The 204,318-nt window shown below is 38.2% G+C and overlaps 7 protein-coding genes and 1 long non-coding RNA gene across 38 annotated transcripts; 3 read left to right on the top strand and 5 right to left on the bottom strand.

The window, feature by feature from the left end:
- Nucleotides 1-54,381: 54,381 nt before the first annotated feature.
- On the top strand, nt 54,382-126,302 carry LOC105185300 (elongation factor-like GTPase 1). 2 transcript variants are annotated; one of them, XM_011144684.3, is made up of 6 exons: nt 54,382-54,946; nt 55,099-57,608; nt 59,051-59,173; nt 61,000-61,148; nt 125,057-125,244; nt 125,830-126,018. In XM_011144684.3, the coding sequence occupies exons 2-6, from the start codon at nt 55,108-55,110 to the stop codon at nt 126,016-126,018; spliced, it is 3,150 nt and encodes a 1,049-aa protein (XP_011142986.1). In that variant the 5' UTR covers nt 54,382-54,946; nt 55,099-55,107. The 2 variants fall into 2 exon arrangements, with proteins under 2 accessions (XP_011142986.1, XP_019697939.1); XM_019842380.1 differs by lacking the exon at nt 54,382-54,946 and having other exon boundaries at nt 55,108-57,608; nt 125,830-126,302.
- dsx-c73A (doublesex cognate 73A) lies at nt 61,296-101,434 on the bottom strand. Of its 5 annotated transcripts, none has more exons than XM_025298411.1 (7): nt 97,145-97,300; nt 96,835-96,922; nt 95,691-96,594; nt 70,227-70,481; nt 67,075-67,225; nt 63,888-64,010; nt 61,296-62,190 (listed from the first exon to the last, which is right to left on the bottom strand). In XM_025298411.1, the coding sequence occupies exons 2-7, from the start codon at nt 96,864-96,866 to the stop codon at nt 62,111-62,113; spliced, it is 1,545 nt and encodes a 514-aa protein (XP_025154196.1). In that variant the 5' UTR covers nt 96,867-96,922; nt 97,145-97,300; the 3' UTR covers nt 61,296-62,110. The 5 variants fall into 5 exon arrangements, with proteins under 5 accessions (XP_025154196.1, XP_025154195.1, XP_011142983.2 ...); XM_025298410.1 differs by having other exon boundaries at nt 61,296-62,193; nt 97,145-97,299; XM_011144681.3 differs by lacking the exons at nt 96,835-96,922; nt 97,145-97,300 and adding an exon at nt 100,863-101,434 and having other exon boundaries at nt 61,296-62,193.
- On the bottom strand, nt 108,618-123,000 carry aos (protein argos). Its single transcript, XM_011144682.3, has 4 exons — nt 122,692-123,000; nt 115,075-115,295; nt 111,975-112,146; nt 108,618-110,360 (listed from the first exon to the last, which is right to left on the bottom strand). The coding sequence occupies exons 1-4, from the start codon at nt 122,986-122,988 to the stop codon at nt 110,115-110,117; spliced, it is 936 nt and encodes a 311-aa protein (XP_011142984.3). The 5' UTR covers nt 122,989-123,000; the 3' UTR covers nt 108,618-110,114.
- Nucleotides 126,303-128,308: 2,006 nt separating the features above from the next.
- LOC109504023 (uncharacterized) lies at nt 128,309-129,354 on the bottom strand. Of its 2 annotated transcripts, none has more exons than XR_003112845.1 (3): nt 129,333-129,354; nt 128,960-129,084; nt 128,309-128,861 (listed from the first exon to the last, which is right to left on the bottom strand). It is a non-coding gene; the product is annotated as an uncharacterized LOC109504023 (long non-coding RNA). The 2 variants fall into 2 exon arrangements; XR_003112846.1 differs by lacking the exon at nt 129,333-129,354 and adding an exon at nt 129,169-129,210.
- A 3,248-nt stretch (nt 129,355-132,602) lies between these two features.
- On the bottom strand, nt 132,603-135,408 carry LOC105184937 (receptor-type guanylate cyclase gcy-19). Its single transcript, XM_025298400.1, has 9 exons — nt 135,334-135,408; nt 135,157-135,259; nt 134,882-135,009; nt 134,656-134,800; nt 134,316-134,570; nt 133,748-134,187; nt 133,506-133,672; nt 133,205-133,404; nt 132,603-133,129 (listed from the first exon to the last, which is right to left on the bottom strand). Exons 1-6 carry the CDS (start codon nt 135,406-135,408, stop codon nt 133,823-133,825), a joined length of 1,071 nt encoding a protein of 356 aa, XP_025154185.1. The 3' UTR covers nt 132,603-133,129; nt 133,205-133,404; nt 133,506-133,672; nt 133,748-133,822.
- Nucleotides 135,409-137,539: 2,131 nt separating this feature from the next.
- LOC105185297 (transcriptional regulator ATRX) lies at nt 137,540-158,683 on the top strand. Of its 9 annotated transcripts, none has more exons than XM_011144676.3 (23): nt 137,540-137,578; nt 137,644-137,698; nt 138,383-138,495; nt 138,615-138,740; nt 138,834-138,967; nt 139,844-142,810; nt 143,877-144,208; nt 144,543-144,673; nt 145,676-145,818; nt 145,898-146,131; nt 146,299-146,506; nt 146,581-146,990; nt 147,111-147,409; nt 147,518-147,812; nt 151,394-151,686; nt 152,062-152,224; nt 152,295-152,642; nt 152,846-153,143; nt 153,273-153,485; nt 153,755-153,874; nt 157,862-157,915; nt 157,984-158,142; nt 158,362-158,683. In XM_011144676.3, the coding sequence occupies exons 1-23, from the start codon at nt 137,567-137,569 to the stop codon at nt 158,452-158,454; spliced, it is 7,200 nt and encodes a 2,399-aa protein (XP_011142978.1). In that variant the 5' UTR covers nt 137,540-137,566; the 3' UTR covers nt 158,455-158,683. The 9 variants fall into 9 exon arrangements, with proteins under 9 accessions (XP_011142978.1, XP_011142977.1, XP_011142976.1 ...); XM_011144675.3 differs by having other exon boundaries at nt 145,898-146,167; nt 152,065-152,224; XM_011144674.3 differs by having other exon boundaries at nt 145,898-146,167; nt 157,987-158,142.
- Nucleotides 158,684-161,343: 2,660 nt separating this feature from the next.
- On the bottom strand, nt 161,344-180,161 carry Ids (iduronate 2-sulfatase). Of its 14 annotated transcripts, none has more exons than XM_025298389.1 (12): nt 178,413-178,873; nt 177,921-178,170; nt 176,885-177,143; nt 175,343-175,666; nt 170,314-170,491; nt 169,871-170,001; nt 169,470-169,641; nt 163,152-163,301; nt 162,915-163,052; nt 162,778-162,847; nt 162,297-162,663; nt 161,356-162,210 (listed from the first exon to the last, which is right to left on the bottom strand). In XM_025298389.1, the coding sequence occupies exons 4-12, from the start codon at nt 175,544-175,546 to the stop codon at nt 161,875-161,877; spliced, it is 1,746 nt and encodes a 581-aa protein (XP_025154174.1). In that variant the 5' UTR covers nt 175,547-175,666; nt 176,885-177,143; nt 177,921-178,170; nt 178,413-178,873; the 3' UTR covers nt 161,356-161,874. The 14 variants fall into 14 exon arrangements, with proteins under 14 accessions (XP_025154176.1, XP_025154178.1, XP_025154177.1 ...); XM_025298390.1 differs by having other exon boundaries at nt 162,297-162,633; XM_025298382.1 differs by having other exon boundaries at nt 162,297-162,847; nt 178,413-178,874.
- LOC105187788 (serine-rich adhesin for platelets) lies at nt 178,375-199,236 on the top strand. Of its 4 annotated transcripts, none has more exons than XM_025298379.1 (11): nt 178,375-178,437; nt 181,352-181,497; nt 181,736-181,894; nt 181,999-182,411; nt 182,559-183,036; nt 183,781-184,121; nt 184,213-184,421; nt 184,643-184,928; nt 185,007-185,149; nt 193,297-193,446; nt 195,442-199,236. In XM_025298379.1, exons 2-11 carry the CDS (start codon nt 181,375-181,377, stop codon nt 199,041-199,043), a joined length of 5,904 nt encoding a protein of 1,967 aa, XP_025154164.1. In that variant the 5' UTR covers nt 178,375-178,437; nt 181,352-181,374; the 3' UTR covers nt 199,044-199,236. The 4 variants fall into 4 exon arrangements, with proteins under 4 accessions (XP_025154164.1, XP_011147101.2, XP_011147092.2 ...); XM_011148799.2 differs by lacking the exon at nt 178,375-178,437 and adding an exon at nt 179,014-179,478 and having other exon boundaries at nt 184,216-184,421; XM_011148790.2 differs by lacking the exon at nt 178,375-178,437 and adding an exon at nt 179,020-179,478.
- The last annotated feature ends 5,082 nt before the right edge of the window (nt 199,237-204,318 follow it).

Genomic DNA, 204,318 nt, shown 5'->3' with positions numbered 1-204,318 from the left:
GAAAGCGGAGTTTAAAGCAAGTTGTGGAACTGGGCCTTAACTGTTGCCAAAAAGTATGTACGACTTGCGCAGAATACGGACTAAGGGATGCGCAGTAAACAGTTTTATATACTTCTATTGGCGCGCTACCGTTTCGGCATGTTTTTCTGTGAGTCCTCTGTGAGTATTTATTTACAATTTATATAAAAATTTAATAATAAAATTTTATAATTTGATATACCATATATATTTTTTTCATGATCAGGCACACACACGAATATTTTATTACTTACGGTAATTTTATCAATATTATTTTTCGCGATACTTATTTTTTTCTTAATTACAACTGATATTAAAAACGTGTATCACATTTGAGCATGTCTTATTGCAACGGCGATTACATATACGTGTGTCACTTCGAAAGGTTAGAATCGCGTCCGTATTTTGCGCATCTGCTTCGCGCAATACATGTACACTCGTGAACTAAAAGGTATGTGCACCGATTTTTTGTTGACTTCGGAACGCGCTCCAACTTGAGGAGAAAGGCAACCACTGCTTCATACGTCAGCGCTGTCACTTATTACGAGAGCAAAAGGATGGCATATACGAGTGTCAAATAAGTAGTGATTGTGGCGTAGACACAAATGTCTTGGAGACTTTGAGTTATAATTGAAGAAATGAAGAAAACAAATAGTGATTGTGAAGAAAAGTGGCAAAAGGCTTCATAAAATTTGTAAAACAGTATATTAAAGGAGAGTATTAATTGTCTAATAATATTTTAAGTGTAAAATATTTTTTAATTTGAGTGTAAGTTAAAAAAGTTATAAACCATAATTTCTTTAATGTTAATAAATTTGTCATTGACGTTGAAGGAATATATACGAGGGTGGTCCGATAAGTACTTAGCCTACAAAAGAAAAACGAAAATTTTGGAAAAGTGGCGATTTATTTCTCAACATAGTCTCCTTTTAGCTCGATACACTTGACCCAGCGATGCTCCAACTTCTTTAACCCGTCTGAAAAATATGTTTTCTCGAGGTCTGCAAAGTAGGCCTCCGTGGCGGCGATGACCTCCTCATTCGACTCAAATTTCTGCCCAGCGAGTGACTTTTTCAAGTTTGGAAACAAAAAGAAGTCGCACGGGGCCAAATCTGGAGAATACGGTGGATGGAGCAGCAGTTCGTAGCCCAATTTGACCGTGGCGAGGGCGGAGGTGTGAGCCGGTGCGTTGTCATGGTGGAAGAGCACTTTTTTCTTCGCCAAATGGGGCCGTTTTTTCTGCAATTCGGCGTCGAATCGGCCCAATAATTCGGCATAGTACAGCCCTGTGACCGTTTTGCCCTTCTCCAAGTAGTCGATGTAGATCACACCTTGTGAATCCCAGAAAACGGTGGCCATCACCTTTCCGGCCGATAGGACAGTCTTCGCCTTCTTCGGAGCACGTTCGCCGGGTGAAGTCCACTGTTTCGACTGTTCCTTGGTCTCTGGTGTGTACCAATGGATCCATGTTTCGTCGACGGTCACGAAACGACGCAGAAACTCCTTCGGATTGCGCTTAAACAGCGTCAAACACTGCTCTGAAGTGGTCTCACGGTTGCGCTTGTTGTCCGGAGTGAGCAAACGCGGCACCCATCGCGCCGACAGCTTTCTCATGCCCAAAATTTCATGCAGGATATGACCCACGCGGTCTTTTGAGATGCCTACTGTCTCAGCTATCTCGCGCACCTTCAATCGGCGGTCTGCCAATACGAGATCGTGGATTTTTGTCATGTTATCCTCCGTGGTAGCCGTTTTCGGGGCACCTGGGCGTGGCTCATCAAAAACCGACGTGCGACCACGTTGAAACTCGTTAAACCAATTTTTGACGGTCGCCATCGAAGGAGAAGAGTCACCGTACACAGCATCCAAGCGCTCTTTGATTTCGCTGCGCGATTTCCCTTCCAAAAACAAGAATCGAATCACCGACCGATATTTTCCCCCCTCTTTTTCCATTTTTCTAAAATCCGCGGACACGCCCGCTTCCACACGCGGTCAAAACAAAACTACGAGTCCGATTCGGTTGAAATTTCGACAGTAGCCGTCTACGAGAATGTACTACACGATAGTAAATTTCTCTTGCGATAGTGGCGCCATCGAGCGGTGAGGCTAAGTATTTATCGGACCGCCCTCGTATATATATAATGCTATTATTTCCATAGGTGAGGAATTATATTATTGTGTTCAGCAGAAGTAAGCAGCAGACCAAGTTGAGTGATATGAGTATCTTGTTAAAAAAATATCACTCGACTTGGTCTGCTACTTATTTTTTATGAGCGCAGTAACATAATTTTCCACCTATGTAAATGATAGCATTATATACATATTCATTTAACGTCGATGGCAAATTTATAGCTATAAAATTATTAACATTAAAGAAATTATGGTTTATAATTTTTTTTTAATTTACACTCAAATTTAAAAATATTTTTCACTTAAAATATTATTAGACAATTAATACTCTCCTTTAATATGCTGTTTTACAAATTTTATGAAGCCTTTTGCCACTTTTCTTCACAATCACTATTTGTTTTCTTCATTTCTTCAATTATAACTCAAAGTCTCCAAGACATTTGTGTCTACGCCACAATCACTACTTATTTGATACTCGCCATCCTTCTGCTCTCGTAATAAGTGACAGCGCTGACGTATGAAGCAGTGGTTGTTTTTCTCTTCAAGTTGGAGCCCGTTCCGAAGTCAACAAAAAATCGGTGCACCTTTTACCTTTTAATTCACGAGTGTACGTTCGCGGACATAAAGGTTGTCACTTTTTTTTAATGACTTTCGGGACGCATCCCGACTCGAGAAAGATGAGAGCTGCTGCTCCGCCTCCGGAGCACGCCTACGCAGTAACTCACAACGAAAGGCGAGAAATGATATATATGTGGTATGACATAAGTATGTCAACAATTAGTGCATTCAGCGAAAAAAACCGCTCAGTGAGCAATTAGTGACTAAATAAATACGATTTCACTTAAAACTTAATATACATACCTGTTCAATATCTTGCAAAAGACGCATTCCCATTTGAATAACTTGCACTATGTATCTGTGGCGGTCGACCCTCGCCCGCCATCGTCTGCGACGCCAGCGGAGTTGCCATCTCTGAGCCGCCGCAAACAAGTGCTTCTGCCGAGAGCGCTCTTCTGAGCCCCGGCCACGTGCTTGTGCGTGACCAGTTCCTCGCGCAATCGTTTTCGGACCGCCGCTTGAGACAGTCGTTCTCAATGAGAATCGCTTTCGGACCGCCGCACAGTGGGAAATTTCGTTCACTTTTTGGACAAAAATCTTGTTAGAGCTCAATTCTTCATGAAATTGAATGATTTTTTTTTTTAATATTCGTAAAGACTTATACTTTAAGCTGGTACTGCGGAAATTTAGTTATCGTTAAACCTACATTAAAGAAAGATGATCAAATGCGAGTAAACCTAAAACTCATATATCAACCATATACTCTTAAATATTTAAAACGTAGAACCTTTAGCCTTTAGGGTTGAAGAATTTAAGTTTAAGGGCTTAGGGTTAAAGCGTTTTGAGGGTTTAAGAGACCTTATACAATAAGCAATTAGTCAAAAGCCGTAAGCAAATTGACGAATCATATTCGATTATTTTTTAAATTATTGACTGTGGTTGGTCAATTTGCTTACGGTTTTTGACTAATTGCTTATTGTAGAAGACTCCTAAGAGTTTAAGGCTAAAGGTTCTACGTTTTAAATATTTAAGAGTATATGGTTGATATATGAGTTTTAGGTTTACTCGCATTTGATCATCTTTCTTTAATGTAGGTTTAACAATAATTAAATTTCCGCAGTACCAGCTTAAAGTATAAGTCTTTACGAATATTAAAAAAAAAATCATTCAATTTCATGAAGAATTGAGCTCTAACAAGATTTTTGTCCAAAAAGTGAGCGAAATTTCCCACTGTGCGCCGTTTGAGACAGTCGTTCTCAACGAGAGTCATTTTCGGACCGCCGCTTGAGACAGTCGTTCTCAACGAGAGTCCCTTTCGGACTGCCGCAGTCGAGACAGTCGTTCTCAACGCGAGTGTCTCGTGTTCGGTTCGCGGTCGCCACAGTCGTTCTCAACGCATGTGTGTTTCTCGCTTTCTCGCCGCGCATTTTGTGCGTCACGTCGTCGACACCACGCGCAGGCGCGCAATTCGGGCCGAGCCAAGTTCAGGACTCAGAGGCCAGCCGAGCCGCCCCTTTCTCGCCTGCACCGCCGACCTGCCGTCGCCTGCAGGTCGCTGTCTTTCGGTGAGTCCGTCTCGCGCTATATTTCTGCCAGCGGGCTCGCTGTCTTCGCATACATACTTTTCCGCGAGTGCACCTCCGCGTACTGTCGTTTCCGCGAGTGCGAATCAGCGTACATTTCCGCGTGTGCGGTTTCCCGTCACGCATGCGTGCCCTTCTTGCCGCGTTGTTCATTGCCGCGCCGTGCGTTTCTTTGTGCGCGCCGCATGCGTGCCCTTCGCGCTGCGTCTGTTTCGTGCGCGCCCTTCGCGCTGTGTTCGTTTCGCGCGCGCCCTTCGCGCCGCGCTCGTTCTGCGCGCGCTCCTCGGCGCGCCCAGCGGATCACGTGCGTCGCCACGTGATCGGCTTGCGCCGTCAGCGTGCTCGTGCGTGTATCGTCCTTGCGAGCGGTTTTTGTTTTTGCGAGCGTGCTGTCGCACGCGTTTCTTGCGTGCGTTCTGTTCGTGCTGCGAGCGTGCCGTTATTGTTAAACACGCAATAATAAAAAATTTTTCTTTGCACGTCTATTCTTGTCAGATTATTGTCCGCGCTTCGAGGATCTCTCGTGGTGCGGCCTGACGCAGTGGTTCACGTGATCAGGGGCACGGGTACGCGTGTTCCCCTTGCAATTATCTACCTCTTGTGGGCGAGAGCCGTCGGCGTGCGTGGTTCTCGCCGTTGCCGACGCCCACATATCAATGGTTGCGTTCAGCAGAGAAAGCTGCTTTGCAACTGTTGTAAAATTCATGAATCTGATTAGAGTATGTTCTTAATTTTGGTTAAATCCAAGAGTATGTACCAATCAGATTCACGAATTTTACAACAGTTACAAAGCAGCTTTCTCTGCTGAACGCAGCCTATCCCTCCGCTGCTGATTTTTAAAAATGTAAGAATTGGTTGCGTTCACGACACTCAATGGTGGAGCAACTATTGAATAATTTGTCAACGTTATTGGTCTGAATGTAAGGATCTAACAGTAAGGACCAATAGTCACTAATCACTCATTGAGCGGTTTTCTCTGCTAAACGCAATAATTGTTGACATATTTATGTCATATCACGTATATTTCATTTCTCGGCTTTCGTTGTGAGTTACTGCGCAGGCGTGCTCCGCAGGCGGAGCAGCAGCTCTCATCTTTCTCGAGTCGGGATGCGTCCCGAAAGTCATTAAAAACAAAGTGACAATCTTTATGTCCGCAACTGTATATAGGCAACACTAAAGCCAACGGCACACGGTGCTTGTTTTCGTGCTGGATTGCTTGTTGGATAAAAATACTGCGTTGTGATTGATATATTTTCGAAGATGGATGGAAATGCATCAATCAGAACGTAGTATTTTCATCCAGCAAGCAATCCAGCACGAAACAAGCATCGTGTGCCGCTGGCTTTATACCAGAGAGCAGTACCGGCGTTAAGGTAGGGCGCGATAGGGCGATCGCCCTAGGCGCCAAATCTGAAAGGGCGCCGCTGCACGCTGTCTTTTTTTATTTTTCTTTTCCATATATATGTATGTATTTCTATATATATGTATATATGTATGTATCTTTTGATTCACTTTGGACGCTTACGCACTGTAAGCGTTATTCTGACTTCCTTTGACATATAATAAGTGACAAAAATGGAATGATGTTTACAGCTCGTGAACGTCCGAAGCGAACGCAGCATATATCTGTATTTATCATAGCTATCGAGCTCTCCGCTTTGTGCGGATATTCGTCGCCACGTTCGATTCCCTCACCACGCAGACGTTTTTAACTGTTCTGCACTTACGTGTACAATTGGTGGAATGTTTTTATCACCTTCTCAGCGCGCACAATGAAGACCGCTGGAGTCTCGAGTAGCGCTTGATTTTCTAAAAAAGGATCATTTAAAGCTCTCTGAAGATCGCATTTTAGTGTTTGGTGACAGGCTTCTGACATGACCCGAATTTCTCCTTTTTTTCCGTTTTATTGATCGTAATTTGTAAGGAAGTAAAGATTTTTTTCAAAATGTATTGGGTGAGTGCAAAAGTTCGTGCGGAGTTTGTGAGTAAAAGTCACACAGTGATTAGGCAAACAAAAATCTTTATTCAATCAATGATATATTCTCCATCGTTTTCTATAATCCTTTCCCAACGTTCTGGCAGCATACGGATGCCTCGATCATAAAAACTACGCGGTTTAGATTCGAAGAACGAAGAGACGCCGTTTTTTAAGGCCTCCAAAGAGTCAAAGTTTTTTCCATTTAAATAATTTTGCAATGACCGGAACAAGTGATAGTCAGATGGTGCGATATCAGGAGAATACGGTGGATGCGTTAAGACATCCCATTTCAGGCTCTTCAGTTTGCGCAGCGTCTTTTTCGAAACGTGTGGTCTGGCGTTGTCGTGATGAAAGACGACTCCCTTGCGATTTGACAAAATCGGACGTTTCTCTTTTATTTCTCGATTCAGATTGGTTAATTGGCGACAGTACTTGTCCGAATCAATCGTTTCGCCAGCGGGGAGAAGCTCGAAATAGATTATGCCCTTGCAATCCCACCAAACAGAGAGCATCACCTTCATCGGGTGCAAACTGGCCTTTGGCATTGCGTCACCATGCTCACCTGATTGTTTCCATGTCCGTTTGCGCTGAACATTGTTGTAGAGGACCCATTTCTCATCGCCCGTCACTAGTCGATCCAAAAACGACTCGTTATTGAGCCGCCCGAGTAAAGAAACGGCTGCAGAAATTCGCTTGATTTTGTTCTTCTCGGTCAGCAAATGGGGCACCCATATATCGAGCTTCAAATCGAATCCCATCTTTTTTAAACGCCGAAAAGCGGTTGATCGGTCAACGTTTAGTGAGTAGTAGCAACTTCTTCTGTTGAAATTCGCGGATTATTGAGCACTAAAGTACGCAAAACATCGTCATCAATGTCAGAAGGTCGACCAGAGCGTGGCTCGTCTTCAAGGTTAAATTCTCCGCGCCGAAATTTAGCAAACCATTTTTCCACAGTTCGTTTAGCTGGTGCTTCATCCTGATAAACATCCTGAATGTTTTTTACGGCTGCGGCAACGTTTATTCCCTTCCGAAACTCGTAAAGCATAACATGCCGTAAATGCACCTAATCGATACTCATTTTTAAAGTGATATTTCTCGAAGCAGTTTGTATGAAAACAAATGATTTTTTTTTTAATAACAGCTGAAGACGTCACCTTTCCAACGTTATATAATATGTAGATGGAAGTATTAATGACAACACTTTACGACGCTTATAACTCCATCTATTGAAACTCCGCACGAACTTTTGCACTCACCCAATATGATCATATATTGAAAAAAAAACCATCTGGTTCGGAAAACGCAAAGCGGAAAAGGAAAAATAGTTTCGACAAACTAAAAAATGTATGAATCTTGATAAATATATTGGAACACCCTAGACGACTCCCCCCCCTGTGGATCTCCTCGCCCATGAGAGATATATTCTCTATTGGAGAGTGAAGGAGCTCCGCGAGGGAGGGGAAAGTCCAACGGCCAGGGGCTTGGCAGCCCTGAAGTCACAGGCCAGAACTCGGGTACTGGAACGGTGGTCGGACATATTGTCCGACCTCCGGGGATCTGGGCTCCGAATGGCCGAGGCCGTCCGCCCCTGTCTGCCCGAAGTGGCGGACAGGAGGGGTCGAGGAATCAACTTCCATCTGGCGCGCGGATGCTTCGAAGGACATATGCGGAAGTAGTGGGGGGATCAACCTCTTCTGATGACAGGAAAGGACCTCCACTGCTAATGGGGCCAACACCAGCCAAGGTCCGGAAGGAAAGGGCGGTAGTGAGGACCAAAAGGAGGAGGAGGGTGATCAAGGATACATTCTCATCATCGAAGGACGAAAGAAGAGAAAGGAGAGAGGCAGCCCAAAGGGGGGAGCGGGTTTACAACGACAATCTGCCGGAGGAGACCCCCCCTCCAGTATACAGGCCGCCGTTCAAGGAAGTGCAAAAGGCCCTGGACGTCTCCCTGGCCGCCATGGGGGTTTCCGAGTACGACAGGGCGACAGGGTATAGTCACATGACGGGTGAAATAAACCGCCTTGTTGATGCGAGGGCAAGGCTCCAGGCGGCTGGGAGCTCCAGGGCCCGGGAGCAAACTTCATCCCAGGAGGCGACCACTGGATTAGGACTGGGGACTCCCCCTCTCCTTGCGCGGGCTCCCTGCCAGTGAGGCAGGAGAAGGTTGCGGAGGGAAGAAAGGGGAAGACATAGGACAGGAAGGAGCAGAGGAAGAGGAAGAAGGAGAGGGACAGGAAGGCCTTGCGGGTATGGAGACAGCAATAACAACATCAGATGGAGACGGTCACCGGGAGACAGGCCCGAACAACTGGCCAGGTGGAACCCGGGGAAGGTCCCACAAAGGTGATTAAACAGATTGTTGCAGGGGACTGTGGGAAAAGAGCGGGGAAAGCAGCGACATCGAGTAAGGAGAAGTCGAAGCTGGACCCAATCCAGGAGGCCCTGCACAAGGCACTCCAAGGAGACCCTCAGAAGGAGACAACCACCCAGGAACAGTGGTTGAAGGTCCTGAGGAGGAAGGCGAAGAAGAGGGCAAAGGAGGCGGAGAAAGGGGGAAATGACCCAATACTCCCCCCTCCAAAAGGAACTGGGCCCAAGAAGGGGGGTCCGACGGCACGACCACTAAGGCCGAAGGCGCCAAGATCCACGGCCATCACGGTCATATGCCCCTCCGAGAAGTATCAGGAGTTCATGGTAAAGGCCAGGCGCCTTATTAAGCCGGCGGACCTGGGAATCGAAGGTTCCCTTAGGGTCCGCCAGGCTCTGAATAGAGCCCTGCTTATAGAGGTGCTTGGCCTCAACTCGAAGGCAGCCGCCGACAGGCTTGCCGAGGCACTCGACAAGCTGGCGGCGAAGGAAAGCCCCGGTTACAGGATCTAAAGGCCGGTCAAGGTCGCATCGTTGCGACTGACCAGCCTGGATCTAACAACCGGGGCCGACGAAGTGACGGCTGCGGTGTCCCTCGCTGGGGGGGTGCTCGCCCGCGGAGATTTCCGTGGGAGAGCTCAACCTATCCCAACGGGGGACGGCAGCAGTCGTGGTGCGATGTCCATTGGCGGCGGCCGCGAAGGTTGCCGCCGCGGAGCGGGTCCAGGTGGGCTGGACCCGCGCCGGGGTGACGGTGCTGCCCGCTCGCGCATAGGTTTGCTTCAAATGTTTGGAGCGGGGCCATGTGCGCGAGCGGTGCACAAGTGCCGCTGACCGTAGCGATCTGTGTTATCGTTGTGGTAACCCCGGCCACCGCGCCAAAGATTGCAAAGCGGCAACTGTGCCGTGTACGCCGAGGAGAGCCGGCCGGCTGGGCACAAGCTTGGCGGGCTGGCCTGCAGACCCCCCGGGAGAAAGAAGGGGAGGAGGAAGAAGAAGGAAGGAGCTCAGGCAGGGAGCCGGGGGGATCTCCCTGGTCTTCCCCTCAGCGAGGGGGGTTGCAGGGCTAGGAGGGGGAGCCCCCCCAGACCTGCGATACCCAGGGGACGCGATACCCAGACGGACGTGCAGGCCAAAGGGGAAGTCAAGCCGGCCTCCCCTTCCACGAGGGTGGAGGACACGGAGATGGAGATCCCCTTGACCCCATCGGACGAACTCGTGGAGAGAATGATGGAGGAGTCGATATCCTGGAGGGTGAAGAGGAAAAGGGGGACGACGGACGAAGTTGCCCCCCCGGCGTGGGAACAGGAGGAGGGGAACTCGTCACCGGTGGACACCACGAAGAAGGTGAGGAGGGTGGAGCAACACGCAACACCTCCAACTACCCTTTTTTTTTTTTTATAACCCAGGAGAAACCCCTTATGGGTACCCCGGCCCCTGGTGGGGGGCCAGGGTTATGTGGGACTCGCACCCACTAAAACTCCTGGGAGAGACCACCAGTAAGGATTGATGCGAAGGATGGGGAACAAGTCCCCCATTCCCTCCCATCCTCCAACTACCCTAGCCGTCGAAGAGGAGTCGGAGGGCGCGCCACCCCCGGCTCCCCAAAACGATGTCACCCACTCGTATTCCCGAGAAGAGGGGACAATCAGGTAGGGATCCTCCGTGCCTCCGAATCCGCGAAGGCATCCGATGAAGAGGGCACCATCATAGCCGAAACCACCTCTGAGGGTGACACCGCTTCAGAGTTTACTCCAGACTTACCTTCGGGGGGGATGGTGAGAAGCGAGGGGCTCACCTAAAACAAGCACCCCGATGGTGAGAGGCGAGGGGACTCACCTAAAACAAGCACCCCGAAGGGAACAGAAAGCTACTACGTCCTCGCCGTTGTTGCTGGGTAACGCTAAAAGTAGTTTCTCGGAAAAATTCAACGCTATCTATCATGAATGAAAAAAATTGTTTACATAAAAACTTCACGTAAAATCTAATTCTGCAATGAAAAATGTGGGTTCTCATTTGAGATTTGAACGTTACCACCCACCCTACCCTGAGGGGATGGGGGGGGGGAATAACTGTTGTTATGTTTTTTAAAAATATTTTAAAAAATATTGAACAGGTATTTTTTTATTTTTCAATCCAATGAACATTTCTGGAGAATTGCAGAAAATCTAATTTTTTGCGATTACAGCGCCATCTATCACGAATCAAAAAAAAGTTTCGGACGAAATTTATGTATTTTGTGGCGTAGAATCCGAATCTGCAATAAAAAATGGGGATTCCCTTTTGTCAGGTTAAATGGGACACCCTGTATACAAAAAGTTTATACGATTAAAATTCTTTACACATGATATTAAAACTGTTGTAGTTGTGGATAATTCGACAACCGTTTCACCAAATAAGATATTTAATTCTCCGGAGAAGAAACGTCTGCGAAAACAGCTAGAAAGCACAAAAACCTGTACCAGAGAAAAATTAAATATTTGCAACAGAAGGTTCGGCGAAAGGAATTACAGATCGTTTCTCTGAACGTAATTCTGAAGTTGCTGAAAGAAAAAAACTTATTAGGAGCTGAAGAAATAGACTTATTACAAGACATAGGTGGGGGTCATTCTAAAATATTAAACAGACAACTGCGTAAATGTAGAGGAAACTCTACTGTCTATCTGTACCTAAACAATATGATAAACAACTAAAGGCATTTGCTTTAACATTTCATTATTATTCACCAAGAGCATATGAATATGTACACCAAGAATTTAATAACTGCTTACCACACTATAAAACAATATCTAAATGGTATCAAAATATTGAAGGAAAGCCTGGCATTATGTTAGAAGCTGTAAATGCTATTAAACAACGAGCAGCTAATGTTAAATATCAATTGTTTGGGTCACTAGTTTTTGATAAAATGGCTATCTGTCAATATTTAAAATACGACGGTCAAAAATATAACGGATACGTTGATATGGGTGACAATATAATTAGTGCTGACACGACTCTCACAAAAGAGGCATTAGTGTTTATGGTTGTGTGCATTAATAGTACATGGAAAATTCCAGTGGCTTATTTCTTAGTTGATAAAATTACTGCTGAACAAAAACAGAATCTTGCTTTACAATGCATTTCTTCTTTGCATTATGCTGGTATGCAGATTGTGTGTGTTACTTGTGATGGTACAGCTACTAACTTTGCTATGATGCAACAATTAGGATGTAAGTTTAATAATATTTTTGGTTTGCAGACAACTTTTTAGCATCCAGTAACGAAGGAACCAATAGTAATATTTCCTGATCCATGCCACATGTTGAAGTTGGTGAGAAATACATTTGGGGGTCTAAAAACTTTTATTGATAAAGATAATAAACACATGCAATGGGTATATCTTGAGAAACTGCATAATTTACAGGCAGCAGAAGGAATGCATTTGGGAAACAAATTGCGAATAGCTCATATTAATTATAATAAGCAAAAAATGAAAATACGATTAGCTGCACAGACACTAAGCCGATCTGTCGCAGATTCATTACAACATTGTAGAGATAAATTAAATTTAGATGATTTCCAACATGTAGAAGACACAATTCAATTTCTAAATGCGTTCAATGATTTATTCGATATGCTAAACTCGAAAAGTATGAAACAAACCGATTTTAAAAAAGCATTATGCTTCAATAATATTACAGAATTTTCAGATAAATTCGAAATTTGCAAAACATATATTACATCTTTGAAAACTATTAACGGAGATTTCTATATCAAAATCGCACGTCTATTAAGCTGGTACAGCCCTTTCAGCACAATCGCATGGGACTAGCATAGAAATTTAGTACCCTTTTGTTGCTAATTTGTTGCTCTATTCCCGATTTTGTTGCTCCAGCCATTTCCAAGAAAACAGGGGCTATGCTAGCTTAACATTAAAGTTAGCACAGCCCCTCGAAAAAAAAATAAAAAATGAAAAAGGAACACATATTTTTAAACTATGACTTTGTTGCTAATTTGTTGCTCTATTCCCGATTTTGTTGCTCCAGCCATTTCGAAAAAAAACAGTGCCGGGGACCTAGAGACGTGTGCCGGCTACAAGAGTAAACTACTAAAAAAAAATTTGTTGCTCGCCCAATTTCGGTCGCAGTATGTTGCCTCACTTTATTGCTCTTAAGATATCCCAATTTCAAATTTGTTGCTCGCGGTATATGTTTAAACAATAGCCGAGGACTTATAAGGCTGTGCTGGCTGCAAAAGTAAATTACTTGAAAAAAATTTATTGCTCGCCCAATTCCGCTCTTAATATGTTGTCTGATGTTGTTGCTCTTAAGATATCCCAGTTTCAAATTTGTTGCTCACGGTGTATGTTCAAACAATAGCTGAGAACCTATAGATGTATGCTGGCTACAAGAGTAAACTACTCGAAAAAAATTTGTTGTTCGCCTAATTTCGGTCTCAGTATCTTGCCTGACTTTGTTGCTTATAAGATATCTCAGTTTCAAATTTGTTGCTCGCGGTATATGTTTAAACAACAGGCGAGGACTTATAGGGCTGTACTGGCTACAAGAGTAAACTACTTGAAAAAAATTTGTTGCTCGCCCAATTTCGGTCTCAGTATGTTGCCTGATTTTGTTGCTCTTAAGATATCCTAGTTTCAAATTTGTTGCTCGCGGTATATGTTTAAACAATAGTCAAGAACCTATAGGTGCATGCTGGCTACAAGAGCAAACTACTCGAAAAAAATTTGTTGCTCGCCCAATTCCGCTCTTAATATGTTGTCTGATGTTGTTGCTCTTAAGATATCCCAGTTTCAAATTTGTTGCTCACGGTATATGTTCAAACAATAGCCGAGAACCTATAGATGTGTGCTGGCTACAAGAGTAAACTACTCGAAAAAAATTTGTTACTTGCCCAATTCCTAATTCCCAGCACACACCTATAGATTCTCGGCTATTGTTTAAACATATACCGAGAATAAGAAATTTAAATCTAGAATATCTGTATGTATGTATGTATATTTATTCTCCCCTAAGGGTTCGAAGGCGCTTTTGCAGGGAGCGTTCCCTAACCCTTTACAACTCCTCCTTACAATTATTCGCTTCCCTTACTCTTTATTTTCTGGTCCTGGGGGAGAACTCGCGTCCCGCTTGCCGCTCGTCCCCCCCTTGACACACACACACACCTCTCCCCTCTCCTGGACTTCCGTTTCCTTGGCCTTTCAATTAACATTCTTTTCCAATTCTTTGTCTACTTCCTCTCCGCCCTTACCCCCCTCATCCCCACCCCTCTCCCTCTCCAATTCTCTCATCCACCTCTCTCCCTCTCCCTCCTCTCCCAATATCCTCCTTACTTCCTCTTTCCAACTCTTTTCACTTCCATTTTCCCATCTCCTACATTCCTCCCACACATGCTCCCATGTTTCCTCTTCCCTCTCACTCAACCTACACCTCCTTTCCTCCTCCTTCCTCCAATACTGCTCAACTCTCATCTCATTTCCCAATCTGAACCTCGCCATCCTTTTCCACCTACTTTCTCCCCACCCCTTCTTCAAGTACTGCGGTATCCCTTCCCCTTTCATATATTCATACCACCTATTATACCTTGACTCTCTTATCTTCTCCCCCCTCTCTTCTTCCTAGCTCCTCTCCCTTTTCTCTTATTTCTGTCACCAATGTCTCTCCCTCTTCTCTCCTTTTTCTTACCTCCCTCATGTCTCCTCCCCTTTCCTTGAAGAATTTTATCCTCCCCACCTCCCAACTCGTCAATCTCTCCCCCTTCTCCTCTCTCTTCTTTATCTCCTCTAGACATTTCCTCGCAATTTCGCTCCCCCTTCCCTCCTCCAGCCTTCTCTCCCATTTCCATGCCCTTAACCCCGCTCTCTCTCTTAACTTCTCTCTCTTCAATTCCTCCCTTACCATGTATCCTGGCGTTTCTCTCTTTACTCCTAGTATCCATCTCATGTATCTTTCCTGGCTTCTCTCTATCTCTTCCCTCTCCTCCCACCCCCATATTTCCACCCCATACCCTATCACCGTCCATACTAAACTATCATATAACCATATTCTTTTCCCCCATTCTCTCTCAAGCCTTCTTTTCCCTATTCCCCATACCTGTCCCATCACTGTCATTCCTATCTTTATTCTTTCCTTTATATGCTTCTCCTGTCCCCCATCTTTCTGCATCACGTATCCTAAATATTTATATTCCTTCACTTCTTCCAATTCCTTTCATTTCCATCTCCATTTCATCTTTCTCTCTCTACCCCCTCCCTTCCTAAATCTCATCACTTTCGTTTTCCCTATATTCACCTCCATCCCTTTCCTTTCCATATATCTTTCCAATCTCGCTATCATTGCCTTCATCCCCTCCTCCTCCTCCGCCATTATCACCACGTCATCTGCATATGCCAATGAATATATTTCTCTTCTCCTATCTTTACTCCTCCCCACCTCCCTTTTTTAATTCCTCTTCCATATCCGCCATTAACAAATTAAACATCCCTGGACTTAATGGGCACCCCTGCCTCACTCCCCTTCCCGTCCAGAACCCCTCCCCTAGCTCCTCTCCCACCCTTACCCTGCTTATCGTCTCTTCCATCACCTCCTCACATCTCTCCACCAATCCTTTCCTCACCCCTCTTTCCCTCATCGCCCTTATCAACTCTCTTCTGTCCACCGTATCGAATGCTGCTTTCAGATCCACAAATAACGCCACCAGCTTACCCCCCTTCCTTCCTAATTGTCTATTTATCACATAATTCATCACGTATATGTTGTCTATAACTCCCAACCCTTTCCTGAACCCCGTCTGATTTTGCGGTATCAACCCTTTCTCCTCCACCTCTTTCCTTAATCTTCCCGCTAATACCGATGCATAAATCTTGTACAACGTATTCATTAACGTTACTCCTCTGTACTCTCCCACTACTCTTCCCTCCCCCTTCTTCACTATCGGTGCTACTATTCCTTCCTTCCATTCCTCTGGCCACTCCTCTCCTCTCCATACTCTATTACACATTTCCCTTATCCATTCCTCCATCCTCTCTCCTCCATATTTCCACTCTTCATTTGGTATCTCATCTCCTCCTACCGCCTTGTTGTCCTTTAATTTCTTCATTACCTCCTTAATCTCTTCCTTGCTTATTTCCTGTTCCTTCTCTCTTTCCTCTTTTCTCTTCCTTCCTCCTATCACTCTTCTACCCACTCCTCCTAGTAACCCTCTAAAATATTCCTCCCATTCTTTCATTTCAATCTCTTCGTTTCTTCCCTTTCTTCTTTTCCTCTCCCTCCTCATTACTTCCCATATCTTCCCCTCTTTTACTTTTTTATTCACCCATCTCTCCCACCTCTCATTTTCTTCTTTCCTCTTTCCCTCGCATAACTTTTTATATTTTGATTTTTCTTCTCTATATCTCTCTCTATCCACCTCCCGTCTTCTCCATCTCCTCAATTCCCTCCTTACCTTCCTCTTCTCTTCACTACATTCCTCATCCCACCAACCTTTCCTCCTCTCCTTCTCGCCCTCTTCTTCTTCCCTTACTATTGCTCCCTTTATCCTTTTATTCATTTCCTTGATCTTCTCTTCTACCTTTCCTTCCCCTATTCTCACTTCCCCCAACTCTTCCCTAAATCTTTCTCTAGCCCTTTCAGTCCATACCCCTTTTTCTTTCTTTTTCTTCCCTCCCCCACTCTTTCCCTTCTCTCTTCCTCCCTCCATCCTTACCGTTATTGGATGATGATCTGACTCTATATTATCCCCCACCTCAAAACTTTTTATCTTGCTCCATCCTTCCTCATTTACTATAACATAATCTATTACCGATTCTCCTCTTCGCCCTGTGTACGTCCATTCCCCTTTCTCATCTCCTTCCTTCCCTCCGTTCACTATCATCCATCCTCTTTCATTTATACACTCTATCAATTCCTTTCCTTCCTTATTTTCCTGCTCGTCTTTCGATTTCCTATTCTCCTCCACCCCCTCTTCATCCTCCCATATTCTCCCCCCTCTCCTTCCTGTCCTTGCGTTAAAATCTCCTCCAATTATCGTTCTTCCTCCTCCCCCTTCCTCTTCCATCCATTCCTTTAATCTTTCCAACCTTTTCCCTAAATCCCCCCTCACATATACTCCTATTATCCTCCATCTTCTTCCTTCTATTATTACATTCCCCACCATCACTCCCTCCATCTCCTCCCTCTCCTCCTCTTCCCCCCTCTCACTTCTAATTCCTTCCTTATTCCCATTACCATCCCCCCTTTGCTCTTCCTTTTCTATAAACTCTCTTTGCCGTTTGTATTTTCCATGTATATCCCTTCGGTAGCTTCCCCCTTAACCACGCTTGTTCTTTTTCCTCTATCCATGTTTCCATTAACGTTATTACATCCCATTTTTCTATCTCCCTCCAAAACTCCCTATCTTTCTTTTTCAATCCTGCTACATTCCAGAATGTCACCTTTAAACCCTTCTTTCCTTCTTCCCCTCTTTCCTTCTTATTTCCTCCTCTCCCCTCTCCTCTTCTATCTCCGCTTAGTTTCCCTCCTTCCCATTTTCCCTCCCCTTCCCCCTCCCTCTCCTCTCCTCTCCCTCTACTGTCAATACTTTCTTGTCCCCTTTTCTATTAACCACCCCCCTCACTTCTTCGTCCCACCTCCACCATTCCTCATTTATTCTTATTTTTCCATACCCTCTCCAAACCCTACTTCCTTTTCCTTCTTCTTCATCCGCTATTCTTCTCATTATCCACCTTGCTCTCCTTTCCTCATATGTCAAATCGTCTTCTATCCATACCTTGCTTTCTTTCAGTTTCTTTTTCCTTTCCATTATCCTGCTTTTTTCCTCCTCACTATTTAATTCCACCACTACTATTTCTCTCTCATCCCCCTTTCCCGTCTTTATCCTCCTTATTCTTTTTCCAATCCCTTCTTTCATTCCTATTTCTTACAGTATCTTTTCCACCTCCTCTCTTACCTCCCCTTTTCCTATTTCTACCCCCCTCATCACTATATTCCTTCTTCTTTTCTCCCTCTCTCTTTCCTCCTCCCTTTTTTCCAATACTTTCACTCTCTCCTCCATTTCTCCCTTCCTCTCTTCTGCTTCTCTTCTACTCCCCCTTTCCCTCTCTTCCTCCACCTTCTTTACTCTTTCTTCTATCTTTTTTATCATCTCCCCTTCCCCTCCCTTCCCTTCTATCTCTTCCCATTTCCTCTCTAAACTCTCTATCCTATCCCTCATCTCCTGCTTCTCTTTCTCCCATGTTTCCTCTCTCCTCCTCATTTCCTTCCTTAACCCTTCTATTTCCTCTTTTACCTCTTTAAACCTTCCTCTTATTTCCTTCCTCATTTCCTCTAATGAATTCTCCCTTTCCCTCCCCTCCTCTTCCCCTTTTACTGGTGACCTCACTATCTTCCTACTTTTCATAAATCCCATCTCCTCCTCCTTCTCTGTTTTCCTTTTCCACATCTCCCCTATCATTCCCGTACTCCCTCTTCTCCCTCCCTCCTCCCCCCTTTTCCCCTCCATTCCCTTTTCTTCCCTCCTCCTTACTCCTCTCTTCCTTCCCTATTTCCTCCATTCTTATCTTCCCCTTTCTCTCCTTTAAACTTCGCTTCTTACTCTTCCTCCTTCCTCCTTTCTCCTACAGATGTCGTTCCTTCTCCTTCTTGCCTCTCTTCTATCTGCTCCTATACTCCTTGCCCGTATCCTTTCTCTTATTTTCTCCCCTCTATAAACTCTCTTTCCCTGCTCTTCTCTAGCCGTCCCTAACCTCACTCTCTCACCCGTATCTTTCACCCCCTTTCCACTCTCTCTCTCTCTCTCTCTCTCTCTCCCTTCTCGCCTCCACTCACCTCCACTCCCGCTCACTCTCTTCACACTCTCTCCTCCCCCCTCCTCCAATTCTGTCCCCTACACTCTCCTTTTCTCTCCTTCTTTCACTCTACTAGAAACCCTCTCCTATACTTTACGCCGCCGGAAACGGAAGTCCATCTAGAATATCTTAAGAGCAACAAAACCGAACAACATATTAAGGCCGAAATTGGGCGAGCAACAAATTTTTCGAGTAGTTTACTCTTGTAGCCGGCACAGCCCTATAAGTCCTCGGCTGTTGTTTAAACATATACCGCGAGCAACAAATTTTAAAGTGGGATATCTTAAGAGCAACAAAATCAGGCAACATACTGAGACCGAAATTGGGCGAGCAACAAATTTTTTTCGAGTAGTTTGCTCTTGTAGCCAGCATGCACCTATAGGTTCTTGACTATTGTTTAAACATATACCGCGAGCAACAAATTTGAAACTGGGATATCTTAAGAGCAACAAAATCAGGCAAAATACTGAGACCGGAATTGGGCGAGCAACAAATTTTTTTCAAGTAGTTTACTCTTGTAGCCAGCACAGCCCTATAAGACCTCGGCTGTTGTTTAAACAAATACCGTGAGCAACAAATTTGAAACTAGGATATCTTAAGAGCAACAAAATCAGGCAACATACTGAGACCGAAATTGGGCGAGCAACAAATTTTTTTCAAGTAGTTTACTCTTGTAGCCAGCACAGCCCTATAAGTCCTCGCCTGTTGTTTAAACATATACCGCGAGCAACAAATTTGAAACTGAGATATCTTATGAGCAACAAAGTCAGGCAAGATACTGAGACCGAAATTAGGCGAACAACAAATTTTTTTCGAGTAGTTTACTCTTGTAGCCAGCACACATCTATAGGTTCTCAGCTATTGTTTGAACATATACCGTGAGCAACAAATTTGAAACTGGGATATCTTAAGAGCAACAACATCAGACAACATATTAAGAGCGGAATTGGGCGAGCAATAAATTTTTTTCAAGTAATTTACTTTTGCAGCCAGCACAGCCTTATAAGTCCTCGGCTATTGTTTAAACATATACCGCGAGCAACAAATTTGAAATTGGGATATCTTAAGAGCAATAAAGTTAGGCAACATACTGCGACCGAAATTGGGCGAGCAACAAATTTTTTTTTAGTAGTTTACTCTTGTAGCCAGCACACGTCTCTAGGTCCCCGGCACTGTTTTTTTTCGAAATGGCTGGAGCAACAAAATCGGGAATAGAGCAACAAATTAGCAACAAAGTCAGAGTTAAAAATATGTGTTCCTTTTTCATTTTTTATTTTTTTTTCGAGGGGCTGTGCTAACTTTAATGTTAAGCTAGCATAGCCCCTGTTTTCTTGGAAATGGCTGGAGCAACAAAATCGGGAATAGAGCAACAAATTAGCAACAAAAGGGTACTAAATTTCTATGCTAGTCCCATGCGATTGTGCTGAAACGGCTGTGCCAGCTTAATAGACGTCAAAATCGCAGATAAACTGGATTTCTTGGATTTTTGATATGTATTAACAGTGCACAACTTTTATTTCAAACTTTATTTCAAGATAGAAATGTACTAAAATATATTCCATTTTATAAATTAAACCAAGATCATAAAGAGCTTTTATTTAGTTGTATTAGATCAAGGGGAGGTGGAAACAATAATCCTACAACTCGTCTATTTAAAGCTGCAATGAAAAAGTTATTAGTACATTGTCAACTTAGAAATGCTTCCACTGGAAATTGCATTGCCTTAGAAAATATTTCTATCTTACACATTTCATCTTTTCATTCGAATGTTAATTCAGAAAATATTATTCGGTGGTTTTCGGATTACATCATCTTGAAGATGATATAGTTGTTGAGGATGACGTTTACGATCATGATTATATACCAGATGTTAAATATTTATCTGAATTTTCAAGAGACGTGACTGTATATATCGCTGGATATGTTGTCATGCAATTACAAAGAACTATTTTATGTAACTATTGTATAGACGCATTAAAATCAAATCAAAGGATATATAGTGATAGTTTGATTGCTTATAAAGATAAAGGCAAATTAACATATCCATCTAATGATGTATTAAAAGTTTGCCATACTTGCGAAAAAATAATTAGAAATGCATTATGTGAAAGAGGCGGGATCTATATGAAGAAGCACTTTACTGCTGAATATTTGACAATTAAAGCTTTAACACGTTTCATTGGATATAAATTATTTGTGACTTTAGAAAACCATACCTCCGAACAAAATGCAGTTGACAATTATATTGTTTATTTGATGCGCGCAATATGTAATAAATATATTAAAATTAGATTGCACTTTATTGCACAACAAACTAATGCTTCAATAAATATGCGGCATGTTTATAATAAATTAATTCTATTTAAAGGACAATAATATGTATACATATTGTATGAAAACATTTCAATTATTTCATTTTAAAATTATGCATAATATTTATTTATTTATGACATTTCAATGACATGCATTCATATGTCAATTTTAATATTTTCATGTATGATTTGATATATAAATAAAAATTAATATATAAATGAAACAATCTATATCTCTGTTTTGTTTAAAATATTTTACCACAGATAAATAATTGTAAACAAACTACACTTATTACCTCTATATTTCATGTATTTATGCTTTATAACCAATCACTACTTTATAATTACTTTGAATGCGATCCATTAGATACTGCAAACATTTTGAAACGCCCAAAGGAAAACCATGATTGGTCTACAAAGCGCTTCAAAGCATTTGCAACATTTAATGGATCGCACTCTTTATAACCAATCATCTATGCGGCACCAATGTACCACGTGATCACCTTACCTCGTCCCTCACGACGGCTTCACCCCCCTCGTCCATATTGAGGGTTTATGCTCCGTCCCCTTATTCCTATGTCCATGCGTCTCACTCAGCGCTCGCCCGAGCCTAGCCGAACACCCGGCAGCGACGCTCGGGAACGATCGGCCGCCGAGCCGAGCTCGCGGCACCGCCGAAAAAATCCTCGGCGAGCGCTGCATAATCACAATTAATTTCGATCAGAACCGGATTAATCACCGACAAATCAACGGAAGGAACCGAAGGCCAGAAAATACGGGTATATAATCCCGGCAAAAATTGACGAGGGGAGAGTCTTCAGAGTTCCGTCTCAACAGATCGTCCTTCCTCAAAAGGGTCAGAGAATCTACAGAGAAGCTCCTGCAGATCACGTAAGTAATCTACCAGGCCGCCATCATCGGCGATTACCGTTATTTTTCGTCTTTGCGATATAGAGATTGAATGGCGAGTTTGTCGTTGCTCCGGTGGGTTTTCCGGAACGATCTCCCGTTCTTGTACCGTCTTTGCGAGATAGAGATCGAGCGGCGAGTTTGTCGTTGCTCCGATGGGTTTTCCGGAACGATTTCCCGTTCTTGTGCCGTCTTTTGCGATATAGAGATCGAACGGCGAGTTGTTGTTGCTCCGGTATGTTTTTCGGAACGATCTCCCGTTCTTGTGCCGTCTTTGCAAATCGAGATCGAACGGCGAGTTTGTCGTTACTCCGGTGTGTTTTCCGGAACGCTTTTCTAATTATCTTTATTTTCTCCTTATCTACCTCCTATAGGATTCAGCTCAGGCGAGGGCCCGGTCACCTCGAGCCTTTTCGCCCACCAGCGAGCTCCGGCCATCTGGCGCGGCGGCCGGCGCGGAAGCGCCCGCTACCAACAAACGCACCGTGCTTTAAAGATCGAGTGGACAGCAACATTACCAACATGATTAAGAAAAGGAACAGTAACTGCGACGTCGACTGGCGTTCAGAACAATCGTCCAGTTCCCTAAAGAAACGCGCCAAATCGTATTGTAATCGGGAAACAATCGCGAGTCTTACGCCTCGGCTCGCGGTTAGGTTCTTACATACGTGCCGCGATAGCGAGAGCGCGACGTGACGCGTTTTTGTACGCGTACTTATAAACAGCTGCCGTAAACCGAGACGAACGTACGGCCTTTAAATCTCGCAAACTCCGTCAACCACACTCGTCCCAAGCTGCTGTTTCCAGGGACCATCCGCAATCACGAATGCGATCATTTGTCTACCGAATTATATCTGAATTGTGTCCCGACTCATTGCGCTATAGACGTTTGACACACGGGCGCGCCTATAAAACTCGTTAATCTTCCAGCTGGCGAATTACTCATTCGCGTATGCGAACGCGCTTATACACCGTGACAAAAGTGAGACAAAGATTTGGTGCGACAGTGCCATCCCCGACCTGTCGTGGTTGCCGGGGATTTCAACGCCCACTCGACGCGATGGGGTTGTGATCTCCGGCAGGGGGATTCTCGGGGCAGGGCCGTAGTCGACTGGGTGGCTGGACTCGGCCTCCTGTTGATGAACAGGGGGTCGGCCAGTACCTGCGTTCGGCTGATGGGAGAGTCAGTCATAGACTTGACATGGGCTACCTCCTCGGCCGCCCGAATTTTCGGGGAGTGGGTGGTGGAGACGGAGAGTGAAGCACTATCCGACCATAGGTATATAGTGTGGTCTCTCTGTCTCCCCATCCCTCAACAGCGGGTGCTGGACCGCCGCCCAGGGAAGGGGAACATTCCTCCACAAGAGATGGGCCCTCGGTCGGCTTGACGCGGACAGGTTCCAGGCGGCCGTCCTTGTGGCCACCTGGCATCACGCAGAAAAGCCAGGTGAGTTGGACCTTAGCCCCCAGGAGGGGGCTAAGGAGATAGTAGGCATCGTGGCGTCGGCGTGCGATGCTGCAATACCCAAGTCCCAGCTCCGCCGGCACCGGGTCGCATACTGGTGGACGGAGGCCATAGCCGACTTACGGCAGGCCTGCGTCCAGGTCAGACGGGTTTACACCCCAGCGACGAGGCGGGGATGTCGCAAGAGCGAAAGAGGGCTACCTCCACGCAAGGAAAGCCCTCAAAGCCGCCATTGCCGAGGGGAAAAAGAGAGACTGGGAGCAATTGGTGGACTCCCTGGACGAAGATCCGTGGAGGCGCCCGTATAAACGGACAGTCGAGAAGATTCGTCCGTGGTCGCCCCCACCAACGAAGACTATGGACCACCAGCCCCTCGAGGGGCTCCTTGATACTCTCTTTCCGAGGGTGGATGGGGGCCCCCCGGATCCCCGTCCCTGAACGAGAGGACGGGGACTAGAGCGAGGACCTGGTGGTCACTCCGGAGAAATTCATCAAGGCCAGGAGGAAGCTCGAGGCCAAGGGCAAAACCCCTGGCCCCGACGGCATTCCTGGCCGCGCCTGGGCTCTCGCCCTCGGCGAGAGGAACTTGTCCGCGGTCACGCGGGAAGTCCTCAACGGTTGCCTCGGAGAGGGGATTTTCCTCCAGAGTGGAGGAAGGCCAAACTGGTTCTCCTCTCAAAGGAGAGCAAAGCATCTGGAGGTGCGCCGGCCTATAAGCCGATTTGCCTGCTGGACGAGGCGGGCAAGATGCTGGAGCGCATTGTTGCAGACCACCTCGTCCAGCATCTGTCCTCGGAGGGGCCGAATCTCCACGACCGGCAACATGGGTTCAGGCACGGACGTTTAACTCTGGATGCGATCCAGTACGTCCGGGACCTGACTCGCATGCTCGTGGAGGAAGGGAGCGGGGTGTTGCTCGCGGTGTCTCTAGACATAACAAACGCGTTCAACGCCCTGCCTTGGCCGGAGATTGGACGGGCCCTCGAATACCACGGATGCCCGTCTATCTCCGGCGTATCCTCGCGGCCTACTTCGAGGACAGGGACCTCGCCTACTCGGGGAGAGGCGGGGTCCAGAGCCGGCGCCAAATGGAGCGCGGTGTGCCGCAAGGGTCGGTTCTCAGCCCCTTGCTGTGGGACATCGCGTTCGACAGGGTGCTTCGCTCTCACCTTCCCCCTGGCTGCCACGTCATCTGTTATGCAGATGACACTTTAGTGGTGGCTAGGGGGGAGAACTGGGGGAAAGCCCGCCTCTTCGCGGAGGCGGCACTCCTGTCAGTGGTGGGCACCATCACGGCCCTGGGATTGAAGGTGGCGCCCCAGAAGACGGAAGCGGTCTTCTTTCACGACGGTAGTCGTGGGGCACCGCCGGAGTCCCAGTTCCTGGTGGATGGAGTCCTCGTCCGCGTCGGGCCGACGATAAAATATCTCGGCCTGACATTGGATGGCCATTAGGACTTTGAGCCGCATTTCAGTCATCTGGCTCCCCGGGTCCGCAAAACGGATTTGACATTAGCCAACCTGATGAGGACTCAAGGGGGTCCAGGATGGAGGGCTCGCTGCCTATACGTTGGTGTGCTCTCGATCGCCCTCTATGGGATGCCCATATGGGTATTCCAGCTCCTCGCCAGCCGCAGCAGCAAATGTCTGCTGCGGCAGGCGATGCGGGCTGTTGTAGTGAGGGCGATGCGGGGGTACGACACCGTGTCATACATGGCGGCGACCACCCTGACCGGCTCCCCCTGTGGAGCTCCTCGCCAATGAGAGATATATTCTCTATTGGAGGATGAAGAAGTTCCGCGAGGGAGAGGAGGGTCCAACGTCCAGGGGCCTGGCGGCTCTGAAGTCACAGGCCAGAGCCCAGGTATTGGAACGGTGGTCGGACATATTGTTCGACCCTCGGGGACCTGGGCTCCGAACGGCCGAGGCCGTCCGCCCCTGTCTGCTCGAGATGGCGGACAGGAGGGGCCGGAGACTCAACTTCCATCTGGCGCAGGTGCTGACCGGGCACGGATGCTTCGGAAAGTACCTGCGCCAGATAGGGAAGGAGCCCACTGCCGCCTGTCATCACTGCCCGGAGCCTGTGGACACGGCGCATCATAGGCTGGCGACATGCCCTGCGTGGAGCCAGCAGCGCCGTGTCCTGGCCCGGCCGGTGGAGTGCCGCGTGGAGGACCTCTCTCTCCCGCGCATGGTTCGCGCGATGTGCGGAAGCGAGGAGGCATGGGGGGCGGCGGCCTCCTTCTGCGGCGACGTGATATCGCAGGAGGAGGCCGTCGAATGGGAGCGCCGCCCCGGCGTCCGCGGCCGCAGGGTGCGGCAGCGGCGGAGGCGGCGCTCCCCAGGTTTGGGCAGTGGGCCCAAGGTGGCGCCGGCCGAGGAGAAGCGGCCACCGGCTCGGCTTCGGACGCTCGAGGGGAGGGGGTGACGGGTGAGTGAAGCCCATACGTCCGCCTCCCCCCGGCGTCGGTAGGGGTCAGGCAAAGGAGGTGTGGAAGCCTGGTTGGGGCCGGGTTCCACTCTCCCGCCTTCCTTGACGAACAAGGGGAGCGCGGAGGGAGGGTGGGTGCCCCTCCCTCCAGTAAGTGTAAGCAGAAGGCCAACCCGGCCAGGCAATCGGTCGGGGACCGCGCCCCCAACTCCCTTTGTGGGAGGAGGCGCGGTACATAGACGGAGGGTTCTTGGTTTGAGCCCTGGGGCCGCGGTGTCGGGGAGGGAATACGGGAATAGTTCCCCTGACTCCCCTCACCATGGTCCGAAAGATAGACACTCCACAGGGGTTTTAGCTGGTAGACGTCCGGCACAACCCCCGACCCTCCAAGGGTTAGGGGTATCCATGATGAATTTCCTCTGCGTGATCAAAAGAAAAAAATATTGGAACGAAACAACAAAATAAAGGTAATTTAGAAAATGTTGCTTCATCGTCTATTGCCTCTACGTCAATAATAAAACCCAGCACTGAGCTTCAGAACATAACTGAAACGAGAATTGAGGAACTCTTCAATGAAAATAAAATTTTATCAGACCTGACACATATATATCCGAGCTTCCTCATAATCGTAATAACTTATTGTTATTTTCAGAAATTATTAACACACCATTAGGGCTTAGTCCAGATAATTTATCAGATGTAGGCACTTGGCCGGCTATTCCAAATAACAAAATTATTGACGTCGTTGAAGTTTGGAGCGTTCTTGGAGCGAAAATTGAAAATAGTTTTTATTTAACAAAAAACCACTTAAAAATAAATGTAAATACATATAAAAGATAAATTAGTGTTAAATATGACATGACATTATAAGAAAGTGGTAATTCCCGAAAATTACACACATATAATCATTCATACAGATTATAATTATTTCCGGCACTCACAGCGTTCTGTGCTAAAAACTGACAATGCTTTCTCACTCTCTGGCATGTGGGAAAAAAGAAAAAAGTTAGTTTAATAGCAATATCATCCCGGAATACTTTCGTTCTCCCCGAAAATGTTGTGCATATCACCACACTCAGGCAGATTATAATTATTTCCGGCACTCACAGCGCTCTGTGCCAAAAACTGACAATGCTTTCTCACTCTATGGCATGTGGGAAAAAATAAAAAATTTAGTTTAACAGCAATATCGTTCCAGAACACTTTCGTTCTCCCCGAGAATTGTGTGCATACCACCACACTCAGGCAGATTATAATTATTTCCGGCACTCACAGCGTTCTGTGCCAAAAACTGACAATGCTTTTTCACTCTATGGCATGTGGGAAAAAATAAAAAATTTAGTTTAACAGCAATATCGTCCCGGAACACTTTCGTTCTCCCCGAGAATTTTGTGCATACAACCACACTCAGGCAGATTATAATTATTTCCGGCACTCACAGCGCTCTGTGCTAAAAACTGACAATGCTTTCTCACTCTATGGCATGTGAGAAAAAAGAAAAAAGTTAGTTTAATAGCAATATCGTCCCGGAACACTTTCGTTCTCCCCGAGAATTTTGTGCATACCACCACACTCAGACAGATTGTAATTATTTCCAGCACTCACAGCGCTCTGTGCCAAAAACTGACAATGCATTCTCACTCTCTGGCATGTGGGAAAATAGAAAAAAATTAGTTTAACAGCAATATCGTTCCGGAACACTTTCGTTCTCCCCGAGAATTGTGTGCATACCACTACACTCAGACAGATTGTAATTATTTCCGGCAGTCACAGCGCTCTGTGCCAAAAACTGACAATGCGTTTTCATTCTCTGGCATGTGGGAAAATAGAAAAAAATTAGTTTAACAGCAATATCGTTCCGGAACACTTTCGTTCTCCCCGAATATTGTGTGTATACTACCACACTCAGACAGATTGTCATTATTTCCGGCAGTCACAGTGTTCTGTGCCAAAAACTGACAATGCATTTTTATTCTCTGGCATGTGGGAAAATAGAAAAAAGTCAGTTTAATAGCAATTTCGTCCCGGAACATTTTCATTCTCGTCGTATTCCGGAACAAAAGAGTTCCGGGACGCGATTGCTGTTAAACAATTTTTGTTCTCTTTTCCCACATGCCAGAGAGTGAAGATGAATTTCCAGTTTTTGGCACAGAGCGCTGTGACTGCCGGAAATAATTACAATCTGTCTGAGTGTAGTGGTATGCACACAATTCTCGGGGAGAACGAAAGTGTTCCGGGACGATATTGCTGTTAAACTAATTTTTTTCTTTTTTCCCACATTCCAGTGAATGAAAATGCATTGTCAGTTTTTGGCACAGAGCGATATGAGTGCTGGAAATAATTACAATCTGTCTGAGTGTGGTGGTATGCACAAAATTCTCGGGGAGAACGAAAGTGTTCTGGGACGATATTGCTGTTAAACTAAATTTTTTATTTTTTCTCACATGCCATAGAGTGAGAAAACATTGTCAGTTTTTGGTACAGAGCGCTGTGAGTGCCGGAAATAATTATAATCTGCCTGAATGTGGTGGTATGCACAACATTTTCGGGGAGAACGAAAGTGTTCCGGGACGATATTGCTGTTAAACTAATTTTTATCTATTTTCCCACATGCTAGAGTGTGAAAATGCATTGTCAGTTTTTGGCACAGAGCGCTGTGACTGCCGGAAATAATTATAATCTGTCTGAATGTGGTGGTATCCACACAATTCTCGGGGAGAACTTAAGTGTTCCGGGACGATATTGCTGTTAAACTAATTTTTATCTATTTTCTCACATGCTAGAGTGTGAAAATGCGTTGTCAGTTTTTGGCACAGAGCGCTGTGACTGCCGGAAATAATTATAATCTGCCTGAATGTGGTGGTATGCACAACATTTTCGGGGAGAACGAAAGTGTTCCGGGACGATATTGCTGTTAAACTAATTTTTTTCTATTTTCCCACATGCCAGAGAGTGAAAATGCGTTGCCAGTTTTTGGCACAGAGCGTTGTGAGTACCTGAAATAATTACAATCTGCCTGAGTGTGGTGGTATGCATATCATATTCGTGGAGAACGGAAATGTTCCGGGACGATATTGCTGTTAAACTAATTTTTTTCTATTTTCCCACATGCCAGAGAGTGAAAATGCGTTGTCAGTTTTTGGCACAGAGCGCTGTGACTGCCGGAAATAATTATAATCTGTCTGAATGGTATCCACACAATTCGCGGGGAGAACGAAAGTGTTCCGGGACGATATTGCTGTTAAACTAATTTTTTTCTATTTTCCCACATGCCAGAGAGTGAAAATGCGTTGTCAGTTTTTGGCACAGAGCGTTGTGGCTACCGGAAATAATTACAATCTGCCTGAGTGTGGTAGTATGCATATCATTTTCGTGGAGAACGAAAGTGTTCCGGGACGATATTGCTATTAAACTAACTTTTTTCTTTTTTCCCACATGCCAGAGAGTGAGAAAGCATTGTCAGTTTTTGGTACAGAGCGCTGTGAGTGCCGGAAATAATTATAATCTGTATGAATGATTATATGTGCGTAATTTTCGGGAATTACGACTTTCTTATAATGTCATGTCATATTTAACACAAATTTATCTTTTATATGTATTTACATTTATATTAAGTGGTTTTTTGTTAAATAAAAGCTATTTTCAATTTTCGCTCCAAGAACGCTCCAAACTTCAACGACGTAATTATTGACCATATAATAGCAGGTATGTAAATATGAAACCGGAATTTTTGTATAGAAAATACACGTTTATTGTATAAAAATGATAAAAAATATTTTATTCGAAGTATTGCCCATCGCTAGCTATACATTTTTCCCACCTGTCTGACAATTTGTGGATGCCACGCCAAAAAAACTATTGCTCTTCTGAAGCAAACCAGTCATCGAGCCATTTTCGTACATTTTCGTAAGAAGTGAAGCGCTGCTCAGCAAGTGCGTGTCCCATCGATGCAAATAAGTAGTAATCGGACGGAGCCAAGTCTGGTGAGTAAGCCGCATGCGAAAGTATTTCCCAACTAAACGCCTCAATCGTTTCCTTGACCAGTTTTGCTGTGTGATGGTGCATGTGTGTGTGATGGTGCATTATCATGAAAATCACTTTGTGTTGCCTTTCTTGATATTCTGGTCGTTTTTCACGCAAAGCTTGATTCAAATCGATCATTTGTTGTCGGTAGTGTTCAGTATTAACGATTTCGCCAAGTTTTAGCAGCTCATAATAGATCACACCCTTCTGATCCCACCAAACATAGAGCATTGTCTTCCGTCCATAGCGATTTGGCCTTGCAGTCGATGTCGATGGTCCGCCTGGAGTTACCCATGATCTTTTACTCTTAGGATTCTCAAAATATATCCACTTTTCATCGCCAGTCACAATTCGATGGAGAAATGACATTTTTTTGTACCTGGCGAGCAGCATTTCGCAAGTGGTTTTTCGGTTTTCCTGCTGTCTTTCATTCAGTTCATGTGGAACCCATTTTCCCATCTTCTGAATCTTTCCCATGGCTTTCAAACATATGGAGACGGCTTCTCATGTCACATTTAATTGATCCGCGAGTTGTTGCGTTTGAGCGTCATCCTTATCCAACAATGCTTACAATTCGCTGTCTTCAAACTTTTTCGGTGGTCTTCCACGTTCTTCGTTTCTCACGTCAAAATCGCCATGTTTGAATTTTTTAAACCACTCAAAGCACTGTGATTTACCAAGAGCATGCTCACTGTAAGTTTTGACAAGCATTCGATGCGATTCTGCAGCAGTTTTCTTCAAAAAGTAACAGAAAATCAATGCTGTCCGCAAATCGTAGCTTCCAGGCATAAAATTCGACATGTTCAACGCTATTACAAACTATGCTGTTATATGAAACTTGTATTGTTGTGAGTTGAAAATTTTTGTTAGATGTCAACAAATGGAAATGGCGCCAATGACGCGGTTTGACGGTAACTACATTGACAGCTAGGGCCATCTATGGATAAATTCCGGTTTCATATTTACAGACCTGGTATATGTTAAAGGGTGTCCCAAAATTCACGCAAGAAGTAATTTTGATAGAAAACACAGGTTTATAATTAAAAATTATAAATTTTTATTGATTCATAAAGTATACAGTATAGGGTTATGTATGGAATAGCATATCGTGTAAACGGCCACAGCGAAGAGAATTTGTTGAATGGATTATGGAACAACAACCTGCTACTTTGGATGCTGATTTTTCGAACAAAATCATTTTCAGCGATGAGGCTCATTTTCATCTTGATGGCTTGGTTAATCGACAAAATTGTCGCATTTGGGGTTCAGAAAATCCACAAGTGATTGTTGAGAAACAAATGCATCCACAACGTGTCACTGTTTGGTGCGGATTTTGGCGGCTGGAGGCATCATCGGACCATTCTTCTTCAAAAATGCGACTGGTCAGGCAATAACAGTTAATGGTGCTCGCTATCGCGACATGATAAACCAGTTTCTTGTGCCTAAATTGCAAGATATGGATGTGGACGACATGTGGTTTCAACAAGGCGGTGCTACATGCCATTCAGCCCGAGAAACAATTCAATTACTGCATGAGTCATTTCCTGGTTGTGTAATTTCCCGTTTTGGTGATCAGATTTGGCCGCCCAGATCATGCGATTTAACGCCGTTGGACTTTTTTCTTTGGGGTTTTTTGAAGTCTAAGATTTATGCCAACAAGCCCACGACCACCCACGCTTTGAAGGAGGAAATTTCAACAAAAGAGTGCATATGTGCCAGCAAAGCCGTGGAGACCATTTACCCGATATGCTATTCCATACATAACCCTATATTGTATACTTTATGAATCAATAAAAAATTTACAATTTTTAATTATAGAACTGTGTTTTCTATCAAAATTACTTCTTGCGTGAATTTTGGGACACCCTTTACATTGGCTGCGTTCCGATATTCATTGCCACTGCCGTTATTATTCATATAAAGCCAGCGGCACACGATGCTTGTTTTCGTGCTGGATTGTTTGCTGAATTGCATTTCCGAAAATGGATGGAAATGCACCAATTGATGAATCTTCATAATTTTTTTTTCAATTCCTTGTATGTTGGATTAAATATTTTGTTTTTTTTTCTAATTTAATATAATATAATATTAATTTAATATAATAAAAGTTAATAAGTTAATATGCGTTATTGCAAGAAAACATAAACTACATAACAATTAGAACATAAACAAAACATAAAAAGTACATAACAAATAAGAAATATAGTGACATAATACTAGTTTGTCATATTTATTAGGCGCAAATCTCTTAATATTACTATTTTTGTAGTGAAAAATATAAAAAGAGTAGAATAAAATATTTTCAAATGTTACAAATTATTATTTTTTATAGAACAAATTTCCCAAGGAAATTTTATTTTTATCATTTTTGTTGAAAATAAAATTATAAAACCAAAGATATATGCACAGAGCGTGTACCATGGCGCTTTTTTACATTTTTTTGAAAGATAAGTTTCTGTACAGATATTACTGATTTTGAGCTACCATGAATATCATAAATGTTACAACAGTCTTCTGTACAGTGTTTAATTATTATAAAAAGTATAGAAGAGGCCCCACTTTCACTCCCATCACAAATTAGGTGTACAAATGAATAATCCAAATTATTTTAAGCAGTTATAAAATTAATTTTAAATTGAATAGATTTTCCCGCTCTTTTGTGATTATGCAATGTTGACATATAGCTATTAAAAAGAAATATAGTTCGGCGAAAGGCCCAACATAACTTTCAAAAGTATTCAGTTCAGTACAGTCGAAAATGGCAACAGATAAGGTGCATATCCGACACTGCATTCTTTACGAATTCCAACAAGGAAAAAATGCTGCAAGAGCGTGCGAATCAATTTGTTCCTTTCTTGGCGAACGTGTTGTATCGTACGATGTGTGCGCATTTTGGTTTAAGCGGTTTAAAAGCGGTAATTTCAGTCTAATCGACAAACAACGCCCTGAAGACCCTCCAAAGTGCGATAATGATGATTTGGAACAACTGCTCGTTGAGAATTCGGCACAAACACAAAAAGAGCTTGTAGAACAGTTGGGAGTAACGCAGCAAACGATTTCCAAACGCCTACATAAGATGGGAAAAATCCAGAAAGAAGGAAAATGGGTTCCGCATGAACTCACTGAAACCAACAAAAATCAACGAGTGGCAGCGTGTCTTTCTCTTCTCAATAAGCGTCGTCGAAGAAGCAGCGTCGAAAGTCTTTCTTGTGGAAAATCGTTACGGGCGATGAGAAATGGACACTCTATAACAATCCGAAACGCAGAAAGTCATGGGTAATCCCGACGAATCATCAAAATCGATCGCAAAACCCAATCGCTTCGGAAAAAAGATTCTTCTCTGCATTTAGTGGGATATCAAGGGCGTGCTTTATTATGAGTTGTTGGAACCGGGTGAAACAGTTACTGCGAACTGCTACCAACGTCAATTAATCTGCTTGAGTCAAGAATTGGAACGAAAACGCCCGTATACTGGCAAAGGAGAATGTCCAGTGAAATTGTTGCATGACAACGCCAGGCTTCCAATACAAAAGACACCATAATGAGTCTTGGCTGGGAGTCTTGCAGCACCCGGCGTATTCACCAGACATTGCTCCATCCGATTATCACTTGTTCCGGTCGATGCAACACGCCTTGTCCGATATGCACTTCCAATCAGTGGATGAAATCCGAAAATGGCTTGACGACTTTATCGTGTCCAAAAACGTAACATTTTTCCGAGATAGAATTCATCAACTGCCTGAAAGATGGCTTAAAGTTATAGAAAGCAACGGCGAATATTTTGATTGAACAATTTAATTTACTTTCTTTTAAAATAAACCTTGAATGTAGCTGAAAAAATTGGATTATTCATTTGTACACCTAATATTTTATTAGTTACACATGCCGATCCTCTTTACTAATTTTATCGCGCAGCAATGCATAATTAATATATGTTCTGGTTGTATGTATAATTTTATTTATAAATCTTATGAAAGAATTATGCATTACCTGATATGCATTATTTATTATCAATTTTAAGTAAGAAAATTACATAAATGTCCTTAGCGTCTCTTGACCATTGTCTCTTTTAACTTGCATATTATAAACTTCAATGCAGATTGAATGACATCAATTTGTGCTCACAGCAGCAACCTGAAAATATAAAACATGAAATATGAAATTATTACGTCCTGCGGACTCCGCGAATTCTAGATCCTTTTATAAATAGAGCGAATTAATTTTATGTTGCTCGCTACACTTTAAATATTATATTTAACAAACATGTTCCGCGACATCGTGCTCGAAGTGTCGGTATGTGATGTCATCGTGCTCGATCATTTCCTTTTTTGTTATCTTCCCCTAGACCAAAGTCCTCTAGTTGTTTATCAGGAAAATCCATTGAGTCACTTCCCGGACTGACCAGTCGATATCTGATTTCGTTAATCCTCACGAACTTACAACTTTTCCACGTCCCGTCATATTACCCAATAATTCTCACTAAACCTAACGAGATGACGAAATCTCCTATCGCCATAGATACCTCACCCTTTACATCAATGCAACGCAACTCCAAAATCCCACCTTTGGAGAAGTTCTAATAAACCTTGGACCCCTGACGCAGCTCTAAAACCCCACCTCCGAAAATGTTAACAACAAAGTTCTAATAGATGGACATAGACCTTAGACCCCTGACACAATTTCCACAAACCCATCCTCTCAACCGAGGTGACGTTTTAAGTAAAATGAAAAGGCTAGCACATTATTCGCCTGACCAGCATCCGAGTTAGAACCACAAGTTCGGCATCCAGAGATCTTTCTTTTGTCGTTTAATTTTTACACTCAGACATTTAGACATGGAGTTGGTCTAAACGTTCTTTCGAAGTTTAATTATTATCCGCTGCCTAAAAAAGAGAACGTAGTTGTGTGTAACATCGCCGTTGACGAATTGGAAGACCGAAAGCGACAGAACCAGCGTTGCACACCTACGCAGATCAGCAACATTTTCTTTTGGTTGCTCTCTCTCTCTCTCTCTCTCTCTCTCTCTCTCTCTCTCTCTCTCTCTCTCTCTCTCTCTCTCTCCCTCTCCCCCCCCTCTCTCTCTCTCTCTCTCTCTCTCTCTCCCTCTCCCTCTCCCTCTCCCTCTCCCTCTCGCTCTCCCTCTCGCTCTCGCTCTCGCTCTCGCTCTCGCTCTCCCTCTCGCTCTCCCTCTCGCTCTCCCTCTCGCTCTCCCTCTCGCTCTCCCTCTCGCTCTCCCTCTCGCTCTCCCTCTCGCTCTCGCTCTCCCTCTCCCTCTCCCTCTCCCTCTCGCTCTCGCTCTCCCCCTCCCCTCCCCTCCCCCTCCCCCTCCCCTCCCTCTCCCTCTCCCTCTCCCTCTCCCTCTCCCTCTCCCTCTCCTCTCTCTCTCTCTCTCTCTCTCTCTCTCTCTCTCTCTCTCTCTCTCTCTCTCTCTCTCTGCTTTGGAATCAGCAGTAAGTTTTACTTTCTTTATCTACCCTTCCTATAACCATTTTATTAATTCCCCTTATTATTGAAATCCAGTTTTAGTGGGTCATTATTACAACATTGGAATAACTATCGACAGCATTTTCCATACGCTCGAGTCGATTTTTGACACCAGAGATCCCGACCAACTAGCATCTCGGGTCCACTATCTCCGAGCGATAGTTAACATAGCGCTAGGAACCGACTACCACCCAGATCCTACGCTCCTACCCCCTTACCTTCCCTCTCATTTTCTTCCGGGTACTCTTTCCTCTTCTCCTACACGCGCGTCCACTTCTTCTATCCCTTCGATATCCTATTCCCCAGTTTCTTTCTCGGAACTACTCACTCCTCTAAATTCACCTGACCGCTCTCGTTCCCCTTCACCTGACTACTAATGTGTATTCCTTCCCTTTCCTTGTTCTCTCCATTTTTTCTTTCCTCTCACACAAATAGACACACATACACATACCATCATTTGCATAACCATAAATTGTCATATTTTAAGCCGCGTCGTTATATAATTTTGTTTATCATCTGTATTTTAATAAATTTGTTAAATATCTAATTTTCCATTAATTAATTTCAAAATCAGCCCACCTTCCAACAGTCGACTCATGGTCCTATCTCCGGTAAAGGGATTCGCGTCCCTAACCGAAAAACGGACCGCTCGTCGTATGTCAGCGAGCGAGTAAAGGGGCCCGTCGGATTCCTGACCCGTTCTCTACGCGTGTACGAACGAGGTTCGCTTTTACCGCGAACGGAAAAGTGGCGCTCCTCCTCTAGGACGTAACAAAATAATATATTCTTGTTTTGGGTAAGAATATACAGTGTTCAATTTTAAAGTTTACAGTAATATATTTCACAAACCAATAATTTTATTGAAAAATGTTTCAAACAAAAGTTGTAGAGATCAGAGGGGGATATCTGAAGGTGGCCTTGGCATGACATTGGATTGTTGTTTGAAGATCACGTAAAGGTGAACTTTAAATTCTAAATAGAACATTCCATCTTTTATTGCATATTTTTGTAGTCCTTGTCGAAATGTTTTCAAAACACTACGTACTTTTGTCTTTTGCGTAAGCCATTCTCAAGATATGAAGCTTCAAAGTTGACATAAAGCCGGCATTCGCATTATCCGATGTACACCGAGGAGAAGTTGCTCGATCGGATTTGTACATCATAGTGGCTCTAAAAAAGGCCGATTTTGTGTGTGTGTATATGTGTGTGTGTGGGAGGGGGAAGCTCATTTATCATAGATGTTCGAAAACGCTACCATCGACAGCTCGGCACACTCAAACTCGCTTTTCGAAACTTTCGACGAGTTTCAGAAGAACGTTTGCTGAAATCGCTCGGCATGCATATCTGATGCGATCCATCATATCCCGCGCATATGCCGCGTCGTTGGCAGTTGACGGAACACTTTAAAAAATCCGGAGGAGTAAGGTCGGGTGATCTTGGTGGCCAACAACCTAGACCATCTCGAGCAATCCATCGATGAGGCAAAATAGCATCGAAGTGATTCTCGAAGGAAAGTAAATGATGATGTACAAATTCGACCGAACAACCTCCCTGCGGTGTACATCGGGTAATGCGAATGGTGGCGGTATGTCAACTTTGAAGCTTCATATCTTGGGAATGGCTTATGAAAAAGACAAAAATAGGTAGTGCCTTGAAAACAACTCGACAAGGGCTACAAGAATATGCAATAAAAATGGCGATCATATTTAGGATTTTAAAGTTGACTTTTACGTGCCTTCAATCGACCAAATTCGATTTCACAAGTATATATAGTCTGTAAAGTAAGAGCGTGTACGGCATAAATGGCAGTTGGCTTCAAATATCGTCCTAGTTTTTTTGTGAGCCAATAGATGAAATCTTTGTCGTGAATGCTTTGTCACAAAAGATTCAGTTGGCGTTGAACTCTAACCTGAGAAACACGTTAACCGCCATGAGTGCCGCATACGCGTCGCGCTGTGTTCCTTTGTTCCCACCCCAAAAGACCAAAAATGTCATATGTAGTGGCTGCTATATACATGGGAAAGTCAAAATCGTTCGTCGCTAAGTGGGTTCAGCGATATAAGAAGATCAAAAATGTCGATGACTTGCCAGAATGTGGCTCGATAGGCAAAGTGACGCCGAATATGGAAAAAAAATTGTGAATTTGTTTAAGCGGAACCCGATCTTAATGCTTAAAATTTATGAGAAGTGTTTGTTGCCGACTGCTGAACGATGCTTCATAAAAAAAACGAGGACTGAATCTTACAGGAAGACAACGACCCAAAACACCGGAGCAAGCTTTGCACCGAGTGGAAAGAGCAGTCTGGCATCGTCACACTTGATTGGCCATCGCAGTCGCCAGATGCAAATCCCATTGAAAATGTGTGGGCATATCTCAAGCACAAGCTTCGAGGAAAAAGAGTGTGCACTTTGAAGCAGCTGACACGACAAATTCGTCTCATTTGGAGGTCTTTACCGAACGAATACGCAGTCAACTTAGTGGAAAGTATGCCTCGGAGATGCCAGGCAATGATCAATGCCGGTGGTGACTGGACTCATTATTAATGGTGTAGCATTTTTCTTTTCATGGAATATAACAAATCCATGTACTTAAAAATCATTAAAAATAAATTTTCCTATACATTAACCCGTGCACGCTTTTACTTTACAGACTGTAAATATAAAATGAATGTATTATAATATAACAAACTAAGGTTAATAAGACCTTTTATCCCAATTTTTATATTTATTTTACATATTTTTTATATTTTTTTCATATACTTTATATTTTGCTCCTACATATATGTCTACAAACATATATTTATTAGATAAATCGGAAAGTTCCGTCTATCTAGCAACAAATAGCTATAGCTAGAACTGTCGTTAACTTTTAATGTCTAAACGAAACTAATGGTTTATTTTGACATCTGTCAATAACATTCAGTATACAGGGTGTCCCATTTAATCTGACAAATCGTAATATCTGGAAAACTACATGTCGGATCAAAAAAAGTGGGTAATGAAATTTGTTCGTCTCGAAGGGGAACATCCAATGATATCAAACTCGACCTCCCACCCCACTCCCGAGGGGTGGGGGTGGGGGGCAACTTTAAAATCTTAAATGGGAACCCCCATTTTTTATTGCAGATTCGGATTCTACGCCACAAAATACGTAAGTTTCGTTCGAAACTTTTTTTCTTATTCGTGATAGATGGCGCTGTAATCGCAAAAAATTAGATTTTTTACAATTCTCCAGAAATGATCATTGGATTGGAAAATAAAAAAATACCTGTTCAATATTTTTTAAAATATTTTTAAAAAACATAATAACAGTTATTCCCCCCATCCCCTCGTGGTAGGGTGGGTGGTAACGTTCAAATCTCAAATGAGAACCCACATTTTTCATTGCAGAATTAGATTTTACGTGAAGTTTTTATGGAAACCATTTTTTTATTCGTGATAGATAGCGTTGAATTTTTCCGAGAAACTACTTTTAGCGTTACCCAGGAACAACGACGAGGACGTAGTAGCTTTCTGTCCCTTCGGGGGGATGGTGAGAGGCGAGGGGACTCACCTAAAACAAGCACCCCGATGGTGAGAGGCGAGGAGACTCACCTAAAACGAGTACCTAAAACGAGCAAATTCTGCTTGCTAGGCAACAAAGAAAGGGGTTTTTACATTGTATCATCACTGCGAATGAATAATGGATTTATTTTGACAACATCAAACGTCGAAAAACTATTTGCGATCCCGGCCAACCCTCAATATCGACGCCAAAGCGGAATATCCACGGAAAGAAGGTAATGCTCTATATTTGGTGGGATCAGAAGAGTATGCTGTACCATGAGCTGTTGAAAAGTTGTCAAACAGTTATAAGGGATCTCTACAGAGAACAAATGATCCGTTTGAACCGAGCATTGCATGAAAAACAAATAGAATATGAAACGAGACAGCATAAAGTGATTTTGCTTCATGCTCAGCCTAACGTCACAAAATCTGTCAAGGAAACGTTAGAAGCACTTCGCTAGGAAGTGTTTCCCCATGCGGCTTATTTACCAGACTGTACTCCTTCCGACTACCACTTGTTTCGGTCGATGGCATACGCACTTGCAGACGAATACTTCATTTTTATGAAGACGTCGAAAAATGGGTTTCTGACTGGATAGCCTCCAGAGATGAGTCATTCCTTCGTGGCGGAATTCGCTTACTGACTGAAAGATGGAAAAAAGTCAACGCTAACGATGGACAATATTTTGATTGATGTACTTTTTCATTTTGTTTCTTAAATAAAGATATATGTCTTGCAAAAAAATGGACGGAACTTTCCGATTGACCTAATAATTTGATAATTGTAGTACAAATATAGCGATTCTTGACAGTCGACGTAAGCCAGAGTGAGAAAAAAGTAGAAGCAAAGCAACTTTCTCTCTCAGTCATAAACTGCCAACTCCCGGCTTCAGTTTTTAGAATAAATGCTTGGTCTAGGTATATATATCGTTGCGACAGACCCAAAGTCCGTAAATAGAGGAACAGGACAAAGTTAGGTCCTCTCATCCACTTCACCCGGTCACCCGGGCCCGAAAATGGTGGCGACCGTGGCTCAGCCAGCTGATTAATCATATATCATCAGGTCAAAAATTATTTTCGTTTCTTTCCAACTTTTTGTACTACAGTCGGCATTATAATTGTTTTTCTTCTGAAAATTCTCACTGGTATTTTGGAATATGTTCAAACTATATTTTGATTACTTCTGACTACATCTTAAACTATGTTTTGATTACTTCTGACTACATCTTAAACTATGTTTTGATTACTCTGATCACTCACACAACTAAACCATAACACTGCACGTATATTACGTACATCAAAACAGATTCTCTGGCTCTAAAATGGCGGCCGTGAGAGGACCTGACTTTGATTCGTTCCTCTATTTACGGACTTTGCGACAGATCAAGGTCCGTAGATAAAGGGACGTCATAAGGTAAGGTCCTCTCATTCACTACACACGGGCTGCGTCCCGATATTCATTGCCAGCGCTGAAATTCTATAGTATACGTGACACAAACTATATATTTTCAGTACTAGCAGTGAATTTCGGAACGCAGCCACGGTTTGCCTCGAAAATGGCGGCGACCATGACTCAGTACTACGTATACCAACACAGATTTTCTGGCTCGAAAATGGCGGCTGTGAGAAGACCTTTCCTTGTCCCGTTTCTTTCTCTACGGACCTTGGTTAGAACGGCTGCACACAGGATGCGTCACGTTCGTCGCGCGGCGGAAGTTGGTTAGGGAATATCGCAATAACCAATGAACATCTCATATGTCGCATGTTTCGAAAATACTATTTCCGAGTAAACAAGATGCTGAATGACTACCGTAGTGTTCCCCATCCAATTTTCGCCTTGCAGCGAACGTGACGCGTCCTTTGTGAAACCCGCCATATTCAGCAGTGCAGCTGAGACGAATAGACCCATAGCGTCATATTCAACTGTGTGAATATATTGTATAGAATTGAGTCGAGTCTCTGCAAGTCATTTTAATAATATATTTTAGAGTAAGTACATAGAGTTTAGTTACATTTTATTTGTAATATATGATTGATGATATACACAGATATCTATATTATACTAGATCGCTAACTTCTCAAAAGAAGTGTGTCGAGCCGTTTTCTGGTTCGGCCATGACGCCTCTCAGAACATGGCGGCTGTGCGTGTTTGTAGTATGTACATGAGTACTCAGTGCATATACTATTGCATACGCACTATTGCTATAGGATTGCTATAGCGATAGGTATCGATACGCCGGGTCTCACATACTACACACGCACCAGGTACTCACGTATACACTACAAACACGCACTGCCATTATGTTCTAAGAGATGTCATGGCGGATTCGACAGACGGCTCGACACACTTCTTTTGAGATGTGAACGATTTAGTTGTAGGAAATTTTTACTTGTTTAAATATCCTTATTACATACAGGATGTCCCGGGAGGAAAAGTCAATATTTCGTAGGGGTATAGAATAAGGTAATATAAGGCAAAAATGTTATATAAACATGATGTCGTTTATTACTGGTTTCCGAGATACAGCTATGTTAAATTATACATCGGAATTGTCTAATATGAGTTGAAGTTTACTACAATTACATTGTAGTACATCTATCATAACAAATTTTTTAATATTTCGCCCCGTACTTCGATGCATTTGTCACATCTTGTGAGAACGTAGCGGGTTGCGCACCGGTGGGCATCTTTGTGGCCTCTAATTTGGTCAATAGCGGCTATTACACGTGCAATAAGTTTACCCTGTGTATTCACTTTAGTTTTATATATCTCGCACTTTAACCAACCCCACAAGCAGAAATCCAAGGGAATTAGGTCGGGTGATCTTAGCTATCACTATGTTTGATACAGAAGTGAATATGTTATTAGTATTAGGTGAATGCCAAAAGAATTATCAGCGTGCAGCGGTAATGTTTCTTGAACGTTATGGGATTAAAAAATCGCACGTGTCATTTTTTAGTGTCATCTTTTTTTATTGTCAGTTGTTGTTTACGCAATTTACCATGTTCACGAAGCCTATTTTCTACATTAAAAAATGATACGTGCGATTTTTTAATCCCATAACGTTCAAAAAACATTACTGCTGCACGCTGACAATTCTTTTGGCATTCACCTAATACTAATAACTAATACTAATAACATATTCACTTCTGTAAAAACATAATGATAGCTATGATTTTCACGATGCTAACTTTTTGAATAGTAACATATAACTAACAAGATTTTCATGAATAGATGAATTGACCTCAATGAATGTATGAATGTTTGTTTACGTTTGAATCACCCATGAAAGACAAGGACGCGATGCTTTTACGTTTCCTGTAACTTCGAAACTTTACACCGTCATATCTTTTAACAGAAACATCGGACAAAAAATATTTTGAACAAAATGTACTTTTTTTTACCGTAGAACCCAACCATCTAATATTTTATAGGGGGTTCCGTTTGAAATTGCAAAGTTACCCGCTGCCCCCCTGTAAGGGGGGCAAGGAATAATTTAATATTTATGTAGTTAGAAAGGTCTCTCGAATATATAAAACTTTCTAATGGACAACTTTTTGATTTAACAAATAGTTTCCGAAATATTCAGTTGTTAAGAGTTATGTAGTCACCCTGTGTATAAGATACAATATTTTATATATATAATTGTATAATATAATATTATATATATATAAAATACAATATACAAGGTGTTTTATTTTCAGTGATATGGTCGATTATTTCGCAAATCGATGATTTTATTGAAAATTTTTCGAACGAAAGTTGCATGGCTTGTAGCGGGGCCACATGATGGAAATGTGGACTTGACCTTGAGTAACCTTGTCAAAATCAAGTTGAGGTCGTTAATTTTTTCTAAATGGAAACCCTTATTTTTTGTTACATATTCTTGTAGCTTTTCTGGAGAGCTTTCCAAAGCGCTATAATAAAGTTATGTTTCATTGAGTACTTTCCGAGTTATGAAGCTTGAAAATTAAGGCAAGACCGATCACTGATCTAACAAGACTTATCAACGGCTAAAGACATATTCGAATTGATTGCCTTAGTTGGCCGGATCAGTGATCGATCTTGCCTTAACTTTCAAGTCTCATAACTCGGAAAGTACTTAATGAATCGTAACTTTATTATAGTGTTTTAGAAAGCTCTCGAGATAAGCTATAAGAATATGTAATAAAAAGTGTAAAAGTGTAAAAAGTGAATATGTAATAAAAGAGATTTCTATTTAAAAAAACATTATTGACTTTGACCTGATTTTGACACGGTCACTCAAGGTCAAGTTCACATTTCCATCATGTGTCCCCCTTCAAGCCATGTAACTTCCGTTCGAAACATTTTTCAATAAAATCATCGATTCGCGAGATAATCGACCATATCAATAAAACATCCTGTATATTATAAATTTGAATTTATTATTACTACTTTTTCTAACTATATATAAAATTAGATTCTTATCTAGCTATTTATGCAATATATATTGCATAAATAGCAATAATTATATTATATTTAAAAAATTTAATATATTAGGTATGTGAATTAATTCGGTCTGTTTTTTTCTTCCAAAAGAAGACTTTAGTATGAAAAAACATGAAAAAGTATGCTAATCAAAGTATTTGCCATCGCTTGCTATTATTTTTTCCCATCTGTCTGGCAGTTGTTGCATTCCGTGACGGAAAAACGACTCGTCCTTCGAAGCAATCCATTCATTGAGCCATTTCTCTATTTCTTCATAATTGTTGAAATGCAGGTCTGAAACCCCGTGTGCCATCGATCTGAGCAAGTGATAATCGGATGGAGCAATGTCTGGTGAATATGGCGGGTGAAGTAAAACGTCCCAGCCAAGTGCTTCCAAGGTGGCCTTCACAATCTTTCCAATATGTGGCCGAGCTTATCGTGCTGGAAGATCACTTTGTCGTGTGTCTTTGCATATTCCGGCCGCTTATTCTTCAATGCGTTGTTTAACCCTTTAACTGCTACGGTCGAGATAACTCGAGTGTGGAAAAAAATGGCGGCCTTGCTACAATGCCACTAGGCATTGTCATGTATGTTCAAATACTATATTGACACAAAGAAAACGAAAAGAGAGCCGGTATATGTGTACATATTTGCATGATCTTATATCATTATAAAATATTTCATAATTGTAAAAATAACTCAGCAAAGAGAGTCATACTGGTCATTTAATATCTCAGCAGTTAAAGGGTTAAACGGATAAATTGTTGTTGGTAAAGTTCGGCAGTGATGATTTGGCTCTGTTTTAATAGTTCATGATACACTACACCCTTCTAGTCCCACCATATACAGAGCATTACTTTCTTGCCGTGAATATTCGGCTTTGGTATCGATGTAAATGGTTTTCCTGGGTCGCTAATGGATTTCCTTCGTTTGGAATTATCGAAATATATCCACTTTTCGTCTCCAGTCACAATACGATGCAAAAACCTTTTCTTTTTTGCCTGGCAAGCAAGATTTCAGACATGGCTTTTCGCCTCTCGATGTCTCTTTCTTTCAGTTCGTATGGCACCTATCTTCCTTCTTTGTAAACCTTTGCCATGGCTGCCAAACGCACAGAAATTGTTGATCGATCAACATTCAAGAATTGCGCGAGCTCATGTTGCAATTGACACGGATCTTCATCGATTAACGCCTGCAATTCCTTGTCCTCGAACTTCTTCGGCTGACCTGGAGGAGGTTTGTCATCGACACTGAAATCGTCACTTTTGAAACGTCGAATTCACGCATTCTCTGCATGATTTATCGGTGGGAGCACTTTCATCATAAGCTTCTACGAGCATTCGATGAGTTTCAGCGACTGTTTTCTTCAAATGAAGACAGAAAACTTCCCGGAAATGATGCTTTTTTGGCTCGAATGTCGACATTTTCGAATCAGATGAACACGATGTTATTGTTACAAACCCAAACGTTTATCAACTGAATATTATTGCCAGATATCAAAACTAAAAAATAAAGCCTTTTGCAGATATTAGAGGTTAGAAAATTACATAGTACAGCAATTGACCACCAGATGGACAGAATTAATTCACACCTAATATATATATTTATTTGCATTTGTTTCAAATTTTACATTTACACTGTAACACAAGGGCCGGTATTCATAGCCAGATCTTATATTTAAAACCATCTTAAGTTCACTTCCCAGACAGCACCGGACATCCAATGGATATACGTTTCACGTCCAATTTATGTCCGATTTACGTCCATGGACATAAATTGGACGTAACAAGGATGTCCTTATTTGACATCGGACCTATAGGACGTCCGATGTACGTCTATCGGACGTCCATGTCCGAAGTTGTGACAAACATACGTCCTATGGACGTCTTTTGTAAAAAATGGACATATAACAAACGTCCAGTGGACATCCGTGTATAATCTGGGTTTTAGATATCCCATAGCGAACCCAGATAACACACGGACATCCAGTAGACGTTCGAATTTGAACTTCGGGACGTCCATAAGACGTCCAAAAAATCCGATGGACGTTCATAGGACATCCATAGGATGTCCGTTTTTCACAATTCTGGGTGTCCACAGAATATCCAAACTGAGGATTTAAAATGGACATCAATTTCAATTCTCCACTATTCGTAATTATAAGCAAAATAAACATTCAAATATACGTAAAGGAAAGGTTTACCAACAACAATAAAATTCTGAAATGCAAAAGATATTATTTATTTTTATATCAATATATAAAATTTAATTTCAAAATTATTAAATTAACAAAAGTTAGGGCACTATTATAGTAATATATTCTTGATAGTAAATAAAGTAAAAACGTCTAATATTATTTTTTTCTTTCGACAAATAGTTAGATATCGTAAGTCAAATGTTGAAAAAGTTACCAAGTTTTCCTTAAATATTTCAAAAAATATTAGACAAATAAAAAATGTTTCAGACACAAGTTGTTAAAATTAATTGGTAGAAAAAAAAATATAATAAAAAATTGGACTTTCTATTTAACAAAATTAAGTTGACCTTGAACTGACCTTGAAAATGCCCTCCAAATAAAAAAACTGATAATGCCATTCTCTGTCCCCTTTGAAATCATGGAACACATGTTTTAACTATTTTAATATCTTTCATAGTTTTCGAGATTTTTTACCTGTTACGTTTGAAATTTAGCATCCTATATACAGGGTGAGGGATTATAAGTTTATAACCCTAAATGTGAAGGTAGATTGGGTTAAGACAAACATAAAAGTCCCATACCGTTTTGCGAGATTCGCAATAATTATCGAGTTATTAATGACAGAAATCTGAGGAATGGGAGCGCGCCAACATAGATGATTGGAGAAGCGTTGCAGCTACTCAAGCCACAGCGCGGCCCACTCGACCCAGCAACTGTTGCCGGTGCGCGGCGAGGGGAAGGACAATGCGCCGCTATTCGTTGTTTTATCTTGCCGGACCTACGTCTCGCCGTACGCCGCTAACAGTTGCTGGGTCGAGTGGGCCGTGCTGTGGCCTGAGTAGCTGCAACGCTTCTCCAATCATCTATGTTGGCACGCTCCCATTCCTCAGACTTCTGTCATTAATAACTCGATAATTATTGCGAATCTCGCAAAACGATATGGAACTTTTATGTGTGTCTTAACCCAATCTACCCTCACACTTCAGGTTGTAAACTTATGAACCCCCACCCTGTATACAGGGTGCACGATTTATCTGAAGACATTGAAATATCTCGAGAACTATGCATTGAATAAAAAAAGTGGTTAATGAAAGTTGTTAGTCTCGAAGGGGGACATCCAATGATACCAAACTCGACCTCCCACCCCACCCGCTGGGGGTGGGGGTTGGGGGCAACTTTGAAATCTTAAATGGAAACCCCCATTTTTTATTGCGGATAGATACGGATTCTACGCCACAAAATACGTAAATTTTGTTCGAAACTTTTTTTTTATTCGTGATAGATGGCGCTGTAATCACAAAAAATTATATTTTCCGCAATTCTCCAGAAATGATCATTGGATTGAGAAATAAAAAAATACCTGTTCAATATTTTTAAAGAACATAATAAAAGAACATAATAAATAATAATAATAATAATAATAATAATAATTTTTAAAGAACATAATAAAAGAACATAATAAAAGTGAGCTCTGACCGCATTGCACTGCCTTTTATAATAAGCCGTAGTTCGCCATACACCCACAGTAGTGCGTCGAGCAGTTCCTTCTTCGATTCGGGTTCCCATTGGAGATTTGAATGTTACCACCCACCCTACCCCGAGAGGATGGGGGGGGGATAACTTTTATTATGTTCTTTAAAAATATTGAACAGGTATTTTTTATTTCTCAATCCAATGATCATTTCTGGAGAATTGCGGAAAATATAATTTTTTGCGATTACAGCGCCATCTATCACGAATCAAAAAAAAAGTTTCGGACAAAATTTACGTATTTTGTGGCGTAGAATCCGTATCTGCAATAAAAAATGGGGGTTTCCATTTAAGATTTCAAAGTTGCCCCAAACCCCCACCTCCAGGGGGTGGGGTGGGAGGTCGAGTTTGGTATCATTGGATGTCCCCTTTCGAGACTAACAACTTTCATTAACCACTTTTTTTTATCCAATGCATAGTTCTCGAGATATTTCAATGTCTTCAGATAAATCGTGCACCCTGTATATATACAAACGAAATCTAAATAAGCCTTAAAACATACTTAGTGCGCATTAGTGCGAGCAATCAAATTCACTATAAAAATTTTTGGATAATGACCATTGACGTCCAACATTGGGCATCCTATGGATGTCCTAATATGGATGTTTTGATAAGTCCAAAATCGGATATACGATGGACGTCATTTCACGTTCATGGACGTATGGACGTAAAATGGATATAAAATGGATGTCCATAGGGGACATCTTATGCTATCTGGGAATGAAATGATTTGTACAGCTTCTGAAGATAAACTTAAGACAGTTTTAAATATAGGATCCGACTATGAATACCGGCCTATGTGGTTTTAACCTTTTCGTTTTACTAGCTGCGCAACTAAGTTTCCGGGTTTTTTTGATCAATGAAAAATAGAAAATTTTAAGAGAAATACAAAAAATGGTTTATTCAAAGTATCGTCCCTCGCTAGCTACACATTTTTGCCATTTCTCTGGCAATACATGAATACTACGACGATAAAACGACGCGTCTTTGGACCGAAACCATTCATCCAACCAATTGTGCACTTCTTTGAAATTGGCCAAGTGTTGCCCAACCAAGCCATGCGCCATCGACCGGAACAAGTGATAATAGGAAGGGGCCAGGTCTGGCGAATACGGCGGGTGCGGTAGTAGATCCCATTTCAGCGTTTTGATGGTGCCCTGGACGATGGAAGTGCGATGGCACGGAACGTTGTCATGCTGCAATATCACTCGTTCGTGTCTCGTATCCCATTCTGGCCGTTTTTCGAACAATGCATGGTTCAAATTGATCAGTTGTTGTCGGTAGCGATGCCCATTGACAGTTTCGCCCGGTTTCAGCAGCTCATAGTACATGATTCCTTTCTGGTCCCACCAAACGCAGAGCATTGTCTTCTTTCCGAAGCGATTTGGCCGTGCCGTCGATGTTGATGCTTCGCCAGGTGAAAGCCACGATTTTTTGCGTTTGGGATTCTCGAAATATATCCACTTCTCATCGCCAGTAACAATTCGATGCAGGAAACTCTTTCTTTCATGCCGCAAAAGTAAAATTTCGGAAGTGGCTCTTCGATTTTCCATCTGTCTCTCAGTCAACTCATGCGGCATCCATTTTCCTTCCCTTTGAATTTTTCCCATGGCATGTAAACGTTTGGAAATACCTTGGCGAGTCATGTTTAATGCCTCCGCAAGTTGATCTTGTGTTTGCGTATCATCTTCATCCAATAATGCTTGCAGATCGGCGTCCTCAATTGTTTTTAGTCTTCCGGAGCGCTCCTTGTCCTCAGTGTCGAAATCGCCACTTCTGAAGCGTTTAAACCAATCTTCACAGGTAGTTTTCGATGGTGCATGTTCGCTGTAGACCTCCTCAAGCAAACGACGTGCTTCAGCTGCACTTTTTTTCAAGTTAAAGCAAAAAAGCAAAGCTTCCCGCAAATGCTGTTTATTTGGCACAAAACTCGACATCTTCGTTGTTAGAAAAAATATTTTTACGTTGCGATATGTGTTGGTATTACGACTGGTTATTGTTAACAGATGTCCAAGCTATAAAAAAACACAACTTCAAACATGTATGTCGACTACAGGTGTCGTTAGCGCCATCCATGTGTGAAACCCGGAAACTTAGTTGCGCACCTAGTACCATCAATCATTTGGTCTGATTTTTAAGCTGTATTATTGCATTAGTTCAGTAGTGCAGCTATAAATGCGGACCAATTTAGAATTTCAAGATTGCGGCGAGATGTTACAAGTTATTCCATTTGGAGATCTTTGCATCTAAAAAAGCGATAACTGTGACCGTTATTTTAGTAATTTCCAACATATACAATTAAATAGAATAACACAAGTGAAATTCCAGTGAATTTTTAAAGTTACGGTTTCGGAATTTCACTTGCGTTACTCTATTTAATTGTATGTGTTGGAAACTACTAAAATTACGGTTACGGTTAACGCTTTTTTGACGTGCAAAGGCGTTAATAAACATGGCTCTTCACGGAACATTTTTGGTGATCATTTTCAATCTATGCAATTAGGACAGTTGCACAGAGAATTATGTTCGCTGCGACAAAAGTTAATTAGGGAATACTATAATAACTAATTAGCATCTTGCGTGTCCGGAAATAGTATTTATGAAACCTGCGGCATGTGGGACGTTCGCACCATAATCCTTGTAACGCACTCGCGTCCAGATATTACAAGTAGTAGTGAAAAACAACATAATCCTTCTCGCTCGAAAAGTTTATCTCTCTCTCCTGCTAGCACGTTCGACTGCGACTGTCCGAGATCCGGCACTTCAATTCGGCGACAAAGGCGAACTGCCTTTGTATGCATTGCGCATTCAAGAGAACAATTCGTCCGGCGAATAACGCCGCACGACGCATCATGTGGAGCGTGATCACGAGTCTCTCTCGATCTTGTCCAGGTCTTCTGCCAGAACGTTTCAGAAATAGGCAAATCTTCCCGTTCGAATCTCGAACAACTACATTATAATGAAACAAAGCTTCCAAAATATTTAGAGAAAGAAACAACCCAATCGACACAGAACATTATATTTATGTTAAAATTTCGCACTCAACAATATAAATGTAATATAACACACATGGTGTTGAGTGCGAAATTTTAATATAAATGTAATGTAACTAATGCTCTGTGTCGACTGGAAATTACCGCCTGCTCTTGTTACGAATGTAACAGGAGATAATAATTTGGATAGTAATTACAAGATGTAATTTTTTACAGAAATATGTATAGAAATGCATATGTACAGAAAAAGAATCATGTGTTGAACGAGGTATAAGTTTGTGCGCGATGCCGTGTTTCTCAAACCCGCAATTATAGGCGTACCACAGACACGAACCGCCAGTAAATGGGCGTAGAACGGACACGCACCAAATAGAGACTTTACTGGCAACGTCTGCAAATGGGCGTAGTCAACGTAGTTCCCGGCTATAAATGGGCGCAAATGGCGTTAAAACCAGTCATCAAAATGCATGTCGCCAAAAACGCCGGCGTGGCCGTTCTCAGGCTTCTCTCTAATAACAGAGAGGAACCTGAGAGCGGCCAACACGGCGTTTTCGGCAACACCGATTTTTCGCACTGGGAATGGGCGCTATCTGCATCCATTTCGAGAGGGGAACTACGATGCTACATCCACTTTTAGGTTTCGACGGTAAAACCTGCATCTGGTGGCTGTCCGTGCTACATCCACTTTCAGGCGGTTTATGTCTGTGCTACAACCATAATAGCGTACTTGACAAGCACGGTCTCGCGCATTGTTATGCATTTGTAACATGAATTAACATGTTAACATGCACAAAAAAAATAAGAATTGAAATTGTATATGATTAATATCATGAAGATTATATACGATTTATATCTATATATAAATATATGATAATAAGATAATATTTTGTGTGTACCCAAAATTATTTTTCCAAAATATTTCAACGTTACGTTAGTATTTATTTATACTCCGGCAGACGTTTTTTAGCGTAGTTGTGTCCGTGTGCATGTGTTGCGTTGAAAGTGTGCGTGACGTACGTGTGCATATACGCACTCACACACACACACACACACACACATACGTGTCATACGCAACAGATAGAATCTCAGGGTATATGCTTAAACATTTTCAATTGCCATACGTTTCTGTGTAAGAATGTAGTCGGCACACACACACAGAGAAACTGCTCCCGTCTATCCGTCTGAGGTCCCGCCCTCCGCTCGGCTTGTTTTGAAGAGCCAAGCGAAAGAGAAAGAGAGAGAGAGGGAATGTATTCGCTCCATCTCGCTCTGATTCGCAACGTTGCCGAGATTGTGCTTCCCGACACACGGCCGAGATTGACGTTTCACTCTCGACGTGATCCAACGAGATGATCAATAGCAATCGATTTCGACCAAACTCGTTGTGTCGATAGATTTGCATGACAAATTAACATTGCACTTAAAGATACGATGTAGTATTGAAGCCTTTACAAGAAAGTTGTGATTGAAAATCGCGAGTGCTCCATGAACCAAATGAAGGAGCGAGTTTCTCAAAGAGCATGTGGCTTGGTGGAAGTGCGCTAGACTCGCGGGGTTGAGGTCGGTGGTTCGCACCTCCTTGGCGGTCGGCGTTGTCCTTTTCCGCCAATATTTTTTTTTTCATTTTTTAGGAAAATGCACGTGTTGCATACAACATACGTGTATCACAATAAATTTTTTTTCATTTTTTAAGAAAATGCACGTGTTGGATACAACACACGGGCATCGCAAGCATTGCACGTTTCGTTGATGACACTTCCTCTGAGACCCCGCCCTCCGCTCGACTTGTTTCGACGAGCCAAGCAAAAGAGAGACAGAGAATGTATTCGCTCCATCTCGCTCTGTCTCGACACGCAGCCGAGGCTGATGTTTGTCTTTCGGCGTGGATTCGACGAGGGGACGACCAATAGCAATCGATTTCGACTCGGTGCGTCGATAGACTTGCATGAATTAACATTGCATGTAGATCGGCGTTACCTTTTTTTCCATTTATTTTTATTTTTTTTTTTTTTTTACGTGGGGAAATCCTCATGGACACCCCGGCTCCTTGCCGGGGTAATGCCGGACTCTTACCGGCTAAAACCCCACGGTGACTTACCTCTGGCGCGATGTTTGGGAGGCCTTCCCGCGCCTGTCCTTTTCTTTTCGTAGGTCATATTAATTTTTTTCTATAACTATCATACATACAACATAGTTATAAATTGAAAATATATTTACATATATTCCTGAAAACCAGATATTATTTACATTAATAATAATCAGGAATTTTTTGCAACCTATAGTTTACATCATATCATAAAAAATGTTTGTAAGTACAATATATACCTATTTGTATGTACTTGTATGAATATTCTCTATATTTCTATGAGGAGTGTTTTTCTGTGAAAAGAGCCTATGAAAATCATGAAGTTGTGATGTATAACGTAGGATGCAGAATCGTTAAACATACAAAATTTTGAACTCGAAACGAAATATTCCATTTGTTGGCATAAATAAACATGACTTAAAGATCGCAATCACAGTTGAAACAATTGCATAAATCTTAGGCTAGCAGAACCCATTACTATAGGACGCATTTCCTGCAACATAAATATAATAAAAACCATTGGTATATATGTGTGCGTGAATGCATATGTTACAAGCTGTTTCATATCACTATTTTTGCAAAAATTTCTTAGAAACGTATATAACGTTAGGAATCGAGCATGTGCAACCGGCCATGAATAGTTAATTTCTGAGCATAGCTAAAGCCAACGGCACATGGTGCTTGTTTTCGTGCTGGATTGCTTGCTGGATGAAAATACTGCGTTCTGATTGGTGCATTTTCATCCATCTTCGGAAGGGCAGGGCCTAAGTTCCACAAAATAAGTTTAAACCGTGATTATCTGAACTGACATTACATTTAACGGCATGGTTAAACTTATATCGCGTTCCACATCATGTTTTTAACTGTAGTTTACTTAAACCTATAGTCTGTATGAAGAAACTGCCAAAGACTTTTCTTTCTTTTCAAACGTAGAGTATAATTGGTTGTTGCTAATAGTGAAAAGAGGGAAAATTGAAATAAGTTGGATACTATGACATCTAGTAGAGAACAATATATTTGTTTCATATGAAGTAAACACTAACCAACATTAACATTTGCTGTATTTGTATATAAGTATTAATTTATTAAAAGGTGGAAGTCCAGTGTTAATAATAATCAATTAGTTTATATTATTGATTTGATTGCATTTATCATATAATTAACTTTTATATATAGTTTTATACTCTGTTTTAGAATATAATCCATCGAAGCAAAAAACCCAATATTTTAAATTAAATTTATATACTTATTGTTCTGTTTTATGAGAAATTTCATGTTCGATTTTTGCTAGAACTGCAATAACAGATTCTTTTGATAATCTAAATCGTGCATGAAAATCGACATTATCAAATTCTTCTAAATATGATGGTCGTCTTATTCTTATATTTCTTGTCCGTCGATAAATTAGGTTTTCAAAATCTTCATCTTTAAATGAAGATAATATGTATTCTAAAGCCATATCTCTTTGGTGTTCAAACGTTCAAAATATTTGTCAACTGAACTCCAAATCCGGGAGAGTCATAAATTTTTTCCTCAAATTGATGGTACTGCAGTGTTAAACTTCGTTTAAATTCATTAAACGCCCAAAGTTTTGGGTTTAACTTTAACTGTGAGAAATCAACGTTAATCATGGTTTAAGGCAGTTGTGGAATGCAATTTTTCATCTAAACTAGGGTTAACGAGTTAAACTTCGTTTATAGTAAAGCCAGCGGCACACGGTGCTTGTTTTTGTGCTGGATTGCTTGCTGGATGAAAATACTGCGTTCTGATTGGTGCATTTCCATCCATCTTCGGAAATGCACCAATCAGAACGTAGTATTTTCATCCAGCAAGCAATCCAGCATGAAAACAAACACTGTGTGCCGCTGGTTTTAGTTGTGGAACCGGACCTTAGTAAGTAGCTTTTTCTGTTGAACGCGGCCATTATTGTGGCCTGTGTACAAGGGTTATTATGTGGTCCTTTGTAGCTACACTGCTGAACTAGTGCAATAAGCTAGAGTGAGAAAACCTATATTTATCTCACTTTGCAACTTATTGCACCAGTTCAACAGTTCAGCTACAAAGAACAGACCAATGGCTGCGTTCCGATATTCACTGCCAATATTGAAAATATATAGTTTGTGTCACATATACTATAGATTTTTAGTGCTGGCAGTGAATATCGGAACGCAACCTATGGGCAAGAGCACAGGCTTTTGCATAAAGTCTCTTGCACAATGCCAGGCAATAAAAATAAAAATAGACCAATCACAATAGATTATTCTTGTAATAGTTGATTATGATTGGTCTATTTTTATTCTTATTGCTTGTTGCCTAGCATTGTGCAAGGGGCCTAACACATAATACATACACATAAGAGAATAAACCAATTAGTTTTCTTCATTTCCCTCCTCAGGACAGAAATGGAGAACTCTGATTGGTTGATTCTCTTATGCGTTGTGTATTATGCGTTATGTAGAAGTCTGTGCTCTGGCCCTTTATCTTGCCTTTGGTTGTGCTTGTATATTTGCAGTGGTGAATAAGTACTCGTAGCGTGATTGAGTAACAAATCGAATTCGGTCGTAAACGCGAACGAGTACTTGTGTCGCATTTGTGAAGTTTTACGGAAAGTCAGTGACGCAGTAACACGCAATACAGGGAACAGCGAAGTGCACGACAGAGACACTCTGATACGTTTAACCTAACTTAACCTTCGAGGTTTGCAAACATCCACCACGTTTTTCTCAGCTGCTTGCCCAGCGTATCGTGTTTTGAGGCACTTCGAAAAGAAGGAAGACCTTACACGTGCTCGATGTCCGCTGGCATGTTTCGTATCTCGGCGAAAACGACTCCGTGTTACTTGCCGTACATCCTCGCGTTCAACGTACTTTATACACTTTGGAGACAGAATCGAGTGATATAGTGTTTACTGCAACTGTATTTGCGTAACTGTGATTAATTAACTTATTTTTTTATACGTATTCTATTAACGTTTGTACGTAGAGCTTATTACAGCCATTCCATTGTACAATCTTTATCTTATACATTATATAATATAAAGGTTCGTATAATCATATAATTATGTAATTTCATATTACAGTGCAGAAGCATATGTGTTTCCATGTGTGTACATGTATTATATATGTGCAAACACATATACTATATGTGTCTATATATACATACATATATATATATTGATATATTCTGTTACAGATATCAAAAATGCGTCACATTAGTGCAGAGAAACTGACTGCTATGCAATTTGATACATGGCGTATCAGAAATATATGTATACTTGCTCATGTGGACCATGGAAAGACTACTTTAGCAGATTCTCTTGTCGCAAGCAATGGTATCATCTCGAATAAACTTGCTGGTAAACTTCGGTATTTAGACAGCAGACCGGATGAACAACTGCGTGGGATTACGATGAAGTCTAGTTCTATAACACTACATCATGTGTACAAAGAAGAAGAATATGTAGTCAATTTAATTGATTCCCCAGGACATGTGGATTTCTCATCTGAAGTTTCGACGGCTGTTAGATTGTCTGATGGTGCATTCATTGTAGTCGATGTAGTAGAAGGTGTTTGTCCTCAGACACGTAGTGTTCTGTCTGTATCTTACATGGAAGGTTTGAAACCGATTTTGATATTTAACAAGATTGATAGACTGATCACAGAGATGAAACTATCTCCATTGGATGCTTACATCCGTATGACACAGATTCTGGAGCAGGTGAATGCGGTTATGGGTGAAATATTTGCAAGTGATATAATGGAGCGTGAAGAACGACAAGAGACAGTTCCAACCACTAACAAAGTAAATGAGAGAAATTTAACCGACTGGCAATCTGGACTCGAGGAGATTGATGATTCTAATTTGTATTTCTCTCCGGAACAAGGAAATGTTCTGTTTGCTAGTGCGTACGATGGTTGGGGATTTAGCATAAAAGAATTTGCCAAAATTTATGCAAATAAGTTAGGATTTAGCGAGAAGGTTTTGTGCAAGACACTTTGGGGAGATTTTTATATAAATAACAAAACGAAAAGGATTATGAAGGGAGCTCAGGAGAAAGCCAAAAAACCGCTTTTCGTGCAACTTATTTTAGATAATATTTGGGTGTTGTACGATACTTTGGTGATAAGGAAAGACAAAACCAAATTATCACACATGGCAGAGAAGCTGGATGTTAAATTGACAACACGAGACTTAAGACATACAGATCCTAAGATGCAGTTGCAAGCAATCTGTTCGCAATGGCTTCCTCTGGCACGAGCTTGCATCGATATTATATGTGAGGCAGTACCAGCGCCGCATAATTTAAACAGCGAGAAGATTGAACGGCTATTGAGCGGAAACAACAACTTTCGCATCTTACCTCTTCAGACTCAGCAGCTCAAATCAACATTCTTAGCATGTGATTCATCACCGAATGTACCCACTGTTATATTCGTGTCGAAGATGTTTCCCGTGGATAAAGACCTACTGCCCGAGAACCGACCAAAGCCTTTAACAGTAGAAGAGTTGGCGCGCAAGAAGGAGATGGCTCGGCAGAGGCACGCAGAAAAGATGTTGCAGGGCTTCACTGCAGATAAGGTGGAAAGTACGCCTGCCATCAACAACAATGACGTGAAGCATGATGATCTTGATGACAAGAAGCCGGACAGTGCATTGGTGGCTTTCGCTAGGGTATATTCGGGAACTATTAAAATCGGAGACGAAGTTTTTGTTTTAGGGCCGAAACATAACCCTGCGATTGCTCTAGAACGTGAGGAGGCAGGTGAACAGGTGGATCCATCCTTAGTATTAAGGGATTTGAAGCCTGGCAGACATATCACGAGAGTAACCATTGAGAAATTATACCTTCTCATGGGGAGAGAGCTGATAGCGGTGAATCAAGTTCCGGCAGGCAACGTTTTCGGGATCGGCGGTTTGGAAGAGCATATATTGAAGACGGCGACTCTTTCCACGACAATCGCATGCCCCTCGTTCACAGAATTGACCTCTCTGGCTGTTCCTATCCTGCGTGTGGCTCTGGAACCAAAACATCCGAAGGACCTACCGAAACTCATCAACGGCTTGAGACTATTGAATCAGGCAGATGCTTGCGCCGTTGTTCATATCCAGGAAACCGGTGAAATAGTCCTGAGCACCGCTGGTGAGGTTCATCTGGAGAGATGTCTGGAGGATCTCAATCTGCGATATGCGAAAATCGACATTAACGTATCGGAGCCGATCGTGCCGCTTCGTGAGACCATCGTACCACCACCGAAGCTCGATATGGTGAACGAAGCAATCGAGAAAAAAACCGAGGAAGTCGTTCCTGAGATTTGGACGTCGAATCGGCAATGTCGCTTTGAAGTAGACGCGAAACCTCTTCCGGAGAATATTACCAAATTATTGGAGAGAAACGCGGGCTTGATCAAGTTATTGGACGGTCACTGCAACGGATACGCGAAAGAGAACGGCGTGCATGAGAGTCTTTCCGGCGAAAATCAATTCAACGAAACGTCTATGTCCAATAAGCGACAGAAGGAAATGATGGTATTCAAGGACGAGTTGAAGACAGCTTTCAACGAGGCGGGATGGGAGGACGAATTTAATAAAATATGGTCGTTTGGTCCTCGTAAGTGCGGGCCTAATATTTTGCTGAATGCGACGGATTATAAGCACAAGAAGTTTTGGGACCACCAGGTCGAGGACGGTGATTCCCGAGTAGTGTAAGTATTTTTTCTATTAAGTATTTCAGTTAATTTCCGTTGTTTTTTACTTGAAAAACATTTATTTCTATTACAAAATGAATTGATTAATCGATCAAAATATTTTCCATCATTTTGTATTACTTTTTCCCATCTTTCTGGTAAGAGATAAATTTCGTGGCGATAGAACGACTTGAAGTATCTTGTATCTTGAAGGCCATGCTGCATGGAACGGAGCAAGCGGTAATCATATGAGGCCAGTGGTGTGATTCTTTAACTCGTTATTGGAGTTAACGACAGTTTCGTTATCGTTGCGCAACTTTTGTATACTGTAGAAAAGGTGCGCAACGATAACGAAACTGTCGTTAACTCCAATAACGAGTTAAAGAATCGCACTACAGGTCTGGAAAATACACGGCATGCGAAGGAACCTTTCATTCGAACTCTGTCAGCGTTTCTTTGACGACTTTTGCAACATGTGGCCAGGCATTGTCGTGTAACAGAATCACTTTTCTTTTGTTGTGTGCGATTTGTAGTCGTTTTTGATCCAATGCTAGGTTCAAACTGTGTAATTGTCGATACTGGTCAACCGCAACAGTTTCATTCGGTTTTAAGAGCTCATAATACACATAATCTTCTTAATCCTATTAAATACAGAGCAGTGTCTTATGACCATGAATATTGTTTTGGCGCGATGTGGATGGTTGGCCTGGGTTTACCCATGATTTTTTGCGTTTAAAATTGTCATAATGGATGCACTTTTCACCACCAGTGACAATCCTATAAAAAAATCTCTTCTTTCTGCCTGGCAATCAGAGCAGTGGCGATAGATACGTGGTTCAGCATGTTTGCTTCGATCAGTTCATGTGGCATCCATTTTTCTTCTTTTTGAATTTTTCTCATTGCGTGTAAACTTTCAGAAACTGTCGAAATTGCAATATTTAGTGCCTCAGCCAATTCCTTGAATATTTGAAATTGATTTTGGTTCAATAATGCTTGCAATTCGACGTCTTCAAACTTTTTGGCTGACCTGGACGTTCCTTATCTTTTACATCAAAATTACCATTTTTAAATCGTCGAAACCAATATCTACGTGTTGTTTTTGATGGAGCAGAGTCATCATAAGTTTCCACTAATATTCGATGTGCTTCAGCTGTAGTTTTCTTTGTATCAAAGTAGTGGAGGAGAACATATAAAAAAATAATTTATCGCGTTCCATCTTGAATTAATTTAAAAACAATATCACTGTTTGCAAAAATAAACCTTGATGAACTGAATTCTATTGAAAAACATCTAATTTTTAATATAATATGAGTTCCAGCTGTCACAATTCACTACATTTGCAGCTGGAACCATTTAAATGCGAACAGCGAAAATTACCGAAATACCTAATATATTGATTAACGTAAAATCTTTTATCTTATAATAATAATTAATATAACACAATGATATGATTATTTCAGGTATGACAGCAGTGTGATCAACGGATTTCAACTTGCTACATTGGCTGGTCCTTTATGTGAGGAGTCCATGATGGGAGTTTGTTTTATTGTTAGAAAGTGGCAGATTCTTGATATTCCAGAGAGGTACGTAAACACCGATAGTTGTAGCATATTTTTATTAGTAATCGCTAAGTAAAGTAATATGTCCCAAATTAATATCTTTGGTCAAAAAGTACTGTTATAAACAGCATAATGTTATTGTTCATTGAAATTACGACATTAGAAAATGAAAAATTGCATTGAATCTTGCACAATAGCGAAGATATTAACTATTGTAATAATATTAGGAGGTTGAATTAATTCTGATCTTTTGTCAATTTTTTATCTTTATTTTAAAAAAATGGTTAAATTTACATGAATCAAAATATTTTCCATCGTTAGCTGTGACTTTTCCATCTCTTTGGCAATATAACGATTACACGACAATAGATCTGTTTTTCGTAGCAATCAAATCAGACACCTATTTTTGCTTATTCTCGTAATTATTTAAGTGTGTATCTGCCAAAGCATGTTGTATCGATCGGAATAGATAGTAATCAGATAGTATTAAGTCTGGAAAGTATGCTGGGTGCATACTCTCGTAAAGGATTTTCCATTCGAGCTCTAACAATGTTTATTTAACGAAGTAACATGTGAACAAGCACTATCGTGCCAAATAATCACTTTGCATCTATTGCTAGCTATCGCTGGCATTTTTTGCTTCAATTCATCATGTAATTTATTCAATTGTTGCTGGTATCGCTCCTCCGTAATTGTTTCATTCGGTTTTAGAAACTCATAGTACACCACATCTTCCATATCCCACCAAATACAGAGCATTGCTTTGTGACCGTAAATGTTCTGTTTTAGTGTCGATGTTAACGGTTGTTCTGGATCAACTCATGATTTTTTCACTTTGGATTAACAAAATAAATTCATCTCCATCTCCAGTTGCAATTTGCTACAAAAAATTCTTTTCTGCCTGGCAAGCAAAGACATGACGATATTCAAATGATTTGCAATGGCATTTTCACTCAATTCATGTAGAACCCGTTTGCCTTTCTTTTGAATTTTTCTCATGGCGTGTAAGCGTTTAGAAATTGTTGATTTATCGACGTTGAGTTGTTCAGCCAATTGTTTTTGAGCGATTTGAGCGTTTGAGCGGTGTTTTCATTCAATAATGCTTGCAATTCAGAATCTCGGAATTTTTTTAGTTAACCAGTACGTTCTTTATTACTCAAATCGAAATCACCAGTTTTAAATCGTTGAAACCAAAATTTACAATTGGAATACGACAGTTTGATCACCATAAGTTATAACAAGCATTTCATGAGCTTCAATTTTTTCAGCTAATTTTTTCAAATCAAACAGGAAAAGTAATGAATGTTGAAAATGCAATTTTGCATAATTCATTTTAGATGCATATAAATAATGAACTATCAGTGACAATAGCGCGCAAACTGTTATGTCATAGAGAAATGTCAAATTTTTCAATGTTGCTAGATTTCAACATTCGTCGTAACTATTAACTTGTTACTAAAACCATCTATTGCTAGTGACCAGAACTAATTCAACCTTTTAATAACTCGTTTAAAATATCTCATGTGTTTAATTTTCGAAAAAATTTTCGAAAAAAATATTGATCAAAGCATTGCGGTTATAGTCGTTTATTTATTTCCCTTTATTGTTTTATTATTACAATTCAGTTATAAGCTAAATTTCACAACTATCTTACGAAAACCGATGTAGCTATCGTGCGTTTCGTACTAAGCTTTTTAAATAATATAATATAATAACGGTATATATTACGTCAGGACAAAATAAGTAAAGAGGTCAGATTTGATCGCGTTACGCTATCTGATGTTTACTTGAAATTATTCACGTTACACGTAAAATTCACGGCATTAACGGAAACACACGTATATTTGCAGTGTTTACAGTGTTCAGAGCCGAGGACAATTGAGCGGCCAAATAATGTCGACATTTAAGGAAGCGTGCAGACGAGTCTTCAGTCTGCGACGTCCACGGTTAGTGACACCAATGTACAGCTGTAATGTTTTGGTCAACTCCGATGTACTTGGTGAGTGATGCATACACATTTATGATATATGATATATTACTCTTCGATAAAATCGTGACAACAGGAGGGAATAACATATTGCTCTTATCCTGTCAACTGATAGAGAAATAAGAGAGAAAGAGAGAGAGAGAGAGAGAGAGAGAGAGAGAGAGAGAGAGAGAGAGAGAGAGAGAGAGAAATATGATCAATCATGCAATCATGATAATAGCATGCTTGCGAGTTTCGTTCCCGAAGAAATTCAATCATAAAGTCTGTGATCGTTTATTTTTATCATATATCATATATCATCGTAATTTATCGTATAATTTCTAAATTGATCAAATGAATGTACAATAGTTATCGTACTTGATATATTACTGTATTGTATCGATGTTCGTGAAATAATGTTGGTGAAAACAAAATGTTAGTGATGACATTTATTGTAACAGATTTTGGAAACTCACACAACAGTGCACTCGCACAAGTCGTCAAATGTTTTCTTCTATAACCGTTCATTACATCGTTGACGGCAGAGCCGTTCGTCCCTTTGTCATACCACTGATCCGTTTATCGGTACCGTATATAATTAAATTAATCGATAATTTAAATTATTATACATTATTGCATAAAAACTATGAGTAATAAATATGGGCTTACAATGAATAATTAAATAAGAACGATAATACGCGATCCTCTAGTATACGACAGTATACAGGATCAGAACAAGATGAAGGCGGATAGGATGAAGGACAAACGCGGGATAAGCTCATGTTAATGAATCCGAATACGTTGCATCTCAGTACATTTATCTGAAGGAGTTAGGTAAAGCAGATAAGAGTTATATAGGTGGGAAATGGAAGTTTTAAATAGTATTGAAGAACTTGGTCGAAGGGATTTTCTAATGGCTCGATGAGTTATATAAATTAACGAGTAAAATTTGTCGATGATAGATACCATGGGTGACGGAATATCGAGTCGCGTAATTATTCCCAAAGAGACGTCACCATCAGCTGTCGTACTTTGTGCCAAGGGAAACGTGGCTTTTCTTTACCATCTGTGTGTTCTTCTGATAGCATAGCGTGTTACATGCAAAAATAAATTAAAATGTTATATAACTGAGTACGCTAATGTTTGTCGGTATGTATTGATAAAAAAGGCCTGACAAGTGAAATTGTACGCAGTTTCCAGTTATACAAAGTGTCTGGGATCTTTTGGAAACGAAAAATTGTGAAGATTAATTAGATCAAACTGAGAAAAAAATCATGTACCATTTTGTAAAAATCGCAATAGTTATTAAGTTATTAATGATTGAAAATAACCACATCTAGAGGTTCTTTTAATTGATAACTTGAAATCTTGCGTAATTATTTGTAAAATGGTCTAGCGATAAATATGACTATATTAAACTTTGAACCTTGAATCATGAATCTATCACTAGGCACAATAGACGTCATATAATTGTAGATTAGGTCATTCTGAGCAAAAAAGTTCTTTACCATTTTATAAATAAATACGCAATTTTCAAGTTATCAATTAAAAGAGCTTCTAGATGTGGTCATCATTATTATTATCCAGCGGCGCTACAGTTCAGGGTGAACCTTGGCCTGCATTACTACGCTCCTCTACATCTCTCTATCCTCCGCCATCCTTTTCCAACCAGCAATGGGGATCCTTATATCTCTCTCCAGTTCGTCCCTTCAGCACGTTCTCGATCTACCTTGAGTCCTCACTCCAATACAAACAGCCTCACCTATCTTTCTCGGTGCTCTCTCTGTATTCATGTGCACTATGTGTCCGGCCCAACTCATTTTTTATGCCTTTATAAATTTAACCACATCTTCTATCAGATCAGTTAGTTCATGGTTAAATCTGATATTCTTGATATTCTTGATTCTCGTCCTTTACTGGACCAAATATTTTTCTAAAAATTTTCCTCTCAAACACCCTTAGTTTCTCCTCATCTCTGGCAGACATTGTCCAGGTTTCGGCGCCATAGTATAAAATTGTTCTAATGATTGTCTTTTTTATACAATCTTAGCTTACAGGTTTGTGAGATTAGGTTTTTGAAAATATTTTGTTGAGTGAGAAGGTGACTCTATTAGCATATATAATTCTCTAATTAATTTCGTTTTGCATCCTATTTTTATCGTTGAGGTGAGCACCCAAGACGAAGCTGGTGACTATCTTAAATTTGAACCTTCCTATGGCGATGGAACAAATCACTCCTATATCTTTTTTCTTGGTTACTTGTAGGTACTTAGTTTTTTCCTTCACTTACAATCAGTTCCACTCTCCTCGTTTTCTGCGCCATTCTTTCAAAAATTTCCTTCATACTATGAATATTTTTCGCCGCATTATTGTCATCTGCGTAGGCATGTTTGATATGATTTATTTATTATGTGACCTCTTTGGTATAGATCTTTCATTGCATTATGTAAGATTAGATCAAATATCGTTGTGGAGAGCTCGTCTCCCTGTCTCATTTCTGATCTGATTTCGAATTCGTCCGTTAAAGCTCGCTGTAGCATTATTTTTGCTGTTGTATTTGCTAGTGTCATCAAAACTAGGTTAATTAATTTTGTAGATATTGTGGTCATTTTCAATCATTAATAACTATTGTAATTTTTGCAATATGGTACTTGACTTTTCTTCTAAGTCTGGTCTGAGTAATCTTTACAATTTTCTGTTCTCAAAAAATCCCGGATATTTTATATAAGAAGTCTTAGAATTCCTAATATTGTAATAATTCATTTGACGTACCTGAAATACTACGCGAATGTCGCAACGGTCGTCCTCTTCTGTTTCCTTGCACACACATCATCCCATAGACTCGGATGCCAGGAACACTAGCGTAAGTCGGCTGATCGTGACTCATAGGCCCCTCTACGGACCAAATAAGATATAAAAAATGACAGTTATATGCTTTTTAGTATGTCATTTTACTTTCTTGCTGTGAATCCGTAAGGGTTCCTGCTATTCCCGTAAAATAATTATTGGCAAATTCAAGTTTCGAAAACGTATCGTGTTGTACCTTAAACGTTACATATTTTACTTTTAACTTTCATCATTATATGAGGCATTCGAGATTTAAGTAAATCAACATGTTGACAGCAGCGTTGACCTCCGCTAATCGTACTCTCAATATTTTTTCGAGTGAAATCTCACTTGAAACGAATAAAAAGCAGCAGTATTTTTATTATCGTTAACTTAAAATCGCAAAAGTGAATGTCTTATTCAAGTTTCACCCAAGTTTAAAGTATATATATTCTAACTCTGTACACAGAAAATCATTTCGTTGTTAAGGAAAGCGGTCACTTAGTTGACTTTCTTTCTTTTAAGTAACTGTCTCTGACAAAGAATATTTTCTTGATAATATAGTCTCTGAAAATATATTCATCATATATTTTATAAAGGTCATTATCACGTATTTAAAAGAAGAATTTATTCTATAGTCCCATTTTAGCTTAGACACCGAAATATTTTGAAAACAATGCAATGCGAAAAGAATGTTTCAAATAAAAGTTATAGGTTTTGAAAGGGATAGATGAGTTATTTAAATTTTGGGTCCGGAACCCACTTTGGGCTCAATAAAATCTAGGTTGATATTTTCGGTGGAAACGCATATTTTTTATTATATATTTGTATTCTATAGAAAAAAGTAAGAAAATTTCCTTCCTCCCTTGTTTTTTGTTTTTTGTTAAATCTCCGATAGGCGCAAAATAGTACTCGAAGTTCTTATTTTGAAACACATTTCAGCCAATGAAGGCAAGATCAATATTTTAACATGTGTATTGCAATAATATATAAATAGAATAATATGTAAATAGAACAATAATATGTAAATAGAACATTCACAATGAATAGAACATTCACACATTAGCAATGAGTGCTATTGACGGTGAAGAAATAAAATTATCTTTTAGATATCCCCCAAGAATATCTCCGCTGATCGTAGTCTTAACATTTTTTGGAATGAAATCTCACTTGAAACGTCTGCTGGGTTTGCCTTCATTGGCTGAAATGTGTTTAAAAATAATAATTTTGAGCGTTATTTTGCGTTTGTTAGAAGAAGTTTAGCGGAAAATTACAAGAAACAAAATTTTTTTATTTTTTTCCACAAAATATGAATCTGCAATAAAAAATAAGTGTTTCTACTGAAAAAAGTCAATCTAGGCCATATTAGTCGCGCAGTCGACCCCAAACCCAAAATCTAAGTAGCTCATCTGATGGCCCCCTTCAAATCCAACTTTTATTTGAATTTTATTGGAAACATTTTTTTCGAAAATGTATTGCTTTTGAGATATTTCGGTGTCTAAGTTAAAATGGGACACCTTATATACGAGTGTAGAATTCACTCTATATAGGAAGAGTTCGAATTCGAGTGATTCGGTAGTCATTGCTTTTCAAATGACATTATATTTCAAGAAATTTAGAGAGTGCAAGAACTCAATTGTTATTTGAATTATATGAGGAGACGACAAATAAATTTAAATTCGAAACGTATTTTTCTTATACATTTCATCAACTGGCCGTACAATCGAGCAAAATTTCTAATGCAACTTATTACACCTGATGTATAACTTAATGAGACGCAGTAATATCATAGTGCCAGTTACTGATCATTATTTCGAGGATATTTATTAGGAGGGTAAATTAGTTCTGGTCCTCAGCAATAAATAGCTTTAGTAACAAGTTAATGGTTAGTATGAATGTTGAAATCTGGCAACACTGAAAGATTTGACATTTTTCTATGATATGTAACAGTTTGCGCGCTATTGTTACTGATAGTTTCATTGTTCATTGTTGTTTATATGTGTCTAAAATGGATCATACAAAATTACATTTTCGATATTCATTATTTTTTTGTTTGATTTGAAAAAATCGGCAACTGAAGCTCATGAAGTGCTTGTTACAACTTATGGTAATCAAGCACCATTGTATTCCAACTGTAAATTTCAACAATTTAAAAGTGGTAATTTCGATTTAAATGACAAAGAACGTACTGGTCAACTAAAAAATTCAAAGATTTTGAATTGCAAGCATTATTGAATGGAAACATCGCTCGAACGGAAAAAACAATCAGCTGAACAACTCAACATCGATAAATCAGCAATTTCTAAACGCCTACACACCATGGGAAAAATTCAAAAGAAAGGCAAACGGGTTCTACATGAATTAAGTGAAAATATTATTGCAAATCGTTTGAATATCGTCATGTCTTTGCTTGCCAGGCAGAAAAAAAGAATATTTTGTGGCGTATTGCAACTGGAGATGAAAAGTGGATTTATATTGATAATCCAAAGCGAAAGAAATTATGGGTTGATCCAGGACAACTATCAACATCGACATCAAAACGAAGCATTCACGGTCACAAAGCAATGTTCTGTATTTGGTAGGATATGGAAGATATGATGTACTGTAAATTTCTAAAATTGAATGAAACAATTACGGGGGAGCGATACCAACAACAATTGAACAGATTGAATGATAAATTGATAGAAAAAGGTCAGCGATAGCCAGCAATAGACGCAAAGTGATTCTTTTGTACGATAATGTTCGTCCACATGCTGCTTCAATCGTTAAACAAACATTGTTAGAGCTCGAATGGGAAATCTTTCCGCGCCCAGTGTACTTTCCGGACCTAGCACCATCTGATTACCATCTATTCCGATCAGTGCAACATGCTTTGGCAGATACAACTTCAATAATTACAAGTATATGCAAAAATGAGTGTCTGATTGGATTGCTTCGAAAGACATCGTTCTATCGTCGCGGAATTGCTATGTTGCCAGAAAGACGGGAAAAAGTTAAACTAACGATGGAAAATAGTTTGATTAATGTAAATTTAACCGTTTCTTTAAAACAAAGATAAAAAAATTGACAAAATAAGACCAGAATTAATTCATCCTTCTAATAACATGTGGAACAGATCCGAATTTCTGCTTACCAAGTATGTTAGTGTCCGGACATCGGCATATCACTAAATAATGAGACTTTCCTGTGCGCACGTTTTGCAACGCCAATAAAGACCAATCCCTCGATGCTCTGCATTCTCGCATCTCGGCAACCGGCTCGCATGTTTTCACTAAGGTCAAGGCCTAGAACAAAAACGCTCACTATGAACAGCTTTCGTATTTTTATAGTTTACTTCTACTTAGAGTGAATTTAAGATCCATTAGTACGCGAGTTACGTAATGACGTATTTTATTTCGTCATTAATTGTATGTATAAAAAAAAACATCTCGAGGCCCATCAAGCGCCCAGTGAATTGTATTCTTATTCAATACATTTTAATCGTGTCCAATTAGGATGTGCACGCATAACGATGGGACTTAAAAAAAGGACTTAAGAAAGGATAATAAGGAAGTATTGGGTTTATGCATAATTCCGTACCGAAAATCGAATAAATTTCAAACGCAAAATATTTAGCAAAAAAAGCGATTTTAATCAACTAAATATGTTCCATTCTGTTCAATGACTTTCTGCCACCTCTCCACGAACTTCATTATCCCTCTTTCATAGAAGTCCTGAGATCTTTGGACAAAGAAGTCATCCAAGTGATTTTTGAGGACATCCAAGGAACTGAAGGTTTTATTATTCAAATTGTTTTGTAGCGCCTGGAACAAGTGATAGTCTGAAGGTGCAAGGTCCGGACTATACGGTGGGTGCACCAAAACATCCTACCCAAGCCGCAATTTTTGCAAACTTTTGCCAGGTCATCAGAGAAACGTGTGGTCTAGTGTTGTCCTGATGGAACACAACGCTCTTTCTGTTCGCCAATTCGGGCTGCTTCTGATCGATTGCTCGCTTTAATTTGGCCAGTTGTGAGCAGTACTTAGTCGTTTTGTTAGGTGGCAGTAGCTCATAATACACGATTCCTTTCCAATCCCTTCAGATACAGAACATGACCTTCTTCGGGTATAATCCAGCCTTTGCGACCGTCTGAGCAGCCTTCCCGCGTTTCGACCATGGTCTTTTTCGACTGACCTTGTTGTAGATAATTCACTTTTCATCGCCAGTGATTATCCGCTTTAAAAATGGTTCGTTTTGATGGCGTTTGAGCGGCAAATCGCAAGCTGAAATTCAGTCCATTAAATTCTTTTCGCTCAGTTCGTACGGCACTTAAACGTCAAGTTGGTTTACCATCCCAAGCTTCCGTAAATATTGCGAAACAGTTGATTGGTCAATGTTGAGGTTATATCCGATCTCTGTAGTCGTCAAATGCCGGTCGGAGTCAATTAACGCCTTGATTTGATTGACATCAGTAGTGACTGTCCGACCAAAGCGAAAAGCGTCTTGGAGATAAAAATCTCTGCAACGAAATTTCGCAAACCACTTCCGACATACACTTTCGCTTACGGCATTCTCTCCGTACACGGCGCATATCTTTTTGTGAGTTTGCGACGCGTTTTTGCCTTTTCGGAAATAAAAAAGCGAAATGCATCGAAAATCCCCTTTTTGTCCTTCTATGTTCAAAATATAATTAAACTTCGTATACGTTACGAATTTCGATGAATACTTTTTTAAAATGTCGGCACAAATTTCAGCTTTCACTTAATGTACGACATTTCATATGTTTGACACATGTGCGAGCGGAAAAACAACTGCGAACATCTGTCGGAATTTTGCTACGGAATTATGCATAGACCCAATATTATTGTATGTCATTTGAATAGATTACATAGAGAGCAGGTTTATAATAAAAATTACATGTGGTAAAAACAATTATAATTATAATTTGTAATTGAGGAGTATATCGACATTTTCTATTTTAGTTTATTATTTTTCTTTTTTGTATGCGTTTGTGTATTTCAAGAAATATGAAATATCTACCATAAAATATACTATTTATATTTTAAGAAATTTGAAATCTACTCAATCCATTACATTCTATTTGTATTTTTAAAAAATTCATAATCATTATATTGAAAACTTTATAATATTCTTTAGCAAGAATAAGAGCTTCACTGACAGTCTATTTCTGCACTATTAGAAAACATGATAAAATTGAGATAAATTTATGTGAAAAAAGCTGTAATATTCTCTCCATGTACGATGCGTCGAGCGACCATCAACTGGACATTGTTCTTCGATGTTGGGGTTCTGAAATGTATCGAAGTGCACGTAAAAGTTATCGACGAGTCCGAAAGTATGGTGGTCATGAAGATCACGTTATAAGCATCTTGACTCGCTGAAACTTGTGCGAATTGTCTGCGAACTGATTCGTCAGTATGCAAGTCACATTTAGTACACTGAATGAAAGTGAACGAGTTTTTCTCACGGCAGGAAACGCGCCTTAGAATCCGAGCTCCATTCCGTATCCAAGCCGGTCGTACCGGAAATGGCATGTTATGTCTTGCTACTGTTTCCGTAACAGCAAGTCGTGTTAAACGCTAAAGTAAAGTATCGTATAAAAGGAACAGTAACGTTTATTTTTGTAGTCCCAACGGGAAAACTATCGGTCCGTTTGATCATATCTTTCTCACTTGTGACACTTTAAGACTTCTTATTGTGACTTTCTCATTATGGCAGTTTGATTACATTGTAGTTTCAGGGCGTAATTCGGCACTTTCGCTCCATGCGATTTATGCCTTGATTTGCAATTATAATTCAAGTATAATTTCTCGCGTTATTGTTAAATGGCATTTCACGTAAAAGAATTATCTTGCTTTTCTTAATGAGTAGAATAAGTCGATTGAAGAGCAGTGATATAATTATAAAAATTTCAGAGAAATTAAAACATTAGGGATAGGATTAATAAGCAAAAGTAAGAAACAGGCTAATGAGAATTGATCGTAAAATATTAAGCGAGATAATTAAAATAAATTTATCATGTCTAATATTTTGTCGTCGAATCTTATTAATCCATCTTTTACTTTCGTTAAATCTATCTATCGAACCCTTCCTCTCCATAAATAAATAAATATTTACATGTAAATGATTAGAAAATAAAATAAAAATTAGAAAGTAAATTATTGGAAAATAAAATAAAATTGTAGATAGAAATTTCCAGTGGAAAAGGGCAGGAATTATTTAGACTTATTTAGTTCATTTTTGCTCACGATCATTAAGAAAATGTTTCCGACGTTTTTTACTAACCTTGGTTCGTGGATCAGTTACCAGCTCGGTTGTATGTAGATCGTCACTGTCCAGGGATGCGCTGCAGGGGTCTCGATATCTACCGGGACAAGCACACAGAGGTTGCGTAAAATTCAGTCTAACGTAGACAGCATTGCAGACCTGTTGAACGGCGCATTCCGGTAACAAGTAGATGTGCTGATTGTGCGGGTAGTAGTGATACTTAGTCGGTTTTGCAAGAGCTACACTCGCTCCTTCCGGTAGTCGTACCCCCGTCTGCAAATTCGTGAATTTCACGTTTTGTAAATTCGTCAATCTTACGTCTTAATCTGTTAATTATCATAATTATTTTACAGAAATCGAATCTATTTGTCTCCTTCCCAGGTTCCCAAATTACTAATGGTTAGTAGAAATATTTTTATCGGAAACATAAATACATAGCTGGTATAGAATTAGGGGGTGCTGGAAAAACATTAAAATGAGACGATTGCTAAATGATTATTGCTAAATGTATTGCTAAATGATTTTATGGCTCACGATACGTAAGAATTGTAAGAATCGACTGGTATTGAAAGCTTGTACCAGTTTTTTTTTTTTTTTCATGTAAATGTGCTTCATTCAATCGTGTATATGATATTTTATCCTGCGCATCTCCATTAGACCGTCCCTCGCGCTTAGTTTAAATCAATTTCGTTCTCCTGGAATTAGTTGATTTTCCTGGCAGAAAAATTGTTCAAGGACTGCATGAACCTTCGGGACAGCTCGATATACTATGCAATTTACAAGGAAAAGACAATTACGAACACTGATTCGTAATAATTTTCTCGGTAACAAGTATAAATGCGGATTTGATTCGCATTTATCATAGCTATAATCAGGAGAAATTTCTTCAAAAGAACTTGATGTATTCTTCTAATTGTATAATAGTCTCTGCGCTTGTTTTATTCATATTTTTTCGTCTCCCAATTACTAGTAAACGGTATCAGTTTTTTTAGCAATAAATGTCTCTCACAAGTAAACGGTCGGAAGTACTCTGACCCATTTTCTAAGCTTCGCATATATTTTAAAACAGTCAAAGCTTTATACAGAGTATATAAAAAGTACCAGAACGGCGAAATATCTTGAAAACTAAAGCATTTTAGAAAAAAATGTTTCAGACAAAAATTGTATGGTTTCAAGAAGGACATTAAATAACTATACAGGATAACTGTAAAGTCCGATCCCACCCCTAGATCTCGGAAACGGCTTTAAATATGGAAAAATGTTTTATACAAAAGTTATAGGATATTGAGGGGGACACATGATAAAAATATGGACTTGACCTTGAGTGATTTTATAAAGGCCAGGTTAATGTGATCGATGTTTTCTTAAATGGAACCTCCTATTTTTTATTGCATATTCTTGTAGCCCTTGTCGAGACGTTTTCAAAACACTACCTATTTTTGTTTTTTGCGCAAGCCATTCCTAAGATATGAAGCTTCAAGGTTGACATACCATCGGTATTCGCATTACCCAAGGTACCGCGTGGAGGTTGCACGGTCTTGATAAAGTCACTCAAGATCAATTCCATATTTTTATCATGTATTTCCCTCAATATTCTACAACTCTTGTCTGAAACATTTTTCCATATTTAAAGCCGTTTCCGAGATTCAGGGGTGGGTTCGGACTTTACAGATACCCTGTATTATTATTTTTTATTTGCCTAATATTTTTTGAGATATTTAAGGAAAACTTGATAACTTTTTCAATATTGAACTTATGATATCTCGTTAACTAACTTGTTGAAAGAAAAAGTGATACTAGACTTTTTTATTCTATTTGGTCTCGAGAATATACTATCAAGAATATACTATTACAATAGAATGCTCTAACTTTTGTTAACTTGTTGACCTTTGCAAATTTCAAAATTATCAAGTTAATAAAAATTAGGGCACTATTGTAACAGTATATTCGTGAGACCAAATAGAATACAAAAAAATTAGTACCACTTTCTCTCTCGACAAGTAGTTATACCGAGAATATCGTAAGTAAAACAGTTACTACATTTTCCTTAAATAATTCAAAAAATACTAGACAAATAAAAAAATGTTTCAGACAAAAGTTGTCCAAATTATTTAATTGGTAGAAAAAGATGATATTGGGGTTAATAATATAAAAAATTGGGGTTTTCATTAAAGAAAAGTAATGATCAGTGAATATCTCGAAAGTAGAGCCATCTGTATACAAAATGATATAGTTATTTTATGTCTCCCTTGAAACTATACAACTCTTCTCTGAAAGATTACCGTTTTAAATATTTACTAGGTGCGCAACTAAGTTTCCGGGTTTCACACATGGATGGCGCTAATGACACCTGTAGTCGACATACATGTTTGAAGTTGTGTTTTTTTTATAGCTTGGATATCTGTTAACAATAACCAGTCGTAATACCAACACATATCGCAACGTAAAAATATTTTTTCTAACAACGAAGATGTCGAGTTTTGTGCTAAATAAACAGCATTTGCGGGAAGCTTTGCTTTTTTGCTTTAACTTGAAAAAAAGTGCAGCTGAAGCACGTCGTTTGCTCGAGGAGGTCTACGGCGAACATGCACCATCGAAAACTACCTGTGAAGATTGGTTTAAACGCTTCAGAAGTGGCGATTTCGACACTGAGGACAAGGAGCGCTCCGGAAGACCAAAAACAATTGAGGACGCCGATCTGCAAGCATTATTGGATGAAGATGATACGCAAACACAAGATCAACTTGCGGAGGCATTAAACATGACTCGCCAAGGTATTTCCAAACGTTTACATGCCATGGGAAAAATTCAAAAGGAAGGAAAATGGATGTCGCATGAGTTGACTGAGAGACAGATGGAAAATCGAAGAGCCACTTCCGAAATTTTACTTTTGCGGCATGAAAGAAAGAGTTTCCTGCATCGAATTGTTACTGGCGATGAGAAGTGGATATATTTCGAGAATCCCAAACGCAAAAAATCGTGGCTTTCACCTGGCGAAGCATCAACATCGACGGCACGGCCAAATCGCTTCGGAAAGAAGACAATGCTCTGCGTTTGGTGGGACCAGAAAGGAATCATGTACTATGAGCTGCTGAAACCGGGCGAAACTGTCAATGGGCATCGCTACCGACAACAACTGATCAATTTGAACCATGCATTGCTCGAAAAACGGACAGAATGGGATACGAGATACGAACGAGTGATATTGTAGCTCGACAACGCTCCGTGCCATCGCACTTCCATCGTCCAGGACATCATCAAAACGCTGAAATGGGATCTGCTACCGTACCCGCCATATTCGCCAGACCTGGCCCCTTCCGATTATCACTTGTTCCAGTCGATGGCGCATGGCTTGGCTGGGCAACATTTGGCCAATTTCGAAGAAGTGCTAAATTGGTTGGATGAATGGTTTCGGTCCAAAGACGCGTCGTTTTATCGTCGTAGTATTCATGTATTGCCAGAGAAATGGCAAAAATGTGTAGCTAGCGAAGGACGATACTTTGAATAAACCATTTTTTGTATTTCTCTTGAAATTTTCCATTTTTCATTGATCAAAAAAACCCGGAAACTTGGTTGCGCACCTAGTAGTTTTTGAGATATTTCGTCGTCTCAGTACTTTTTGTACACCCTGCATATATTATTATATTATTATACTCATAGTTTTTTTATATGTGCTTATTCCAATATTTTGGGATTGAAACTATTTTTCGAAATTAACGGATTTCGTTATTTTTAGCGAATATTTTCTAATTTATATGTGAAGAAATAATTGTAGAAAATAGTATTTAATAATATTTAATGCTCTTTATAATGGTATGCTGAGATTTTTTAAAAATATCAACATTATTTATTTCCACTTCTCATTATAATTTTTGCCAATTTCAAAATTTTTTCAGAACAAATTTAAAAAGCATCGGAAATCAAATCCATCCATATGTAGTAATATAATGTTTTCTCGGTTACACTCTTATAAAAACGCAATAGAAACTTCACGCTATAAGTGCCGTGTTACATCGCATAATAGATATGCATTACGTTATTTCTTTACCATTACACACAAACAACTTCTCTCACGTAATGTATCACACATAAAATGAATACGAACTATTATAAATTGCGTCATATGTAACGTATTACACGAAGTTATATAGGGATTGATAAATTATTCTGTATAAAAATATAAACGTATTTGACGTTGCAATTTGCCTTAAATTTTGATATGTATATATATATATATATCGAGAATAAAATTTGTGAAATATTTTTATAGTGCATTTTTTTTTCTATTTTTTTAATAGTAATATATATCAGGTTGAGCTAAAATAGAAATGCATATAATATATTAACATTCATAAACAAATTTTTTTTTCATTTATGCAGAGTAAACGTATACACGTTTGTGTGCGTACGTGCATGCATGCGTGTAAGTATGTGACGTGTGATTATAAAACAGATATTTGAAATATAATATATACAATTGTTTAACGAGGTTTAAAACGAGGTTTAACATCATTCGTCGAGAATATATTAGATGTACAAATGAATAATCCAAATTATTTTAAGCAGTTATGAAATCAATTTTAAATTGAATAGATTTTCCCGCTCTTTTGTGATTATGTAATGTTGACATATAGCTATTAAAAAGAACATATAGTTTGGCGAAAGGCCCAACATAATCTTCAAAAGTATTCAGTTCAGTACAGTCAAAAATGGCAACAGATAAGGTGCATATCCGACACTGCATTTTTTACGAATTTCAACAAGGAAAAAATGCTGCAAGAGCATGCGAATCGATTTGTTCCTTTCTCGGCGAAGGTGTTGTATCGTACGATGTGTGCGCATTTTGGTTTAAGTGGTTTAAAGCGGTAATTTCAGTCTAATCGACAAACAACGCCCTGGAGGCCCCCCGAAGTGCGATAATGATGATTTGGAACAACTACTCGCTGAAAATTCGGCACAAACACAAAAAGAGCTTGCAGAACAGTTGGGAGTAACGCAGCAAGCGATTTCCAAACGCCTACATGAGATGGAAAAGATCCAGAAAGAAGGAAAATGGGTTCCGCATGAACTCACTGAAATCAACAAAAATCAACGAGTGGCAGCGTGTCTTTCTCTTCTCAATAAGCGTCGTCGAAGAAGCAGCGTCGAAAGTCTTTCTTGTGGAAAATCGTTACGGGCGATGAGAAATAGATACTCTATGATTCGAAACGTAGAAAGTCATGGGTAAATCCCGGCGAATTATCAAAATCGGTCGCAAAACCCAATCGCTTCGGAAAGAAGGTTCTTCTCTGCATTTGGTGGGATATCAAGGGCGTCCTTTATTATGAGTTGTTGGAACCGGGTGAAACAGTTACTGCGGACTGCTACCAACGTCAATTAATCTGCTTGAGTCAAGAATTGGAATGAAAACGCCCGTATACTGGCAAAGGAGAATGTCCAGTGAAATTGTTGCATAACAATGCCAGGCTTCCAATACAAAAGACACCATAATGAGTCTTGGCTGGGAGTCTTGCAGCACCCGGCGTATTCACCAGACATTGCTCCATCCGATTATCACTTGTTCCGGTCGATGCAACACGCCTTGTCCGATATGCACTTCCAATCAGTGGATGAGATCCAAAAATGGCTTGACGACTTTATCGTGTCCAAAAACGTAACATTTTTCCGAGATGGAATTCATCAGCTGCCTGAGAGATGGCTTAAAGTTATAGAAAGCAACGGCGAATACTTTGATTGAACAATTTAATTTACTTTCTTTTCAAATAAACCTTGAATGTAGCTGAAAAATTGGATTATTCATTTGTACACCTAATATCATCAACCTAATGTAATCTAACAATCCAATATAAATAACAATACAATTATTATTACATATGAGGGTGGATCAATAAGTACCCGTGTTAGGAATGAAGACGCAAGTTTTTTATAGAAAGTTATTTTATTTTTCAACGTAATCTCCTTTTAGGACGATACACTTTTCCCAATGTCCCTGCCATTTCTTTAATCCCTTCAAAAAATATGATTTGTCAAACTCTTCAAAATAGGCTTCTATCTCGATGGTAACCTCCTCGTTTGAGCTGAATTTTTTTCCCGCGAGCCACGTTTGCATGTTGGGGAACAGAAAGAAATCGCAGAGAGCCAGGTCGGGCGAGTACGGTGGGTGTGGCAGCAGTTCGTAGCGCAATTCATGCAATTTGGCCGCGACGATTCTGGATGAGTGAGCTGGTGCATTGTCGTGGTAGAACAGCACTTTTTTCTTTGCCAAATGGGGCTATGTCTCCTTCAATTTCTCGTCGAATCGGTCCAATAATTCATTGTAGTACTGCCCCGTGATCGTGCTTCCTTTCTCCAAAAAGTCCATGAGGATTATTCCCTTCGAATTCCAAAAAATTGTAGCCATGACTTTTCCGGCCGATGGGACCGTCTTTGCCTTCTTCAGAGTAGATTCGCCCGGCAAAGTCTATTGTTTTGACTGTTGCTTGGTCTCTGGCGCTTAGTGATGGATCCAAGTTTCATCAACGGTGACGACTCGACGCAAAAACTCCTGCGGATTTCGCTTAAAGAGGTCCAAACATTGCTTCGAAATTGACAGCCATATCCGCTTGTCCGCTGTGAGCAATCGCGGTACCCATCGGGCCGACAGCTTTCTCATTCTTAACTTATCATGTAAAATATTGATTGCCATTCCGTACGACACGCCTACGGCCTCTGCTACTTTGCGCACTTTCGTTCGGCGATTAGCGAGAATCATGTCGTGGACCTTTTCAACGATTTCCTCAGTAATCACGTCTGCCAGGGCGCTCCTCATCAAAAACAGATGTACGACCACATTTGAATTCGTTGAACCAATATCTCAGGGTTATCATAGATGGTGAAGGGTCCCTATAGACAGCATCTAACTTCGCTTTTATTTCTTCGCACGTTTTTCTATCCAAAAATAAAAAGCGAATTACGGATCGATGCTCTTTTTCCATTCGTTTCATTTTTCGTATTGGAAACGATCAAATACGTTTAATATAAATGGCTGTCAAATCAAAACCAACCTATGAATCAGTCTGAAATTTTTGTATGGCGCGTTCGAAGGATGGTAGTTGGCGATGGTAATGCCAACTTCCCTCAACAACGCTATCTGTCTTCAAACACGGGTACTAATTGATCTACCCTCATAGGTACATGTATGTCACATAGGTTAATATATTATATGTGTTTCTATTTTAGCTTATCCTGATCTTGTCATATTACTATTGAAAAAAAATATATAATGCACTATAAAAATATTTCACAAATGTTAATATATAATATTTGATATAGTAACATCTTTTGTTGATTATATTTTTATTAGTATAGAAATGAAACGTAAAGATAAGAGAATATATATTAATGAGTCGCTTTATTTGAATACGTGACCGTACAAGCTAATAACACTAACGCATAAAGTTAATGTGTAAGAATAGAATTGTGCACAAAAAATAGTGTACAAAATAATAAAGTTGTGAGCAGAAGAAAACCTATACAGGGTGTTCATTTGAAAACTTTCCAGCTAATTATCTCGAAAACTATGAAAGATATTAAGAAAAGCTAAAACACGTGTTCCATGATTTCGAAAAGGAAAGAGAATGGCATTATCAGTTTTTTTATTTGAAGGGTGTTTTCTAGGTCTTTCATTCGAAGGTCAATCTTGTTTTTTTAAATGGGAACCTATATTTTTTTACGGGATATTATTCTACGTAAAAAAACTAGCAACTTCTGTAGAAAACATTTTTTTGTCTGAACACTATGTTGGAAGATATTTAAGAAAATAGTAAGGCATAGTTACTGCGTCAAAGGGCCTAGGGGAATAAGCATGTAAAAATTGCCCCCGCACGTATCAAGGTTAGATTAGCACCATAGATTGACATTTGTGTGACTAACAAATCCTGCAAATATTAACCTTCAAATTGCATTTTTATAGGAGTTATGGAGGGGGGAAGCAAAATAAAAATGTGATTTTTCTCGAAAACGGCTTAACCGATTTTGATGAAAAAAATATATGTTATGAACATTAATGAGATTATTTAAAAAAATTTTTTTTTTAATTCTAATAAGAAATATGGGTAAAAAAATGAATTTTTGAATTTTTCAAAAAGTTTTTTTGAGGTTATGTTTTTATTTAAAAGATACCTCCGAATGTCTGCTTTAACATTTATTTTTCCCAAATTTTTCATGGAGGTACTTCATATCGAAAAATGATGAAAATCATGCGGCGCGGCGCCACGCTTTCATAGCACATTCTCGCTCTAGTTGCGTAAATCAAATGTTCTAGTCTCGCTTTTAAGCTGAATTCTTGAATTATTTTACGACAAAGTTGTTGTTCGGCGCTTACCCCCATCACCTACCTATCCCTCTCACGCCTCTTATCTCTTCTTCTTGTTTCTCCCATTCTCCTATACAGACGCTCGCTTCTGCCGCCGCGTCTCACGCATAGTGGGAGTAAACGCCGAGCAAGCCCGGACTCGAGTTTCATTCCGAAGGTTTCATTCCGAAAGGCAACTTTAGCTGTGACGATTTTGACTATTTTGATGTAGATATTCTCTTATGATTTTTCGTGAGAGCTGAAACTCATTCCTTTCTTTGATTTATGACATTTATTACTTCGATTATTCGTATTGCTTTTTTATTTGAGAATGCCTAGGACGACTGAAATAAACTTGAAGTGCACCGGTTGCGACACATTTTTGAAAAAAGTAAAAGGTAAAAAGAAAATTATTAAAAATGTAAATGAAGCTAATGATTTCTCTTCATTTCTGCAGCGAACAATAGCTGTTAATGATATTTTATGTTCAAAATGTCGACTTTTTTTTTATAGAAAGAAATATACCAAAAAAGATGTTGAGTCTGAAATCGAAAAAGATCCTTCCTCTGAATCCGATATCGATGATACAACGTTCGAAATTAAAAGACCCAAGAAAACAAACACTGAGGTGGCGCCGCGCCGCATGATTTTCATCATTTTTCGATATGAAGTACCTCCATGAAAAATTTGGGAAAAATAAATGTTAAAGCAGACATTCGGAGGTACCTTTTAAATAAAAAATTAGAGGTGTCACTCTGAAACATAACTTCAAAAATATTTTTTGAAAAATTCAAACAATTTTTTTACCCATATTTCTTATTAGAATTAAAAAAAATTTTTTTTAAATAGCCTTATTAATGTTCATAACATATATTTTTTTCATCAATATCGGTTAAGCCGTTTTCGAGAAAAATCACTTTTTTTATTTTGCTTCCCCCCTCCATAACTCATAAAAATGCAATTTGAAGGTTGATATTTGCAGGATTTGTTAGTCACACAAATGTCAATCTATGGTGCCAATCTAACCTTGATACGTGCGGGGGCAATTTTTACATGCTTATTCCCCTAGGCCCTTTGTCATTTATTATAACCGATGTTCAAAATGTTCTCCGTTGTTTGCTAAACAATAATAAAGACAATTTTGAAATTCTGAACGAATATTTTGGAAAGTATCTGTTGGAATAGCTCTACATTCCTGTACAATTCTTTGACCTAAATCGTTGATAATTTCCAGTAGAGTTTTATAAACAATGGATTTTAAGTGCCCCCACAAAAAAAAGTCGAGTGGAGTTAGGTCTGGAGATCTTGGTGACCACTCGATAGCTGCTCTTTTTCCAATCTATCTCTGTGGAAATCGATTGTTTAACCACTGTCGAACTGGTAACACGTAATGCGGGGAGCACCATCTTGTTGGAAGTACAAAAGTTTCTCATTTAACAACAAATTACCATTTTATCTTTTTCGTTTGCAAGACTTTCAGTTATAAGTGGATCAGTGACGTTGTCTAGTAAATTTAAATAAAGATTGCCATTCATATTCTCTTGGAAAAATAGTGATCCTATTACGGTATTTCCTAGAATGCCTGCCCAAACATTAACTTTTTCTGGCCATTGAATATTATTTTCTCTAACAAGATGTGGATTTTCGTCACTCCAATAACAACAATTGTGGCGATTTACAACACCGTTTAAAAAGAAAAGTATATTCGTCAGTAAAACAAATGTTTTTAGTCAGATTGCGAGTGACGTCGATCACAGCCGTGATCATTTCGCAAAATTCAATCCGCCTGTCAAAGTCTTCTTCTATTAATTTTTGATGTAACTGTATTTTATAGAGATGAAATTTGTTTAATTTCACTATTTTGTGTACAGATACCACTGATACACCAGTGTCACTGAAACTTGTCGGATTGAACTAGTAGGATTCATAGTAAACTGTCCTATAATTTCAATTTAATCAGCTTCATTTATAAATTTTTAACTCGTTCTTCTAAAGAATACACCATTTTATAAAGTTTAATTATATGATAGATAATCTCTGATACAAGTTTCATATTTGACTGAATAATACACTGTGAAAGACAGAAAGGAAGTGATTCAATACAACATAAACAAATGGCCAAAGGAGGTCAACTTTATTTTCGAAAGATACATGTTAGTACGATCGGAAAATATCAACGATTTGCGTCAAAGAATTGCACAGGAATGTAGAGCTATTCCAACAGATACCTTCCAAAGTGTTCGTTCAGAATTTCAAAATCATCTTTATTATTATTTAGCAAACAACTGAGAACATTTTGGACATCTGTTATAATAAATGTCAAATTTGACGCAGTAACTATGCCTTACTATTTTCTTAAGTATCTTCCAACATAGTGCTCAGACAAAAAAATGTTTCCTACAAAAATTGCTGGGTTTTTTTACGTAGAATAATATCCTGTAATAAAAAACATAGGTTTCCATTAAAAAAGAACAAGATTGACTTTCGAATGATTTAGAAAACGCCCTCCAAATAAAAAATTGATAATGCTATTCTTTTTCCTCTTCGAAATCATGGAACACATGTTTTAGCTTTTTTTAATATCTTTCACAGTTTTTGAGATAATTAACTGGAAAGTTTTCAAATGAACATCTTATATAAGCACCTATGTTATAGAAAGCTGACTTAAATCGTTTTAATGAAATACTTGAAAGAGAAATAATATAATAATTATCGACGACATTATCCATTGACATTGTTCAGTGCGCTTATCGAGCACAAGAAGAAAACGTATCAAAATGCAAAATGGATGAGAGGATTCAAACTTATGCATTATATTATGTCACAAAATAAGATTCATAACAAAAAAAGTTATATTATCAAAAGCAGATTTGGAAGACGCTTATTTAACTTTCATTGAAAATGTTACACATTACATTGATAGATATGAACCTGAGAATATTTATAACTTAAACCGAAGCAGTTTCTAGGTAAAATTTCATGCCAGTCATTTCCTAACATATAAAGGTTTACAAAAAATAAAATCTTTAGTACAGTTAATATTACAACTCACTATTTCAGCCAATGGCAAATTATTGTCGCTTTTTTTCATAATATTAAAGAATATTACGATGTTTTTCATAATATTTAAGGGTTAACGAAATATTTAGTCCAAGAATGCAATATATCATATTCAAACTTAATATTTTTATTATAATTTTAAAATCGGGTGAGTTAACATTGCACGTAAAACTTTAATTAAAAGAGATGTATTTTCCGAATCACAGACCGCAATCAGTTTTACTATTAGATTCATGGATTATGATCAATGACCTAATATAATTGCAGAAATTAAATCAGAATCAGCAATAAATATTGTTTTGTTAATTATTTAGGTTAACATGACGGAAAAAAAATATAGCCGTTAAATGTACAGTCTGTCCCACAAGAACGTGGCGTCCTGCAATAAAATATCTGCAAGAAAAATTATTACAATTAAGAAAAATGCATATGTTAAAAAAGTATTCTTTGTGCACTGTTACGCAATTATCTAGTAGATAGTCCAGCAGTCCCCATTATTGTCGATTATTGCTTAGTACCATTTAGCTATGCTTCCAATCAGTTTTTCAATATACTCTATAAAGTATGCTGAAATGATAAATGAAGTCAATAGAAAATGAGCGCCATATTTCTCGAAGACGCAGTGACCTTTGTGCTTCAGTGAACATACGTTTTCTTTGAAACTTCTTCATAAGATTACAAACGTATTCAATCAAATTCACATCCGGTGATTTTGTAAGCCAATCTAATTTTCTTCTTTTCATGCTATACATAAACGACTTCGACGTTTGGGATCGTCATTTTCTTGGAATATCCAATTGACTGTATCCTTTCTAAACCATTTCTTGGCAGACTTCAATAAACCTCGCTGATAAATCTTTATCACGATCTGTACATTGAGATTTTTTGTAAAAGGGATTAAAACTCTAAACTCGAATATTAAAGCAACTTTAAACATGAATATTTATTAAGTGCTTAACAGTGCGCATTAACAATCGGCGACCAACTACGTGTAGATTATGTACACACATGTTTCACACATACTTATATCTAAAAGGAAATGTCAGAAAATATAATTTCGCTTCAATCGTGGTCGACGTTTGACCTTGTCCAGTTCAGTCGTTTTTCAATGTGCTTTTCACTAAGCAACGATTTCTCACGTTAATCACATAATTTGCTAAGCAAGCTTCGCTTCTTCCAATTCTAATGATCATTAGACAAAATTTTATTTTCCTTTTAGTTAGCCTCTTTTGAGTCTGTCTCAAAGTTGGCAAAGGACTTTGCTTGAATATTTGATTAATGACTTTATTTTTTTACGATATTAAGGCTCACACTTTACCGGGTTCCGACAAATCACCGACTGTTACAGTGTCCATATACTGTGTCATTCATTTTCTTACGTACTATCTTGATCTTTTCAAATAGCTACTACCAACTATAGTTGATAGCAGTTGTGAAAGACATTTTGGGACCTTTAAGGTGAGAACACAAGAACACTGCTTCGTAAAAAAATTGCCTGTAGAGAGTTTAATCTCAAACATAACTGGGATGCGTGTTACATTGCGTAGCAAAGAATATTTCTGTTTATTAAATCTATTTATCTTGAGGCCTTTTTCTTCTTTAAAGTACAGAACTGTAGATATTGGCGCCATGCGACAGACTAAATTGCAATGGATTCCGGTGTATGTGGAAAATTTTATTAAATATTTTTCAAATATAGTTCTATTATTAAATTTTGCAACGGATCTCTATGCTGAAAATAATATCTTAAAATTGCAATCATTAACACCTAATTAGTTTCTATTACTCAAGTTTTGAAATTTCTTTGAAATATGCACGGTTTTTAAAAGTGGGTATATATAAAATAAACTGACAGAGTTTCAAACATCTGTACAACATTGTTTTCAAAGTGATACAAAATAAATATAATGTATGTGTGGCGAAATTGTGATAATCATTTATTTTTGATATAAAAAATAATTTTACAGGACACATTTCTTTCATAAATATAATCTTTGTGACGAATATGTGCTATGTTATGGGTATTCATGAAATGTTATGGGCATTCATTTTTATACATATGTAATTTCTCCATATTATGTTATTTATATTAAATAATTATTCGACAATATCGACAGTGTTTATGTTAAACTTCGTTTTAAATCTCATTAAACAACTGTGTATATTATTTTGTGTTACGATTATATTATATTGCAATTATTTACAATTATATATTGTGCCTAGCGACAGATTCAGGGTTCAAAGTTCAACTCATATCTATTGTTAGACGCAATAACCGTCATAATTGTAGATTAGGTCATTCTGAACAAAAGGTGAGTAATTATTAGATAGGTCATTCTGAACAAAAAGGTCTTTTACCATTTTGCAAATAAATACATGAATTTTTAAATTATCAATTAAATTAAATTAAATTAAAAGAGCGTCTAGATGTAACTATTTTTAATCATTAATAATTTAATAACTTGCGATTTTTGCAAAATGGTACTTGACTTTTCTTCTCAGATTGATCTGATTAATCTTCACAATTTTTCGTTTTCAAAAAACCCCGGACACCCGATATATATAATACAATGTGTGTCAAAAGGTAAGATGTCAACCAACCAAGGAAGTGAAAGAGGAGCTTGAATAAAATACATAATGTATATAAATTTTTATTATCTTTTTTATGATTTAGTAAATATAAAGCTCTATATGGATGTATAGAAAATGTTGAAACCTGTTAATATTTCGGAAAACACATATTTTCATGAACAATATTCCATACAATAGTTGTAGAATTTTAAGTGATTTATTGCACAATATAAAAATAGTTTGAACATTTTCAAGCATTTTCAAGATTACATAAAGATTTAAAATTAAACATTTTCAAGGTAGTCTTATATATATAAAGCATTGTATTTACTAAATTATAAGAAATACAGAAAAAGTTTACATACATTATGTATCAAGCTCTCAAGCTTCTCAAGCTTTTTCACTTCCTAATTGGTTAACCTTTTGACACATCTGGTATATGAATGGATTTGGTTTCCGATGCTTTTCAAATTAATCTAGAGAAAAATCTTTAAATGTGCAAAAATTATAATGAGAATTGGGAAAAAATTAAGAAATTTGACGTTTTTCAAAAATCTGAAAATATACCATTATAAAATCAAATATTATTAAATTTTCTTATAATCATTTTTTCATGCTTTATAGTGCTTCATACTTTATAGTGTTAAAATATATTCATTAAAAGTTAAAAAGAATTTTCGTTATTTTCGAGGGGTAGTTTCAACTTCCCAAAACGTCAAGAAAAACATAAACACAAAGAGGAAATAGGGAAACAAAAAAATAGAATCTAATATTTTGGTTGCTCTAGAATATATCCAAAGCTAATCGAAATCAGTGAGGGATACTTCCAATGGTTTACTTGTCAGAAGATACAGACAATTCTACCTTTCTCTTCCTCTCTTATCTTCCCCTTTCTCTTAATCGAAAGATATGACTCTATTTGATGAGAATATTCTTATCTCGATTACGAATGAATTGATGGGTTTTGTGTTTGAATCAAACGAGTTTATTACTACTGCGGCGTAACCATAGAACGTAACGAGGTTACCTTGTGCTTACTACCTTATTAACAATGTTTCTGTGTCACGGGGTGACTCGGCTATGGCTTTTCACTTGTGTGATTTACACTTTCCCCTTATGTTACTGTTCGATGTTTTCTCACAGTTGAGATGCTAGATAGGCAAATGTAAGGAAGACCTTAACTAAACTCGCGAAACTCTCTCGACTTGTCCCAGAAGAGAGCACATTCATCGTTGCGAGAGATTAACGTGCTCGATACGCTCTCGCTAAAATGACAATTGGAAAATTCAGATTTTTCATTGCGCGGAGAACTCCGCCGAGTGCGAGATTGCCGAAGTAGCGAGCAGAAAGCGGTGTGCTTGCGCACGAGAAACGTTAGAAATTTATTTTTCGGTCTGCAGCGAGGTCGTTGTGCGCATCAGAACCGCGCGATGAATCGCGCGTTGAAAATCGCGAACGGTGAAGAGGAAGCTAGCGGAGGTAGAGGTACGGGACAGAAGAGAAAAAAGCCGCCGGAATGTTCGGAGCGAGAGAAAAGACGAAAGAAAGACCACAGTCGAAGCAGAGGCGGACGTGCTATATCGAGGGGGTACAAGATGGTCCGTACGGATATCCATCACCCGACTAACTTCCTTGAACGTGAGACTATGCGCTATCGAGACTATAGCCCTCCTTGCGGCTTGATCCCGTCTTCTTCACGGCGTATCCTTTACCTCGTTTACCACGTTTACCGTCGCTCACCCGCTGTTCGCTTCATCTGCTCACCGATTCTTAAAGAGATTTCAGCATCAGGGGCTCTATTCCGGGCGCGTAGCAAACTCGTTAATCATATATCCTTTTAACCTCAGATTCCGTTTTTCTCGTGCGAACGTCGCATGTAACGTCGTTGTAACCAGTTTTTGAAAATCAAAAAAGGCATGTTTGGCGTTTGACATGCGCCCGGAATGGGCCCATCGTCCCTTCGAAGTTCTCTCAAGCGGTTATCTGTCGTTCTCTCATTTTTCTCACAATCGTTAAATATTGATTTGAAATAAAAAATTTGCACGCTCAACGCGCAAAAAATTCGCTCGCGATATAAATAATGTTGTCGGACGTTGAGATTTTACTCAATATTCAACCGTCTAGGTAATATTAAAAATGTCCAGATTATTCAATATTCCTTGTCCATTAATATATTCTTTAAGAACGTTTTTATAAACTACATTCTCAGATTCTTTTTTTATAAGCTTTTTTAAGCTTTCTCAATTTGCAAATCTGATAACCTCAGATGTAAATTCCCACGGTGTACACGGATTTGACATAATCGAAATATAATGCGGATAAAGAGCGATTAACTCGATATGTGAAAGACGCTACGTCGATCGTTGTGTGTCGGGCTCGCTGAAAAGGCAGCGACGTGGGCCCAAGAAAGAAAAGGATTAGCATGATTACATGTTGGGAATTTGTCTTGACCGCGTCCTGCAGCCGGCGAGCATAGACGAGGGGAAAAACGGGCGACGGTCGCTCGCGGAAGAACGCTGACAAGACGCTTCCATAAGTCCACTCTTCCGAAAGGCATGTCCGAAATACCTCATTTCAAGTTTTAAGCGTGATAGCATCGCGCTTGGTCATGCATGAACGCGTTAATTGCCGCTCGTTTCGAGCGCGCAGTCTCGAGGGTCGGAGCCGCGAAATTTATTTGCGTTTGTTCTTTCGGTTTTCGCGGAATCTATTGTCCGATCGAAATGCGGTACGAAACGCTATAATTGTGTCGACCATAATCGTAGACGATCCGTGTCATTCGAGCAATTCCGTCCGCGGTTTTGAAACGATCTCCTCCGGTCTCGTTCGATCTGGTGGTTTCGTTTGGTCTCGGTTTTTCTTCACTCGACTCGGCTTGACCCGACTCGGCCGGAGATGCAAAACTGTAGCCGACTTAAAAAAAAAATGTCATCGCGTGCCGTAATCCACATAGAACTCAAGCTACAAAATGGACGTTTATAAAACGACGTTCGGTCATTGACCGAAACACGATCGCACTTTCTCGGTCCTCCGTTGAGGTCACTCCGAGTTTACGTGATTCTTCGTTTTTCTCTTGTCCCTTTATCTTTCTTTTCTTCTTTTTTTCAGTACTCTATGTTTACGTCTCTTCGTAGAAAAACTCATCCGTTTATCGCTCGAAATTATAGTGATTCGAGGAAGCAATGAGAGAGAAGAAGAGAAAGAGAGAGAGGGGGAAAGGAGGGGGCAGAGGGAGAAAGAGTATAATGTTGGGTTATCAACTTTCAGAGGCAATGAAGGAAAAAAGTAAAATTCCAGGACCCGACAAATATTGTATTTTCGATGCACCGATTCCCGTATTGTCGGCATTCAGTTCTTTCTCGCATTCTATCGCAGGCTTGTACATTTTGTCGATTTAACGTTCTTCTTCCTTACGTCGTAAAAAAAACACAAGAAACGCTTGTCGCCTTTTTTCACAGACCACAGCCCTGTCCGATTAAAGTGAAACCGCTAGTTGATTTACCGCCTTTATTTCATCTCGATATAACTGCAAGAAGCGCTTGTTCGCTCGGCGCGTTACTATTTCGCGGACAAATAGTACACAAATATGCAGGAAGTAGCACAGAGTAAATCGATTAAAGCCAAGCCAGAATAGGTCGCGTTAAATTGTCCGTGGCCATACCACGTTATTGCTCCCCCTCTCCTTTCTTTCTTCTCCTTCTCTATCTCGCTTTCGTCGTTTGCCATTCTTCTACAATTCCTTTTCTCTCTTTCTCCTCTCTCTTCCTCCCTCCCTCTCTCTCTCTCTCTATTCTTTTATTTTCTAACATTTTCTTTTCAACGTCGTCGCGTTCCATTGGTGATATTAGCACCGGTTGATCCGTTTGCGTCACGACCGTGAACGCTCGTCCTCCTTTCGCTATTTGTAGATTTGTCGACCTAATGCATGTATCGGTACCAAAATGCAAGGTGTACCATCACAGTCCTTGACTTTGGACACGCTCGCTTCGACAGAGTACTTTTTTCTCTTCTGTTTTCTGTTAATCTGATTCAACGCGAAACTTGCGTGCGGAAATTTTTATTCGTCACATATGCGCGAGTAGTAGCCAACTTTGGTGAAAAGTTGTCGTTGCGCGTCGACGAGACGTTGAAGAATACAGTTGAGGAATTTGACATTGTAAGCGGCGGATTTTCTCTTCTCTCTTTTTCCTCCTTGTTCTCGCGTCGGTCTTATGATGTCGCAACGAATCGTGATTCGCGAATGTTGCGCGCGCGCGTTTCCGAGATTCCTACAATTATTATCCTTAAGAATCCTTAAGTATCTTTGAGAAAAGAAGCCACGATTTACCGTTGCACTCTATTCACGGTTGTTTTTGTAAAATTAAGTAGCGTAGAAGCTCGCGTTCAGCATGAGCTATTATTAGTCGCGCAGGAAACAGCGCGCCCATTGCTCCACCGGTGGACTGTCTCGCAAACGGTACAATGGAGAAGTTTTCCTTGGAATCCTTTTGTGTTCGATGAAAAATGGAAAGTAATGCGCACGATTTTCATGAGCAATGCGTAAGAGTGTCTCTTCGTCCGCTTGCATCGATAACGGCATATACTTTCTATAGCCAATATCCTCCTGAGACACAACATTACTTAATCGCTCGACAAAACACGCGAAAGTAATAAATATTAAATATCGGATGTAGAGAAAGCGTGTTATATGTGTAGCGAGTGCTTGAAGTAACAATTTTCACGAACGAGCAGTTGCTTCAAGCCAGACTGCTTGCGTGTCTTAATCATTAAATGAGACGGTTCTTCTCCATCAACCGAGAGGTTTCGGAAAATATTTCGAATGCTCGACAACTTTGACTGGTAATATATCTTAACATCGATACATTAAACATCTCTGTTTCTGGATCAAAAACATAAAAGAAGACACGTAACATCTTTTCTCAATGAAGTTCACGTTCTCAATGAAGTTCAACGTATCTATATCCAGTAAAAGCACATTTTCAGATAATAAATCGAAAAATTTGAAACATGCAATTGCCCTAAAGATTTACTATAATATGCATAATCCGCATAAAGACAAATTATAATACTGAAAAATTATATAATACTGGAAAATTATGGTACTGCACTTTATATGAGAAAATGTACCGAAATATACAGGATGTATAAAAAGTACTGGGACAGCGAAATATTTCGAAAACTTTTGTCTGAAAGATTTTTTTATTAGCCTAGTATTTTTTGAAGTATTTAAGGAAAATTTGGTAACTGTTTCAAGATTTTGCTTACGATATCTCGCTAACTATTTGTCGGAAGAAAAAGTGGGACTAGATTTTTTACTCTATTTGATCTTAAAAATATATTGTTACAAAGTGTCCTAACTTTTGTTAATTTAATAATTTTGAAATTTCTAAAGATAAAGTAAAAAAAATAAAAACCAAGACGCTACTGTAACAATATATTCTTGAGACCAAATAGAATAAAAAATCTGGTACCATTTTTTCTTTCGACAAATAGTTGGCGAGATATCGTAAGTTAAATGTCGAAAAAGTTATCAGGTTTTCCTCAAATATCTAAAAACTTTTAGGCAAATAAAAAAATGATTTAGACAAAAATTGTCCAAATTATTTGGTAGAAAAATGATATAATAAAAAATTGGAATTTCCATTTAAAGAAGTAATAATCAGTGAATATCTTGAAAGTGACGCCATCTGTAAATAAAATGATATAGTTGGTTTTATGTCTTCTTTGAAATCATACAACTTTTGTCTGGAATGTTTCTTAATATCTTTCATATTTTTCGAGATTTTTGTCTGGCTCATTTAAAATAGGACATCCTGCATAGCTTCCCTGAAATAATAATAACTGAAATAATAATATTCCTGAAATAATAATTGGTAAAAAAGTATGTTAAAAAGCGGCTGCTTTTTATCCGGCATGTAAAATTTGCACAGTTTCTTATAGTTTCTTATAGTTTTTCGATTGTAGAATCATGTTAATATTCATTTGCTACCAAAGTGTGGGAAAAATAAATAAAAACCCCAAAAAATGAGCTATTTATGACTTCTGCTTTTCCTTCTAAATATAGCATGACTCGTTACAAAAGTGGATACGAGGGATATGTTGCCAATTTTAATAGCAAATGAATTTCATCACGTGATTCTATAGACAAAAAATTGTAAAAAAAAAATAGGAATCATAAATGACTAATCTGTGGGATTTTTACTCTTTTCTCCCACATTTCGATAACAAACAGATATCACCAAGATTCTATGGCTCAATAACTATAAGAAACTATGCGAATTTTGTATATTGACTTGACGGCAAAAACCGGCTACTTTTTAACATATTCTTTTCTTATTGGACATTAGATGTATTCCAAAACATGTCAAGGTAAAAATTACTAGTATAAACAATAAATTACTTTCTTCTTTTACGATATTTTCGGCGTTAATAGATCGCCGCGACTGATCGAATCGTTGAATTATTTATTTCGTTACCGGCGCTATGTTCGGAAAATTGTGTTAGAGTAACGCTCCGTTACGCGTAACTCGGAAGTGCGCGTAGCGAGGGCAAAATTCCTATTCGGAACCGTTAGCAAAGTTCTCTATTTCTATCTCGTTCGCTATCGTAGCAACGCAACACGGACCGCTGAAAGAGCAGTCGTAAATATCGACGTGCATACAATACCGACATCGACATTAAGAAGATAATCAGCACGGTATTCTCGTGCCGTAAATACTCGTAAAATGGAAACATCGGTATTATCGCGAGCCGCGGATCCATTATCGCGAATGTATAATCCGCTATACGAGTAATCAAGCATGCTCGCATAATCTATAGGAAGCGGAATCATTCGGATCTTGATACAATTTAGTGGTCTGCGTGCTTTGATAATTACGCTTTATCGTCCGGAATAGAAACGTGTCTACTTCCTTCGAGCCACTCGCATGTGCAAAATTCAACGAAGCATTTTATTTTGCAATAAATAATGTTGCAATGCGTTTTCCACGGGGAAGCGCACTTTATAGCACAAGACGAGTTTGTGATCCTGGCAATGATCCTTTCATAGCTGTACAAACGATCGAGAAGGATTTCGTTCTGAGAACGTTGTAAGATTGGTAGTCTACGAAGGTCTAGGAAAACAAAACAAAAAACAAAGATATGCATCTCGTTGCACAGTCGACAGTGAAGAACTTGCCAACTTCCGCGCTTTTTTTAGAAATTCTCTACCATCTCGGTTTCTTTATACAGAGTGTCCCATTTTAAATGTCCCAGACAAATATCTCGAAAAACATGGAAAATACGGAAAAATGTTTTAGACAGAAGCTGTATGATTTCAAGGAGGGCATGAAATAACTATATCAGTTTGTTTATAGATGGCGCCATTTTCGAAATATTCATTTCATTACTGATCATTACTTTTCTTAACTGTTTGTCGGAAGAAAAAATGGTACTAGACTTTTTTTTATTCTACTTTGTTTCAAAAATATATCGTTGCAATAGCGCCCTGACTTTTACTAACTTATCGACTTTTGGAAATTTCAAAATCATCAAATTAACAAACTGATATAGTTATTTTTTATGTCCCCTCTGAAATTATACAACTTTTGTCAGAAACATTTTTCCGTATCTTCCATATTTTTCGAGATATTTGCCTGGGGTATTTAAAATGGGACACCCTGTATATAAAGAATTCAACGGTACTAGTCGATTTTGTTTTATGACACCTGTTTTATTTTGTGACTTCTAATGTAGAAGCTTATCCCATCTACGGAACATATTTCTCCCACGACAACCGATTGAGTAGAACTGCGTTGAGAGAAAGATCACGTTATTTAGGGAGGTGGTTATCGATGGTTCAAGGAAACAAAGGAGAAAAAAGGAAGAAAATGCTAAAAACAAATAAAAAGAAAACAAAGAAAATGATACACTATTGTAAAGTCAGTACTGGAAAACTTGCCGATTCACACACGTCACTTTTTCTTCTCTCTCCTCTTCCATATAAAAAATAGCAAACCCGAGCAAACAATTGTTAAGGCCATCCTTATGAAGCATAAGGCCTTGATAAGACTGAAAGTAGGATGCCTTATAAAGAGATGCCTCATTATCATCATATCAGGCCTCGAGGTGAGTATTTTAGGGGTGCTTTAGATTTTATGAAATAAGGCTTTGATAGGAAAAGCTGAGAAGGATCTTAGAAGGATTTTTTAAGGATGCCTTAGATCCAATAAATAAGGCTTTGATGGGGGAAACTGATGTGGACCTTAGAAAGATCTTTTAAGGATGCTTTAGATGTACAAAATCAAGTTTTGTTATAGAAAATTAATAAGATCTGAAGCGTAGAATAAAATTATTATAGTTTAATATTGTTTTAGTAGATACGTTCTATTTGGTTTTTTCAAAGATTTTTTTAATTATACCGCAATTAAAAACAAATTTTATTAATTTTATTAGTTGCCATATTCATTAGTCTCTTCCAAGGATTTTTTTTTAGTATTGCCTTTGTTTTGAAATGCAGCAAACTTTAATAAAAATAGTAGCAGGATTTTTATGTGTAAAGAATGCTATATTTTATTGTAAATTATATTATAATTTTAAAATAAAAAATTCTTGTATACTAATAAGGTTATAAAGAAATAAAGTATTTACAGTCTAAATTTCTTGGAATGAAAAGAACAAATATTTTTACTCAAGCAATAATAAAAATATTGCCGTATAAGGCCCTTATAATATCGCTTTATCAGGACCCGTTAAACCCATTGTTACACATTTTGTAAGGCCTTTGTCTTTCTATTCCTACTAGGGTCCGATTAATGTTAGAGAAAAATAATCGAGCCTTTATTAGAACCCTATTAATTTTTCTACTCGGGAACTTGTTTCACTTTTCCCGTCCTGATGGCGACGGACTATCCATTATTCTCCCCCGCACTACATCTCGAGCGAAATCGGTATCAACTCTCGAAGCAAGTGCACGCGAACAATTCTCAAGCGAATGTCTACTCGATATAGATGAATGGTGTGACTCGTATCACCTACACCTGGTTGCCGCACGGCAAGCGGCAATTACATCCTGAGTCCTTCTTTCTATGCGCATTGTATGCTCATTCGTACCAGTTCACTGCAAAACTCACTCGACCGTGCTGCGTATAAATCAATTAAATCGTTGAGTATGCTTACCAGCCCGGTTTCACCGACACCATTGAATATCGGTCGCGGTCTCAAGTCTGCTTCCCTTCGCGTGTCGTTTATAGACTGCGACAATCTGCGCAGCGCGCAGAGGAGGGGGGAGGGGGTAAATTTAATTGATCTCACACGGCTGTAATGTGCACGCGCGTTTCTAATTAAACTTTTTCCCTCTTATTCTGTCGTAATCGTCGTTGTAATCACGAAAGGTGAACGGGGAATCAAATTGCGGTTAATTGAAAATCCACTTCCTTCGTTCGCGTAAATACACGATAGCGGGGAGATTCGATTTGCAGCGATCGCCACATGACTGGTCGTTTATTCGTCTTGCTGCTGCGCGTCGAACGCGTTTGTTCGATTGTTCGTCTCGCGGTAATTCGACGATATCAATTCTCCGTCGTGACACGGTGAATCGTGACGTACGTGTGAGTGTATACGTATGTGTGTGTGTGTGTATAAGCCGCCATCGCGTATGCCCTCGTATTCTTTTGCATTTTGCACAGGCGAGCCGGTAATGGATAGACAAATAATTCCGTCGCGCGAGATATTACATAGTCGATTTACGCATCGCCGTCATTAACGTCCGCGCGGTTATTATTACGAATACGTTAGAATATTTAATTATTATTAATGCTTCGCTCCCCGTTATTTCGCAACATCGCGTGCCCGCTGAGAGCGCAGTATATTTACCGTATTCCGCGGAACGAAATTGTCTATTTGTAATCAAGATGCGTTATATTCGCTTATTTGATCGTAAATGGCTCAACAGATTCATACACCATCGGTGTATCGCCGTTATCTTGAGAGAGAAGTAACGAGAGGAAAGGAGGGAGAGAGAGAGAGAGAGAGAGAGAGAGAGAGAGAGAGAGAGAGAGAGAGAGAGAGAGAGAGAGAGAGAGAGAGATCATGCACGGTGTTAAAGTTGCAAAAATACAATATCTCTTCAACAGAGGAGAATAATTTTTTCCTCGGGGCTATAAAACATTCGTTCCGATGTGACCCAATTGCCTCGACTAACTCATTTGGCTTATCGCGGAAAGAACAAGCGAGACATGCCGCGTACACTCGATTAACTTGGATAATTACGATATAACCCCGTATGTCCAGTCATACCGAATGTCGTCGATTACTTTCTCGTTTTACGCTATTTTGCGCGCGCATATCCGTCCACTCGACGTACGTGGAGTACGTATTTTCTAAGTACGGAGTACGTATGATGCACACGCTACTTTCTCGGTCGACCTATATGCGATTTTTTCTTAAGCTCCATACGATCCTCAATGTCGGCTGTATAACTCGAATCTGGGTTCCTTTCTACCGTGCATCATCAGGTACACGCTTTTCTGTACTCGCTCTCAAGGTAGGGAGAACCAGCAGGAACGGGATACGCGCGTGCTTGCGCGACAAGATATGGGCTTCTTTCTTCTCTTTTTTTCCGTCGGAGGAGAAGGGGAATAAAAAAGAGAGAGGGAGGAGAGGGTTCTCGGTGACGACGATTTATGGCGCGCCTAACGATTAGGTAAACCTGCAGTGGCAGTGAATTTTCCGCATCCTGTTGCCGCCGCTTTTCTTATTTTCGTTTCGACGCATGCGAAATGAGTCGCATGCGTTTAAGATGCCGACTAGAGCTGTCTCTTTTCCTCTTGCTCTGGAAATTACTTGCTCTAGAAATGATTTCGGAAACATCGGGCTCGTTGTATTGTCAATCACGGATAATCTGCCGATAAACCGTGCTATCGATCGAGTTTCTCGGGGCGTTCAGAAACGCCTTTAATTACCGGGCGGGTACGATAACGAGCTATACAGCGGATGTGAAACGCGACGAACACATGATCGAGAGAAATATCTCTCTCTCTCTCTCTCTCTCTCTCTCTCTCTGTCTCTTTCTTTCCCGCCATCAGTGTTCCCTTTGCCTTGCTACTTTCTCGGATGAGTTTCCGCCCGTCATCTTCCGAATGATTTCTGTTTTTGCTCGGAAATTCACTGTCATGAGCAACACGCCGGCAATTTTCACGTTAGAGCGTGACGCGCGCCGATATTTCAAGCGTAATATTCGCCTTTCGCTCGGCGCGCCGCATCCCGTTTGTCTTGCTCGTTGCGGAATTCGTCAACACCGCGCGATCTCCGATCGCGCTCCGCTGCAAATTAATTAAAACTCAGTGTCCCACTGAGGCTCGCTTTATCCGCCGTTTAAAGTAATTATAAGCGGAAATCTGCGTATACGGGAGATAATCGCAAAGAGGCGGTGATCTCGAGTAAAACCGAACAATACGAACAATATGACTGGAAAGTTGCTGCGGCTAGAGAAGTCACCCAACCGGTCGGTCGGTTGGTCAGTCTGCGGATAATGCGCTTACCTCGCTGATGCTGGTGTAATTTGTCGTCAGTTTGATTTGCGGTCTGATCTTTCCGGGCGATTCTCGTGTTTCTTTAGCCGATGTCAGAGGCGCAGTGGTCGTGACATTGGTGGCGATGGCGGCGATGGCAGCGGAGGAGGAGGCGGCGGCGGCGGCGGCCGCAGCCGTTGATTTCCTTGACAACACTGTGGCCGTGTGTTGGGTAGGTGAGATTATCCTCGGAGATGTTTCGGTGAAGGTAGAACTCGAGCTGGTGATGCCGCTGGTAATGTCCAAGTCGTCGGAGGTCGCGTTCGTCGTGAAAGCCGCCGTGGACACTAACGACGGCGTCGTTCTCGTGACGATCGTCGGTAGTTTCAATGTTGTCGTGGCGGATGTAACGGCTATTTCCGCCGTCGTCGCCGCTGAGGTTGCCGTCGCCATGGCCGTTGCCGTCGCTGCCGTCGTTGCCGTCGTGACGGCGACCGCCGCTGTCGCCGTCATCGTTGCCGTCGCCGCTGCCATGGTGCTGGTCGCTGCAGCCAGTGACGACGGAGACGCCGAGAAGGGCGATGATAAATGCAAAGTGGTGTTCTTCAGGGCGTATGGGAACGTCGCGTTCGCGATTGGTCTCGATGCCGTGGTCGCGGTAATCATAGTCACGTCCTTCTTACCTCCGCCAGGCGCGATCGGAGTGGTTTTCTTTCCTTTGGTTAGATCGTCGGGACGCACCTTCGGCGACGCTGGTACCGCCAGCACCGCCGTCAACAGCGCGAGCCAAACGTACCACCTGATAGCTCGCATTCTTGACATTGATGCTTTGCGAAATGCTACTTTCGGTATTCTCGTCGCGGTGCACTCCTTCTCAAATTTTCTTGCAACGATAGCCGATCGATATCGTGTCACTCGATGTCTTTTATAGGATCTGCAAATATAACAATATAAAAATTATATTATTATTATTTCGCGCCCGTGATAGATGACTTATTCGAACTAATTTATTCATTATTGAAGTTTTTTTATTAAAAATTATTTATTTAATTAGTACCCAGTATTATATTTTTATCTCGTCTCTTTTATCCTCTTTTATATTTTTATATTTTATATTTTTTTTTATTTTATTTATGAAACTAGAAATCAACTTAAATCAACGAAAGAAACTTAACTCTCCGTCTTATTTCCTTCTTTGCTATCCATTGTAAATTGATTGACTAATTGATTTTATTTTTCTATCATATACCGACGTTGTCTTCCTGAGAGGAGAAATAAATGTTAGCAGCTTGTAAACGTAGATAATGTAGAACGTAATACAACATATCGACCATCATATACAAGACATGCGCGCGCGCGCGTGTATGTGTGGCGCATTTTACTCTCTCGAGGTAGTATTTGCTTCAGTACTGCCTCGACAGAGTAGAGCTCTCGCTCTCACAACGGTAATTAGATTTTTCTCATGTAGTTAAGTGCATACTAACGTGAATACAGTATTCGCCATTTCGTCACTAATCAGGATTTGAGAGACGTCAGGAAGAGTTCGTAATTCAACTTCATTTTTACGATTTCTCTCTTCTCCGCTGTAATTTTTCTATCTGTCTCTCCACATTTCTCTCTCTCTCTCTCTCTCTCTCTCTCTCTCTCTCTCTCTCTCTCTCTCTCTCTCTCTCTCTCTCTCTCTCCTCTCTCTCTTCTCTTTTTTTTTTTTTTTTTTTTTTTTTTTTTTTTTTTTTTTCTCTCTCTCTCTTCTCTCTCTCTCTCTCTCTCTCTCTCTACACAGTCTTTATATGATTATAACTGAATAAGCCATTTCTAGTATGAGTAAACTCGACGCAATATGGAAACTAAACGACGCATCTGTGCACGTGATATGGAAAACGGTCGAGAGATAACTGCAACATGTCAAGTTCAATGATACTTACTGCCTGAAGATGTGGAAGGGGATCTCGTTACGCAGGCGGAGTGTTATCTAATGGAATCGTACTAAAGGGTGTCCCAAAATTCACGCAAGAAGTAATTTTGATAGAAAACACAGATTTAATTAAAAATTGTAAATTTTTTATTGATTCATAAAGTATACAGTATAGGGTTATGTATGGAATAGCATATCGGGTAAATGGCCTCCACGGCTTTGCTGGCATATATGCACTCTTTTGTTGAAATTTCCTCCTTCAAGGCGTGGGTGGTCGTGGGCTTGTTGGCATAAACCTTAGACTTCAAAAAACTCCAAAGAAAAAAGTCCAACGGCGTTAAATCGCATGATCTGGGCAGCCAAATCTGATCACCAAAACGGGAAATTACACGATCAGGAAATGACTTATGCAGTAATTGAATTGTTTCTCGGGCTGTATGGCATGTGGCACCGTCTTGTTGAAACCACATGTCGTCCACATCCATATCTTGCAATTTCGGCACAAAAAACTGGATTATCATGTCGCGATAGCGAGCACCATTAACTGTTATTGCCTGACCAGCCGCATTTTCGAAGAAGAATGGTCCGATGATGCCTCCAGCCGCCAAAATCCGCATCAAACAATGGCACGTTGTGGATGCATTTGTTTCTCAACAATCACTTGTGGATTTTCTGAATCCCAAATGCGACAATTTTGTCGATTAACCAAGCAATCAAGGTGAAAATGAGCCTCATCGCTGAAGATGATTTTGTTTGAAAAATCAGTATCTACAGCAGCAGGTTGTTGTTCCATAATCCATTCAACGAACTCTCTTCGCTGTGGCCGTTTACCCGATATGCTATTCCATACATAACCCTATACTTTATGTATATTTTATGAATCAATAAAAAATTTACAATTTTTAATTATAAACCTGTTTTCTATCAAAATTACTTCTTGCATGAATTTTGGGGCACTCTTTACAATGAATTGTACGGCGAACGAGAATAGTCTGCAAAAATGTCAAATCAAGACGAGATGACAAATTTTCTCCGTTTTCCTCAGATGAGCATTTATTACAAGATTCTTTTAACACGACCTTGCAATCTCAAAACAATTTTTTTTTAATTGAACCAGATTACTCTTCTCGGTAAAAACATGTGCTTAGATAGAAACGGAAGAATAAAAAAAAGAAGAATGTGCATTTATTCACTTCTTTTCCTACCGCAGTTGCCGCGCGCCGAATCGAAGCAAATAAAGGTATCTGTCGAGCTATTGAGGCAAGAAATTTTCCCGGTGTTTCCCTTTAACGAAGAGATATCACGAAAATTTTTTATCGCAATTCGGTAGTCATTTTCAACGTTTTCTCAAATCCAATCAGATCCAACTAAATCCTATTTTTCTCGCTTGAAATGTTCGCCGACGAGAGAGAATTAGATAGAAATTACTAAAATAATCGGGGAGGAGGGGAGGGAGGCACACGTGCTTTATTGCTTGATCTTGCTGAATATCAGTGTGTCGGTCCACAGCAAGTTGACCGTTTATCTGCCTACCTGCCTACGTATTTTCCTTTCACGCGCTCGATCTTGTCCGACGCTACTGCAACAGTTATCGCACGTCTGCCATACGACACTGGCGAAATTGGGTCATTCGGTACAAACCATATGCGCCGTTATCTTGTTGCATTTGCAAGGTCGTATCGATCCGCACGCTCCGGACATCAGATGTTAGATATTACGTTTCATTAGAATATTTCTCGTGTCGTTGAACACGCGATAGATACATATCTCGCTTATCTCGAGGATGATGTGAGGCGAGACGAAATATGCAGCGCCTCGATAGTACGAGAAATACGCTCGTGGAAGCGGCGCACTGCAAAGTAGAATATTTTCGCGAAAACACGCGTCCGGTAATTTGCCGGACTAACGAGACCGAAAGGAAAGCGCGCTTGCCTCGCTTGACTGTACAAAGTTGTGTAATTAGCGATGGATATAAGGCTCCTCCCTCCGAAGTTCGTTTCTCTCTCTCTCTCTCTCTCTCTCTCTCTCTCTCTCTCTCTCTCTCTCTCTCTCTCGCCCATCTCTTAAAATTATTCGCGCTCGCATCTCTATGCGACACGTAAAGGATCTCGCGCGTTTCAAAAGGCGAAGTCGGGAGACAAAGGAGGCCTGAGAGTCGCGTCTCAATGTGCCGACGTGCCCGCCTAACGGATCTTTCGTAAATTGGCTTAACGTGTTACAGCCCTTTTCCTTATTGTAGTGTCCCGCGTTCATTGTACCGTGCTCGTCGCATCGTTCACCGCGGTGAGATCCGTGAATAGCCGGCTTCTTGCGGCGTAACGTGATATCACGGCGATGTCGTACCATATGTTCGCTTTCGTGCAATTTGGAATACGAGTTGCTGCCGACCATAGTAATTTGCTCCGGGAAATGTAATTGTCGGAAGATTTGAGCCAAGGATCTTATTGTTGTCTATCGTCCAGCAAATTTGCATCATCGAGGGGAAAAAAGAAGAGCACGGGAAACGCGAAGTTTGATATTTGGGATAATACACCACTAGGTTGCTTTCGCATCGATAGCACCGACAGTTGGACACGTTCTCTAGGTCACAGCGGAAATACGAAAAGCAATGTCGGCGGTCGAAATATCGGAATATTAACTGCGCGTGATCTTTCTTTTGAATGACCACGTTGACCGCGTTGATCCGGATGCTGATAGAGCGAATCTGTGACTCGTTTTTTCTCTCTTTTTCTTTGTTGAGACATAATTATATCCTCTTAATTAATCCATTAATTTTACTTTGAAATTTCCACTCAAGAATTCATTACGTAAAATATGACTTATAAAAGATTATTAATTATTAATTATTTTATATATCAACACAGTAACAAACTAAATTAACCGTTATCTGGATGAAACAGATATCAAAATATTGAAGATTACCAATTATTCGATTTGTTATTTTTCCTTCTTCAACTAAAAAGTAATGATTTTATATCTTGATAGTTTTATCGTACAATAATTGAAAATAATTGAAAACAGACAACGAAATCATTCGCATAATTTATATATTCAAATTTTTATTTAAGAATCGAAAAATAATAAAAGGAAAGACGACGGAACATTTTATACAAACAATAGAAATAGATGAACATGTTTGAAATTTTCGCAAGCGCGGATACAATCGCACGAGCGAGTTGTCGACCCATAAATTTGCGATACCGCGTAACAATGCGCGGTGCCTTGCGATGCGATTATATTGGATGCGCCGTTAATATCGGATTGACAAAGGCATTAAGCACTCATACCTCTCGGCGCAGCGTGTTGATCAGTGTACCGACCCTTGACCTTGACTTTCGTCCTCGCTCCACCTCGACGGCGCGACCTCGTCGTTGGCGCCGACCTCGACCGCGATCCCCGCTAGCAAGGAAGGAAGGAAGGCGATCGTACAGCTGTATTGACCTGCCCCAACACGTCCGCTGACAGCTCTTTTCGGTAGGCTTCGGTATCAAATCCTGACCCTTTTCCGGTGCCTTTTCCGTCTTTCCGAAAACGTGCGTGCGCGCGCGCGCGCGCGTGCTACGACTCCGTCGTTCGTACGCTTGCACGCACTAACTCGAGCGAGTACGAATGCTCCCGACGATCCAGGTGAGCAACCAGCCGCCGACGTTGGACGCTTCCGCGGCTGTTCGCTTCATACAGACCTATGCGATAAGACACCTGAGTGTTTTGACACCTGAGGCCCGACCGTTTTGCGATGTTTCCGCTTTTTCTCGCGCACAACCACCCTTTTCCGCGTTCTAGGGCAGCTTCGTTTGTTAGGATGAGCACTTGCTCTCTATTAAGAAAGAAGGAGGGAGGGAGAGACAGAGAGAGAGAGAGAGAGAGAGAGAGAGAGAGAGAAGAGAGAGAGAGAGAGAGGAAAAAGAGAGAAAGAGAAAGAGCGAGAGGCGGAATTCGATGAGGACGATAGACGAGAAAGAGGCAAGTTCTCTCGCGATGAGATTGTTTCGGGGTTTGCGTCCGACTGCGGACCCGCGTAGGACGCTACGAGCCTATGAGTCCCCGCTAGTCCCACTTACCAACCAACCAGAAACTGCTCGAGTATAGCCGGTATCCTGCGCCGCATCTCCGCCAATCCTCTCTACCTTCCACGCCGTGGACTCGAGCGCGTATTTGCGCTCGCGAGGCTGTTGCTCGTTCGCGATTACTTGCTTTTCGTCTTTCGTCGACGGAGTCGCCGGAGGGCCCCGGGGAGATTCACGTGAGATTAACAATCGCGCGACGGTTTATGAACTGTCGATTGATATATGCCGAGTGCTTTGCATCGACGATTTTCCAGAGTCCACGTAAAATTAAACTCGACACGCCTGTTCTGAATTCTGTGCGCGGGAAAGTACACACTGCATTCGAGTAAACGTTACATGTTTCAAGCAGGGTTGGAGAGTAATTCGTTACTTGTAACGAAGTTACAGTTACAGTTTTTTTCTTTTTTGGTAACTGTAACTATAACTTAACTTTATCCCGTTTTTTCCATCTGTAAATGTAACTTAGTTACATTTGTTTTATAATTTTTAAGTTTAAAATATATAAAGCAACTATTAAAGTAACTAATAACTTTAATAGTTACTTTAATAGTTGCTTTATATATTTCAAACTTAATTTGCAGACCAGCACGATAACGCGACGTGCGATGTTTGATATCCGATAAACATACTTAGTTATTCTGGCTGCATTTGGAAACGCTCATCTATCTTTATCATTCATTAGATGTAAAAGAAGGATAAAATGATGCAATAGCGCTTATATTCTTCTCTCCGAACGTAACCTGCATTTTTTTTTTTCAAAAAAATTGCACGCCTATTGGACATTCCGTCGCGCGTCGCTAGTCCTTATTTGTTAACATAACCTGCGTTTAGCGTGAAGTGCGTTGCGTGATTTCAGTTATATAAAAAATTCAAGCAATGGATAAAACATCTCAATCTTCGGAGAAGGATTGTAAAATGCCATGACCAGCATATGCAGAAATATTCGAATTACAGCAAAAATTTGGAAATGAGAACAACTGGGCATTTCTCTGCAAAATTTGCGCTGGCAAAAATATTATTCATGCAAGTAGAACTTCAACTGCAAATATAAGAAAACATATGAATATAAGTCTTTATTTATAAAATATCAATATACTTTTTAGTGAAAAAATCTAATTTTTTATGTTAAAATTACTTTTAGTATTTTTAGTATTTATTATCTCCATTAAATTCATTCACTTTTTTGTAATTGTTATTAATGTTGTTATTAATTGTTATAATTGTTATAGTCTTAAAGAATAAATATGAATTGTTTATTTAAATTAATCTAATTTGTAAAAATTATATACAACATAAGAAATATATAATAACCAACAAACTACTTTTATATAAATTTGAAGGAATTTACACAATTACGAAATTTAAAATAATAGCACAATTATTGTAAAAAGGTAACTGAAAAGTAACGACTCGTTACTTTCTAAATAACTGTAACTGTAACATGTTATTTTTAAAGGTCAGTAACTTGTAACTGTAACTGGTTACTATTTCAGTGAAAAAAACTGTAACTAGATACTTTTACAAAGTAACTTTCTCAATCCTGATTTCAAGTATCTCATCAATTCGTATCTGCAAATCTATTGCAAGTTCACATCAAAGCAAGTAAGCATCAAATTTATTTGAAATACATTCTAGGTCCCTCCTCCTTCTAGCAAGTTCAATATTTCAATCGAGAATATTAAAATAAAAATTCAGTTTACTCGTCACATAGAATACAAATTTTGTGATATTCTTGAAAGAAAGTGAATTTTTCTTTTGATTACATGCTAATGAATTTTTTTAAAACTTGAATTTTTTTTAAACTTACGACGATTATTAAGGAAATATTTTCCGTTAAAGACAACTATTTGAAAGAAGAAAAATGAACGCAAGTATCCTTCGGGTAATGAGACCTGAACACTGAGATTCATCACACCCACACGTGCAAAATCCAATATGCGTCAAACGATGATGAATTAATCGATCAATTCCTCCATTTAACGAGTTAAACGTTAATCATATCACGCGAAATTATTTTCTAGCAGAGAGCAATATGCGTCATCACGTTGACTCGTGTTCTTTCTTTTTTCCTCGTGAGTTTTGTTTTTCATATCGATCATTATTTTTATATATATATATATGTCATGTGTGCACACACACACACACACACATACACACACACACACACACACACACTAGAACGATTTTCAATGCTTTATTATTTCCCGTCCCCCCAGCGGCTCTCGCGTTTTATGATTTTTTGATCGCAAATACGAGCGAGCAAACTCGTCTGATGCACACGGCCTTTCTAAGAGGTTGGAACGTATATTCTTAATACAATGCGCTTCGGTGAAAGTCCGAGCGATATTTATTAGACATAAGATCAATTTGACACAGACGCTAATCATTGTCTACAGCGTAACGCAGACATGGGAAGTACATGCTCGGCTATGTACGTACAGCTCGTGTTCCATTAAATATCCTTTCGTTGTAGCGCGACGAGAAAGATGTCAGATTCGACATTGATATCTTGGCGCGGCGTCCTGATTAGTCCTGACCGCTAGAAGCGAAGAAAAACTGATTTCTGCTGTTCACGTTGATGCATTCTCGCGATCTCAAGAACGCGAATGGCGGTTCACATCTTTAAAGAAGAACGATTTTAAAAAGAAATTGAGTTGATGAGCAATAGTAAAAATAACAAATAATTCGAAAAAGCTAACGGAGAGGAACGCGACTACTAAGGCTAGATGTTTTTCATGATTTATGACTGTACCATTTTATCTTGGGATAATTGAAGCGTAAGATTTTGTGAGAAGAGAGAGAGAGAGAGAGAGAGAGAGAGAGAGAGAGAGAGAGAGAGAGAGAGAGAGAGAGAGAGAGAGAGAGAGAGACTTTAGATATTAAGAAAAAGTCTTTGATGTGTATAAAACACATGTTTATTATTTATATCAGAGGATCGTGAAAACGGGAGGACGATGACCGAATAAGTTTTTATCATGGAAAATTCATTCCATATTCATAAGGGAATTCGCTTTCTAAGTTCGATACGAGAGTATTTCGCGATACACTTCGTACATCACGGCACAACTAACAGGCATAATTATCATTTGGTGAGCAGTGTTTGCCGCGCGAATTACGAGCAATTAGATAGCCACTGCACACGAGAAAATGTATCGCCGAGTTAATTGCTGGTTAATTATTCTTTCGCAATTTCTTGCCGAGAGAAAAGTAAGAATAAAGAACATTATGCGGTAGAATGAACAACACGATTTTGTTCTTTTGTTCTGTGTAACAACTATAAGAATTGCATTCATAACTTGCGACCTTAATTTTATTAAGAATTTCTCTGTGCAATTCGGAGCAATTTTTTCGCGGAATTTTCTCTCAGTGAGAATATCATTAGAGATTTTTAACTTTATAACATCCTGAAAACAAAAAATTGTTAGGGCCATCCTCATGAAGCATAAGGCCCCGATAAGGCTGAAAGTAGGATGTCCTAAAGACGGATGCCTCATTATTACCACATCAAGCTCCGAAATGGATCTTTTAGGGATATTTTAGATTTTACGAAATGGCTACGAAATAAGGCTTTGATAAGAAAAATGAGGGCTTTAGAAGGATTTATTAGGGAACGCCTTAGATTTTACGAAATAATGCTTTAACATAGAAAACTGATGTGGGCCTTAGAAGGATCTTTTAAGGATGCTTTAGATATACAAAATCAAGTTTTGTTATAGAAAATTAATAAGATCTGAAGCGTGCAATAAAATTGTCATAGTTTAGTATTGTTTTAGTAGGTATGTTCTAATTGGTTCTTTTAAAGATTTTTTAATTATACCGCAATTAAAAACAAATGTTATTAGTTTTATTAGTTGCCTAATAGTAGAGACTAATATTCATTAGTCTCTCACCAGAAAGATTTTTCTAGTATTGCCTTTGTTTTAAAATGCAACAAACTTTAATAAAAATAGTAACAGGATTTTTATGTGTAAAGAGTGCTATATTTTATTGTAAAGTATTGTATGCTATATCTTTAAAATAAAATATTCTTGTTGTATACTACCTTATTATAGCAAGATTATAAGGAAATAAAGAAATTACAGTTTAAATTTCATGGAGTGAAAAAATGAATATTTTTACTCAAGCAATAATAAAAAATATTGCTTTATAAGGCTCTGTTGATATTGTCTTATAAAGCTCTCATAATATTGCCTTATAAAGATCTGTTAAACCATTTGTTATACAGTCTGTAAAGTAAGAGCGTGCACGGGTTAATATATAGAAAAATTTATTTTTAATGATTTTTAAGTACATGGATTTGTTATACTCCATGAGAAGAAAAATGCTATACCATTAATAATGAGTCCAGTCACCACTGGCATCTCCGAGGCATACTTTCCACTAAGTTGACTGCGTATTCATTCGGTAAAGACCTCCAAATGAGACGAATTTGTCGTGTCAGCTGCTTCAAAGTGCACACTCTTTTTCCTCGAAGCTTGTGCTTGAGATATGCCCACACATTTTCAATGGGATTTGCATCTGGCGACTGCGATGGCCAATCAAGTGTGACGATGCCAGACTGCTCTTTCCACTCGGTGCAAAGCTTGCTCCGGTGTTTTGGGTCGTTGTCTTCCTGTAAGATCCAGTCCTCGTTTTTTTTTATGAAGCATCGTTCAGCAGTCGGCAACAAACACTTCTCATAAATTTTAAGCATTAAGATCGGGTTCCGCTTAAACAAATTCACAATTTTTTTTCCATATTCGGTGTCACTTTGCCTATCGAGCCACGTTCTGGCAAGTCATCGACATTTTTGATCTTCTTATATTGCTGAACCCACTTAGCGACGAACGATTTTGACTTTCCCATGTATATAGCAGCCACTGCATATGACATTTTTGGTCCTTTGGGGTGGGAACAAAGGAACACAGCGCGATGCGTATGCGGCACTTATGGCGGTTAACGTGTTTCTCAGGTTAGAGTTCGACGTCAACTGAATCTTTTGTGACAAAGCATTCACGACAAAGATTTCATCTATCGGCTCACAAAAAAACTAGGACGATATTTGAAGCCAACTGCCATTTATGTCGTGCACGTTCTTACTTTACAGACTGTATACCTTGTAGGGCCCTTGTTTTTTCATTCTTACTTTTTCTTCTCGGGATATATTTGTGACTGAAACTCGAGTTAAACATTTTTTTTAAACAACGCTCACTCTTGAAATGAATCGATGAAAGTAGTTCCGTCATCCATTCGATCGTTCAAAGCTTAGTTCGCGAGATGCCTCGGTATTTTCGTTGGAGAAAAATTAAGTTAAAAGTGATTTTCGAGAGAGAAAATTTCGCGTTAAAATTAAAGTCGCGAATTACGGGATGCTCTGTACAATTGCCACAAATGCTAGTAACATGATAAACATAAGGCAACATGAAGCAACGTGTAATTGAAATTCGCATGCGTTTTGCCCATTATCCTTGATCGCGATTGAGTTATCGCGGCATTATCGGGATCATATGCCCGGTGGATATCCGCACAGATTTCCGAGTCAGATCGATTGTCGAAGACATATAGATTTTATTTTCGTGTTCTTTTTAAACGAACGACTTAATAGATATCTCCGGCTTAGTTCGCGAGATGCCTCGGTGTTTTCGTTGGAGAAAAATTAAATCAAAAGCGATTTTCGAGAGAGAAAATTTCATGTTAAGATTAAAGTCGTGAATTACGGAGTGTCCTGTACGATTGCCATAAATGCTAGTAACATGATAAACATAAGGCAACGTATAATTGAAATTCGCATGCGTTTTGCCCATTACCCTTGATCGCGATTGAATTATCGCGGCATCGTTGGTATCATACGCCCGGTGGATATCCGCACAGATTCCCGTGTCAGATCGATTGTCGAAGATATAGATTTTATTTTGATCGGTCTTTTTTTTAAACGAACGACTTGATAGATATCTCCCGCGATTGTGCGCGCTATGCGAAGAAAAGAGAACTCGATTCGCCTGAAAGCGGTGCGCGGCGCGGCGCGGCACGGCGCGGCGCGGCGTGATGGTAACGGTGCCGTAAGATGGTAACACGCAGGAGAGTAGAACATCCGCGAGTTGCTGCGGGTGATGGACCGTGACGTTCTCACAGATAACTCACAGCTTCCGACATTCATTCGCGTTCTGGTTACGTCAAGTTATCTTTGAGGATAACTCGCCGAGAGGAGTGCCATTCTTATGTACTTGGCGCGGTCGAGCGTTCATTTTTCGAAAGAGGGCTGGCGCGCTATTCACTTAGGATCGATTCCTTTCCTAACGGAGCATAAGCGGTTCGCAACATCTTTTTCGAATCTCCGCCTCGTCAGACGAGATCCGCGCGCTATTGGCATGTCGCGAGGTATTATATTAGCAAAAAGGTTATTTACGCTGTTATTAACTCGCAATTAACGTTACGTATTATAACGTGCTGCTTTTTATTTGTTCCTGCGACTAAAAGTATGACAATGCCATGCCGAGTGAGTCATTTGCGTGTAAAGGTGTAACGATGAGCTATGTGTGCATATGCATATGTATTATCAGAGTGAGAAGCGTCGTGAAGATAGAAGTTAATTATCGCTGTTAAGATTAGACACTCTCAAGTATTTCAGAATCGCGTCTTGCTACATAACACTTAGCGAGAGATGTTTCACGAAAAAGAGGAAAAGAGAAAGAAGAGAAAATATAATTAACATCTTTCTCACACTGTAGGGGCCTCTGTCAGATTCTTCTTTATCGACTTGTAGTAGATCAGAACATCCTTCGCGTCTTTATCTGATTCTCCCGAGCTCCTGGATTCGCGACTATTTCAAAGATTGATAAATCGCCTCGTACCTGTTATTGCATGTGTGCAAAAAAGATGTATATTTGCTTGAAAATTATTTGTAGCGCTTCGTAAGTAGACATTCTAATAAGTAACGAATAAAGAGATTCCCGAGGTGAGAAGAGAAATATTGGGAGAGCGAGATAAAATACAATATCGTGTCATATAGTTTATTAAATTGCAATCAAATTAACACACGGAGAAAAATATCAGAAATATCCGATTGTTAATTTTGTTATCCGATCAAATATCCGATCAAATACACCGGATATTTGATCGGATAACGAAATTAACAATCGGATATTTCGAATATTTTTCTCAGTGCAAGTAATATCAAATTAATCAAGTAATATCGAGAAAGTCTTTGAAAATCGCCTCCTATATCTCGCTACCATATACAATGTATTCCCTGAACGATACTTTCAAAAAGATGATACTTTCAGAAGAGACAGATGTATTTATTATATACACAAAAGTTACGAGGATTATACAGCGATAAATGGAACACGCCCGTATAAGATTCTACGAAGAGAACACAAGAAGAAGAAAGAGTCTGTGCGAGATGAACGACACTACAGGTGAATCATACCACGAAGATACGAGACGATTACGTCGAACGTGATGTATATTATACAAAAATTCCATTTTATAGCACAAGTTGTTTCTCTTATTTCTACATGCTTCTGTACACACTTTTTACACTCGGATTCGCCAACATTACCAGAGAGATCGTACATGGCACGGTCGGATACACGACGAATCGAGGATATTGACTGATTTGTTATCGTTCGCTCGTCTCGAGACTTTGATACAGACAAATTAAATGTCGAATATATATCGTTTTTTATTCGCGAAAAGAAGAAAGAAAGAAAGAAAATCGCTCTTGAAAAGATGTCCGAAAAAGTACTCAAAGATTACAAAGTATATCCTGCATCATAATTGATAACCTGATGGGGGGGGGGGGGTGTCAGAAAAAGTGGGCAAATAATTCGCCTTCGTAAATTGGATCAGTTATGCGTATAAGATGCAAAATAGTAAAATGTCGATCGCTTAAGGAATATACACACGTGAGATAAGAATAGGGGTTTCCGATCAATTCCGTTCGCGGTTTAGTACAATAATATATAAGGGTTTCATAGTTGACTCTTAGATTATCTTAAGTTTGTCTTAAGATGCATTGTAATGACTACGAGGCATCTAAAGATGAACTTGAGACAATCTGAAATATAAAATCTATAAGATCGATAAGAGATATATGATCTGACTATAAATATCAGCTTCAAGTATTCTCGTTTGGGTCGGATGAAACCGAGTCGTCTTTCAAAATGATATAATGCACAAAATGAGAAAACGTTTGAAAGCTCGGTAATTCGAGTCGATCTACGGTCGGATCGCAGAATTTGTTACTGAACTAACACCTCGATAGCCCAAACACGCCTGTGCGTTGAGAACCTTTCGGAATTCAGAGCGGAATCAGATCGAGTCGAATCATACCGAGTCGAGATTTGTCGAGTGGTCGGTTTCAGGTATCCGCACATCCACGAATAAAAGTAATCATCCGTTAAAGCTAACATTGGTGGCAAATATCCTGGATCGCTGATGATTTCTTCATCGAATGAGACCGGGTGGAGGTGGCGATTCTAACACACGGTCTTACATGTCGTAAGTTATCTCGTCGAAACGATGGGAGGGTATGCAGTAACCGCTGTAAGTTTTAATCTCTAGAACGCCGGCGTAAGATCTCGCTGGTAAGGAGCCGGGATCCGTGTGTCGTCTGGGGCATCGGTGTCCTCCGGGACACTGACAGAGAGGCGAGGCGTTCACTTCTTCGAGCTGCGAGTTTCGTCTTTTGCGTACGGTGAACAGACGACAAGGCTCCTTGTGTTGGCATCGTAGTCTCTATAATTGGATAGCAAATTCGTGATAGACACATGACGAATACACATTTTCCGTTACTACCAGGTTATTTATATTTAATTAGCTTTGACTGATTGATCTTAGCGACTGAAGAGTGACGCGCGCGCGCGATACTTTACGAATTTAGATTTTTATAATGGAAAAAATATAAATATCGATTTCTTTTCTTTTGAGATAGGAAAATGTCAATCATTGTGTAGGTGGTGATTTGCGATTAAAAGGAACAAACATAAGTATCGTTACCATTGATACAACGATCCTAAGTACATTTCAGAAATCAAAGTATTTGTTCGGTGTTTCGGTTAATTTTCGCTATTTGCACTTAGATGGCTCCAGCTGCAAATGCAGCAAATTGTGACAGCTGGACTCATGCTGTATTAAAGATCAGATGTTTCTCAACAGAATTCAATCCACCAAGGATTATTTTTCCAAGCAGTGATATTGTTTTTAAATCAATTTAAAATGGAACGTGATAAATTATGTTTTTGATATGTTCTCCTCCACTACTTTGATAAAAAAAAAACTGCAGTTGAAGCACATCGAATATTAGTGGAAACTTATAGTGACTCTGCTCCATCAGAAACAATACGTAGATATTGGTTTTGACGATTTAAAAGTGTTGATTTTGATGTGAAGGACAAGGAATGTCCAGGTCAGCGAGAAAAGTTTGAAGACGCAGAATTGCAAGCATTATTGAACCAAAATCAATCTCAAACATTCAAGGAATTGGCTGAGGCTCTAAATGTTGCAGTTTCGACAGTTTCTGATCATTTGTATGCAATGGGAAAAATCCGAAAAAAAGGAAAATGGATGCCACATGAATTGACCGAAGCGAACATGCTGGACCGTGTATTCATCGCCACTGCTCTGATTACCAGGCAGAAAGAGAAGTTTTTTATACTGGCTTGTCACTGTTGATGAAAAGTGGATTCATTAAAAACGCAATATTCATGGTCATAAGACATTGCTCTATATTTGGTGGGATCAAGAAGATGTATATTATGAGCTCTTAAAACCGAATGAAACTTTTATGGCTGACCGACAGCAATTATACAGTTTGAAGTATTAAAAACGACCATAAATCACATACAACAAAGGAAAGTGATTCTTCACGACAATTCCCGGCCACATGTTGCAAAAGTCGTCAAGGAAACGCTGACAGAGCTCGAATGGGGAGGTTCTTCCGCATGCCGCGTATTTTCCAGATCTGGCCTCATCTGATTACCGCTTATTCCGTTTCATGCAGCATGGCCTTCAAGACATATGCTTTCGAAATTACGGAGAAGTTCGAAAGTGGGTAGAGGAATGGATTGCTTCAAAACCTGAGTCGTTCTATCGCCGCGGAATTCATCTCTTACCAGAAAGATGGGAGAAAGTAATACGAAATGATGGAAAATATTTCGATCGATTAATCGATTCATTTTGTAATTGAAACAAATATATTTTTCAAGTAAAAAACAGCGGAAATTAACCGAAACATCTAATATACATATAAGAAAGATAAAGTAAATCTCAAAGTAAAGAGCAAGCGCGCAATTTTTCTTTTTTCTTTTTTTTTCACGCGATATATCGTATTCTATCGTTATATCGACTTACGCTTTGCGGAGAGCAGGCGAAGGAGTAAATGAAACCTTGATTTCCATCCGATGATTTGTGAGGCTGTCTTCGTACTAGATACGGCACGCTACCTGGCCGACATCGGCAGTGAACTCGTTGCACCGTCGCGTTTCTCGGGCCACCTCCGGGTGCGAGTGTCCATGTAATATCTCTGTGTCGAAGAAGAAAGGTCAACCTATGTGCACTTGACTTTTACAAAATTAATTTTTGAATTTAGAAAATGTTTGGATTGCATCTGTATTTGTAACAGTAATTTTATTTGTAGCTTCGTCTGTTAAAAAATACAGAATTTTAAACAATTTGTACTTCGCTTTAAGAGAAAAGATTTCATCGATACATGTCGATAAAGAATTGTTTGTATGTTGTAATACTTTTTTGTTCCGTTTGTAGTCGAACCGTTTAAAAATTATAAACATTTGAACAAATGGTCGAGAATTAATTTTACAAATTTATAAAGATATTTCAAATCCGTTTACGTAATCTTCTTTAGAGTTTGTTTGTAGTTGTTTGTAGTTTTTTCCGTTTGTAGTTGCACCGTTCAAAAACTACAAACATTTAAACAAATAGCCAAGAATCAATTTTGTCTTTTATTGAAGTATCTCAAATTCTCATTAGAATTCTTTCCAGTTGTTTGCAGTTCTTCCCGTTTCGTTTGTAATTGCACTGTTCGAAAATTACAAACATTTAAACAAATTCTAAGAGTTAATTTTGCCATTTGTTTCGAGATATCTCAAATTTGCTTGTGCATTCCTTCTTACAATCGTCTATAGTTATCTGTAGTGCTTCCTTTTGCAGTCTAACAATTTCCAAGTTTAACAGTTTGTTAGCCAAGTCGCATAATATTGAAGCATTTTTTCCGATATTTCATTAACAACACATTACTCGATACTATATAGTCTATTTAACTATATTTAATATATTAATATTAATATACTATATTTAACATTTTAAAGAGGCGATTTTCCTCGAATTGCACGTCTGATAGTATGCGTGTATCAGTATCACAATTGCAAAAACTTAATTGTTAATTGTAATGTTAAATATTAATTATAATGTTAAATATTAACTGTACAATTACAAATGAGAGCACTACAAACAATCACAAACGATTTTAAAGAGAGCGAACGGTATTGAGATATCTCAAAAATAGCAAAATTAGTTGTTGGATGTTTGTTTAAATATTCGTAACTTTTGAACAATGCAACTACAAGTGGAACGGAAAGAATTACAAACAACTTTAAAAAGGATCGTGCAAGCGAATTTGGTATATCTATGCGAATAACAAAGTTAACTCTTATGACCAATTGTTTAAATATTTATAACATTTAAATAGTTCGACTACAAACAGAACTAGTACTACAAAATAAGTACGGAAAAAGTACTACAAAATACAAATAATTTTCTATCGATAACAATGAAACTTTTTCTTTTAATGTAAAGATTTTTTTTAATTCTGTGTTTCTAATGAATGAAGTTACAAACGAAATTATCATTATTATAAGCGACTGGAAGCAAAATACGATTATTTTCTATATTCAAAAGTTAATTTTGCAAAAGTCGAGTGCCAAGTTCACATAAGTGAAAAGTTAAAACGTTTCAATCGGAACGTGCACCAAATCGAGAAAAAAATGTTAGAGATTTATGAATAAAGACTTTTGTTTTTTTCTTTTTTATACTCCCTAAATTTTTTAGAATCAGAACTAACTCAAAATAAAATTAATGTCTTGTCATGTCAAGAGTAAATGTTTAACTCAAACTTAAAGTGAATTTTTATTAATCTATGCGAATCTTTATTTCTATAACATTAATGCATATCATTCAATTTATTTTTTAATTTCGAGTGAAAATATTCATTCGACTAAGCTACAATTCACTCTATATGAGAGAAAAGTCGAATAACTATTTTTTTCATGTAGATTTGCATGTCTGCACACTCACACACACATGCACACGCATTACTAGCTTACTAACTTCTCCGAAATACATAACTCCAAAAAATATGAACACAGGTCACACGCGCTATATAAGTAGTACAACATTTACGTCTGATTAGTTGAATTTCAAGCAATATACATACACATTTTTTAACACTTTCTGGCATTTTACTTTGATGTAAGAGGACATCGACCATATTTACTTCTTTATCACTATCTTTACCATCTTTTCTTCTGTCATCACTTATGTCAGACATGTGCAGATGTTTAATTCTCATATGTAATACATACTTTTCGCAGTTTAGTAGTGCAGTATACAAGGTGTCCAATTTTAATCCATCACCCTCGTAACTGTGCAGGGAGCGGTCGTAGAGAAAAATGATTCAACAAAAGTTATATGGTTTCAAGGGAGACATAAAACAACTATATCGGTTTGTTTACAAATGGCGCCACTTCCGAGATCATACATTTTTTTTAATTTGATGATTTTGAAATTTCCAAAAGATTAGTTAACAAAAATTAGGGCACTATTGTAACAATATATTCTTGAGATCAAGTACAGTAAAAAAGTCTAGTACTATTTTCTCTTCCGATAAATAATAGCTAGCGAGATATCGTAAGTCAAATATTGAAAAAGTTACCAAATTTTCCTTAAATATTTCAAAAAATATTAGGCAAATAAAAAAATGTTTCAGATAAAAGTTATTCAAATTAATTGGTAGAAAAAAAATAATATAATAAAAAATTGGAATTTTTATTTAAGAAAATTTAAGAAAAATAATGATCAGTAAATATCTCGAAAGTGGCGCTGTAAACAAAATGATATAATTGTTATATGTCCCCTTTATGAAACCATATAACTTTTGTCTGAAACATTTGTCCCTAAAATGTCGCGTTTACAAAAAAATCGGGTGATACGGGTGGTCTGTGATACCCTATATAAGGAAATTAGCAGTCTAGTTTGTAATATAGATGTCAGTGATTTGTATTCAATATTCAAAAAAATTTGGAAAATACAACAAACGATTAATTGGTACAAAAGAATCGAAGAATAGAGAGATCTAGAGATGCGAGAGTGAATGAATCCGATGAATAGAATCGATGGATAGGCTCGACAGAAGCAGACGTATCGTGATCCAACTAACTTGAAGTAACGACAGATAGGAAGTCGTTTCACAGGTTCGCAGAGCTTGTACCGCCGCATTTTATCGACGATCGTGTGTCCGTCGTCCCTATGAAGACTGCTGGGACAAGTACGACCGTCCGGACAACGACATTGTCTCTCGACCCACGGTGCACCATATAAATCCACCTTGCTACACACCTCGCTTTGGTCCACGCACTCCGGCAATTCCTTTTCGCTATCCTGCACAAACAAGCAAGTCGCGTCGTTTAATAATGAGATACATGACCCTCTCTCCCTCTGTCGCACGAAAATCAACTGAACAGAGTCACGTTTTTACTGTCTCGACTTGCTGCGAATAAATAATTCGAATTTCTGAGAATTTTCATCGCACGTCTGATTAATATAGTATATCCGCAGAGAAACGAAACGAGTTCTTGCCGTGAGATTAGCCTATCACCAGCGGCAGATATTACGTCAATTTGATTAAGACATTAGATATGATTAAGATTCCAGAAAATGACAATCAAATGATTTTAGAAATTGATGAATAAAAACGCGATTGAAGATGGATAGAAAATAATTTTGGAAATTTTAGAATAGAAAGAATTTTGGAATGAAAAAAATTAAATGATTTTAGATCTTTTAGATTTTAGATTTTAGATTTTAGAAATAAAATGTTCTTAAACGTTCCTAAAATTAGGAAAACTCTTCATTTTCATGCAGTAAACTATATTAGTGCAAATGAATTTTTGTAAACCCGATTAATTATTTGTTTTTTGTGTTCTTAAAGTGATTTTGACAATGGAGTTAATTAAATTATAAATAAATTATTTCCTGGAGTTTATTGGGTTTGTTGAGTCGCTAAATCTGAATTTGAGGTCAAAATTTTAAAATTCAGAATAGTGAATTCAATATAGCGGATCAAATATTCAAAAACTCGTTCGATTCATAAAAATTTTTATTAAAGGTTTTTCGAAACCACCATTTTGAATTCATGAATTTTTATTTTGAATTTGGGACGGCTCTAAAAATTTCGAAATTAAAATTTTGTATGCAAATTGAACGATTTTTAAAATTTTCGGGCCACAGAATAATCATTTTTAATTTCGTAATTTTACCCTTGGATTTGAATTCAACGACCCTAAAAACATAAAAATATAATGTTCTATTTTAATTGCTCCATTATAAGTTTTTTTTTTTAATGATATTTTTGTCAATAATTAACATCAATAATTTGAGTCACTCTTCTTTCCGTTATTAATAGGATCATTATTAAAGGATTAATCGCTTCTCATTGAAAAACCGTTACAAGGGACGCCATATGTGTATCTCCAACCGGATCCAAACCGCGATGGTACATCTTCCTGGATGCATCTTAAAACGATAACAGATGCATTACAGCGACACGATTAAGGTCGCGGTAATTGCATATTGTTGCGCAATAACGATCGTTGCGTAGCGATAATATCCCAGTGCATGTGAGTGCGTGTTTGTGTTTGTGCATACGATATCGCGCGCCACGAGTCCACAGGTAATGTTGATGAAATAAACGAGACGATTGCGCACAGACTCGTAACTAAAGTATATATCCGCTCTTTCTGCTGACGATACAAAGTCTGCTGTAACTGGACTATTTAGATGTTGCCAGTCCATTCATTGAGGCAATCGCGTACGTCCTGTCCGGCTATCGTCATCGACAGTGTTGACTACTACTGTAAGGCGACCACGGAATCGTGAAGTTGCCAACAAGTATTGTGTGCGCGCGCGTGCCCTTGTCGTAAGAGAACTCCGACCGAAGACCGTTTCGCCTTTGCCGTGGATGTTAGCGCCTCAATTTCACATTCGGACACGCGTTTGAACCGTCAACGCATCGGACGGCCCGGCGAAACGTTTGCGTTCCACAATGAATTTATAGCGACCCTGCTTAACCCCGTTGTGGTCATCATCATCGCGACGACCACAAGTGGTTGTTGCTGGCCGATCAGCCGCTTCCTCGAAGACGATATCTTCAATCGTGATCGTAGCGGTCTGCTCGCGTCAGCTCGCCACATGTCCGCAGATATTGCAGATTTCGAAAAATGGATCGCGCGTCGGCTAGTCACGCGTGCACATTCTGTTAACGTGCTATAATTATCGGAACGCGTGAGAGTGCGTGAGCTTGGGCAGTTAGAGCAACGTGCTGTTCAACGAAGAAACGTTCGAGGAAATGGCCTTCCGCTATTTTACCGTCGACTGTGAGTATTCGACTTTTTGCCACAGCCATCCGTTCATCTCGTTTGTCTTTTTATCGCACCCGCCGTGGCTTCTATTACTACTACTACTATTACTGCTATCACTATTACCGCCACTATCACTACAAGTACCACTACTACTATTCACTGTTACTACTACTACTACTGTAGCTGCTCTACGACCACGGTTACTAGTATCATCTACTACGACACAACGGATCGCGCGAATAGCTTCTTACAGAGGAAAATCCCCTGCAAGATCTCGTTCCCTCGAGTATCCGTTCGTCTTTGTTGTACACGCTTGTATTTTATTCCATATCCACATGTATTTTATGTTTTATCTAATAGTTTTTTATGAGAGGGAGAAGAAGAAAAAGAAAACATTCATTTCTTTTTTTAATGTACATGCTTTTAAATCTTTTTTAATGAGTGTATACGTATCATCTTCTTTCTCTTCGCAATTTCGCATTGTTATACAGTGAACAACGAATATGTATTTTTTTATCCAATGTCACACGTGTGAAGCATTTCGTAATGCAGCACATTGTCCACGACTGAGACATATATTTTAATTGTAGAAGAAAACGTAATCTCCCGAATGTTCTTTGCTCGTCTTGATGACGACTCGCGCAGTATGGCTTGTTTCATATCAATGTTCGATCTTTCGATTATTAATCACATTTGTCCGCGTTATTCTTTTCTGTGTGCTCCTTTGCATCTCTTTATTCTGCTTTCAATGTGAGCGAGAAAGAAAGGGACGAGGAGATAGCGAAGGAAGTTTTTGAAGCTAACATAGCGGTAGTATTCTCTCTCTCTCTCTCTCTCTCTCTCTCTCCTCTCCTCCTCCTCCTCCTCCTCTCTCTCTCTCACACACACACACGCGCGCGCGCGCACGCACGTACAGAAAGAGGGGGGAGGGAGGGGGGGAGGGGAGGGGGGGGGGAGAGAGAGAGAGAGAGAGAGAGAGAGAGAACTGTGCTAAACTAAAATGGGATAATAGAGGGACCGGAAGGGCGCTGTACACCATCCGGAAGTTCTCACGCGTCTCTCGCTTCTCGCATGGCCGCAATGAAAATGACACCTGGCACTCGGAATGGAGATACTATACGAAGGCAAGGAGAGGTAGCTGCTAGGCGACGACGAGGAGCGATGATGAAGAAAGGTGCAAGACGAGGAACGAACTACGAAACAAAAGAAAGAGAGTCAGAGAGAGATGGAGCGAGAGAAAAAATGGAGGGAGCGGAGAAAACGAGAGAGAGGGGGGGAGAGAAGAGGGGAGGAGAGCTGAAACATGTCGTGTGTATACCGTCAATACGTAGGTGTTTACAGCAATGACAGTAACAGGTTCGAGCATCGAGTGGGCACCGCTCTTTGCTAACGGCTACGTTTTCCTCTCCTCTATTTCCTGCGCCTGTAAGCGGACGATTTAGCTTCGAATCTGCTGGGAATGTTACCCGAGTATATGAAATCTCGCGCGTGCGCATATATATCTCGCTACATAACACATACACAAAGCGGGGAGGGGGGAGAGAGAGAGAGAGAGAGAGAGAGAGAGAGAGAGAGAGAGAGAGAGAGAGAGAGAGAGAGAGAGCATATATATCGGAGCGTATGGCTGAATTGTCTGCAAAACTAAAGCGCGGTCACCTGTTTCACGAAAGAAAATCGATGTCGCTCTTGAAACAGGATCCCTTGCCTCGCCGAAGTGGTCGATGGAATTTTCAAATTTCACACATAGCGAGCAGAAATATTCGCGAGACAAGCGAAAAGTGCGCGTTCAGTACCAGAGAAGTAGTACGAAGCGGTACGAAATAGTAAGATAATATGGAACACACATTCATCGTGGGTTGTTGCGACGGAAACTGAGTCGCTGAATATTCAAACGTTTCCCGGGGTTCTGTTTTAGACGCATGTTGGGCGCCAGATACGTCCTTTCGATTTTCAAAAACTAAAACTAGCGTCGTGAGAAGGGAAATTCGTATGAAGGGAAAATTGAATTAAAACTTGAATTTATTCTAAGACAATATTTGAAATGAAAAAGATTCAATTCAAGGCCGTTGTTGTTCCCGTTCCAAAAAGAGTCCTGGGAAGTGACCTGAACATTTTAGGTAATTCGGAAAGCTCGAAACGAGAATCGTTCGCGTGAAGCATCGACGAACTTCCGTCGGCGGAAACTCGACGTGTCGCTTTCTTACTTGAAACCGACGCGAAGAATGCTCAAATTGCGAATAGAACGACATCAATATCGGCAACTTTTATTCGCGCGCAGCTGTGTCGAAGAGCGCATCGCCTTCTCTCTTCGTTCCTTCAAATACAAACGCTGTACACGCGCGCTCGACTTCAAAGAAGTACACTAAAAAAAATCTATTTATAAAGTGATTTTTCCTATAATCTCATATTCTAAGCGAAGCCTTTTATAGAAAAAGGATTCCTCTTTCCATAAAGCGATTAAAAGGAATCATTCATCTATAAAATTTATTAGATATTATTCTAACTTATTTCAAGAGGATTTCCTCTTATATCAATTAATTTTCCTCTTATATGAGGAGGAATATGTCGGCTCCTTTTTTTCAGTTATGCTCTACCTCCAGACATGAACAAAAAAATAACCATATGCTCATGGGTCACGATATTTGGAACGCTTTTTTAAAAAATATGTGTTGCTATAACATATAACGAAGATAATTTACTCATATTTGGTCAAATACAGTTTATAATCTAATGCAAAAAATTGAATAATATATTTTTTCTTTTAATTATATTTTATATAATTAGTTATGTTGAGCATGTTTATAGCTATGAAGTCCATAACAAAACTGATTGGAAATTTATTTGTTATGATGATCTTATTTCATTCGTGCCTATTTATTGTAGAACTGGAACCATAAGTACATCTATATATATATTACTTTTCGCTATATATTATAATAATTTTTTCAAATTAACTAGCCACCAAATTAGTCACTAGCCAATTAATTAACCAGTAAGAATAAAGTACAGTAAGAATAAATAATAATCCTTTTAAAAAAAGATTAAATAATCTGTGTATAAGAGGAAATTTACGTTAAATTTATGTTAAAATCAATAAGATTTGCATTATATATACAGGGTGCACGATTTATCTGAAGACATTGAAATATCTCGAGAACTATGCATTGGATAAAAAAAAGTGGTTAATGAAAGTTGTTAGTCTCGAAGGGGGACATCCAATGATACCAAACTCGACCTCCCACCCCACTCCCTGGGGGTGGGGGTTGGGGGCAACTTTGAAATATTAAATGGAAATCCCCATTTTTTATTGCAGATACGGATTCTACGCCACAAAATACGTAAATTTTGTCCGAAACTTTTTTTTTATTCGTGATAGATGGCGTTGTAATCGCAAAAAATTATATTTTCCGCAATTCTCCAAAAATGATCATTGGATTGGGAAATAAAAAATACCTGTTCAATATTTTTAAAGAACATAATAAAAGTTATTCCTCCCCCATCCTCTCGGGGTAGGGTGGGTGGTAACGTTCAAATCTCAAATAGGAACCCGAATCGAAGAGGGAACTGCTCGACGCGCCACTGTGGATGTATGGCGAACTACGGCTTATTATAAAAGGCAGTGCAATGCTATCTATCACGAATGAAAAAAATTGTTTCAATAAAAATTTCACGTACAATCTAATTCTGCAATGAAAAATGTGGGTCCGCATTTGAGATTTGAACGTTATCACCCACCCTACCCCGAGAGGATGGGGGGGGAATAACTTTTATTATGTTCTTTAAAAATATTGAACAGGTATTTTTTATTTCTCAATCCAATGATCATTTCTGGAGAATTGCGGAAAATATAATTTTTTGCGATTACAGCGCCATCTATCACGAATCAAAAAAAAAGTTTCGGACAAAATTTACGTATTTTGTGACGTAGAACCCGTATCTGCAATAAAAAATGGGGGTTTCCATTTAAGATTTCAAAGTTGCCCCCAACCCCCACCCCCAGGGGGTGGGGTGGGAGGTCGAGTTTGGTATCATTGGATGTCCCCCTTCGAGACTAACAACTTTCATTAACCACTTTTCTTTATCCAATGCATAGTTCTCGAGATATTTCAATGTCTTCAGATAAATCGTGCACCCTGTATATATATATATATATATATATATATATATATATAACATATAATCCTTCTAACTTTAAAAATAATGTGTTTATAATATTTTCCTCTTAATCTTAGAGGAATGCTCTTGAAGCCATATATAAGAATAAAATCCTCTAAAATTTAGATGATTCTGTTTGTTCTGAGATTATTTTTTTTTGGTGTGTTAATACAAATACAATACATGTACAATATAATATAGGTCAGACCACCGCTGGTTTAGATATCGACCCGCACTTAGACCAACGCAATGGGAGCGACTTAAGAGAATCGAACACTGAAAAAATTGTGTTCTTAATATAAGAAAATTTGATATTTTTTAAGCTTTCTTAACAAATATTCTTAATCTATAAGAATATTTTCTTCTTTTTATCGATATGTCTAGAATACATATTAAAATTAAGAATATACTCTTTTAAAATAACTGCCTAGCAAGAAACAAGTCGTCGACCGATCATTAAGAAGGAAACACTCTTACATAAAGGCATGATACACAATAAAGAAAGGAACCAGGAAACAGAATCCTCATATCTATTGCCATGTTTGAAATGAAAGACTGATTAGTTCATTTCCTTATGCATTATGCTTTTATGCAAAAGTGTGTGCTTTTTTTTTTATCTCAAAAACAACTTTCGCAGTATAATTATATGTAATAGATCAAAGGCAAATAAAAACCAACATTGAAATCGGATTGCAACTTTAAAATTGCATTAAAAATGTAACATTACAAGAGGATTAATAGTACAAGAGGTTAATTAATTAAATATTACAAATTGGGAATTAGAATCAGTTCGATGCAGAAAGTGTATACACGGTGAATCAACTTTCCGCGTCGAGCAGACTCTGATTCCTAATTTTTAATATTAAATTAATTAACCCCCCTTAATTTTTTGTGACATTACATTTTTTAATTTCATTTTAAAGTTGCGATCTGATAGCAGCGTTGGCTTTTACTTACTTTGATCTATCGCATATGGTTGTATTAATATTTATATACATTAAGAATATCCGTTAAGATTATTTCTTAAAAATATCTAGTACTAACACATTCTTAAGAAGATTCTTCTCTTAAGTTAAGAAAATGTTCTTGGTGCCTATTTTAGAAAAAATTATTAAAATTATTAAAATTATCCTAAACATAAGTGGGAAATCCTTAAAATAAGAATACAATTTTTTCGGTGAAGGAGAGGACGAAAGTCCACCCAGTTGGGATTTTTATCACACGATAAAAATCAAAACTTTACCCATACACGATCGACTTACCCCGATTTGATACAGCACTCTAGGCTCCTCATGCATCAATCGGTGCTTCCTGTTGCGATTGATCAGGTCGATCCGAACGGTCGCCTCGTCGAATTCCTGCAATTCGGCGAGGTACTTGCTCTCGTCGAAGAACAGATACTCGTTGAGGTACTCGTCGTCGGTCTCCTCGAACGGCGCGAACAGTTCGCATTGACTATGACGGACGACACCGACGATCGCCAGAGTGTACAGCAGATTCTGTATCATTTTGCCGGTCATCTCCCGTGTATTCGTGCGTTCGTGCGTGCGTGCGTGCATGCGCGCGCGTGTGTGTGCTGTGTATATGTATGTATGGCGTGCGTGCGTGCGTGCGTGCGTGCGTGCGTGCGTGCGTGCGTGCGTGCGTGCGTGCGTGCGTGCGTGCGCGCGCGCGCGCGCGCGCGCGCGGGTGTATGTGTGTGTGTGTGCACGGAGGTGACCTTTATATTATTCCTTTATATTCTGATAATTAGTATCGGTCCCGCGACGGGATCGGTTGATCGGTCGGCGGTCGCTTGTGTTACGCGCGGAGGAAACGCGTCGCTGTTAGGTGTTACTCAAACTGGTAGGGAGGAGGAGAGTACAATAAAAAGAATGGAAGGGATTCAACGATACATTCACCACGAGTCTTATTCGCACGACAAGGCGAAACGAGCAAGAGGAAGTTTGTAAGGAGAATATTCATAGTACTCAAATACCAAAGACGGCAAGATACTGCCACGAGATCAGAAAAGAGCGATAGGCCTAAAGATACGAGTATTTTCTCGCCCTTGGTCGACTACTTGAAGTCCATCTTCGCAATTTTCGAGCGTCTCGACGGGCGATCAATCCTGTCGACCGATAGGAGACACCCTTAGCGGTTTGATCGATGCGAATCGCAATGGGTTTTCGGATCAGACTTTCCGCTCGCCGATGAAATCACGCAGTCTTCCTTTCAGTCGCGCGATGTGTGTATGTGTGTTTGTGCATGTGTCTCTCTCTCTCTCTCTCTCTCTCTCTCTCTGTGTGTGTGTGTGTGTGTGTGTGTGTGTGTGTGTGTGTGTGTGTGTGTGTGTGTGTGTGTGTGTGTGTGTGACGATAAGCTCTTTTCTCGTGTTTTCTCTTTACCGAGACCTTGCGTCACAGTCCCACCTCATCTTTCTTTCGCGCTTGTCTGACTACCGTTCGGTTTCCCCGATCGACAAACTCTCGAGAGGATAATCGATTTGGACCTAGGCCCCTTAGTCTCAAATCAATAGAGCGTGTCGCACTCGCGCACTCTCGCGTACTGAATCGTCGGTCGAATTATATTTCTCGTATTGATTTGTCAATTGATCGAATGATCGAGAGAGAGAGAGAGGGGGGGGGGAGAGAGAGAGGGAGAGAGAGAGAACGGTTGCTCTCTGCAGTTTTTCCCGTTTGAAAACCGCGAGGCTCTTGTCTCCGTTGTTGTCGTTGTCGAAAACGGCAAGAACAGATCGATCTGCGCGCGGAGGTTACGAGTGAAACAGAATATCGACAATATTACGACGAGATCAACCTATGCGAAGGTATGCCGTCCGCTCGACTGGACTCTTAAGAGCCAGAAGTAAAGCATGAATGGATGTCCCCACCCCTCCGCCCTTCTCCTGCCTCCGCTCATTCTTGCGACTACTCCTGTCTCCCCACCCTTTTTGTCTCTTACGTCATCCCCACCACTCTCACCCACCAGCCTCTCTATCTATTTATCTCTCATCCGAATGTTTTCATCGTTTCCGCTGGTAACAGTCGTTCTCGGGACACATCGTTACCGTTTGCCCGTTGTCCTTGCAATCGTATCCTCTCTACCCTCGGCTTCTCTGGAGCGCACTTCGCTCCGTTCCAAGAGCGTTTTAACGGGTGTCTTACTCTTTCTCCGGAGGTCAACCGGAGGTTTGCATTCTTCTGTTTTATCGCCGTCGAGTCGTAGCGAGTTGCCGAGAGAATCGCTAGTCGGCATATTTCGGACTTGTGCTTTCTACAGAATGATTTGCTTGCGCGATCTTCCATTTCCTTCGTTTTTCTTTTAACGAGTGCCTGCCTACTCCTTCCATGAACGACTCGCATTTTTTTCCTCGTATATCTTCCAGTTGTATTCTCGCCTGAAAATCTCTCCTTCGTTGTTGTCACGTTTTCATCCATTCAGCTCACATCTGCTGGCAAGAGGCGAATACACAGTTATATTTTCCGCAAAAGCTGCGGAAAAGCTTCCGGAAAAGCTGCATCGAGGCATCGTTGCGCTCATTGATCGAATAGGGAGCGAATCGCTTCACCGCGGCAATAGCGCGCATTCTCTCGAAAGATTGAAGACAAAGGTTCGTAACGATAATTGTTTTTGGTTCGGTTGCAGGAAAATTATACGCAGTGTTCGGTAAGAGACAAGGCCGTGTCATCTCCGCGGACAGTGCTCACGGCTTCGGTGGGCATTTTAGAGTATTGGCTGTCCTACCTGTCCAGGAAAGTTTCCACCTTGCGAGAGAATTGCGCACACAAACATCCGGATTGGCCAGTCCACAGCTAGTTTTTAGTCACTGGGAGGTAAGTTATCGGGCGTATTTTGTGACCTTCCACGGATTTTTCTTAGTACTCGGTAGTCTCCAGGCGATAGGACGATCTTAATCTCGGAATAGAGTTTAAAAATTCTTTGAATCTTTTGGATATATTCGCAACGGTTCTTCGTAGCTACTTCAACTGTAAAGTCCATTTATGCGGCGTACACATTTTAGACAAACAAGAACTATTTATTTTTTGCTTGAATAAATATCTTCCAAGTGTTAATATCTTTAACGGTCGTTGAATCACGTTTAAAGTGAAAAATTAGCTTCTAAGTTTCTTAAGTCTTTAAAATTTTTTGAATTTTGCATCTGCAACGATTCTTTATTTTTTAACTTTTTAGTTGTTTCAACTGCAACTAGTTTATATGATAATATAAAACTAGTTTATATAATGTTATTATAAGGAAAAAACATTTTAAATTCTTCTATTCTAGTTTCTCGATAGTATCCATAAAAAGGATTCTCCCTCTTTTGAATAGTTTCTTCTTAGTAGTAAAGTTAGAAGTAATGTCACTGGAATTTTGACATTGGTTTTATTCGTTTACTCAAAGTCATCTTTACGTTACAGATTATCGAACAGGATCCTTATTGGGTACCGTCTACAGAGGAGGAATATCTTCATTTCGGTGAGAAGGCGGACTGCGCTAATGGAGCGAAGAGTTACATGGATGCAGTTCGTCGAAGGAAAGGCCTTCCCGTAGATTCCCAATTGGTCACACATGCCGAAAAACAACGCACACTCTCCAAAAATAAGTGATATAGAATCCTACACCGCGGGTTGTATTTATTAGAGAGAATTTCTACTTGCAACTAGACAAAGCACAGGACAAGGACAAGAATAAGGAAAAGGATATCAGGTGTTTATATTTGCCATCATCATATTATGGAATAACATGTCAACATGTCAAAACACTTTGAGCATTGGCGACATGAATTAATGTTTCTCTGTAACCAACGCTTATGGACGTCGGTCCTCAAAGTGTTCATTCTCAATTGTTACAATAAATCATGTCTTGCCGTGTAACGCAAAACTTGAAAGTGCATTTGTATATATTTCATTTCATTTCCTTTCCTTTTCGATGAAAAATGTTCGATCAAAATATCAGGGACTAATTACGTATACAAATTGCATTAGATTAGAATATATATATATATATATATATTCATAACGCATTATATATGTAAATAAGGTAAGTTTCGAGGGTCGATTGAATTACTAACAACGTACGTTCTGGCTTACTATGCATACATTCGCAACTCATGAATTAACCTGATATCTAATCTAGAATATCGCATGCAAATTAAAAAATCTCATTTTGAAGGCTTTGGTCAGCCTAAGAGTATCGAGCATCCTTATACTTTTCTAGTGTGTATACTTTTCTACCTTATATTTTTCTAGTGTGTATAAAGAATCAAATATTGCTTTAAATAGCCATATCCAATGAATTACCAGGTTATATACTTTGGTAATTGTTATTTATAACCAACTCTGTTTATTAGAATATATAAACCGACCTGAGATGAGTTTAACTTTAACTACTTACCCCCAAAATATATTCACGTGGCAAGCCTCATAGAGATCGAAATAAACATATCCAAATCCATTGTAATGAATATTGATAATGACGCAGAATAGCCTGTTCATGAAGGTTCCAACAATTTCAACGAAAATGATAACCTAATTCTAAATTGAAATCAATCACAGAACTGAAGCGATTCCTATTAGAAAGAAGATCCTGGAAAACTCAATGCAGTAAACGAGTAAATAATAGTTATAATACTGCTAATGATAGAGATGATTCAGATAAAGTCGACAGCTATAACGTGAGTATCTGTAAAAAAAGGCTTAATTTAAATTATGATAATAATCTATATAAGCACCGGAATAATGAAAATGCTTCATTTAAAAAATTATATAAATATATTCCTGGAACTTTACTTCAGCTAAGAATAGATAAAATTTTAATAGTCTTTTAATAGTTCTTACATACTATATTCTGAAAGGACCTCTTCTCTCGATAATGACTTTATATCAATATCTCAATGCAATAAATCTGAATAACTTCTATATTCCCAACTTCAAAATATTCTAACATAATCATCTAACATAATATCTAAAATATTTTAAGATAGTCATTAAAGGGATCAATAATTCTGATATTAATACAAGGATTCATTTTTAATAATCTTGATAATTCATTTTTAATAATCTTGATAATCAGAGCTTTTTGATCTGGTCTGGATTAAGCTTATCTCAATTTCCAAATCTCAAAAGAGTCTATAATAAAAATAATCTCACAAATTGTACGTTAATACTAATACCACATCAGTAATGATCTAATTAACAATAATCGCCATATTTGATTATACTTTAACATCAAAAATAATCTTGCTTTTGGAAAAGACGATATTTTTAACTTTTTACTTAAAAAGTTAGATGGGATTACTGCTAGAAATATGGAGATACCACCAAAATCTGTCGTAACAGCAATTCTTCTCAGATTTATGAGAATTGTCGTGGTATTAATCATGATCAGAATAATTGTGAAAACATTACATTGCATTACATATGGATGCATCAACTGTGTTAAAGAAAAATATATATAAATAAAATGGAGATCGTAAAGCATTTAATCCCATGTATCCACAATCCCAGTAAACACAAAGTATTATTGATATTACAATGTCAGCTAAATTGATATGTTACGTAACTGATACTTTGTTATATAACAAAGCAACTATTATGTAACATACTATATGATTTAGCTGACATTGTAACATCGATGATACTTCGTGTTTACTGGGATCTCATATACTTAATTTTTCTTCAGAGGGAAATAAAATAAAAATAATCATGGGAATATTGTCTTAGCCACAAAAAGATAGTAGATTATATCAAGATACATGGCATAAAGGAGATAAAGACAGAAGGGGTTAGAACTTGTCAATGGGTTCCCCCCTCCTTCCTACATTGTTCTATTATCTTCTTTCTAATATTCCCTTGACCAATCTGTTAGGAAAAAAGAATAACTATGAAATTCATTATCTCCTAACTAAAAGTTCAAAAGATTTTAATTCAATATATCCTCAATCAATATCAATCAAATATCTTTCTCAAATTGAAACTTTTATTTCTTTTTATTTCTTTCATTCGAATTTCCTCCCATCCTCCACGATATTTCTTTACTCTCTAACTCTTAAGCCCGTATCAGACTACCGACTGCAGATGCCGACTCGACTGCCGACTACGACTGCCGACTCGTCGGTTGATCACACTTGTCGACGACTGATGACGTTTCCGCCGACTGATCATACTAGTGACGCCTGATAGAAGAAAATAAGTGATTAGTTAAAAAAAATGCCACATATGACAAAAAATGTAAAACTGCAAACTATAAAAAGAAAAAGAAATTGCCGCACTGTCATTATTTATTATAATGAACGAACTTTCGGTTGATAAACAGCAAAGATCAACATGGATGAAATCGTGGGTAGCAAGAAGACAGGAACAAGGAATGCACCACAATCTTTTTGTAGAATTATGTTTAGAAGATCCATACAAATTTCACAGGTATTGTAAAACCCAAAAAATACGAGGTTCTAAGTATTAATGAGGAAAATAAACGTAACATAATATTTGTAATGTCTTTATGTTTCATATTATCTTTAAACAGATGCCTAAGGATGGATACTGCTACCTTTGAGGAGCTTCTTCACAAAATTGCACCTTCAATTATAAAACAAGACACTCATTTGAGAAAAAGTATACCATCAGCAGAAAGATTGTCCCTTACTTTGAGACACATTGCCACAGGTATTATCTCTGTAAATTATAATATATATAATTAGAGATTCATCATACTCTTTATGTGTATGTATATATATGTATATATGTATGGTTATTTACTATCCTATCTCTGTTTAGGTGAAACCTTTAATTAAAAAAAAAAAAAAACTTTTTGTTAAAACTTTTTATTAAGGTTATTTACTATCCTATATCTGTTTAGGTGAAACTTTTAATTAAAAAAAAAAAACTTTATTAAAACTTTTTATTAAGGGCATTTTTCTAACCTCTTGGTAAGTTAACTAACAGTTAAATTATATATCTGTCTTTGTTTAATTCAAAAGAAAAACAATGAGAGACATATAATTTAACTATCAGTTAATTAATCAAGCGGTTGGAAAAATCAGCTCTAAAAAACCAAATAAATTAATTAAATCCGAACTATCGTGATTGGCTACGACCCAAGTCGCCGACTCAAAAAATAGACTGAAGTCTAAACGCGAGTCGGTCGATCCAGTCAGTCGGCGCTTCACTGTGATTGGTCCATTGAGAGTCGGCAGTCGGGTCGGCGTCTGCAGTCGGTAATCTGATACGGGCTTTACGGAACAAATTGAAATCAGGCCTATTCGTTTTATCTGCACTGCTGAACTGGTGCAACAAGTTGAAGTGAGAAAACCTACGTTTGTCTCACTTTAACTTAATGCATCAGTTCAGCAGTGCAGACAAAACAAACAGGCCTATTGAGTGCTAATATTCAACTGAATGTAAACAGAAAAAATATTTGAATGTTCCCATACAGCATAAAAGTTGCAACAACATTACTGCAACGTTGCAACAATGTTGCAATATTGCAGCAACGTTGCGACAAAGTTGCTGTAACTTTTGTGCTGGATGGGTTTTTTCCGTAAAAGTAACTCTTCCAATCTGAAAATCTCGTTCAATCATCCTCAGTTTTTCCGCTCATTTTCATTCTTTCCAATTTAAATACTGCAATTTTTCTTCTTCTATCTTTCAAAAAAAATCAGAATAAAAAATCAAAATCGCCAACGCATATATATTCCAAAAAATGAAACTAATAATTTCTTTATAAAAAGACTGGTGTCAAAAAATATTTCTAATTATTATTTAAATTTAAAGGAACAAATTTTTTTAAAGTTTCCTGATTAGAATACCCACTTCACTGCTTTACTTATTTCTCGACTTCTATGAAAAAGTAATTTATGGAATTCAGATTAATACTATCATCAAGCATATTGTCTTATTGATGCAATGTCGGTTCCTCTTTCTCCAGGAGGCAACATCCCTTATGAAAAAAAACTACAAGAATACGAAAAAATTAAGATTAACGTTTCAAATTTTAAAAGCAGACTTGTTGGAATTATTTTTATTGATATAACAGTCGTATGAAAATATAGAAAAGTATTTTTTTTCTAATTGTTTACTGATAATATCTTAGAGAGATTTGTGAACTTAAAAAAACAAAAAAGCGATTCCTTTTATTTCCGAAAAAGAGAATATCAGTTGGATCAATTATATTAATCAAAAGAGAAAAAACATTAAACAAACCAACTTTACACTTAACTCTATAGAACAAAATACTCCTTATTAAAATTAAGATATCACAAATCTCTCCAAGATATCATCAGTAAGTCATTAGAAAAAAAAACATTTTTTTATACTTTCATACGACTGTTGTATCAAAAGTAATTCCAACAAGTCTTTTAAAATTGGACAAGATTTGAAACGATAGTCTTAATTTTTTCATATTCTTGTAGTTTTTTTTCATAAGGGATGTTGCCTTCTGGAGAAATCCAGGTAGAACATAGAAGTCATAATGATATCATAATGATGTCAATATGACTTTATTTGTCACTTAAACGTCACTGACAATAAATGACACAAGAATGATATAAAAATGGTAAAAGTATATATGCTGCATTATAAATATAAACACTTTAAAATAATCATTTTAGTTTCTGAAATATTGATATCGCTTGACTATATTGTTACAGTTGTGTTAACAATAGAATAAACAAATATAAGTAATATGTAAGAAAGATGATGACATTGTGACCAAATCTTTGAATTTCATTTATTTCTTATCCATACATATACAAATACATGTATAAATACATATACAAATACATATACATGTCCAAAAAACATTTTAGAAATATGATATCTCTAAAATGTTTTTCAGACATTGCATATGTATGGGTATAAGCTATATTATCATTTAAACAAAAAATCACAATTTCAAAATGAATAACAAAAGACTATAAAAACTCACTTTGTAATCATGATTAGATCATTTTCTTGTCATTTTGACGTTACTTTGATGTTATTGTAACTTTCTATTATTTTAATGTACAATTCTAAAAGTCACCATAACATAATTTCAATGTCAAAAAAACATCACCAAACCATCATGAAAACTATATCGAATGACATCATCCTGATTTGTCTTAAAATGACTTTTTTTTATATCATAATTATATTATTATGATTTTTTATTCTACCTGGGAATTAGGAAACTGCTTTATCACAGGGTACTAACTCATTCGAAAACATTCATTCATTACACTCAAATAATAACCCAGACGGCACATAATCTCCTGGGGACGTCCTGTGGACGTCCTGAGGATGAAGAAACGTCCCCAGGACGTCCTTAAGACGTACGGTCGCGGACATAATAGTTTATGCCCGTTTTTTTGCAACTTCGGAACGCATCCCGACTCGAGAAGAATGAGAGTCACTGCTCCACCTGCGGAGCACGTCTGCGCAGTGACTCATAACGAAAGGCGAGAAATGAAATATACGCGGTAGGACATATTATAATAATACAGACTCAGATGAAATGAATACAGCATTAAATGGAAATGAGGGAACACTGAACAGAATCATCCGATGTAAAGCCAGCGGCACACGGTGCTTGTTTTCGTGCTAGATTGCTTGCTGGATGAAAATACTGCGTTCTGATTGGTACATTTCCGAAGATGGATGGAAATGCACCAATCAGAACGCAGTATTTTCATCTAGCAAGCAATCCAGCACGAAACAAGCACCGTATGCCGCTGGCTTTATACTCCGGGGGACATCCGAAAAAGGTAAAGATAAATAAACATGTTTATGTTTTTAAAACAATACGAATTTAATTAAGAGAATTAAGCTACATTACGATAATCACGATTCTATTATACATTTATATGTGATTTATTGTTTCAGCAACAGCCATCTTCTATAGCAGAAAAGCAATGATATTAAGCCAGCGGCACACGGTGCTTGTTTTCGTGCTGGATTGCTTGCTGGATGAAAATACTGCGTTCTGATTAGTGCATTTCCATCCATCTTCAGAAATGTACCAATCAGAATGCAGTATTTTCATCCAACAAGCAATCCAGCTCGAAACAAGCACCGTGTGCCGCTGGCTTTAGATACAGAAGCAGCTGTTATAGCGAATTTTGAATTTTTGGGACATACAGGCATGGACATGGAAGAGGAAGGAGATGGAGAGGATAAAATTTATGATGCAAATACGGATACCAAACCAAATAAAGTAATGTTTACTATCATCTTGCATTTTAATGATATTGTTCACGCTATTTGTTAACATAATTTCTTATTTTTCAGGCATCTCTTCGTTTCTGCTCTTCTTTTCATATCTTCTTCATTATATTTTTCTTTATTCTTCTCAAAAACATATTTTGCCATGTGCGCATGTGATTACAAGATGTAAAAATATTTCCATGTATCAATATATCTTCTCATATATAGACATAATAGAATGGATACAAATTATGAAGCTCTTTCTCTCTCGAGAGGGTTTTTTTCCTTATATTTTTATGTAATATGAAAAGATCGTGATGACCGTAACTAGACCAGAACGGATATCAGAATATCAAAATACATGTTGAACCTCGAAGTAGCCAGGGTAAGCGGATTGCCGCCAATACCTTCGCTAGCTTTGTGCATATTCTCTCAGTACTCCTTCTCCATCTCCTTGTTCTTGAAAAAGAGAGTAACGTTGGACAGCGGTGGCTTAACGAAGTACGAACGTTGAGAGCTCACGTTGTCTTGAACACATCTTTAGAGAAACAAAAGACCGGCTTAATGGATTTTGCCGTCACTTGTGCAACACTTCTGCCAGCGATTCGCTTACCTAATCAACTGGAGATCGGATCGTTTTCGCAGTTTATGAAAGCATGCGCCGAATGTATCCGTCACTATCGGTGGAAACGGGTAAAGAGGTATCGACGACGAAAGCTCGTGAGTAGAATTTAACGTCCAACTAGAAATATAATAGCCACTGACCCTGTGTCCTAAAAGATCGCCTTGGGCCATGCCGTTTATTAGGAATAACTGCAACAGGATTGTATAATAATGCAAATGAAACACGTTCTGTGGCAAATAATTCACTCTGCGGTTGAAGCTGTACCAAATATATATACAATTTTCGGTACCTGCTGTTGTATACTACTTCGCTTGTTGTTGTTCTTGATGCCGGAATCCTTCCTGCTGCATATGGAAGAAGCGTGACTATCGCGTGAAGAATCGGTTCTTGACCAGATAATAAAGGAGTAGAAGGTACAGTATTCGGATCCATCTCGACGCCATTGGTAAGAGGAATCTGCGGACGAAGTCAATCGTGACTGTCGAGAGACTACGAAATATGCCAAGTAGGGAAATGAAGAGAGCCACATACTCGTCTAAACCCATTGCACTCCTCATACGCCTGGACTTCAGGTTTCTCTCGTCCCATGGCGATGTTTCTCCCCTCCTATATCTCCAGCGGTGTCATCTCCTCAGTCGTCCGTTGCCTCTGCAAGTACTTCCACGGTTTGTTTCGTACTTTCTTCTTGCCGTAACTAGCGGTGGACGTCGGGTTCTTGTTTGAATCCTCTTTAATGTAGCCGTCATTCTCGGAATCCAAGATATTCGGCAAGGAATTGGCTTTCATCCGGTAGTTGCTCGTGTTGATGACCATATGGAGGTAATTATGGCGTGGTTTAACCTGAGTATTGCACGACGCCAGACGGCTACATGACTGCATCAACAGTGAGATACTTTTCGGTGACGTAACGTTCGTGATAAATTGATTCATGAAGTCCAATTTGCAGGCTCGGATGAAATAAGTTTTAACGCCTGAAACGAATAAACAAGTTTCAATATTTTGCTCATTGTCAGGCTGTTATGCGATATTTCCAACAACGCACGACATGTAAAATTCCAATTTTGATCTGCTTGCTTTTCTTCCGAATTAATTTACTCACCATTGACTAGTTCTCCCTCTTCCGTGATGTACTGGTCGTCCAGAAATCTCAGGGTATTCTCACTCAAGTGTACACGACCGGGTTTTCCCGTGCTCTCGAGTTTATTCGCCAATGTCACATCGTTCGACCAGACATCGTACTTGAATCTTTTCGTATCCACGATCCCGCAGAGCACAGTGCCCGTGTGCACACCTATTCTCATGTTCACACCTTCCCTTCTTTCGATGTCGAATTGTTTGATCGCTTCGATCATAGCTGTTAAGATGAGAAACGCACAGCATTAATTTAGCACCAGATTTGAAGATATCTGCCAACCACGTGTCAATGACATTCCACTCACCTAGACCCATTTTTATGCAGCACTTTGCGTGATCGGACCTCGGCTCGGGACATCCGCTCACGCAATAGTAGCAGTCACCCAATGTAGATATCTTCTCACATCCGTGATGCTCGCAGAGATCATCGAAACGTTCGAAGAGATCAAACTGTATTCATTCAAATTGTAACTCTTACATAGCTGAAAATGCGACTCGACTGAAATACAGGGGAAAATTCTTGGAACTTACATCGTACAATATTTCTGCATCATTGTTAACACATAATTGTTCTAATACTCCTAATTTCAGCGTGGAGTCACTGCCTTCTTTATTATTTGGGCATCCTGGATCTTGTTGTAATTCTCTATGTAATAAATCTACAGGCATCATTAGATTATGTGATTATATGTGACAATATTACAAAATATCTATTATTGTAATAGGTTTATATTTTATCTTAAAGTACACGAATAAAAAGGTATTTACTAACCCCTTTGAAGAATTCATTTCCAGATGGATAGAACCAGGTGGCGATTCTTCAATTTCTGTGAGGAGATTTAATTCATTTAATACTTCTTCTGCCTCTGCATCTGTATCAACATCTTCTGCTAGAAGGAGGATAGATGCCTGAAAAATAAGAAAGTATGTTAACAAATAGCATGAACAATATCATTAAAACGCAAGATGATAGTAAACGTTACTTTATTTGGTTTGGTATCTGTATTTGCATCATAAATTTCATCCTCTCCATCTCCTTCTTCCTCTTCCATGTCCATGTCTGTATGTTCCAAAAATTCAAAATTCGCTATAACAGCTGCTTCTGCTTATCTAATATCATTGCTTCTGCTATAGAAGATGGCTGTTGCTGAAACAATAAATCATATATAATTGTATAACAGAATCGTAACTATTGTAATGCAGCTTAATTCTCTTAATTAAGTTCGTATTGTTTTAAAAACATAAACATGTTTATTTATCTCTACCTTTTTCGGATGTCCCCCGGAGTATAATATAAGACTTACATCGGATGATTCTTGTCTGTTCTGTGTTCCCTCATTTCCATTTAATGCTGGAGTATTCATTTCATCTGAGTCTGTATTATTATAATATGTCCCACCGCGTATATTTCATTTCTCGCCTTTGTTGTGAGTTACTGCGCAGACGTGCTCCACAGGCGGAGCAGTGACTCTCATTCTTCTCGAGTCGGGATGCGTTCCGAAAGTTGCAAAAAAACGGTCACAAACCTTTATGCTCGCGAGTGTACAGCAACTGCCTTCCCTATACCTCTTCCATCGGGACTGTGCGAGAGAGAACGAACAATAAAAACAGAGTGTTTCCTTCTCTCCGAGAGTTACATCCCCACTCCTCGAACACGCAGTCTATTGGTCTGTTCTTTTCAGCTGCACTGCGGAACTAGTGCAATAAGTTAGAATGAGACAACTATATTTTTTCTCATTTTAACTTATTGCACCAGTTCAGGGTACCTATCATGGAACTCGTTGGAATCGATTCCGATCGGAATAATTCCGTTTCCCCTAGGAAAGACAATAGAAATCTAGGAAATAACGGAATAAATTAGATCGAAATCGATTCCGACGAGTTCCATAATAGGTGCCCAGTAGTGCAGCTAAAAAGAACAAACCATAAATATGCTATGGGCCAGAGCACAGACTTCTGCATAACGCATAATACACAACGCATAAAAGAATCAACAAATTTCAGAGTTCTTCATTTCTGTCCTGAGGAGGGAAATGAAAAACTCTGATTGGTTGATTCTCTAAAGCCCGTATCAGACTATGGATTGGGATTGAGATTAGATTGAAATTTGACCAATTGAAAAAGAGAAAATAATCTCAAGTATAGTAAACTTACTCCTGATTGGTTAAATTTCAATCCAATACTCAATCCCAATCCGTAGTCTGATACGGGCTTTATGCGTTGTGTATTATGCATTATGCAGAAGTCTGTGCTCTGGCCCTATGGCTGCGTTCCGAAATTCACTGCCAATACTGAAAATAAATTGTGTCACGTATACTATAGATTTTCAGTACTGGCAGTGAATTTCGGAACGCAGCCTATGTCTATGATCTCGACATTAGCTTGTTTTGTCTTGATTGAGCAAGTTTTCATTTCCAATCGTTAAATATTAATCTTTAAATTAGTTTGATATTAGTATAACGTCTATTTTGTTGATATTATCGGTATATCGGTATACTCCAATGTATTGTTCAAATGAAGAGCAACCATTTTCGAATCAAGTGTATTGCGCGGTTTATTCGAGTATATAGTGGGCGCGCGGCAAATCACGGCATCCTTCCCGCCATTAAAAAAAAAACAGTTGATCAATGGCAAGTTAAATTCGCGCTGTGGGCTCGACACATGTCCTTTCATTAATGTTATTCGCGATATAAGAAAATACGAATAATCTAACAGTGCGTTTAAACGAACAGTTCGTCAATATATAACATTGATTTCGGCTCTGATTGAACATCGGTACATGTGAGTGAGACAAATGAAACAATATATATAAATGCTGCAAAACCGAACTTCTATGCACAATATGCAAATAAGTAACAAGCAAGAGTGTTTATATGTACGCCGACGATATTTAACATGAATTCGTTAACAATTCATATGTGCATTAACGACAAAGTATTTTCTACGGAACTGACTGCACGTAACCTTAACGAAGTTGTGCAACGATCACATGAAATGAATATATACGGATACGTTTGCCTACATAAAACAGCTTAAAAATGATCACGATATATTGATGCAGCACAGTTAATTGAGTTTCCATTTAATTTGTTAGTTTCTTTATATACACATATATACGCACATACGCACATATATACACATATACACCTACATACACATATATATATATATATATATATTTAACTAATAATAATTGGCTCATCAACGGTCGCAATCATGTCACTTATGGTAAGATACATTATATTACTGTATGTAATATCATAATCTAATACATTTACTTTGTACTCACATAGAAAAGTATCAATACGACTTCAAAGGAACTTGCCTATCGAGATAAACATTTTCATGGTAGGTCAATTCCACGATATAGAATAATTTATATATATAAGCTTGAAATATCACATATATACTTATACAAATATAATATTTTTATTTCTCAAGATTATGATGGATGCATTCAATACTACAACCACTCACTGAGCGCTCAATGAGCTTTTACATTTGATTGGTATATTCTTTTAGATTCAAAAATATATACCAATCAGATGCAAGAGCTCACTTAGCGCTCAGTGAGTGGTTGTAGTACTGAATGCATCCAATCTTGCATATAAATATTCATTTTGATTTGTAATTTTTAGAATAAAGTTGTATCCAAGTTGGGACTTAAATATTTGTTGAAATGGTTTTATTTACTTTTGTTTTTTTATTGCACTATTATCTATACTTTAAGCTCATTAAATATTTTAGTTGCATTAGTTTTGTGCTGAAACTTTATTTTCTTTTCTTCAGTGCTTATATATTTGTTTTATTCCATAAGTAACAAATATATTCTATTTTGCAAAAAATAAACTTGTTAACTCATTTTGTCAATTTTACACCATGAAGCTTCCATCATTTTTTATAAATTTGCTAGGATTTAAATTAAAAAAAGTTAGAAGAAGAATTAGAAGAATGAAATAAGTTGATTCTATATATTAATATTTCATGCCAAATTTGTAAATAACATTAAAGATTTGAATGTTTTATGTTTAGACATCCAAGTTATCAAAAATAGACAAGTAACATGTACTTCTTGTGGCAATATATTAAAAATTAAATTAGGACATATTTTTTCTCATCCATTATTAGGATTATTGCAATGCGAGGTAAGGCTGATATTTCGTATTTTGCGGCTTATATATAATGAAGAAAACAGTCTTATATACATATATGTATATATATATATATATATTTATTATGTAATATTACTTTTTTATTTTGTTAGACATGCCAAAAACACTTTAAGGATATAGATAAAGCATCTGATAAGCAAATTTGTTGCCATATATGTGGTCGAAATAAAAAGATATATGTATGTAGTGATGAAGACTGCTCATCTGGGTTTTGTAAGGTAATAATTGCTATTCAGATATTGTTTATTAGCAATTATATATATTTCTTATAATTAATATTATGTTTACGAAATATAATTTTATACTTTCAGTATTGTATAAAAAGAAATACAACTTTATCCTTACTGGATGCAGAACATAAAGATTGGAAATGCTTTATTTGTAATTCCAAACCACTTTGGAAGTTAAGAGCTGTATGTGCTGCTGTAATGAACACTTTTCCTAAGTAAGTATGTAATATATAGTCAAATGTATATGTTTTTTTAGAAAATGTTTTTTTTACAGATATACATATTTTATTTTGTTAGAGATATATATATTTTTATTTGGCATATCTGTCTATTAAATTCTATTTCAATGTATACAGTATAGATTAGACAGTATATATTAGACAATAGCTAATTACTATTTTTAATTTAATTAATTATACTATTATTAATCATTTTATGATTCACATAGTCTTCAGTGATTTGTAGTATATGTTTTCTTAAAATTATTTAATTTCTATAGTATAGAAATCATAAAAATATAAGTTAACGCTATGTAAGCTATTTATTTTTACATTTAATATATTTGAAATGTTTAAAGTATTTTTACATATTTCATTTTAAAAGAAGTAACAATTTGATATATAACTATAATAAATGTTAATGCATGATATCTCATCAAATATTGGGAAAATAGCTATTGAGAAACTATTATATAAATTTATATTGTATATAAGTACTACATAACAATCTAGTAGTTGACTTAGAAGTCAAATTGCATGTTTCAATAATATTAAATGTATCATGTAGCATGTACACTTTTAATGTCTTCTATCGATATGTTGGTCCATTGTGTCAAGGCAGAATCTAATAGGAGAAGATGTTCTTACATTGTTAAGAAAACTATGTAGAAGCAAGATGTACGCAAGACAAAGAAGATTGAAGTAATACATATCATATTTCTAAAGCTACAGAAATGTGAAACTGATAAATATTAAAATATATCGAAAATAAATAAATTAGAAAAAGGATGAAGAATGTGCATGTATACATGATACTACATCAGATTCAAGAAAGAAGATATAAGTACATATAGAATGGATCTTTTGTTTCAGAAGGTGTAACAAGAGAAGCTTCGACATTCAAAAACGTACCTTACCATCATTGAAAGAAAAAATTAAAAAAACCATAAGAGTGCAACGAGCTTTGGAAGTATTATGTGATAAAGAGGATGACAGTACTTCTGATCCAAGACCATCCTTCTCTGCAAAAGAATTTACGAGAGAAGCGAATAATAAAGATCATCGTCGATCTCCAGCATTAGAAATAACCATAACAGATTCGTCGGATATAACTAGTGAAAGTGATATAGACAAGCGAAAGAAAACCAAAAGAGATAAGAAAGTACAACCAATTTCCAATAGTACAGACTCCAATAGTTCATTTTACGTTTCGAAGTCAGCTATAAATAGAAAAAATGTATCGAAAAGAAATAAAGATTTAAGTGACTCGGACAATAGTTTAATTGTACTAGCGGATGAAACGACCAAACGACAACATACAAAAAGATCTCACAGTAGATCCATAGAGAAACAAAAGATAAGGAATCGTACAACTGATTCTTCTGATAGTGAAAGTGATAGAGATAGTTCTACAACCAGAATGTTGAAAATATTTAACAGTTCATCAAAGCATGCTACGCAACAAAAGAAGAAGGATGCTGATTCACGAAATTCGAGAACGGCTAAAAATAAGATAAAAAAGTATCACGATTCAACTAGTAAATCGGATGGTGAAGACGTTGAATGTGCAAAGCAAAGCAAAGAAAAATATTCTTCGAATAGTATCACATCTCATAATAGTAACGAAATGCAGAAACAAGAGAAATGTGATAACTCAAAGGGAAAACTTCTTCAGATGATTCGGGAGGATAATTCGGATTCCAGCAGTAAAGAGTTTCAAAAGGAAAAATTACTTCGCAACAAATATTCTTCTATGAGACAATTGAAAGATTTAGATGTAGATTATACCAAATCAACCACTGGAGAAAATTCTTCAAGTGAAAAAGTTAAGCATACAAAAGATAATGATGAACAGCTGGATTTAACACTTAATGATATAAAGAAAGTTTTAAAAGAATGCAAAAGTATATGTTCGTCATTCCAAAAGTATATTGAAATTATAGAAGGACTATACGAGAAGGAAGATGAGGAAAATCTTCTACTTCTATCTATAGGAAAAGTAAACAAATTAACGACAATGTTGAATAAGAAGCAGAAAGACTTGGCGACTTTCCATGAATCCTGGTCTAAAAGACCCAAAAGTTCCAGAAGCGCCCCGAAGAAAATGCACAAAGAAGTCAGTTGTAACGAGCAACCTCCCGAAGAAAAAACTGATACACACATGAAACGTAAAATGCATGAGGACAAGCCTCGCAACTCGGAAAATGAACAGGATAGCAAAGAAGTGTCTGAATGTGATAGCGACGAAATATTTTCAGCAGATGAAAGCAGGTCACCGCGGAAAATAAACACAACTCGTGACACAGATATGTCAAAAGTGGATAACCGAGCTTCTAGCGACGTTGACAAAACTGACGACGAAGACGAACAACAAACTACAAATAAGTCGAAGGACAGTGAAAAAAATAACGAGAATTCAAGAGATAGCTTAATTGCTTCTCCAATATTAGGTACATTGGAGCAGAAAAAGGCTAGCGCAGAAGGATCGAATAAACAGATGATTCCAGAGTGCGTTAATAATGCCGATAACAAGGCGCAGTCGAAGAACAGAAATACTGATTCTGAGATCGACAAATCGGAATTAGTCAATCCGAATAACTATGATAACAAAACTGATGATTCTTCTTTGAAGGAGATTAATGAGAAAGCGACATCACAAGACAAAAACGCACGAAATAATCTCACAGCCGTCAAATATATGATCAATGAATCGATAGACGATATGTTTGAATCTTCTTTCGAATCCGAGCATGTGAAAGACAATCCGCAAGGAACGGACATAGAAACGCACAATGATAAAGCGGAACATACAACTAAACTTACAAATATCGATACTCGCGATACTTCCTTAAAAGAAGAAGCTAATCATGCAGCTGGTGATTTCGAGAATGACAAAATTCAAGGCGAAAATACAGGGAGCAAGACATTTTCGCCTGAACGTAATGAAAAAGAAATGGGTTCAATGAGTCACAATAATCCCGAGGAAATAACGCTTGCGACAAACAATGAGAATGGTGATAACGTTAATAATTCGAGGCAAGAAAAAGCAGTATCTGAAAAAGTAGACGCCGATGACACGGAATCTCTCGAAATGGCTGAAGCGTTGGCGAAGGAGACTTTATTAGAATCAGATTCTGAGAACGCCACGTCGAACGGTTCGCCGCACGACGCAAGTCTGACTAAAAAGAACAGAAAGGAAGGCGAAACGCAAGAGATTGATTCCGATGTCAGTACAGTAATCGTATTTAGGTCTCCGAAAAATAAAAATGCAGCGGATGATACCAACGTAGAAGTTGAGACTAACGCTATCAAGAGTAACGTTAGCAAGAGTAATGATAAACCGAACAAAGATACTTGTGATAAGACGACGAGTTCCTCGGATGAGGATGTCAAAGCCGAAGAAGCCGCCAAGAAAGCTCTCTTGGCGTGCAGCACTTCTGACGATTCCACAACATCACAGTCACGAAAGGTGGAAGAGGCTGCTACTAATAGTAAGAAAAGCGAATTGGACGCCAATATTAAAGCGAAGAAAGCACTTTTGGCATCCTCTAATAGCGATAGTTCTTCCGATGTTCAGATATCTGAAACGGACGCTAACATCTCTGGTAACGGAAGAAAGAACAAACGCAACCGCGAGCACGATTCCGACTCGAACTCGATGCTCTCCACAGTGAAGAGAAGAAGACTGCATCTCCACAAAAATGTCCATTATATGAACGATACAAAATTGAGAATGACCTGCGAAGTCCGCGTAACGTCATTATCCAAGAAGATCCTTAAACGCTATGCACACGCGTTGCAAAAATCGAAGCAATATCTGGAACATAAAACGCTGAAAAGGTATCGACAATTTATACTAAAACCTATATATGTTGCTTTACATTGTATAAAGTAATTTTTACCAATTATTGTATGATTATTTCCTTTCCTTTTTTTTCTTATTTTTTCTTTATCGAGTATGAAGTGAATTATGCTGTTTTTTTTTTTTTTTTTTTTTTTAACCTATGTTTTGGTATTTACGAAATAGTTGCATCGAAGTAGCGAGATCCAACAATCAGCATGAAAATTGTAGAGCTGTTTTTATTATGACTTCTTAAATATTTTTGTAATCTGTCCATGTATCTGGACATTTATAATTTTGAAGACTGTCAGCATTCGGAAGACATTTTAATTTTTACATCGATTACAGTAATTCTTTTGTAACAAATTTCGAAATGTTCCAAACGAGGACTTATTCTGTTTACGGCGTTAATTCGATCATTATTATCAGTGAACTTTATAACATACTGGAAAAGAGAACAATTGCGAATCTAGCTAATGACTTTGAGCAGAGGAAAGGAAAGAAAAAGTGTTTCAGTGATTACGTTAATTTTATCTTGTATTATCTTATGTTATCTTAACTGAAGAATTAACTCGCAAATGCATGCGATAAATTTGCATGCCAGTATACATATTTTATTTCACGAGAAATTCGTTATATTGATATTTTCAATAGTATCAATATCGTTCACAAACGATATAGCAGATTACATTATTTTTTGTAATATATTTCTCGCTTTTCTTTTTCCAGTATATTCTATAGTTCAGTGATTATTATATAAAATGATTAATATGTGCACTAGTTTATGTACTTATAATAATACGCTTTTATATTACATACAATGATAACAATACTCTTGTAATTTCTTCGACAGAAGAAATCTTTGTATACGAAATACTGTTCTTATTGTAAACATTTCCATTTTTTTATATTTCTACAAACTTAAGACTATAACTACCGAATTAAGAGGGAAAAGAAAGATACATTTGCTTTAACAATAAATTAAATACAATAAATTTTTTGTACAATATTTGCGTACAATATTAATCATTATCCAAGGAACCTTATTTCCATTGTCCTTTACAGTCTTGTTAATCTGGATAAACTCGAAAAAAGACATAAACATACAAGAAAAGGCTCGGACACGTCGACAGGTGATGATGATGCATTATCAAAAATATCAAGAAAGTCAAATAAAGGACGAGGGAAACAAACAACCAAAGAGGCAGAAGAATCTTTGATGGATCACTTAAAAAGGGTAGAAAATGATGATTTATCGACCATACAAACGGTTTATAGTTCCGATGAATCTGTTGATCGAGTAGCAAAAGTAGATGCTGCGCCTATGTCTAATGAAGCTCTAATGTTAGAGGCGAATAAAGCCGCGAAACAGAATTTGTTAAATTCTGATTCGGATGGTAAGTGATTTATTGTTAGATATGTAATAGTAAATTTCAGTCTCCTATAATGGCATTCTTTGCATAAAATCTAGACACATCTCTCGATTGTAGATTCCTTGACGAGGAACGTTTATCGCGTTTTTTTCAGAAAGAAAAATAATATTTAATTTCTTGCCTCTTTTTCTATAACTTCAGACTTCTAGGATTGCAAGTTTAGATTTAAAAATTATGTGGATTTCTTTGTCAACTCTCTATACTAAATAACATTATTATTTTTGTTATTTCTATAAAGTACAATCTGTGTTGAATGGTTCACGCAATTATGGTTATTCAAATTCGAATATGTTCATAGATATGGAAAAGGCAATGGTATCGGACAATGACAACAGTACAAACCACGACGATAAAAATGAAAAGACGGAAGATAAGAAGAAGAAATCTCAGAAAAAGTCTGAAGAGAAAAATTCAAAGCAAGAATTGATGGTATGATGCAATTTTTTGCGACTTAAAAAGATTTATTAAATCGCATGTGTTACGTAAAACAAAATCAATTAAAAAATATAAAGAATATTAAGATACAGGGTGTCCCATTTTAAATCCCCCAGGCAAATATCTCGAAAAATATGGAAGATATGGAAAAATGTTTCAGACAAAAGTTTCAAGGGTTTCAAAGGGGACATAAAACAATTATATCAATTTGTTTACAGATGGCATTATTTTCGAGATATTCATTGATCATTACTTTTCTTAAATGGAAACTCCAATTTCTTATTGCACCATCTTTTTCTACCAATTAATTTGAATAATTTTTGTCTGAAACATTTTTTTAGTTACTTAATATGTTTTGAGATATTTAAGGAAAACTTGGCAACTTTCTCAATATTTAACTTACGATATCTCGCCAACTATTTATTGGAAGAGAAAATAGTACTAGACTTTTTTACTCTATTTAATCTCAAGAATATATTGTTACAATAGTGCCCTAACTTTTGTTAACTTACCGACTTTTGGAAACTTCAAAATCATCAAATTAACAAAAATTAGGATGCTATTATAACAATATATCCTTGAGACTAAATAGAGTAAAAAAGTCTAGTATCATTTTTTCTTTCGACAATAAGTTAGCGAGATATCGTAAGTTAAATGATAAAAAAGTTACAAAGTTTTACTTAAATATTTCAAAAAATATTAGGCAAATAAAAAAATGTTTCAGACAAAAGTTGTTCAAATTAATTGATAGAAAAAGATGATGTAATAAAAAATTAGGATTTCCATTTAAGAAAAGTAACAATCAATGAATATCTTGAAAGTGGCATTATCTATAAACTGATATAGTTGTTTTATGTCCCCCTTAAAACCACGCAACTTTTGTTTGAAATATTTTTCTATATCTTCCATATTTTCCGAGATACTTGCCTGGAGGATTTAAAATGAGACACCCTTTATATATAAATTTTTAATTATTGCTCCTTTACAATGTTTCAGAGTAAGAAAGATAAAAGTGAAAAAAGTAATTGGAGAAGAAGTAAAATATTAACGATGAAATTGTCCGATACTGATTCTGAAGCTGAAAGGGGGAAATGGGAGAAAAAGCAAGAAAAATTAATAAAAAAACAGGAAATTAATACGTAAGTTTCCTAATTTCGTACAAAGCATGAGTAATTTTCTCTTCAATTTTGTTATTCTTTTCCTTTTTTTTTTTTTTAGCGATTCTGACGAAGGGGAAGAATCTATGATCAAGAGGAAGAAGAAGAAGGGTGGACGGAGAATTTTATATTCTGATTCGGATGTCAAGTTGACGGATTGCGATTCAAATGATTCCTCCAAAGCATCAGACACAAAAAGAAATTCAAGCGATTCCGTTATTTCGCTGGGATCAGTCAACGCAAAGAAAGACAAAGAGAAACTGAAACGGAAAGGACGCAAACGTCGCGATAGCAAGTCGTCAGATACGGATTCATCGTTCGAAGAGAAGAGGCAAATCAATATAGATTATATAGATCAATATAGATCAATATAGATTATATTTATTTGGCTCGATCTTTTTATTTTACATTTTTCTTCATCTGGCTCTACTAAATGCTCAAATTCACGATATATATTTGTAGATCGAAACCGAAGCGGAAGCGAATTAAAAAAATGGCGTCTGATAGTGATAGTAGCGACACGATACAAACTTCCCAAGGTACACCCGGCAAAAGTGGCCGAAAGAACATTCGAAAAGTTCTGAAAGATAAGCAAGTAGCGGAGGACACGAAACAGGCCGCTAAGGAAGAAGAGGAGAGGCTCAAACGTATCGCCGAACGTCAAGCTCTGGTATACTCGACTGCCGTTATCAATTATCGTGTTATATTATATTAAATGTATATATTATACCGATATTATTGTAGTACAATGAAATGTACGAGATGAGACTCGCAGGAGAAGAAAAAATAGACAAACTTGTCCTGGACTTTGATACAGAGACGAAGGAGGAACTCGTGAGTGTGCACGAGGATTTAGTGAAGCGTTTGAAACCACATCAAGCTCAAGGCATTAAGTTTATGTGGGATGCCTGTTTCGAGTCTCTTGAGAGAATAAAGAGCACATCCGGATCCGGATGCATAATTGCGCACTGCATGGGTCTGGGCAAAACATTGCAGGTGGTCGCTTTAACGCACACGCTCCTAAATCACGAGACGACAGACATTAAGACAGTATTAATAGTCTGTCCCTTGAGCACAGTGCTCAATTGGGCGAACGAATACAAAATATGGTTGGCGGATATGGACGACGATGTTAATGTCTACGAGCTGACCAAGTGAGTGTGATGTTTTTGACGTGTTTCAAAACTCTTGCCTTGAAATTGCTTATTGTAATGAAGAACATGGAGCAGAAAATTCGTGGCGGAACAGTCCATACGTTATAATGGTGGTTCCAGATTTAAGAGGAACTTCGAGAGGAAGTGTCAGCTGCAGAGGTGGCAAAAGACTGGCGGCGTGTTGATCATCGGTTATGAAATGTTCCGCAATCTCACTGGATCGAATAAAAATATCCGTAAGGGCATGAAGGAAGCGTTACTAGAATGCTTAATCGATCCAGGTCCAGATCTTATCGTCTGCGACGAGGGACATTTATTGAAGAACGAAGACACTGCGTTAAGTAAATGCATCAGAAAGGTGAGAACTATGCGACGCATAGTACTCACTGGAACACCGCTGCAGAATAATTTAATAGAGTGTAAGTGTGCTCCAACTCGCATTAATAAAGTTTAGTTCGCGAGGCATCTGCAATCTTCATATATCTCAAATATCTATTTAATTGAAATTCATACTTCTCATCCCGTAGATCATTGCATGGTGCAATTTGTAAAACCAAATTTGTTAGGTACAAAGAAGGAATTCTTAAATCGATTTGTAAACCCAATAACAAACGGCCAGTTTGATGATTCCACTGCGTACGATGTTAAATTGATGAAGAAACGGGCGCATGTGTTACACAAGATGTTGGAAGGTAGCGTACAGAGATTCGATTACTCTGTGCTCACACCGTTCCTACCACCTAAGCAAGAATATGTCATCTTTGTTAGACTAACGGAGACACAAATTAAAATGTATCAGTATTACTTGGATAATCTCGCAAGGTATGTTGATCAAAAATGTGTATACAAGATGTTCTAAAACCGGGTATTGTGCAGTGCTTTAATACTGTATTCTGAAGTTTAATTAGGAAATCCTAATACCAAAATGTATCAAGAGATTAATATTTGTCGCAATTTATCAACATCATATATCATTGTAATTAAGTTTTCAGTTGGAATTGTATTCTGATATGTTCTATCTGAAATTAACAAAAAATGTAATTTTGTTATTCATTTGGTTTGCTGAAGTTTAATTCGCAAAAAGCTTTTCTTCATTGCTTTATAAGACAAATTGATGCCTCAAAATTTTTGTATTAATAAAATTTTCAACTCTCAAATTGAGCTTCAAAATACATCATTAAAGTATTATAAGATAATTTTCGGATATTTTGTATATTTTTTATGATTCTTTATTTAACACTTTGACGAGCCAGCAGTTATTGGCCGGACTCACGTATACGTGAGTTCACTGAGCTTACGTCTACCGGTCGACTTCACGTATATGTAGGTTGATTTAGTTAATGGTTATGGGCCAATTTCACATATATGTGAGTTAATTTAGTTAGTGATTATTAGTTGGCATTGATTGTTATCGAAGTTTCAAGTTTATATATATATACACACAAGATGTATAAAAAGTACCAGGACTGTGAAATATCACAAAAACTAAGCATTTTAGAAAAAAATATTTCAAATAAAAATTATAGGGTTTCAAAAGATCTATTTACTGACATTATGAGTTTGACCTTGGGTGGCGTCGCCAAGGTCAGGATAAGGTCAGGATAAGTCACATTCACCTTGAATTTTTTTAATGGGAGCCCTTATGTTTTATTGCATATTCTTGTAGCCCTTCTTCAGACCTTTTCAAAGTACTATAATTTTTTGCACTCTAAGTAATCCGTTTTGAAGTTATCGAGCTCTTTAATAAAATGTCCAACCAGGAGCAACTGGAGCAATTTCGTGACTTATATTTCAGATAATGTTAAAAAGATAAATGATTTTTCTTATTGATTTTTCTTTTTTTAATTAAATTATCGATTTTGTTATCTAATTAATACAAATTTGTTTATTAGGTAAATCTTTTTGTTTCTTAGCTTATTTGTTAGACTTTACTTTTTCTTTTAGAGATTAACATTATTCTTAAACGTTTTTGTAAGAATCTCAATTTTTATTTTGCTTATTTCTGTACATTTTTTCCATGTAGTTCATTTTAAAATATTGCTGATAGTTATTCATTCGTTTTAATATTTTCATCTCAATAATTTTCATCAATTAAAATGTAACACCTTACCGGTGCAACATCGAACAGGATAGAATATCTATCTTTATGATGAGGAGGGGCTAGGGTGATAGATTAAGATCATATCAAGATGTAAAAGATCTTTTCAATGTAACTTTCCGAAATGAGAATACTTCTATTTCAACTGTTGAAAGAACTGTATGGCGGTTTGAAGAAACAGGAAGCGTTAAAAATCGTCTTAAAACAGGAAGACCTGCCGCAGCAGGCATCGATTAGCGCATTGTCAAACAATGAATGGTGAACAATTTGAGCATTTTATATATTAATCGCGCTTTCAATTGCTAGTTTTCCTTTATGATCATTTTGCCTTAGTTGGCTGGATACTTCTTTGATTTTGCCTTGATTGGTTGGACATCTTATCATAAAAAGCTCGATAGCTTCGAAACTCAAAGTAGATAAAATTATAGTGCTTTGAAAAGGTCTGAAGAAGGGCTACAAGAATATGCAATAAAAAATAGGAGGTCCCATTTAAAAAATTCAAAGTGACCTAGTCCTGACCTTGACGACGCCACCCAAGGTCAAACTCATAATGTCAGTAAATAGACCTTTTGAAATCCTACAATTTTTATTTGAAACATTTTTTCTAAAATGCTTAGTTTTTGTGATATTTCACTGTCTCGGTATTTTTTATACACTTTTATATACCGGGTGTTTCAGACTACCCGGAAAACCCGATTTTTTCGTTAACGCGACATTTTAGAAAAAGATATTTCAGACAAAAGTTGTAGGGCTTCAAAGGATCTATTTACTGACGTTATGAATTTGATCTTGGAATAACCTTGAAAAGTCCAGTCAAGATCAACATAAAATCCTTAAATGGATATTCTAGTTTTTTATTACATCATCTTTTTCTAGCAATTAATTTGAACAACTTTTGTCTGAAACATTTTTTTATTTATCTAATATTTTTTTAGATATTTAAGGATAACTTGGTAATTTTTTTAATATTTAACTTACGATATCTCGCTAACTGTTTGTCGGGATAAAAAATGGTACTAGACTTTTCTATTCTACTTGGTCTCAAGAATATATTGTTACAATAGCGCCCTGAATTTGGTTAATTTGATGATTTTGAAATTTCCAAAAATCGTCAAATTAACCAAATTCAGAGTGCTATTGGAACAATATATTCGTGAGACTAAATAGAGTAAAAAAGTCTAGTATCACTTTTTCTTCCGACGACTAGTTAGCAAGATATTGTAAGTTAAATATTGAAAAAGTTATCAAGTTTTTTTTTTAATATCTAGAAAAATATTAGGCAAATGAAAAAATATTTTAGACAAAAGTTGTTCAAATTAATTTGTGGAAAAAGACGGTATAATAAAAAAATCGCAGTTTCCATTTAAGATTTTTATGTTGATTTTGACTGGACTTTTCAAGGTTATCCCAAGGTCAAATTCATAGCGTCTAATCGGGTGCATAGTAAATAAATTTAAAGCCCTACAACTTTTGTCTGATATTTTTCTCTAAAATGTCGCGTTAACGAAAAAATCAGGTGTTCCGGGTGGTCAGAAATACTCGGTATATAAACCTTACTATATACAGAATATTCGAAAAGAATGGGACTCCTCTATTATCTCCAGAAGCACACACTTTCACGAAAAATGACCCGAATAAAAGTTGTTAGGGATCATGATATTATCTTTATATTATCTTTTGGCGTTAAAATTGACCTTGAACTTGACCTTGAGGATTATTTGAAAGTCAACTCGAAATTTTCACATGAAAACTCCAATTTTTTATTACACCGTCTTTTTTTATCAATTAATTTGAATAACTTTTGTCTGAAACATTTTTTTATTTGCCTATTTTTTGAGATATTTAAGGAAAACTTGATAACTTTTTCAATATTTACGATATCTCACTAACTATTTGTTGGAAGAAAATTTGTTGGTACTAGACTTTTTTGCTCTATTTGGTCTCAAGAATATTTGGAAACTTGACTTTTGGAAATTTTAAAATCATCAAATTAACAAAAATCTGGACGCTAATGTAACAATATATTTTTTACTTAATACTAATTATGTCTGAATTTTCAACAACATGTCAACAGCATGCCTTGTGTAACAAAGCTTATAAAAAATGCCGGCGGCAGCCAGTAGTTTTCGACATTATACACCGGCGGCAAAGGCAAAGCTTTTCGTGAAATGTGCGGTCAAAGTGTCAAGATATAGCCAGTTATGAGTGTTATCTATTCTAGTTGGATAATTCACTGTCAAATAAATCGTAACATTGTTAATATCTATCTTTAATAATCATAAGTTGTTCATTTATTCTTTTACAGACGCCATCATGGGACAGGAGGATCTCTCTTCGCAGATTTTCAAGCGTTACAGAGGGTTTGGACGCATCCTATAGTTTTACGCTTAAACGCAGAGAAAATAGAAAAAGCAAACGAGAAAAAAGGATTTTCTAGCGATACGGAGGGCTCGTTGAAAGATTTCATCAACGATGATTCCACCGAGTCAGAAAGCAGTAGCAGTGAATCGAGCAACGATAGTGACATTCAAACTATCGACGAAACGAAAGACAACACGAATATCCCGAGGCGTAAAACGAGAAATAATCCTGGCGTTGGTATGTTTTCGATATTGATATACTCAGCTTATATTTTTATATCACTTTTTCTTTTATTTATTCTCCTTATACTTGGACATCCTAATCTTGGTTATCTTATAACATTTCTTATAATTGGATATAATTTTTAATTATGTTTATAAGATACTAAAAAGAGTCATTTAGTGATTGTAGTAAAACATTTGATATAATGAATATGATTTGTTAGAACACAATTTGTAACATTTAAATGCTCATAACTATGGCAGAACTTTCATTTGCTAATCTTTTTGATGTCTGAAATGAAGAGGAATCGTCAATATGCAAAGTGCTAGAATAAACAATGTTATATTATAAGGATATTAAATTATAACGTTATATTGCGTTAATGTTTAGAAGAACCAGAACCAGAAGAACCATCACCTAAGGAAGGAGAAGAAACGGTAGAATGGTGGTCGCAATTCGTGCAGCCTGAGCATTTCGAAGACATGAAGGTGTCAGCCAAATTGTTACTTCTCTTTGGTATTTTGAAAGAATGCGAACAAATCGGCGACAAAGTGTATGTATCCTCACATTCACATAGTTAAACAAACAACGATTGCGTCGCTATATCATCGTTCATCCAACAGACTCGTGTTCTCACAATCCCTGTATTCGCTCACTTTGATCGAGGAATTTCTCCGACGAATAGACGACGAGACGCAAAATAATAAGCATCTGGAGTCGTTGGATAATCATACGGGAAATTGGTCTTTGGGTCTCGATTATTTCCGTTTGGATGGTCAAACATCGGCTGATAATAGAAGTGCATGGTGCAGGATATTCAACAAACCTACCAACACGAGAGCAAGACTGTTCCTTATATCTACGCGCGCCGGAGGATTAGGAATTAACTTAACAGCAGCGAATCGAGTAATCATCTTCGACGCCAGCTGGAACCCCTCTCACGACGTGCAAAGCATATTTCGAATATATAGGTATTTTTCCAATTCTCGACTTTTTAGAAGAGAAAGGCCAATGAGGCAAAAGATCTAGCCACCTGTGATAATATTTTCTAAGGTCTCTGCTCTTTCTCTTTTCAATAACGATTTTTCATTGGAAGGCTCTTTTCCGTCTTTTGTATCCATTTTGTCACATCTTTAAATTTCGATTGTTCTTAATTTTTCTATACGATGTTTAGATTCGGACAGAAGAAGCCGTGCTACGTATATCGTTTCCTTGCGGCGAAAACAATGGAAGAGAAAATTTATAATCGTCAAGTCACGAAACTCTCGTTGTCGTGTCGGGTAGTAGATGAACAGCAGATTGAACGGCATTACAGTAATCAAAATCTGAACGAATTATACAAGTTTGAGGCGTATGATACGGAGAGACCTACGTTGAATCTACCTAAAGATCGATTGTTAGCGGAGATATTTCTCAAGTACAAGGATGTCGTGGAAAATTACCATGAGCATGACTCTTTGTTGGAGAACAAGGTAAGATGACTTCTTTCGTTTTTATTTTAAGTTCATACGTGTATATTTCACATGCGATAAATTAATGTGTGCGTGTGTGTTATTAAATATATTAGTATATATATTTTTTATTTATTAATTGTTGAACAGGCTGAAGAAGAATTAGATGAAGAAGAACGCAAGCAAGCCTGGTTAGAATATGAAGAGGAAAAGAAGGGAAAACCAATGGTGGTAGCTTATCCGAATAATGTATTCCAGCATCAGTACAACATGATGATGAATGCTGAACAAGCCGGCCTGTTACCTCAGAATTTCTCTCTGCAGGCGGAATACGAAAATCTCCAACAGCTTATTTGTAAAGATGTAAGCGCTTTATTCTATGTATAAGATGTTGAAAATTTGTACTATTAATCTTTCTTCCATAGAGTATTTCTTAACAGAGATCTAGATATTTGTTTAAAATTGCTAGGAACCAAAAAGAACTATTATAGAGTCCTTTTTTTTTATTTTTTATTTTTTTTTCTTGATAGTTTTAAGTTTATAAATATATTTCCTTTTAGAATCTTATAGATAAAATTATAAACGTTTATCAAAGTATTTTTAAATAAGATACACAATTTCGGAATTTTTAGTTTCCCAACGCTACATTAGAGCAGCAGAAGATGATGACTAATCGAGCTTTGGTAGAGATGTACAATTATTGGGAGCGACAAGCGGTATTACAACCTGTTGCAAACCGAGTACCATTTCGGGTAATAATAATTTATTTTATTCATCTGTCAATATACATACACACAAAGTGTAGTAGAACAATTTTGACAGCCCGTGGAAACGGATTAAGGCAAATAAAAAAATCCATAGCGTTTTGCGATATTCGCAATAGTTATCGAGTTATTAATTACATGAATCTGACGAGTGAGCACGCGTCGAGATGATATTGGACGAACATTGCAGCTGTTCGGGTCGCAGCATAGCCAGTCAATCTAGCAACTGTTGCCAGCGCACGACGAGACATAGGAGTGGCGAAATAAGACTAGCGCATAGCGACTGAGCCACGTTTTTGCCCGAGTGACTGCAATGCTTCTTTAATCATCTATCTCGGCGCGTACTCACTCCTTAGATTTCTATAATTAATAACTCGATAATTATTGTGAATGTCATAAAATGGCATGGGACCTTTTTGTTCATCTTCATCCGTTTTATACCCCCACGAGCTGTGGTATCTAAGACACTTTATATATATATATATATATAGACTGTCCCTAAAGTAATTTTTCATTTTGCAAAATAAGAGGAATTATAAAAATATTTTCATGGCATGATATTACTATATATTTAAATAAAATGTAACTATTTCAAGATGAATGTCGGGAAATAATAACTCAAGTAAAGAATTTAAAGGGTATTAAATTTGGAGATTAAATATGGGAAGCAATTGAAAAATTATAAATATGTGGATATTTTATAGAAATATACATACAATTACGCCAATATAATAATTATATAAATTTTTCCTTATTTCACAAAAATAGATGATTGCTATAGGGGCACTCTATATATGTATAAAATTATATAGAAAAACGACTGAGAAGAATTTGTAATTTATGATTACATACTTCTCATAATTTTTCTCTCTCTCTCTCTCTCTCTCTCTCTCTCTCTTTTCTATATGTATATTCTATATGTCTCCTATATGTCCTATTTTAATTTAGACAATCAATTTTTGAAAATTACAAGGTATTAGAAAAAATATATTTCTATAAACGCTTTATGACTTCAAAGAGGATATAAGATGGTGCCATTGGTTTGACTTTGGATAGTCGTTTGAGGATTATGTAAAAGCACCTTAAATTTCTTAAGTGGAAATCTTTATCTTTTATTGCATATTCTTATAGTTTACATCGAAACTTTTTCAAAACATTATTTTGTGTTATGAATATCTATTATTTATGTTTGAATGTTACTTTTTTATGTAATATAATAATATAGGATTATTATAGATGAAGTATTTTTCATTAAGCACTTTTCTTATTAAATACTTAATAAAACTTTATATTAGGTTGTCTAAAAAGTATTGAGCCTTTGGAGGTCAAAATTGAGAATACATTTATTGTTATTTGAAAATAACATTATGAAAGCACATATACACCATTTTGTTCGATGACTTTCTGTCATTTTTCCGGCAACACCATAATCCCGTCGCTATAGAACTTCTGTGGTTTCTGGTAAAAAAATTGTGACACGTGGTTTTCACAGGCCTCTTTTGAAACTAATTTAACACTATTCAAGGAGTTCTGGAGAGACCGAAACAAATGATAGTCTGACGGTGCCCGGAGCTCGGCAAAGTTTACAACTTTCGGCCGATTCTTGGGAGCTATGCCTCCTATCTTCCCTTACCGCGCGGCGAATCCAGCAACTGACGGTCGCGGCTCGCGACCTCAGGACGATTGAGATCATAACGCATCTATGTGGTGCCTATTAAAGATGGGTTCGGGGAGCGCGTCGATCAGCGCTAACGCGTCATTCAATCCTTGTACATATAATGAGCGATAAAGATAGAATAACGTATTAGCGTTAACAGCGCGCACCTCAAAGGCTGAAAAATAAGTGTATCGATACAACTATATGTATAATATTTCGTACAAACTTGTACAAATATATACTTGTATAAGTATATATATTTTTTTTTCCTGTATTTTTATAAGTAGAAGGTAACATAATAGGTTTCCTCGTCATCTATGAGGTATTATTGCCGACGTGTTTTTTTTTTTAACGTGTCGGCAATAGTACGTCATGGGTGACGAGGAAACCTATTATGTTACCTTCTACTTATAAAAATATAAGAAAAAAATATATATATACTTATACAAGTACATATTTGTACAAGTTTGTACGAAATATTATACATATAGTTGTATCGATACATTTATTTTTCAGCCTTTGAGGTGCGTTAAAGGAGCGTGCTGTCAACGCTAACACGTTATTCTATTTTTATCGCTTATTACATGTACAAGAATTGAATGACGCGTTAGCGCTGATCGACGCGCTCTCCGAACACATCTTTAGTAGGCACCATATAGATGCGCCTTATGATCTCAACAGTCCTGAGGTCGCGAGCCGCGACCGTCAATTGCTGGATCCGCCGCGCGGTAAGGGGAAATAGAAAGCGTACCTTCCGAAAATCGGCCGAAAGTTGTAAACTTTGCCGAGGTCTGTTGTAGGTAGAGTTTCCAATCCCGGATACAATTTAGGATCTCGGGATTTCGGGACTCCGTCCCGGAATCCCGGGACTAGTCCCGGGATTATATATATGTAAAGAAAGAAACAAGGAATATTTATAAATAATAGAATTATTTTATTTATAGAACGTTCATAGACTTTTATGAACTTTATGACAAACAAAAAAAAATTTCAGTAAAAATGAAAGCAACTTACATTAATGACTGCACAAAAACCGTTATAATTAAAAATTAAACTTTTTGTAATAAAAATAAAAATAATTATTTCTTCTTTTTCACATTTGAAAAAGCGACTTTAAAAATAATAAAACATAAATTTTGTTCAAAAATATCTGATCGAGGATTCCGGATTCGAGTCTGTGTTGTACCAGTTTATCCGCGAAATTTAAAATAGAAAACTCCCTTAATATTTAAAACAAATAAAAATAATACATGGAATTAAATTTAAAATATAAATACACACTTCTCTAGCAAATATTCTGAAACATCAGTAATAAGTAATAATTATTAAAGTAAAATTTTTGTAAAACTAAATCTAAATTTAAAAACTAAATTTTGTAAAACTAAAATTTTTGTAAGTATTATATAGACACTAAGCATTAAATTTTGAAATCCCGAAATCCCGGGATTTGTGATGTTGAATCCCGAGTATTTTCGGGATCAAAAATTTGGCCGGGATCCCGGGATTGGGAACCCTAGTCGTAGGTTATCCACTTTTCATCACTCGTGATCAACCGCGTCAGAAATGACTCGATTTCGTTACGTTTCAGTAGAGATTCGCAGATAGAAATTCGATCGAATAAATTTTTTTGAGTCAGATCATGTGGCACCCATACATCGAGCTTCTTTTTGTAGCCAGCTTTTTCCAAATGGTTTAACACTGTTTGGTGATGGGTGTTTAGGTCATTAGCGATGTCATGACTGCTTACATGCCGGTCTTGCTCGACTTTTGCCAGAATATCATCCACTTTTTCTGTGATTGGTCGCCCACTGCGAGGAGCACCTTGGACATCGAAATTTCCAGAACGAAAGCGACTGAACCATCTTTTGATAATATATCTTGCCCATAAACAGCACAAATTTCTTCACGGGCCTGCGCAGCATTTGCGGCTTTATCGAAATAAAATTGTAAAATGTAGTGCAGTTTTGCGGAAAGTTCACTCATCCTCACGGCGCAATACCTTACGTCTGATTATAAGAATTCCAACACTTTTTGTATGTTTACTAGCTTCAACTGCCAGCTGTCAAATGACGTTAGGCCTGCTGCGACTCATATACCCTGAGATTTGGGACGCTATCTCGTGCGCAAAAGGCTCAATACTTTTTAGACAACCTGATATATATTATGATAATACTTTTGTAAGATATTTTTTTTCTAAAACCATTTTTCTCTACTAGATTTCTAAACTAGATTTCTAAAATAATGATTTCCACAAATTGAATGTTTGAATTAAAATGGGATATCTTATACAATGTATGTATATATGTATATATGTATAGACTTATCAATCGCGGTTCCCGGTACCACAAGCCGCGACCAGTAGCAACGCGCATGTAAGTACAACTATTCACGCGTCGAAACGTAAAAACTTTTCGAGATATTTATTTTCCATTTATTATAGCAGCAATTGAACCAATTGCTTACGGGGGGACAATCGGTAAATTACATGAACGTAAACCAATCCGCGCAAAGTGGAGTGAATGTATTACAGAAGCAATTTACATATCGAAATGTTCCGTCTAACAATACGGGAAAGACGGATGATGATATAATCGAGGTAGTAGTATACTGTGTGCCATATGTGCATGGCTGTTATAACTAAAGTTACCTATACAACTTTCAGTCGTATCAGTATGTAAATATAAATATCGAAAATTGTACGTGCGACTCTAGTTGTAATAGTTAATAATAATCATGGTGTTGCGTGTATATTGCGTTATCGTACCGCTTATGTGTAGAATACGATGGTTGAATATAATTAATTTATCTGAACTTACAGGTGACACCTAGTACAAGTAATGCCGGTGCATTAAATACACAAGTGGCGCAAACAGTACAACCAGCTGCTACAAACAAAAATCAGGAGGAGTAAAAGTACTATATATTTAGTTTAGTTTCTACTAATTGATTTAGCATTGTGTTGATAAGTTATCTTTATACGTACCGCACATGCGCGCGTGTATGTGTGTGAGAGCATATGTAGCGATAAGGATTCTGCAACAAAAATATAAACTGTATACGAACATCTATTATTTATGTTCGAATGTTACTTTTTTATGTAATATAAATGAATATTTACCATACATTATTTACATACTGTAGCAGTGTTTTATTATTACAATTGATCATAATTAGTTTTATAACAGACGAGTTTGGTGTTTTACACCTTTAAAATTTTACTATATAAACTATGCAATACAAAATGTAATTAGGTGCATGTTAAGATCATGTATTGCAAAATCCTCTACAGAAGCAAGAATGTTGGAAAAGAAAAAAATGTAAGGTATACTTCAAAGAGGCGTATATATTTTATAATTTGTTAACTTATTGTTAAAGAATCTTAATCTCTAGTTTATATTATTAATTATTAAGTATACATAATGTGTTTATTTTTCATTCATTCACATCCTATTACATATTTTTTAATAAGTATTTTATATATTAATTTTAAGAAGTCTTAGTACATGTAGATTATATGAAGAAGTATATCAATAAAGAAAAATAAAACTTTGCGATTATTTATATACATACATACACATAACACACATACATACAGGATGGACTCGAACATTCTAGCTTTTTGAGATTTTATAATAAATTTAATCCTCAACAAAAAGTTTTTCGTATGAACATGGATTGAAAAATGCTTCCTTAAAAAATTAGCTCTTTATGAATAACATTAGTATGGATAACGTCCAGTTATGTCACCCGACAGGTTGCCGTGCTCCAACTACTTCGCTGACTACGGCTCTTGCGGTCGTACGAAACTAAAATTATTTCGATTATTATAGGAATTATAATTTTTCAAGAGTAGATCATATGGGATTCTGTACAATTACTACATAGCTAGGTGTTACCCGTATTCGTGTTATCTAGAAATGTCTAACTTTTTAAGGAAGTATTTTCCGATTCATGTTTATAGGAAACTTTTTACACAGAATTAAATTTCCAATAAGATTTCAAAGTCTGGCCGAATCATTCGGGCCCATCCTATATATATTAATAACCGAATGTTTAAAAATTGTTTTAATTTATCAATTTAATTTTAAATACATATTGGATTGTTCGAAAAGTAATATCGGCTTTTTGCGTGAAAATGAAAGACGGTATTTTTATAGAAAGGAAAGTTTTATTCTGTAAAATATTGACCATTTTTTTCTAACACCTTTCGGCATCCTTGAAGTAATAATATATAATTCCACGCTCGTAGAACTTCTAGTCATTATTGGCAAAAAACTGAATTAAGTGATTTTTGACATCTTCATTTGAATCGAAATTTTTACCATCGAAAGAATTTTGCCGATACAAGTGATAATTGGATGATGCCAGATCAAGTGAATATGGTGAATGCGGTAGCAAATCCCATCTAAGCGCTAACAGCTTCTGGCAACCATTAAACTTGTATCTGACGTTGTCATGATAAAATACAATACTCTTTCTATTCACCAATTCTGGTCTCTTCTGTTTGATGGAATCATTCAATTTATCCAATTAATGACAATACATATTCGAATCAATCGTTTGGTAACAACTCAAAAGACCATTCCTTTCCAATCTCAACAGAGAGCATTACCGTTTTTTTGGATATCAGCTTTCGATGTGCTTTGAGCTGGTTCATCAGGTCTGCTCCATGATCTTTTGCGTTTAATATTGTACACGATCCATTTTTCATTTCTAGTTATAAGTCGCTTCAGAAATGGATCGCTTTCCTCACGTTTCAATAACAAATCGCAGATCGTAATGTGACGAATCAAATCTTTCTTTGAAAACATGTGGAACCCAAATATCAAGCTTTGAAACAAAACCCAGTTGTTTTAAATGCTCATGCATGGTCGAATTCAATAAATTCAATCTCTCAGCAATTTCTCGTGTTGTTCAATGACGATTTGCGTCCACCAATGCCTTTATTTGGTCTTTATTAGCCTCAACTGGCCTTCCAGAACGTGATGCATCTTTAAGGTCGAAATGCCCAGAACGAAATTTCGAAAACCAATTTTGATATTGGCGTTCAGTCAACACATCCTCTTCATACACGGCACACCATTTTTTTCTTGCTTGCGCTACATTTTGGCCTTTACGATAATAAAAAAGCAAAATGTGACGAAAATGCTCACGTTGATTTTCCATTTTTGATTGGCGACGCCAAACAAAAACAACTTGATAAATTCTAAAACAACTTTTTTTCAAATGAAGCTTGAAATGTTTGTTGTAAAAATGTAAAATTTCTGGCTTTGAATAAAGTTCACTGTTTAAAAAGGCAACTAACACGAATAAACCGAAATTACTTTCCGAACAACCAACCTAATATGTTACGAGGGTAGTCCCAGAAGTACCTGACCTAACAAAGAAAACACAAAAAGTTTGGGAAAAAATATCTTTATTTCTCTACATAGTCTCCTTTTAGCTCAATACACTTTTCCCAGCGATGTACAATAGCTTCGATACCCTGTTTATAGTGGGAATCGTTGAACTCCTCAAAATAGCCATCAAGACACCTTGGTCCATTATTTTGACTGTTTCTTCATCTCAGGTGTGAAGTGATGGACCCATGTTTCATCCATGGTTATGAATTGACGCAAAAATTCGGCTTTATTGCTGCGAAACTTCGCCAAATATTCGATTGAAACATCCTCACGACGCTGTTTTTGTTCCAATCGCGACACCCATCTTGCGCACAGCTTTCTCATGTCCAAATTTTCAGTCAATATGCGATGTACAGCTTTTTGAAATGCCTACCATGTCTGCTAACTCGCGCACTTTCAGTCGACGGTCATCCAATACCATTTTATGAATTTTCTTCACCATTTCTGGCGTGGTCACCTCGTTTGGTCGACCACTGCGATGTTCGTCTCGGCAGCTCGTACGGACTCGTTTAAACTCTACCACCCAATATTTTACTGTTGTAAACGAAGGAGCAAACTCCCCCAGAGCAGAATCTAGCTCCTCTTTGATATTGGTTGGACTGAGGCCTTTCAAATGAAAGTATTGTATCACATAACGATGACCAATTTTTCCCATGTTTACAAATTCACTGAGAGCGTTCACTATTGATGGCTGCTAAACAAATACTAAACAATGTAGCGTCGTCAAACTTCAAACTTAAGCTTTATAAGGTTGGTACTTTCTATCGTAGTCATTCTTTTCAAACAACAACCGCTATCTATACATCAGGTCAGGTACTTCTGGGACTACCCTCGTATATTGAGGAAGCAAGGCATTTCATTTCAACGTTTTAAGACAGAAATATATGCTAAACATCGATTATAATCATATAACATTGAAGCGTCAAAGTTTAATACGTTGGAAGAACACTTCTCCATCCATTTTTTAATAACGTCTTTAGATATTTTTTTATATTTAACATAATTGGTACAGTAGCTATATTAAAATTTTCTGCCCTGTCTGTCCTATGATCATACAATTCTTCCGCAATAATAATATCCCAATTTGGCTTATACGATTCATACGCAAATGGTATCCATGCAGTGTAACGATAATCGTTGGTTTTCAAAGTGTAACCCATCATAGTTATCTCTTTTAAACGTGGCTTATCGCTGTTGGGATGAAGCGTAGGTTGAATACCTGGTCTTGGATACTGACTAAATGCTGCTTTTTTCCAGGATATATTCTGAATGTTTGCAAACATAAGAATTATATTTTTTATATAATAATTTTGTAAAATTGTGCGGAGAATCTTACATCAGGATATCTTACCTGGTTTTTTAAGACATTCTTTATGAGTGGTAGAAGTGTGATACCTTCGCTACAAGGATTAAACTCCTTTTCATGTTTAAGATTGTTTAAGGATAACGTGTGATCATTATTATAAGTTTGACAGATTGGTATAGGCACGCCTGCCAAATCTGCGATTGTTGGGAATATGTCGACAAGTTCTACAATCGCATTCGTAACTTTATATCTTTCCTGCACTTTGCGATGTAATACTTCGTCCTTTATAAACTTGTTATATCTCTGTTGATTATACCCTTTTGAAACGTTTCTTTTATATTGGTCCATATAATATTCCATATCTCCGCGCATTTTTGAGTTACTAATTTTTATAGAATCGAATATTATGTTCCTAAGGTTCGTTTCAATAGCGATGTTTATAATTTTTTTTATACATTTCGTACGATCGATGGTTCTAACATGATAATTATCAGAATGAAATGTGAGTGTTGGAATTGATACTAACAGAGGTACATGTACAGAAACGTCAAAATTGCTATACTTCGACCAAACAGCATGTTCTCCAAGTGCCCAACCTATACATTCAATATTCAGTTCAATATTTGTTACATAACAAATATGTGTACTTTGTTAGATACGTACCATGATCAGATGTTAATATTACGATAGTATTTTCTCGAACCATGGAGGCGTGCAACTGATAAATAAGTTTACCGATCATACTGTCAATGTATGACACGGCTGCATAATATGATTGAATAATCAGCATGCCGAATTTCTCTGAAAATATCGATTCAAAATGAAAGAAAACGTACGAATATGTAGATATATACGAAATTAAACAAAATAAATAAATATAATATATAAATAAAACTATACCTGGAATTTTTTCCCAAGGAAACTTTAATTTTAACTTTGCTACATCTTGCCTCCATCGAAGATCGATCCAGGGATTGTAAGCAATGTTACTTACATTACTCGGCCATAGATACGGCTCAGGTATTTTAAACTTATGAATTGGATGATATTCTGCGACATGTTTAACGAAGATAAAATTACGCTATGTATACAGATACAGAGTGAGGAAAAAGTATGGAAATCCTTAAAAATCTCGAAAGATATAAGTTTTACAGAAGTGTTTCAGACAAAAGTTATAAGGCTCAAGACGATATATTTACTGATCTTATCAGTTTGACCTTGAATGATATTGCTAAGGTCAGATCAAGGTCAACTTATTTTTTTTTAAACAGAAATTTCAATTTTTTATTATATCATCTTTTTCTACCAATTAATTTTAATAACTTTTGTCTGAAATATTTTTTCATTTGCCTAATATTTTTTGAGATATTGAAGGAAAACTTAGAAACTTTTTCGATATTTAATTTACGATATCTTGCCAACTATTTGTCGGAAGAAAAAACGCTATTAGATTTTTTATTCAACTTGGTCTCAAGAATATATTGTTACAGTAGCATCTTGACTTTTATTAATTTGATGATTTTGAAATTTTCAAAAGTCAATAAGTTAACAAAAGACGTCGTTGAAGTTTGGAGCGTTCTTGGAGCGAAAATTGAAAATAACTTTTATTTAACAAAAAACCACTTAACATAAATGTAAATACATATAAAAGATAAATTTGTGTTAAATATGACATGACATTATAAGAAAGTTGTAATTCCCGAAAATTACGCACATATAATCATTCATACAGATTATAATTATTTCCGGCACTCACAGCGCTCTGTGCCAAAAACTGACAATGCTTTCTCACTCTCTGGCATGTGGGAAAAAAGAAAAGAGTTAGTTTAATAGCAATATCGTCCCGGAACACTTTCGTTCTCCCCGAGAATTGTGTGCATACCACCACACTCAGACAGATTATAATTATTTCCGGCAATCACAGCGCTCTGTGCCAAAAACTGACAATGCATTTTCACTCTCTGGCATGTGCGAAAATAGAAAAAAATTAGTTTAACAGCAATATCGTCCCGGAACACTTTCGTTCTCCACGAATATGATATGCATACCACCACACTCAGGCAGATTGTAATTATTTCAGGTACTCACAACGCTCTGTGCCAAAAACTGGCAACGCATTTTCACTCTCTGGCATGTGGGAAAATAGAAAAAAATTAGTTTAACAGCAATATCGTCCCGGAACACTTTCGTTCTCCCCGAGAATGTTGTGCATACCACCACACTCAGGCAGATTATAATTATTTCCGGCACTCACTGCGCTGTGTGCCAAAAACTGACAATGCTTTCTCACTCTATGGCATGTGGGAAAATAGAAAAAAATTAGTTTAACAGCAATATCGTCCCGGAACACTTTCGTTCTCCCCGAGAATTGTGTGCATACCACCACACTCAGACAAATTGTAATTATTTCCGGCACTCACATCGCTCTGTGCCAAAAACTGACAATGCATTTTCATTCTCTGGCACGTGGGAAAATAGAAAATAATTAGTTTAACAGCAATATCGTCCCGGAACACTTCCGTTCTCCCTGAGAATTGTGTGCATACCACCACACTCAGGCAGATTGTAATTATTTCCGGTAGTCACAACGCTCTGTGCCAAAAACTGACAACGCATTTTCACTCTTTGGCATGTGGGAAAATAGAAAAAAATTAGTTTAACAGCAATATCGTCCCGGAACACTTTCGTTCTCCCCGAAAATGTTGTGCATACCACCACACTCAGGCAGATTATAATTATTTTCGGCACTCATAGCGCTGTGTGCCAAAAACTGACAATGCATTCTCACTCTCTGGCATGTGGGAAAATAGAAAAAAGTCAGTTTAATAGCAATATCGTCCCGGAACACTTTCGTTCTCCACGAATATGATATGCATACCACCACACTCAGGCAGATTGTAATTATTTCCGGTAGTCACAACGCTCTGTGCCAAAAACTGACAACGCATTTTTACTCTCTGGCATGTGGGAAAATAGAAAAAAGTCAGTTTAATAGCAATTTCGTCCCGGAACATTTTCATTCTCGTCGTATTCCGGAACAAAAGAATTCCGCGATGAGATTGCTGTTAAACAATTTTTGTTCTCTTTTCCCACATGCCAGAGAATGAAAATGCATTATCAGTTTTTGGCACAGAGTGCTATGACTGCTGAAAGTAATTATAATCTGTCTGAGTTTGATGGTACGCACACCATTTTCGGGGAGAGCGAAAGTGTTCCGGAATGATATTGCTGTTAAACTAATTTTTTTCTATTTTCCCACATGCCAGAGAGTGAAAATGTGTTGTCAGATTTTGGCACAGAGCGTTGTGACTACCGGAAATAATTACAATCTGCCTGAGTGTGGTGGTATGCACACAATTCTCGGGGAGAACGAAAGTGTTCCGGGACAATATTGCTATTAAACTGACTTTTTTCTATTTTCCCACATGCCAGAGAGTGAGAATGCGTTGTCAGTTTTTGGCACACAGCGCTATGAGTGCCGAAAATAATTATAATCTGCCTGAGTGTGGTGGTATGCACAACATTTTCGGGGAGAACGAAAGTGTTCCGGGACGATATTGCTGTTAAACTAATTTTTTTCTATTTTCCCACATGCCAGAGAATGAAAATGCGTTGTCAGTTTTTGGCACAGAGCGTTGTGACTACCGGAAATAATTACAATCTGCCTGAGTGTGGTGGTATGCACACAATTCTCGGGGAGAACGGAAATGTTCCGGGACGATATTGCTGTTAAACTAATTATTTTCTATTTTCCCACGTGCCAGAGAATGAAAATGCATTGTCAGTTTTTGGCACAGAGCGATGTGAGTGCCGGAAATAATTACAATTTGTCTGAGTGTGGTGGTATGCACACAATTCTCGGGGAGAACGAAAGTGTTCCGGGACGATATTGCTGTTAAACTAATTTTTTTCTATTTTCCCACATGCCAGAGAGTGAAAATGCGTTGCCAGTTTTTGGCACAGAGCGCTGTGACTGCCGGAAATAATTATAATCTGTCTGAATGTGGTGGTATGCACACAATTCTCGGGAAGAACAAAAGTGTTCCGGGACGATATTGCTATTAAACTAACTTTTTTCTTTTTTCCCACATGCCAGAGAGTGAGAAAGCATTGTCAGTTTTTGGCACAGAGCGCTGTGAGTGCCGGAAATAATTATAATCTGTATGAATGATTATATGTGCGTAATTTTCGGGAATTACATCTTTCTTATAATGTCATGTCATATTTAACACAAATTTATCTTTCATATGTATTTACATTTATATTAAGTGGTTTTTTGTTAAATAAAAGCTATTTTCAATTTTCGCTCCAAGAACGCTTCAAACTTCAACGACGTAACAAAAGTTAGGGAACTATTATAACAATATGTTCTTGAGACCAAATAGAATAAAAAAGTCTAGTACTATTTTCCCTTCTGACAAATAGTTAGCGAGTTATCGTAAGTTAAGTATTGAAAAAGTCATCAAGTTTTCCTTAAATATCTCAAAACATATTAAGTAAATAAAAAAATGTTTCAAAATGTTTCAAAAGTTGTTCAAATTAATTGGTAGAAAAAGATAATATAATAAAAAATGGGGATTTCTGTTAAAAAAAAATAAGTTGATCTTGACCTGTGATATTGGCAACGACACTCAAGATCAAACTGATAAGATCAGTAAATACATCATTTTGAGTCTTATAACTTTTGTCTGATACACTTTTCTGTAAAACTTCTTTTACAGAAACTTTTCTGTAAATCTTTCGAGATTTTTAAGGGTTTCCATACTTTTTCCTCACCCTCTATATGAGTGCTGGGAATTAAGTGAACAGCGCGAGCCGATTTCAGAGGCAACGCCCGCGCTTCCCCCACTACCTCTCGAAGCGCGGCGGCTGAGCTGCTGATCGCGCGTCAGACGCTCTACCTCAGGAACGGTCTCATATACGATAAGATGGGATCGCACCCTCCGTCAAACCAAAAATAAAATATTTATTTATCCTTAAAAAATAATTCTTACTCTCATTGGTGATGAAATATTACACTTTTACTTCTAATATAATAAATACTCCTTTAATAATAATATAATGATAACAATAATTAAAAATATAATTATTAAAGTTTTGCCAATAGATTTCCACATCACCCATGAGGTATTATTGTTGATGCGTTTTTTTTTAAGTGGTTTCCCCAGTAGGCCTACTCTATTAAAAATTAATGAAGATGAAATATATGGCTCAGCAGAAAAGCGAAATGTTACATTGTGAGAAATATAAAAACGAAAGAGGAAGAATAAGTACAAAGCACAAAATAGCCAATTTTTATAGAAATATTAATTGGATTTTCTTGCTCGTTTACATGTCGATTTTACTAGGGATGATATATCCAAAGAGATTTTGGAAGAGGTAGTACGCATCAACGAAGATAGTGATGCATCGCTCAAAGATGCACCTTTGTCTGTTTTTATGATTTTTATTTTGGAAAAAGAACATTCGCATAAATATGTGGACCCAACATAGAGAAAATTTGAACACCGAAATTTCTAAGATGTGAATAACACGATGGGTCTAAAATTTTAAAGAATTCGACACCCTTTTCCTGCCGTGTTTTTAGCGAAAGATCATATTGCAAATCGCACAATTCTGCCTGAAGATGTAGACGGTTGTTCCTCGATTTGCACAGTGAGAGGATTCTCAAAAAGTATTCAATCTTTTCTTAGCATTTCGAAATCACTGAAACGCGTATCAAACTGATTTATTAAAGAATCAATAACATTACATTATTTAACGAAATTACAATTTGTACGGTATTCTTCAAAGAGAAATAAAATTTAATTTAATTTTTATTTCTTAATTTAATTTAATTTTTATTTCTTTCTTCAAATATTTAGACTCGCTTTGCAAGCTTGCTCTAGTCACTGACATGACAAACCGTTTAAATATTTTAAATTTAAAGCTGCAAAAGACCAACCAAATTATTTCGCAAGTAGTTAGTCACATCGATTCCTTTCGCAGGAAACTAGTACTTTTTAAAAATTAGTTATCAAATAATGTTCTCCACTTTTTTCCTCCTTGCCAGATTTTCTTTGAAAAATACGGTACAAATTGTAATTTCGTTAAATAATGTAATGTTATTGATTCTTTAATAAATCAGTTTGATACGCGTTTCAGTGATTTCGAAATGCTAAGAAAAGATTGAATACTTTTTGAGAATCCTCTCACTGTGCAAATCGAGGAACAACCGTCTACATCTTCAGGCAGAATTGTGCAATTTGCAATATGATCTTTCGCTAAAAACACGGCAGGAAAAGGGTGTCGAATTCTTTAAAATTTTAGACGCATCGTGTTATTCACATCTTAGAAATTTCGGTGTTCAAATTTTCTCTATGTTTGGGTCCACATATTTATGCGAATGTTCTTTTTCCAAAATAAAAATCATAAAAACAGACAAAGGTGCATCTTTGAGCGATGCATCACTATCTTCGTTGATGCGTACTACCTCTTCCAAAATCTCTTTGGATATATCATCCCTAGTAAAATCGACATGTAAACAAGCAAGAAAATCCAATTAATATTTCTATAAAAATTGGCTATTTTGTGCTTTGTACTTATTCTTCCTCTTTCGTTTTTATATTTCTCACAATGTAACATTTCGCTTTTCTGCTGAGCCATATATTTCATCTTCATTAATTTTTAATAGAGTAGGCCTACTGGGGAAACCACTTAAAAAAAAACGCATCAACAATAATACCTCATGGGTGATGTGGAAATCTATTGGCAAAACTTTAATAATTATATTTTTAATTATTGTTATCATTATATTATTATTAAAGGAGTATTTATTATATTAGAAGTAAAAGTGTAATATTTCATCACCAATGAGAGTAAGAATTATTTTTTAAGGATAAATAAATATTTTATTTTTGGTTTGACGGAGGGTGCGATCCCATCTTATCGTATATGAGACCGTTCCTGAGGTAGAGCGTCTGACGCGCGATCAGCAGCTCGGCCGCCGCGCTTCGAGAAGTAGTGGGGGAAGCGCGGGCGTTGCCTCTGAAATCGGCTCGCGCTGTTCACTTAATTCCCAGCACTGCTCTATATAAATCATGTAAATTATTATTCTATATATAAATATAATACAACACAATGTAGTGATATTCTATAAATACAGTGCAATGAAAATGATGTTTTTAATGTTTTTAACTTTATTTTATATTTTATATCGATAAAAGCTAAAGAATATACTTATAAAACGATCCGGGAACTTCAACGGTATATGAGGCTTCTGAAATCCAACAGCTAGGAAGAAGGGATTGCAGTCTTTCCTATGTTCATGTATGAATCTTCTTGCTTCTCGTAACGTCTCAATATCGGGTAACGTCCTGTTTGGCATAGTTGAGACATGTACTGGGCATACCTATAAACATAATAATAATAATAATGCAAACATATACTTCCGAGTTACACAAAAAGATTAATTTTATATAAGTTGTGATCTCTCTCTCTCTCTCTCTCTCTCTCTCTCTCTCTCTCTCTCTCTCTCTCTCTCTCTCTCCTCCTCCTCCTCCTCCTCCTCCTCTTCCCCCCTTTCTCCATCCCCCTCTCCCTTTTTCTCTCAATATCTTCGATATCTTATTGGACATTACGAGATTTTGTGCTGCTTTCGATTGCAAATTTGCTTTACAGACGGGGGCGTTTTTATATCGATCTGTATAAGGATGGAAAGGCTCCTCGGTCCACGAATAAGGACTATCATCAGATTTATTAGAACTTATTCCTACAAGAAAAAGTATCCGCTGTCTTAATATACAGGACAAACAAAATTCAAAATCGGATGGATACAGTTAGTAATACATTTAGATATAAGTGAAAATAAAATTATATAATTTATATAAATATTAATTTGATATTTGAGGTCTTCGTGATATGGACAATATTTGATCTAGCTTCTGATTTGATGCCGCGTCCAACAGATTGTTTTGAAAACAAATTCATTTCCATGAAAGACGTGACACGAATCCAAAAGTCAGAGAGAAATCGCGAACATAAGTATTAATTATTAACTTATTTATATAATTTACAACTTTACCTGGATGAAAAACTTTTCCTATAGACATTGTGGTATAACCGTTGTTTTTTAAATGCTCCGGCAAAGTGGTATAATTACCAACTGTATCGCGCCAGTAACTATAGAAATCGTACAGCTGAAGAGTATCCGGTCTCCTACTCGTCAATAGTGAATTTCTGCTAGGTGCGCACAAAGCTTGCTGCAAATATATCGATTTTTTTCTTCATCTGCCAAATATGAAGACCAAAATATGCTTAAAATTTTTCTTTGAAGAGAAAATTGTAGTTTCTTTTGGTTTCTTTTGGTAGTTTTCCAGGACAAAGAGAAAGTTTCTTATTATTATCTTTACATAAATAAATTCGAATTAGAGAATGTAAATAAGAACTTTGAAAAGATACATAAACGTGTCAAACATTAACTGTCATCAGTAACCAAAGCTATATCACTGCCATATTAATTTATGTATAAAACAATCATTTGTGTACAATAAATTAAATATACAGCCAATAAGAAAATATTGATAACAATACATAAAACGAGCTAACAAATATATATATACATATATATATATATATACAGGGTATCCCATTTTAATGTCCCACCCCAAATAACTCTTCAGTATTGAAGTTTCAAGAAAAATGATCTGAATAAAAGTTGTAGGGATTTAAGTGAGCTACCTTATGATGACCTTGACTTTGACCTTGACCTCTATTTTCAAGGTCATTCGAAGGTCAACTTGCGTTTTTTTAAATGAAGGAACCCTTATTTTTTATTACACTGTTCTTTTCTACTACTTAATTTGACAACAACTTTTATCTAAACCATTTTTTTATTTGTCTAATACTTTTTTAGATATTTGAGAAAAACTTGATAACTTTTTCTATATTTAATTTACGATATCTCGCTAACTATTTGTCGGAAGAAAAAGTGGTACTAGACTTTCTTGCTTGATTTAGTCTCAAAAATATATTGTTACAATAGCGCCCTGACTTTTGTTAACTTACTGACTTTTGGAAATTTCAAAATCATCAAATTAACAAAAATCAGGGCGCTATTGTAACAATATATTCTTGAGACTAAATAAAGCAAGAAAATCTAGTACTACTTTTTCTTTCGACAAATAGTTAGCGAGATATCGTAAGTTAACCCTTTGCACTCCTATGTCAAGTGTGACTCGACATCAGTTTTTATCTCAGGAGCTCCTTTGTCGAGTCTCATTCGACATTTTTTCAAGTCCAAACCAATAGATGTCGCGCACACGTTATCGACCATGACACATAATCTTTTCATCCAAGATCCTCACATTTCAACTTCCCATAGTTAATTTTAGTCGCCGCTTTACCCTACTTGAGAGAACTTACTAGATTAGTGCAATATTATAGCAATATAGCATAAGACCTCTCAGTAGAAATACCGCAAGTACTAGTTTTATATGATTTTTGTATATATCCAATAATCATTCATTCATTCTTATCGAACTGATTTACAGTTACTTACTCAACATATACAAACCTGCTAAAAGTCTGAAAATTGTATACCTGGAACTCTAAATATTTATAATGAGTGGAAGGCGCGAAATATATAAGGACTTTGACAGTAGTGATAGTGACCACTATATGCAAGAACTTGAGATTTTTTTTGTGAAACGTGTGAAAGAAAACCAGGATTACATCCTGGAAATTGTTTCAAGAGATATATACTTGAAAATTACAAAATACAACAATAGTGTAACTAAAACAGGTATTTAATTGAATTTGTTTCTTCCTTTATTTATTTAAATTGCCCTATTTTTTAGTTAAAGTAAATTTCAAATAAAACACTTAAAAGCGTTGGGAGCTGCTGGTAACAAAATTGAAATATAATTCGGAGTGCAAAAGGTTAAATATTGAAAAACTTATCAAGTTTTCTTGAAATATCTCAAAAAATATTAGACAAATAAAAAATGTTTAGACAAAAGTTGTTCAAATTAACTAGTAGAAAAAAAAGTGGGATAAAAAATAAGAGTTCCCGTTTAAAAAACGCGAGTTGACCTTCAAATGACCTTGAAAATAGAGGTCAAGGTCATCATAAGGTAGCTCACTTAAATCCCTACAACTTTTATTCAGATCATTTTCCTTGAAACTTCAATACTGAAAAGTTATTTGGAGTGGGACATTAAAATGGAACACCCTGTATACATCCATTATTTTTCCAATAGATGGCTTTAGTTATCTGTATCTCGCGTTGTATTGTCCGATCCAATATAAGTCCGATCGGGTTCCACTAAATGGCGTTAGAAAGATGAGATTTCGTACTAAAAAAACTTTTCTGACAGTTTTGTGATTAGTTGACTCAGTTTTGTTTGAGCGCGCGTCAAAGATGGACACTAGCAAAGAGAAAATACGTTATATTTTACAGTTTTTCTTCGATAAAGGCGAAAACGCAAGCCAGGCGGCTGAAAATGTGAATAGTGTTTATGGTCCTGTAACAGCCAATCACGCCAATACCGCGTTCCGGTAATTTCGATGTCAAAGATGCACCACGCACTGGAAGGCCAATTGTCGAAAATATTGATAAAATCATGGACATTGTCGAGTCCGACCGTCATGTAAACACTGTTTCGATTGCCCAAGAGCTAAAGATTACACAAAAACCGTTTGGAACCATTTGAATAAGGCTGGATACAAAAAGAAGCTCGATGTATGGGTGCCACACGAGTTAACGAAAAAAAACCTCATGGACCGAATTTCCATCTGCGAATCGCTACTGAATCGCAACAAAATCGACCCATTTCTGAAGCGGTTGGTCACTGGTGATGAAAAGTGGATCACTTACGATAACGTCAAGCGAAAACGGTCGTGGTCGAATCGCGGTGAGCCGGCGGAAACGGTGCCAAGCCAGGATTGACGGCCAGGAAGGTTTTGCTGTGTGTTTGGTGGGATTGGCAGGGAATTATCTACTATGAGCTGCTCCCCTACGGCAAAACTCTTAACTCGGAACTGTACTGTCAACAATTGGACCGTCTGAAGGAAGCAATCACCCAGAAGCGGCCAGCTTTGGCCAATAGGAAAGGAATTGTGTTCCATCAGGACAACGCCAGGCCACACACATCGATAGTGACTCGCCAGAAGCTCCGGGAGCTTGGTTGGGAGGTTCTTATGCATCCACCTTATAGTCCGGACCTGGCACCAAGTGATTACCATCTGTTCCTGTCCATGGCGAACAATTTTGCTGGTGAAAAATTCGCTTCAAGAGAGGCTTGTGAAAATCGACTGTCTCAATTTTTTGCCAATAGGGACGAGGGCTTCTATGAGAGAGGCATAATAAAATTACCTTCAAAATGGCAACAAGTTATCGAACAAAACGGCGCATATTTGACCTAAATCGGATCATTCTAACTATGGTAATTAAAGCCTTCAATTTCATGCAAAAATAATGGATTTCTTTTTACTACACCTGATATAATAAAAAGCTGGGATTTCCATTTAAGAAAATTGATAATCAGTGAATATCTCGAAAGTGGTGTCATCTATAAACAAAATGCTACTGCTGTCCTATGTCTCCCTTCAAGCTAAACAACTTTTGTCTTAAGCATTTTTCGATTTAGCGCAGTGTTTCTGACATATTTGAGTGGGTCTTTTAAAATGAGACATTGTATATCAGGAACCACATTTATTTATTGTATCTTTATTATCTCAAATTTTAATTGAACATCAAGACAGTTATTGGAAATCAACATGGCGGTCAAAGTAACATTTCATTATTTTCTATTTAACATATTATTAGGTTATTAAATATGAATTGTCCGATTTCTTTAAGTACCAAGTTCAACAATCGATCTCTGACATTTCACTTTTACAGTTGGTTTTTTTATTGTGAAGATACACCATCACTCTTTCAAACGCATGTTTTGGTTTGCGATTATCTTTCGAATTATCTTTATTACAGCAATTTTGGTGTAACCATGGGTAAGTAAAAAATTCGTGTCATTTTCGAATATGAGTTCCGTCATGGAACCAATGCAGCGTAAACAACTTGAAATATCAACAAAGTGTTTGGTAAAGATATAGCTAATGAACGCACAATACGTTGATGGTCTGAGAAGTTCTGGCAATTTTAATCTTAAAAATGGTCCACATGGGCGACCAAGATGGATAACGATAAGCTGAAAACTGTAGTGGAAGCCGACACATTTCAAACTACCCAAACTATGAATTAGCAGCAAGGTTTAACGTTACTATTTCAACAATATTGAACTATTTGAAATAAATCGGCAAGGTAAAGAAGCTGGATATATGAGTTCCGCATGAATTAAACAAGCGTTAAAAGAGAAATCGTTTCGAAGCTTTCTTTATCATCACATAAAGGCGAACCATTTTTACATCGTATTACTATGTATGATGAAAAATTATTTTTTTTACAATCGCAAGCATTCGACACAATAGTTGGGTATAAATGAAGTGTCGAAACATAGATCGAAATCGAATATCCATAAAAAAAAGTTAATGGTATTTATTGGGTGGTCCAGCGCTAGTATTATGTACTATAATTTCATGAAACGTGGTCAGTCCATTATAGCGGATGTCTACTGTAACTAACTGGACGGAATGATGAAAATGCTTGCGATTGAGCAGCCGAGATTGATCAATAAAGACAGGCTAATCCTCTTGCAAGACAACGCTCGATCATATGTCGAATAAACAACGCTGCTCAAATTACAAGAGCTGAACTTGGAAACTCTCCGTCATCCATCATATTCATCAGTCCTTGTATCAACTGATTACCATTTCTTCCAGACATTGGACCATTTCTTGCAAAGAAAAATATTCGATTCTTAACAATTTGTGAAAAACGCCTTCCGTGATTTCATCGCCACCTGCTCTTCAGGCTTCTTCGCTGCTGACATAAATAAGCTACCGTTAAGGAGACAAAGCTATGTCGATAGCTTAGATGCATACTTCGATTAATTGTACTACTTCTAGTTTCAGATATTATAAACCAAATTTTTTATTCGAAATCGGATATTTCATATTTAATGACCTTAATAAGAATATTATTGAATAATAGAGACCTGCGCGAACGCTTCAGTAAAAACAATGCTATCTTCAGCTAAGGCGTCAATGTTCGGTGTGTACGCATTGTCATCGCCATAAGACCCCAAACTAGTCCTCAGATCATCGATAATAATCAGTAGGAAATTCGGTCGAGCGATAGCAACAGCATTGTGAACTAGCACAATTGTGATCAAACGGAAGCAGGTCATGATAAATATCATAACTGACTTAATATATCCGGCTTGAAAGGAGAATGTACCCGATGTCTCATTAGAAAGATGTTTCAGTTTCTTCCCGTGTCCATAGTTTACTCAAGGCATTTATCCCTGCCGAGTATGCCTCTAAAAGGAATAAAATATGATAAGAATTCGCTAATAAAAATATATTAAGAAGTTGAATTAGCTGTGTGGTCCCTAGCAATAGATGGCTTTAATAACAAGTTAATGGTTAGTACGAATGTTAAAATTCGGTAGCACTGAAAGATTTGACATTTCTCTATGACACATGACAGTTTGCGCGCTATTATTACTGATAATTTTATTTTTTATACACGTCTAAAATGGATTGTATAAAATTGCATTTTCATTACATTCATTATTTTTTTTGCTTGATTTGAAAAAATCGGCGACTGAAGCTCATAAAATGTTTGTTACAACTTACGGCGATCAATCTCTATCATATTTCAACTTTTGATTTCAACGATTCAAAAGTAATGATCAATCAAAAAAATTCGAAGATTCTGAATTGTAAGCATTATTGAATGAAAATAACGCTCAAACGAAAAAACAATTGGCTGAACAACTCAACGTCGATAAATTAACAATTTCTAAACGCCATGGAAAAAATTCAAAAGAAAGGTAAATGGGTTTCACATGAATTGAGTAAAAGTGCCATTGTAAATCATTTGAATATCGCCATGTATTTGCTTACTAGACAGAAAAAAAGTTTCTTGTGGTGAATTGTAACTGGAGACAAAAAGTGGATTTATTTCGATAATCCAAAGCGAAAAAAATTATAGGTTGATCCAGGACAACCATCAACATCGACACCAAAACGGAACATTTACGGTTGTAAAGTAACCGCTATGTTACTTGAAAGATAGGAAGAAGTCACAGCTAACGACGGAAAATATTTTGATTGATATAAATTTAACTATTTCTTCAAAATAAAGATAAAAAATTGACAAAATATACCAGAATTAATTCCACCTCCTAATACGATTATACCCTGCACATCATCGTATTTAAATCAGAACAGACTCAGATGTTTTATTCGGATGTTTCATAGGGCAGGTTGTTCCAACTTCTTGATAAGTTAACTGATAGTTGAATCATATGTTTGTCTTCGTTCAAATTGAAGGAAAAACAAAAATAAACATATGATTTAACTATCAGTTAACTTACCAAGAAGTGGAACAGCCGGCCTTAAGAAGTCTTTATAGGATGTCTTTTGAACATTTGTACCATATGGGGAGCGACATATGAATGAGGGCGTAGGCGTCGTTGAATTTAGAATTTTGGCACGAACGAGAATGTGCGTCTGAGCAATTGCGGGATCACCTGCAGCTCAGTTGGCGATGTCGCGACAGTTGATTAGCTCCACAGATAAAACCGCTGTTTATTGTTGGTCGGTTCGCTATACGTTGCCAAGGCTATGTTGTACCCTTTGACTATAGAAATATGGATTGTCAGTACTCCATTTTTCTTATTTATCGCTGTACTGAAAAATGTATCCAACATCTTCGATAGTTTTCGAGATTTAAGCCCAGCCCCATCGACCAAAGACCAAAGGGAAGTTTAAACGTATCTTAAGATATATCTATCATAATAAAAGACATTTTATAGTCTATATATCATTAATGCAATATAAATAATGATTTTAGTTAATTTAGTCGATTTTATTAGATTACGAAGTGATAAATTATATAATAATTATAATATGTAAAGAGAAGTTTGGAGTGAATAAATGCAATGTAATACAAAATATCCAACAATAAAGAAGAATATACGTATATTAAAATATACATTAAATTTGGAACATAAATACTGTCTTTTAATAAACGTAATTTAACAAACGCGAACATAATTAAGATTAATAAAAAATAATACAATTTAACAACTGCAAGCATAATTTAGGCGAAATAAATATAAATGTTAAAAATAATATTTAAACATTATGTCCATAACAAAACTTACTGACCTTTAAAAAGAATATATTTTTATTAAATCATGCCTGATGAAAGTATGGTGTATTTTTAATATGGTAGTTTTGCCATAATGGAACAATTTTATTTAAAAAAATTAAAACAGAATTTATTTTATTAATATAAATTTATGGTTTTCCATAACACTTAACACTTCCATTAATTCATGTGTATGCGTATCAAAGTTTATAAATAATATAGATATATTAATATTTCTTAAAGTATTGGAAATCATCTTATGAAAAGCATTGAAACTAGTCAGCTGATTATTAAATCATACAATATTCAATTTTGTTCGCGAAAAAAATAAGTAACATTATAATCATATTTATAATATTTCATCCTAACACAAAATATAAAAATTAGATTTAAATATTAAATTTTTAACTTACCTATAGCAAGGCACAGAATGTTTCTCTGTTTCCTTTTTGCTGTGATATTTGGATGATTTGCAGCCTTGTACAAAGCAATAAATAACCATGTTCACACTTCTTGTTGTATTAATTATCACGTTAATATCGCGTTAGACCAAGCACTTAATAAATGACAGAATTTTAGTTCTGGAATTCCTCACTTAGTCGATGGAGGCGCGACACATCTTGGCTACCAGTCTGAAGTTAGCTATACTGGCAATCCATATTTCTATAGTCAAAGGTTGTACCAGTTACTGATTTACATCACTTCACGGAGCTTCATATTCCACAACTCTACTCATTAGTCGCGACAATTGGTCTGTTCTTTTCTTCTGCATCGCTGCACTAGTGCAATAAGTTAAAGTGAGACAAATATATACTTGTCTCACTCGAACTTATTGCACTAGTGCAGCGGTGCAGAGGAAAAGAACAGACCTAATATTACGTTGTATTGTAATTTATGATACTAACAGGTGTAACGGATATAAACATTGATGTACGTTTGACCTGAATTATTCGTTTAATCATTGCTGGCTTATTCAACATCGTCACCCCTTGTGTACTCATATTCACTGAATATAACCAAATTAATCATTCCATCTTGTTAACGATTCTGTTCTAGCGTCGTCAACTGACGCGAGTTAATTGAAATCGTCGATACTAAAACTGTGACGTTGAGGTCAAGTATCGATTATTCAACCTCGAATGATCGCAAGCAGACGCAAACGACCGAGCCACGAGTGAACGTTACTTCCGATCACGACCGATCCTTTTTTCCCGCCCCACTCCTCTCGCAGCGAATGTCGAATCAGCTGATTATTGTTTTCGTTCTTTGGGACAACCACTTTGGGACGTAGTCCGTGGTGACTACGCGATGTGATGTGCGTACACATAGGCTGCGTCACAACGACACCGACGATGCCACGCTACGTAACGACGTAACCAGTGACGGATTCGTCGCGCATTTCGCCTGGTAGTCGTGCGTCGTGCGGCTGCGGTGTGCGACTGTATGTGCACGTCGTGGTTGTGCGTGTTAGTCTACGTGTTAGTGTGCGCTGTTGTTACCGTCGCGCTCGTCGTCGTGTTCGCGATCGACGAGCGACCCCCGCGAGAGAACGCTGCTGCGAGCCTGCGAGGCGAGAGGAAGAGCCCTACACGCGCGTCATTATGTTGTGATGCATTACGCGTTTTCCTGACGGCGAGAGTCCGAAGACCGACGTTTTTCGCGCGCGAGTGATACTGTCGTGTCGTCGTTGTCATCGCTGTCGTCAGTGTTCGGTGTCATCCGGTTTGCTGATTATCCTCTCGACTGGTCGACCGTTCGCTCGTCCGTTCTTTCTTTCGTTCGTCTGTCTGTCTCGGTCTGTCTGTCTGTCCGTCTGTCCGTCCCCGCTCGTCTGCCTGCCCGCTCGCTCGCGTCCTTCGGTTTGGTTTATCAGTCGCACACAGAATGACGCAGTAGACGGACGCGGTACGCGTAAAGGTGCTGGGCCTCACGCACGACGCACCATGAGAAGATATAGTGTCACACGGTGAAGTAAGTCACACGATCGACGGTGTTTCCCTCCGCGTTACATCCCTCGCTCGGTTTCTCCCTCTGTCTTTTACTCTTCAATCGATCATGAACGAAACGGCGAGATCCACTCGAATCGCTCGCTCGCTCGTATTGCATACGCACACAACGAGTACACCGATAACAACGGCGCGATAAACAGTGCAAGCCTGCTTTGTTCCTTTGATTTCCCTCCCTGATGCGATCTACCTTATTTGTGTCCACTCGCTCGCTTTGTTTTCCTCTTTGTCGCCGCGGAGCGATTTTGCATCGTTCTCGCTCGACGTCGCTTTTTTTAACGCGATTGCGTAAACGTTTTATACGATTGTTGTACATTATCAATTCGCAAAGATACGTCGTCCACCTCGACTATCGTCTCTCTCTCTCTCTCTCTCTTTCTCCCCCTCCCCCTCCCCCTCCCCCTCTCTCCCTCCCTTTCTATCCGATCCTACTTTTCCATGTTTCGAATACCGTTTGTATAAAGGGGTCCGATAATGCATTCACATACCGCCTTTTCCCCGTTTATCTGATGCGAATGCGACATGACACTCTTCTACTTCTCGTCCCGCGGTCGTCCCTGAGTGCACATTCCACGCACAGCTGTGATGTCGCGTTGTGCAACATACTCTGCATGACACACAGCAGGCAAAATAGACCTCCCCCTCCCGCCGCCGTCTCTTCCCTCTCCAAGCTCACCAACCCATCCGCTACTGCCAGCGATGACGATTGTAACCAATGCACTCTCTCACTTTTCGTGCGCGTTAAATAATGCAACCCGCGTAACAATGCTTCGATTTCGTGAAATATCCCGGCCCTCGATGACAATGATAACAACGACGATCGTCCGATTAACGCGACGGCGACATGACAATGTCATATTTCCGTAATCCGCCGCCTAGTAATTTAGCAATATCCTCGTAATGACGTTCGACTTCGACGACGACGGATGCACCTTGGACAGGAAAGTTCTTTGTTCGCTTGCGCGTGAGGATTATATGTGCAATCAACGCTCGTACTGCGCGTTTAGCTAGTAAAGGAGATATTTTTCCACAGTCGCGCTTTTTTACAGCGCTGTCGCGCACACGTGAGATCAAACTCTGCGGCTCCACAATTAGTTTTGTTTTTGCGTTGCCTACGATGACATTTTCCGCGGAGCTTTGTTGAGTTGCGTCGTTTTCTCATTTTCCTCTGCCACTGTCTTCATGTATCTTCTTCGCCTAGCCAGTCGTGTTCCTTTGTCTTTGTTCTGTAACCATTGTTGTCGTCGTCATCGTCATTGTCACCATCATACAACGTCGCAAGACAGTCATAGATGTATTTTTAGCGTAGCGTAGCAATATAGTGTGTGTAGTAGTAGTAGTAATAGTTTATTTATATAATTTTGATTGGTTTGCAGCGAAGCAGGATTCATTGAGAAATCTTGAATTTTTATTTTAACAATTGCTCTCCATATATAATTTTATCACTATTATTTGTTGCAGAGAAAAATTGCGAAATATAACAAAGTATATAATATAGTTTATCCACTGTGTAGATTAAAGATTCTTGTGTATTCCAAATGCTTATAGAATTTTCAAATTATAAATTTCTTAATGGATACACATGAACATTATCTTTTAAACTTAATAAAGAGTTCTTATATTTTTTAATAAGTACTTATATATATATATATATATATATGTATATAAGTATATATATATATGTATGTGTGTGCACGTGCGTGCGCGCGCACGTGTGTGTGTGTGTGTGTGTGTATAAAATTTTTTTTCTAACTGAGTCTAATTCATTGAAATAAGTTTATCATTTGCATATTTTATACATGATAATACAAAGGAACTTCTCCTGTGTTTACAAATAGATAAAATTAATTTGGAGTAAAAGATGTCTGCAGAATCACCAAGGCGAGGTGTGCATAAAGGAGCTCAAGTTATTTCACCTCAACCTATAGTAGACAGATCCATTATTGATAGCGTTGCTGGAATCATCAATGACATAGTGCCACAGGTATGTCTTTTTATATTGCCATTTATATTATTTATTAAATACCTGACCATTTTAGTGTTAACTATATTCCATAATACAAAGCAATATTTATTATTTTTCAAGATTAAATATCTAGTGTTCTAATCCCATAAAAAAAGTAAAAGTTCTTTTAACATCATTATCATATTTATCATTATCATCATTAATATATTATATTTATAGATTATTATTATTATCATCAACCTATAATTTTTCATAGGGATATGCTGGAGTATCTAACTCTGATAATAAGGAAACCATATCATGGGCACGATTTGAGTATGCGGATATAAATGATCCTGCTTTATATCCTGATTATAATGAAGGTTCCAGTACACCACCATTGTTATTGGTGCTAGGATATGCGACTGGTGTTCAAGTAAATATTTCTTTTTAGACCGGAATACTATATTATAAATATTTCTCTTCAGGCTCACATTTTCAGTAACATTGGTTGTAACAATTATCAATTTGTGAATGTAGATATGGCTAATAGCAGCGACGGGAGAGGCAACGGAGGTCTTATCATGGCGACAAGGCGTGGTTCGTACCCTTCGAATTCTACCAAATCCAAAGACTGACGACGAACATGTCGACCCATTCGAAGCAAAACGGCCAATGCTAGCGATCTGCGACTCGGCTGGTCCGGGACCACAATTTTGCCACATCAGTTTCATCTCCTTAAAAACCAGCGAGCAAGTGAAAAGCATAAAATTCAAAAATCCTGTCTGCGATGTGCTAGCGAACAGGCGATCCGTGGTTGTGACATTCTTAGAAAAAATTGCGGTCTTTGATGCCAGAACATTAGAGGATGTTATAACAATCACTACTTGCTACGCTAGCCCTGGCCCGAATCCAAACCCTGTCACTCTAGGAACACGATGGCTTGCTTACAGGTACCGTTTATTTTACACGTTTGATTCTACGTCATTTATCAACACTAGCGGCTCTCTTGTTAGACCATGTAACATGCGGCTCTCTTGTTAGACCATGTAAAATTTCTTATTTGATCCCAATAATTACCTATTACGTAATGTTTATAGCGAAAGAAAACTATTACCCGCAAGAAGGAGCAGCGGTGGTTGCGAGGGTGAAGGTGTACAGAGTTACACAGCGACGGTGTTATACGCGGCGAAGTCACTAGGCAAGGGTCTCCGTGGACTCGGGGAGACGGTAGCTTCGAGTCTGACAGGGAATTCCGTCTCGCCGATGGCCGTCAATAGTACAGGCAATGACGTGACACAGCCGGGTGTTGTGACGATATTGGATCTTCAGGCGGCGAAGGAGGAGAAAGAGTTGGATGATACAGATATAGAGACTGTAATTGCTCATTTTACTGCCCATAGTGACGCGATCGTTGCCATGACGTTCGACTTAACGGGCGCGCTATTAATGACAGCGGACAGAAGGGGACATGATTTTCATGTATTCAGAATTCAACCGCATCCCGGTGGCCCGACACTGGCAGCAGTGCACCACCTGTATATTTTACATCGCGGCGACACTACCGCGAAAGTACAGGTATACTTTATTCACTGCTTGCACTTTGATCGCATATACAGAAATCTCACATGACCGTCATTTTATCGAAAAGTAAAAACTGAGCAATTTAAAATTAATTTCTTCATAGCGAACGTGTCGAGTTATCGATAGTTTCCGAGACAAGCGATCAAAGGCAACACTTTTCGTAAATTAGACGACTAAAAAAATAATAAAGTTATTTTCTTTGGTCAATTTCAAGTTTTCTTAAACAGAGTTTAATAGATATTCTCTTGAATTTCAATTCTTAGAATTTTCTTGGACAAAATTCAACAGAACTTTCATTTGGGATTCAACTGTAAAGATGTGACGTTAAAAATTGAAAAGGCATCATAAATACCGACAAAATCGACATTTTTCGCGGAAAAAATAATTCTATAATTAAATAAGGATCAGACGAATACCAGGTGACGAGAAATGATATTTTTGTTACTGGAATTGGAAACATTCGTTTGAACATTCAACAACATTAGATCTCCGTTGAAATAACAGAACAATAGACTGGTTAGAAACCTTCTACAAGAATCTTTGTCTGCATAACCGAGTTTTTGTCTAGTCCTCAACAGTAAATTCAGATAAAGTTGTTTTTTTTCCATTCTAAGGAAAAATTATTTTCAGATTGCTCAGAGAACCTCTCTGTAAAATTAAGATCGCGAGCTGTGAGACATTTTGTCTATGTATGCTCTGCTCGAACATCTCATTTGATATCGCTTATTTTCGCACCAGGACATGGTGTTCTCGAGTGATACACGTTGGGCCGCAGTTTCCACCGTGAGAGGTACTACTCACGTTTTCCCTGTCGCTCCTTACGGTGGTCTCGTGGGTGTGCGGACACATTCTACGCCTCACGTAGTCAACCGATTATCGAGATTCCACAAGAGCGCGGGCCTGACGGACGACGGTACCCGGTCTCATTCTCCAGTGTCTCACGCGGAGCTACCTCTGTCTGTTTATCCGTACACAAACCCTCGACTTCCACCGTATCCTCTTCCAACGATATTACATCCCCTATCGCAGATACGACAGCCTTCTTCTTTGAATCACGTCAACAGCTCCTCCCAACCGAGGTAATCATTGCCGAATGTTGTGTCCTGTAAGAAGCGATAAGAAACAATAAAAAATACGATTGAAGAACATATGTCGTCGTATGTATCATAGCAGACCGCAGCCAAGACAACGATTACATTCGGACGACGGCGGAACCTTGCCGTTGAAGATTTGCGTGTGCTTTGCTCCGCCGAGAGCTTGGATGTATGCGCAAAGGGAATCTAGCAGCAAAGTTGTCAAGAGAGCCGTTGATTCCTTATTTATCATGGCGTGTCACGGCAATCTGATCCAATATGACTTAGAACCTAAACCAGCTGCTGGTATGTAAGAAGAAAAAAATAAAATTTGTATTTTTTTATAATTTACTACATATGTTACAAAATACATATTATATACAATTTTTATCATCAATTTCTATCGATTAAAATTTTCATTATTAATTTTTATTACACTCCTTTAGAGTTATATTTTTCTTGTTATATTCCTTTAGAGTTACAATTACATTTATTTATTAAAAAAAAATATGTATTTTTTGGTTCAGGAGTACCAAAAGAAAAGGTTTGCGACGATACTATGATCGAGTTGGAAGTCGAAGCGAGGGGTCAATGGCCGCTTTTGCGAACGCCCAATTCATCAGAAATCGTCCCACCATTGCCTTTATCTAATTCGTTATTCAGCGTTACGTTCGCACCGAAGAACAACCAGGAATACGACACAGCTGAGGATCGTTGGTTGAGCCAAGTAGAGATCGTAACGCACGCTGGGCCGCATAGGAGATTATGGATGGGACCGCAGTTTGTCTTTAAAACTTACAACGCGCCCAGTGGGTTGGTGTTTTCTCACTCAATTTCATAATCTGTTCTCGGAGAACATGACTCATTAACAAGATATTGATTGTTATTTAGGGTGTCTGTCAATCTAGTTGAAGCAGAAGCGGTCGAAATCGGAGTTACCTCCGGTGGGTCACGTCCAGCTAGGTCGAAACCCGTTAATATGCCGCATGCATCCTCTAGACCATTGATGCCAGTTGTCATCGACGGATCTGGGAGTGAGTGTCCATAATTTGAGATTATTGCGTTAAGAAATATATGAAGCGGTAATTCAAAATAGAAAGAAAAAGAAACATTAAGTCTTAAGGTTCTTGATCCTTCGCCACAAAACTCTCGGTTAATGACGTAAGAAGTGAGCAAATCTGTATTAAAGATTTCCTATAGATTATGTCGAAATAGAAAGATATAATTATAAAAATAACGCTTACAATCGATTGAACATATTTTCCCGAAATGCTCCGAAAACTTTCTTGTTGAAGCATTCAATAAATAGGTGAAAAATTAACATGACAAAATTTTGGGAGAAGGTAGTTTAACCCTTTGACTGTTACGGTCGAGATAATTCGAGTGTGGAAAAAATGGCCGGCTTGCTACGATCGAGTTTACTCGATTTGGACTTTCAATGTGTGTGATATTGCGTGTATTTGCGGGTATTTTTTTTCTTTATTTAAAAATGTGAATTTGTGAAAATCTGGATCATCAGCAAATTATAAAATATTTTATAATTGTAAAAATAACTCAGCAAAGAGGGTCATACTGGTCATTTAATATCTCAGCAGTTAAAGGGTTAAAAAAGATGGTTACATATTATACTAATTTCGCAGTTATGTATATATTGGTTGTTAGAGCAAAAGGAAAGTTTATAGAACAGTTTGGGAACATGCTCAATCGATTACAAGTATTATTTTAATGATATATTTTTTATTTGAAGGTGGTAATACGGAATAATTGCACATGTGTTCGATTAAGCCTCATATTACAGTCATTTTATAATTGTTGATTGGCTATCCCTTATGAAAAAAAACCCAATTTTGGGTGTTAACACTCAAAAAACGCTTAACTTTGGGTGTTACACGCCGATAAAAAATGCTCATCTTTAAGTGTTATACACTTATACACGTATAAACGTTCAATTTTGGGTATTATACACCGAAAAAACACTCAAATTAAGTGTGATTTCGGATCGTCAATTGAAGGTTACATCCAAATGAGGGTTAACGCTCAACGAAAACTATCAAAATAACACCCAAGAAAACTCTCAAAATAACACCCAAATAAAACCTTGAAAATGAAACTTTGAAATTAAATGCACTCAAATTTTGCAATAGACGGCAATACACATAAAGCATATGTTCGTGAAATCTTTGTTTATTTGTTGTTTTCACTTAAGAACTTAAAAATAAGGCATTGATCGAATAAATAAATAGGCTAAATATATTTTCATTTAACTGTATCATTCATTTTGACGGTGTTCGTTTTCAGTGTAATTGTAGAGTTAGTTAACCATCAACTGTAATACTCGAATGAGGGTATACAGGGTGTCTCAGAACTTTGGGACACGGGCTCCGTAGGGACATAGAGCTAAATGAGAGGAACAAAACAGTCCACTACCATAATGTGAATCGTAATAGTTTTTTAATTATAACTGCAAAGTTTGGCGTTTTCCACAACCAGCGCGACCTATAGACGCTCCACGGCAAGCTATTTGCGTAGGGACTGAGCGATAACGCGTCTCGCGCTGACTGTCGCGATGGTGTCTTGGTGCTTTGACGCCTCTCACTTAACTCTATATCCCTACGGAACCCGTGTGTCAAAGTTCTGAGACACCCTATATATACATCTACTGCGCAAATAGTAAACATTAGGTATTAAATACATATATTTAATGTCCTACTTAGAAACTACGACATTAAACATATATGTTATGTATTTAATACCTAACGTTTTTACTATTTGCATAGTGAGTATATAGGGTGTCCCAAAAGTAACGGACCACCCTAATAACTCTTCAGTATTGAAGTTTCAAGGAAAATGATCTGAAAAAAAAAAGTTGTAGGGATTTAAGTGAGCTACCTTATGATGACCTTGACTTTGACCTTGACCTCTATTTTCAAGGTCATTCGAAGGTCAACTTGCGTTTTTTAAATGAAGGAACCCTTATTTTTTATTACACTTTTTTTCTACTAGTTAATTTGACAACAACTTTTGTCTAAAACAATTTTTTTATTTGTCTAATATTTTTTTTAGATATTTGAGGAAAATCTGATAACTTTCTATATTTAATTTACGATATCTCACTAACTATTTGTCGGAAGAAAAAGTGATACTGGACTTTCTTGCTTGATTTAGTCTCAAAAATATATTGTTACAATAGCGCCCTGACTTTTGTTAACTTACTGACTTTTGGAAATTTCAAAATCATCAAATTAACAAAAATCAGGGCGCTATTGTAACAATATATTCTTGAGACTAAATAAAGCAAGAAAATATAGTACCACTTTTTCTTTCGACAAATAGTTAGCGAGATATCGTAAGTTAAATATTGAAAAAGTTATCAGGTTTTCCTCAAATATCTAAAAATATTAGACAAATAAAAAAATTATTTTAGACAAAAGTTGTCAAATTAACTAGTAGAAAAAAGTGTAACAAAAAATAAGGGTTCCTTCATTTAAAAAACGCAAGTTGACCTTCGAATGACCTTGAAAATAGAGGTCAAGGTCAAAATCAAGGTCATCATAAGATAGCTCACTTAAATCCCTACAACTTTTATTCAGATCATTTTCCTTGAAACTTCAATACTGAAGAGTTATTAGGGTAGTCCGTTACTTTTGGGACACCCTGTATATATATATCTTTATTCGAGTATTACACCTAGTTGATGGAACACCATTAAAATGAACATGTAACAATCATATGAAAGTATATTTAGCCTATTTAGTTATTCGATTAATACCTCATTTACGAGTTATTAAATGAGAATACAATGAATAAACAAGGGTTTCACGAAAATATACTTTCATTTATGTATATTGTCGTTCACTGCAAACTTGAAATATTCTGAAAAATGAAAAATAAAAGACTAATTATACAACATTATATTTTATTCAAAATATAGGTTTTCTAACTACTGGCACGCGCGCACTATTGCACGATTGACGCTCTAACCAACACACTATTAAATATCTATTACTATTCAAATCACTATTAAATTTAATGGTCATACTAACCGACATCCAATACTGATGCCCAATGCTTAACCACTGTAGTGGTCTGTTCTTTGTAGCTGCACTGTTGAACTGGTGCAATAAGTTAAAGTGAGATAAATATAGGTTTTCTCACTCTAGTTTATTGCACCAGTTCAGCAGTGCAGCTACAAAGAACAGACCAAATATTCAGTGTCTACACCAATAATACACCGAATATTAATGGTTACACCCAACTGACACCTAATATTGAGTGTCTACACCAAGATAATAACAAATATTGATAGTCACACCCAATTGACACTCAATATTGAGAGCCTACATCAAAGTTACACCGAAAATTTGATAGTCACACCCAACCGACACTCAACATTGATGCTCAACACTCAACTAACATCGAATATTGACGGTTAACATTTAATTTTCATGGCAAACACCCAAATTTCAATGATTACACCCAAATTGAGGGTCTTTTTTCATAAGGGATCAAGCAAGAAGCATGGCGTTCAGAGCATTTTACAAATATTCTTCAGTTATTTGATATATTCTTCGATATAAATATATTTTTATTTGGAAATGACACGCAAGGATTTTTAGCATATTATTTCTGGTCTCACATTATTATCCAATATGGCTACGGTGAATCGCCTAGGAAGCCTTACAAATAAACCTCGGGAAATGTTAGACGCCGAGTTGTCCCTAATTTTTTACAGTTATTTTTTTACGTCAAAGTATGAAATCTGAATTATCATTTTTAGCTTAAATTGTTTTGCTCAATTATTTTTTAAACAAGGTATTTTAAAACGTCAAAATATTGTTATCTGTTTGTGACATTTTCACGTCATATTTTCGTATATATGGTCATTTTTGGTCATTTTTTACTAGATTTTTACTTCGAAATGAGCATGTTTGCTGCATAGTAACGCCCATAAACATAGTATATTTAGACTGCGTGTTCGAGGAGTGGGGATGTAATTCTCGGAGAGAAGGAAGCACTCTGTTTTTACTGTTCGTTCTCTCTCACACAGTCTCAATGGAAGAGGTACAGGGGAGGCAGTTGTTGTACAGCAGAGCTCGGCAAAGTTTACAACTTTCGGCCGATTTTCGGGAGCTACGCCTCCTATCTCCCTTTACCGCGGATCCAGCAACTGTCGGTCACGGCTTGCGACTTCAGGACCGTTGAGATCACAAGGCGCATCTATGTGGTGCCTATTAAAGATGCGTTCGGGGAGCGCGTCGATCAGCGCTAACGCGTCATTCAATCCTTGTACATGTAATGAGCGATAAAAATAGAATAACGTGTTAGCGTTGACAGCGTGCTCCTTTAACGCACCTCAAAGAGAAGAGCTGAAAAATAAATGTATCGATACAACTATTGGGTGAGTGCAAAAGTTCGTGCGGAGTTTGTGAGTAAAAGTCACACAGTGATTAGGCAAACAAAAATCTTTATTCAATCAATGATATATTCTCCATCGTTTTCTATAATCTTTTCCCAACGTTCTGGCAGCATACGGATGCCTCGATCATAAAAACTGCGCGGTTTAGATTCGAAGAACGAAGAGACGCCGTTTTTTAAGGCCTCCAAAGAGTCAAAGTTTTTTCCATTTAAATAATTTTGCAATGACCGGAACAAGTGATAGTCAGATGGTGCGATATCAGGAGAATACGGTGGATGCGTTAAGACATCCCATTTCAGGCTCTTCAGTTTGCGCAGCGTCTTTTTCGAAACGTGTGGTCTGGCGTTGTCGTGATGAAAGACGATTCCCTTGCGATTTGACAAAATCGGACGTTTCTCTTTTATTTTTCGATTCAGATTGGTTAATTGGCGACAGTACTTGTCCGAATCAATCGTTTCGCCAGCGGGGAGAAGCTCGAAATAGATTATGCCCTTGCAATCCCACCAAACAGAGAGCATCACCTTCATCGGGTGCAAACTGGCCTTTGGCATTGCGTCACCATGCTCACCTGATTGTTTCCATGTCCGTTTGCGCTGAACATTGTTGTAGAGGACCCATTTCTCATCGCCCGTCACTAGTCGATCCAAAAACGACTCGTTATTGAGCCGCCCGAGTAAAGAAACGGCTACAGAAATTCGCTTGATTTTGTTCTTCTCGGTCAGCAAATGGGGCACCCATATATCGAGCTTCAAATCGAATCCCATCTTTTTTAAACGCCGAAAAAGCCGGTTGATCGGTCAACGTTTAGTGCTGTAGCAACTTCTTCTGTTGAAATTCGCGGATTATTGAGCACTAAAGTACGCAAAACATTGTCATCAATGTCAGTAGGTCGACCAGAGCGTGGCTCGTCTTCAAGGTTAAATTCTCCGCGCCGAAATTTAGCAAACCATTTTTCCACAGTTCGTTTAGCTGGTGCTTCATCCTGATAAACATCCTGAATGTTTTTTACGGCTGCGGCAACGTTTATTCCCTTCCGAAACTCGTAAAGCATAACATGCCGTAAATGCACCTTATCGATACTCATTTTTAAAGTGATATTTCTCGAAGCAGTTTGTATGAAAACAAATGATTTTTTTTTTAATAACAGCTGAAGACGTCACCTTTCCAACGTTATATAATATGTAGATGGAAGTATTAATGACAACACTTTACGACGCTTATAACTCCATCTATTGAAACTCCGCACGAACTTTTGCACTCACCCAATACATATATAATATTTCGTACAAACTTGTACAAATATACAGGGTGTCTCAGAACTTCGGGGCACGGGCTCCGTAGGGACATAGAGCTAAGTGAGAGGAACAAAAAAGTCTTATATCATAATGTGAAAATCGTAATAGTTTTTTATTTATAACAGCGCAATGTTTGGCGTTTTCCACGCCCATCGCAACTTATAGACGCTCCGCGGCAAGCTGTGTGCGTAGGGGCTGAGCGATAAAGCGTCCCGCGCTGACTGTCACGATGGCGTCTTAGCGCTTTGTCGCCGCGCGACGGTCAGCGCGAGCCGCGTTATCGCTCAGCCCCTACATACAGCTTGCATACAGCTTGCCGCGAAGCGTCTATAGGCCGCGCTGGGCGTGGAAAACGCCTAATTTTAGGTTGTTATTACTAAAAAACTATTACGATTTTCACATTATGGTACAGGACTTTTTTGTTCCTCTCACTTAGCTCTATGTCCCTACGGAGCCCGTGTCCCAAAGTTCTGAGACACCCTGTATATATTTTTTCTTATATTCTTATAATTAGAAGATAACATAAGATAACTCATGACGTACTATTGCCGACGCGTTAAAAAAAAAAAACGCGTCGACAATAGTACCTCATGGGTGACGAGGAAACTTATTATGTTACTTTCTAATTGCAAAAACATGAGAAAAAATATACAGGGTGTTTGAAAGCTTATCATACAGACGAAAGTTGGAGATAGATTGGGTGTAGCCGAGAAGTAAAGTCATGTACCATAATGTCAAACTGGCAATAGTTATCGAGTTATTAATTGAAACATGTGAGCCAATGAGCGTGTAGAAAGCGCTAGGCGGCCGCCTCTTGTCGCTTGCGCTCGCTCGTCGTTCGCGCTCGCTCGCCTCTTGTTGTTTACGTTGCCCCTCGCTGCACGCGCTTGTCTACCGACACTCACTGACTCCGCCTGTATCAAATGTCTACGTGCTTACTGCAGTCGCCCTCCGCTCTCTACGCGCTCGTTGGCTCACATGTTTTAATTAATAACTCGGTAACTATTGCCAATTTGACATTATGGTACATGACTTTTCTTCTCAGCTACACCCAATCTATCTCCATCTTTCGTCTGTATGATCAGCTATCAAACACCCTGTATACAGGGTGGGGGGTTATAAGTTTACGACCCGAAGTGTGAAGGTAGATTGGGTTAAGACAAACATAAAAGTTCCATACCGTTTTGCGAGATTCGCAATAATTATCGAGTTATTAATGACAGAAACCTGGGGAATAGGAGAGCGATAACGCGAGACGCGTTATCGCTCAGCCCCTAAGCACACTGCTTGCCGCGGAGCATCTATAGGCCGCGCTGGGCGTGAAAAACGCCTAACTTTGTGCTGTTATAATTAAAAAACTATTACGATTTTCACATTATTGCAGAGGACTTTTTTGTTCCTCTCACTTAGCTCTATATCCCTACGCAGCCCGTGTGCCAACGTTCTGAGACACCCTGTATACTTATACAAGTATATATTTGTACAAGTTTGTACGAAATATTATACATATAGTTGTATCGATACATTTATTTTTCAGCCTTTGAGGTGCGTTAAAGGAGCGCGCTGTCAACGCTAACACGTTATTCTATTTTTATCGCTCATTACATATACAAGGATTGAATGACGCGTTAGCGCTCCCCGAACGTATCTTTAGTAGGCACCACATAGATGCGTCTTATGATCTCAACGGTCCTGAGGTCACGAGCCGTGACCCTCAGTTGCTGGATCCGTCGCGCGGTAAGGGGAGATAGAAAGCGTAGCTTCTGAAAATCGGCCGAAAGTTGTAAACTTTGCCGAGCTCTGCTGTACAGTAACCACCGCCCTTATACCCCTTTCATTAGGACTGAGCGAGAGAGAACGAACAGTACAAACAGAGTTTCTTTTTCTCCGTTCCTTCTGGTTCCTTTTCTCCGAGAGTTATACCCTCACTCTTGAAATTTGGGAGAACGTGCAGTCTTGATATACTGTGTCTATGGTAACGCCGAAGACTAGCGTCGACTATTTAGCGTAAACCGGACATTTTCAACAATGACGTCGGCCACATTGGATCCACCATGATGCAAAACAGATTTGATTCATTATCAGCGACATATGTATACGAGTCTTAATAAATCTAGATCTGTTGTTAAGAAATACTGTTTTAAATATGTGTAAAATAGTATACTTGCGCAAAACTTAAAAAATTTTGAAAAAAATTGAAAATTTAATTTGAGCTAAAAATGATAGCAAATTTTTTCATATTTTGACATAAAAAGTAATTGTAAAAGTTGGAGATAATTTGGCGTCTGACATTCCCCGAGATTTACTTGTTAGTATGTTCATATATAGAATCAGTATAGGAACTCAGGAGCCTTAATGTATCATGTGCGCACACATGTATACATCTACAAAAATAATTAGATTTTCGTGCTGAATTAGTTTTTTTTAATTCGAAGAAGGTTCAAAATATTAATTTAATTCAATTTTGTAGGCAGTTACGAGCAATCGCCGAGATTCATGGAAGCTTATGGCGATCCTTCGGACAACGAGAACGTGGCTATTGGCAGTTGCGAGAGTCAGTTGAGGGAAGATCTTGCGGAAGCTATGCTCGAAATATCCATCGCTTCGCACCGTGCTCCAGGTAAGTAGGTTATTAAGTTAACGCAGGATTATCTCAGGGGAGCATAATCATGAATACAAGTCTATTTCATTGATCATTTATTTAGGTTTAATTTTCATGTTACATTGTCCTCCGCAACAATTTAATCGATATATTTCCGTACGAGCGAGAGAGAAAGAGAGAGAGAGAGAGAGAGAGAGAGAGAGAGAGAGAGAGAGAGAGAGAGAGAGAGAGAGAGAGAGAGAGAGAGAGAGAGAGAGAGAGAGTGAGAGTGAGAAAGGGGGAGAGATATTTGTACGCGATTTGATGATCCTCAGAAATTTTTATTTGCTTCGTATTGCGGATTTGCATGCATTCCATATTTTTGCCATACACCATACACACTTTCATTTTCACGTTTAATCATCGGTCAAAAAACAATATTTCCGCTAGATTTATCCAATGAATGCAATCAGTAGCGTTTAGCGGATATATGTTTTACGTATCTTAATCGCTTGTAATATTTCTGTTCTGTTCGATAATACGAAAAGAAAAATGAAGAAAAAATTGCATTATTGAATTTGTGTAATTATATTTTTTTTTCTTTTCTTGAATATATATTTCATATATCAAGCATCATCAAATAAACATTATTACAGGTTACTGAAATTACTTTTAGATTAACTATAAGATCGTTTATATCAAAACGTGTAATTCCTTTTTGATCTTGAAATTTCCGAAAAAATAATCATTAAAAATATGCTCCTGTGATAATTGCACTTTAAACAATGCAATTTTTTCTTCATATATTTTACAATCATCAAACAGAAGTATTTCAGATAGTCAAGATACACGAAACTCTGTATACAGAATAATCCATTTTAAATGCCTACCTGAAATATCTCGGTAGAAAAATGCATTATTCGGAAAAATATTTCAGGTAGAAGTCTGAACATGTTAGAAGTTAGAGCAAAGTCACTGTTTTGCTACACAATTTATGTTTGAAGTATTTTTCTGGATAATGCATTTCTTCCGAGATATAGATGGGGATTTAAAAAAGATTTTACATTATATGTATATAAATATAAATAAATATGTATACATGTTTTATTTATTTTTTTAATTTTCGATATTTATTTAAACGAACATTTTGTACACTCATGTTTAAAATCATAAAATATAAATTTATATGTAAGATTCGTGTAAAATTTCGCGTGAAATGTATGCTTGTTCTAAGATTGTCGTTCTTTAGAACAATAATATCGAGAAGTAAAACGAATAAGATTCTCGAAAGGCAAAATATTTGCCGACGTTTTATGTTAATACTGTCATCGCGCATTGCGAGATCTTGTGTATCCTGACTAAACCAAAAAGAACAAGAAAAGACAAAAAATATGAACATGAGTAAAACTTTCTTCCATCCTTGATTTAACTCCTGTACATAACAAAGGATATCTCGATTAGTGTTGTAATATCTCTATTCGCGTGGATACAGAACTGGCCAGAGGCAGGTATCTCCATTTTGTTTCTGTAACTGCATTGTTATTTCTAAGAAATAACAGCGAGACATATCTCTCGAATGCGCGTTTTTTGTATGAATAGAAAACAGTAAAAAATGTTTAGAAAGATATGTACTGTCTTTATAATAACAATTATACTGATACATCATATTACCTTCGAGGCTTTGAACTTTGTATATCGAGAGAGGGGGGAGGGAGGGGGAGAGGGAGAGAGTGAGTGAGTGAGTGAGTAAGTGAATGAGAGAGTGAGAGAGAGGGAAGGAGAGAGGGGATAAGAGGGTTAGAAAGAGGTAAGAGGGTTAGAAAAGGGTGAGAAAGAGGGGAGAGAGAAGGGGAAGGGTGAGAGTGAAGGATGAGAGGGAGTGAAGGAGGGAGGGAGGGTGAGATAGGGGTGAGGTGTGAAAGAGGGTGTTTGGTATGAGGGTGAGAGAGAGAAAGAGGGGGGTGAGTGAGAGTAAGAAGGGGATGGGAGAAACATACGATATTGATACCTGCCAACGGCTTTTTCTGTTAATAGGTAGGCGATCGGTATTTGAGAGGGTGGGTCAGCCCATAACTAAAGTCGTCAACCCTCTTGGCACCGTTATTACCGTGTCAGCCGACGAGGAGGACAATGTTAGCAACTCCGGTCGAGAGTTGTTTGACTTTGCGGAGGAGATACTTGCACCGGCGGAGGCACCTAGAAGCATATGCGCCGAGGAGGGCCCGGCCTCGCTCGGCGATCTGGAACCGCCGGAGTACGGCCAAACATTGCGTGATCTGACAGAGATTTGCGCAGAAATGCGCTCGACCAGCGAGCCAGCGATCGACAGCGTGCCCGACGAGAACATATTAGAGTTGACAGAACGTCGAGCTCTTTGTGCAGAGATGAGAACTTCGACAACCGGAAGCGGTAACAATGTCTCATCGATTGACTTCGAAAGGGAGGAGGCCTTTCGTGACGTGCCAACGAGTCTGAGCCTATGCGCCGAGCAAGGTGAGATCCCGAACAGCCCGATGACGCGGGCCAAAGAAACTGTCTGGTGCTGCAAGAGGTCATCATCAGGCAAGCGTGACGATCATGAGGAAGCGCGCGAAAGAAACTTCGCCAAGGCTAAGTATGTCGTCAGCTATGATGACGACAGCGTTACGCTGATGGAAAATAGAACGACGACGACGAATACGGCGACGGCGATGGCGATGGCAATGACGACGACGATGACGCGCGTCAAGAATACGATAGACCAGACGCAGTCATCCGTAGACAAAGAACAACATGTGGTCGGGCAAGGAGCGCTGAATAAATCTGCAAGAAAAGATTCCGAGAAACAATCGTTCAAGAAACTTGGATTATCAGCGAACGTGTCGTCAAACTCGGATTCTGTGCAGAAACGTCCAACGGAACAGTCGACATGCATGGAGAAGTACGTAGTGAAGGAGGATGAGGACAATGTCATCATCGAAGACGCACGATATAGCGAATCGACGGGTGTCAATACGCATAAACAACAGAATAGTCTCGACGAGAAAACGAAGGACATTGGCACTGAGGCAACGAAGGTAAGGTCGTCCAACGTAGCAACCTCGCGCAGAAACAAGTCAAAGACTGTCGTTACATCGCAGAATTCTTGTTCTGGGAAGAACGGAGCGGCATGCGAGACCAGAAAAAGTAAGCGCGCGAAGGAAAAGTCTTTCGTGGTTGGGTCGCATGAACTGCAATCGACGAGCGATAAAACGAGAGAGAACGCCAAGCTCGAAACCATGCTCTCGGAAACGAAAGCAGGTCTCTTGAGCGACGACGACAATGACGACGACGAATTGCCACCGTTGAATCCTTCCCCCCTAGACGACTTCAGTTCCATCGAGTACCATATGCTGGCGGAGGCCGCCGGTTTTCCGGCCGGCAAAGACGCTGCCACTTTTTCTATTCAGTCGGACGACGACATTGAGCACATTCACATAGACTCCGAGATGATGCAAGTACGAGAACGAACAGAAACCGGCGGCCGCACTGGCAGGGATACGATGTCCCGGTTTTCACACAATCAGGAACTGTTTTCTGTAACGCAACAAAGGAAGAACAGCAAAAACACCATCTCGGACGATGATCTGGAATATATACATAGCTCCGAGCTCAGCGACGTTCCGGAGCGTGCCGACACCGCGGTCAAGTATTCCTCTAGGAAGCCGGACGAAGGCACTAATGATAGTTTACACGTAGCGTGTCTCAAGCACAGCAAACACACGTTATCTTTCGACGATGATTTGGAACATGTGCAGCATTCCGAGATTCATGAGTTGGAATGCACATCTTTTACATCTCAAAAACCATCGGCGGCGACGGTCACTGCCGCGGTCGAAAGAACCTCGACGAGGCAAGAGACATTGGCAACGGAACAGCAGACAATTCCGAAATCCTTTAAGACAAACAAGAGACGGAAGGACATCATGGTGATCGACAATGAAACCGCGAAGGATACGGCGGAGGTTACCGTGATTTACAATCCTTTGGAGGAAGTCTTCGACACCAAGTGTGGAACAGAACGCAAGGATAAGCTGGAAGTAACGTACCCGGTGAGTCCTACGAGGAAGGCCAAGAGTCGCGGCACTTGGAAGACCACGAATTCCTCCTCTTCGTCGTCGTCGTCGTCGTCGTCGTCGTCGTCGTCGTCGTCGTCGTCGTCGTCGTCGTCGTCGTCATCGTCATCATCATCATCATCATCATCGTCGTCATCGTTACCTGGCAAACAAGCTCCTCAATCTATGGCGGGTGTCGTCGAGATCATTGACATCGACGCAATGCAAAAAGTTGAGGAGATAGACGCAATGGCAGCAGGCAACTCCAAATGCAAGATATTACCGTGGTGTCAAAACGCTGTTATCGTTGGCGCGCGCGCCAAGAAGTTCCACAGGAGCAAGAAGTTGCACGTGGACAACCAGTCATCGCAGGACAGCACAGTATATTCGCCGTTCCATCCGTCCAAAGTAATGATGGCCGAATTGCAGGAAGCCGTGGAGGAGATGCCCGTGGTCGAGGCCAAGTGGCAGGAGCCAAAGCCGCAAGCCGTCGCAAACACGGAGGTATCCTGGAGTTCAATCGTGAAGAAGAACGTCTTCTCATTGTTGTCAGACGCGTCAGAGGCGACACCTCGCGTCAAGGAACGGAGCCTCGAGCCACTGATGGAGGCGGAGGAAAGATTGCCGGAGAACTTTGGAAACCAGGATCTGTCGTCTGAGTCGACCGCGCCCACGACGACACGCAGATGTCGATGGCTTAGTTTTATGTCTAAGCAGGAACGGCTTGACGTGGAAAACAATGACGTCGCGACAGCGATGACGAAGGCGACGGTGGCAGTGATGGAGCTGAATGAGAATATTTCCGTAGAGCTTCCCGCACCGACGGTATTCAATGACCTGAAAAATCCTCGCGACAGCGATGTCGATGGCGACAATAGTGACGTTGATGACGATAATAATGACGACGACAACAACGATAACAACGTTCGCGACAACGTCAACGTTGCGTGCGTAAGCTCGCTGCGTAGAGCCAAGACTCGCAAGATCGAGTCGATGAAAAAGAAGACAGAGAACAGTTCCCGCGTCTCGGCGGAAATAGTAACCGACCGACGACTGGTCGACGATGACGATGGCAGCAACAACGGCGGCGGCGACGCCGAGACATGTCTAGGTAACGCAGCTGTGAAAGGAGAATCGCAAGAATCTTCTTTGCAGCTCGCTACAGTGCGCCATCGGCAGTACCAGCCAGAGGACAGCCATGCGGCCGTGGAGCAGGGCGTGCTTTCGGAAGCAGCTCGCAACGCGGCTGAAAGCGAACTCGAGCCTAGCGCTGACAAGCATTGCGACTCGAAAGAATGTAACGAGTCATTACCTGAGCACTCGACTTCGTCGAACGAGCTGACCAACGCCACGACGCTCGTTACATCCAATGTCAACGGTGATGGCAACGATGCTACTGATAACGGCGATAACAACGCCTGCTGCACACAACAGGACTCCGCAGGGAAGCACAAAGGCCACACAATGTGCTGGCTATATTCTGGCTATAAATCCGCCGTGTACACCTCAATGAGTACTAGGAAAGTTTACAACGGCAGGTCCAAGAGAAAAAAACACAGATGAGTAGAGGATTGCGTGGATGTACCTGGGGCCAGCCTTGCCCTGTACATACTCTTGATGCAAGTCACAGGAGTGGATTAGCGTTCTTTAATAATAGCGAGGGAATCTATTGAGATCGCTTGGTTGTTCTCCTCTCTGTTTTGTAGAAGAATCTAAACATATATCGACAAGAGCTCTTAAGGCTTATCTATGGCCATGTTCCAAAATTCACTGCCAATGCTGAAAAGTTATAGTTTGCGTGACACAAACTATATATTTTCAGTACTGTCAGTGAATTTTGGAACACAGCCTATGTAAGACACAGACGTAGGATAACTTCTTAAGGTTTGTCTACAATGAGAGTAAGAATATGCAGTAAGATGTAAGCAATAAGAAAAAATAAGAAAGACCAACCACAGTCGATTATTATAAGAATTGATGGCTCTTATTGTTATAACAATAATCGACTCGGTCGTATTGGTCGTGATTGGTCAATTTCTTACTGCTCACGTCTTATTGCAGATTTTTATTCATTATAGATGGGTGGTCACATGGAGATTGGATGATTGTGACCATCATCTGCGCGTCACGTCTTGCATCTTATACAGGGTGTCCAATTTTAATCTATTACTCTTCGTAACTTTGCAGGGAGCAGTCGTAGAGAAAAACGTTTCAGACAAAAGTTGTTAAGATTAATTGGTAGAAAAGATGATATAATAAAAAATTGGAGTTTCCATTTAAAAAAAGTAACGATCAGTGAATATTTGGACTTTTCGTTAGTCCAATAATTAAAATAGTGTTCGAAAATAGTTTTATATCGTTATTTATTAACTAATAAAACACAACTCGTAGAGATATTACAAAAAGAAAAATCTTAAGATGAACAAAAGCTAAACTAGACACCACGGACTATAGATCTCTGTGTGTGTATGATGTAGTTCTTCGCAGCCTAAGAGAGAGCTCCGATAGAGGCGTGACGCTCGGTGCATTCGTCTGGTAGTGGTGAAGTCGCCACAAATATCACGAAAGTAGCGCCATCTGTAAATAAAAAATGATGTAGTTGTTTTATGTTCCCGTTGAAACCATACAACTTTTGTCTGAAACATTTTTCTCTGCGACCGCTCCCTGCAAAATTACAAAGGGTGATAGATTAAAATTGGATAACCTGTATAGACGAGGTTTTACCGCGCGCGCATCTCTCTTCTGTTCTCTATATCCTTTGTGCATTAAGAATTCATTTCCCCCGACTGATCGGTAATATGACGGTATCAATTGCTGATGACAGATATACACAATATATCACATTCAGGCAATACGGGCAAGGCTGTGCTTTTTGTTGTTAAAATTTTGGACTCGTTAGCTGTAATAAACAGGAAATTAATGGAATTAATGAGGAAAGAGCTCTTGGAATAAAAGATTCTTTGCAAGTTCGACGAACAACTCCCGCGTAGCAATTTCAATTTAACTGCCTTAGATCGTAATGGGGAAGTAATAACTTTGAATCTTCTCCTTTCTGTTTTTAACTCTCTATCTTTGTCTTTCTCTATTTACGTGTGACGCAAAAGAAAAAAGAAAAAAGACGATGAACGTGTATATATCGTTCGTTATCGTTGAACTGTGTTCGGCGCAGTTTATGATTTACGATGAATAATCGGGCCATCAAGGTGTTCATTTGCTAATTTCTGCTAATTTCTGTCGTTGTTGAATGAACTGATGTTGTCTGTGCTCGCGGTAGGTTATACTTTCCTTTATTGTATAATATGTCCCATTAAGCTTATCCAGCCTCGTGTCCGTTCATTCACTGCGAAGATCTGCTTTCTGTGAAAGCCAAGTAGTGATACGACTTACGTCTGAATATTTCACGGTCATCTCGTCACATTAATACTATTCAATGTATTACAATAGGGACACACTTAGTGAATGCGACTATGCCGCACTTTGCAATTCTCTGGGAGACTTTTGTTTTCCTCATCGATCACTCTCACACTCCTTTGAACGAGGCGAAAGAGAAACAAATTGAGTTGAGTTGTTTATATTGAACGAATGATCATTTTCATCTTCAATAAGAAAGATTCTCCTGTTAATCAAACGCAACTTTTGGCGACAAATGTCTCTTACATATAAAATTAAAACTATTAGATTAGGTGCAAAAATAATTATAGTTTTTATGTATCGAGTATAAAGACATATATATCAGTTAAAAATTATATTAATCAAAATAAAGATCATGGCCTGCACACATATCTTCCAACGGGAAACAAGTTTGTTTATTCGTACAAGATAGAATTCTGGAAAAGATAACGATAACTATTGGGTTGTTCGGATAGTAATTTCAGTTTTCTCAAATAGATGGTGCTAGTTGCCTTTTTAAGCATATAGTCTCATTCTAAACCAGAAAATCATTTTACATTTTTACAACGCACATTTTAAGCTTCATTTGAAAAACAAGTTGTTTTGGAATCTGTCAAGTTGTTTATGTTTGGTGTCGTATCAAAAATGGAAAACTAACGTGAACATTTTTGTCACATTTTGCTTTTTTATTACCATAAAGGCAAAAATGTAGCGCAAGCAAGAAAAAAATTGTGTGCCGTATATGAAGAGGATGTGTTGACCGAACGCCAGTATTAAAATTAGTTTTCGAAATTTCGGTCTAGGAATTTCGACCTCAAAGATGCCATTACGTTCTAGAAGGCCAGTTGAGGCTGATGAAGACCATATATAGGCATTAGTGGATGCAAATCGTCATTTAACAACATGAAAAAGTGCTGAGAGATTAAATTTATCGAATTTGACCGTGTATGAGCATTTAAAGCAACTTGTTTTCGTTGTCAAAGTTCGATATTTGGGTTTTCAAAGAAAGAAATTCGATTCATCGCATTACCATCTGCGATTTGTTGTTCAAATGTAAGGAAAACGATCCATTTTTTAAATGACTCATAAGATAACGACTGAAGATAAAAAATGGATTACGTACAACAGTATTAAACGCAAAAATCGTGGAGCAGACGTGATGAACCAACTCAAAGCACATCGAAAGCTAATATCCATCGAAAAAAGGTGATGCTCTCTATTTGGTGGGATTGGAAAAGAATGGTTTTTTTTAGCTGCTACCAAACAACCAAATGATTCGAATGTGTATTGTCATCAATTAGACAAATTGAATGATTCTGTCAAGCAGAAGAGACCAGAATTGGCGAACGAAAGGGTGTTGTGTTTTATCATGACAACGCTAGTTTAATGACTCGTCACAAGCTGTTAGTACTTGAATGGGATTTGCTGCCACATTTACCATACTTACCTGATCTGACACCATCCGATTATCACTTATTTCGATCACTGCAAAATTCTTTGGATGGTAAAAATTTCGATTCAAATAAAGGAGTCAAAAACTATTTGATTCAGTTTTTTGTCAATAAGGATCAGAAATTCTACGAACGTGGAATCATGTTATTACATCAAAGATGGCAAAAAGTGTTAAAAAAAATGGTTAATACTTAATAGAATAAATCTTTCCTTTTTATTAAAAGTATCGTCTTTCATTTCCATGCAAAAACCGAAATATTTTCCGAACAACCCAATAGAAAAATCGGCACCAAACTTAAAATGATAAAATTATTTTTGCACTAACCTAATACATTAGTAGTGGTGAAAATATCCTTAGTTAACATGTTGAAGTATTTTCTCCTTTTCCATATGTATAGCAGTATGTGTTTTATTATTATTTTTTCTCCTCCTCTCCTTTCTCTCTCTCTCTCTCTCTCTCTCTCTCTCTCTCTCTTTCTTTCATTCTTTTCCTTTCCTCTCCCTCTCTATCATTTTTCCCTCCCTTTTTTTACATCTTCCTATCCTTTTTTCTTTCTTTCAAACTTTTCAGTATTTCGAAAACTGATTTACCTACGATTTAGTAAATTGACACTTATACAGGGTGTTTGAAAGCTAATCATGCAGACGAAAATTGGAGATAGATTGGGTGTAGCCGAGAAGAAAAGTCATGTACCATAGTGTCAAATTGGCAATAGTTACCGAATTATTAATTTAAATATGTGAGCCAATGAGCGTGTAGAGAGCGCTGGGCGGCCGCCTCTTGTCGCTTGCACTCGCTCGCTCGTCGTTCGCGCTCGCCTCTTGTCGCTTACAGTTGCCCCTCGCCGCGCGCGCTCGCCTATCGACGCTCGTTGACTCCGCCTATACCAAATGTCTACGTGCTTACCGCGGCCGCCCAGCGCTCTCTACGTACTCATTGGCTCACATGTTTCAATTAATAACTCGATAACTATTGCCAATTTGACATTATGGTACATGACTTTTCTTCTCGGCTACACCCAATCTATCTCCAACTTTCGTCTGTATGATAAGCTTTCAAACACCCTGTATATACAGGGCACTTATATACTGGGTGATCCGAAATTCCCGCATTCGGAATACAGAACGTGATACTTTATGCTAAAACAAACAACTTTTTCCTTTAGCAAAATTACGTCCGACAAGTAAGTTTTTGCAGGAGAGCGTGTTAAATTTAACGAATAAGCGCTCTTGTCTATGTAACGCTCAGGGCCGGCGCGCGCGCCTCACTCGCGTGTACCTAGTTCGTGATTAGTAATCATAAGTAGTGTCTTTTAAGACGCTCATACGGTTCTCTTGTGATTAGTTTACGACATTTTAAGACTGTGCTTAAGACAATTTTAAATAATAAGAATCAATTATGAACAATAGCGGGATTTAACCTGCTTTCATATTTGTATTGCTTAAATAATAAAAAGTTAATAAAATAAGTACTGCCTTTATTTTTTACGTAATAAATGAATAAAATGTTGTCTGATTGCACAATATTATCTGAAAATAAAGACAAATGTAAATAGTAATATGTTTTGCGAACTGTGCGCGTCCTATTATTCCAAATATTGCACAATTACGTGATAATTAAATAGTATCATTAAATTTAAAGAATAATTTAATAACTGAACAAGCGTATACATAGGAGTATACATATTTGTAACAGTGATTACAAGTAAAATATTTGAATTAACGTCTTTTAAGAACTCTCTTTTTATTTCTTTATAATAGAAAATACAAAGAACTTATTTAAAATTCAAATTGTGTGATATACTCACGTCACGGTCTATATTTATTTATTATTACTTATGCACGTTAGCATATTCCTCGCAATAATCAAAACATGTAAGGAAAATATGTATTGAAAGGCTAACGTGCATAAGTAATAATAAATAAATGTAGACCGTGACGTGAGTATATCACACAATTTGAATTTTAAATAAGTTCTTTGTATTTTCTATTATAA

This window comes from Harpegnathos saltator, unplaced genomic scaffold (genome assembly GCF_003227715.2).
Source record: "Harpegnathos saltator strain DR-91 unplaced genomic scaffold, Hsal_v8.6 scaffold217, whole genome shotgun sequence".
NCBI classification, from domain to species: domain Eukaryota; kingdom Metazoa; phylum Arthropoda; class Insecta; order Hymenoptera; family Formicidae; genus Harpegnathos; species Harpegnathos saltator.
The sequence above is the reverse complement of the archived record's forward strand: the minus strand, read 5'-3'. Positions and strand labels throughout refer to the sequence as shown.

Excerpts from the sequence above, each read along its gene's own strand:
- LOC105185300 (XM_019842380.1), top strand. The coding sequence starts at position 55,108 with ATGCGTCACATTAGTGCAGAGAAACTGACTGCTATGCAATTTGATACA. Across the intron at positions 59,174-60,999 it reads ATTCTTGATATTCCAGAGAG|TGTTTACAGTGTTCAGAGCC; the intron begins GTACGTAAACAC and ends GTATATTTGCAG. Across the intron at positions 125,245-125,829 it reads TAGTTTTTAGTCACTGGGAG|ATTATCGAACAGGATCCTTA; the intron begins GTAAGTTATCGG and ends TTTACGTTACAG.
- dsx-c73A (XM_025298410.1), bottom strand. The coding sequence starts at position 96,866 with ATGGATAGCAAAGAAGGAAATAAGACGGAGAG. Across the intron at positions 64,011-67,074 it reads TCCGGACACTAACATACTTG|AGGGGCCTATGAGTCACGAT; the intron begins GTAAGCAGAAAT and ends TTTGGTCCGTAG. Across the intron at positions 62,194-63,887 it reads ACATTCGCGTAGTATTTCAG|AAGAACACACAGATGGTAAA; the intron begins GTACGTCAAATG and ends CTATGCTATCAG.
- aos (XM_011144682.3), bottom strand. The coding sequence starts at position 122,988 with ATGCACGCACGCACGCACGAACGCACGAATACACGGGAGATGACCGGC. Across the intron at positions 115,296-122,691 it reads GAGTGCTGTATCAAATCGGG|GATAGCGAAAAGGAATTGCC; the intron begins GTAAGTCGATCG and ends TTGTTTGTGCAG. Across the intron at positions 110,361-111,974 it reads TCGCCTGCTCTCCGCAAAGC|AGACTACGATGCCAACACAA; the intron begins GTAAGTCGATAT and ends ATCCAATTATAG.
- LOC105184937 (XM_025298400.1), bottom strand. The coding sequence starts at position 135,408 with ATGGACATGGAAGAGGAAGAAGGAGATGGAGAGGATGAAATTTATGAT. Across the intron at positions 135,010-135,156 it reads AATTGAAGAATCGCCACCTG|ATTTATTACATAGAGAATTA; the intron begins GTTCTATCCATC and ends TGATGCCTGTAG. Across the intron at positions 134,188-134,315 it reads AGAGGGAGAACTAGTCAATG|GCGTTAAAACTTATTTCATC; the intron begins GTGAGTAAATTA and ends TATTCGTTTCAG.
- LOC105185297 (XM_011144670.3), top strand. Across the intron at positions 138,968-139,843 it reads GTAATGAACACTTTTCCTAA|AAGGTGTAACAAGAGAAGCT; the intron begins GTAAGTATGTAA and ends CTTTTGTTTCAG. Across the intron at positions 146,507-146,580 it reads TCGCCGAACGTCAAGCTCTG|TACAATGAAATGTACGAGAT; the intron begins GTATACTCGACT and ends ATATTATTGTAG.
- Ids (XM_025298385.1), bottom strand. The coding sequence starts at position 175,546 with ATGATATTTATCATGACCTGCTTCCGTTTGATCACAATTGTGCTAGTT. Across the intron at positions 170,492-175,342 it reads TTACTGAAGCGTTCGCGCAG|CAAGCTTTGTGCGCACCTAG; the intron begins GTCTCTATTATT and ends ATATATTTGCAG. Across the intron at positions 163,302-169,469 it reads GTTCCCGGATCGTTTTATAA|AATATCATCCAATTCATAAG; the intron begins GTATATTCTTTA and ends AACATGTCGCAG.
- LOC105187788 (XM_025298379.1), top strand. The coding sequence starts at position 181,375 with ATGTCTGCAGAATCACCAAGGCGAGGTGTGCATAAAGGAGCTCAAGTT. Across the intron at positions 181,498-181,735 it reads TCAATGACATAGTGCCACAG|GGATATGCTGGAGTATCTAA; the intron begins GTATGTCTTTTT and ends AATTTTTCATAG. Across the intron at positions 184,929-185,006 it reads ACTTACAACGCGCCCAGTGG|GGTGTCTGTCAATCTAGTTG; the intron begins GTTGGTGTTTTC and ends ATTGTTATTTAG.